Source organism: Dryobates pubescens, chromosome 39 (genome assembly GCF_014839835.1).
Source record: "Dryobates pubescens isolate bDryPub1 chromosome 39, bDryPub1.pri, whole genome shotgun sequence".
Taxonomy (NCBI): Eukaryota; Metazoa; Chordata; class Aves; order Piciformes; family Picidae; genus Dryobates; species Dryobates pubescens.
In genome coordinates, this window is record NC_071650.1 from 775,828 (window position 1) to 982,019 (window position 206,192).

A 206,192-nucleotide genomic window follows, 5' to 3' on the forward strand; every position below is an offset into this window, starting at 1 on the left:
GGAGCAGGAATGGCCCCACCACCAGTGGGCAGCCTCCAATAAATGGGGGGCTTGGAGGGGTGGGGAGGGAGAACTACATGGGGAGATTGTCATGAGACAGCTGAGGAGGGCAAGGCTGGCAGCCAGGGCTGGAAGTGCTGGTACCAAGCATCCCTCCTTGTGCAGCGGGGCAGAGGCTGGCTGCGTGGCTGCCCACCCCTACCTGGGGGGGGGGAGTCGCTGCTGTGCTGGCCAGCATTTGGCACCCCGTGGGCCCACCAGCGCCACGGTGTAACAATCAATCAGTAACCAATTAACAGTGTCATTTACCAGAAAAGGGGGTCCCCAGCCTGCGCTCACAATCACCACTGGGTATCCCCCTCCACAGCCCTCACAAACCCATCACACACCCCTCAATCTTGCTGGGAGCCACCGGGAAATATTTCCCAGCATCGCATTCCCCCCCCTCCAGGGAAGTTTCCCGGGGCCGGGGTGGGAAGGAGGACAGGACACCACCACTTTTATTAGTTTGGATTTTATTGGGATGGGGGAGGGAAGAAAGTGTGGAGGGGGTGGTTTGCCTTACAGTTGAAGGGGGTAAACTGTGGAGTTACGGCATCCAAAATCACGGGGAGGTGGCTGCTCTCCCGCTGCGGGGCAGAGCTGCTGGGAAGGGAAGCTCCAGCCCGGGACAGGTAAGGCAGCACCAGCCCTCAGAAACCCCCCCCCAAAAAAACCCAACCCCCCAAAAAAAACCCCCAAACAAAATAAAGGAAAAAACAAACTCACCAAACCAAACACCCTCAAAAAGTTGTGCCCTCCCCCAACCCCCCCACCCCGGAGCTGCTTTTCCCCTGCAAACCCTCCCCCACGAAAAAATAAAACCAAAACTTCTTCTCTCTTTGTTTTTCTGTTTTAAATGCTCTCTTTTTTTTTTTTCTTTCCTTTTTATTGTTTTTAATTTTTTTTGTCCAAAAGTGGTTTTTTTTTGGAGGGGGGGGGAGGAGGGAGGTGGAGGGTGAAGGGGGTGGGTTTTGGTCTGCAGTTTGTTGGACCGGCTGGGCAGCCCTTCGCTTCCCCCCTCCTTCTGGGCAACGCTCTCTGGGCTGCTGCTCCCACCCAGCCCCCGGGACGGTGCGGCCGACCTCGCGCGGAGCCCTCGAGGGTGGACGGAGGATAACAGATGCGGAAAAGATTCAGTTTCAGGGAAGAAAATGAAAATAAAATTTAAACAACAACAACAAAAAAAAATTAAGCCAAGGATTTGTTTGTTTGTTTGTTGAAGTTCTGTTCCGTGTTAGGGCTCTAGATAAACGCCGGCCCGACAGCGTCAACTGAAAGCACCCGCGGTCAGCGGAGCGGACCTCGCGTTCACACCATTCCCGCTGCTCCCCGCAGCAAGAGGCTGTGCAGGACCAGGGAGCTGGGGGCTCCCACACCCACAGGGGGGGTAAGGGTCCTCCCCACCTCAATAGAGGAGTTGGGGGGGGACACCGGCAGGGCAGGAGCCAGCCTGCGCCTCTTCCCTGGGGTTCGGTGGGGCAGCAGGGGAGATGCTAGGCTTTGTTAACTTCAACTCCTCTTCTGGTGCATTTAAAAAAATAATAATTATAATAAACCCGCTGGAGGGGTGCAGGAAGCAAATAAATATCAGTCAGTAGAGATGGGGGTGGCGGCAGGACCCCCACCCGGGGCATCGCCACTGCTATCGAAGAGGGGGGAGCAGGAGGAGGAGGAGGAGGAAGAGCTGGCGCCAGAGTCCTGCCCGGGAGGTGGAGGGGAGACCCCAGGCGTGGTGGGGTCCGTGGCAGCTTTTGTTGGGGGGGAGTCAGCAGTTGGCCCCTCACAAGACCTGGAAGCGCCAGGACGCCTGGTCCTTGTAGTCGAGGCAGTCGGGGGAGTTGAAGTTGAGCTTCCAGGAGGCAGCAGCGGTGGGCTCCTTGTAGTCCAGGCAGTCGGAAGAGTTGAAGGGCAGCCCGGTGCTGCCATAACCCTGATGGTGGTGGTGATGATGATGGTGGTGGTGGTGTCCCGAGCTCTGGCTCAGCGGGTGGTGGTGGTGGTGGCCGGGCACCGAGGAGGGCCCCATGGGGCTGAGCTGGTGGGGATGGTGATGGGAGTGCATGGGTGCCAAGTAAGAGCTGCAATCCACACCCCCGAAATAGGACGAGGAGGGTGGCGCAGGGTAGCCCTGCCCGTAGCCGCCGCTCTGGCCGTAGGAGACGGGGTAGCTGGCGGAGGCGGCCGCAGCAGGGCCGGCCCGCTGCATGCAGGACGTGGCAGCCGGCGGCAGTGGCTCGGGCACGGTCACCCCGGCTGGTGCTGCGCCAGGCGAGATGGAAGCCGGGCTCCAGATGGATGATGCTGGGGTGCTGAGAGACGCTGGGGCACCTGCTGGGGCTGAGGAGGCCGAGCTGGAGGATGAAGAGGAGGCCGAGCTGGAGGCCGCTGCCGGCGGTGTGAACTGCCCGCTGCTCTCCGAGCCCGAGCTCTCCCGGGCCGGCGAGGATTTCTTCTTGGCCGGACGGCTCTTGGCTCCGCCGCCGCTCTGCTGCTGCTGCCGGCACTTAGCGCGGCGGTTCTTGAACCAGACCTGGAGCCAGACAGAGGGGTGTGGGGAGACGATCAGCAGGGCGAGGAGGGGCGGCAGGGTCAGCGGAGAGCCCCCGCGCCCGCTCTGCCACCCCTTCTCACCCCAGGAGCATCCATCCAGTGAACCTCACCCCGGCAGCAGCTCTCCCAGCACCCACGCCCAGCCATTAGCACCGCACTCCCCCGCACCCCATAAAGAGAAAAAATCCTGCCCCGCCTGGCACCCGGGCCACCCCACGTTCTGCCACCAGCAAGGACACCCAGGGCTAGCCACTAGGATGTCCCAGTTTGTGCATGTCCCCAGCGTGGTGACAAAATATGGGTTTGGGGAACAGATCCGGGGGGGGGAGGGCAGGGAGAAGGGGCTGCCCGCACCTCCCACCCTGCCGAGCATCAGCACCCAGGGAGCCATGCTGGAGGGAGCACCTGTGGGAAGTGCCGTGGTTGTGCGGCTGCTGCACCTCAGAGCAGAGGGAGCAGAACAGGAAAAGAGTCATAAAAATAAAATGAATTTAAAAGGATAAAAAAGGGAAAAGAAAAGCTTCCTTTTGCCTGGATGCCCCGGCTTCAGAACAGACTGGGACTCCAGCCCTGAGGAAAGGAGTGTGGCCGGAGAGCTGGATCAGAGTGGCCCCAGCCACGTCGGCTGCCCTTGAGTCGCCCCGGCGCGCAGCGGTGGGGACTTCCCCGCAAGCAGGTCCCGTACCTGGACTCGGGACTCGGGCAGATTGATCTTCAGGGCCACCTCCTCCCGCATGAAGATGTCGGGGTAGCGGGTCTTGGCGAAGAGTGCCTCCAGCACGTCCAGCTGCGAGCGGGTGAAGGTGGTGCGCTCACGACGCTGCTTCCGAGGGGTGGCTGGGGGCAAGCACCACCACGCCGGTTACACAGGCTCTCCATGCATCCCCCCGCACACCCCTGGCCTGGCAGAAGCCCTCGAATTCCTGGGGCAGGGGCCTGTGAGGCATCCCCCGTTGTGACCCCAAAGAGCAGTGGCGCTCCCTGCACAACCCCCCTCCCACGGCAGCCAAGCACTGCCCGCCTGGGCCGGGCCTTGTGAGGGGTGAGTGGCACGGGGCTGGGAAAGGATCAGGCCCTGCCCCGGTCGCAGCTACAGAAAAGATTTCGTTTTGCTGAAATAAATCTACTTTTTAGGTTTAGAAAGTTGGGGTTTTTTTGTCATCGTTGTCTTGTCTTGTTTATCCTTAAAAAACCTGACGGGAATGAATGAAGGAGTTGCAGGGATGGGGGGTAAATTTCATCCGCAGCCAGCGCTGTCTCCCCACCCCAGGCTGGGGGTAAATAGGAGCGCTCACTCCCCAGCCCACCCCAAATCCTACGGCCCCACCAGCTCCTCCAAGCCCACCCGGGACGGAGCTTTTCTCCCTCGGCTCGCTGCCGAGCGGGTGCGAGCGAACGCTTAACTGGGTCGGGCGAAGGGGTCAGCGCGGCGCAGGGCACTCACCCGGGTACCCCACGGAAGGGTGCAGCAGGTCCATGGCGGGGCCCGTCAGCCCCAGCCCGTTCATGCCGTAAGGGGGCTGTTTAAGGTAAGACATCATGCTAAAAGCCGGGCAAGGTTCCTCCAAAGTCCCGCAGAAAAATGAAAACTAATTTTAAAACCAAACAATAAAAAGTTTAAAATATGTGGGGTGGGGCAGGGAAAGAGGGGAGAGGGGGCGGAAAAAAAAAAGCCCCCCCACAAAAAGAATCCCTGATAAAACCCCAAAGAAAGAAAAAAAGGGGGGGAAAAAAATAAAACCAAACAAAAAGCCACGGAAAAAAAAAATTAATAAAACCAACAACAACCAAAAAAAAAAAAAAAAGCCAACGAGAGTTAAAAAACGGAGCAGAAAATCGGTGTGTCGTAGGAGTTTTGATCGTTCTGTCCCGCCGTGAGGTTCTGAAGTAATCGCAGGCAAAGGAAGACAGCGGAAAAAAAAAATATATATCTATATATTTTTTTAAAGAGGAAAATAAAATAAAAGAAATCTAAAATAGCGAGGATCAGGAAACGAAAAGGCAGACTTCTTCCCCGGGCAGCGCCTGGGGAGAGAGCAGAGAGAGGCGGGTTAAGGGGTCCTGTCACCCCGAGTCCTGCCCAGGGATGTCCCGGGGATGGGAGACCTCCGAGGGGAGATTTTTGTTGTTGTTGTTATTACGATTAATTATTATTATTATTAATAATTATAATTACTCTTGTCATTATTTTATTTTAAACGAAAGCGAGCTTTCTGCGAACGCCGAGAGGCAACAGTGCCCGGCGATGGGGAGAGATAAAGCAATTATTTAAAAAGATAATTGGATTAGGAATCAAAAGGAGGTACCAGAGGAGGGAAGTATAATTAATTTAAAAAGCGAGCAGACGGGGACGTTTTAATTAGAAATGGATAAGAGTTAAAAAGGGGGAGGGGGGGGGGGCAAGGGAAAAAAATATAAGAAAAGGGGGAAAAAAAAAATAAAAGAGGGAGCGCTGAGGAACCCGGGACAGAAACAGCAGCGGGACCCCGTCCCGGGGCTCGGCAGGGGTGGCTCTGTGAGACCTGGGGTGTGCGGTGGCGGGGGGGGACACACACAGGAGTTTGGGAAGCAGCGACCGGGCTCGGTGGTGGCAAAAAATCAGCAGATAAACGCGGAGCGGAGGAAGGGGCGGAGAGACCCCGGCGGTCCCCGCTGCTGAGGTTAGGAACATCCCCCCTAACCTATGCCCCATCACAACCAACACCTCCCGACTTGGGGGGGTGGGGGGAGGTAGATTTTTGGGGGAGGGAGAGAGCTCCAGTCACCGTGACCCGACGTTGTGTAACTTTCGGCGGAACGGGAGCGTCCCGTTTGGAGAGAGGGTAGGGAGGAAAAAAGGCCAAATAAAGCGGAGGTGAAGGGAGTAAAAGAAGAAAATTTGGGGGAAGCGCGGTGCCCACCGCCCCCGTCCCGTCTCACCTACGCGGCTGCTCCGCAGGTGGCCGCGTAGGTGAGACGGGGCGGGGGCGGCGGATTAGGAGAGGAGGAGGGGGACGACCCAACCGCGCAACCCCCCTCCCCCCCCCCCCCCAAAACTTCTCGTTGGTCCCCCGCGCTTACCTTTTGCCGGCCGCCCGCGCTGTCGGGGCGCGATAGATCCGCGGCCCTGCTGAAGATTTGATCACCTACCCCCGGCCCTACCCTTGTATGTGCGCGCAAAGCATCTGCGTAACCAGCCTGGCGCCAATCCCCAGCCGCTCCCCGCCTGACTGACAGCAGCTGGGGCAATGGCAAAGCAAAGCGCTTGCCCCCCCCCCCCCCCACTTCTACCCACTCCCCACACCGCCCCACTCCGCGCTCCCCCGCGTAACCCTCCGCCGACGCGCCCAGTTTGGGCTGTGGGGTGAGTTGGGGCAATGGAGGAAAACGTAAAGCACCCCTCGCGTAACTTCCTTGGAAGGGATGGGACTCATTAGAGAAGTTATGCGGGGCGGGGAGGGGGGAGGCGGAGACAGCTGCTCCGCGGTCGCGTAGCTTTGCCCACTCCCACCTTCCGAGGGGACCGCGGAAAAGTTTCGTTCGCCGCCTGCTCGAGTGCGGAGGGAGTCAAGGCTGCTACCTCGCTCTCCCTCCGCAAGATTCGCCCAAACTTCGTACTTTAAAAATAATAATAATGATTTAAAAAGCAGCGGCCGCACCTTTCCCCACGTACCGCGGATCCAGGGGCTGCTCAGCGGAGGGGGTGGGGTGTGTGCGGTGGGAGAGGTTCGTGTGTGTATGGGATGGCGAGGGGGGAAACAGGACTCACCGCGCCGCTCCGCGCAGCTCGAGTCGTTGCCGGCAGCGGCGGGCACGGAGAGCAGCGGCGAGACGGGAGCGCGGGAGCTCTGTGTGTCGGGGTGTGGGGTGTCAGCGCCTCTAAGAAGGTCTGTGGGGCGCTCCCCACCTCGTGTCCTTTCTGTTAGTGTTTTCCCTTCTTTCTCCTTTTTCTTTTCTCTTTCTCCCGGGTGCGGAGGGAGCTGAGAGCCTCCTGACCCGGGCGGGAGGGAGCCGCGGGACGAGGGGGGCCGGGAAAGACGAGGCTGCTCCCCGCAGGAGTCAGCGACACGGGCACCGCTCCCCGCAACAAAGGCGCCGCGGTCCATTCACAAAACGCGGAGGGAGAAGGAGGAGGAGGAAGGATTCAGGGGGCAGTTTACCTCCCCTGTCCGTCCCCCGCCTCACCTTTTCCAGCCCCCGTCCCCCCGTTTTGCCCCCGTCCTGAGCCGGGCTGCTTTCCCCCTCCTCCGCCAGCTCCTGCCTTCCACCGCCTTCCCATCACTGCCCCGCCAGGGCAATCTCCCGTCCTGGCGAGCAGCAGCCACCCCCCCTCCTACCCCCCCAACACCACACTCACACCCCGGGGGGGTATCTGTGCCCCTGCCAAACCTCCCCTCGCACCCCTCGCTGCTGCCCAATCCCCGGTTGCCGGCGATTCCCCGCAGGCTGGGCCGGGGGGTTGCGGGCAGGGCGGGCGCGGGGCTCGCCCCAACTGAGGTGACGGGCCCGGCTCAGACCGACCCCCCCAGCCCGCCTCCCCGCCGCCATTCGGAGCCCGCACCCTCCCCGCTGCGCCCAGGTAAGGTCGGCGGCCGGACAGGGGGTGGGCTGCGCGACCCCCTAGGCTCCGGCGGTGTGGAGGGGCACGGGCAATGGTGTGGGGGGGGGGGGCCTTCGTTCTTGCAGCCGGTTCCCGGGCTGGGAGAGGGAGGCAGACGGGGCCACACATTTTTCCCAAGCCAAGTTACTTTGTTTCGCCTTAAAGACAGATAAGCAGCGCACTCCCGGGAAGAGATGCCGCCCGCAGTCCCCTCTCGCCGTCTCCTCGGGGCAGACTCAGGTTTCGGGCTGAGCACAGCTCGGCGCCCAGCTGGGCTGTCGGCACCGCGGGCTCTCCCCTCCCGAATCGTCGCTACCCTCGGCAGCCGCGGAGCTCTCGGAGCGTGTTTCCGTTCCCACCGACCCAGATATTTTTGGGAGAGAGCAGAGGGGCACGGCGAAGCCAGCTGCCCACTGCCTCCTCCTCTCCCCCCTCCCTCCCGGCAGCGGAGCTCTCCGCGCATCCTCCCCAACTTCGCATGGAGATAAACCCACTGAGAGCACTGGGGCACCCCCAGCACCTCCACCCCCGGGGCCAGCACAGCCCGTGGGCACCGCGACCCTTCGCAAAAGACTCTGCCCTCCTCGGCGGGGGATTCTTTCTTTTTTGGGTGGACGCGGTGGGGACCGGGAGCCGTCGGATATTGGGGTGGGAGCGGGTGGAGGGACGAGGTGCAGCGGGGACAGTCGCGTGGTTTGGGCTCCTTCCAGCTCTCCGCGGGTGCGCTCCTTGCGTGCTCGCCGCCGCAGAGGGACTGTGGCCACGCATCCTCCATCGGCCCCGCGGGGAAACTTTTACCCGGCCCCAGCCCCGATTCGCGTTCGATGAAAACAAACGAAAAACTTTCTCTGCTGCTGCGTTTCGCGGCGCTCGAAGCAGTGCCTGGGGTCGGGGCAGAGGATCCCCGCAGCCCTCCTCGTCCAGCCCTAAGGGTCGATTCCTTCCCGGTCCCCGGGCGGTGGGAGGAGGTGAGGGGTGGGTTTCGCAGGTAAAGAGGAGAGCGGCAGGTACGGTAAGAAAGATTCGGCTTTTATTGAAAATCTTATATATGACTCGGTATTGTAATAAATAAACGAGACGAGCTCCACGAAGGGATGAAGCGAGAGCGGGACACGCGTGGGGGGTCACACAGACGGGGCAGGACGCAGGGCGAAGGGTGACGGGGGCATGGAACACAAGGCGGCCCGGGCACAATAAATAACGTGGAGCGGGCCCGACCCCGCGGGGTGGCGCGGGGAACGCGGGTGGGAAACGCCGAGGTGTCCCGGGTGGTGGTGGCTGGCCTGCCGCGGGCTTTGCAGCCGCTCCCCGGGCTTTGCCTTAACTCTGGGAGGGGGTTAACCTCCGCACCCCAAGCAAAGCAGAGGAGCTGGGCTCCGCTGCCGGGGAAACGTCAACCTGCTGGAAACAAACACGGGTAAATACCGCACATTTTTAATAATCACGGGGGGGGGTGTGGGGTGGGGGTTTGGATCTGACCTAACTACAAAATGTAGGTAGCTGATGAAGTATTACATATGGCAGGACTAGGTGAAACCATTCCCAATGATTTTTTATTTATCACTTCTTCTTCTGCTTTTTTTTTCCCCCCTCTCCTATATCCCCTTCTCTAATCCTATTATGACAAAAACGTATTTATTCCCAAACTCAGCCCTCCTCCAGCTACAGAAACCAGGACAAACTTTAATTTCTTCTGCTCCTGACGTCCATCTCTCTCTCGAGCATCACCCCGAGGTCTCGGCGACTCCATTTCGAAGCCTTCCCGCAGGAGCGCTGAGCCCACAAGGAAAACCGTGGGACACGCGAGGTTGCTTGAATGGAAATCAAAACAGAAACAACGGAGCGGGGCCCGGTGTAGCCTAGATCTGGGCTAAGAAAACGGGGGGGGTGGGGGAAAAGTTTACATTTCTTTTTCTTTTTTAAACTTTTTTTTCCTTTTCTTTCCTTTTTTTTTTTTCCTTTTCTCCAGTCCTCATATCGGCAGTTTAAAAACATTAAGAAAAGAGCCGCGCTGAGATTTTGCCAGGGCCGCGGGAAGGCCGCTCACTGGAGGACACATTTTTCTTCCTTCTTGGCCATCTTGCCTTTGTTTTGCTCGAGGGTCCTCTCCAAATGCTCATCCTCTTCCTCGGCCCTGCGGAGAGAGGCGGCGGGAGGTGCGGTGAGGGGGCTGCGCACAGCCGCGCTCGGGACCCCCGCTCCTCCCCCGGAAAATTTGGGCCAAACCCACGGGTGCCGAGGCAGCTCGGCGGGGCTACCCCCCCCCCCCCACCCCCTACTACCACCCCCTTCACCCGACTCACTGCTTCTCCTGGGCGTCCAGGTCCCTGACCAGCGCGTCCCGTTTGTTAACGAGAATAACGAGTTCGTCCAGCAGAAGCTGCTCCCGCCTCTTCTGCGCCTCAGTCTTCTGCCAGTCTGCCAGGGGAGAAAAAAAACAAACAAAAACACCGCTGAGAACGCCGTGGCCGACACCACCGGGCCGTGGCGGGCATCACCGCACCGCAACCGGCACCACCGAGCCGTGGTGGTGGTGGTGCTGCTGCTGCCGGGCCGCCGCGGCCGGCTCCCGGGGCCGCTGCTGCGACGGGGAGATCGGTACAACCCGGCCTGGCCCGGTACGGCACAGCCCGGCTTGGTGCACCCCAGGACAAGCGCAGCCACCTGGCCGAGGGGAGTTCAGCAGCAACTTTGGGGTCATTTGGTTGTTTGTTTGGGTTTATTTATTTATTTTTTAATTATCGAGGGTTTTTTGTTTGTTTGTTTATTTGGGGTTTGGGGTTTTTGTTTGTTTGGGTTTGGTTCTTTTTTCTGTGGCGTTTTTGGTGTTTTTTTTTTTTCCCCTCTGGTGTTATTTTGAGTTTTTTGGTTGTGGTTGGGGTTTTTTTTTTTGTATTTTTTTTTAGAACTGTGTTTCCTGGATGGGCTGCGACATCACCAACCAAGTTCCTCCTCCTAAGAGGAAAGCCTCTTTCCCTGCAACCCGGCGCTCCTCTCCTTTGCTAATTCCTCTCTTGCTCCTAGCAGCTGGAGGAATCTCACACTGGGCACCACCATATGCTTCGTAGCAACTTTAAAAGCAGGTAGCAGTTAATTAGCATTTCACACCCCCCCCACCCCCCCGCTTTTGAAGTAAAAATACACTTGCTACAGAGTATCGTGGGACTCCTTCGCCCCGCCGCTGGTAGGTACCGGAGGACGGGGCCGCCTCGCTTTTCCCAAAAGGATTTCTCCCCGCCCGGCCCCGCACATCGCAGCCCCCCGGGGCCACCCCGCAGCCTCCGGGCTCTCCAGCCAGCCCGTAAGGGCTTGTTGCTGTCACTCAAGCCCCAGCCTTCCCCGCCTCCCTCATTAAGAAGGTAAACAATGAAAAGCAGGAGCGGTAGATGATGAGGGAAGATAGCAGGGCAAATGAGGAGCAGGAGGGAAAGAGGACACCGGCTCCAAAAAAGTAACAACCGAGAGACCCATAGAGTCATAGAATTGTTTTGGTTCGAAAAGACCTTTAAGATCATCCGGTCCAACCATCAAAGAAGAACCGTCAAGAAACCCCACCGGGAGAAGCCATCGCCACCGGCCTGACGGCGTCCTCCTCCTCCTCCTCCTCCCGAAGGGAAGCGAGGGTGCCAGTCCTTTTGGCTTTCTCCCCGTGCTCTCCATTGCCCTGGGCGATCATGTTAAAAACTCACATGGCTGGTGCTTATTCAGATAACCCGAACAATGCTCACCACCCGTTACCATGTGAATCTTCACAAACCCCGCAAGAATGCAGTGGTTCAAATCCCCCTGACCCCCCTCCAAAGCCGAATTTATTCAAGACGGCGAACCGCTCAGAAGCTTGATGAAAGCGAGCGGTGCTGGAGGGAATTCGGCCTTGTATTTACAAATTAAAAATTAGATGCATCATCATGCAATAAAGGTTGGGAGAGCGGCAGGACGGCAGGAATGCGCAGCCGCTTCCCTCACGCCCTTGCCGTCCTTCGGCCTGGGCCCACGAGTGCACGCAGGGAGAGCCCACGCCGACACGTGTCCGTGTGCGGGCACACTCGGCAGAGAGGGGACGTGCACGGCGCCGGCTGGCCAGCGGCAAGGCGTTTGGTGCCGTGGCACCAGGGTCTTCCCAAAGCCTTGCTCTGGCAGGGCACTGCCAAAACTTCCCAGGAGTTTTTGTTTTTCTAGTTACTTTTCTTTTTCTCCTCCTTTTTCTTTTCCCTTTTCTCTTTCTTCTCCTTTTTCTCTGCTTTTTCCTCTCCGTTTTTCCCCCTTTTCTCCTCATTTCCCCATTTTCTCCCCCTCCCCTTTTTCTTTTCCTTTTAAATCTATTTTCTTGTTATTTTCATTTTCTCTTTTCGTCTTTCTCCTTCTCGTGCTTTTCCATTTCCTTGGCCGCCTCCTTTTCCTTTTTCTCCTTTTCTTTCTTTATTTCTTTAATTTTTCTTTTTTCTTCTCCTTTTCCATCTTCTTTTTCTTCCTCAAATCTGTTCATTTCCCCTCCACTGTGGCTAAGGAAATAATTTTCCAGGTGTACACAGATTAGAATTGAAGCCACCAGCCAAAATTCCTGGCAATTCGGGCCATCTCTCCTGCGACAAAGCTGCTTTAATCTGGGCAGCAGCCTTTTAGGTGGTAATTCTCAGGGCGATCTCTCCATTTCCACCGCTGCTCGCCCTTCCGATCACTCTGGGGGAAGGCCCCCTCAGTTCCCCTCGTCTCAGACGCGCCGCGCTGCAGCTCTGCGAGCCGGAGCCCCCCCAGCCCGCAGGCTTTTGCCCGCAGAGATGAAGCCCTTGCGGGCGCGACGTGATGGCGGCGTGGCCAGCCCGCCGGGCCAAAGTCAGCTGCGGGGAGCAGGAGAGGGACGCAGCGGAGAATGGGATGGCTGCTTGCTCCCCAACTTTCAGCTTCACTTTCCCCTGGCTTCTGCCGGTCCTTGCGCTGCGGCTCGGGCTGCCCGGCACCTTGGGGCACGGGGAGCTGCAGAGGAAAATGGACCTCAACTCCGCCGTTTTTCTCCCTGGACTCGAGTCGATGGCTTCATAATTTTGACGTTTTTCACTCTGTTGAAAAATTCTTCATTTTTTTTTTCCCTCCCCAAACCTTTTCCGTGTTCTTTTTGGTTGTTTGCTTCTCTGCTTTCAGCAGCAATTTCGGCTTTTGAAACGGCAAACCTCAGTCAAAACATTTCGGTCCGGGTTTTGCTCACTTCTTCACCGCTCTTTTTCTCCTTCGAGTTCCTTTTCTAAGAGGTTTCCTAAGTTGTTTTGGTTTTTTTTTTTCTATTTATTTTTTTTCCCCTAGGGTTTTTCTGTTACCCCATCCTGTAGCCCTTGTGGGGTAAATAACATCATGTTAGGACTTTGTGGAACAAGAACTGGTTGGTTTGGGGTATTTTTGTTGTTGTTGTTGTTACTTATTTGGGGGTTTGGTTTGGGTTGTTTTTAAAACGGTTTGGTTTGGTTTCTGCACTGATTTAACATAGGCCACAGGGAAAAAAAAACCACCAACAAAACCCAAACCCTTGCTGCTGGAAATATTCCCTTGCATTTTTGTTTCCTCTCAACCAGGAGTCTGACTCTTCCCCCTCTCCTGCCCCTCCCCGGCCCCCCCAAAAAAATAGTAGCAAGCAGCAGCTGATTAAAAGAGGACCGTGGGCAAGTATTTAAACAACATTTTGCCTGTGATCAAGGTTGCAGTTTTGGTTTACCCAACAGAATGCTGCAGCTTCAGGAGCGTCCCTAGGTTTAAGGAAGGAAAAAAAAAAACCACCCAGGCAACTCTGTTCAAGTTGGATTCCTACCTGTTGTGCCTTTAAAGCCAGGATTACCTCTAACACCTGTCACACAGAGTTCCCCAGGCTGACCGCGGCTCCGGGAAGCTACACTATGGGCTGTGATTAATTTGAAGATTTCAGAATAATACTGTTCTAAAAAGCTGTGCTCAGGACAAAAATAGGATTAAGCTCCGAGGCTGTGCATGAGCTAAAAGTGTTGAAAGCTGAAGTCCCTGTGCCACCGCCGGCGACGGGCAGTTCGGAACGACAGACTTGGCTAAATTCACGTTAAAAGTAGAAATGTTTTCAATCATTCGTCTTCATTGACTTCCTATTGTCTTTTTTTAACCACCCCCCACCCCCCCCCCGCCTTCACCTCACCTCCCCACCCCCTCCCACTGCTTAAACTGATAATTACTTGGAGCAAAGAGGCAGCCGGTTCCCATAGAAATGCTTTAATAGAAATGGTGGAAAGTTCTTGTAGTAAAACCTTCAGCCTCGCCACTATAATAAATAAGCCTGGCACTTTGATGAAAATTAACACTAGTTTTGTAAAGAGCACATTGGGGGATTGCAGTCAGGTCTTATCTTTAGTTCCAGTCAACTAGCAATCCTGAAAGAGTTTGCATCATCATCAGAGCAGGCCATTTGATAGGATTCTGCCGCTGAACCTAATCAATCTATGGAATACTGTGGCTGCGCGGTGTAACAAAGCTAAAATAGATTTACAAATGGGGTTTTAGAGGATAAGCTCCTCCACAGGATTACATATTGATTTTAAATATAAAAAGCTTATCATATAAACCATAACTACAAAAATAGTGAACCTATGCATAAATCCTTTTAGAAGAGCACCCACTTCAAACTATAAGCCAAGAATAAATCAAGATGTACAAAATCCGAAAGAGGATCCATTTCTCGGGCAGAAAATGAACACGCCACCCCCAAGGTGTGCAAAAATGAACTTATCTTTTCTGAGGAGGCATTAAATCTTGAAAGAGAAAAGAGAGGGGGGGGGGAAAAAAAATCCCAACACACCCAAACAAACAGAAAGGAGAGGGCAGGTAGCTGAAAGTAAAGCGTCCTGCCACTCGGCCACGGCAAAAATCAGGCTCTCGAATGCGGCACCTTGTTTAGGTGAGCTCCCAAACTGCCAGCCAGCCAAAACGCCTTCCCCACCTGCACAGGGTGAAACAAACCCTGGGAACCTCCATTTGCTTTGGACACTTAGGCTGGGATTTGCAGGTCTTAGTCGAAGTGCTCCCAGCAGTGGGAAAGAAGGGGAACACTTTCCAGCTGGTTGTTAACTCTCTGCCTTATCTCCCCGGCTAAATGAGGTGGGGGGCAGAAAAAAAGAATAAAAAGAAAGCATGCCTTTTCCCCCCCCCCCACTCCCTGGCTCATTCTTGTGTTCCCCGTGAAGAGCCACCACACTCCAAAAGGCCATTCAGCTGGCCATGCCTCCATTTTAGCTGCTGGCTAAGGGGACACCATCTCCACATCGCTGAGCACTCAGCACCTCCAGACGCCAGCGCTGCCCGCACGCTGCCTGCGCGGGCAGGGCAGGCCGGCCGCCAAGAAACTGCCTTTATCTACCATCAGCAGGCTGCTACCTTCGGCAAGGCTCTTTTCCAACACCACCCCTCACCCCCTTTTTTTTTTTTTTCCTCCTTTCTCCCCCCTGTCATCAACCAGCTAAGTAAATCAGTTGATAGATTTTTAAACAGCACAGTCACGCGTGGAAGACTTAGAGCAATTTACCACAACACTAATTAGCACCTTTCAAAGACTTTTCTCTTTAAGTTCCAGTTTGGGCTGTTGCATTCTGCCTTTCTCATAGGCAAACAAACCAGGCTTGTCCTCTTAATATAGATCACAGTGTCGTGGGTTTTTTTCCTGCTTGTGTATTTCAGGTTGGGTATTGGTGCTGGTAAAGGTGAGACCTGTCTGTTCAGCTCCTTCATGGAGTCCAAGTGCTCATGTTATATATATATACATATATATATATATACACATACATATATATATATACACATATATATGATATATATAGATAGATATGATTTATTTATTCATGATTTATTTCTTTCCTCTTGTATTTCAGGTTGGGAATCGGCGCTGGTCTTTTCAATTCCTTCATGGAGCCCAACTACTTATCAGCAATCAGCTAAATGGCCTCGGAGCAGACAGCACCGGGCTGTTGGGGCAGCCCCCGGGCTGTCTGGGCAGCCCCTGCTTCTTCAGGGCAATCACATTCATCACAAGTGGTGTGGTTTTCCTGCTGCTGCCCCCCAAAAAAGTGCATCCTTGCACCCCAGCCCGTGTCGGACACGGGGCTGATGCACACACGGGAGGGTGAGCTGCCACAAATGTGTCTTTGGGGGTTTCTTGGGACAGTTTCTCCCTTTATATGCTTTTTAAGGTAAAAGCAGATAGGTCCTGAAAGTTCTAGCAGAATAATAATTAATCATCATCATCATCTTAATCTTACAGAGGGTTAAAATGCTAAAGGAGGCCTTTGTTGTATAAATAAACAAGTAAATTAATAAATCAACCCACAAACCAACCACCACAATTCTCCAGCACTTACGTTTTCTCCTTAAATCCCTATTTACCACATCAACATTGGGAAAACAAAACAAAACACCACAAAAAACCCCACCAACCAAACCACAAAAAAAAAACCAACCCCAAACCAAAACCAAAAGATAGAGAGAGAGAGAGAAAAGGACTTCTGGAATCCCTCTCTCAACTTACAGAAAGAAAAATGGACAGATTTTTGTTCAGGTCAGTGTGATGGTTGTTGGACATTCAAAGGTTGCTGCTGGGATGTTCCAAGACAGCAATATATAAAAGAGGCAATTAAAGAGTGCAACATGGGATTTAAATCCAGCCTCTCCGAGCTCCTCTCTGGTTTTGGAGTATTTAATTCTGAATGTTTCATTAGTAGGATTCCCAATTAATCTCTGCAGAAAGCTGTGGATATATTTATGGCTCCAATTCACCCAAGAAGAGAATCATAGAATCATTTTGGTTGGAAAAGACCTTCAAGATCATCAAGGCCAACCATTACCCACCTCCACCAATACAGGGAGTTAAGTCTTATGCAAAATGAAAACCCCCAAAACAATCACCCCTCCCCCCCCCCCACATATATAACCACAGAGGGAGGGAGATGAAAAAGCTACCTGAAACCTGCTGCTTTCTTCCTACAAACTTGTGCTCCCAGTCAAGTCTTCAAACTAATTAGAATTGATTTATTATGGATCAGGTACCTTATCAGGTGAAGAAAGAAATTACCATGGACAGTCAAAGGGTTGAGAGGTCAATACGGAATAGCAAAATCAATTTGCATTGATTAGACAAAAGGTCCATTTTACAGAGCCCAAAGGATTAACTTTTAAGCAAACATCTTTGAACTGTAAGGCAGCATTTTGTGCCTGAGAGCTGCCAGCGCCGCGGCATTAGAAAACACTTAAGATATTTAAATAAGAAAATAATGCAAGCAATGGTTTTTAAGCTGGCTGGATGTTTATTTTTGATTCTGAATCATCCCCAGGATTACTGTACAATCCACCTGAAAGCCCCACGGAAAGGAGGCGATTGTTTCGCTTATCCCCAGCGTCAATCTTCCCGGGGGTAGCGCTCAGGTGGGGTGGCTGCGCCCCGGGGAGCTGAGCGGCGCGGAGCATCGCGCTGATCCCGGCGGCACTCGCCAGCCAACGCTCCCTTGCCAAAGGGGGCTTTCACCACCCATCTGAACACACTTCGGGTTTTTTTTCCTTCCCCCCCACCTCCTGTGAGATACTGTTGTAAACCAGTCCCGAAATAAAAGAAGGAGGCCCCCTTCTGTGGGTCACCCCTTCCATTGGATGGGGCAGGGAAAGCCGGGGAGAGCCTTACTGCCACAAAAAGTAACAAACCCTGGGCAAATATTTACCTCCTCAACACTCTGTTTCCAAAGCTTCTTCCACGGAGACTATTTCTTTGTGCCGTACCTCAGACATTGTTTTTGATTGTTTGTTTGGGTTTTTTTCCCCCAATAGAACTTAAGAATGGGATGGCAGCCCCAGGTGTTTGCCGTGTGCTACCACTTGAAATGCTGTGTTAATTGGCCGTGATTGTCGGCGTTCATTTCTAACAGAGAAGCCTCCACCTTTGGCGTTTACAGACAGCGCTTGCCTTGCCTTGGTGCCCAGCACTGCTCTTACCTTCGATAGCCAGCATGGCTCTCAGCTCCCGGTTCAGCAGCTCGTAGCGCCGTTCCAGGTCATGTTCTTTTTCCCTAGGCAAGTTGCAAAAGTTCATCAATATGTTAATTACTAAATCATTAAACGCTTAAAAGAACCTTTAACTTACATTGATTTTAGGACTCGGGAACTGACTTTTCTCTGGAACTTTAAGCCACTCCAAACAAATGATACACAAACTTCCAACCTGGCTCAGGGGGCACATTCAGCCACAGGGCTGACACCTCTGCAACACCAGCTTTCACCCCAGCACCGCCACTCTGTGCTCCTACAGGACACAATGATTTCATATCCACCCTTGGAGCAGCAGCTGTGGAGTGTCCTAAGTATAAAACATTTCCCCAGATCCCATGAAAGACTTCCAGCCTCAGCCCATGCACCCAGAGAGCATGGCACTGGAGTTATTATCCTGTGTGCATTCCACCCTAATGAATAACGAAAATATTAGTTTGATATTTTGAAGGTAGAATCTTCTGTCGAGTTCAGGCAGGGTAGGAAATTCGGGAGGACAGGCTCTTCCCAGGGAAGTATGCAGGCATCTACACTAGGTGGCATTACTGAAAGAAATATAATCCAGCTGAAAGCAGCTGGAGAAGAAGCACAGAGGGCAGAATGGCTCTAAAAGCCAGCAGCCCCTCCTCCCTTCCTTGCCAGTGCCAGTTTGAAAACGAGTTGCTGTGTCCTTCCTTTGCAGTGCTGGTGGCATCACTGCCCTGGGACCAAGCCTATAACCTCCTCCCGGCAGCCTGGTGCCGCAGAACCAGTGATGGCCTCTGCTAAGAACTGGGTGGCAGCTGGGGTTTTGCTCTCTCTCTGAACAGTCCTCACCTGGCACATCTGAGGCACAATCCAGACTACTTCTAAAATGTAATTTTGTTTTACTGTTGGGCCTCTGAGAAATGTAACTGTGCTTACTATTGCTTTCGTGATTCCTTTCTTGTTTTCATAGCCCTGGCTAATCTGGTGCCACTGGACACTTCTGAACCAGGAGGAAAACCAAGTTACCAGAGGTGTTCCACAAAACATCCACGCTCCTGACTTTTGAGGGAGGGTTTCTGAAGTCCAGTGGGAAGAGAGCACAGAGGTTTTGCATCTGTCTGACGTGTGAGGGCTGCGGCAAGTCACCCTGTTGCAAACACCTGTGTGCATCCATACTTACAGCAGGGAGAGCTGATTCATCCGTCTTATTAAGGCATTCTTCTTGTTAACCAGCATGAACCACTCCTGCATCATAGCTTCTTCTTCTTCCGTGTTCCTTCCTGCAAGCCAAAGAATTCCATGACTTAGGAGGCATGTCACAAACTGTTTCATCTCAGGGTTTTGGAGCATCAGCCCTCTGATGAGACTCAGCATTACCAGGGGTACTCTCAAATGGGGAACCTGCCACATGGCTACGGGTCCTGCTGCCCAGTCCTGCCTGCTCCACAAACAAACCTTTGCAAACAGCGTTCCTTGTCACGCTGGTGCCCTGACCTAAATAAGCACCTTTTAAAAAGTCCATTGTCTCTTACATGTACCCAAAAGAACTACACTGTTGTGATGTTCTCAGTGGAAAAAACCCAACAAAACAATCCAACTTGCTGCTAAGAGACCTCTGCTTGTCATGGGCTTCCAAACACAAGAACAATCCTTGTGGGCAAGATCTGCTCCACCTGTCAAAACCTAACACAGTTGGGATGACTTGGTAGGGACCAAATTAGCTGCACAGAAGATGGGAAACCTGAAGCCTTGGTCAAGATGCAGGCACCCACTCAGGTTTTCTGAGAAGGATGAGCTGGAAAGAACTCCTCTCTTCATCTGGCAATCAAAGGGAGCATCTACACCAGCAGGAAGCATTTTGGGGCCCAGGTACCTAAGGGTCCCTGTGTCCACATGGCAGCACTATGCTCTACCAGGCTCTGTAAGACTCTGTGTTACCACCTCTGCACCAGCAGGCGACAAGCATCCAGAAGGCTCCAGACTGTCCCTTCCACATAGCAGGGTCAGTCAGCCAAATTCCACTCTCTTTGAGCTCAGGGACTAGGAGAAACCTCATCAAAGTCCTTTGTGGCCTCTGCACCTCTGCATTGGCCTCTGCACCTCGGTGCTGGCCTCTGCACCTCTGCGGTGTCCTGCCAATCTCATCTCTCAAGCTGAGCTGAGAAGCAAAGACTCTACAGTCCTCACTGAAGTATGAAACTCACCAGTTTCTTACAGCTAGTAGTCACCTGGGAACAGACCTGGAATAATGTCAAAGGAGGATGAGCTGAGTATGAATTCTGAGTACTTCTCCCAGCTTTGACACCAGATCTCCACACTGGAGCTCCAGCTGTGTAGGAGGAGGACCATTGCCTGTGCTCATTCTGCAAGGGTGCTAGCAGTGAATTCTTTGATGCTTGGAGAGGGTTTTGAAACCTCTGATGTACACTTGGGGAAGAGACCTTCAACAGTGGGGTCCCTAGTTGCAGAGAAACTATTTCTCCAGCACCTGAAGCTGGAAAGACACCAGAAAAAATATTGTTGTGTTCTAAAAGAAAGCTTTCAATTTCTGGACGGGAGCGTTTGAAATGCTTGCATGTACGTGCCCGCCATGTGCACGTTCACACCCCAACGCCACGGGGGTGTGCAAGCCCAGATCTGCATGCAGAACCACCTCCTCACCCTGCTGTGACCCTGCTGTGTGCAAGGGAAGGTCACCAGCCTTCTCCAAACCATTCGATTCCCCTCGCCTTGGTGCACCCACGTGAGGGAAGCAAAAGCAGATGAAGAGTGAAGCGGTCAGAGCAGAGCTGGAAGAAAAAGTTACACCAAGCACTCCTTTCTGATGTGAGACACCTCCCATATCCACTTCTCACCCTGGGAAGCTCCTGGGTGGTGAAACTGTTCCTGGGAGTGATTTGCTATGAAACTGATGGGAAGGAGAGAGCATCCTAAAGTAGTCGCCCTGCAGCCTATTTCCAAGCAGAAGCAGCAGGGCCCCAGCTCCTGGGCGATGGAGAAAGAAATTCGTCACACAGAAATGCTCTACTCCAAGACCTTCAGTTTCTGGTTTAGTGCAGGAAATGTTAGGCCATGGCATTCACAATAAGCAGTTCTGAACTCCCTGGAAGAAGATGAGAACTTTGAGGCACACTTGGCTGTTAAAGCTACAGATCAAAAGCCTTGCAGGAGTGGTCCATCTAAGAGTCTGCTTTTAGAAGCAGGGGAATCAATATTAGCAACCTTGCAATGAAATGTACCAAGTGGTTCAAATTTATTTGGGGTAGAGGGAAAGCAAAGGAGAACAGATTGCCTCTGTTATTCCTGCAAAAGGACCAGTCTATCCTGAGATGCATCACACTCACAGAATTGTTCCAGTTAGAAAAGCCCTCCAAGATCATCCAGTTCAACCTTCAACCTGACACCACCATGGCCATTAAACCATGGCCTTAGGTACCGCGGCCACACATTTCCTGAACACCTCCAGGGATGGGGACTCCACCACCTCCCTAGACAGCCTGTTCCAGTGCTTGACCACTCTTGCAGCAAAGAATATAATACCCAACCTAAACCTACCATGGTGCAACTTGAGGCCTTTTCCTATTGTTCCATCACCTGATACTAGGGAGAAGAGACCAACTCCCACCTCACTGCAACCTTCTTTCTGGGAGTTGTTGCCACCTTGCCACACCGCTGGCAACAAGAAGTTCTCACAGCCAGATGTGCGTGGCTATAGCAACATTTAACTCCACTTAGGAGACTACATTTGCTGGGTTTGGAGCAGTCTGGGCTCTGTGGCTAAAAGATGCTGTTGTAAATGCAAGCTCTTGCTGCATTCCATGTTGCAAGCCCTGAAAAAGAAACGGGAGGCAAACTTTCCGAAGGAGCTGGACCGGGTGGTGGAGCTGAACTTGAATTTCATGCTGTGCAGTCTCAAGGCAAGGACACGAAGACAGAAACTTCTTTCTCTGAATGCATTCCTGCCTAACAAAGTTGGGTTGCAACACAGAAGGAGCAGAGCTGTAGGTAAAGCTTGGAGCTGTCAAGTCGGATCTGAACAGGTGTCTGTTTAGCTCTTTCCAGGCTTGACGCCGAAGCCCACGCAACGTCCCCGGCGCAGGCTGGTTTAAAAGTGAGTTAACAAAGTCTTGATTGTTTTGTTGCAGGTTTCTTTCTCTTTTTTTTTTTACCCCCCCCCTTTTCCCTCCCCCAGAATTTTTAATCTGTTTTTGTATTCACTTTGCAGCCATGTGATGCCCTGACACCGGTCATGTGATATCGGCTGCGATAGGCACAAATCCCTGGGCAGCAACAAAAGAAGAAAGAAGGGGGGGGGGTGGGGTGGGGGGGTGGAAAAAGAAAAAGCTGAGAAAAAGCTTGCAATTTGGAAAAAGGCCAATTGTACCCTGGCAGAGGCCTTTTTTGATCAGTGAAATGCCACATGTGTGCAATATTAATAGCAGCTGATGCTGATATTTCAGTTGTTGACCGTCAGCTTTGTGAATTCTTGCGCAGGGAGCTGAAAAGAGAGAGCAGACTCTTCCCAGGCAAGCAAAACCAAGATGAACTCCCAGATCTAAGAAACTGAAATAACTCTTTTCAGCAAACACACTGCCAGGAGCACATTACTTTTTTCTTTTTTTTTTTCTTTCCCTCTTCTTCCTTTTTCCCTTTTGTATTTTGGTTTTTTTTTTGTGTGAGGGTTGGGGTTTTTTTTTTTCCCTCCCCCCCCCGGCCCCGTTCGGTGGAAGGATGCACACGAAACGCTTCGACAAAGCGAAAGTAACGGTGGTCACTACGAAGGCTAAGCTCCTGTTCACAGTTTATACATATCAACACATAAATAAATAAATGGGGAGGGGTGGGGTGGGGGTGGGGGGAAAGCCTTTCCTCAACACAATTTCACCCTGTAACACCCCTGCTGCTGTGTTGGGGGGGGTGGGGGGTGTGGGTTGTTTCCGCCTTGCAAGCGGTAAAAGGCACAATGTTGGAAGTGGCTCGCTTACAAAACGCCCGAAAAAATTAGGACTTGGGGGAAAAAAAATCTCTTAACTAAATAAATACTGCTGTACAGGTTATTGAAATGAAGAGAAGGAGAAAAAAAAAGAAATAAAAATCCAAACCCAAACGAATCCAATGTGTGCAACCTCCTTATCTGAGGAGGAAAAATCTGTCCGCACCCCCATAAATTGGCGTTTCTCCCCCTCCCGCCATACGCGCGTTACGCTATTGTCTGAGATGAAAAACAACAACAACAACAACAACAACAAACCCCTTTCAAAGCTAGTAAGTTGGACCATTACAAATTAATCCTGACTTTAATAACTGGTTAAAGACCCCTTCAGCTTTATAAGTAACAAAAAATATGAAAGCCTGTGATCTCAGCGAGCTTTTCTCATTTCTCCTCTAACCATTTGTTATTTAATCCAATACTAGTAATCCAATTTGTCCACCAGACTTTTAAAGGGCAGAATGCAACTTCCCCAGCTTAGACACTTTTCAAAGTACAATATATTTTTCAAATGAATGCTGGATGTTTCATTTATTTTTTTTTTTTTTTCCTTTCTTTTCCCCCAACTGTTCCTAGCTCCTAATGTATGAGGGAAGGGGGAAAGAGAAAAAAAAAGAAGGAAGAAAAAGAACAAGATGAACATTGTTCGTCCTGATTAAGTAAGAGCTCATTAAAGAGCTGTCAGTGCCGTACTTTGAATATGCATGAAGCATATAATCAGATCTAGTACCGTCACTAGAGGAGAATACGGTAAGTACAAAGGATTGATTTAATTACTTAGAGTGGGCTGTGGTGGCAAAGCAGTCTTGTTAGCGCGGAAAGAAAAGGAGGTTGTATTCTGGCACGGTTAGGGGGGAAAAAGGCAGTTTTAGCTTCTGCCACAATACCTAATCTCAGGATAAAGCACTTTACATTGTAGCTTAAAAAGAAGACTGTCGGGTTTCCAAAAAGGGACCAGAATCCATCTCCTCGTGTTTAACCTCACCTGGTTAACTGTCTAGCAGAACAGATTTATTCTCTTGGAGGCATAATTCTGCTCCTAGCTGCTTCTCCTCTAGCTCAATACTGACTTCTGAAAGCAGTCCTCAAACAGGAGCGCACGGCGCTGCCAACATCCTGCGCACGCCCGGCGCTCGGGGAGAGGTTGGGGAAGTGCAGAACCAGAAACGAAGCCGAAACAGGCTTCATGTCAAACAGGCAACACAGCTCGGAGTGGGGGCTCTAGACTTAGGTAGGGTCTGAGCAGCACTCTGGTAAGGTTTCTCTAATTTATTATCTATCTCCCCCACCTGCTTCCTCCCTTCTGCTTTTGCTTCTTTTTTCTTTTCTTTTTTCTTTTCTTTTCTTTTCTTTTCTTTTCTTTTCTTTTCTTTTCTTTTCTTTTCTTTTCTTTTCTTTTCTTTTTTCTTTTCTTTTCTTTTCTTTTCTTTTTTCTTTTCTTTTCTTTTCTCTTTTATTTTTTCTTTTCTTTTCTTTTATTTTATTTTTTCTTTTCTTTTCTCTTTTCTTTTCTTTTCTTTTTTCTTTTCTTTTATTTTCTTTTTTTCTTTTATTTTTCTTTATCTTTTTTCTTTTCTTCTATTTTCCTTTCCTTTCCTTTCCTTTCCTTTCCTTTCCTTTCCTTTCCTTTCCTTTCCTTTCCTTTCCTTTCCTTTCCTTTCCTTTCCTTTCCTTTCCTTTCCTTTCCTTTCCTTTCCTTTCCTTCCCTTCCCTTCCCTTCCCTTCCCTTCCCTTCCCTTCCCTTCCCTTCCCTTCCCTTCCCTTCCCTTCCCTTCCCTTCCCTTCCCTGTCCTACTCTCCATGTCTCCCTCCCCCTTCCTCTTCCCTTTTCTTCTTTCTTTTTTCCCATGTTTTTAATTCATACATTCTTGTTTTCTTCTTCCTCCAGGACTTCAGGGGAGTTCTCTCACAGCAGCACTCAGTGCCATTTTCTAATGGCATTATCTGGGTGGAGTGGTGAAGACTGTGTGCTCTATTCTTCCCTTCACTTGACATCCACCAGAACCCTCCTCACTGATTAGGAAGGAGCCCAACCCCAAGTCTGGGATAGCAACACAGACACTGAATTCTGCCCTCAGACACCAGAAACTCTGACTTCCGAGCCGTGAATCCTCCCATGCAGGATTCAGTCAAGGCTGCAGCAGAAAGCTTGATGCTTTGGACCCTTAGTGGAGAAATTGTAACGATGGCCAAATAATGACAGCCAGAACTTGAACAACAGCAAATTAAAACCCCCAAACCCTTCCTTTTTTCCCCCTCCTGTGGTTAATCACACAAGTTCAAATACCATTTTCCTGACTGCTGCTCAAACCCAACTCGAGCCAGCTCTCCTCTACCACGCTCGAGAATTAGAAGCATGTTTCTGTGTCACCATCTTTTGAGAACAATATAAGCCACTCATTTTGGCTCATTTTAACTTTCTACAGCTCCCAGGCAGCCTTTTGAAAATATTCCCCCCACCAGCCCCCCCCCAACGTTCTTGGGGATTCACAAATGGATTTTTGTTTACACTGCCAGCTAATTATTTGTTAAACATTTAAATAAGAAGCATCTTGACAAATGTCTCCTCTGCATCAACTTGGAAAAACAGTTTCTTCCCCCCCCCCCCCCCCCCCCCCCCCCCCTCCTTTTTTTTTTTCAGTTTACTTTAGTTTAGTGTAGTTCAGTTCTGTTTTGTTTTGTTTTCCTGCCCTGCTAAAAATACTCCCAAACCCACCTCTGATGCTCAGCCATTAGAGCCATTATTGTTAAGCCGTTTGGGCAGCTAGTTGTTAGATAAACCCAGCACGGATTAACACAGCAAACCTGTACAGCGCTAAGAAAACAGAGAGGAAAAGTCCTATGAAGCAATGAATACAACTCAAAAGGAAGGGGGGGAAAAAAAAAAAGCAGGAACATGCAGGGGCAAGATTAGTTTACAGTGTAAATGGATGAACACAGGAACTCCTCCACACTTTACACGGCTGTAAATCTGTCAAGATAATCCAATAGATTAATTAAAAAAAAATCAATTAAATGAAAAAGCAAAAAAAAAATTCCTTAAATGTAAATTTGTTTAGCTCTTGTGCCAAAAAAAAACCCCAAACACCCCAAAACAATTACAACCTGTGGAAGAGAAACAACCCAGGGTCCCTATCGGCAACCCCAAGCGAGGCAGGGCCTGTGCCAGACGCCATCTGCAGCGGTGATCTGCTGCCTGTGCGCTGTGTGTGTGCCACAGTGAAACGCAGAAACCTCCTCCTGACTCCTCATTTACCTCCATGGAACTACATGGAAAACAACCTCCTTAAGGCAGAGCCCATTCTTCACCCCTTGGCTGATGTTGACACACAGGTTTACAACAGAACAGAAAGTGGCTTCCTTCACTCAACACACTTGGGTGAAGAGGCCAGGAGGAGAATGCCAGAGCCTGGGAAGTAGAGCGGGGTGAAGGACGACAGAAACCGGCCAGCTCTGGCTCTGCTCCTCCCCTTTCTGGGGTGTCTGTCAGTTGATAGAAGCTAGATGACCACCAAGAGCTGCCCAAACGCCAGTGAACTCCACAAAGGTATGGAGCGAGGCCTCTTGCAAAGGCGCCCCGCTGCCTTTCTTTGCCTGCTGCGGGCGCAGGGCAGCCCGGGCTGCGCTGCCGCCGTGGGGGACAGGTTGTTACGAGTCTCTGCGGTGAGGAGCGAGCGGACAGCTTGGCTTCTTTACCCGAGGGAGGACATGCAGAGCAAATAAAGAACAGTGCTCTGATGTGCCTCGTCTTGTCTCCAAAGAACCTGGGGAAATTGGCTGAAGTTGGAGGCGGTGCCTTGAAAACCCAGAGAAAGAACCATCCGAGAGTCACAGAATGCACTCACTGGCTTGGAAGGGAGCCTCCAAGGGCATCTTGTCCAAGCCCCCTGCACCCAGCAGGGACACTTCCATCTAGAGCAGGCTACATAGGGACACAGCAAGTCTGACCTTCAATGTCCCCAGGGATGGGGCCTCAACTACAGCCCTGGGCAACCTGTTCCAGTGTTTCACCGCTCTCACTGTGAAGAACTTCCTCTTGATGCCCAACCTAAATCTGCCCTGCTCCAGTTTCAAACCATTGCCCCTCATTCTGTCACCACAGACCCTTCTGAACAGTTCCTCCCCAGCCTTCCTGCAGCCCCTTTAAGTACTGGAAGACTGCTCTAAGGTCATCCTGAAGCCTTCTCTTCTCCAGGCTGAACAGCCCCAACTCTCCCAGCCTGTCCTCATATGTGAGATGCTCCAGACCCTGATCATCTTGGTGGCCTTCTCTGGACCCACTCCATTAGGGCAATGTCCTTTCAGAGCTGGACACAACACTGCAGCTGAGGTCTCACCAGAGCAGAGCAGAGGACAGAATCCCCTCTCTTAACCTGCTACCTACACTTTTGAGGCAACCCAGGACACCATTGGCCTGGGCTACCCGTTCCCATCATTTACCAGCAGAACTTGTTGCCACAAGGTGACGTTGAAACCAAGAGCTCAGCAGGAATGAAAAGTAAGTTGAACGTGGAATAAGGAAAGGCAGAGCTGTAGCCCTAAATATTTGAACAAATAAACAACAAACCCCCCACAGGAGGTGGGAACTGAATCCTGCTCTAGGTTATGAGCTAACCTTTAAGTTTTAGAGGTTAGATGAACTGGATCCTGGGGGCAGGTTAGTGTGTAAATGGCCCCTGCCTGCTTTCAAGCCATACTTCAAAGTTCTCAGTGTCAAAATGGAGCCTGCAGAAGACATCCCACAACAAAAATGGACAGGCTGCTCCACATTGAGCTTCAGGCCTCCCATTTCAGATTACCATGCCCAGCTTCCTTAGGATTATAGAGCCATTTTGGTTGGCAAAGACCTTCAAGATCATCAAGTCCAACCGTTCTCTAACTCGACCGTGGCTGGTGTTAAACCATGTCCCTCTGCACCACATCTCTTCATCTTTTCAGCACCTCCAGGGATGGAGATTCAACCACCTCCCCGGGGAGCTTATTTGTGTAGTTGAGAAGTATCTTCTCATATCCAACCTAAACCTCCCCTGGTGTATCTTGAGGCCATTTCCTCTCCTCCTGTCACTTGTTACCTGGGAGAAGAACGCTTCTTCCTTTGCCTGAGTGAGGATGTCCTTGGCTATTAGAGATGACTGAAAATTATCAAGAATAGCCACCAGGAGACAAATGAGATGGGACCATTGTTTAGATGACACTCCAGAGGAGCTAGCTAGCTAATCAAGTCCCCAGCATAACTTTCTGAGTCTCCACTGGATGGGAAAATGCCTAAGGAACATTAGAAAGGCACATTCCTAGCCACAACCTTGCTGTCTCAGAGTAGTCCGAGATGGAGACGTTGATGTCCACACAATGGAGTCTCATAAGGGTGGGTAACGACTGCCAAGAATCTGCCAGGCAGAGCGACGTTGCAGGGCATTGTCTGATTCCATTCCAGCCCCCAAAGTCCTGCAACCCTCCAGGAAAGGCAGCTGCCACCAAGGGAATGCCTTTATCTCAAGTACACATCAAATTAGCTTCCCATCAAGCAGGAAACTTGTCATTTTGCTTTGGGAAGCATCATAAATCAGAGAGGCTACAGAGAGCGGTGAAAGCTGTGTAAACAGAAGGTCAAGGTCCTGACCACATTTCGGCACGTGCGAGGATTTATTCTACCTGGAGCGGGGCTGACTCACAGGGAGATAAACAGCTGAGGCTGGCACACTTGGCAGCCTGGCACGATCACAGGACCCAAACGTCCACAGAAGGATTGCCTGAAGGATTGCTGATTTTCTCCACGGGATGACCTGATGCAGCAGCCCCCGGCAGAGACCAGGGAAGCAACAGAAAGGGAAGGCTTGGGCTTGAGAAAGATGATGGCTCCAGACCAGGAAAACACAAGAGTTTGTGGCCCCAAATTCAGACAACAAAAGGTGACATTCAACCGAAACGTCTGGAGAGGCTCTTCTAAGAAAGTGATGCTTTCAAAGGGTCATGAGGATGGCTCTGGACTCTTTTTGGGGTGGTCCACAGATAGGACAAAGGGCAATGGACACAAACCCAGGCAGGGCCAATGCTTGTCCTTTCTCACCCTCTGCTATTCTTTGTACCCAAAGTCTCTCACGTAGCACAGCTTCAGGTGAAGCATGGGCCTGGGAAAAGCACACACCAGGCCTTTCCTTGCAGCACAGGAAACAATGCACCACTAACTGCTACACTAAAACCTTTGAACCTATGGAAGAAAAATGTAGCCCACACTTGGAAATCCAACCAGAAGGGGCTGATGGTCTGGCAGATGAACTACTCCACTTGTGGGTGGACAAAGTAGAGCTGGATGCTTTTTCTCTAGGGCTCATAACTACTCCTTAGAACAGCTGCCCATTTCCTTGGCAGTGACAGCTGGGCAAGATCCTGAAGTGAAAGGCCAGATGATCTTAATGTTGTTGGACTATAGAATCATAGAACTGTCAGGGTTGGAAGAGACCTCAAGGATCAGCCAGTCCCAACCACCCTACCATGGGCAGGGACACCTCACACTGCAGCAGGTTGCTCACAGCCACATCCAGCCTGGCCTGAAAAACCTCCAGGCAGGAGGCTTCCACCCCCTCCCTGGGCAACCTGTGCTAGAGTCTCACCACCCTCATGGGGAAGAACAGCAGGGCTTGCTGCAGACTGCAGTGGCATTGTGGTACTGGGAGCCCCAGGGTGACCAAAGTGCCTTCCTCCTGCTTTCTCTTTCCAGGCAGGCTCTGACTGTGGAGAGAGCTAGCTTCCAGGCATGAAGCCACAGACCGTGCCTACCACATGAAAGAGCACTTGAACCACAGTACTGCAAAGAAAGATGGGAATCACTTAAAAGATGCAAGTGTCTGTTTGGTCTTGCAAGGCCTTTGGAAGGGCTGCAAGTTTATTGGAGAGCCCAGGGCTCTGCCAGAGCAGCCTCCTGCTGGGTGGGCAGCACTGCGCTCAGGCTCTCTTTTCCAAGCTGGCTCCAAGCCCTTGGCTGCCAGGTTCTTCTGAGGCAATGAGGAAGCTACAAGCTGGGGAAGTGCATGGACAGGAGGCAAACTCACAGCTCAGTCCTTCCAGCCCATGGTTACTCTGTCTAGAAGGACAAATCCAAATACAGTCATTGCTGCTGATGAGCTGCTATAATGACTTAATGGACTTGGCCTGGGGAAGGCTAAGCATGGATGCTGCCCACAGCTGGCTTGGAAAGGTCTCCTCCTTCTGCCTACCAGTGTGCAGATTTATGGGTGAAGAGATGTGGTGAATTAGAGTCAGACCTGTGAATGCTGGGGTTTGTTATGGTGCTTTCATTCTGAGAGAGCTCCTCAGCTGCAGAAATGCTGGGTATTTGGAGAAATACGACCAGAAGGATGGTCTTCCTTTCCCAAAAGCAAGTTGCTTCACAGGAGCTGATTATGTGAGGAGATGGAGAAGGGAAAGGAAGGAGCTTGTCAGCAAGAGACTGAGGAGGTAACGTGACAGAAGGGAAACTGAGAAGACAAGTCTCTTGACAAGCCTCAAGATCTTGAGAAGTTCTCTGTCCCTCAGAAAGTGTCCAATTCTGGCAACTACAAACCCAGCACACCTCCACAACGTGGCAACACACCTCCATTGCCCTTCCTTCACTCAAGGCTTTGGTAGCTGCCAAAACTCCCCATAGCATTACTCTGGCAGCAAGTTTCTGATCCTGAACACTGGAATAGAGAAGCATCTCAGCAAGTGGTTGAGAACCTTGTTTTGCTTCCAGAAAAGCGCACTTCTGTGAGTGTTACAATCACAATCACCAGCTCCCGTGTCCCTGGCAGAACCCTTTTCTTCTGTCCAACACAAACTGCTGCCAGGAGCATCTTTCCAGCCCCCTAAGCACTAGGGGGGCTCACAAACTGGCACCAGCAAAAACCCAAACCAGTGACACGCAAGTGCCATTCACCTCTGCAGCAGGTTTTGAGACGCTCTTGCTCACTTTCTGTGCCAACTGTAGAAAGGTGAATGGCCAAGATGCTGTTGTCAGCAGCACTCCCAAGTTTCCTGCTGTGGTTACCCCATCCTTCCTCTTGCGGTGCTCTGGTGCCCGCATCTTTGTCTTTCTCAGCACGGTTGGATGACTCCCTACCATCTCATGGGCTGGCAAGTCTGCACATCATCTCAGAGCAACCACGCCGAGCTAAGCAAAACGACAGTGAGCACAGGAAAGCAAGGCTGGCAAACTGCTCCACAACCCTTGGTGCCACCAGCTCCTTCTGATTTACGTCTGGTAGGAAAACAGGAGGAGACCCTGTGTAGCTACAGCTTTCTCCTGCTGCATGTGCACCGATGTTTCTCACGCCTGAAGACAGTGACAAGCCCAATTATGAAATGGAGTTCACCTCTCAAGCAAAACTGAGCACTCATCATTTTCCTCCCCATGCTCTGACGCGAGCGGCTACGGAACGGCCGTTTGCTTGTGAGAATTCCACCGAGAATTGTGACTTCAATTGTTTTCCAAAGACCAACCTTGGCTTGGGGAGCAGGATGCCTCCTCCAAGCGCACCCCTCCCCTCCTCCAGAGCAAAATTTTCTTGCAGACTGGACGACTCCAGCCAGAAGCATTCAGGATGGCGTAATGCAGCCTGCTAAAACACAGCCTGATGATCAGGTTCGCGAAGGTGCGGGGCGCAGAAGGGATTTATTTTGGACGGGGAAATCTGTAATACACGCAGACAACATCAAGCCCCCATTGAGAAGCAGCCCACTCCAAGTGATTAATACAGCTAAAGGGGGCAGATAAGAGATCAATGACACAAATCACCTGGTACATTAAAAAAGGAAAAAAAAAGAAGAAGAAGAATAAGTAAAAAGGCAAAAAAGGCAAGTAAAAGGTGGTGCATTAAAAGGGGCTTTCAGTCGGCGCGCGAAGCGATGGCGGCCAGGGACCTGTATTTTAGCACTTGTGCTCAACAAGCACTCCAAAGTATGCCGGGATGAGAACAGAGACCCATCCTTTCTAATAATCTTGTGACAAAAGCTAAAAGACATCATCCTATTAACTAGTGATCTCAACTGCTAATGCAGAGTACTTCCTGGTGCCTTTCATGTCGAACGCCGCTATTAAAAACCCACTAAACATTCGCGGGCGGACAACACTGGCAGCATTCATCTTTTATCAGCATCTCTTGTTCAAGGAGCAAGGAGAGGGGGCTGGAGGTGTCATTGATATTATAGAGTGGAAATTAATCAGAAATTTTTCTCATATTTCCCTCCATCACACTCATTCACTTTTGTCCAAATTTCCTTACCCCCCCCCCCCCAACCCCACCAGCTAAAAAGTTCATCCCCCAGCCCCCTGTTGTATGCTTTTAAGTTGAGAATATTCACCGAGCGCGTCAACTGAAAGGCACCGGGGCCCTGACACAAAAAGCATTCGAAATTCTCATTTAGTTGTCTTTATTTTGCTAGCGCCATGTGGTCCTTGAAGATGTAGAAAACACGGGAAGCCGAGTAAAGATCAGAGCAAGCTCATTAGCATTCTGACAAAATTGGAGTGGTGGAGATGTATAGTTTGCCTAGTTTGTCGGTTTTGAAAGCTACCGGTGGTAAGCTTTCCATTTCATTCCGCTTTTGTCTTGGGGGTTTTTTTCCCTCTTTTTGGAGGTTTTCAACCCAGCGGGGTGGTTGTTAGCCTAGGTTTGCACAGTGCATTGTGGGAACCTTGCCTTGCACATTCAGCCTATATAGTATCATTCGAGTTCAAGTCAAAAAGTTTTTTGTTTTTATTGTTGTGGGCCTTCCCCCCCCCCCCCCCCCATTTTTTCCCCCCTTTTCTTCCTTTCCCCTCCTTTTTTCCTTTTTTCCCCCTTTTCTTCCCCCTTTTTCACTTTTCCCCCTTTTTCTTCCCCCCTTTTCCCTCCTTTTCCCCCCTCTTTTTTTCCTTCCCCCCCGCTTTCTTCTCCCTTTTCCCCTATGTTTTACTTCCCCCCAATCTCCTTTTCTCACCTTTTCCCCCTTTTCCCCTTCTTTTCCCTCTTCCTCTTCCCCCCCCTTTTTTAAATTTTCCCTTTTTTCCCTTTTTCTTCCCTTTTCCTCCCTCTTTTTCTCCCCCCTTCCCCTTCCCCTCTTTTTTAACGTTCCCTTTTTTCCCTTTCTCTCTCCCCCCCCCCCCTTTTCATTCTTGGTTTTCACTCTATTTCTTTTATAATCACCTATGCTAATGCACAAATCATCGGCCGGCTGTCAAAACCCAGCCCTGCCCAACACCTGCTTTAGAAAGTTGAATGAAAAAAACCACCCCAACAACTCCAAGCTGCACTTAAAAAGAAAATCTTTTAACTGTGCTGCTTGTTTCCTTCAAAAGACAAGATAAGGAGAAATTAATTTAAATTCCACTGTTTACAATAAACTGGCAATGAATTGGAGACAGATCTGGCTGATTAGAATTCAAAAGAGACTCTTCTGCTGTGTAATATCCCCAACTCCGTTTCAGAGCCTCTTGAATGAAAGATGAGTTTTATGCTCCAGAATTATGTAAATAACAAATTACCTCTTAGAAGCCCTAAAGAAGTTATTACTCTGGCCATTTATTATTATTATTATTATTATTCTATACATTTTTTTTTACATACAAGGCTCACTTTGAAGGGCCGAAAGGGCTACATGAATGCCGCTGTTCGGCACGAACGTTGCCAAGTTGCAGTGAAATGGATAAAGGTCTTTTTGGAGGAATTTATCTGCTAAATCCTTGTGGTTGCCCTCCTATCTCGGATGATGACCCAAAAGAATGTCAACAGCTCATTTCCCAGAGAGCTGGAGAGAGTCACGACGCAAGCCATAATCTGCAAGGTTCTCAAAGACCCATTTCAAACATTACATTTCACAAGCTGTTTAAAGAGAGATTTTTTTCCCCCCCCCCCCCTTCTTTTTTCTTCACCCTCCCCTCTCATCTCCACTATCCTACCAGTACTTTGGACATCAGTGCTTGGGGAAATGAGGGCTTTAACCAAGTTGAAACGTGAGGGGTTTTTTTTTTTCACATCTTGTGTCGGTGGGTCGCTCGTAGGTGCGCAGGCGTAGGTGCGCAGCCCGACACGTGAGCTCCCACGGGCTCCACGGCCACGTGCCTTCGATTCTGGCCACGCTAGCTGTGGCAGGGAGAAGGAAAGGCTGAGAATTCAGATGTGTTAAGTCACTCCTCACTTACTCTTTGGATTTTTTTAATGTTACAGTGTGTCAGACATCCCTTTAGGAAGAAGGGACTAAACCCGGCTTGAAAGGAGCTACAATGGTCTGGATTTGGATACAGTAAATTTTACAATGGAGTGGGGATTAAAGATTTATTTACTTAGCAAGGGGGGGAAGGATAAACAAATATTAAGAGAAAAGGGCTGCTTTAATACAAAAACCTTCAAAATTCTGTCTTTTTGTCATGCACTTGGACAGCATCATTATCATTACCATCAGAACAGCCTTAGAGCCAGAACAGCCTTAGAGCTGCAGTCAGCCTCTGCTGACAGAGAAAAGCAAAGGGCCAGGCCACAGAGGGAAGGCTGGGCTTTAAAAACAACCCAATAAAAGTTCAAGCAGGTGAGTGCTCGAAGGCAGAAAACCCTGAGCTTCCCCCCATAATCACGTGGACTGAATTTTACCATCACACTTCAAATCTGACTTCTCTCTATGGCCCACGTGAAAGGCACCAAACCTCATCGCGGGAGATGCTGCAACGTTTAAGCCATACACGAAGAACAGAATTAAACCCCACTGAAACCACCCCCCTGCCCCCAGCCCTTGCCTCTGAGAATTAAAGAGCAGGCATTATTTTAAGCTTAACAAAAGGCAGGATTCTGCCAGCTCCGAGATGCCACTTGTATTTCCAATCTGCTTTTAATCAGTCGGTTCCTTTTCGCTCAGGTTCCAGCTCCCAGCAGAGGCACAAAATAACCTGGAGACTGTTATCCACACGACAGCAACGGCGAGCGAGCTAGGGGTTTTTTTTTCCTCCCTATACTTTGCAACGTGCTTATAGCTGCAAAATTATTTATCTCCTTCACTGCATTCTACTGCGAAAGTTTCCTCCAGAAGAATCGCCGGGGCCCAGCCATATCAAATTAGAGGGCAGTCAGGAGTGTCTAAGTCCAGCTTTAAAACAAATATCATAACAATTACTTAGCCATATGGAAAATAGGGTATGTCTTTCCTGAAAGCTTTTATACATTTTCTATCTCGAATTTCAACTTCATTAGAAACTCCTTCTGACTAGCAAGCTGCAAGATTGCTAAATATCTAACTGTTAACTCACCATGAAGAAAGAGACTCTTTTGAATGGCAGAACTTTTCCAAGATGCAAATGAACAATAATCTAATTTTGAGAGTAAATTAACTGAAGGATTCCCAGTTTAATACGTTTCCAAGTCCCCGACATTAAGTGGCGGCGGAGGCCTCCGCCGTGCCCACGCCGAGGCCGCGCGCCCCAGCCCAGGCTCCCCCGCGACGCCCGGCTCCCATCTGCAGAGGAGCTCACATTGTACTTGTGTTTAGGTCCCTATGACTTGAAGGCCAGATGTTTCACAAATGACCAACAATTGGAGGTTAGAATAAATTAATGGCTGATTTCTGGGCTTTGATGGAATTAAGCATCCCTCTTTTCTCAGTGCGCCATGTGAATGTGCGCCCCTTACATTTTTTTTTCCTTTCTTTTTTTTTTCTTCCTTTTTTTTTGTCTTTTTTTTTCCCTTTTTTTTTTTCCTCCTTCCCCCCCCCCCCCTTTTTTTTTTTTTTTTTTTTCCCTCTCTCTCTCTCTTTTTTTTTTTTTTGACAAGTGAGGCCACCCGGCAGAAAACAACTGATGCAAAACCCAGGAGTAATCCCTCTGTTTAGTTCAACACTGTGGTTAGCCTTAACACTGCCTCTATTATCCAATGGATTTAGAGAAACTTTCATTTATTTGTTGGCCTCAGTCTTCCAACTTTGTTGCCTCCTTTAAAGGACCCAAGCCCCCATTCCTATGTAAATACATTTGCATAGGGCCACAATGAAACTTTCTGGGCCTGGGATTAAACCAGCAGCACTAGATAGCTGTGCTGCACGTATTTGTGATCATCACCCAAAGCACTTTCACAAATACAGAGGAGTAGATGAAGCTGATGTCAACCATTGCCACAGGAACGCCGGGAGCTCAGCCCCTGCTGCTGAAGCCACTGGCAGAGGCAGCACCCAAACAGGAAATTACAATATAGAGAAAGAGGTGGTGGTGGGGAAAAAGTCCTTTTCAGTTAGGAGCTGGTAAGATTAGCACTTTATTTGCTGCAAAATGCCATCTCTTCTCCCAGCCTGCTCCTGCTCCAGCAGGATGACAAGATCCCTGTTGGAAAAGCGATGGTTTGTAGCTCCTTGGTTTTTCACTGGTGGTATTTTTTGTCTCTGTTTAGAAGCACCCAGGGTATTACTACACACTCCACCCCGTCCAGCAGCCTGGCAGCCAACTCAAAGATCAAGCTTTGCATACAGCAAGTCCATTAGGAAACAGCACCAGGATTAGTCCTTGCAATGCCCCCTCCCAACAAATGCTGCTGGATGCTGGGTGCGGTTTTGCCATTCCCACCTACCAAATGCCAATGCCCCGAAGGATTCTGTGCTGCAAGAGAGGCACCACGCACCTCAAGTACAGATTAAGGACTAGTTTTATCATTTCACTGGCCCTGATGACTTGTAGGCCAGCAATACCAACTGAATCTTGGTATGCACATAGGGAGACAACCCCTTCTTCCAGGGGCTCAGCCAACACTGAGCTCTAATTCCTTGCTCTGCTTTGCAGCCCGTTTCATCTAGTTTAAAAAGTTTTATACACACAAATATATATATATATATAAAAAGATAGCATTTATCAAGTCCAATACTACAAAGACTAGGAAAATGAAACCAAACACCTCAAACTTAATCACCCACAAAAATACCCCAGGCACTAGAAAGATGGCTTGCTTAACTGGAAGCACGCTAAGGAAGGTGCTGGCACAAATCACAACCCAGCTCTGATCTGCACTTTATTTTCCTCATTCCTGCCTGTATGGCAAGCCCCTGCTGCCCCCTGGAAATACCATACACAAACCCATTTTTCTCTCCTTGGACTAAGCACATCAATACAAAAGCAAATGAACTACCAAAGTGCCCTAATTAACAATTTTGCAAGTGAATGCAGACATCAGTGCCACACTGCAGCCATTAAGGTCTATTCCTTGCCATATCTGTTTCTGTTAACATTTCAATAGACCAATTAAATGACCTTTCCCCTCCTCAAACTCAATTAAGCTATTTGAACATCAATTGATAACTTACCATGTATTTATGCAAAATGTGCAAGCAAGAGATTCTTTTTTTTTTTCCCCTTCCAATCCTAATGATGTTTTGAAGAAGAGGAAACTATCTTAACTATCGTGTCCTGGTATTCCATGGAGAGGAGGGGAAGCCAGGCATGGGCTTGCCTCCCAAGGGAGCCTGGTGGGCAGACTGGCACTGTGGCAGGCGGTTTGGAGAAAGCAGGTGTCAGGCAGATATTCTTCTTCCATGCCATTTGGTCTCTACCAAGCAGCTGCCTTGGGAGGTCAAAAGAAAGCAGAGACAGCCCTCCTCTTTCAGCTTCTTGGAGTATCACATCACTGGGTCACAGCCAGCACGCTGGTAGGTGGCACAGGGTCACATCAGCCAACTTGTAGATATCCAGAATTGCTTTTTTCCCTTTTCTTCCTTCCTTCCTTCCTGCCTTCCTTCCTGTCTTCCTTTACTGCCTTCCCTCTTCCTCTCTTCCTTCCTTTCTTTTCTTTCTTTCTCTTTCTTTCTTTCTTTCCTTCTTTCTCTCTTCCTCTTTCTCTCTTTCTCTCCTTCTTTTTATCTCTCCTCCTTCTCTCTTTTGTCTTGAGTCTTTTCACCTCACTCTCCAGTGGAAAAACAAAGGGGTGCCCCAATGCATGCACCTTTCTGAGCACGACAGCATGGCAGGTATGACATTTGACTTCAGCCTGCCAGCCCCCATGCTAAGAGAGGTGATTTGCTGACATTTGCATTTTCCCAAGGGGCTCCCTGCACCATGAATCTGTTTGTCACAAATTCAGGGGACTTGAGCGGAAAGAGTAAAGGCAACACTCCGGAATTCTTTGTTCATGTTAAAGGATAGATAAGGGTCAGTGTCTCCTCTTTAAGAGCTGGCCTTTGCCTCTCAGGACAGGTAAACAGTTCCCCCAGGGTGTGTAGATAGGAGCATGGAGATGTATTTAAAATAAGATCACCTCCATCTAGGGCAGGGGCATCTGGATGATGCCTCAGCTGCTGCTGCAACTAATTTCGGTGAGAAATAGACATTTGCTGGCTTTAGGAATAAAAAGGAGGAGGACAAACCTTCCAGGAAAAGTAACAGATGAGGGTTTGTTTAGGTGGTTCAGAGCAAAGCTTTCTAAGTATTTGTTCCCTTCTCAGCAGACATTTCTAGATCCAAAATAGAAGGGGAAAAAAAAAAAGCTCTAATTTTAAATGAAGGTGAAGCAGAAAACACAGAAGCGAAGGGGGTGAGGTATAAATTATTTAGCCTCAAAAGCCCCAAAAGTTGTTACCTGACAACAATCAGAAAAGAAAAGAAGCACAAAGTCCCCGAAGAAACATTTATTCAGTTAAAAACAAACAAGCAAAAAAGGCAAAAAGAAGGCAAAAAAAAGAAACCAACGCCGAACTACCAGGGATCTTTCTCAAGCGTTCTTTGAAGATGGGTAGGAGGGAAAATGAAGATCCAACTCTAACAATTCTATTTGAAGTTTTAGTTGGAATCCCTCAACAACAACAACAACAACAACAACAAAAATAATACTAAAACTGAAATAAATCTAGTGGCACCCTGGGACAGTTCAACAAAAGCCTGGTTTCTGGGAAGAAAAAGCATTGTCCCTTTCAGAATGTTAATCTGGTGTATCACTTGCTACTACACCCCAGCATGTATTTTTTTTTTTGCTGGGATCGACAATTAAAAGAATACATTTCTTAAACACCCTTATCACTGGCTGTTCCAGCTTGTAATTCATGCTAACTAGATAACCAAAGTAAATTTTTATTGCAATTCCCATTTCTTTGTGAAACTTTGTAGATGGTGCGTATCTCATGATTAACGGACAACGTCTAAAGCATCCCCTCCTCTAATCTTCCTAAAATCCCTTTTCATCCGATTGTTTAAGGCTGCTTGAAAGGCTAACACCAAGCCTAAGACTACTGCACATTGGGGGGGAGGGGAGCCTCTGTAGGTTAGCTAATTAAACTGTTTGTCTTCTGAAACATTTAACTGGCTTTAGAGATTATTCTAATTAAGAGCGATGTTAGATGTATTTTTTTTTTCTTCCCCCCCCCCTTTTTTTTTTTTCTTCTTTTTTTTTAATGTAGCTATTAAAATTAATCATAATCCAGCAATCTTGTGTGCTGAACTATGTAAATAGAGATGTGCTTGAAATCCTGCTGCATTTCCTTGATTTGGGAGCGGATCGCGACAGCTTTCCGCGCGCCGGCCTCGTTTTCCTTGAGGCTGCCTTCAGAAACTCCCAACTTTTCCTTCCCTGCTTCTGGAAGGCAAAGGACTGACCCCAGCTCCACGAGGCAAGTAAAGATTTTACCTAAGGGTGCCTTCAGAAACACCCAGCTTTTCCTCCCTGCTTCTGGAAGGCAAAGGACCGACCCCAGCTCTGCCCGTCAACGTGGTGTTCCCCAAGCAGCCCAGCTAGGGCAGGGGAATCTCAGCTCCCGTTCACACTCTGCATCTTTTTCCTCTCTACTCCACGGATTCAACTGAAAGTGAAGGAAATCCATCAGTGCTGGAAGGGCTGCAGCTTGGCAACTGCAGCTTCTTGTGCTTTCCTTTGCAGAGCTCTCACAGATACTGCTGGCAAGAAATTTCATAAAAGACAGAGACCACATAAAAAAAGTTGGCATCAAAACAGAAAGAAGGGCTGGGGCCAGAAGCCAATATGGAAATTGGGTTTACAAAAAAGTAATAATTAAGAAAAAAAAAAAAATCTAGTAGCATTTTCTCCTTAAATAATTAAGAAAACAAAACCAAAATGAGAGGGGGAGAAACAAATGAATTATGATTGCGGCACACACAACAGCAACCTCTATCAGAGCTCAGAAGGGTATTATACTCTAAACACTTTTTCTTCCCTTACTGCTGAAAGATTAATACTGGTTATCCCATTAAAGTTGGGAAAATGCCATTCTTGTGTCTTAAAGCTCTAGCATTGGAGGTCAAGAAGTGTATGCTGCTTCTTACAAGGCTAGTGTGGATGTAATCTTCCCAAAGTTACAATAATTAATGTTAAGCTTCTTTAGCAATACGTTTCTGAAAGAACTTGCCTGATAATATACTTAGAGCCTGGCTAGCTGTTTGTGTTTCTGAGCAAGAAATGTTATTCTATGCTGCTCACGTAGCTCAGCTTAAATCTTTAGTCAAACTAGGGTGATGATGAGCAGTGTGACTTCTAATAGAAATCATATCCCGACACACAAAGGTGAGATGTGGCGGGTGCAGCGGAACCAGGGGGGCACAGGCACTGGGGCTGACCCCAGTGAGCTGCGCGGGGTCCGGCCGCGCAGCCCTGCTGCAGCACACCCATTCCCTGAGAGAAACCTGCCCCGACAGGTGTAACTCATTCGCTGGAAGGCAAGCCAAGAGCAGCTGCGAAAGAGCTGACACTGGAGATCTGTTCAGCCCCGTACTTCCCCAGTTAGCACAAAAGCCTGCTGCCTGCAAGTGTCCCCATGCACTTGGGCTTAGGAGCTGTGCTTATGAATGGAGGGGGAGATTAGATCTCCCTCCACTCTAAACCTGAGATCATTTCATTTGTTTCAAGCCGCTTCTGCCACCTCAGGATTTGGCCCTTGCTGCACATGAACTGCCCAGGTTGCAGCTGCATTTCTGAGTCACCCCAGAACGTGGATTTTGCTCTGGTTTGGCACGGCTTTCGAATGCCATCTCTAGATTTCTAACAGGCAAACACATCTCTCCCAGGTTAATAAAATTCCAAAAGCCATTTTTGGTGAGTGCAGTTGTGAATGAGTGGCCCCAGAACGCCAGAGTGACCCCAGCAGCAGGGAGAATCTCATCTCCAGGGGGAAAAACCCCACGTCCTGAGGACGTGTTCACATTTCTCTCTTTGCTTCCATTTTCAGCCCCGTGAATGCACACTTCATTTCTGGCCACAACAGCTTGTTCTGCTAGAAGTTCTTTTTGTCTTTCTATGCAGATTGTCATGCAACAGCATAGGTAGGAAAATTCACTCTTGACTGAGTTCACAAGGGGAAATTATGCAAAGAGGTCACTAATCAGTCAATGACCTATCCTTGGAGGCAACACAGAAGACATAGGAATACCCCAAACAAGTCACCCTACTGCATTATAATCGTGAGCAATAGGCAAGGAGACTTACTCTGCCAACCTGACAGTGAGTGCACTCTCCACCTTTCAAATAGGTGAGGAAAAGGGGAAAAAACCCACCAACAAAACCAACAACCCAAACCCCACAAAGCAACCTAGACACTTTACTGGCAACTTGACCCCGCGACGGTTCCAAGAAACAGTTTCACAGCCACCAGCCTGGTTAACAATGGTGTCAGTCAGCCAGCCCCCAAGCTGTCCAAAGAACCAGCCAGACACTGCTGCTGCCCAAGAGGATGAAAATAACTTCTAGACCTGCCTTCTGGATAATATAGCTGTAAGGCACAGGCTCACCACAGCTGGTGACTACGCTGAAGATAAGGAGGGAGATAGAGGAAAGGACACTGGCAGCTCAGGCTCCCAGCTACCTAACAGCCCGGTGCCTTTTGTCCCCCCTCTTGCCTGTAGATGTGCTCTGATAGGAAGAAACTGCATTTTATGCCTCAAACAGAATCCTGCCAGACAAGCAGAAACCCCCAGCATTGCTGACTCTCCAGTGTTTGACAACTTGTATGCTTTAATTAAAAACACACTCGGGGGCTGCAAGGCGCTGTCGTGCACGCGCCCTGGACTGCTGGTAAAATAGAGCACGGCACGCGTGTGTGTCCGACACTGGCGTGCCCAACCCAGACACCCCTCTAACATGTTTGTTTGAATGTGCCCATAGCATTTTCTGTCTTTGAAAGGAAACCCCTGTTGCCCAGGACCCAAGTGTTAGCAAACTGTGCCGATGGTAGCAAGATGCTAAAGGACAGCGAGAAGAAACGTGATAGCAAAAAGGACCGAACACAAATGAGAGTTAAGGATGAGAAGTGAAAATTCCAGTCTGTTCCAAGAGACTAAATCATCCACTCAAAACATCTTCTTCTGCTGGTACTTTTCTTTTTTTTTTAAGCTCAACCCTTTTCTGTTAATAAATTCAAATGTTTCCCTTTTACCAAACCTCAATCCCTTCTATCTTCAAAGCCGTGCAAAACGCTCACTAATTAATACATGTGCCTTGCCTTTCACATGTGGCAACAAAGCCTCTGCTGCTGCTTCGATTGGTAAGAGTTAATTTGCAGTGACACAACATATGTGTTTACAGTGTCCCCAATGTTTGTGCCTTGCTTCACAGTGTAATTAGTCCTATTGAGGAGGAAGCTTAGGCGCTGGAGATGGAGGGGTGAAGCGGCGGCTGGGAGATGGCGATGCTGCCCCATCTTCAGCACCTGCCCTGTTGGGATTGGGTATGAGCTGGGCAAAAAACCCCAACCCCGCACCCCAAACCCCAAAGAAAAATGTGCAGAAGACTCTCAGGCTGCAGTAACCGCCATTAAAAAGGCAGAGCTCATCAAGATCCACCCCACAGGAGCACGTGCACCCAGGAGAACCACCAAGGTGCATCAGATCCTACAGGGGTGGTAAATCTCAGCAGATGTTAACTCCCCTGTTTTGGATCTTCTCATTCAGACTATCAGCATCCTGGAGAACCACCAAGGCATATCAGACCCTACAAGGGTGGTAAATCTCAGCAGACTTTAACTCCCCTTCTTGGGATCCTCTCATTTAGACCATCTGTACCCAGGGGAACCACCAAGTTGTGTCCAATGCTACAGCAGTGGTAAATCTCAGCAGGCTTTAATTGCCCTGTTTCGGATCTTCTCATTCAGACTATCAGCACCCTGGAGAACCAGCAAGGCGTATCAGATCCTACTGAGGGTGGTAAATCTCAGCAGACTTTAACTCTCCTTTTTTTTGGGATCTTCTCACATAGAGGACCAGAGGCTTCCTGGCAGGGTCAGCACAGATTGACTGCAGGATCCCAACCGCTCGATTTTCACCTTAGAGCAGCACCACAAACCCCAAACGACTTCAGTGCTGCCGTGAGATGTGAACCGGGTAAAAGCAGCAGCGCGGAACTCACCATCAAGGTGAATGATGGGCCAGTGGAGAACGGAGTTAACCCCACCCCACACACCACCTTTAGTGTTTAAGATGCGCCCTGAAAGCAGCAAACAGAAGATAGCTGTCAACACAGGGAGCTTATCTGCCCGCACGAGATGCTGCGATACCGCCTTCAGCTGAACGTGGCTAATGACAGAAAACAAACTCGACAAAAATAACCCCACGAGGACACTTTAAAACAATGGATTAAACCACCTGCATTATTTCCCCTGCAATTAAACTGCACAATTACGAGGGAGCAGGAAAAACACCCAGCCGGCGATAGGATCGCTTATCTGGTTCTCTAGTGAATCCAATTTCCAGCCACCCTCGCCGCACGCCCCGCGTTAACTCTTCGCGCCGTGGGTACTCACAACTCTGAAATATAAAATTAGTTGCTTTTGAAGGACACTGAGCTCCCTCTGGTGAAGGCATAACAAGTTTATTAAGTAAGCACCACCTCTGGAAGTATAATCCCCTCTGGCTTCTTCCACGGAGTTTATTGGTTCAGTTTTCCTAACCATGAGCATCATTAGGGCAATGCAGTAATTAAGAGTTGTTAGAAAGTGAATTCTCCAACTGCAGATTAGAAAATTAAACTATTTCCTGATTACATATTAATGGAGCACAACAATAGCAGTTGCCATAAGCTTGGAAGGCAACCAAGGGATAAATCTGTGTACTTAATTACCATAAACAATGGCTGCATAGAAATGAAGTTTTATGCACATTCCCTTCTGTAATATGTCTGATATCAGTACACACTTGACAATTCTTGTTCAATTATCTCTATTATTTAATGCGCTGTGAACGGCTCTGTGTAAATAAAATTAACCACCCCAATTACTTTGAATTCATCTAGGGACAACGGAATGAGAGGGAAAAAAAAAAAAAAACCAGAGGAAGGGAAAAAAAAAGTGAAGAATTCTGCATGCCTATTAATATAAAACATTACAGAAGCTTTCAGCAGGGCTTTTTTTCCTCCTTCCCTCCCCCCGCCGCCGCCCCCTCTCCTTGTCTGTATTTATTTTGTCTGCGTTTATTTTAGCGCCGCTGCTAATTCAATTACGTTCCCCGGCTGCGGTCAGTCGGCAGCAGCAGAGGCTTGGGTTGCTTTATTTCATTAAGCCTTAGAAGGGTGCCACAAACGTGCTGACATCCACCTGGTGAGGGGCGCAGGAGATCTTGGATGCGCGACACTAACGTGGAAAGTTGGGGAGCTCGCAGCGAATCGGAACGAAAACCGTTAGCAACCCCTTCGAACCCTCTGGTCAGATAACAAAATATCCAAGAGCTGCATTTTATGGAGGGAGATTTCCCGCCCCCCACCCCAACCCCCCCTCAACAGTTTTAGTTGTTTTTGCAATTAGTGGAGAAAGAGTGGGCAAAAAAGGAGCCAAATTTAGATTTGGAGATGTGCGAACGAGGCTGCTTTGCTTTGTTTTGTTTTCCTCTTAATTGCATTATGTGATAATGCTGCATTTTAATTGGCATTTGGCTATCAAGATGATAGACATCTGAAAACACAAGGACAGAAGACTCTCCCCTGGAGAACAGACACTGTCAGCAGCAGAGACAAAACTATTTTATCCATAACGGGTTAGGCGCAACATGGCTAAGCGCAATCCTGAAGGAGGGCAAGATAATCCCAGCCCTGTCACCGCTTAATGTCAGGCCACTGGAACGGGGGAGAAGGGAAATCAATGATATTAGGTTAGATGATTTTTAGACTCGGCCATACAACTCCTTCCTCCTCCTCTGCACCACATTTGCTCCACACACCTACATTACACCAGGACGAGGTGAGATCACCTTGGCATTTTCTAAGCCGAGACCCAGGCCTGGGGTTATGCCACCAGCGACAGAAACTACTGGATATTGACAACAGTCTGACTGTCCCCATTCACATGGGAAGCACCAACCCCACACACATCTTGCTCTCTACAGCTCCCTGAGAGGAGGCTGGAGCCAGGTGGGGGTTAGTCTCCTCTCCCTAGTATCAGGTGATAGGAAATGGCCTGAAATTGTGCCAGGGGAGGGTTAGGTTGGAGATGAAGAAAAATGTCTTTGCTGCAGGAGTGGTCAGGGATGGGAACAGGCTGCTGAGGGAGGTGGTGGAGCCACCATCCCTGGAGGTGTTCAAGAAATGTGTGGCCATGGCACTTGGGGCCATGGTGGTGTTGGGTGGATGGTTGTACCGGATGATCTTGGAGAGCTTTTCCAACCCAAACAATTCTGTGATTCTGTGATTAAGTATCTCCACTCAGATCATGAGCAGCTGGTGCTGGGAATGCAAAGCTTCAGCCAGTTCCAAACTCTTTGCCCAGCTGACAACTTTTGAAGATCCCAGCTCCCCTTTAGACAAGAGCCAGGGGCTTGGTGTCCCCAGCCAAAAAGCTGTCCCATAGGCCCAGACAATGGTACCACATGTGCAGACAAGGGCTTGGGCTGTCTTCCTACAGCCCTGTTTCCACTAGAGCCCTTTTCCTAATGGAGGGCAGAAGATGCAAGGGCAGCACTGGAAGGGATCCCTCTGAAACCAAGGTTGCATCCTAGGGGCTGGATTAGAGAGCATCGTGTTGGGGACTCTTGTTGAGACCTGATCTACCTTTATAAATATTTGAGGGGTGGGTGTCAAGATGAAGGTGATAGGACAAGGAACAACAGGTACAGGCTGGGCCATGGGAGGTTCCACCTCAACATGAAGAGAAATGTCTTTGGTGTGAGGGTGCTGGAGACCTGGAGCAGGCTGCCCAGAGAGGCTGTGGAGTCTTCTTCTCTGGAGACTTTCCAACCCACCTGGATGTGGTTCTGTGTGACCTTCTTTGAGTGGCCCTACTTTGTCAGAGGGGTTGGACTCGATAATCTCCAGAGGTCCCTTCCAACCCCTACTATTCTTCAGTTCTATGACTCCTCTCCTCCTGGTCTATGTCAGAAAGGGACGGAGGCATAGAGAACCTCCAAGACCCAGGCCTTGCAGGTACCCACAGCCACTGTTGCCCTAGTAAAGCCAGGGTGGTATTTTCAAATGTTTCTTTGCAATTTTAAGTGCCAGAAATAGTAGGTGGAGTGTCTAATGAAGCCAGCTGGTGGCACGAGGTGGAATCTAACCAAGACCATGCGCTGCCCATACATTTAGCTGCTTCCCTTTCAGTCAAAGCTATGAATCTGTCAGCATTTCCCAAAGACTGCATTGTCCAGGGGTTAGTTTCCATGTCTCTCTGGTCCTGCCACCAGCCTCTGTTTTCACAGAGTCATTAAGGTTGGAAAAGGCCTCTGAGATAATCAAGTCAATTGTCAACCCAACACCACCATGCACTCTAAACCATGTCTCAAAGTGTCTTCTCTACACATTTTTCAAACACATCCAGGGATGGAGACTCCACCACCTCCAGCCTGTGCTAGTCTTTGAGAACTTTTTCACTCAAGAAGTTTCTTCTAAGCTCCAACCTGAACCTCCCCTGGTGCAACTTGAGGCCATTTCCTCTCCTCCTATCACTTGTTACAACGGAGAAGAGACTGACCACACCTCACCCCAACCTCCTTTCAGGCAGTTGTAGAGATGTGTTGATACATGGGAGCAGGACACCAAGTCTTTCCCTGTGAAATCAATGTAGTCAAGAGTAGATATTCAAGCTGCAGCCTGAGCAACAAAAATGGCTCTCAAACTCAGAGGATCCAGGTGGCAGAGAGTCTCCCCACTGGAAAAAACAATGAACCACCCTCAGTTTTATGCTGGAGAAGGATGAGAAAGAAGAGAGAGCTGGAGCTTTCTTCCAAGTAGAAGTCTAATAAAGAACAGAGCCAAGCACACAGGAGAAGGAGAAGGTGGTCCAGTGCCCAGCAGACACAAAGGGGATGAGCAGACTATGCAGAGCACACAGATTCAATTTTAAGGCAACCATTGAGTCATGATATGAGCCTCCCAGTTGTTTCATTTACCTTGTGTGGCACACATGGCAACAAAGCTGGAGACCCCAGTACAAAAAGTGGGGACAGACACCCTGCAGGTGCTCCCTGGACAATTCAGTGCTCCCCACAGAGCTGTACAAATACAGCACCTTGATGGAGCTGTTGAGGAACAGGGGCACCAAAGGCTGCGACTTGCCTGAGGCTCTCCAGCAGTACCACCCTGAGCAGCACAAACCCAAGATGTACTTAAAGAGGACATTCATTATAAACCAAATTCCTTTGTGGTTCTCCTCCATCCTTTCAGGATCTTTCGGCTACACTTGTTCATGCTGCCTCCTGGTTCCTAAAGCCTGCCCTTGCAGAAAACCCAACTGCCAAAAGACTTCCCAGCACACCTCTGAGAGCTGGCAGCATTTCACTTTTCTCACCTTTCTGGGTTGTCTCAGCACCTACAGGAGTATTTGCAAAACCCCATGTTCACCATCAAGAACCCTTCAGGGCTTTTCTAGCATCAGGCTGTGGTTACTTTCTTCCTTCAAACTTGGCTTTATAGAGCACTCGGTGGTCTGTGGCAAGCTGGCAGGTCCTGTGGTGCTGACTCTCTCAGGAAGTCAAACACTGGTGAGGAAGGAGCTCAGACTCTTATGAAAGAAGCTGTGACTCAGGTGGAGGCACAAGCTGTCTGTATCAGGAACTATTCACTGCAGAGAGGTAGGGAAGAGAACCAAGTGCCACCCTGACAAAGAGAGGAGATACAGCAGATCCTCTGACACAACTGCAGTAGGTTCCATAGAGGGAGAGAGAGCAGGCAGGAGAAGATCCTGCAGGAAAGCCAGGCAGATGAGGAGCATCCCAACAGACACAGAGCCAACACAAGTGTTAAAGGCAGAGCAAAAAAGAGATGTTCAGATTTTTTTTCCCCTACCATACCGCATTAACAAAACCAAATCAAACCCAAACTCTACTAATACTACTTCTCCCTGTCAGATGCTGCCACAGGGGTGTTGTGTGAGGACAAATGGGACATTACTGGGCAGAGGAGGTGGCACACCAGACAGGCTCTCTCTTCAGACGTGAACCACCTCCAATCCTGCCTCCAGTTCTGCTGTCCCCAGCAGAAGGAGGACGCAGAGCTGCCAGAGAGAGGCCAGAGGAGGCCGCAAAGATGATTCAAGGGCTGGAGCAGCTCTGCTGTGAGGACAGGCTGAGGGAGCTGGGGATGTTCAGCCTGGAGAAGAGAAGACTCTGGGGGGATCTTAGAGCTGCCTTGCAATAGCTGATGGGATCCTGCAGGAAGGCTGCAGAGGGACTTTTCCTGAGCATGTCTAGAGACAGGACAAGAGGGAATGGTTTGAAGCTGAGGCAGAGCAGGCTTAGACTGGAGCTGAGGAAGTTCTTCAGTAGGAGAGTGGTGAGACTCTGGAACAGGCTGCCCAGGGAGGTTGTGGATGTCTCCTCCCTGCGTATGATCATCCCTTGGATGAGGCCTTGATCGGATGAGTCTAGTTGAGAGGTATCCCTGTGTTGGAGTAGATGATCTTTGATGTCCCTTCCAACCTAAGCCACTCTAGGATTGTATGATTCTAGGCTGGAGAATCCTTGCTTTCAAGGCTACAAGAGCTATCTGTATTTACATACAACCCCACTTGTCACATGTCTTCCTCAAAAATGCTGTTTTTAAGCTGGAAACACAAACAGGATTTATGTTATCAAGGGCCTGCCAAATGGTTTGTTTTCAGTTCAATCCTGAGTGCTCAGGGTACACTCCAGAAGAGAAAAGTAACTTTTTTTGTAGTGAGGGCTGCACCACTTGTTCCCTCACACCCAGGAAGGCAAGAGAGGGGCACTCATTGGCATTCTTGCCACAACCCTCACAGCTACGCTGGATAAGCCTCTCTGGAGGCTCCATTTTATGCAGGATCATTCAAGGCAACGTCATCTCATCGTGAGCATGAGACACGAAGAGCAGAGAGCAACTTCTGCCATACTGCAGGATGCAAGACATGAAAACAAAATCACATAAAGAGATGGGAAAAAAATCCCTTTTGAAACCGCAGGAATCAGACAGTCAGGTGGCTAGAGGAGTTTTACACACCCCCAGGTGCCCTGCTGGTGACTGTGTGTGTCTCTAGAGGTGGTGTTCTGAGTTCAGGGCAGACCTGTGAAGCACAGCCCTGGCTCTCCTGCTTCACACACGCACTCAGCGCGCAGCACAGAGCAGCGTGCACGCCTCTGCTCCAGCTTGGTGACTAAAGGCCATGTAATGCACCTGATAAAAAAAGTACTTCAAAAGTCCACAACAGGCAGAAATCCTACTCAACAAGCATTCACCCAGGCTGCAAAGAGAGGTGCTGAGTCCCATGCCTTTGTAAAAACATTTTAAAAAGTTAAAGCACCCAAGCAGAGGAGAAAGCAAACACATTTGAAACCCCATCCGAGTACCTGGGTGCATGCAGCAAAGCTCTCTTAGGATAGAGAATTGTCAGGGTTGGAAGGGACCTCAAGGAGCATCCTATCCCAACCAACCTGCCATGGGCAGGGACACCTCACACCACAGCAGGTTGCTCACAGCCACAGCCAGCCTGGCCTGAAACACCTCCAGGCAGGAGGCTTCCACCACCTCCCTGGGCAACCTGTGCCAGTCTCTCACCACCCTCATGGGCAAGAATTTCTAACATCCAGTCTGAATCTCCCCACTTCCAGTTTTGCTCCATTCCTCCTGAACTTTCACTAAAGTTGCTCCTTTTTTTTTTTCCTGCAGAAGAAATCTGTATTTCACCTTACTCTATTCATCTGCACTCCCAAACCTGGCACCAGCTTTGCATCTGCTTTCAAAATCCGTTAGTTGAGTTTACAGCCAGGCTTCAAGTTTCCAACAACAGATCCCCGGAGAGCTCGGAGAGACGATTTAGCCACAAAGTAACCTGGACCGGCGAACTTAACTTTTTTGTTTGCTTGTTTGTTTGTTTCCCCCAAAAGGGACAAGAAGAACGGGGGGGGGGAGGCTTCTTTTTCCTCTTTGGCCCAATAATATCATTCATTTGTGAACCACCACAGCACCATTTGTTTCCAAACGATCTGCCTAACGCTTCGCACACCACCAACCAAAAAAACACCAACCCCACCCCCACCCCACCCTCACCCCCTACCCTTTAATCCTTTCAACTGCTCCTGCAACACGACAGACTTTGAAACCCCGCTCTCCAGAAGAGAAATAGAAATAAATAAATAAATCAATCTAAAAATAATTGAGGAGCCTCAGTAACCAGATAGCATTCTCAAATTTCAGTGATCTAGGCAGTGGAGCCTTTCCCCCACGCAGCGTGCTCTGTTTCATGCAGTACATGGCTTTAGCTGGCGAGATCTCTTTTTTTTTCTCCCCCCACTGAATCAGTAGAACAGTGAAGATCTCACTTTTTTTTCCCCCCCCCCCTCCCCTTCCCCTTCCCCCTTTTTTTTTTTTAAGCAGTGGCATATCAATGAGGCACAGATGTGTATTCCAACTCTGCATGGATGAGCACACTGTTCAATAGTGCTGGCTCACACGGTATCAGGGCAAGTTATCACTTCCCATGAAGGCACTCTTATCACCAGGGCCCAGAGAGGTGGCTGCAAATCGCAGCCTTTTTATTTTCAAGGCAGTTTTGCTGAACATTCAGGCTTCAAAGATTCACACTTCCAAAACTCTATAAGAGTTTGTGAACGCTCAATTTGCCAAAACTGTTTACAGTGTAATTGGGCACCGTACCTGTGTCCATGAGATAGCGAAGGCGCTTCTCCACCAGCGCGGCACGGGTGTCAATTTGCTTTTGCTCATTCTCTAGTGCTGCCAATTCTCCTACAACATACTGACTGGTGTCTTTGAACCCTTTCTGTTAAAGAGAACAAACAAGAAGAAAAAAAAAGAAAAAAAGAAAAAGAAGGGGAAAAAAAAAAAAGGGAAAACCACATCACTTGTAAGTTGCATTTTTCCTTTCCACAAACACTTAGTAAGGCACTTACCTAAACAACCAAACAGCAGCAGGCTGGCTACCAAACAGCTAACACTTACATTTCCTCAGCGTTTACAATTTTGCCAAATGGCCTCATTTGTTTATTAAAACACCCTCGGGGTTGGGTTTTTTTGTTTTGGTTTGGTTTGTTTTGCTTTTTTTTTTTTCCCCTCCTGGAGGGAACCTTTGCTTTCCGCGGTGTTTTTTTGTTGTTTTGTTGTGTTTCCCCCCCCACCCCCACCCCCCCCTACCTGGCTGGCTTTTCTGTCTTTCCTCTGATTCCTTTCCCAGCGCACAAAAGCTGCTGTTAACAAAGCAGAATGAAAGGCAAAGGCAATCCAAACTGAGCACTTCTTTAACGTGCCATTTCTCCCCTTATTCCCGTTTTAAGACGCTGACTTTAGGGGCTAGAAGAACCAGCACGAGAAGCTCTAATGACAATTAAAAAGTGAGCTTTGAGAGATGAAAACCTAAACCCAAAAGAAGCTCCCTGGGCTTCTCTGCCTGCAGGCGATCGCCCTGCTCCGTGAAAATACTGCCAGCTATTCTAACTGTGATTCTTATCCTGGGGAGTGGTGACAAATGGCACCAGGCTGAGGCTCACGTGTACGGGGACTAACTCAGGCTGTCCTGCCTCAGTGCTGGCTGACACCTGGCTGGGGAGGTGGCCCTGGGATGCCAGGTGGATAAGTCGTAGTGAACCTTACCAAGGAAGCCCTGGAAACACTAACAAGTCCAATTTTCCTCTTGTTCTCTCTAACTTCTCAGCATTGCTCTGCAGGTGACCACCCAGATCTCCCAAACACTCCCCGAGTGGTTTGGCTGCCTTGCCCGGAGCCCAAACACAGCCATTTAGTACTCCCATTTATTCTCCTGGGGCTCAGCGACTTTGTGCACAGTCATTGTTTTGGCTGTATCTAGACAGGCTGTGCACCACGCTGAAATGTCATTCTTGAAGCATCTTTTTGCATAAGGCAGGAGAAAAATATTACCCCTTCCAGGTAACCCCATCCACTGCCTCCTATGCCTGCCCCAGAGCCTTGAAGAATGGTTTAAATTGGAGGGGGGTGGGGAGGGGAACCAGCCCAACTGGCAAAATGATTTCAGGTTTCATCTGTGCTCTGTAAAGGCCACAACTGAAATCACTGTCCTTTGGGAATAGAAAACTAGACAGGGTTTTTAAAATCACAGAATAGAATCAGAGAATGCCTAAGGTTGGAAAAGACCTCTAAGATCAGCAAGTCCAACCGTTATGAGGCTTATCTGCCTGCTAGAGGTTAACTTGTTGCTGAGTAAGGGTCTCAGACACTTTCAGCGCACGCTTTCAGTTGTTTCTCTGTGGAATGTGTCTGAAATCATCAATTCAGCTTCAGAGGCAGGCAACAGGTACACTGATCCCATCAGCATCTTATTTCAGATAAAGAAACGCTCCCAAGTGAAGGCTGATGGCATGGCTGGGCTCCCAGGAGCAGTCAGGAGCACAGAGCTTTGAATTGCGGGGGGTATCTGAGTTTCAGCACACGATGCCCACCATTAATTTGGTCCTTCTCTTCCCACGGAACAGCTCTAATGGAAACCCTTTTTCCTCTCTGCTACAGTCAGAAAAACAACCACCACCAAACTCCCTGAATGGGGGGAAAAAAAAAAAAAAAGGAAGAAAAAAATCTGAATGGTTGTGGGGAGCTGGGGTGATGTGCAATATATTGCCTTGCATCACCTCTAATGAACTGAAAGCAGTATGAAAACTTCCCTAATGTCAGCATGCATAATTGTTAACAATTGTTATTAGAAGATGAAAAGAAACGCTGTGTCAGGCTGAAATATCCCGAGAGTTCACGTGTAGCATCTGCATATATAATGCGAGCTCGCTCTGCCAGCCCTTCCCAGCTCTGCTGAAGTACAGCTGGGGCTAAAAATAACTCAGGGCTCCTACAAAAGTTGGGAGGTTTTGGTGCAGCTCTGGCAGTTCGGCGCTTCGGTGACGGCAAGAGTCGCGCCGAGGTAAATCGTGGAGAGCAACCAACGGCCGCCAGCAAAGGGCTGCGTTGTGTTTTCAGACACACAACACTCCCCCCACCCCCCACCCCCCTCCACCCCACCACCCCCCAAAAAAAATAATTCAGGTTTAAAACTTGTTCTTCCTGCTCCTGTCCTGCAGCTGTCCATCAAAACCAGCTTTCTCCCTGCGGTCTATCAAATATTTCCCTCACAAATCAATTTTACACATGATCAGCCCATACCCCTACTGAGCTGAACCTCCCCGTTAATTAAGTGGAGAAATTACCATATATATTATATTAATGCAAACATCATTCAGCTAGTAATTCACGGCTGATCTGGATAATGGAAAGGTTGAACACCCATTAACCCAAGCCAACAAAATGGGTTGGCTGAGAAATTCTAGCAGGTCTCATGTGACTCTTCCCTCTAACTGCAGCTCTGCGGTATCTGCTATTGTAATAATTAAAATCCTCCCGGTAGATCAATACTGGAATCTCTTTATGGGAAGTGCCCTGATGGAAATGTCTCAAGGAAGCTGGGGCTGTGGAACTCTGAAAAATTCATTTTTTTTTATCTGACAATTATCACCACACTGCAGACTAATTCAACAGTGCACCCCTCTCACTCTGCTTTGAATGCGCCGGAGATTGACATCTAAAAAAAAAACCCTAACATCTCATTTTAACAAATAAAGGCACTATTTCCACATACAGTTTGGAATTATCAGCAATCATGAAACCAGACAAAAAATTAATATACATTAAGCACTTCATCTTCTGATGGCTTCCTCTGAGTCTCAGTTATCGCAGCCTTCTCCTCATTTCCTCTCTTTGTATCTTCCTGGATTGATCTCTGCCTTTTCATCTCTTGAAAAAAGGGGAAAGACATGTAAAATTATTATAAAGCTTGATATTTATGGATTGAAACGTGGGCTTACATTATCGGGTTTTCATATATTTATTGTTAAATAGTATTCAATCACAAGATGGGAAAACAGGGTTTCTATTTTGCTCCTACCTGGTCTGCTCTCCACGTACTGACTGAAGGACTGGAGCTGGGTTTTCCTGACGGCAGAGTCCTTGCCGAACACAACGGGGCTGCGAAACCGGTCCGCTGCTTTTTGTAATCGCTCAGCACGCTGCTCCTCGGCTCCGTTCTGCCGGGGTTGGGGGGGGGGAGGAAAACAAACAATGCACCCGCACCAGACACACACCACTTTCCTTTGTTTACAAACGGGGAGGGGGTGTGGGGGGGGAAGGCACGAATCGCAAAGGTAGGTTTGGGCGAGGGGACAGGGACACGGCTTTCGCAAAGAGGCTTTCACCAACTCGGGCTGCGGGTTATATAGGATTGAAAGTGGCAGCTGTGGGGGGAAAAAAAAATAAATAATAATAAAAAAAAAAGGAGCGGAGTGATTAACTTTTCCTGGGTTCTTTGTTGTTGTTCTTGTTGTTGTTGTTGTTGTTGTCGTTGGACTTTAATGCCTGGTGGCAACCACTGGCTTCTTTTCGCTATATGGGCACCCTCCTGCAGGACTTACTGAACAGCCAGACCTAGCAATTGTGACCAGCAGCATTTGCCAGCGATGCCCTATTTTAAATGGGTAAGGGGAGGAGGAGGGGGGGAAAAAAAAAAAGAAAAAAGAAAAAAAAAAGAAGAAAGAAAGAAAGAAAGAATGAAATAACTAAAAAAGAAATCAGCCCTTTGGAAGTTGGCTTGGCCAGGCGCCGCGCGTGCGGCTGCCAAGGAGCTGCGTCTCTTCGCCCTGAACACGATCGGTATCGTTTGAAAAGCGTGTTGCCTTTAGCCTCTCTGCCTGCCCAGGAAGGAAATCTGTCGTTTTCTGTAGTCCCCCAGACTTGTATGACAAGAAGAACTAGTTTCTAATTTTATGCCCATTGAGATAAACCACTAATGCTGGATTGAAGGCTAAAAGGTAGGATTAGAATCCTACCCCACCGAACTGCATTTCATCAGCTCTAACTTTCCAAAGCCAGATTTGTAAGTAAGCCCTTTCCAGCTAAGGAAACTACAATTATCTTTTCCAGGGCTTCCTATGTTAATACTGGTAACAAATTCAAATGATTCTATCAAGACCAAATATCCCAGAAGACTGAACCACCGCGGTGTGTGGAAGCTGCAGATACCGGGAGGTGCTGTGTACCAAACAAATATTTCATTTTATACCTAATCTTTTATTATTTTTATTAAGTGTTTTGAAAGTAAATAGGGAAAGGCTAAGATGCATGACTAATAGCTAAGCCTTCTGAATGCTGAAACTGGTTATCAAAAGCTACCAAGACTTTGCCCTTCCTCTGCATTGAGACAATCGGTAATGAGGGAGTTCTCCAATGGCCCATTCTCTAGCCTCAAGGAGGCCGGGGATACACAATCCCCCAGGGAAGGTAACAGTTTATCCTTTTCCACAAACACAGAATGCCTCATTTAGAAACGTGTAAACTGCATTTTATTAAAAAACAAATCCAGCCCGGTGCCAAGAGCTCCATGAGAACAGATGGACACCATATATTCCTCAGAACCGCGCTTTCCAACTCTTTCTTGCCAGACCCTGCGTGGAGAGGAGCTGTGAAGTTGCACCTTTTTTTTGGGGGGGGGGAGAGGGAGAAGAGGGGGGAAGGAGGGTGCCAGAAAAAAAAAAGAAAAAAGAAATCAAGACCCCCTTTGAAAAAAAACACAACCTCCCTTAAGAAAAATCGAGACCCCTCCAAAAAATATCCACTCCCTTTAACAACAAATAAAAATCGGGTCCCCCTTAAGAAATATCAACTCCTCTTAAGAAAAAAAATCAAGTGCCCTGAAAAACTATCAAGTCCCCCTCAGAAAGATCAACTGCCCTTAAAAAATAACAGCTCCCCTTAAAGAAAATCAGCTCCCCTTAAAGAAAATCAGCTCCCCTTAAAGAAAATCAGCTCTCCTTAAAGAAAATCAGCTCCCCTTAAGAAAAATCAACTCCCCTTAAAAAATAACCTCTCCCCTTAAAGAATATCAACCCCCCTTAAAGAAGAAAACCATCTCCTCTTAAAGAAAATCAACTTCACTTAAAGAAAGTCAGCTCCCCTTAAGAAAAATCAGCTCCCCTTAAAAAAAAATTCAACTGCCCTTAAAATATCAAGTCCCCTTAAGAAAAAAAATCAGCTGCCCTGAACTAAATATCAACTCCCCTTAAAAACATAAATTCAACTTCCCTCATGAAAAAAAAATCAACTCCCCTAAAAAAACCAATAATAATAAATCAACTCCTGTTCAGAAAAATCAACTCTCCTTAAACCCAAAATAATCAACTCCTTCACAGATGCTTTTTTCCCCTAAAGAGAAAAAAAAACCCCTCAACCCAACCAACCCACCATTTTTGTCAGGTTAGGTAATCCCAAATTACCCTAGGAGCTGGCCTGTGCATTATTTGTCAAATTAAGCTCAAAATAAATAAATAAGTAATTAAACCCCCCCCCCCCCCCAAAAAAAAAGTATTACTCATTCCCCTCCTGGATGACTTTTCAGTCACACTTAATCGAGTGGTTACAACTCTGGTTAAATAAAAGATGGTTTCCTGCTATTAGCACAACAACCAGCTGACAGCCTAAACCAGAGTCTTTACCAAAATAAACAAACATGACTAATTTTTTCTTTCTTTTTTTCCCCCCCCCTTTTTTTTCCCCCCCTAGGCCTGGCAACATGCTAAAATATCACTGTGATTAGCCAGCAAATCCCATTTTAAGAAACCTTTTTATGACTGGGGACTTCTGCCACTTTACAAATGTATTCCTCTAAGCCCACTAATTCAGTTAGCCTTTTCAATCCATTGTATTATTCTTGGGCCAGCTTCATTTTGCATTAAATCCACTGCAGAAAGCTAAATTGAACGCAAAAATCAGACTTGATCCAGGCTTCCCTTTGTTCAAAGATAGAGACCGAAAGTCCTCTGCTGCTGCCACACACTTTCATCACCAATTTATAGGAACCGACAGTGTAAGGCAAAAGCAATGAAAGTCATTGTTTTGGGACTTCAAAGCAGCTCTGTATCTGGGGAAGGAAATCCTTTCAGTCAGCAGTGCTTTCCCCCTGGACTGCAGGTGGGTGAAAAGTTATACCCAACTGGAAGTGCCCCAGAGCCATACGGATATTAGTGACATACAGGGACTATTTACCACCAAAAAAAAGAGGAAAAAGGGGAAAAAAAAGTAGTAAGAGCACAAGGGATCTAATGAAGATCATCTCAAAAATAGTAAGAACAGAAGGGGGTCTAATTAACAAAATGAAATGGCAAATGGCTTGGTGCGTGCTTTATTAGCGTGAACACGAAGAGCAGGCACGATGACGGCGTATGCCGCACGCTTGGGTCTGCTTCTCCTCAGAAGGACTCAAGGACCCTAGTGCCTATCAGTTTAAAGTGCATCATGGCTTCATTGTAATGGAGAAAAACTGGAGGGTCAGGCTTGGGAAGGGAGCAAATCACTGAGAGTCCAATCCCGCTCCCCTCAAGGTTAGGGAGAGTCTGACTGGTGATGGCACCAGCAGCGGGATGGAGCCTGTGCTGCGTTTCTGACTGAAGTGGGAACCTGAGCAGGCAGAACTGAGCGAGGCTGCTTCTCTCTCTTAGTGTTAACGCCCATGACAAGCATCAAGATCACAAAAAAACACCCAAGGAGAACGTGTTGATTAACCAACAGGAAAAGCCACAGCTGCACAACGGCACTGCCACGAAGCTTTTCTGCCTCTCTTCCTGGGCAGGATTTGCCAAGACATCATTTTCCTCCTCACAAAGTGCAAACCCGAACCCGGAGCGCACAGGTACTGAAACAAAAGCATTAATCAGAACTTACCTTAACGTCTTGCTCTGAGCTATCAGTTACAGCTTTCTGAGCAGCGCTGGAGAGTGAATTTGCCACCTGTGGCTGAGCTTCTAGGAGCTTCTTCAGCTTCAAATCCACCAACTTACTGTTTTGTTCTGCTAAATATGCAAATACCACATAGAACAGAGTGAGATGCATTTCAATGCAGAGTCCCTACAACAATGCAGCAATTTAGGAGGTAGATTTCATTCCATTTGCCACCTTTTCAAACTGAAAAGAGTAAAAACTAGGAGCAAAATGACTTTTTTTTTCTTTCTTCTTTTTTTCAGCTTGGATTGGCATGTGTTTGTGTGATGTACACAGATAATGCCTAAGTTCTCTCTCTGTCAGGAAAAAATCTGTCTAGCACTCAGCTGAACAAGTAAACGTGCTCGAGGACAGCAGATGGAAAAGCAGAAAGCAGCCTGTATTTACTCTAAGTTCCTCTCAGCCTGTGCATACCTATGCTGCAGTGCAAAAACACACTTAAAGAGCCATTAATTTTAAGATGACATCTAACAATTTATCACATATTCTAAGTACTGATAACCCCTCCAGTTTATGAACTACTACTTTATCCTAAGGCTCTTTGGCACAGCTTCCTGACATGAAAATTTCGGTCTCAAAAGAGACGGCTTTCTAGTGATATTTCACTGTGATTTATAGGGCATGGGGAAGAGCTGTAAAATGCTTCCTAACTGCATCAAAGGGGCCCGAGTCTTGCTGAAGCCCCAACATTTTCTCCAGCAGTTTTGGTGACTTGGATCAGAGCCCAAAGAAAGCAGAAGCTGAGAATGTTACCTCTCCGTAATGCTCATTCTGTCCACGAGCGCTGACTGTATGAATTTGTAACACACCTGACACACACACAGTTACCTACACACATACACACACAGCAAGCAGTAAGGTGTTAGTAACAAGCCACAGCTCTGCAGGGCTAAGCCTGGGTGGGAAAAGTGGAGTAAGGATGGTGCAGAAACCCCCAGAGATACTCCATGTGCAGCACCAGAATGGAGTGACCATGGCATCCCCTGCTTGTGTCGTGCACCTACAGCTGGGCTTTGGGTCAAGGCAGAGAGAAGAGCAGCTGCTGTGTTCTTCTCTAGGCACAGCCTGAGGTTTGCACCGCAGGCTGCTAGCCTGGAGCTGGTGTGGGCAATGCAGCCATGACAGGTTTGCTGCACAGCTCCCTCCAAGTTTTGCTGTGCTCCAATTCCTATCAGGTGAAGTATTTTTGGCACGCTGGCAATCCGAGGCTGCCTGCCTCCAGCAGCAGCGGGCTGGGCTGGGCTCTGACGAGGTATGGTTTCCCTTTCTTCTGGCACACCCAGGCAGGGTGTCCTTAATTGAGGCTCACATGTAAGTACATGCTCATCTCCGTGGGTTTATACACAAACACGATGTAATAAGTGTGACATAAGAGGTTCACATTCTATCAGGTACACTCACGGCAGCCTTGTGGCAACAGGACTGACAGATGCGGACAGATGCGACACTGAAAACCAACGACTGGCAGGAGAAATGAAAACAAAACAAAAGGTTTCTCTTCTGGAGAGAGATGGGAGGGATGAAGGCTCAGCAAGGGACTGATTAATTAAGGTGGTCAATAACGATCCCAAATGTGAAATCTGGGATCATTTGAAAATGGTCTCTGTGATTCTGCATCTAGGTGCTCCCAGCCTTCACTAGACCTTGGCGGGACCCCACCAATATCTGGGGAGGCCTGTTTCTATCCAGGTGTTAGCCTGCTTTCTGTGTTTCTGCCCATCCTCTTCCTTTGTACCTCTGGCTATTGTGCAGACCAAACTGCAAAATGATGCCCCAGGGTTTTTCCAGGATGCTGATGGTCCCTGGGGTCCCTCCCAACCTGCCATCCTGTGTGTGAGGCTCTGCGAGTGTCATGGTGCAGGTGAAGCGTTGGGCAGGGAGTCTGTATCCCTGGGGAAGGCAGCTCTTAAGGAAAAAGGCCCTCTCAAGAAATAAATGTTGGCAAGCCACTGGAGCTACATGACAGGAATAGTCCTCTCCTGATTTTTCTGTTTCTCCTAAAATGAACCAGCATTTAGTGAAAAATTACTCGACAGGATTCTGCTTGAAATCAGCTTAATTCAAGTGCTGGAAACACTTAAATGTGTTTTCTTGTGTGTTTGGAAATCCTCAAATGAAGAAAACAATAAAGGACATGACTCCAATCTTTTGCATTCAAAACAAGCCTAGAAAGAGAAGTGCTGTATATACACCGTGGGTGTTTCAACTTACAAAGAGCAAACAAGACATGAAGTGTTTGGATTTCGTGTGTTAAATTAATGTATTGTGGGCTACACACTTGGGTGCAGTTGGCAGGGGCAGAACCAAGTCAGAGGATGCTGTAAGAAGTACTCTCCTACTGCCTGTGCCTGTTCCTCACCCCCCCCCTCCCCGTGCTGTCCTGAGCTTGCAGCACTCTGGACTTGAGCTAACTTGCAGAGAAGCAGAAACGCCCTGGCAGAGAAGCACTCCACACACTACAAAGAAGCCCTCGGCACTTCCCAGGGCTGCTCGTAACAGGCAGATTTGTGCAGAGAACCAACTCCTTCAGCAATTCTCTGCCGGCAGAGGAGCCCCTGCTGCTGGGAATGACCTTCAGATCCAGGAAGATCCAGTGCCTTGGTACATAGGCATCTCCTTTGCAAGATCCTGCCATCCGAGTGTCACCTGCGGAGGAACCTGAGCTCCAGTGCTGTCTCCTGGACCCCACAGCTAGGGTTTATTGTTGCTTGAGCAGCAGGTGCTAGGAGTATACAAGCATCCCTACAAGAACAGGAATGCTCCTAGAATGTGCTGTTAAAAAACCTGTCATTTGAACTTTGGTAAATAAGACCAATTCTGTTCAAATTTATACATCCCCCAAGGAAGGAGCAATGAGGTAAAACCACGCAAAGTGGTGCTGAGGAAGGAGCTGGAGGGACACCGAGCCTCCATGGGAATACAGAGACATGTTTGCTCCTCTTGCCTGAGCAGGTGAGGCAAGGTGTCGGCCCAGAGAGCGGCAGTGAGATTGCTCACTCCTTGCTTTGCTGGGACAGCCCAGGCAGGGTGACTTCAGGTGGCCCTGGGGTCCCTGTTCCTCAGCAAAACAGCAGGAGACATTGCAGCCTGCCATGGCTGGAAAGCATGGTTTTGTTGCTGATCTTAAACACCAAGCAAACATGAGGGCAAAAGAATAAGCATTAGGGTTTAGGAGACCTGGAAAGGCACAAAGGAATAAAGCTGTGACAGAGAGAAGCGACACATCAGTCAGTACTTCCACGAGGACAGGGGGTTAGTCATGCAAAATACACAAAATAGCCATTATTTAAATTACCCATGGAATCAAGGTCATTTTCTAGGTTAGTAAGCTCATCTCCACCTCCAGTAACAGAGCATTCAGGAGCCTCCTCGTTAGTATCTATCTCAATATTATCATCATCCTCATCCTCATCTGTAGGAACACACAGCATTAAGGTTAGTATTTCCTTAGGTACATGCACCACATCCCTGACCAACAGAAAAATGAACCAAACCCCCCCCCAACAAAACAAAACCCCCACAAATATAATGACTGCTTTCGAGAACAAGCTGAGTTATGATCAAAATGCAAATCATTAAATAAGTCTGGAAGGAAATTTCACTCCGTCCACTCATGGATTTATCTTTAAACTGATGCAATTCAACAGACACACAGGGGGCTCTGCTGGAAACTCCTGCTACAATAGAGGCTGGCCTCAGCAGTGGCTGCTCTCTGCCTCAATCTCTGGCTGACTCTGAAAAGCAGACGTGCTTTTCCTTCCAACTCAGAACAATCCCCGCCCCCCCCCAGGCTCCCTCTTCTCTGCGCTGCAGGATGGGTGCAGGTTGGGATGGGGCTGGCCAGCAGAAAGGACCTGAAAGCTCTTGAGAAAGGCAGCAGCTCTGGGGGACTGAGTTGGGTGAGACTTGCTGCTCCTTGTTTTGCACAGCACCTCGCAGCCCAGGTGACCCCTGCACCTCGCTTAGGTGTCGGGCTCTCCTAGCACTCCTGGCACACGGAGGCAAACCGCCACCTCGGTGCTCAGCAAGTGCTGACCTGGGCTGTAGCAAGAGCACGCTGACAGAAGGCTGCCTCGCTGCACCCCTCGGAGCCAGCACTGTTTGTCAGCTCCACACATTGCAAATCAAATAATAATTGTAATTACACTTGGGATTCTTTTTTTTTTTCTTCTTTAAATTTTTTTTTATGGGATCCTTCTACCCAGTTTCTCAGAGCAGCTTATGAATATCACTTGTAAATGAGCCCCATAATGTTTTTATGAAGCAGGAGATTATTATAATTACAATTATGATGGACCTAAAAAAACAGCCTGACTCACATTTTCAATACAAATCTATAATGAAATTAAAAGGCCATAAAAGCCAGATTAGTACTTTCAAAGGATGCACTTGCGTTGTATTTACTCACTGCAAGTCTCATATCAAGTGCTATCTATGCTTGTCCAGACTCATACAAACACTGCTTTTTCCTGTGTGTGCATATGTGGAGAAATGGCAAAAAAAGACACAAGTGGAGTGTGTGTAAAAAGGGCAAAACCCCAGAAGTGGAGTGTGTGAAAAAGTGACAAAAAAAGAGAAGTGGAGTGCGTGTAAAAGTGACAATAAGAAAGAGAAGTGGGGTGTGTGTAGAAATGAGAAGTGGAGTGTGTTTAAAAGTGACAAAAAAGAGAAGTGGAGAGTGTGTAAAAAGGGCAAAAACCCAGAAGTGGAGTGTGTGAAAAAGTGACAAAAAAAGAGAAGTGGAGTGTGTGTAAAAGTGACAATAAGAAAGAGAAGTGGGGTGTGTGTAGAAATGAGAAGTGGAGTGTGTTTAAAAGTGACAAAAAAGAGAAGTGGAGAGTGTGTAAAAAGGGCAAAAACCCAGAAGTGGAGTGTGTGGAAAAAGTGACAAAAAAAGAGAAGTGGAGTGTGTGTAAAAGTGACAATAAAAAAGAGAAGTGGGGTGTGTGTAGAAATGAGAAGCGGAGTGTGTTTAAAAGTGACAAAAAAGATAAGTGGAGAGTGTGTAAAAAGGGCAAAAACCCAGAAGTGGAGTGTGTGGAAAAAGTGACAAAAAAAGAGAAGTGGAGTGTGTGTGTAGAAATGAGAAGTGGAGTGTGCTTAAAAGTGACAAAAAAGAGAATTGGAGAGTGTGTAAAAAGGGCAAAAACCCAGAAGTGGAGTGTGTGGAAAAAGTGACAAAAAAAGAGAAGTGGAGTGTGTGTAAAAGTGACAATAAGAAAGAGAAGTGGGGTGTGTGTAGAAATGAGAAGTGGAGTGTGCTTAAAAGTGACAAAAAAGAGAATTGGAGAGTGTGTAAAAGGGGCAAAAACCCAGAAGTGGAGTGTGTGGAAAAAGTGACAAAAAAAGAGAAGTGGAGTGTGTGTAAAAGTGACAATAAAAAAGAGAAGTGGAGTGTGCTTAAAAGTGACAAAAAAGAGAAGTGGAGAGTGTGTAAAAATGGAAAAGAGAAGTGGAGTGCGTGTAGAAATGGCAAGAAAAAGAGAAGTGAGTGTGTGAAAAGGTGACAAAAAAAGAGAAGTGGAGTGTGTGTGTAGAAATGAGAAGTGGAGTGTGTGTAGAAATGAGAAGAGAAGTGTGTGTAGAAATGGCAAAACCCTGGAAGTGGAGTGTGTGGAAAAAGTGACAAGAAAAGAGAAGTGGAGTGTGTGTAAAAGTGACAATAAAAAAGAGAAGTGGGGTGTGTGTAGAAATGAGAAGTGGAGTATGTGTAAAAGTGACAAAAAAGAGAAGTGGGAGAGTGTGTAGAAGTGGCAAGGAAAAGAGAAGTGGAGTGTGTCTGGAGAAAGCAGATGTAGATATTAACTAAGGGAACTTTAGACCACTTGGCAGCAACAAAAGATGTGAATTGTAATTACAGAATCCTGGCAAATTCAAACACTGCAGATCAAAAAAAGGTCCTTTGACAAGGGCTTGCAGTGCTAGGATGAGGGGCAATGGCTTTGAGCTGGAAGAGGGGAGACCGAGACTGGAGATGGGGAAGAAATTCTTGGCAGTGAGAGTGGGGAGACACTGGCACAGGTTGCCCAGGGAGGCTGTGGCTGCCTCCTCCCTGAAGGTGTTCAAGGCCAGGCTGGATGAGGCCTTGAGCAAGCTGGGCTGGTGGGAGGTGTCCCTGTCCATGGCAGGGAGGTTGGAACTGGATGGTCTTTAAGGTCCCTTCCAAGGCAAACCACTCTATGAATCCTCAGATTAGATGATTTGATTTTCTTTAATTTAATAGAGCAAGATGAGATCAGAGGCAGCATCTTTGCAGCACCATTGTAAGCAACACAAGAGCAGGGAGTGCTGAAGACACCAGCTCCTGATGTCGGATCATGGCCTGACCTAGGGTTTCCATTGCAAGTTGGCACACTGTGACTGTGATTAACTTGCACTTGATTTAAAAATAATAATTAAAAGAGAGACAGAGAGAAAAAATTTGAATTAAAAGCAGCCATTTGAAGCCATTTCAGAAATGGTCAGGTCTCTTTCAGAAGCTAGGGAGGCCTCATTTTAAACTCCTCAAGTTTGGTGTTGTGTTGTGTGTGGGTTTTTTTGTTTCCCAGGCCAATGCTCTTGCAGTGGATGAAGAAGGGAAATGTGTGTAGGGGAGCGTGTTACAACAAGGCTCTGCAATTAGAAATGATAAAGGGAACAAGGTGACGGAGAGATAACAGCCTATCTGCTAGGAAAAGAACAAATTGCTAGTGTGGAAAACTTCAGGCACTTGGGAGCAGGTCCAGAGGAAGGCCATGGAAATGATCAGGGGGCTGGAGCAGCTCTGCTATGAGGACAGGCTGAAGGAGCTGGGGGTGTTCAGCCTGGAGAAAAGAAGGCTCCGGGAAGACCTTAGAGCAGCCTGCCAGTACCTGAAGGGGGCTACAAGAAGGCTGCAGAGGGACTGTTTGACAGGACCAGAGGCAATGGCTTCAGACTAGAGCAGAGCAGATTGAGATTGGATGTGAGGAACAAGTTCTGCACCAGGAGGCTGCTGGAACACTGCAGCAGGTTGTCCAGGGAGGTGGTTGAGGCCCCATCCCTGGAGATATTCAAAGTGAGGTTGGACAGCACTCTGGGCAACCTGATCTAGTAGAGGATGTCCCTGATGACTGCAGAGCAGAAGTGCTGATCTTTAGACTACACATACCCAGTGTTAATGTCATGGAAACATAGAATTGATTGGGTTGGAAAAGCCCTCTGAGATCACGCAGTCCAACCATCAACCCAACACAACCATGGCCACTAAACCAGTGCCATTGGCCACATATTTCTTGAATACCTCCAGGGATGGGGACTTCACCATCTCCCTGGGAAGGATATCCTTGCTTACTGCAGAGGGGGTTGGACTGGATGACCTTTGGAGGTGCCTTCCAACCCAGACCATTCTGTGACTCTATGATTCTAGGAGCAGAGTTAGAAGAGCACTGAAGAGCTGCTTCCTTGAAGAAGATGTAAATGTGGAGCCTAGAAAGACAGCAAAGCTTTGCTCGGGCACGAAGAAATGAACAAAATTAAAGATACAGCATTCAGCCAACAACTAAAACAGCACTGCTCACAGAATCATTAAGGTTGGAAAAGACCTCTAAGGTCATCAAGTCCATGACCTACAGTGTCTGGAGTGCAGGTAGTGAAAGAAGACTCTCTTGGAAGCAAATGGAAATGCCAGAATATTACTGGAAAAAATCAAATCCAGAGGATTTCATTTGTGAATGGAGTTACCTCCCCTTGGTGGCCACTCACCAGTGGTGTTCCCCAGGGCTCAGTGCTGGGCTGAGTCCACTTTAGTGTCTCTATCCATGATCTGGGTGAGGGGATCCAGGCACCCTCAGTCAGTTTGCAGCACTGAGCTGGGAGTGTGGAGCTGGTAGAGACTAGGAAGTCTCTGCACAGCCTGCATCCACTGACTGAGGCCAATGGGATGAGATCCAATAAGGCCAAGGGCTGGGTACTGCACTTGGGCCACAACAACCCCAGGAAGGACCTCTGGAGATCTTCCAGTCCAAGCCCCCTGCCAGAGCAGGACCATAGAATCCAGCACAGGTCACACAGGAACACAGCCAGACAGGGCTGGAAAGGCTCCAGAGAAGGAGACGCCACAACCTCTCTGGGCAGCCTGCTCCAGGGCTCTGGGACCCTCACAGGGAAGAAGTTCCTCCTCATGTTGAGGTGGAACCTCCTCTGCTGGAGTTCATATCCATTGCCCCTTGTCCTATTCACAGGGTGCAACTGTCCCCTCCCTCTTGACCCTCAGCCCTCAGCTATTGATAGATATTGATCAGATCCCCTCTCAGTCTTCTCCTCTCCAGACTAAACAGCCCTAGGCCTCTCTTCATCAGGCAGTGCTCCAGTCCCTTCAGCATCCTAGTAGCCCTCCCTTGAACTCTCTCCAGCAGATCCCTGTCCCTCCTGAACTGGAGAGCCCAGAACTGGATGCAATATTCCAGGTGAGGCCTCAGCAGGGCAGAGTGGAGGGGGAGGAGAACCTCTCCTGATCTGCTGGACAAAGCCCCTACTGCTGTTGACTCTACAGGCATCGTGAGCATAAAGCTGGATTTCCCTGACACCTGGGCTTACAGCTAGGTGTTAGTTTGGGAAATACAATTTCCCCTCAAAGGATGTAGAAGACAGTAAAAGAGCAAGGAGCAGGTACTGTGCCGTGTGCCCAGCACCCACGTGAGGCTGAGCCACGCCACATGACTCCAGCTCCTGGCACTGGGAAACTGGATGAAATTTGATGACATTTTAAAGTCAGTTTAATGCCAATATTACAACTCAAAACCTGTCAAGGCCAAGTGGTATTGCCAAAAAAATGGCATTTCAAACCTCCCACAGGTGGCCTTTAAAATTCTTTTCCCATCAGAGTGAACACAAGGAGTTTCTTCAAGCACTCCTAAAGTTGTTTTCCCCACAAATGATGGCCAGGCTCCTACCTAAAAATATTGTCATGGGTTGAGCTGGAGCTGCTGATGAATACTGAAGAAATTTTAACCAACAATCTTCTGTAGAGTGAGGGTGGGGAGCAGGTTGCCCAGGGAGGTTGTGGATGCCCCCACCCTGGAGGTGTTCAAGGCTGGGTTGGATGAGGCCTTGAGCAACCTGGACTAATGTATGAGGCTCACCACTATTTTTCATGACATTTACAACATGATTGCCTTAATTACTTTAGTTTCTAGCTAGCTCCTTTAAAGCCCTTTTGCTGAGCTAGGCCAGGCTGGATGAGGCCTTGAGCAACCTGGGCCAGTGGGAGGTGTCCCTGCTGAAGACAGTGGGGTTGGAACTGGATGATCTTCAAGGTCGCTTCCAACCCAAACCATTCTACAAATGATAGAAGTCTCAAAACCTGGAGACAAAGCTGTGAAGAATGGGCCAAAATGTTCAGGCCACATCCTTGGTTTTCATTCACAGGCATTCTTGGCTTCTAATGGTTGGAAACTGGGTAACGTTAACAGGAGGAGCTCCAACAAGGCCAAGTGCCAGGGCCTGACCTTGGGTCACAACCACCCCAAGCAGTGCTGCAGGCCTGGGGCAGTGTGGCTGGAAAGCTGCTGGCAGAAAGGGAGCTGGGGGTGCTAATGGCCAAGCAGCTGAAGAGGAGCCAGCAGTGTGCCCAGGGGCCAAGAGAGCCAGGGGCATCCTGGCTGGGATCAGCAATGCTGTGTCCAGCAGGAGCAGGGAGGGCATTGTCCTCTGGGCCTCAGCTCTGGGCAGGCCACACCTCGAGGGCTGGCTCCAGTTTGGGGCAGCTCAATGCAAGAGAGAGGTGGAGGGGCTGGAGCCAGGGCAGAGGAGGGCAAGGAAGCTGGGAAGGGCCTGCAGGAGAAATCTGAGGAGGAGCAACTGCAGGAGCTGGGGATGGTTAGTGGGAAACAGAGGAGGCTGAGGGCAGACCTCATGGCTCTCTCCAGCTCCCTGAAAGGAGGTTGTGGAGAGGGTGGTGCTGGTCTCTTCTCCCAGGTAATTAGTGACAGAACAAGAGGGAAGAGCCTCCAGCTGCAGCAGGGCAGGGTCAGACTGGAGAGGAGGGAGAATTTTTTCCCCATCAAGAGTGGTCAGGCACTGGGCTGAGCTGCACAGGGAGGTGGTGGAGTCCCCAAGCCTGGAGGTGTTTAAAGGTGGTTTGGCTGTGGTGCTTGGGGCTGTGGTTTAGGGGTGAGCCTTGCAGAGCAGGGTCAGGGGTTGGACTTGGTGATCCTGAGGATGTCTTCCAACCTGAATGTTTCTGTGACTGTGACTCTGTGCACACAAGCCTGACTTAGGAAGCATCTCCAGGGCCAGGCCTTTCCGATGCGTGCACCTGACGAGCAACCGCCCTTTGAAGCGTGAATAAAAGCGATACACCCCGAAGGGTCTCTGTTTTCTGGGTTGCCATAGGGAATAGGATAGAAGGTTCCTCAGCTCACCTCCAGATGCCTTTGACCTTTCTTTCAACTTTTCTGCAGCCGTTTCCCCGTAGCTAGGAAGTTCTGACATCTTCACTCCAGATCGAGCTTCTGCTATTAGCTGACGAGCTCTCTCTCTCAGCTGCCGACGCCGCTCTTCATCTTGCTGCTAAGATATATTGAACAGTTGCCAAGTCAGTAATTGACAGAAATGCAATTTCATTCTCAATCTGATCATCATGATAGTAACTGGTTTACAGCATGGTGCTTGGCCCACATTATAAATAGGATGCTCGATATCAGTTGGGTGTCACAGCACAATTTTTGAAGACATCCGTGGATCAGATGATTTGATTTATTTTTATTTATTTATTTATTTATTTATTTATTTATTTATTTACCATTTTTCTTTTTTTTTTAAAGCAGTCCCCAAATGGTGAAGGCATTGGAGAGCTCCTTGTGTGTGCAGTGGACAGCACTGAGAAATCACCTGCTGTGAAAACACCTTCCTGAAAACTCCCAAGGGGCTTTTTGCCTCAAACAAACAAACGAACAAAAAAGTTTGGCTGTGGCTATTAAAACCAAAAAAAAAAGAAGGGAAAAAAAGAAAAGGTTTGACTGAATTCGATTCTTTTGAGTAGTATTCTCTCACAGAACATTCTCTCACACAGAATATTCTCTCACAGGAGAAGCTAGATGTTGCTCTCAGTTACTCCAATCATCAAATTGTCCTCAAAGCGTAAAGTGAGGCCGAATCGGAGGCGTGGAAATGGATCTAATCCTTTGGCTTCAGTGGATCCAGCTTTTCATTTTTAAACTTCTTTAAAATAAATAAGAACCCACAAACTAATGAAAGCTGATGACAAGGACAATGGGTGCCAGAGGAGGAAAGACTTTGCATCGCTTACAAACATCCTGCTAGTGTGTGTGGGGGGGGCTTTGCTCAGTAATTACAAAGATCCTACCGGAACCATCCCAGATGGTCCTGGTCCCCGAAAGCTCTGGGCAACCTGATCTAGTTAGGGATGTCCCTGTGACTGCAGAGGAGCCTGGACTGGATGCCCTTTGGAGGACCCAACCACTCTGTGGCTCTCTGAACTCTCTTAGGATGAATTTTTACACAACTTATGCAATAAATTTCTTAGAATTCATTACAATTAACATAACAAATGAGCAAAATCCCACAGCCATCAACCTCCCAAAAGCCTGACCCACTAGACTTAAAAACAATCAACACAGAGATGCTCTTAAATGGGTCTGGAAAGGAATCCTTTACATCACAAGGGAAGCAATTTCAGTGTTCACCTTAAAAATAGGGGTTTCTTCGACTCTAGGATTGGTTTCCCCCCTCCCCGCAGGACCAGATGCTTTTAAGCACACCCAAAGCTAGCATTTGGCTTTAAGTCAGCATTAGGTTTGTATTATTGCCATAATGACCAGGATAAACCCCAAGTAAAGGCAGCTGACCTGAACTAAGTGGAATATAACCAAGTGCCTCATTTTGGAGAGTGGTCCTGGCAGCCTTCCCACCTAGCCAGAAAACTGAGCATCCCACACCTGCAGATGCTGGGGAGAGCTGCTGCTAAGTGCTATTTAGTTTAAGCAATCATTAATAAAACAAGCAGCAAAATACTAATTAGGTACATTTCACCCATTTCCATGCAAATTGTTTGTTTGTAGCTATTTACTCAGCATTGTTCTTGGCACAATGGAAAAAATGCAAATGACTGCATCACAATGCAGCCCTAATGGGACCGGCTGTTTATAACCATTAGCCCAGAGGTGTGCTGTAATTCAATCCTCAAGCAGCAAGATTTAGCCTCATTAACAGCTTGCATGGGCAGGTTACAACTCATAAAACCCTACAGTAAACAAAGTATATGGACACAGCAGAATATCTCGCCTCTGAGTGACAGAACCCTGATTCCCCTATCAGATTGCCTTGATTTGCTTTTCTCCTAATGTCCCTTCCCCTGGCAAGCCAATTGCGCCGGGGACTCTGCGAGGCAGCAGGATGGCCCACGGGGCTTTTGTTTGCTTTCTCACCCTTTAACTTCCCAGAAGGCACAGAGCAACAGTTCTGTCTCCAACTTGTTTGGTAAAGCACACATTAGAAAAGCAACTGGAAAGCTTCCTCCCCCTGCTCCTTATGCACTGGAAGAGATCAATTTAATTTAATTTCTAGCCAGCCAACTGACACAGCGACCGATTTTATTTTGACCCGTGGTAACGTTAATTACATTGAATCTTACACGAAAGAAAACTGCTACAATCTCCGCTGCTTGTAATTCCTGGTGTGGAAGAACTCGTGGGTTTGATTTGACTTTGAAGAAGGAGTGGGCAACACTCGCTTTAAGACTACCACGTGGCTTAACATCAAACAATTTAACAGCCCACCTCGCTGCAAATACGGGGGTGGGGGGAGCTGGGACAAAGGTGCCCTAAACTGAGCACAGAGAACTTGGATCCTGAATTATTAGCACAGTCGTGAATATCCCGGGGATCTCCAAGCAAACACAGAGCATCGTGGCTCGTGTTGGTGGTGAGGAAGCCAGCCCTCACCGGCGGGTAAGAGCCAAGCCAGCCGGGTCCTTGCTTCAATTCCATGCAGGTATTTGAACCCCTGGCTGCTGAGCTTGGCAGAGGAAAGGTTGGTGGAAGGAGCCACGCAACTGAGAGCAGAAAAGAAAAAAGTAGGGAGATGAAGCTTTGAGGTACAGAGAAAGTACTAAACCCTCTAGATTTTGGGAAGAGCTGAGGAGAGGTACAGAGGTGGACGCTAGAGAAGGAAAAAAAGGGAGAAATGCAAAGCTCTGCCTCAGGAAAGGACCAGGCAAACACACAGCCAGCATTCATTTTTAGGTTGGGTTTGTTTGTTTGTTTTCCCCTGTAGAGCTGAAGAAGGAAAAAACCAAACCCCACGACTCTGTAAAATCTTTCACCCTCTGACAGGAATCTGAGACGGCAAAGAGATGTTAAAAGTTTGCTCTGCTCTTCCCCCCCCCCCCCCCCCCCCCCGCCCCAGTTCCTCTGCTACGGTCTGAAGCTCTGCCACGCGGCCAGGCAAACTTCACCATTTAAGGGCAAACTCCTCAAGAATAAGTAATGTAATTCCTTGTTTCCCTCCTGGAAAAAAAAAAAAGTGTTGGTATGCAATTTTTATATTTCACACTTCACCGCCATCTCGGCAAGCTTTCTTCCACTGCTTCAATGGTGCTACTTTTAATTTTATCCTCCTTAGTCCTAGTAATTAAAGTGATCAGCAGTGGCATCCCAACGGCTTTGACACAGCTACAACCCCCTCGCAGGCTCCGGCTTTTGAGGGAAAAGGGAAGGAAAGGAGGGGAGGGGTGGGGGGGAAAGAGCCGGGAGTTTCATTTCACTGGAACAAGAAAATCAAGCCTCTCCAATCCTCAACTTTAGCCAATTGTTCTTTCAGCAGCCTTTGGATCTTAAGAAACACATAAAAATGGCTGCCATTAGGGGGTCCTTTTTGTACTCGCCGCAGACGCCAATGACTGACGTTGCTTTGGCCCAAAACGATGCTGCGGAGGTGGGAAGGTGGACTCGAATGGGAAGCGCTGGTTAGGGCAGCTTCAGGAGTTCATTACCCGGCCGAGGGTGTCCCTCAGTGGTGGCAGAAGCCGAGAACAGACCAGCGCAGCCTAATACCCAGAGCGTTGCGAAGGAGGAGAAACAAAACACAACACCCACCAACCATCCCCACGAAAGCTGTCCCTGAACATTCGGCAACCTCCTTGTGCTCTCCAAAGAAAAAACCACCCCAGCCTCCTCTGCCAGGCGGTTTTCAGTCACCCTTTGGCAGAATTTTGGGAGAATCCAAACTGAGTTTGCACCAGAAGCCTGCCAACGTACTATCCTCTCCCTGGAACACACAATAAAGTGAAATAAATAAATAAGAAATAAAATAATCCCCCCCAAAACACACACAAAAAAACCCCCCAAACCAAACCATAATCCTCTCTGAGCTGCATTTATTTGATGTTTCAAGAAGAAAATTCTTTACTGTGGCCATAAGGATGGGGGGGGGTGGGGTGGGGGAAGAAGAAGAAAACCAAGAGAAATGAGTGGAACTCCCCAGCACATGAAATGAAACCAGAATTGTACCTATGAGGGGCAGAGCTTCCTGGAGCTGTAGGTTTCAAAATTGTCTGTGGTCTGCCCCGAGTGCACAGCGCATCTAAGAGAAAAGAACTTGATTGCCACCTCTTTCATCATTAGACAGGAAGAACGGCTCTGTTATTAGCCATTCAGAAAGAAAAAGACTTCTGTGCCTGTCCAGAGGCAAGGATTACCAAAATGTACCTATTCAGTTAGAAGACAGAATTAAAAAAAAAAAAAGGGGGAGAAAAAAAAAAGAAAGCAAAAATAAATTAAAACCTAAAGTGACAACGAGATTTAAAGGGGTTTGGGGCAGGCTGGGTTTTTTTCCTGTGACCTTGATTGGCTCTTGTCTGAGTAAATAGGATTTGGGGGTGAAACATTAAAACTGTTTAGCAGATCTTTTCAAACGGTTTCAAACTTTTCTTATGTTGGTTTCTAATGTAAGCAGACATGCTTGTAAATGGCCACACCTGCTCGTTGCTCTGGGGATGGCCTGATCTCTGCCTTTGCTACACAAAGAAAGGACTGGAATGGGGGCGGGAATTAACACCCCCCACCCCCACCCCCCCCACCCCAAATCAGCCTTTCTTGTTGCAAAACAGAGTGGAAAGTCAAAATCTTTCTCAACTTTGTCCCATCTGGTCAGATTAAAGCTTTGATCACCCTGGGGACCACATTTATGTTTGGTCCCTACAACTGTTTCAGAACGGCTCAAAATACACAGGTAGCAGCAAAATATGAATTGCTAAGCCAAAACCTCCCCAACACCCCCCCACAAAAAGTGCATTGGATCTGGACTTGTGTGGCTGGCCAGACTGTGGGTCTGCAAAGAAAGACATAAACATCTGAGTGATTTGCTGCCTGGGGTCTACCTCAGCTGCCTTGCTACCAATAAAGTGCGTGGAGCTGCGCTCAAGCTAAAGAAGCAGCTAGGGACGGACTAACGAGACGTGACAGAATGAAAACAGAAGATCCCCAAGTCTACAGGTGAAGAATCATGAGAAGAGAGTATCCCAAAGTCTGAAAGTGAAACAATCAAGGAAACAGAATATTCCCAAGTTGAAAAGTGGGAGAATAATGAAAAGAGAATATCCTCAAGTCTAAAAGTGGAAGAATAATGAAAAGAGAATATCCTCAAGTCTAAAGGTGGAAGAATAATGAAAGCAGAATATCCCCAAATCTAGAGGAGGGAGAATGATGAAAACAAGAATGTCCTCAAATCTAGAGGTGGAATAATAATGAAAACAGAATATTCCCAAAGTCTGAAAGTGGAACAATCAAGAAAACAGAATATTCCCAAGTTGAAAAGTGGAAGAATAATGCAAAGAGAATATCCCAAAGTCTAAAGGTGGAAGAATGATGAAAACAGAATATCCCCAAACCTAGAGGTGGAAGAATGATGAAAAGAGAGTATCCCAAAGTCTAAAAGTGGAACAATCAATAAACCAGATTATTCCCAAGTCTAAAAGTGGAAGAATCACAAACAGTGCTTTATCAAAGCTGTCCCCTTGAAGGCAAAAACCTCCCCCCCCCAAATTCACAGCAAACCAGGACCGGGTGGCTGTAAAGCATCTCCCTGCACCCAGGAGCTGCTCGTAAAGAAACATGAGCAAGCAATTCTCAATTTTTATTTAGTTATTTAACTTCTCAGAGCAGCTCTGTGGTGCTGGAAAAGCTCTGATTCGCTTGGTGCTGTGCCTCTGGTGCGAAGGATGCTGGCTGCAGAGAAAGAATCCTTTGGCACTTCAATTCGGTGGCGAAATTGAGAAACTTTGAGTTTCGTGAATGACAAAAAAAAAAATGATATATATTTGAGGGGGGAAAAAAAAAAAGAAAGAAAAGAAGAAAGAATGGCTGACTAAGTATCACCTTGTGCTACATCCAAGGCCTCTTGCTGGTTGTCTGGCTGCTCTTTTGTAGGCAAAAAGGAGCTGAACGCTCTCTGGCTCCTTAGATCTGGCCCAACAAATGCACTGCCAGTCATGCACATGGATCCAGCTTAAAACCCAGTGTGAGCCTAAAAGAAGCTAGTCAAACTGGCACCTACTCATGCAGAAGGAGATAGATTTGTCATGACAGGCTGATTATTCAATGTAAAGAAACAGTTTAGCTTTTCTAATCTGGTACAAATACATCTTTCTCAGAGAAAAAAGTAAAAGGTCTAGCAGTTCAAGTATTTAAAGTAAAGAAACCAACAGGGAAAAAAAATAAATGGTAACGTCAAAGTGAACCAGAGAAGTATTTGTGCTGGAGCATTCTGCACAACAGCCCCGCAGTTCTATTCAGATAAATAAGATTTAACCCTTTTAACCCTTTGGGAGCTGCACATCTAGGCGAGGATGGAGGCGAGCGTTTCTCTCTTGCAGAGGACGGGCTGATACATCTCATTCCGGACTCCCCTTTTGCCTCCCTTCTGGCTTGCCTTGGGAGGGCAGCCTCTGCCTACTCGTGGGGCCCCCAGCAAACCCCCAAAAGCTCATCCAGACAGTCTACAGCATAAGCAGCCACAAAAGCCCTCCGCTAGCTTCTTCCCTGGAATTTTCTCTGCTTAGGCAAGTTTGTGCTCTCCCTCATTCATCCGGGAAGTATAATTAAGGACAACAATCACCTAAGGCGCCGGGCTCCAGCAGCTTGTTAGCCTGTCACCAGGCCTGTCAATGCCACCGGCCCACAAACGAGGCTGGGGAATACTCTGGAACATCCAGACGGGGCACAGCGTCCCACCTGAGATCCAGAAAGTCTAAAGGTGGCCTCTTCCACGCTTGTCCCTAGCCGAGTTACAGAGAGAAGCTAAGGAAGCTGCTGGCTCATTGTAGGAGTCGACACTCGCCGAGCTCCACTTAAGGGATTTTCTCTTGTGTAAACTTGACTTCATCATTCAAAAGGGAGGGAAAAGAAGGGGAAAAAAAAAAAAAAAAAGGCAGTGGCGTTATGAAACAAAGCCTTTTGGCAGCGGCTGGGATGCGTAAGCTGGAGAGCAGCATCTTTCTGACCGCCATCCTGGGAAGCTTCCTCCTGGGGCGGGGGCAACCCCGCGCCGAGGGAGGAGGAGGAGGAGGTGGAGGAGGAGAAGGAGGAGGAGGAGGAGGACGTGCCCTCCTGAGGAATGCTCCCGGGTCACTCCCAGCCCAACAAAGCGGAGCGGGCTGCAGGGCGCCTCTGAAACCGGGGGCTCTTCCCCCTTCCCTTCCCCTTCTCCTGATTTCCAGGGGAGGGTGGTGGGATCCCAGCCCGCTGGCGCCGGCTGGGAAGGGGCAGTGCAAAGTCCCTGGGTGCTGTTTTCTGGGGGTGGCGGTGGCTCGGCTGGGGTTTTAGTTTTGTTTTGTTTCGTTTTGTTTTGTTTCTTTCCCTCTGACAATGTCCTGCAAACTGCTGGCAGCTTTTTTTTTCTTTTTTTAATGGAAAATACCAATCGCCTGGGATCTATACCTAGCCTTTCGCCAATAATGAGAAAACTTCACCTTCTGTCCCCAGCAATTCTTAGGAAATCTTTTGCTGTTATTCCTACAAATCCAATTACAGATTGTTGAGTAGCTAGTGGAGTAAGCTTATTGAGGAGTGTCACATCACTAAGTCGTGCGTATGTGTTTCAGTTTGTAATGTGGTCTGAGCCGCTGTAGAGGTGTCAACTTAAAATGCAAGTAAGTAGCAGAACAGGGCTAATCCCAGCCACTACTCCCCTGCAGCCAAATTGTAGCGCAATGAATGACAGTGGAAATGCAAAGATGCCACTGTGCTTATCACACACAGCCAGATGGTGGACCTGGATCAATGCACACATGCCACGATCAATGCATTTGATAAAGAATTAAGAAGAAAACTGTACATGTTATCAAAGAACTTGTACATGGCATAATTATGATTCTGCATGTGCTTACTGATGATATTGGAGACTCAGAGGCAGGTGATAATGAAACTGATAGGAAGAAATAGCTTAAAGGCTACAGCATATGGCCTCGGCACTAAGAAATCTTGTCAAATAGTTCAGAAAGCTTTTTTTAACTGTTATTACAGGCTGCTCATAGTGCAAGCTGGTGGCAACGTTTTAATTTCCCCCCCTCCTCCCCCCTTTTTTTTTTTCCTTCCCCCTCTAAATCTGAAATGTCAAAAAGTTACAAAAGCTTCCTACTTTTCAGCACGGCTCAGAAAATAATTAAGACGCTATTGTGTTTTAAACGCGGCCACAAAACATCCCCCCTCTCCCCCCCCAACCCTACAGGTCCAGCAAGCCTCCACCCATTTTGGGCATCTTTTAATAGATCTGATTCCACCTTCCCTGAATAAATGCATTTAGACTTTTTTTGGCGGGGGGGTGGGGATGATGCTGTGGCAATTGCAGGGCTGTCTCTAGGTAGCGATTTGCATTCGGAGCCTCGCTCCTGCAGATACAGCTCCCGATGTAATTCCTCATCAAATGCAGAGCTGCTGCCTCTCGCTCCCTGGCAGCTGCCTCCCCGGATGGGAAAGAAGGCAATTAAACATTGGTGGAAAATGAAGGCTAAAGGAAGAAATAAAATTCTTATTTCAAAGCAGAATCGTTTTCCAATGTATAAAAAGGTACCTAAAAATACAAATTCTCATGCTCCAGTTGATAGATGAGCTGCCTAATCAACGCCTGGACGTAACTTAAGTGCTCTCATTAGGGTGAAGACCTTCAGGCTAAATAAGACTAAATCCCTTAAAAATTACTTCTGCAATAGAAAAATCCCCCTCACCATTTTCCCTTGCCTAAATCATATCAATTAAAAAGAGAGAGAGGGAGAGAGAGAGGGAGAGAGAGGGGGAGAGAGGGAGGGAGAAGAGAGAGGGAGGGAGAGAGGGAGGGAGAGAGGGAAGGAGAGAGGGAGGGAGAGAGGGAAGGAGAGAGGGAGGGAGAGAGGGAGGGAGAAAGGGAGGGAGAGAGGGAGGGAGAGAGGGAGGCAGAGAGGCATTTTCACATGACTTTGTTTCAACTGACACTCCAAAAACTATCTCCTGAATCCAATTTAAAACGCTGCAGCAAAAGTTCATTAGCAATCAAAGGGGGAAAAAAACCCAAACCAACCACCAACAAAAAGAAAATAAATACACCATGCCGTGTTTAGTTTCTCTTTCACTTTAAACCTGGACCTTTAATCAGTGCTAAGGCTTCTAATTTAATGTTTTGGTGTTTTGGGGTTGTTGGTTTTTTTTTCTGGTCAACCCCCAAGACCGTGGTTTGAACATGAAATTCTAGCCCTTATCAAAGCAAGCCTCCAGAAGCCGTGAAGCGCCTGTTTCATTTGCAGGGGGACACCCCCCTCGGCCCTCCCTCCCCAGCCCCCAGAATTTCAATTTGTCCTGACAAACCACTGGGTATTAAATTCTAAAGGCACGCAGAGTGCATAAAGAACTGATGGCTTGATTAGCTCTTGTGGTGCAATTGAAGGAGCTGTCTCTCTCCCCGCTTCTCCATTTTGAGAAACACTTTGATCTCCGTTCAAGTCAATTCATGAACATCAACTGACAAGACTGCATGAAACACCCCGATGGTTAGGCCCAAACTCCTAGCAAACTATTTGGTTTCATTAAGGCCTCAGGAGAAGTGACCACTGACAGTCCTTTCACTGGGGAAGCCAACGGGCAAGTGACTATTTCAACTTTAATGCAGGCAACGGTGCTGCTGAAGGCCACTCCACCTCCAGCCAGCCGCTCCAGGAGGAATGCCTCTACCTACTGTTTTGTGCCATGTCAACTCCCGGCTGCAGCTGCAGCCTCATTAATGCATCGGCCCAGATTTGTTTGTGAGGACTAAAGAGATGATTTGCAGTGTTTCTGGTGGGCATCTTCAAAGGGGAAGGTGAACCAGCAGGTGCTAGAGGAAAGCCAGGGACCCACAAACGGCTGCAGTTTTAAATGCAGGGGTTTACCAAACATTAAATGCACCGATCTGCCAAAGACTGAATGCACTGACCTACCAAACATTGAATGCACTGATCTGCCAGAGATTCAGTGCACTGATCTACCAAACATTAAATACTCTGAATTGCCAAAGATTCAGTGCACTGACCTACCAATCATTGAATGCACTGATCTGCCAAAGATTCAGTGCACTGATCTACCAAACATTAAATACTCTGAATTGCCAAAGATTCAGTGCACTGATCTACCAAACATTGAATGCACTGATCTGCCAAAGATTCAGTGCACTGACCTACCAAACATTAAATACTCTGAATTGCCAAAGATTCAGTGCACTGACCTACCAATCATTGAATGCACTGATCTGCCAAAGATTCAGTGCACTGACCTACCAAACATTAAATACTCTGATCTGCCAAAGATTCAGTGCACTGATCTACCAAACATTGAATGCACTGATTTATTGCATCTGAAGTACACTGGTTTGCCAACTCTTAAATGCACTGATTTATTAAATATTAAGTGCACTTATTTACCAACTCTTAAATGCACTAATTTATTACATAGGAACTGCACTGATTTACCAACTCTTAAATGCTGAAACTCTTAAACTTGCTGGGTAGGAAGTGCACTGATTTACCAACTATTACACGCACTAATTTATTCAATATGAAGTGAGCTGATTTAACCAAACATTCAATGCACCGATTTATTACCTATTAAGTGCCCTGGTTTGCCAAACATCCCGTGCACTGATTTATTACCTATTAAGTGCTCTGATTTGCCAGACATTAAATGCACTGATTCATGACACCTTCAGTGCACCGATTTGCCAAACATTAAGCATGCCGATTGATTAATCATTAAGTTTGCTGATTTACCCAATATCAAGTGCATTAATTTGCCAACTATCATTAAGTTTGCTGATTTACCCAATAACAAGAGCGTTAATTTGCCAGCTATGAAATGCACCAATTCCCCACACACTAAACCTTTTGCAGGAAGAGCAGCAGACATATGATCTGTTTGGGCTGGGGAAAAGACAAGACCTCGAGTCACGTCCTCCCCCCCTCATCCAGCGCAGGGCGTTTGGTTGGGTTCTGAGCTTCGCTACAGTAAACTATTTCCACATCACTTTCCCCCCTTTCTGAGCTGCCCTCTCTCCCAAGAGCCCCACTTCAAAGAGTTCATTTTTGCACCGGTTCCTGTCAATGCAGGTCAGAAACACTAAAGTGGAAAGTGGCTGCAGTGCCGTGGCACAAAGAGTCTGGGCGGCTGGAATCAAACAAAGCCCAATTAAACTAATCATAACGTCCCAGTGAACACAAGGAAGCTCACCTGGTATTTCTGGACTTCTTGTGTGAATTCCCAACTCTACTCCGTACTTGGTACTATAATTACCCTGACCAAAATACTGTGAAATTACTGCTCTGATCTACTAATGGCTGCAAAGAAGGGGAAGAAAAAAAAACAAACCCACACAACCCAGCAAAGCAAAGCAGCAGCAGAAGCAGCAGCCCATGGGCTGTGGTTCCATGCCAAGGGGCTGTAGGAAGGTGGCGCAATGCTTTCTGACAGAGACGACAACTTCTGAAACACTCCAAAGGGAAAATTAAGGGGATGGGGTTTATGTTGCCAAGGACTGTTCATTAATTACCAATTTAATCGCCGCTGGAGGCGTGACATTAACAAAAATCTGGCTGCAAGTTCTAATAGATTATGAAGACCACCTAAGAAGAGTGACCAAGAAATGTACAAAACAATTAATACTGTTTCACTGCTATCAAAGGCTGCTGGGATTATTTTACATCAAGTGAAGCAAAAAGAATTAGTGGCTTCACAGTGCCACCACTAGGAACTGTAAATACAATGGCACACAATTAGTAATGCACATGTGACTCCCCCCCTCCCGGCCCCCCCCCCCGCCACCTCCCTCCCCCCCCCCCCCCCATTCAAGGCATATATCCTTGGGAAAGCCAGAACATGATAAGGAGAACAAAAGAAACATTTGGAAATGAAACGAATCAAGATTTTAACTCTACCCTCCTGCATGCTGAGCCAGAGCAGAGCAGGCAGCGCAAAAACCCCGCAGCTCCGAGGAGCCGCAGCGGCATCCTGGGATTCGCCGCAGCGGGCACCGAGCAGCCGTTAGCAGCGGCCAGAGGAAAAGAGCATTCCGGATGCTGAGAGACCTGGGTCTCCCCTTCCCACACAAAGGCAGGGCTCTGAGACACTACTCAGACCTTTTTTTTTCCCCTTTCTTTCTTTTCCCCCCCCCCCCTTTTTGCTACTCTTTATGAGGGGATAGGAAGTGCCGAAGTTTTGGATGCTGTTGAGACAACCTTAACGCGCAGCTAACAAACGGACCGCAAGCTCAGGTTGCCCTGCGGCACCTCCAGTTTACAGCCACGTCACAAATAAACACAGATTGGTACTTAACACCCAAGGCACATCCAGGTAGTAAATGGTCCCATATTGATACATAACTCTCAATTCATGTCCAGGTAGTAAGTGGTCCCATACTGATACATAACTCCCAATTCACATTCATGTTACAAGTGGTCCCATATTGATAATCATAGAATCATAGAATTGTTAGGGTTGGAAGGGACCTCAAGGATCAGCCAGTCCCAACCCCCCTGCCATGGGCAGGGACACCTCACACTGCAGCAGGTTGCTCACAGCCACCTCCAGCCTGGCCTTCAAAACCTCCAGGGATGAGGGTTCCACCACCTCCCTGGGCAACCTGTGCCAGGCTCTCACCACCCTCAAGGGGAAAACTTCTTCCTGACATCCAATCTGCATCTACCCATTTCCATTTCTTTTACTTTCCCCCTAGTCCTATCAATCCCTGACACCCTCAAAAGTCCCTCCCCACAAGGGCTTTCTTGTAGGCCCCCTTAAGACACTGGAAGGCCACAATTAGGAGCCTTCTCTTTTCCAGACTGAGAATAACTACTCCCAATTTACATTCACATAGTAAATGGCCTCATATTGATACATAGCTCCTAAGTTACAACCTCGCAGTAAATAGTCCCATACTAACCCATAACTCCCAATCTACATCCATGTAGTAAACATGGATGTGATTGTATCAATAACTCCCAATTTACATCCCCATCTTAATACATTTAGGCTGGATGCATAGAAATGGATACAGCTGATGGAGCACGAGCAGCAACACAACTCAGCTGTGAATCTCCAGCATTTAGATCCAAAACTCAACCTGAGGATTGTGGGCCTGGCATTAGCAAAGGTCCCATTCTCCTCATGAAATAAATCCCTTCTGCTATAAAACTGACAGTGAATGCTAATTCCTCTTGGTTTACTCAGAGTTTACTTGGCACTAATTGATTTATTTCCCCAGCTCCGCCAGGGAGTTGTCTCTAGCGGTACTTTTTTTGGCCAGTGGAAATATCACCACTTCCTAGGAAGAAAGGGCTCAAACAGATCAAAGAGGAAGTCCACAGATATGGAACCCTCTTGGAAAGCTACAGATTATTTTTCATGAGCTGAGCAACGTTGAATAAAAACCCAACTTGTTTGCTCTCGCCATCAAGGAGACGAGATCAGGCTAGCTGCGCCTTGGCAGGTGGTTAGAAAGCAGCACACACCACTTCAGTGGGGGGTTTGAAGTGTCCAGTCAGCAGGGCTAACCCTCACTTAAAGCAAAGTGTGGTGTTAAACCTGCTCTAAAACTTGGAATGCTCATGAAATGTAAATCCTGCACGGCATAGGCTTATCAGCTTCAACCATATTTAACCACTTTCCAGTGGCACACAGACCAAGACACAGAAATGAACGACAGGGAATAAGTTACCAAAGCTCAGGGATTACCAAAAATAATGCTCAATCTTTTATTTACCCAGGAGATGGTAACTGCTGCTGTGTAATCTCAGGAAGATCTAGTGACCATATCTAAATCTGGTCACAATTATCAGCACGACAGACTGGCCTCTTTTTTTTTTCCCCTTTCTCCCCCAATCAATATTTTCCAATTAATATTAAAGGACCAAGGTTGCCATCTGCAGTGTCCTACACCTCTATAAACTCCTGTTAGATGTTTAATTAATAAAAATCAGCTTTTCCTTTCTGGCTTTTTGTTGTTGTTGTTGTTAAGCAAAACCAAGATGGGAATAACTTGGGAATATTTCCTTAAATGGATTCATGTCACCACCTCACAGCGTCACAGAAAGCATCTGGTTGGCAGAGGCCTCCAAGCTCATCCAGTCCAACCCTCCACCCAGCACTGCAGGGTCACCACCAAACCATGTCCCTAAGCACCAGCTCCACAGGCTGCTGGAACACCCCCAGGGATGGTGACTGCAGCACTGCCCTGGGCAGACCATTCCAATGTGTGAGAACCCTTCCAGGGCAGAAATAGTTCCTGAGATCCAGCCTGAAGCTCCCCTGGTGCAGCTTGGAACCATTGCTTCTGCTCCTGACTCTTGCCACCAAGGAGAAGAGACCAACCCCCACCTGGCTCCAACCTCCCTTCAGGAAGCTGTAGAGGGCAATGAGGTCTCCCCTCAGCCTTCTCTTCTCTAGACTCAATCAAAGAAATTTATTTTTCAGTTGAGGGACTACCAAAAAAACCCAAACCAAACAACCAACCTGAATGAAATAAATGCACCAGTGAACCAGATGCTTCTCTTAATGCAACAGAAGCAGAGGCTCCTGCTTTTGGCAGGGGGGTTGGACTCGATGATCTCTAGAGGTCTCTTCCAACCTCTAACATTCTGTGACTCTGTGTTCTGGCTCCATGCAGAAATCACAGAATCACAGAATTGTCAGGGCTGGAAGGGATCAGCCAGCTCCAACCCCCCTGCCATGGGCAGGGACACCTCACACTACAGCAGGTTGCTCACAGCCACAGCCAGCCTGGCCTGAAAAACCTCCAGGCAGGAGGCTTCCACCACCTCCCTGGGCAGCCTGTGCCAGGCTCTCACCACCCTCATGGGCAAGAACTTCTTCGTAACAGCCAATCTGAATCTCCCCACTTCTAGTTTTGCTCCATTCCCCCCAGTCTTATCCCCTGACACCCTCAGAAGTCCCTCTCCAGCTTTCTTGGAGCCCCCTGCAGAAACTGCAAGGGCACAAGAAGGTCTCCTGGGACCCTTTTCTTCTGCAGACTGAACAGCCCCAACTCTCTCAGTCTATCTCCATAGCAGAGCAGCTCCAGCCCTCTGATCCTCTCATTCTCATGGCCCTTCTCTGGACACCTTCCAGCACTTGGGATTGCCCTGACCCAGCTGCAGGACCTTGACCTTGGCCTTGTTGAACCTCATAAGGTTGGCTTGGGCTCAGCTCTGCAGCCTGCCCAGGTCCCTGTGCATGGATCCCTTTCTTCCAGCCTGTCAGCAGCACCACACAGCTTGGTGACCATTTGGAGGAAGTTTGGTTCTAAAGACCTAGCAGCACTGCTCAGGAACTTTGCTACCAAGGCAGAATCACATTTAATTCTTTCAAGCATCTTAACCATGACCTTGTCCTTCTGCTTCCTGCAGTCCCTGCTTCATTTGCTGCACTCCTTCCACTTCCTGCAGCCAAAAGGACAGAGGTGCCCTGGACAAACACCCTTCTGCATCACCTCAATCCTCTGAGCTAAATGAGACACGATTGCTTTGGGGAAAATAGTATGTGATCACATAATTAAAGACTGCATCATAATGCATATACACAAAAGGAGGTTAATTAAAGTTGCCTGTGCATTTCTTAACTCCTAATTCCATGCTCTGTAATCACACTGACTCCACAGCCACAGCCACCTGAGTTTGCAGAGCAAACGACAAGGGCAGTAAATTTCCATCCTTTATGTGGCTCAGTCATTAGAGGAGAACAAGAGGAACGTTTTGCCACTGGCCCTCGCAGAGATTTGCTGACAGCAGAGTTATGCTGAGATTCAAGCACTGTGGAATCCTCTCCATGCCCTGTGAATGAGAGTTCCTTACTGGAAAGACCTTTCAGCCCCATGACTCCCTCTGCTCCTGGGCCCCTCTGGCCTGCCAGCTAGGTTGCACAGAGCGGCTCCCGGCTCCTCGCCTTTCCAATCTGCTGCTGCTAACAAGCATCACTACAGCTTGATATTTGCCAGCATCTGCTGGGAGCAGATATGTCCCTTCCAGCCCTGTGATATTATTCATCATGAGAAAAGGCAAGTTAGAAATGAGTAAGCTAATCGAGAGGCCCTCCTGGTTAAAAGCTAAGTGATTACAGCTGCTACCCCACACTGGCAACGACAGAAGCGCCTCGTAAAAGAGTCACCAGGCACACACCTACCTCCAGAAAGCCAGCAGAAAGGCTGAGCTCTTTTTAAAACTGCCACAGAGATCACAGAGAAAGGAATCCAGGAAGGGATCAGCAACTCTCTTCACACACTCCTTAAGCTATTTCTTCCAGCCTCCAAAAGGCTGCATCATTGTCGAGGGCATATCTGTGATTCTCCCAAACCAGGAGCGCGTTGCCAAGGAATTTCTGATCAGTGTGGTCTCCTCTTAGGCTTCAATTCCCTGCCTGTATGCTTAATACAGCTCCACCCAGGCTGGCATGCATGCAGCATGCAGACTGAGGGCATCAAATGAGCAGACCTAACAGTTAAAAAAACTTCACGTAGGGAAGAAATGGGAGGAAAGAAAAGAAGCTAACCTGATACAAACAGAGGAAGCAGGAAGAGAAGGATGGGATGGAATCAAGTGGGTTCACAGAATTAACTAAGGCTGGAAAAGACCTCTGAGATCATCAAGTCCAGCCTATGACCTAATGCCAGGACATCAGCTAAACCATGCCACCAAGTGCCACATCCAATCCTTTCTTAAACACCTCCAGTGATGGTGACTCCACCACCTCCCTGGGCAGTCCACCCCAGTGTCTGATTCCCCTCTTCCTGAGGAACTGCTTCCTAATATCCAACCTAACCCTCCCCTGGGGCAGCTTCAGGCCATGCCCTCTTGTCCTGTCACAGGTTGCCTGGGAGCAGAGCCTGACCCCCACCTGACTACAACTTCCCTTCAGGTAGTTGCAGAGTGTGATAAGGTCTCCCCTGAGGGTCCTCTTCTCCAGGCTGAACACCTCCAGCTCCCTCAGCCTCTCCTCATCAGCCTTTCCCTCCAGCCCCCTCCCCAGTCTGGTCTCTCTCCTCTGGACCTGCTCCAGCACCTCAAGATCTTTCTTGCAGTGAAGGCCCAGAGCTGCATACAGTGCTCGAGGTGAGGCCTCCCCAGTGCTGAGTCCAGGGCAGAATTCCATCCCCAGTGCTGCTGGCCACACTGTTCCTGATCCAGGCCAGGATGCCATTGGCCTTCCATGCCCCCCAGGCACACAACTGGCTCCTGTCCAGCTGCTGTCACCCAGCACTGCCAGGTGCCTCTCTGCCAGGCCGCTCTCCAGCCACTCATCCCCCAGCCTGTAGCCTGCATGGGGTTATTGTGGCCAAAGTGTAGGAGCCTGAACTTGGCCTTGATCAATCTCTAACCACTGGCCTCAGCCCACTGACCCAGCCTGGCCAGGTCCCTCTACAGCATCCTCCTACCCTCCAGGAGATCCACACTCTCCTGGTGTTCTGAACAGTCCCTTCCCAGCCTTCCTGTAGGTCCCCTTCAGACAGCTTGATGAACAACTAACAAAAAAAACCAAACAAACAAACACACAAACAAAAAACCCCTCCAAAGCAAAATTTATACTCAGAAATACCAACCCAGGAAAAACCTAACTGCCAAAGCACTAAAAACCTGGTGCTGTATCTTTATGTTATCATCACACGAGGAAGACTTCCCTGCCTCTATCAATATATTCTGGAGGAAAGAAAATACAAAGAAGTGTCAGTCTGGGGAGAAGGCAGGACACAAAGAGGTAAAGCATGGAGCTAAGGCAGTGAAGAGAATGAGAGGTGTGAATCACTGCCTTGGGTTCTCGATTAGGTACAAAAATCTGTCCCTCAGGAGCAGCCTCTGGGAGCTGCCAATGGGCAGAGCCTGAAGCCTTTCTCCCTATCAGTGTTTTTCAGTCCCATCGACATTCCCAGTTGCCAGGACGGTCTCCAATGTGCAATAGTTAGAATCACAAAACCCACACTGCATAAAAATTAATTAGCTTTCATCCCCAGAGAGTATGCATCCTTCCAGGTCACCACGGAGGTGCAACCAGAGCCGCTGCCACGCTGCAGCTCGCTCCCCAGCTCCACTTTCCCACCTCGCCAGCATTCATCAGCGTGGGTGACACAAAGGAATTGTTCCATCAACTCCTTTTACAAGACTGTCACAAGCTGCTTCATTCAAGGCAGCCACACTTCTGAAGCAGCAAGGAGCTGACATCACAGGCTCAGGGACTGCATTTACATGCACTGAATAAAGGAGATGTGATCGAAAATAGCATCACTATCATTTCACAATGAACTTTGGTTTGTCGGTGCATTAGGACCTGGGGTGCCAAGCAAAGGAGGTGCTCCCAGACCTCTGCTTCCAGTGAGGTCTAAGGCATCTTTCTGATGGCCACAACAGCAGAGCAGTTGAGCTTTTAAAGTGATCTAAAGATACCTGACACATTGGGGCATGGCAGCGTGGAGAAGGGACATTCTGCAAGGAAATGGTCCCCCCAGAAGCATATGGGGGTGCAGTAAGTGCTAGGGATGGAAATGGTTCCCCTAGAAGCATATGGAGGTGCAATAAGTGCTAGGGATGGAAATGGTCCCCCCAGAAGCATATGGGGGTGCAGTAAGTGGTAGGGATGGAAATGGTTCCCCTAGAAGCATATGGAGGTGCAATAAGTGCTAGGGATGGAAATGGTCCCCCCAGAAGCATATGGGGGTGCAGTAAGTGCTAGGGATGGAAATGGTTCCCCTAGAAGCATATGGAGGTGCAATAAGTGCTAGGGATGGAAATGGTCCCCCCAGAAGCATATGGGGGTGCAGTAAGTGCTAGGGATGGAAATGGTTCCCCTAGAAGCATATGGAGGTGCAATAAGTGCTAGGGATGGAAATGGTCCCCCCAGAAGCATATGGGGGTGCAGTAAGTGGTAGGGATGGAAATGGTTCCCCTAGAAGCATATGGAGGTGCAATAAGTGCTAGGGATGGAAATGGTCCCCCCAGAAGCATATGGGGGTGCAGTAAGTGCTAGGGATGGAAATGGTCCCCCCCAGAAGCATATGGGGGTGCAGTAAGTGCTAGGGATGGAAATGGTCCCCCCAGAAGCATATGGGGGTGCAGTAAGTGGTAGGGATGGAAATGGTCCCCCCAGAAGCATATGGGGGTGCAGTGACAGAGATGGAAATGGTCCCCCCAGAAGCATATGTGGGTGCAGTAAGTGGTAGGGATGGAAATGGTCCCCCCAGAAGCATATGGGGGTGCAGTAAGTGGTAGGGATGGAAATGGTTCCCCTAGAAGCATATGGAGGTGCAATAAGTGCTAGGGATGGAAATGGTCCCCCCAGAAGCATATGGGGGTGCAGTAAGTGGTAGGGATGGAAATGGTCCCCCCCGAAGTATATGGACATACAGTAAGTGGTAGGGATGGAAATGGTCCCCCCAGAAGCATATGGAGGTGCAGCAGGTGGTAAGGATGGGAATGGCCCCCCCAGAAGCAAACTGAGGTGCAGTAGGTGGTGAGGGTGCCAAGTGCCACACTGGGCAGTGTTCCTTACGTCGTTCAGCTGCTTGCCACGGGTGGGGGCGATGGCATTGCTCAGCTGCTTGGTCCCTGCCTTTAGAGCTGCATCTCTTCTTGCTTGCTCCAGCAGGACTCTAGCTCGCTCTTTGAGCTCTTCCTGTCTTGACAACATTCGTTGCTGAAAAAGAAAGAAACACAATTAAGAGCAGGGCAGCCTGAGGCTACTTCGCGTTTACACAGCAGTTAGCAGCCAGGGGCCTTCCTGTATAATAAAGGTCAGGAGGAGGCAGATGGCTTACAGCTCCAGGAGCATTCTAGACAGAGCATTCTAGAGAAATGAGAAAGGAAAGATGATCCCAATGTAAAATGAAAAGTCCCAGCCCTTTATGATGGAAATAAGAGTTCTCACCCCTCCCCTTAAAACTTAATTTCTATCAACATTTTAATGCCTTTAAACTGCAACTGTGGAAAAAAAAACCCAACCAATAACTGGCTTGATGGAAGCTGTGTGAAATGTGCTCTGTGTTTACTTGTTTGCTTTAATATGTATGCAAATGGAGTGCTTTGTGGGCTACTGCTACAGGTATCGCTCACTTATAGCTCAAAGTGAACAGAAAGAGGTTGGGAACAAGGCTGGGAGCCTGTGAAAGCTTCTGCTTCAGGCATGGAGAACCTCCAGCAAGCTCCTTCCCCATGCACGTGGCCAGTGGTACTGCAGAGGAGAAATAATGGAAGAGGAGCTTCTGCACAGGCAACACAGAATCACAGAATGGGCTGGGCTGGAAGGGACCTCCAAAGCTCATCCAGTCCAACCCCCTGCAGTCCCAGCAGGAGCAGGGACATCCTCCACTAGGTCAGGTTGCCCAGAGCCCTGTCCAGCCTCACCTTGAATATCTCCAGGGATGGGGCCTCAACCACCTCCCTGGGCAACCTGTTGCAGCCTCCTGGTGCAGAACTTGTTCCTCACATCCAATCTCCATCTGCTCTCTCTTGTCTAGTTTGAAGCCATTGCCCCTGGTCCTGTCCCTGCAGGCCTTTGGGAACAGTCCCCCTGCAGCCTTCTTGTAGCCCCCTTCAGGCCCTGGAGCACTTTCACACACAGGAGCTCACAAGTGCTGACTTAAGTCCAGGTCAAGTGCGAATGTTGGGAAACCACATCTGTAGGCCTTGACATTGTCCTTCCACAGCTGGGAGAGATGCTGCAGGCTGTGCTCCTGCAACAGCCAGGTGGAAACTGAGATAGTCAATTCCACCCAACAAGTGGTGTTCCAGGTTTTTTGGCATAGGGATCACTGAGTGGAGAGGTGTGCTTGCAGTTTGGGCTCCAGAAGGCCATCCTCAGAAAAGAGCTCTTGCCACACTCAGTGGCAAAAAGCCTTGGGGCCATCTCCTTTGAGATGGAGAGGCTGGGAAGACGAACAGGAGGGCGAATACTGGCAATTATTTTCTGCTGGAAAGGCTCTTTGTCAGCACCACCAACTTGTTAGCCCAAGTATTTCTCACCCAGTGTTAAACCTCCACTGCCAGCCTCACTGTTTCTCCTGAAAACAGAGTGTGAATGTCAGACATGGAGAAAGGACTCGAATGGCAGCTCCACCTTTGTGCAAGGGCTTGTAGTCACAGGGTGAGAGGGAACGGATTGAAGCTCGAGGAGGGCAGATTGAGACTGGAGATGGGGAAGAAATTCTTGCCAGTGAGGGTGGGGAGACACTGGCACAGGCTGCCCAGGGAGGCTGTGGCTGCCTCCTCCCTGGAGGCGTTCAAGGCCAGGCTGGATGAGGCCTTGAGCAAGCTGGGCTGGTGGGAGGTGTCCCTGCCCATGGCAGGGGGGTTGGAACTGGCTCACATTGAAGGTCTGTTCCAACCTAAACGATTCTATGAATCTCTGAACCTATGACTCTTGCCTTCTGGGCACAAGGAAGTGCCCAATCAATGCCTTACCTGGGCTGTTTTTGCAGTTAGATCCACCTGACTGAAAGCCGTCCTGGCCTCGCTGTCAGAGTCAGACTCCGCTTGCCTCGGAGAAGCAGGAGGCTTCTTCGCAAGGTCCATGTCCTTATGAGAGGAGTATCCAAGCTGAGCAGTGGGAGACAAACCGGGCTTTGTGACGGGTGAGCCAGGCTCTGCCCTCGTGCTCTCCGCAGCTGCCAGGCGTCCCAGCTGCTCTTGCTCCGCGAAGCCCCCGGTGCTGTCTGAGCTCTGGTGTCTCCTCTTGCTGTTCTCTTCGCGAGGGACCGTGGGAGACACGTCCTCCTTCTGGTCGCCGACGTGTGCCAGGTCGCTCAAGTCCAGGGCGTCAGCTACCAGCAGCTTCTTCCTCCCCGGCGCCGGCGGCGCTTGCGTCGCGTCGGTGCCGCTCCACTTCCCCACGTCCTCAGAGGCAGAGGTCCTCCCGGAGCTCTGCTGCGACTTCTGCGGATCGGGGTCGCTTCGAGTCCTGCGGGAGGAAGGGGAGGCCGTGCTGGGGCTCAGGTGGTCGTCAGGAGTCTGGTGCTCGCTCTCAGACTCGCCCACGCCGCTGTCGTTGACGAAGACGGAGTCGTCCTGGGAAGCAAAGTCTGCCAAGGCGCCGTCTGGGGGGTGCAGCTCGGGCTCCCGCTTCAGGTCGCTCAGCTCCGCGTAGAACTTCTCCTGGTCGACAGAGCTGTTGGGGTCCGTCTCATAGTTACCCACTTTGTAGGTGCTCTTGCTGCTGTTCTCCTCGATCTGGACCACGTTTAACTCCTGGCCACAGAAGTGTGCCCTGATTTGATAGAGATAGGTCATCACGGTGAGCTTGTCAGGGATGGCCAGCAGCACCATGTCGGAAGGCTCCAGCAGCCGCGAGATTCCCAAGCTGGCAAAGCCGTCGTACGCCTTGGGAGACAGACAGAGGGCAGGTTACACTGCAGCACCTCACAGAATCACACAGGTGTCAGGGCTGGAAGGGAGCCCAAGGATCAGCCAGTTCCAACCCCCCTGCCATGGGCAGGGACACCTCACACTACAGCAGGTTGCTCACAGCCACAGCCAGCCTGGCCTGAAAAACCTCCAGGCAGGAGGCTTCCACCACCTCCCTGGGCAACCTGTGCCAGTGTCTCACCACCCTCATGGGCAACAACTTCTTCCTGACAGCCAATCTGAATCTCCCCACTTCTAGTTTTGCTCCATCCCCCCCAGTCCTATCAATCCCTGACACCCTCAAAAGTCCCTCCCCAGCTTTCAGATATTGCAAGGCCACAAGAAGGTCTCCTGGGAGCCTTCTCTTCTCCAGACTGAACACCCCCAGCTCCCTCAGCCTGTCCTCGCAGCAGAAGTGCTCCAACCCCCTGCTCATTTTCTTGGCCTCCTCTGGACCTGCTCCATCAGCTCCATGTCCTTCCTATACTGAGAGCTCCAGACCTGGATGCAGTACTCCAGGTGAGGTCTCACCAGAGCAAAGTGGCAGCATCACCTCTCTGGATCTGCTGGCCACGCACGAGACAACAACTTCAAAGCCCTTCTGTCTGCAGCGGGAAAAGCCTAGCAGTATCTTAAATGGCTCTCACTCAGGTAAGCAGGAAACAAGCAAATTTATATAAAAAAACATAGTGTAAGAGCTAGAGCAGAAAAAAAAAATGAAGAGAAATAAAAAAGGAAAGCAACTTGGGATGGCTTTTTAAGATTAAGAACAAAGATAGAAGCAACACGACACTAATCCATCTGGAGCTTTATCACTGGCCATCAGCCTGCTCCCTTCTGCCGGCCAGGTAATTGCAGTGATTTGTGTTGATGAAAAACTTCTGCCCAGATAGCCAAAAAAGGACAGCACCACCGATGGCTTGATACTTGAGGCAGCTCTCAGAGGAAGCCGGCAGACGAAAGCAGTTGAGAAGCCATCGGCCCAGGCTCGCTTTGTAAGAAAGAGAAAGTGAATTCCCCTCTCCCTCCGCTTTCATTTCTAAACCCCAAGCAGCCTGGAAGCCTCTCAGTGAGGCCACATTGTCCTTCCCTCAGCTAGCCCTGTGAGCCAGTGGGCTTGGTGCATCAGGTTTTTCTAGTTTGGGAGAATTAAAGCCGTTTCTCAATTTACAATTAATTATTGCTATCCTGGATTAACCCTGGAAGGTGGGATTGTGTTTCAAGCAAGCCTTTAAAAAGGCCTGCTGTGAGCATAGAGGCAAAGCACTGAGGCTTCTCCTCCCACCACCCTCATGGGCAAGAGCTTCTTCCTAACATCCAGTCTGAATTTCCCCACTTCTAGTTTTGTTCCATTTCCCCCAGTCCTATCACTCCCTGACACCCTCCAAAGTCCCTCCCCAGCTTTCTTGGAGCCCCCTTCAGATACTGGAAGGCCACAAGAAGGTCTCCTGGGAGTCTTCTCCTCTCCAGACTGAACAACCCCAACTCTCTCAGGCTGTCTCCAGAGCAGAGCAGAGCAGCTCCAGCCCTCTGCTCACCCTCCTGGCCCTTCTCTGGACACCTTTCAGCACCTCCAGCTCCTTCCTGGAAGAGAGGCTCCAGAGCTGGACACAGAGCTCCAGGTGGGGTCTCAGCAGAGTGGAGCAGAGGGGCAGAATCCCCTCCCTGGCCCTGCTGGCCACATTTCTCTTGCTGCAGCCCAGGCTCTGCTTGGCTCTCTGGGCTGCAAGTGCTCCCTGCTGGCTCCTGCTGAGCTTCTCATCCCCCAGCACCCCCAAGGCCTTTTCTTCAGGGCTGCTCTCAAGCCAGTCCCTGCCCAGCCTATATCAGTGCCTGGCATTGCCCTGACCCAGCTGCAGGACCTTGCCCTTGGCCTTGTTGAATCTCATGAGGCTTGGGCCCAGCCAAGTGTAGTTCAGCTGTTTACACTTTGGAAGGGCAGGCCATGTCACTAGCAATGTGCAGAATTCCTCTTCTGGAGCAGGAGCTGTGCTGCAGGTTTCACACTTCAGTCATTATCATTTGCCACTAATCAAATGGACTTGTGCAAAACATTTGGCACTGCCCCACAGCACATCCTGGTCACTAGCTGGGAAAAGTTTGGGCTAGAGGGATGGCCACTGGGCTGGGTAAGGAATTGGCTGGAGGGTTACACACAAAGAGTTGTGGGCAAGGGCTCAGGGTCCGCATGGAGCCCAGTGACAAGTGGTGGCCCTCAGGGGTTGGTACTGGGACCAGTGCTGGTGAACATCTTTGTCAGTGCCATGGGAAGTGGCATTGAGGCTCCCTCAGGGAGTCTGCAGGTGGCACCAAGCTGTGTGGTGCTGCTGACAGGCTGGAGGGAAGGGATCCATCCAGAGAGATCTGGGTAGGCTGCAGAGCTGGGCCCAAGCCAACCTCCTGAAGTTTCAGCAAGGTCCTGCAGCTGTGTCAGGGCAATCCCAAGCACAAATCCAGGCTGGGTGAGGAGTGGCAGGAGAGCAGCCTGCAGGAGAAGGCCTTGGGGGTGTCAGTTGGTGACAAAGTGCCCAGGAGCCAGCAATGGTCACTGGCAGCCCAGCAGGCAGCTGTGTGCTGAGCTGCATCCAGAGCAGGGAGAGCAGCAGCACAGGGAGTGGATTCTGTCCCTCTGCTCTGCTCAGACCACACCTGCAGCACTGCCTCCAGTGGGGTCCCAAAGAAGGACCTGGAGCTGCTGGAGCAGGTCCAGAGGAGGCCACAAAGATGCTCAGAGGGCTGCAGAACCTACCCTGTGGGGACAGGCTGGGAGAGTTGGGGCTGTTCAGCCTGGAGAAGGCTCCAGGGAGACCTCAGAGCAGGTTTGGGGGTTTTATTTAATTTACTGCCAAGCTGATTGACAGGCATCAATTGGGATCCATCAGCACAAGCACCAGAGGCATTATTCCAACCATTTCCCAACTCTGTAAGACACTGACATCCTGGCTGGGATCAGATGTCACAGGTAAAGAGCCTTTTTCATTCAGCATCAGTGGCAGCACAGCCTGGTATGCCCTAGCAGGAAGCTGTGGAAGTGATGTGCCTTGTGTGTGGAACTGTGCATTTCAAGGTGCAACCAGACACAGCAATTGCACTGAATTAGTTGCCTCTGAAGGGCTCTTCTCTGTTTTCATTAAGATACAAACCAGGTCAGGCACCCTTAGAAGATATTCTCTTATGGCTTAACCTTTCCTCTGCGGTCACAGTCTTGGGAGAGGGAAATAAAAAAAATAAATAAAAGCTGCTTTGGACAAAGAAAACTGTCCCATTCATCTGTAGATGTTATTTTAATTGGTTAGGAGGCATCACTGTCAAACCTGTTAGGTATCTGCATGGAATTCCTAGGCAGCCATTGTTGGCAGCGCCGCGTTCCCTGCCAGCGAGGGCACGAGGGGTTATCAGGCATGGCTGTGTGAGACCAGGAAATAAATCTGCAGGAAGCAACTGAGATACTCAGCCTAGCTGTCAGGGGAAGGCTGGCGAGGTGATGAAAGAGAAAAAGTGCACAATAACAACAATCAGGACTTCTGCAGGCCTGGGAACCGCGGCCCGGCGGAGGGCCGGGCCCCGGCGCAGAGCCCTCTGCCATCAGGGTCTCATGAAGGGCAGATGATTGATGGCCGCTCGCCTCCTTCGGCAGGAGCCCGGCCTTGCTTGTGCTCCAATCCACCTGGACCAGCTGAGCAAAATGGGAAGTGCCCCAAGATGTGGCCACAGAAACCGCAGTGCTGTCAGGGGCAGCACACCTAGGGCAGACCCTCTGAGCCAGATCCCCCTGGGCCTGTCTCCACCCAGGCGGCCGCAGCTCGGGGATGCTGCCTTGCCCAGGCTCCTAAGGCTCTGCTTTGCAAAGCAGCTCCCTGGCTGACACCCAGCTGCGGGGCACAGCCCAGCAAAAACCCCCTCCACGCAGGTGGGTGGCACTCCAGTGCTGCCAGAAACCTGCAAGCCAACAGCCTCCAGTTATTCTTGCTACGTAGCATGGAAATGTGTTAATTCCTTCCAGAAGAGTTTTCACACTTTGGTCCCAACTAAACTCACTGCTTTTAAAGCACTGAATAAAGAGGTAAACTAAAAGTGAATGAAAAAAGTGAAGTTAAAAAAAACCAACAAGCAGAATAAAAAACTAGAAGAAAAAAAGAAAAGGAAAGGAAAAGAGGAAAAGGAAAAGAGGAAAAGGAAAAGAGGAAAAGGAAAAGAGGAAAAGGAAAAAATGGAAAGGGGGAAAAGGGGAAGGGGAAAAGGGGAAAAGGAAAAGGGGAAAGGGAAAAGGGGAAGGGGAAAAGGGGAAGGGGAAAAGGGGAAGGGGAAAAGGGGAAGGGGAAAAGGGGAAGGGGAAAAGGGGAAGGGGAAAAGGGGAAGGGGAAAAGGGAAAAAGGGGAAAAGGGAAAAAGGGGAAAAGGGAAAAAGGGGAAAAGGGAAAAAGGGGAAAAGGGAAAAAGGGGAAAAGGGAAAAAGGGGAAGGGAAAAAGGGGAAGGGAAAAAGGGGAAGGGAAAAAGGGGAAGGGAAAAAGGGGAAGGGAAAAAGGGGAAGGGAAAAAGGGGAAGGGAAAAAGGGGAAGGGAAAAAGGGGAAGGGAAAAAGGGGAAGGGAAAAAGGGGAAGGGAAAAAGGGGAAGGGAAAAAGGGGAAGGGAAAAAGGGGAAGGGAAAAAGGGGAAGGGAAAAAGGGGAAGGGAAAAAGGGGAAGGGAAAGCAAAAAAGGAAAAGGGAAAAGGAAAAAAGGAAAAAGGGAACCTAATAGAAAAAAAGAAAAAAGGAAAATAAAAAAGAAAACTAAAAAGTAAAATAAAAAAGTAAACAAAAAAGGTAGAACCAAAAAGTAAAACAAAAAAGTAAAACAAAAACCAAAATGAAAAAAAGTAAACAAAAAAAAGCAAATCAGAAAATGTACACAAAAAATGTAAAAGAAAAACAAAACAGAAGAAAAACCTAAAATTAAAAAAAGTAAACTAAAAAAGTCCAATAGAAAAGTAATCTAAAAAACAATGTAAAATAAAAAGTAAACTAAAATAAAGGAAAAATAAAGAAATGAACTAGAAAAGTAAATTAAAAAAACTTGAAAAATACAAAAAGTGGAATAAAAATTTAAAAAAAACCCATGAAAATAAAGAATGTGAAATAAAAGTAAAATAAAAGAGCAGAGTAAAAAAAACTTATTTTCCCCTATTTTCCCCTTTTTTCTTTTTCTTCCCCCATTTTTTTCTTTTCCCTCTATTTTTTCCCTATTTTCCCCTTTTTTCTTTTTCTTCCCCCATTTTCTCTTTTCCCTCTATTTTCCCCTATTTTCCCCTTTTTTCTTTTTCTTCCCCCATTTTTCTCTTTTCCCTCTATTTTTCCCTATTTTCCCCCTTTTTCTTTTTCTTCCCCCATTTTTCTCTTTTCCCTCTATTTTTCCCTATTTTCCCCTTTTTTCTTTTTCTTCCCCCCATTTTTCTCTTTTCCCTCTATTTTTTCCCTATTTCCCCCTTTTTTTCTTTTTCTTCCCTCTCTTTTTTTCTTTCCCCCTATTTTTTCCCCTATTTCCCCCTTTTTTCTTTTTCTTCCCCCCTTCTCCCCCCCATTTTCTTTTCCCATCAGTGCTTACCTTTTTGTTGTTCTCTTTAATATCTTGAGGATTCAGGGACTTGTAGTCACTGGAGGGGCAAACAGCACAGCAGGTATGTACAGTGTTGGATAAAAGTAGCAGTTGCAAAACAAACAAACAATCCCCCCCCACCTTCCCCCCCCCCAAAATAAAAACAACACCCAAAAGCTAAAACAAAAAATTGCTGCTCACTAATCTGGTACAGTAAGCAGAGATTTCACAGCAATTCAATCAACAAAACTAATAGTGTGGAAAATGAAAGGGATAGATAGACAAATAAATAAATAAACAAGCAGAGATTTCATTGCCTGAAGCTTTCCATCTAGCAGAAGAAGGTAAGGCAGGGACTAGAGGCTGGGCCTTGACAACCAAATTTACCAGCAGGTAATCCAGCCTTGTCAGCCTGCAAAGAGCTACAGGCTTATTCCTCTCATCTCATTTCAACACCACCACAATTTTCATCATCATCATCTTGAAGTCACTTCTTTGTAGAAGATTAAGAAGAAGGAAAAACAACTCGTGGAGAAAGGAGGGGTGGGGGTGGGGAAACAATTGTTTATCCAAGAGGTCATAAAGTTGGAGCGTGCGTAAAATGGGGGTTTGGCTTTGACAAAGGATGGAGCCCTGCTGCAAGGAAAAGGGAAGGGGGGGGAAAAAGAAATTCACCACCTGACTGAAATAGAGATTTATTGCAGAAATCAGGGATTGCCTTTCTCAATGAAATATATTTATTAAACAGAAGAGGGACTTGGGATTTTTTCCCCCACAGCTTCCAAGGGGTTGCACTTCTCAATCAATATATTTATTAAACAGAAGAGGGACTTGGGATTTTTTTCCCCCACATCTTCCAAGGGGTTGCATTTCTCAATCAATATATTTATCACAGTATCACAGTATAACTAAGGTTGGAAGAGACCCCAAGGATCATCAAGTCCGACCTGTCTCAGCAGACCTCCCAGCTAGACCATGGCACCAAGTGCCACGTCCAATCTCCTCTTGAACACTTCCAGGGACCAATCTCCTCTTGAACACTTCCACCACCTCCCTGGGCAGCACATTCCAATGATGAATGACTCTCTCAGTGAAGAACTTTCTCCTCACCTCAAGTCTAAAACTCCCCTGGCACAGCTTGAGACTGTGTCCCCTAAACAGAAGAAGGACTTGGATTTTTTTCCCCCCACATCTTCCAAGGGGTTGCATTTCTCAATGAAATAAAGCAGGGACTTGCATTTCTCCCCCACCCCCCTACTTCCCCAGCTTTAAACATTGCATGTTTCTAGGAGGCTTAGCTTAGGCAGACAGAGAGTTGTGGGCAACTTACATCAGGTCTGGTCTAAAGTGATGCAGTATTGCACAAAAGGATAAACCATTCCTCCACGAGGTGGTAAAATTGGTGATTTTCACTCCCCTATAGTTTTTGGTGACTTCTTTGCACCACACCAGCAGTGACTGACTGGCATTTGGCTTCTTCCCCAGCACAGGACTTGGTATTGGGCTTGGCTGCAAAAAGAAAAGGAGACACACACACACACACACACACACACACAAAAAAGAAGAGTAAGAAGATAAAAGAATTTAATGGAAGATGAGAATTAACATTAATTGACCCAACTGGATGATCTGTCTCCTTTGATGTGAGTTTAGGTCCTCCACAGCTGTCAGTTTACAATGACTGCAACTAGCAGAAGACACAAATCCAAGTTATTATCCACAGCCGTCGCCCTGGGCGCTCGTCTCCAAGGGACGGAGATGTTCAGGATTCCAGCTCTGCACCGCCAAGAGGCCAAGAGCCGCACCGCTGCCAGCAGCGCGCCGCGGCCACGGCCCTGCGCTGCCCCTGGCGCTCGCCTCGGCAGGCAAGGCCCCCGGCGCAGCCCTGCACTTGGCCCAGTGAGGTTCGACGGGGACAAGTGCAGAGTCCTGCAGCTGGGGAGGAAGGATAAACTGCAGCAGGACAGGCTGGGAGGGGATCTGCTGGAGAGCAGCCCTGTGGAGAAGGACCTGGGAGTGCTGGTGGGCAGCAAGTTCTGCAGGGGACAGCAATGTGCCCTGGGGGCCAAGAAGGGCAATGGGATCCTGGGATGCATTCAGAGGAGTGTGTCCAGCAGATGCAGGGAGGTTCTCCTCTCCCTCTACTCTGCCTTCCTGAGACCTCATCTTGAGTACTTTGTCCAGTTTTGGTCTCCCCAGTTCAGGAGGGACAGGGATCTGCTGGAGAGGGTCCAGCAGAGGGCTGTGAGGATGCTGAAGGCACTGCAGCACTGCCTGGTGAGGAGAGGCTGAGGGACCTGGGGCTCTTTAGTCTGGAAAAGAGAAGACTTAGAGGGGATTTAATAAATATTTATAAATATCTGAGGGCTGGGGGTCAGGAAGGAGGGGACAGGCTCTGCTCAGTTCCACCCTGTGATAGGACAAGGAGCAATGGATGTAAGCTGCAGCACAGGAAGTTCCACCTCAACATGAGGAGGAACTTCTTCACTGTGAGGGTCACAGAGCACTGGAGCAGGCTGCCCAGAGAGGTTGTGGAGTCTCCTCTGGAGACTTTCAAGGCCTGTCTGGATGTGCTCCTGTATAACCTGAGCTAGACTGTATGCTCCTGCTCTGGCAGGGGGGTTGGGCTTGACGATCTCTTTGGGTCTCTTCCAACCCCTGGCATCCTGTGTGATCCTCTGAAAAGCATCCCTAGAAGCCTTTTTGCTTTTAAGGAAGGTAAGATCCTGAGTGGAGCAGGTCCCTTCCAAGCCAAACCATGCTGTCAATCTATGAGGTTTCTAAACAGCCACTTCCAACTACACCCAGAGAGCTTCCTCTTCCAGGCTGCAGTCTTTCTATGTGGGAAAGGAGTCTGGGCCATCAAGCACTGTCAGAAGGTGGTTTCTAGGAAGTATCATTAGCTAATGATGGCCACTTCCCCACAGGTGACTCAGACACTTTCAGTAACATTTTTGTGAGCACAAGGCCAAGAATTTAATATTTTGGCTGTTTGTCGTTCAGAGATTGATAGAAGGCTTTAGGTTGGAAGGGACCCCAAAGATCATCCAGTCCCAACCCCCTGCCATGGGCAGGCACACCTCCCACCAGCCCAGCTTGCTCAAGGCCTCATCCAGCCTGGCCCTGAACACCTCCAGGAAGGGAACGTCCACAGCCTCCCTGGGCAACCTGTGCCAGTGTCTCCCCACCCTCCATGCAGAGAGTTTCTTCCTCATCTCCAGTCTCAGTCTCCCCTCTCCCTTCTGTATGATGTTTGTCTCCTTCAGCAGGGAAATTACTGATTGCAGCTGACATTTTCAGGAACCAGACCCCCATTTCACCCCCAAAAATCTCACTTTCAAAGGCTCTGTGTCATGAGGTGGCTGACATAAATCCAAGCTCTGAATGAAAGGGAAGGAACCCAGCTGTCTTGCTTTTGCAGTGTCACATAACTAAAAGCAAAGACACCCCCAGCCACCCCCCCCCAACATGCTGTTTATGCACCTTATAGCTAGAGAGCCCCCACATGAAGCTCAAAACAGAGTAATTCATTTCCTCCCTGCCAGCCACTTCATCTGGACAAGCAAAATCCTTCTGGCCACGCTACCTCTTTGTGAAAGACCAAGGATGCCCCCACTTGACTGAAGGCAGTCAGTACTGAGCCACCAGATGCTCCCTAACCAACTGATTTATGTGCTCCCCACTGCTGCTGGGGAAGGAAAAGGCCCAGGAGCAGGGAAGTCATTTTTCACCTTACCCTGACAGAGGTGTTTTAGCAGCACACCTCCCTCAGCCCTGCCAGCTCATTGGGAGAGGGCAGAATGTACCCCTGGCTGAAATGTTCTCCTATACTGCCTCAGATGGACAAAAAAGAAAAGGGCTAAAAAGTACTTTGGTTTGGTTGGTTTGGGGTTTTGGATGGGGCTGGGGTTATTTCTTGGTTATTTGGAAAACTCTTGTCAATGACTCAGCCCAGCAAGGTTAAATCCCTTAAGGCCAAGATGGTATCTCCAAGCACCCTGAGGTAACAGCTGAGCAGGGATACAGGACAGAGGGAAGGAAAAGCAGCATGGCATGAAAACCTTTCAGAGAAGCAAATGCTGCTTAGCAGCTGCCAGACACTTACTCCAGGCTCACACTGATGCAACTTAAAAATCAATGTTTTCTCCTGTTCTTCCATAGCAGGAAACAAAGGCCACCAGCTAACCACTGGCCTCAGCTTCCAGGTACCACAGAACCATGGAATCAATCCAGCCAGAAAAGCTCTTGAGGCTCACCCAGTCCAACCAGTCTCTAACTCTGCCCAGGATGAGGCTAAGCCATGGCCCTCAGCACCACATCTCTGCCTCTTTCAAACACCTCCAGGGATGGGCATTCAACCACCTCCCTGGGCAGCCTCTGCCAGGCTTTGAGAACCCTTTTGGGGGAAAAGTTTCTTCTGAAGTCCAACCTAAGCCTCCTTTAGCACAAGCTAAGGCCATTTCCTCTCCTCCTATTGCTTCCTCCTCTAGGGAGAAGAGGTCATGAGGATAATCAGAGGGCTTCAGAACCTCACTATGGGGACAGGCTGGGAGAGTTGGGGCTGTTCAACCTGGAGAAGGGAAGGTTCCAGGGAGACCTTAGAGCAGCCTTCTAGTACCTGAAGTGACTCCAGGAGAGCTGGGGAAGGACTTTTGACAAGGGCTGGGAGTGACAGGATGAGGGACAACGGCTTTGAGCTGGGAGAGGGGAGATTGAGACTGGAGATAAGGATGAAAATCTCTATAGTGAGGGTGGGGAGACACTGGCACAGGTTGCCCAGGGAGGCTGTGGCTGCCTCCTCCTTGGAAGTGTTGAAGGCCAGGCTGGATGAGGCCTTGAGCAAGCTGGGCTGGTAGGAGGTCTCCCTGCCCATGGCAGGGGGTTGGAACTGGATGATGTTTAAGATCCCTTCCAACCCAACCCATTCTGTGAACCTATGAACTAAACTCACCAGCTGAGGAGTCCACTCTACACCTCTGTTGGTCCCTAGCTTTATGGCATGGTGTTTGAGCAACACAGGATGTTGCTGCTGCCCCTAACCACTAAGGATATCTGCAAACCCAGCTGCCAGGTAGGAGTTCCACATTCAGCTAATTTGTTTCCTATATATGATTAATGACAAATCTTTAGGTAACCTCCAGGTTTCTCCAGCACCAGACACCTTAAAACTTTGCCTTCCTCACTTTTCTGAGTGTGCCTACAGCTAATGTGGACATGAAACAAAGTCTAAACTTGGATCTGAGGAGGCTTAGGCATAAGCTGTTAATTGCTTATCATTTCAGAGGTTTAATTTTGGCACAGCCACACCAGGCCATGTTCCATCATGGCCTCAATGTTCAGACATCTGCCTGATCCAACACGATGCTCTCAGCTTTGAACTGGGCAAGATGTGGAGGAAGGGAAAACCCTTGGGATAAGTCTCCAGGTAGCTGTTGGTCAAGTAGGTGAAATGATTTCATTCTCCAGGGCTTGCAGTTGCCTGTTACATATTTTGGTGGCCAGAAGGCTGGAAAGAGCTTTCCCAGACTATGTTTGGGAAAAGAAAGGAAAGCAGCTGGAGTCTGTATGGCTGCTGAAAGTGATTGGGTCATAGAGTTGCTTGGGTTGAAAAGCCCTCTCAGATCCCACTCCAACCACTCTCTATCCCTGACAAGGCTGGGGCTAAGCCATGGCCCTCAGCACCACATCTCTGCCTCTTTCAAACACCTCCTCCAGGGATGGGCATTCAACCACCTCCCTGGGCAGTCTGTGCAGGCTTTTGAGAGCCTGTTCAGTGAAGAGGTTTCTCCTAATGTCCAACCTAAACATCCCCAAAGGCAACTTGAGGCCGTTTCCTCTCCTCCTATCATTTGTTACTACAGAGAAGAGACAAAGCTCCACCTGGCTCCAGTCTCCTCTCAGGGAGCTGTAGAGAGCAAGAAGGTCTCCCCTCAGCCTCCTCTTCTCCACACTAAACACCCCCAGCTCCCTCAGCTGCTCCTCCCCAGCCCTCTTCTCCAGACCCTTCCCCAGCTTCCCTGCCGTTCTCTGGATCCTCTCCAGCCCTTCAGTGTTTTTCTTGTAGTGAGGGCCCCACAGGTGAACCAAGGACTTGATGTTTGTCCTACCAGATTTGGTGGAGGAGGATAATGGTTGGATTCAACAATCTTAAAGGTCTTTTCCAACCAAAATGATGCTGTGATCATTTGTAGTCTCACCGAGTGCTCTGTGGAGTGTGACACAGCAGGTCCATGTCATGAGCCCAGGCTCCCCATGACAACGACCTGGTCTAATGAAGAGACTCTTCTCCATTAAGCATCTCCCAGCTGCTCCAAAGAAATCAACTGGCAGCCCTGCAGACAGCTCTGACAGGCTCTGGTTACTTCAGCTCTGAGTACTGAGGAAGTGGTTGGGCAGCAAGCCACAGGGTGGAGTCATCCAACTGGAAGGTGCACACAGCCTCCAGAGCACAGCCATGGCAGAGCTCATGGGGGCAGAGGCTACCTTAGATCTGGCAACTCCTAACTGCCAAGTTCTTCATCCTGCATTTTTGGTAATCACCTGGCAGCCTCCTTTCAGCTTTTCCTTTGTCCAGCCACGAAGCAGCTTTTTCTTCACAGGGGCTTGGTTTGGTTTTCATCGCTGGGGATTAAGTGGATACGAAAACCCCAACCCCAACCCCAAGTCTTTGGGAACCGAACTCTAAGCATTCAAAACCACACAAGCCACAAGACTGCAACTGCTGGACCATTTCCTCACTTTGGGCAACGGGACACGGAGCCTGGCTGCTCCTGGGAGTTAATTAAGCAGAAGACAAGAGCGCTCATTTCGAGGCGAGTCCCTCCCTCCCTTTGTGGACCTTCTGAACGCAGCACAAAAGCACCGCAGAGCGGTGAGGGGAGTTCAGCCTCACCAGGTTGAGAAGCCCTAAATCTATGAGCTAATGGCACAGAGAAGATTATGTTAATGAGCTGGGAAAGGAGAAAGAAATCTGAGCCAACATAATGAACTGCTTCCTTAGGTGCAAGGAATGTCACCTGATGGTCAGTGCAGCCACGAGAAGGGGGCATAGCGAGCTCCTTCTCTGATTCAGCTATCATAAAAGGCTTGGCTGAGGCTTGTCTAGCTTCTCTTCCCTGAGGTCCCACAATCTTTGCCTTGAACGAGGCGTTTTCAATTAAAAAAGGCCTGGGCAAAGGTTTCTAATTGGCCCCATTAAGCAGGAGCCAACGCTGAGCTCAGCCTCTGATGCTCCGGCTGTCTGCAAGGGAACAGTGTGAGCAGGTCGCCCGCAGGGCCGGGGCTCATTTCCCTGCCCTCCCAAGATGGCCAATTTCCTTCTGTCCACCTCCCTTTCCCCAGCTGCCCCAGCAGCACGAGGGTAGAAGCCTCCGCTAGGGTGCAGCCTGTGCTGGAAGCCCAGCGCTGGAAGCCCAGCGCAGCCACCGGGATGCTGCGGGTTGCCGATCCCTGGCTCCCTGCCACGCCAGGAACCTTCAGTGCTGCGGGCAGCTTGCCAGAATGAAGCAACTTCAACCACAGAGGAGAAATAGCAATTTTCAAAGCTTTTAACTTTGTTAAATGTGAACTGAACTAGCAAAATGCACCTCCCTGGGCCCAAGGCTATCTCTGCCACATTTCAAAGGCCTGCAGCAAACAATGGAAGTGTTGGAGCTTGTCAGGAGAGGTCACGAGGAGCTCTGCTGAAAGCAAGCACAAGGCAGACCGAAAATGAGAGGCACTGCCAATTCCTCCTCAAACCAGGGAGCTCTTCTGGGTGCTTCTGCAGGAATCTCCTCTGCCTCAAGCCATTAAACAAACCCCAAGGGCTTCTCCCCCTCTTCTGGAGGTGCCCCCTTTTTCTCAGGCAAGCTTCTGAGGTGGTATCATTAAGGTGAGGTTGCTCCACAGAGATTTATGGGTAGCTGTTTTGTAAATCTACTGCCTCATGTCTGCTGGTGCCCAGCCACAGGCAGATTTGTGGAAGGGAGAAAGCTCTGCCCATGAGAACTCTTTGGTTCCAAGACTCGAGGACAGAGCCCTCTCGCCAGACTTGTGCAGGCATTGCACCAGTGAAGGAAAACGACCTCTGTGCACGGAGGGGCTGAGGGCACTCGGGGTTTGTAAGCCTGGGGTAGATGAGAGAGAGCCTGATGTGGTGCCTCTGAAGGCCAGGGGAGACCTCTGAACTGAGGGAAGAAATAAAATGAGCCCACTCTACAATCCTGCAGGAGCTGTTGCTGTCCATGAGCTCACAACAGGCATGACGACCCTCACGTAAACACCTTCCAACAGCTGGGCTTGGGTGGGAATTCGATGGACACAAGTGAGTCCCAGCCTTCATCAGCACTCTGTGCAACCACAGACAAGATGGAGATGAGTAAAATCTTGCTGCACTACTTGGTGGTAAGGAGGAGTCCTCCACAGACAATGGGGAGACTCCTGAAAGGCTTCGTTGTGGAATCCCAGGAGGCACCGGGTTGGAAGGGGCCCTTGAAGGTCCAACCCTGCTGCAGTGAGCAGGGGCAAAGAATCAGAGAATCACAGAACTCTTGAGGTTGGAGGAGACCTTTGAGACACACAGCAAAAACCAGGATGGAAAACTGCTCTTGGAATTATGCATCAAAGGTTCTGCAAGAGTATTTCTTAGGTTTGGTGTTGAAAGTCTGCATTAGGAAGGTGGATGACAGACTAGAACTGAAGCTAGGTTTGGACATCAAATGCACTGTAATCCCAGAGTGGCTCAGGTTGGGAGGGACCTCAGAGACCATCTGCTCCAAGCCCCTGCCATGGGCAGGGACACCTCTCAACTAGCCCAGGCTGCTCATGGCCTTATCCGGTCTGGCCTTGAACACCCCCAGGGAGGAGGCAGCCTCCTTGGGCAGCCTGTGCCAGAGTCTCACCACCCTCACACTGAAGAACTTCTCCCTCAGCTCCAGTCTGACCCTGCTCTGCCTCAGCTTCAAACCATTTCCCCTTGGCCTGTCTCTGGACACCCTCAGCAAAAGTCTCTCTGCAGCCTTCCTGCAGGATCCCTTCAGCTATTGCAAGGCAGCTCTGAGGTGCCCCTGGAGCCTTCTCCTCTCCAGGCTGCACACCCCCAGCTCCCTCAGCCTGTGCTCACAGCAGAGCTGCTCCAGCCCTTGGCTCATCTCTGTGGCCTCCTCTGGCCTCACTCCAGCAGCTCTGTGTCCTTCTGCTGCTGGGGATACCAGAACTGGAGGCAGGATTGGAAGTAGGGGTCTCAGAGAAGAGTCTCACCGCCCTCATACTGAAGAACTTCCTAAGATGCAGTCTAACCCTGCTCCCCCTCAGCTTCACAAAGAGCTCTGAGCTTAGAGAAAGGAGCAAAGGTCTGAAGAAAACAGGATGAAATTCAATAGGTGCAAGTGCAACACAGGAGCAGGCAATCATTTACATAAATGCAGGACGAGGAAGAACTGGTTAGGTAACAGCTCTTCACAAAAGGATGTGGGGCAAAGAATCTCTGCAGGCTGAACCTAAGTCAACAACATCAGCTTGTTGTGAAAAAGACAAACATCTCCCTGAGACACACAGAAAGCTTGCAAGACATATCCTATCTCTCCCACTCCACTCAGCATCCCTAGCAGGGTCACAGAATATAGTTGGTTGGAAGAGATCCTCGAGATCATCCAGCCCAACCTTGGACCCTGCCCTGAAGGGCTGAAGGCTGGACTGGATGATCTGGAAGGTCATTTCCAACAGAAGAACACCATGGAAGAAGGTGCATATTGAGTTTGCCCTGATCTAGAGTGGAACACAGAACACCATGGAAGAAGGTGCATGTTGAGTTTGCCCTGATCAAGAGTGGAACACAGAACACCATGGAAGAGGATGGATGTTCCCTCTGCCCTGGTGAGGAGTGGAACACAGAACACCACAGCAGGTGCATGTTCAGTCTGCCCTGATGAAGAGTGGAACATAGATGGACCCAACAAAAGACCAGGGATGGGGGTAAAAAAAAGACCAACAAACAACCCAAAAGACAAAGAAAGCTGGAGCAAATGTAGGTAATTTCTGTTAGGAAGAAATGATAAAGGGAAGGAACTTGGCAAGTCCAGTAACACATAAAATGGTGAAGAAGACAGCAAGCCCTTTGTCCCCCAGGCCAGTGTTTAGCAGGATGAAGTTGCAGGCTTTGGTTGCAGCAGGTGAGACCAGGAGGTGCCATCTCTGGGCCAGGGAAATGAAGCATTCAGCTGGCTTAGGAAGCCCTGCACCATCTGTGATTGGAGGTTGTTAACAGCAGCTTGAAGAAATCATTGGTTTCGTAAAGCTGACCTTGCCTTTGAGCAAGCAGAGGGATCAGGTGAGCTTCTGAGATGTGTCCCAGACCTACCTTCTCCTTGTTTCTTAACTCCAGGTCCTACAAGGACACAGCTGGCACAGGCTGCTGCCACCAGCAGCAGGAGCCCAGCAGAGCTCCTCTCTGCTTCTTCATAGCAGGGCAAGCAAGCTGAAAAAGCCCAGCAACATTTCTCTCTGGCCTCTCACCAACCAAACCCCCTCAGCCCCAGCTTCCCATTGGAAAATTTCAGCCTGGGGTGGGGGTCTTGATCTGGGTTGTTTCAGAAGCAACTCATGCCCCAGTTCATGAGTCAGAGCTCCTTGCACAGCACACTGAACTTTCTTATCCTGGCACATCCTATTTGAATAAAGCCAGAGTGCAATAACCACTACCACAACTCTCCAGATGAGCAATGGCATAGAGTGGGCTGAGAGCAGCCCTGAAGAAAGAGGCTTGAGGGTGTTGGTAGCTGAGCAGCTCCCCAGGAGCCAGCAGTGCCCTCCTGCAGCCCAGCAGGCAGCTGTGTGCTGGGCTGCAGCCAGAGGAGTGTGGGCAGCAGGGCAGGAGAGGGGATTCTGCCCCTGGACTCTGCTGTGCTCAGACCTCACCTCCAATCCTGCCTCCAGTTCTGGTGTCCCCAGCAGCAGAAGGACACAGAGCTGCTGGAGTGAGGCCAGAGGAGGCCACAAAGATGATCCAAGGGCTGGAGCAGCTCTGCTGTGAGCACAGGCTGAGGGAGCTGAGGGTGTGCAGCCTGGAGAAGAGAAGGCTCCAGGGGAACCTTTGGGCTGCCTTCCAGTACCTGAAGGGATCCTGCAGAGGGACTTTTGCTGAGGGTGTCTAAAGGCAGGCCAAGGGGGAATGGTTTGAAGCTGAGGCAGAGCAGCGTTAGACTGGAGCTGGGGAAGAAGTTCTTCAGTAGGAAGGTGGTGAAACTCTGGAACAGGCTGTCCAGGGCAGCCTGGCCTTCAACACCTCCAGGGAGGAGGCAGCCACAGCCTCTCTGGGCAGCCTGTGCCAGTGTCTCACCACTCTCACTGCCAAGAATTTCTTCCTGCCATCTAGTCTAGATATCTAACAGATACTCTGATATCTAGAAGAAGAGTAACATCAATATAAATACTCTAGAAGCAGCATTGAGTAAACATTCTGATACCTAGAAGAACACAAAAAAAATGACAATTCTAGAAGCACCACAAACCAACCAGGTACTCCAAGAGCCAGAAGGATCACCAAATAACCATGCCCATCACAGAATAACAACCAAGTAAGCAGATATTCCAAGACCAGGAAGAATAAGAGCTCTTCTGTAGATACTCTCACATCTAGAATGCATAAACACCACTGGCAAGTGCATCCCAGAATCGTTAAGGTTGGAAAAGACCTCTGAGACCATCAAGTCCAACCCTTAATTAGCTGAATTGGCTGGATTCAGCTCTCAGTCCCAGCAGAGATGTCCCCAACAGACTGAACGGGCAAACCAGAATTATTACTTCAGGGCTTGTTTCCCCTCCTTGCTTTCCCCTCTTTTGAATGAAAGAAACCCAAGGCACAATTGCTTGGAAAAATCCTTCCCTTCAGCCACAAACAGCACACAAACCCAGAAAGTGTTCCCAGATAAATGAAGCAAGGAAAAGAGAAAACAAACCAGGAATGGCAGCCTGGAAGCTCGTTGTCTGAGCTGCCCAGCAGCAGCAGCAGGGTTATTTGAGCAGCATGAAGGCTGACTGCTGTCTTGACCTCTCTGAAGATCACCTTCTCTTGTGGATAGCCCCCATGGAACACCAGCCACAACTCCAGCCTTCAATAGCTTCATGAACAGAACAAGCCTGCCACGATCTGCAGCTTCACTGGCATGCAGTTGGAATCATCATTTTTTCCCCCTTATATTAATTTCATTTCAAAAGAACCCCAAAAAAGATCCCTGCCAAAGCAAAAGGCCCCTTGGTTAACAGAAATTTTCCCTGCAGAGGTTTTCCCCAGGAATTCTTCCTCTGCCCAAATTTGCTAACTGCTGCAAGGAGAAGGAAAACGTTCAGTGAGAAGTGGCTTTGTTTGTTTGTTTGCTGAGGGGTCATTAGCAGGAGCTTTCCCAGCTATCACTCCGGCAAATCCTGCCCCTTGAAACCAGGCACGCAGGGAGTTCAGGAGTCCAACTCAGTGCGCTGTGGCTCTGCTTTTAGCCCTCAACAAGTAAAAGCTTGTAAAGGGAAAAGCCGAAGCAGAAAGGTACGGCAAAGCCTCCTGCAAGGAAGCACAGCCTTTGGGAAGGAGGAATCCTCTCCTGCAGGAGGCGAGGGGAAGCCGTTCCTCATTAAGCACCGCTTGCCGTTAACACTTTAGGCTGCAGGTCGGTTTTGCCAGCCCTTGTTTGAGCGGAGGGAGAGCTAAAGCAACCCAACCCCCTGCGCCCTGCCTCCCCTGACGGTGCCTGGCTAACAACCACGCAGCAGTTGGGAACTGTCAAAATATTTTACAGCTCAATCGTAATTAGCAGCCGAGTCGAAGCACGCAGGAGTTGGGCGTCAGCCACGTTCTGGGGCTGCCGCGGCAGCCGCTGCCGCTCCTGCCCCTTCGCGACGCGGGCGTAGAACTCCTCGGAGAGCCCCAGCATCTGCTGCACAACACTTGGAAGGGAATAGCAGCACGGCTGCCTGCAGAGATTGCTGTTTTTCACACCTCCCCCCCCCCCCCCCCCCCCAAACAGACTGTAGACATTAGCATGAAAAAAGAAGAAGTAAAAAACAAAAAGCCTAACATTTGGAATGAAGAGAATTTGTTCAGCAGCTTTGTTTGGTTCTTTGCTTCAAGTCCCTGAAAACCAGCAGCAACAACAACAACAAAATATATATAGTGGTAAATAATCAGCAAACAACATTTGGAGCATAATATCGCAGTAAATGTTGCAGTGCTCAAAGCTTTGAGAGGGAGCTGCTGCTTTTGGCTTGGAATCACTGAATGGGCTGGGTTGGGAAAGCCCTTCAGGATCATAGAATCACAGAGCTGTCAGCGTTGGAAGGGACCTCAAGGAGCAGCCAGTTCCAACCCCCCTGCTGCCACGGGCAGGGACACCTCACACTACAGCAGGTTGCTCACAGCCACAGCCAGCCTGGCCTGAAAAAACCTCCAGGCAGGAGGCTTCCACCACCTCCCTGGGCAACCTGTGCCAGTGTCTCACCACCCCCATGGGCAAGAACTTCTTCCTGACAGCCAATCTGACTCTCCCCACTTCTAGTTTTGCTCCATTCCCCCCAGTCCTATCACTCCCTGACACCCTCAGAAGTCCCTCCCCAGCTTTCTTGGAGCCCCTTTCAGATACTGCAAGGCCCCAAGACGGTCTCCTGGGAGCCTTCTCCTCCCCAGACTGAACAACCCCAACTCCCTCAGTCTGTCTCCAGAGCAGAGGGCTTCTGGGGTGAGCTGCTCCTGACTCCAAACACTCATCTGCAGACAGCACTAAGAGACAGCTCCATGGAAAGCCTGCTCCAGAAGACTTCAGCCTTCCAACCAGTGGTATCAGCCCCATGAGAAGGGGCTGTGGGAGGAGGTATCGATTGCTCTCCCTTAGACTGGGGGATGAGATCCCAAGGAGCTATAAAGGGGGGAAAATGTCAGCCAGGCTGAGTGCAGAAAGCTCAGACTCAAGCCTCATACATCACCTTTAACAAGTCTGATCCCATCCAAGTGTTGCAACCTGCACAGCATTTATCATTCACACATCTCAGCCTCCTGCAACACTTTTCACTGCACGAGCACCTCAGGATAGGTGTAGGAGGGAGAAGAAGGGAGCCTTCACTCCTAAACAGGAATTTCCATGCTTTGGGAAGTGTAAATTAGAGCATTACTACTCATCTGACAGTGAGCTTGCAAATAAATGTGTAGCAACATAGCTAATTGCATAAGGAGAGATGAAATGATTATGGCAATCTTTGAGACGAGGAGCATCAAGAGAAAGGGACAAAGGCCAAGGGGTTTTGTGCTTTGTTGGTACTGCTCTCAATCAGCTCCCAGTGGAATCTGCAACCTAGGCTCTGATGTTATTAGCTCTCAGCTAAAAGAGCTGCTAAAATGATCCCAAATTGCAGGATCTATCACCTCGCACACAGGGGTTTGGCAGACTGCTGAGCAACCCTCTGCAGCAGCAGGACTAGGAAACAAGCCTGGTGAGATCACCGTGCTGAGATCCACCTTGCCCTTAAAGCCTCCAGCACCCAGAGCTGTGCTCTTCCCAGGTGACAGCTTTTTTATGTAATACCTGTAGGAAGACTCCCTTCTGGGGGCAGGGAGATCTGTTGTGTCTAGCAAGTTTGCAGTGGTATGGCATCAGCCGGTGGGGAACTCGCAGCTTGCCTCCTCAAGGTCTGCTATCAGTGAGCGTGGCAAGGGCCTGCACCTAGGTCAGGGCAACCCTCGGTACCAATCCAGGCTGGGGGGGATGGGATTGAGAGCAGCCCTGCAGAGAAGGACTTGGGGGTGCTGGGGTTGGGGGAGAGAACAGTATGGACAGTAAGGGCACTGGCAGCACAGAAGGCCAAGGGCAGCCTGGGCTGCATCCAAAGCAGTGTAGCCAGAGCTGGAGAGAGGGGATCCTGCCCCTCTGCTCTGCTCTGGGGAGACCTCCCCTGCAGGGCTGTGTCCAGCTGTAGGCCCCAACACAAGAGAGACATGGACCTGATGGAGAAGGTCCAGAGGAGGCCACAAAGATGGTCACAGGGCTCACACAGCAGAGGCTGTTCCACCACACAACCCCCTCAGAAAGCCCCAACAGTGATGGAGAACGCCGAGAGCGGGGGAAATAGAAAGGAATTGGAAGGAGGCAGCAAGGCAAAAAACCATGCAGGCAGCTTGGCAGCAGTAAAAGCTGAGATCACTTCAGGCCTTTACCTTGGTTTCTCTTTATTTTCTATTCTGTGTTGAATTTTGTAGGAAACTGTTGTGTTTCCCACCCCCCCCAATCCCCTTTGTGTGTGTGTGTGTGTGTGACCACAGACACTCCCTTTAGGCAACCCTGCATCAACAATCCTCCCACGTCCAAAGTCGGCTACATCTGTTGCTCTTTCCCATTGTTGGAAATTCCTGCCTTAATCCTGTTTGACTTTATTCATGCAAAGGTCATCCTGACTTCAGCAACTGGAGGAGGGAGAGCGAGCAGGCTGCCGAGCAGGGGCAGCAAATGCTGGTACAGAGCGCGGAGCCAGCGTGCCGGCACTATCGCACCGGCCCCTCGCTCTCATTAGGCAGCTTCTCCTTCCTGGCAGCTCTCTTGCAATGTGAATTGGCAACAGCTTGCTCCTAGCCACTCAGGAGTGCAACAAATTCCCTTCTAACCAGGCTTGATTCCCTCTCCTGAAAGAGCTTGGAGCTGCAATCCTGTTTGTAGTGAGGGTGTGTAGGACATACGTATGTAACACCTGACTCTTTCACCGGCTTAGCTGCTGCCATCTCAGCCTTCCCTGCTTCTCCTGGCTTCTGCTTCTCTAGCTTCACACCTTGTGTTCATTAACCAGCCCACCTAAACTGAGCTGGTTAATTGACTCAACTAAAATGAATGCTGATTCCTATTTTGAATAAACAAACAATTCTGCCTGGGCAGCCTGCTCCAGGTCTCTCCACCCTCACACTGAAGAATTTCTTCTTCATCTCCAGTCTCAATCTCCCCTATGCCAGCTCAAACCATTGCCCCTCATCCTGTCACTCCCAGCCCTTGCCAGAAGTCCCTCTCCAGCTTTCTCATAGTCCCTTCAGGTATGGAGGGCTGCTCTAAGCAGCCTTCTGAGGACAGCATCTCTCTTAGAGGAGAACCCTCTGCTCACACTGGCTCTGTGCCTTGTTCCACTTCCTATCCAAAGAGAAAATGTTTCCGGGCTGCATGTAAAGGCAGATTTGTACCAAGGGCTTTCTTTGCACAAGTCCCTGTCAGCAGACACCTTCAAATTCTGTCCACTGCCTCCCAAGCCTTCCTGGGCCTTGATGGGTCTGTCTGCATGGGAAGGGACAAAGATGTCATAGCAATGAGCTGCACAACTCCTTGGCAGTTATGTGAGGCTGGAAAGGAGCAAAATCATTCAAGATGGTTCAGAGAGCCAGGAAGTCCTTATGGGAATGGACAGCTTTGGATACCAAGGGACAATGAGTGATCTTCCTTTACCACCTGGGAGTTCAATGTTAGTCTTTCCCTTTGGCTGCATTACTTCACCTGTGGTTTAAGAGAAGCTCTTCCCTATAAGGTCACAGAAGGTCAATAATGCTGAGGTGAAAAAGCAACCAGAGAATCTCTGAGGTCTTGGGAGAGTTGTGCTGAGAGTTGTCACTGTCCTCCCCTTCCACTCAGCTCATCTAAAAGTGTTGTCCTGCATCTCTGTCTAAGCATTTGTTCTGCCTTAGACAAACCCTTGGATGTGGCATCAGCCCCCAGGATGCTTTTGGAGCTTGTCTGTGGATGGCCTTTGAGTCACACTGAGCAACTGCTGGCAGGGTACAGCACCTGGGCAGGGGCTTTGCTTAATGAATAACAGCAGTGTCTGTGGTGAGGAAAGAGAAGAGGAAACCAGGGGATTTTCAGCACACTTAGACATATCTCATATGAGAGTAGACTTAAGTCAATGTATTATGAGACCACAACTGCAGCACTGCCTCCAGTTCTAGGGCCCCCAGCACAAGAAGGACCTGGAGCTGCTGGAGCAGGTCCAGAGGAGGCCACCAAGATGCTCAGAGGGCTGCAGAACCTCAGCTGTGGGGACAGGCTGAGAGAGCTGGGGCTGTTCAACCTGGAGAAGAGAAGGCTCCAGGGAGACCTCAGAGCAGTCTTCCAGTACCTGAAGGGGCTCCAGGAGAGCTGGGGAGGGCCTTTTGACAAGGGCTGGGAGCGACAGGATGAGGGACAATGGCTTTGAGCTGGGAGAGGGGAGACTGAGAGTGGGAAGTCAGAGAGCTCAGGTGAGGAAACAGCTTCCCCCACTGCCTGGGAACAGTGAAACCTTGGATCCAGGCTATGATGTTTCCCCAGCAAACACAACTGTGCTTGTGTGGCAGGGTTCCTACAGCCATGATGCCAACCCTAGAAGGCTTGTGGCAGCTGAACACTGAACAGAGGAGGTTTGGTGCCCAGCCATACCTTAGGGCCTTCATTCCTGGCTGGATACTTGGAAGAACGTCAGCCTTGCCTGCTCTGCTTTCCAGCTGCTGTTTAAGCACCTAGGATCTTCCCTGCTGTTTCCCACAGCTAAGAGCTGGTGGGGGGTTTTTGTTGCTGGGTTTTTTTAACAGAGTACCAAAACTTCAAGTATTTGGAACCTGTGTCTTGAGGTGGGACCTGTCATGAGTTAAATAATCTCCCAGGAGCAATTTCCACCTAACAAACTTGCTGGTAAGAGAGATGTTTAAGAACAGCACTGCCAGGTTTTGTGTCAACACCATTGACCTGTGAGGGGATAGTGAGCTCCAAATACTCCAAAGCTCATCCAGTCCAAGCCCCTGCACTCAGCAGGGACATCCTCCACTAGATCAAGTTGCCCAGAGCCCTGTCCAGCCTCACCTTGAATATCTCCAGGGATGAGGCCTCAGCCACTTCCCTGGGCAACCTGCTGCAGTGTTCCAGCAGCCTCCTGGTGCAAAACTTGTTCCTCACATCCAATCTCAATCTGCTCTGCTCTAATTTGAAGCCATTGCCCCTGGTCCTGTCCCTGCAGGCCTTTGGGAACAGTCCCTCTGCAGCCTTCCTGTAGCCCCCTTCAGGTACTGGCAGGCTGCTCTAAGGTCCCACTGGAGCCTCCTCTTCCCCAGGCTGATCACCCCCAGCTCCCTCAGCCTGTTTCCTGCAAAGGCAACCAGGACAGGGAAACTGAATATGCTGAGACACTCAGGCTGTGGTCAGAGCTGTAGCAGAGGCTTTGTGTGCCCAGGCAGCTGAGAGAGGAGAGTGCAGCTGAGCTGCAGTTTAACCTCCCTCCACCTGGGGACTATTCCCCCTCCCCAGGGCGTGTGCTCATGCTTGCATAGTGCCTGTGCCTTTTCCTTTCAGAGCTGCCAAACATTGCCACCACTATTGAGTAAGAAACAAACAAGTGGCTTGTGCCAGGGGGCCAAGTCCTACCTGGGCACTGTGGCAAGGGTTTGATTCTGCCTGCTATTAAATGTCAGTACTTTTCCAAATTTCACAGAGCACTCCAGGCACAGTGCTGCTGGGCTAATGCTGTTAGATAACCTGGGAGCAAAACAATTCAAGCACAGGGAAAGCAAAAAACCCAGAAAAAGCCTCTGCTGACAGCAAGCTTTCTGAATTGCAAATGACCAGACAATATTTTAACACACCCAGGCAGGGAAACTTTCCACTCCAGCTGTAATGGAACAAACCAGGACATGGCATCTGCTCTGGAGCTTCCCACAATGGACTCAGGTCCTCCAAACCCCTCTGTGAAAATCAGAGCTTTCTCTAGCACAGCAGGCCAGCACAGCTCCATTTCACAGTATCACAGAATCACCAAGGCTGGAAGAGACCTCAAAGATCATCCAGTCCAAGCTGGCACCACAGACCTTGTGACTAAACCATGGCACCAAGTGCCACATCCAATCCCCTCTTGAACACCTCCAGGGATGGGGACTCCACCACCTCCCTGGGCAGCACATTCCAATGGCTAATAACTCTCTCAGTGAAGAACTTTCTCCTCACCTCCTGCCTAAACTTCCCCTGGTGCAGCTTGAGACTGTGTCCTCTTGTTCTGGTGCTGGTTGCTTGAGAGAAGAGACCAACCCCCTCCTGGCTACAACCCTCCTTCAGGTAGTTGTAGAGGGCAATGAGGTCACCCCTGAGCCTCCTCTTCTCCAGGCTAAGCAACCCCAGCTCCCTCAGCCTCTCCTCACAGGGCTGTGCTCAAGGCCTCTCACCAGCCATTTCCCTCCATGGGCCTAAGTCATAGGTCCATAGAATGGTTTGGGTTGGAAGGGACCCCAAAGATCATCCAGTTCCAAACCCCTGCCAAGTCCAAGCCCTCCCCCAGAGCTCACAACCTCACTACTGCTGCTCAGCCACTGCCACTGAACCACCTCTCTCAGCACCACATCCACACAGCTTTGAAACCCCTCCAGGGGTGGGGGCTCCAGCACCACCCTGGGCAGCCTGGGCCAGTGCCTGAGAGCCCTTGCTGGGAAGAGATTGCTCCTAATGTCCAACCTGAACTTTCCCTGGGGTAACTTGAGGCTGTTTCCTCTTGTCCTGCCACTTGTTGCATGTCAGAAGAGACCAAGCCCCACCTGGCTCCAGCCTCCTTAGAGGGAGTTGTAAAGAGTGATGAGGTCTGCCCTCAGCCTTCTCTTCTGAAGACTGAATGACCTCAGTTTCCTCAGCTGCTCCACACAGCTGCTCCTCTGTTCTCTTGAGAACCCTTTGCTGGGAAGAAATTTCTCCTAATCCTCAGCCCAAAGCCCCCTGGCCCCATCCAGCAGTCAGACATTATTTCACCACACTGAAGGGCAGAGAAAACCCTTCCCTTGAAGGCAGACCTGTAAAGAGCCCCCTCTCAAACAATGAGCAATGGAAACACAACCTCCCATCAAGCAACCTGTTGAAATCTCCTCCTTAGATGTCTCTTCTCTGCTTGGCAGTACCAGAATGCCCCTGGGCTCTGACCTGAGGGCCACCCTCCACCAGGAGTCAAACAGTGTGCAGCGTGCTTCACAGAGAACATCCAGCACAGCTCAAACCTCAGCTGGGAGCGTCACAAACCTCTCCTGCTTTCCTCTCACATGTCACCCCTTGTGGCTTTCCATGCTCAGAATAAGCTGGGAGTCGAGCTGCTGGCCTTCCTGACTGCTGTGTTCTGCTGTGAGCAGGCCCAGGTTTGAGTTCTGCTCTCCTGAGATCAGAGCCCTGCCGGCAGCCTGCCTGAGTAATTAAGCAAGGGAACGACAGCTACGAGAAGCAGCTTCATCCACTTCTGAAACTGAACTGCCACAGCCCCAACACAAGGCAAAGCAGATGATAATATGCATGAAGTGGGTGAGAGATGCTGGGAGGGAAGCCTGCTGCCTTCAGCTGCCCTCTCTTCAGAGGCAGCCAACACACAGCAAATTAATGTTCAAGAAGGGCCCCTTAAGGGAACTGCTCCAGGCTTCTTTTGGTTACACCAAAGCACAAGTGGTGCTCACTGCTGAGACACCAGAGCTGAGATTCATCACCACAGATGTGAGCTCTTGGAACCTTAAAAAACCTCTGTCCCACATTGCTCTCTTCAGCAGAGGCTGACTCATGCTCTCCCACAACAAACACAGCCCCAGCACGCCCGGTCTGGAGGTGCCTCACAGCCACCTGACTGAGAGGGGACTTGAGTGCTCCTGAAAGAGCCTCAGCAGCTCTGGGACCAGACACACACAAACCCCAAACACATCCAGAGTGTCCAGCACTGAGCTCTCAAACTCCAGACTGCACAGCATCCCAGAGTGCTAGGGGTTGGAAGGGACCTCCAGAGATCACCCAGCACAAGCCCCCTGCCAGAGCAGGGGCACCCAGGGCAGGGCACACAGGAGCACAGCCAGGTGGGGATGGAAAGGCTCCAGAGAAGGAGACTCCACAACCTCACTGGGCAGCCTTGAAGCCCTCCCTCTCCAGCAGCTCCCTGTGCCTCCTGAACTGGGGAGCCCAGAACTGGATGCAAGATTCCAGGTGAGGTCTCAGTAGGCTGGAGTAGAGGTGGGGGGAGACCCTCCCTGGATCTGCTGGACACACTCCTCTGAATGCCCCCCAGGAGCCCATTGGCCTTCTTGGCCCCCAGGGCACATTGCTGTCCCCTGCAGAACTTGCTGCCCACCAGCACTCCCAGGCCCTTCTCCACAGGGCTGCTCTCCAGCAGATCCCCTCCCAACCTGTCCTGCTGCAGTTTATTCTTCCTTCCCAGCTGCAGGATTCTGCACTGATCCTTGTTGAGCTTCAGCAGGTTCCCCTCTGCCCAGCTCTCAGTCTGTCCAGGTCTCCCTGAGCACCAGGAAAGCTTTGAGGCTGGCCCAGAGGAGCCAGGGGGGCTGTGTACCCCAGGCAGCAAGGTGGTGTGGGGGAGGAGGGTGCAAGGCTGGTGTGGAGCCTACCTTAGGAGAAGAAGGCAGCTCCCTCGCTGCGGGAGCGGCCGCCGTGCCCTCGCTCCCTGGCTCTGTCTTTGGCAAGAGCTGTGGTGGGTCAGGAGCCTTCCTCTTCATCTTCTTCTCTGGTTCTTGCAGAGGAGCAGCTTTAATTAAAGCAGGGCTTGGTTTGGGTTCATAGAACGGGTTTGATCTGAGCAAAAGAAGGGAAACACATTGCTTTGCTGTCTCCTTGGAACGAACCCCAACACCCAGAGCCGGTTACAGAGGCTACCGTGGCTCTGCTGCCCCTGCTGAGGACATGTTTTGCCTCTCCCTGCTTTCAGCTGCTACAGAGGAGCTCCCACAGCGACAGCTGCACTGGGGCAGAACTTCCATCTGTGTTACAAAGCCTCTGCAAATGGCCTGAGTTTTCTCCAGGGCATCAAGCTAACTTCTCCCTGCTGTTTAGCCACCTATCAAAGCAGGAGCTAATCAACAGGCAAGCTGGGTGCCATGGCTCTGAGTGAAGCTGCTGGCTGCTGAACAGCATCAAACATGCTTCATTAGGACAGAGCTAAGGACCAGGCCACTTTCACAGGTGTGCTTCAACAAGGCCTCACTCTTGGCTGCCCCAGGGCTGAGAATGTTGGCCTCCAGGGGCTGCACAGCAAGGGTGCTTTAAACTCTGCAGCACACAGCCCCAACACCTTTCTGGGAAGAGTGCAAGAAAACTGCAGGGGACTTGTGCCTTCACAGAATGGGTTGGGTTGGAAGGGACCTTCAGGATCATCCAGTCCCAACCCCTGCCACTGGCAGGGACACCTTCTACTAGCCCAGGCTGCTCAAGGCCTCATCCAACCTGCCAAAGGGCTTTAAAGGAGCTACCTTCAGAGGCCCCTCACAATCCCTGCCATTCTGTCACGCAGTGACTCTGTCAGAACACCCTGAGGACTTGCTCCCATGGTTCAGTTTGGGACTTCTCAAGCCTGGGGGTAGGTCTGCCAGCAGCTGGAGGCATGGGGGGCAAGCAGCTGGGCTGCTGTCTCACTGTGGCCAGAGACCTTGCACCCTGCCATCGAAATGAAGCAGGCACAGGCCTCAAGATGTTCATAGATTCACAGAATGGGTTGGGTTGGAAGGGACCTTCAAGATCATCCAGTCCCAACCCCCTGCCATGGGCAGGGACACCTCCCACCAGCCCAGGTTGCTCAAGGCCTCATCCCACCTGGCCTTGAACACCCCTCTAGAGACAACAGCAGCCAGCACCTGCTTGTTTTGAAAGTGATTTTCATAACGAAACCTGGTGCAGGAAACACAGTAAACATCTCCCACCAAGTGGATGCAGTCCAGAGAATCACTCTTCTGGCATTCCCATTCCAGCCCTGTGTTTGCTCCACAGCACTCCCAAACTGTGTCTCTTGCTTTGAGATACCACATATCAACCAAGGACACCCTCACTGATTCCATGATCAAATAATGGCTTCCACTGCACACTTAGAGCAGCCAGCAGCTTTGTCTCTGGATGGGAACCTTCTTTCCACTGAGTTCTTTTTATTCCTACTCTTGGCTTTTCATATTTTGCAATCCCAAACTGGAAGGTTCACTGCCAAACTGATATGTTAATTAACTAACTCCCTGCCAGTCCACACTTCCCCTGCAAGATGCCTTTCTCATACACCCCTGGCCACGTTTGTGTAACCAAGGCAGTGCAACTCCCAAAGATCTGTCTGCATGACAGCAGAACTGATCCTGAGCTACCTGCCAGGAGGCTTGGACTGGATGCCCTTTCCCAAAACATTCTGTGATTCTATGGTGCCTGAGCAGGAGAGTTTCTTCAGGGTCTCTTCCAACCTAAAGCATTCCATGATTAGACGAGAAATAACCTCAGTGACTTGAATTCCACTCTAGATGGAACCAGTAATGCACAGGGGCTGCCTTGCTAGATCCATGAGATATTTCCTCTCAGGAACAGGCCCTCATGAGGCCTTGAGCAACATGGTCTGGAATCAATCAGGTTGGAAAAGACCTCAGAGATCATCAAGTCCAACCTATTACCTAATGCCTAACACCTCCTGACAACCAAACCATGGCTCCAAGTGCCACATCCAAGCCCTTTTTGAACACCTCCAGGGATGGGGACTCCACCACCTCCCTGGGCAGCACATCCCAGTGGCCAATTACTCCTTCTGTGAAGAACTTTCTCCTCACCTCCAGCCTAAACCTCCCCTGGTGCTGCTTGAGACTGTGTCCTCTTGTTCTGGTGCTGGTTGCCTGGGAGAAGAGACCAACCCCCTCCTGGCTACAACCTCCCTTCAGGTAGTTGTAGAGAGTAATAAGGTCTCCCCTGAGCCTCCTCTTCTCCAGGCTAAGCAACCCCAGCTCCCTCAGCCTCTCCTCACAGGGCTGTGCTCCAGACCCCTCCCCAGCCTCGTTGCCCTTCTCTGGACACCTTCAAGTGTCTCAATGTCTAGAAGGAGGTGTCCCTGCCAATGTCAGGAGAGTCACAACTGGATGATCCTTCCAACCCAAACCACTCTATGAGTCCATGAATCAGAGTTGTGAGCTGTACAGCACACACTGCTTTTAAAGGACTACAAGAGCAAAAGTTGGGCAAAAACAACAAAAACCCAACCCAAACAACCAACCCCCAACTCTTCATTCAGTTTCCCTTACACAGCATCAAATTTCTGTGTCCACTTTTGTAGACACTCACTGTGAAAATCTGTCTGTTGGTCTCACTGATTGATAGCAGAACTGGGCTGCATCCTGGGCTGCAGGTTGAAAGAGGGAATTCTGCCTTTCTGCTCTGCTCTGCTGAGACCTCCCCTGCAGGGCTGTGTCCAGCTCTGGAGCCCCCAGCACAAGAGAGACCTGGAGCTGATGGAGTGGGACCAGAGGAGGACACTGAAATGCTCAGAGGGCTGGAGAACCTCTGCCGTGGGGACAGGCTGGGAGAGTTGGGGCTGTTCAGCCTGGAGAGGAGAAGGCTCAGGGCAGCCTTCCAGTACCTGCAGGGGACCTGCAGGAAGGCTGGGGAGGGACTGTTCAGAAGGACTTGGAGTGCTAGGCTGAGGGGCAGTGGTTTGAAACTGGAGCAGGGCAGACTGAGGTTGGGCACCAGGAAAAGGTTCTGCACAATACTGGAACAGGCTGCCCAGGGCTGTGGTCGAGGCCCTGTCCCTGGAAACACTCAAGATGAGACTTGCTGTGACCCCATGCAGCCTGCTCTAGCTGGGGCTGTCCCTGATGACTGTAGGGGGCTTGGACAAGGTGACCTGTGAGGGTCCCTTCCGACCCAGTGCAATCTGTGACTGTGATTTTAATGCATTTTGCCATCCACCTCTTTCCACGGAGAAAAATTAAGCACAGCAAATCTCTCTGCTTCTGAAAGGCAAAGTTTGCTGAAGTACAGAGGCAGAGAGCAGGCACAAAACCTTCAGACCTTTCTGAGAATCTGCCACTGCTTCTAAGAGAGAAAGCTCTAAAGGCAGGTACTGAAGGGACTGGCACTGAACCCTGCTGCATGGAAGCAGCCTTTGAGCAGCCCCACTTGGCTGCCCACCAAGCACAGAGCTAGGAGGGCAGGCACAGCTAAAGACAGCAGAGAAAGAAGGAGTTAAGCAGCAGGGGGTGGGTGGAACAGCCAGGGGGGGTGGAACAGCCGGGGGGGGGGTGTTTTCCAGGGGAGGCAGCAAGAGGGGCAGGAATTCCGGCTGGAGGGGAATGCACCTCACTGTCAGGAGCTCTCATTTAGCTGACAGCCCAGCTCAGCTCTCTGCAGACATCACAAAGTTCAAAGGGAGGTGAAAATGGAGATAAAAGAGATAAAGGCTGAAGAACAATGAGTTCTACAGGAGAGCACAAGGCTGTCTTCAGCTTGACAAGTGACCCTTCTGAACAGCCACCAGACGTGGCATGTTTGGTGGGAAAGCAATTCCCTGTGCAGCTGCAGCTGGAAAGATGTATCCTGAGGTGCTCAGATAAGTTTGGTGTGAGGTAAAAAACAAACAACAAACCACCACACCCTTCTAATGAGAGAGAAACTTGGAAAGAACCACCTGCTGAAGTGCTGTGCTCCAGAGTTCTCCATGCGCCGTGCACAGGCTTGAAGAATTGTGCCCTCATGCAGGCACCAGAAGGAGCTGCTGCAAGACAGGAGGCAATGGACACCAACTGCAGCCCAGGAGGTGCCACAGGAGCAGAAGGAACAAATTCCTCCCTGGGAGGGTGGTAGAGCACTGGGACAGGCTGCCCAGAGAGGCTGTGGAGTCTCCATCTCTGGAGGCATTCCAGGCCCATTTGGAAGTGTTCCTGTGTGACCCTGGACTCTGGGTGACCCTGCTCTAGCAGAGGGCTTGGACTGGATGATCTCCAGAGGTCCCTTCCAACCTCTGCCATGCTGCCTGATTGTCATTTTTTCCCTAGAGAAGGTCTCATTTGAGAGCCAGACTATCCCCTCACAGGTTAACTCTACCATGGGCAGCACACACACTGACTCCCCCAGCTTCCCACCTTCCCCTCTGCATGGTCCAACAGCTACTGAGAAAGAGTTTGGGCAAATGAACACAGAAAAAACCAAACCACCAATCAAACAACCCCCAAAAGGTCTCTGCCCAAATCCTGAAGTACTGAGGGAGGGGCTGATATAAGGGGCAGTTTGAATCAGTGCTGAGCACAGGGGGATGGTCACCTCCTGGCCCTGCTGCCCACCCTGCTTCTGACCCAGGCCAGGCTGCCATTGACTTTCTTGGCCCCCTGGGCACTGCTGGCTCATGCTCAGTGACTGCCAACCCACAGCCCCAGGTCCCTCTCCCAGCTGCAGCTTTCCAACCACACCTCCCCAGGTCTGCAGCTCCCCATGGGGTTGTTGTGACCCAGGTGCAGGACCTGGCCCCTGCCTTGCTGAACTTCACCCAGTGAGCCTTGGCCCATGGCTCTGACCTGTCCAGACCCTGCTGCAAAGCCTCCCTACCCTCCAGCAGATGGACACAGCCACCCAGCTTGGGGTCACCTGCAAACTTCCTGAGGGTGCCTCAATGCCCTCATGCAGATCATTAGAGAGGACAGGCCCCAGCACTGGAGCCTGGGGGACACCCCTGCTGCCTGCACTCCTCCAGCTTTGCTGCCCTTTTTTTACTCCCCTGCAGATTCTAGGGACCTAGACCCTGATCTCTGGGTCAGGGAACACCCAGGGCTGCCTGGTGTGACCCCCAACACACAGCAGCCAGTGCTGTTTGCTCAGGCACCATTCCCCACTCTACTTCTTTATTATTACTTATTTTACTTTAATTTTTTTTTCCCCCACAGTGAAAACCAACACAGAATCCATGGCCACAGAGCTTTAAAAGGGGAAGAAAAACCCCAACCAGCTAACAAACCCTGCAGAGTTCTGTAGCCATTGCTGCTGTTTGAGTGCTTGGGAACCCTCCAGTTTCCTAGAAGCCAGCTATCCACACAGAAGCAGAGAGGATGATCTGCCAGCTGTATGAACACTGAACATGAAAGCCATGCAAATGTCAGGGCCACCAGAAACCTCATTAAATCATGGAAAACTTAATGCTAATTGCACTTGTTGTTTGTAAGGCTCCTCACAAGCAATCATCAGACACTGGCTTGTGAGTGGTGTGGTTGGTGAGTAATGACCACAAACAAGGAGTCAGGAGAGACCTTCACACATTCCAGGCTGCACAGCTCCTGCACAAACCTCTCACTCCTTGATGGTTTCTCTACCACAACACAAGGCAGGCAGGCTGAGCTGTTAGAAGCTTTATGTGGGGCTGTGATAGAAGAAACTAGTGAAGAAAGTGCAAGTGGAGTCCCTCAGGGTCTGTGCTGGGAGCAGTGCTGTTCAGTCTCTCCATCAGTGGCACAGGCAGGGAGACTGAGGCACCCTCAGCAAGTGTGCAGATGGCAGCAGGCTGAGTGGGGTGGTTGGTGAGGCTGAAGGATGGGAAGGGAGCCAGCCAGAGGCACCTGGACAGGCTGCAGAGCTGGGCTCAGGAGAACCTCAGGAGGTTCAAGAAGGCCAAGGGCAAGGTCCTGTACCTAGGTCAGGGCAACCCTCAGTACCAATCCAGGCTGGGGGGGATGACATTGAGAGCAGCCCTGCAGAGAAGGACTTGGGGGTGCTGGGGGGGAGAAGCTGGACAGGAGCCAGCAGTGGGCACTGGCAGCACAGAAGGCCAAGGGCAGCCTGGGCTGCATCCAAAGCAGTGTGGCCAGAGCTGGAGAGAGGGGATCCTGCCCCTCTGCTCTGCTCTGGGGAGACCTCTCCTGCAGGGCTGTGTCTAGCTCTGGGGTCCCCAACACAAGAGGGACCTGGAGCTCCAGAGGAGGCCACAAAGATGCTCAGAGGGCTGCAGAACCTCTGCTGTGGGGACAGGCTGGGAGAGCTGGGGCTGTTCAGCCTGGAGGGGAGAAGGCTCCAGGGAGACCTTAGAGCTGCATTTCAGTATCTGCAGGGGAGCTGCAGGCAGGCTGGGGAGGGACTGTTCAGAAGGGCCTGTGGGGATAGGATGAGGGGCAGTGGTTTGAACCTGGAGCAGGGCAGATTTAGGCTGGACATCAGGAGGAAATTCTGCACAATACTGGCACAGGCTGCCCAGGGCTGAGGCCCTGTCCTTGGAGACATTCAAGCTCAGCCTTGCTGTGTCCCTGTGCAGCCTGCTCTAGCTGGAGGTGTCCCTGCTGCCTGCAGGGTGCTTGGAGGAGGAGACCTTTGAGGGTCCCTTCCAACCCAGCACAATCTGTGAATCTTTCCCATGTAGAGATTCAGTTGTATGAACCTCTCCAAAATGTGCTCTGCAGCCTGCAGCAGCTCTTCCTTCTCACACCCTGCACTACTACAGACCAAATTCTCCATTCTTAACAGGAAAGCTTTGTTTTAGGTAGCAAAAACAGTGGGCAGAAAGCCAGGAAGGTCCCAGCTCTGCTGCCCTGCAAGGTTTGGCTCATTTGCAAGTGCCAGGGCATGCAGTGCCACAAAGCTACACAGCCTTGTTTCCTATCAAGGAATTTGCTATCAATGAGGCAGAGGAGAGTTTCCTAACTGCTGGTGCTCTGTTGAACAGCGTGGCTTGGAGGCATGGCATTTCCTGCTGCTGAGCTGCCTAAGGATGGCTCTGCCCTGGGGAGGTGATTAAGGATCTCCAGGGCTGAACCCAGCCCACCTCAAGATTAAGGCAGGGATCCCACTAATGCTTCCAAAGCTGCTGAAAGATAAAGAAGCACACTTACTCATCTAGCTCTTCCTCTTCAGCTTTAGAGGTATCTGCATAGAGGTATTTGCTCATATCCACTGGTCTGACGTTCTTCCTTTTGGCAGGCTGAGGAGGAGAGTCTCTTGCAGTCACAAGTGCCTGGGGCTCAGGGTCAGGCTCATCGAAGGGGTTCAAGTACTCTGGGGCATCTTCATCCTTGAAGGGATTGTAATGGTCACCACAGAACCTTTCTTCTGGCTTTGAAGAGGAGGCTACCTCCACATCTGCTTCTACCAAACAACAACAACAACAAAATCATGAAGCAGCTTCAGCATGGAGGGGGAAAAAAAAACCCCAAACCTGAAAGCATTTGAACAGATCTTTGTATTCTGAAGGCTTAGGAAAGAGGCTGCTCCTGGGCTCTCAGTGCATGATCATAGAATCATAGAATCAATAAGGTTGGAAAAGACCTCAAAGATCATCAGGTCCAACCTGTCACCCAAGATCTGGTCCTGCCCTGTGATGGAAGTGCACATGGATTTCACAGAATTGTCAGGGTTGGAAGGGACCTTGAGGAGCATCCAGTCCCAACCCGCCTGCCATGGGCAGGGACACCTCACACTACAGCAGGTTGCTCACAGCCACAGCCAGCCTGGCCTGAAAAACCTTCAGGCAGGAGGCTTCCACCCCCTCCCTGGGCAACCTGTGCCAGTGTCTCACCACCCTCATGGCCAAGAACTTCTTCCTGACATCCAATCTGACTCTCCCCACTTCTAGTTTTGCTCCACCCCCCCAGCCCTATCACCCCCTGACACCCTCAGAAGTCCCTCCCCAGCTTTCTTGTAGCCCCCTTCAGATACTGGAAGGTCACAAGAAGGTCTCCTTGGGGAGGGCTGGGATGAGGCAGCAGACAGCTGCTCTCCCTCAGCTTCAAACCATTCCCCCTTGTCCAGGCTCTTTCAAAGGCTCCTTTCATCTCCAGGCTATGGAGCAGGCATCTTTTGCTCACTTCTAAGGCTCTTCCAGCCTAATTAGTCATTATTTCCCTTATTTGTCATCTAAATGGCATTGCAACAGGTTTCACAACCTCTTCCCCAGCTGGCAGACAATTGCTACCCCAACCCTATCAAGGTGGGGCCTAACCAGTGCTCAGTGTTCTCAACTGCAAATTAATTACATTAAATATTAAAATAGTGGGGTACAATAAAAATAAGTCAGTATTACTTGAAATAAGTATTAAAAGATGAAAACAATCAATCACATTAACCCCCTCCCCCCCCCCCAGATCAATTCTGTTATCCATTAAAAGAGTAGAATAAAACAACACATACATAAACTCTTCATTATGTCACACATTAAAAGGGTGGAATGAAACAACTAAGACAGAAACTATAAGTTACATTAAATACTAAAATACTGAACTAATCAATCACAGAAATAAAGCACAAGTTGATTACATTAGGAATTAAAAGAGGAGAATAAAAAAGGCCCACCCAAATAAACACAGTATGAACTGAATGTTAAAGTATTAAACAGTATCACAGTACCACAGAATCACCAAGGCTGGAAGAGACCTCAAAGATCATCCAGTCCAAGCTGGCACCACAGACCTCATGACTAACCCATGGCACCAAGTGCCACATTCAATCCCCTCTTGAACACCTCCAGGGATGGGGACTCCACCACCTCCCTGGGCAGCACATTCCAATGGCTAACGACTCTCTCTGTGAAGAACTTTCTCCTCACCTCCAGCCTAAACCTCCCCTGGTGCAGCTTGAGACTGTGTCCTCTTGTTCTGGTGCTGGTTGCTTGAGAGGAGAGACCAACCCCCTCCTGGCTACAACCCTCCTTCAGGTAGTTGTAGAGAGCAATGAGGTCACCCCTGAGCCTCCTCTTCTCCAGGCTAAGCAACCCCAGCTCCCTCAGCCTCTCCTCACAGGGCTGTGCTCCAGACCCCTCCCCAGCCTTGTTGCCCTTCTCTGGACACCTTCAAGTGTCTCAATGCCCTTTCTAAACTGAGAGGCCCAGAACTGGACACAGGACTCAAGGTGTGGCCTAACCAGTGCAGAGTACAGGGGCACAATGACTTCCCTGCTTTCCTCAGGGCTGCTCTTGACCCAGCCTGGATTTGTGCCTGGGGTTGGCCTGACCCAGAAGCAGAACCTTGCCCTTTGACTTGTTGACCCTCATGCAGTTGGCACTGCTCAGAAGCACCTCTTCATCCAGCCACTAACTGTGTGGGTAACACCTGAGTGGCATCTCAGGGACCATGAGCTTCAAGTCATCCATGTCCATGCTGGAAGGGTGAGATTTGGCTCACCTGATTTCAGACATGAAGAGTTTTAACTGGGACTGGAAAGGGTCTAGCTCAGACATCTCAGAGCAAGCAGGCTGAAACCTCTCCTTGCCCTGACTGCCTGGAGTGATGTAAGCAAGCCAGCCTAGAACTTCTTCAACAGCTGGAGCTTAAAATGATTGGGAAAAAAAGACAATTAAAAAGTTGGGCTCTGCTCTGATGTATTTAGCCTCCAATACTGGCAAAGGATCCTGGCTTGCTTGGCTCAGATTTGTGTTTTTAGGAACTTCTGCCTTGAAGGATTCCTTTTCCCTTGTCACTTCACCTGGAGACCTTCAAGATTATTTTATGGTGGCTTTTCTCTGAAGCATCCTTCAGATATGGGCTTATGAGCAAATCACCAGAGATAAACTGGGGTGTGAGCTTGATATGCATCACTGCTGTGCAGTCCCTGCCCTCCCTCCCAGGATCCCTGCCCTCCCTCCCAGGATCCCTGCCCTTTGCTTAAGGGATGAGCATGTTGGCTTGGCTCTGGGACAGCAGCAAACACAGGCACTGCTGCTACACACCCTGACTGAGCCTGCAGGACTCTGACTGCGTGGCCATCTCCTCAGCCTCACCTGAAAGGGTGCTTTGTGACTTAAGAAAGATGTCTTTGCTGCAGGAGTGGTCAGGGATTGGAACAGGCTGCCCAGGGAGGTGGTGGAGTCATCATCCCTGGAGGTGTTCCAGCAATATGTGGCCATGGAACTTGGGGGACATGGTTTGATGGCCATGGTGGTGTTGGATTGAAGGCTGGACTTGGAAGTCATTTCCAACTGAAATAGTTCTATGATTCTATGGCACTGAGGTGAGGCTTAACCAGTTTAAACTGTATCAGAAGCCCTAGTTTAGGTCTAGCCAAGACTGATATTGCAAAGCCAATTGTTTGGGGTCCTTGCTGTTAGTCAGAAGGATTTTGATTTATTCTTTTAAGAATGAAATAATTTTAGAGTTACATCATTTTGGTAAAGATTGGCCATTAAGGATGGTGGTCTTGAAGGTCCTTTCCAATCCCAAGCATTCTTCTGATACTAACTTGTGATTTCACTTTGCCTTTGTCTCATCCCATTTCAGTGCAGTGTCTGAGGTCCCTTCCTTCTCAGTCTGCTTTTGGGTTCTTCTTTTTGACTTCAAATAGTGAGAGCTGTGCTCTGCTCTGGTGAGACCTCACCTGCAGTGCTGTGTCCCCCCTCTGGGGCCCCCAGCACAAGAAGGACATGGACCTGATGGAGAGGGTCCAGAGGAGGCCACAAAGATGATCCAAGGGCTGGAGCAGCTCTGCTGTGAGCACAGGATGAGGGAGCTGGGGGTGTTTGGCCTGGAGAGGAGAAGGCTCCAGGCAGACCTCAGAGCTGCCTTGAAATAGCTGAAGGGATCCTGCAGGAAGGCTGCAGAGGGACTTCTCCTGAGGGTGTCTAGAGAGAGGCCAAGGGGGAATGGTTTGAAGCTGAGGCAGAACAGGGCTAGACTGGAGCTGAGGAACAAGTTCCTCAGTAGGAGGGTGGGGAGACACTGGCACAGGCTGCCCAGGGAGGCTGTGGCTGCCTCCTCCCTGGAGGTGTTCAAGGCCAGGCTGGATGAGGCCTTGAGCAAGCTGGGCTGGTGGGAGGTGTCCCAGTCCATGGCAGGGGGGTTGGAACTGGATGATCTTGAGGGTCCCTTTCAACCCAAACCATTCTGTGAATCCATGAACAAATTAGACTGCTAGGACAGTGATTCAACAGCTGCAGCTGCTGCCACCTTCTCTGCACATTTCTATTTTCTCAAGCACTTGAAGTTGTTGGGAACTGCATGGTGGAGAGGCTGAACACACCACAGCTTAAAAGGGGCTTCTTCTCCTCTTGAAGCTGAGGACAAGCTTTTCCACTAAGGACTCAGCAGAGATTCCCCTGCATTCCCCCTCAGTCACAGCCGAAACCCCAGGCTTCCAAGCTCTCCACACTGACACTACCTGGCATCCCAAGGGTCAAACTCACAGTAACTGTGCCATGGTTAAGTAATAAAGCCACAGGGGTAGGAGTGACAAGAGGAGAGGCTGCAGTATTACTACAGCAGGAGCAGCAGCAGCTGCTCCCATGCCAGATTCTGGAAGCATGACTTGCCCTAACTCCACTGAGCAAGGCTGCTCGTGATAGTGATCACCCTGGCACTACCTATCAGCACAAGCAGCCTTCTAGTTCCCAGAGGATCTCCAAAAATCACCCTGCCCTTCAACCCACCTGCCCTGTTGTAACAAACAGCTTGTGACACGTCCCTTGACAACAAACAGAGCCCCCACCAAAACAGCTTCACACACTCCTGTCCCTCTGGCATAGGAAGAAAGCAGAAGCCACATGTAAAAGGCATTCAGGGATGCCAGGGTCCTCATCCTGCTCTCCTTAGGACCATCCTGGAAGGACTCTGGGGCTGGCCACTCATGACAGCACTGCTTCCATCTGCAGTGTGGCACCTGCTGCAGGGAGCTCAGAGCTCCAGCAGCACCATGCTCAAGTAAATGCTGGTTGACATGAAAGGGGAGGCAAGGCCAGCACACAGCTACCTGCATGTCTCAGGGCTGCTGCAGGAACTTTGCCCTGGCCACATGCAGCCTCAACATCTGCATTCCCCAGCTGGTGAAAAGAGAGCTGGAGCACTGCAGGTGTGGTCATTGTTGGCTTCCCCAAGTTAAATCAACTGAGCACAAAAATGAACTCAGCTGAAGAGCTCTGTTGCAACATGACAGACTGCCCAGGGAGGTGGCTGAGTGCCCATCCCTGGAGGTGTTTCAAAGAGGCAGAGCTGTGGGGCTGGGGGCCATGGTGCAGCCCCAGCCTCAGCAGGGATAGAGAATGGTTGGACTGGATGATTTCAAAATCATTAAGGCTGGAAAAGATCTCCAAGATCCTCAAGTCCAGCTGTGACCCAGTTGCCATGGCCACTCAGCCACATCCTGAAGCACCACATCTACAGCTTCCTGAACACCTCCAGCAATGGGGATGCCACCACCTCCCTGGGCAGCCTGTGCCAATGCCTGACCACTCTGTCAGCAACAAAATATTTCCTAATCTCCAACCTAAAGCTGCCCTGGCCCAGCCTAAGCCCATTTCCTCTCACCCTGGTGCTGGGAGAAGAGACCAAGATCTTCAAGGCCTTTTACAACCCAAATGATTCTCTGCTTCTGCGATTAAAAGATGAAGGAAGAGGCAGCCCACACGTGACCATCTACATATTGCCCAGCAGGAGTCTGCAGAGATGACTCTTCAGAGAGACTGTGATTTCCCAGATTTGTAACCACCAGCTGGCCTACTGCTTACAGAGAGAGCCACCTGAGAGGCCAAGGAACACAGCTGAAGGTTCTCCTGCAGCCAGCTGCTGACACGCACGCCGAGTGGGCTGCGCAGCATTGAGCATCCACCCCAAGGACTTTGCAAAGCACAGAAGCACCCAGACACAGCTTGCTGATGAGCCTCTGCTGTGCTCTGCACCCACAGTGTGCACATGGATGCTGGGAGCCCTCCTGCCTTCACTTCCTCTCCGTTCCCAGGGGAAGCCGGTCACGGGATTGGGAAGACAGAGGGAAAGTAGCTGCACAAGGAAACAGGGATCTGCTGGCAAGGCATCCTCCTGGCTCTTTGGGTGACTGTCCTCAGGTTCACATTCATCCCCTGGGTGCCCCTGCTCTGGCAGGGGGATTGGGCTGGATGATCTCTGGAGGTCCCTTCCACCCTCTGCCACTCCATGATGCTTTGAAGATGTGACTCAGAGGATAAATCCATTTGCCAGTGGAAACTGCCCCCCCTGGCACTGCTGCCCCAGTACTTCAGGCACTAACTGCACTGCACCCAAGGCACTCATTCCCTTCACAGCCCAACAAAGAAATCCCATCAGGTGTCATGGAGCATTTGCAGTCAGCAATGAATTCTGTAAACCAGAGCTGTTACCTTCCACATCAGGGTCTCCAAAGGGATTGAATTCTCCTGTGTCAGGCTCACCAAAGGGGTTCATGCTGGAGTTGGCCAGGTCCTGCTCCTCTTCATCCAGAAAGTTAAGCTTGTTGATAAGCTCTACAAAGAAGTTGGAATATTGGTTTAGTGCAGATCCAAAGCATCCACCTTCCACTGCTTCAAGCTTTAACAACACAACCTCTGCACCAACAGCCTCCTGAAACACTGTGCCAGGGCATGGCCAGGACCACACGACCCTACCGCGCTTCAGCGACTGCACCAACGAGGCAGGGGAAAGGAGGGAAGGGAATGGAATTTCTGTTTGCTGCTCAGAACATCATGGGACAGAAAAGGGCTCCCAGGAAAGCCTGCAGGGATCTCCATTCAGTGAATGGTGCAGAACATCTACCAAGGCTCTTCTCTGACACTAGCTAGCAGCAGGAGCTGTGGTTGTGGGGTGGGACATGCACAGAGAAGCAGAGAGGGGACCTATGGTCATGGCAGAGAGGTTGAGTGCTACTGACTGCACAACCTCGTGGTGTAGGCTCAGAGGGCTTCTGGAGGGTTTCAAATGCTGCTTTCTGCCTTTTTTTGGGGGGTGAGAATGGAGCTTTGGAGGAGGCAGGGCTCTTTCTCTAGACAGTTGTGTTACCTGTTGGATGCGCTACGAGTGACTGAGAGCCGTGCTGGGTGGAAGCACAGAGATCAAAACTGAGAGCTGAACACAAGCAGGAGCCCAAAGGGAAGAGGTCACAGTGAACACAGACAACCAGAACAGAAAGAAAGGAGGAAAGCTCATAGACCTTCAGAGGAACTGGCTGATTTAGCTGAAGGCATATTTGCTCGCTTTAGGCAGTCATCTTGATCTTCATCTAAGCTGCTCAGAGCATTCAACTGGTTTACAATTTCTGTGAATAGAAACCAGTCGAGACACAGGTGAGGCACAGGGCAGTGAGTGAAACACAAGTGGCACCAGCACTGTTACTGCAGAGAGGGGGAGGCAGAGAGGGGGGAAAGAGGACAGAGTTAGCCGAAAGGGTAGGCTGGGAGGCATCCTGGCGAGGACGGCCCTGCAGCAAAGCAGCTGGGGAGGTGTTGCAGGGGGAATTGAAGAGAAACCCAGCTACAGACACCAACCAAGCCTGGCTGGGCTCCTGCTGCCAGCACAGCAAGTAGTTTTACGAGGAGGAGCAGGCAGATTGGACCAAACCTGTACCAGATGTCGTTTACAGACTTGCCCTGCTCCTGAGGAAAGGCTGAGCTTCAAACCCTTCTCAACCACAACAGCCCCACAGCACTTCACCTCCCTCCCAGAGCCTCCAGGCTACAGAAAAGCAACCCACAGCCATGCACTCTGTGTCTGTAAGCACCCCCAACACTGGTGATTTCACATTCACCATCAGCCACCACTACAGTCTGACCTGCAGCACAATCCATCCACTCCTGCTGAACAATCCCCAGCTCTAATCACTGCATTTATCCCATATGGCCACAAGGTAGGATCAGGCCTGTCCCATGAGGGTGCACTCTGAATGGCTCCTGTGCCATGAGGGTGCACTCTGAATGGCTCCTGTGCCAGGAGGGTGCACTCTGAATGGCTCCTGTGCCAGGAGGGTGCACTCTGAATGGCTCCTCTGCCAGGAGGGTGCACACTGCAGGGATCTGCTGGTTGAATTTGCCACTGCCATGCAGCTTCCTCTTTGGCAAAAGCCTCCTTCCCCTTCTGCCCAGGCTGGAGAGCTCTGCACTGCCAGAAGCTAGTAACATTTAATTCTAGCTGAGATGTTGATGCCTCCATAATTCTGAAAGGAAAGAAAGAAAACCAAACCCAGCTAGGTCTGAGTTGCCTCTGGACCAAGGGGAAGAATTCCTCCCTGATCCTCTGCCTTCAAATGGCTCCATCCAGAGGGTGGGACAAGGGCAGTTTCTGTAGTAATGGGGATTGAACCTGGGCCAGGTTGCCTGGGGAGGCTGTGGCTGCCTCCTCCCTGTAGGTGTTCAAGGCCAGGCTGGATGAGGCCTTGGGCAACCTGGGCTGGTGGGAGGTGTCCCTGCCCATGGCAGGGGGGGTGGAGTATGTGACATCTAAGGTCCCTTCCAACCTGAGCCATTCTGTGACTCTCTCTACCCAGAGCTCATTCCACCATCCTTGCTGCCTTATTTTCAGGTCCAACAACCCAGGCTGTTGTCCATAGCACCCACACTGCCCCAGGACTCTTCACCTTCCTCAGTTTCAACCCACAGGTAGAGCTCAGAGCAATGCAACCCTACCCAACACCCAACAGCAGCCACCTTGCTGCCCTCCAGGAAAGCTGAGCTGACCTTACCAAAGGTGAGCACAACCCACTTCCCCTGAGCTGAGATGCTGAGGTGATTTACAGTTCATTATGCCAGCATGGGGGGTGGGGGAGAAGGGAGGGGAAAGAGAAAGCAAGCCCAAAACAATTACAATCCCATTTCTATTGTCAGAAAGGAACAAATTAAGCTGAGAGCCTGGAAAAAAAAACAACCAAGGGGGAATTCTTTGATGTGGTCTGAATCACCTGGGCCCATCTGCCAACCCAAACAGCTGCCTCTGCACTCCAGTGCTCCTCATTACAATACTAAATGCTTGATGTCATATTTTGGAGGGTGTGCAGAAGGGAGGGCTTGAAGATTTATGTCCCACATTATCTTGTACAAATCTCATTACCTACAAAGGGCTATTAGCTTGCTCTACAAGCATGGCACATAAATCACTGCTTTGCCTTGCTCAGTTGCTTGGCTGGGGTGTGATGTTTCTCTCCCTCCTCTTCACTCTCCTCTTTAGCTTTTTTCTTTTTAAAGCAGCCTGGTGCTGCTGGCAGAAGCAGGGGAAAAGCAGCAGGCTGTGAGAGGAAGGGTTACCCCTGGTGTCATCTACACCAAGCCGCTCTGGAAACGCAGCCTCCTGCGACAGGCAGAGGTGGGCAGGAGGCTGAGGCCAAGGGGCACCCCAGGACAGTCACTGTGCTCCTGGGCAGGGGCAGCAGCAGGCAGCTCTGAACTTCACCACCAGGCTCTAAGCTCCAGTTAGAAGGTGAAGAGTAGGACTGTGCTCATGCCAAGCTCATGCCAAGCCTACCTTGGCTAGGAGCCACGTTTCTGCCAGGACAAGAGATGCCTCGCCTTCAGCTGAAGCTTGAAGGCCAGGGGGATTCTGGCAGGTTGGAATTCATTTGGTATCAACACAAAGGCACAGACTGCACTGGATTGGAGGGGACTCTCCAAGGGCATCTTGTCCAACACCTCCAGCTAGAGCAGGCTGCACAGGGACACAGCAAGGCTGAGCTTGAATGGCTCCAAGGACAGGGCCTCTAACAGCCCTGGGCAGCCTGTGCCAGTATTGTGCAGAATTTCCTCCTGATGTCCAACCTAAATCTGCCCTGCTCCAAGTTCAAACCACTGCCCCTCATCCTATCCCCACAGGCCCTTCTGATCAGTCCCTCCCCAGCCTGCCTGCAGCTCCCCTGCAGATACTGAAATGCAGCTCTAAGGTCTCCCTGGAGCCTTCTCCCCTCCAGGCTGAACAGCCCCAGCTCTCCCAGCCTGTCCCCACAGCAGAGGTTCTGCAGCCCTCTGAGCAACTTTGTGACCTCCTCTGCACCCTCTCCATCAGCTCCAGGTCTCTCTTGTGTTGGGGACCCCAGAGCTAGACACAGCCCTGCAGGTGAGGTCTCCCCAGAGCAGAGCAGAGGGGCAGGATCCCCTCTCTCCAGCTCTGGCTACACTGCTTTGGATGCAGCCCAGGCTGCCCTTGGCCTTCTGTGCTGCCAGTGCCCACTGCTGGCTCCTGTCCAGCTTCTCCCCCCCAGCACCCCCAAGTCCTTCTCTGTAGGGCTGCTCTCATCTGGAGCACTGCTACACAATGATCTCTGCCAGCAGCTCAGCATCTTCACAGCCTGCTCTGACTTGCACCAATTAGTTCAGCTGTTCTGGACACGCTGATCACTTCCCCCAGCCACTCAAGCACAGTTAGATCCTCTCTCCCTTCAAACATCCTTCTCCAGGTCCCTTCCAGCCCTGACTTCATTGCCACGAGACTCCCCCAACCCAAAAGGCAAGCAGTGTGTTGCCTGGAATTGCCACGCAGAAGCTCAGCACACCCCCCCTGCCCCCCCTGTGCAGTCACTCCCACAAAGTTCCTTCATTATTCCACTCTTCCTTCCTTGCTCACCACCCCCTGCCATCCATTGTTTACCTCCTCTGCTCCCACTGGTCCCCTGCTCCCCTGAAGTGCCCCCTCCTCAGGGCAGCCCCTCATGGACACAGGACACCCGTGCAAAGCAGCGCTCTGACATCCACTGACACTAAACTTGGTTGAGTCAGGGGTGGGTTCCTCTTCAATCAAACTCCTCCAAACTTGGCTTTGGTTTGGATTGTCTTCAAGGGCAACACAAGGAGAGCAGAAAGCTAAAATCCACAAGACACAGCTGGCAGGTAGCAAAGGGGCTGGATCTCACCACCCCTGCGGCACAACCAACCTGTAATTTTTGCAGCCTTTTCCTCTTGGTTCACTCTGTTTTCTTCATCTTCTTCATTGTCTTCCTCAAAATCATCTAGATTTCCAATATCAGCTTGTTTCATACTCATCAAACTAGCCAGGCTTTGCATGTCTTCATCCCTAAAGAGCACAGTTCAAAGCAGACATTAAAAGGCAGCATAGCAGCACCCCATCATTAAGAACACTTCTGATGCTCTTCTGCCCTTCTTTGTCTCCAGGGAGGTCTCTGAGCTCAGATCTGACCTTGAAGACAGGGCAAGAACAAAATGAATCAACTCATGGTTATGGCTTTCTGGAGGGAAGGCTTTCAACTGATAGAAGTCTAAAGGGTAAACCCAATGCTGCCTGCCACTGACAGTCACAGAACCGTAGACCTGTTGAGGTTGGAAGAAACCTTTGAGATCAGTAAGTCCAGCTGCTCACCCTCAGCTCACAGTCCCACCACTATCAGGGACTCCAGATCCTAGAGCGGGCCAGAGATGCTGCCAAACCTTCATCTGCTCTTTGATGAAGCTTGGTCAGCACTTCTGTCCCTGTGCCACCTGTCCCTGCACTCGCTCACAGCTCCCGGCACGGCCACAGACAGGCAAACCCCTTTTCCACACAGGGGAGAAGGGAACAACCTGCAAACTCCAGGCCAAGCCAGCCTGACCTCTGTGCCTGGCCATGGAGGAGCCCCTCCTGAAGGCTTTGCTAGGCCACATGGAAATGAAGCAGAGGTGACTGGTGCCTTCACCCAGGGCAGATCCTGTTCTGGGCTCCCCAGTTCAGGAGGGACAGGGATCTGCTGGAGAGAGTCCAAGGGAGGGCTGAGAGCCCTGGGGCTGTTTAGTCTGGAGAGGAGAAGACTGAGAGGAGATCTGATCAATGTCTATCAGTAGCTGAGGGCTGGTGGGCAGGAAGGAAGGGACAGGGGCAGCCTCTGCTCAGTTGCACCCTGGGATAGGACAAGGAGCAATGGATACAAACTGCAGCACAGGAGGTTCCACCTCAACACGAGGAGGAACATCTTCCCTGTGAGGGTGCCAGAGGCCTGGAGCAGGCTGCCCAGAGAGGTTGTGGAGTCTCCTTCTCTGGAGCCTTTCCAGCCCTGTCTGGCTGTGTTCCTGTGTGACCTGTGCTGGATTCTATGGTCCTGCTCTGGCAGTGGGGCTTGGACTGGAGGATCTCCAGAGGTCCCTTCCAACCCCTAACATCCTGTGAGCCTGTGAACACGAGACTAAAACCAGAGTGAGAAAGGAATTTTAGTCAGCTCAAGAACTAAGTGTGGCAGGGTTGCTGAAGGTTATTCTCCAGCTGTGGCACTCCACATGGAAAGAGCTCTTCAGCCCCAGGATTCTGTGGAAAGCAGCACAGAGCAGGGTGCCCAGGACCAGGGAAACCGAACCACCGAACAACTTACGTTGCTTTTCCTTCCCTCAGGAAAATGCAAGACAAAGAGAACTGCAGGGTGGCAGACACCACTTTCTTAGACAAGGGCTTGAATTTCAGCCTGACATCTGTCTGGGTGGGCATGGGGCTGGCATACTGCTTCATGTTGATGCTGCTGGTGGCCAGAGCTTTTCTGCGGCCAGAGGGAGATTCCTGCAAGCAGAGGAGAAAGAGAAGGGTGGGCAAAGGAGCTGTTAGAAACCAAACCAAACCCCACAACCCTGTACAGCTGCAGACCTTCTTCTTCAAGTACCCAGGCAGCAGGGATTGCTCTGGGCCTCCCTAAAGGCAGAAAGCCCTCTCTCAAACTGGGCCTCGCCACCACAGGTGGCCTTTGAAGGCTTGCTCAGTGCAATGAATCCCAAAGGCTGTTTGTTGTGAGCAGTGGTCTGCCAGAGGAGAGCCCAGGTGTTTATGGCTTCAGCTTCTGCTAGCACACATCCACATGGCAAGCAGGAAGATTTCTCCACTCCTGACAGCACACTGGAATCATATTGTCCAGGCTTTGATAGCCCTAAGTGAGGACTTCCAGTCTTTGGAAGCCATGGGCTCCAGTTCAGTCATTATTTGTTTAAGGAGTCCTTTCCAAACCCTGGCACTCTGTGCTTCTGAGGGCTAGGAGGCCATCAAAGCAACATTTTGAACTGTTCTCTGTGTTCAGTGCTGCAATGCAATCACAGAATTACAGAATCATTTGGGTTGGAAAAGCCCTTTGAGATCCTCCAGCCCAACCAGTCTCTCACTCTGCCAAGGCTGGGGCTGGGCCATGGCTCTCAGCACCACAGCTCTGCCTCTTTCAAACACCTCCAGGGGTGGGCATTCAACCACATCCCTGGGCAGCCTCTGCCCTCTCAGTGAAGAAGTTTCTTCTCATATCCAACCTAAACCTCCCCTGGAACAACTTGAGGCCATTTCCTCTCCTATCGCTTGTTACTACAGAGAAGAGCCCAACCCCCACCTGGCTCCAGCCTCCTCTCAGGGAGCTGTAGAGAGCAATGAGTTCTCCTCTCAGCCTCCTCTTCTCCACACTAAACACCCCCAGCTCCCTCAGATGCTCCTTCCCCAGCTTCCTTGCCCTTCTCTGGACCTTCTCCAGCCCCTCAATGTCCTTCTGGGAGTGAGGGCCCAGAACTGAGCCCAGCACTGCAGGTGTGGCCTCCCCATTGTATGTACAATGTCAGAGCATGTTTCGAAGCACTGGGACTGCTCCCCTGGGCTGTGGGGCAGGGCTCTGAAGCTAAGGCTGACAAGGCTTCCAAAGATATTGATAAACATTTTGTGAGGGGTTAAAAAACCAAACCCCAAACCAGAGAAAAGCAAAAACAACAGAGAAATGAGACAGACAAAAGCTTCAGTTGTACCTCCCAGCTTCACAGGTTGTATTGGGATGGAAGAGAGCCTCCAAGGGCATCTTGTCCAACCCCCCTGCACTCAGCAGGGAAAACCTCCAGCTAGAGCAGGCTGCACAGGGCCACAGCAAGTGTGACCAATTCACAAGCCTATCTCCAGGACAAGGTGGTGCTCAGAGTTTCACAACCCAGACATATTAAACTAAAACTCCCCAGAGAGTCTTGTTGCACCCAACAGCAGCAGCAGCTGCAGCAAAGGAATGGCTGCGTGCAGCATCACAAAAGGAAACCGAAGCACAGCTCTCCTGTACCTCTTCTGAAGAACACCCTCCCAAGCAGCCTACATCCTCCTGTGGCTGGTGAACAAAGGACACTAATTCAATCAGGACATTCAAGCATCCTTTCTCCAAGCACTTGACAGAAGGAGCCAGGCTGTGACGTGCCACCCCCAAAGAATTACCTTGTCTCACCAACTGCCCTTATCTGGCAGATTATGCACAGCAATATTCTCCAGAGCTAGCAGTGCATGGAGATACCTCGGGAATGAATTGCAGCAATGCAGCAAACACTCCAGAAGGATTTAGGGGCCTCTCAGAAGAAATACTTCAGAATATGCAAATGGCCTCAGCTGAAGCAGGCAGAGCAGATGAGGCTGCAGCAAACAATGCCTGCGCTCCTGCCCCGCGCCGCTCCTGCCCCTTGCAGTCTTGCCCCTGGCACTCATGCCCCCTGTACTCCTGCCCCCCTGGGCTCCTGCCCCCCTGGGCTCCTGCCCCTGGCACCCCTGCCCTCCGGCACTCCTACCCCCTACACCCCTGCCCCCTACACTCCTGTCCCTGGTACCTCTGCCACTGGCACCCCTGCCACTGGCACCCCTGCCCTCCGGCACTCCTGCCCCCTGCCCCCCTGCCCCCTGCACTCCTGCCCCTGGTACCTCTGCCACTGGCACTCCTGCCCCCGCCACTCCTGCCCCCTGCACTCCTGCCCCTGGTACCTCTGCCACTGGCACTCCTGCCCTCTGGCACTCCTGCCCCCACCACTCCTGCCCAGGGGGCTTGGACTGGAGGATCTCCAGAGGTCCCTTCCAACCCCTAACATCCTGTGAGCCTGTGTGATCAGGGAGCTCTAGTTGTGGCACAGATATGAACAGCAAGGAGCTGCTCTGCTGCCCTACCTGGAGGGCAACCAAACAGTGCCACACACCACACCTGCGGCGGTGGTACTGCAGCACTGGGCACCAAGTAGCAGGAGAGACACCAAGCAGCTCGCTCCTTCTGGGTGTGCTCCAGGAGGCTGCACCTTGACCTGAGTGAATCACACACAGAACCACAGTCTGGAGAAGAGAAGGCTGAGAGGAGATCTGATCAATGTCTATCAATAACTGAGGGCTGGGGGTCAGGAAGAAGGTTCCAGGCTCTGTTTGGTGGTGCCCAGGGACAGGACAAGGCACAACAGGTCCCAGCTGGAACCCAGAAAGTTCCACCTCAACATGAAGAGAAACTTAATTTGGTGTGAGGCTGCTGGAGGTCTGGAGCAGGCTCTGGCAGGAGGTTGGATTGGATGACTTTGGGAGGTCCCTTCCAACACCCACCCCTCTGGTTCCAACCTGACCTATTCTCTGAACCCATGCAGACCCCCCCAGAGGTGAGCAGAGCTTCATGGGGAGCATTCCGCTGCACCCCAGAGAATAAACCAACGAGAGCTCTATTTCCTAGCTGCAAACACCCACTGAGAGGAACAAGTCCTGAGGATTTTGCCTTCCCCTAGCTTCAGCATTAAAGAGAGAATGTTTAAGGAGGAAAGATGTCCTCTGGCACCACCCTCCCCCCCACCCCCACAGCAGAGGAAAGGGGGAAGCTGTCCCTCTCCCGCCGCTGGATGCCAAGCCCACCGGCTGAGCTGCAGGCACCCCCTTGCTTAGATGGAAAGATCACTGCTTCACTGGCAGAGCAAAATGGATCACTACAGAATTTAATTTGGGAGAGGATAGAGCAATTAAATGCTAAAATAGACAAGCTAGGGGAGCTCTCTCAACTGGAGAGAGCAAATTAGAAACTATGTCAGTTAAAGTCGGGGGGACCAGATGCAGGCAGCACCACCTGGGCTGAAAAACCTGCTTTGAAAGCAAGGAATGGTTGAAGCTCTCCAAGAGGATGATTGGGAATTAGGCTGCATTGGATGCCTTTGGCCTTCTTGGCCACCAGGGCACCCTGCTGGCTCCTGGGCATCCTTCTGTCTACCAGGACCCCCAGGTCCCTGTGCTGCTCTCCAGCAGGGCAGTCCCCAGTCCCTGGGGTTGTCCTTCCCCAGGTGCCAGACTCTCCCTTTGCCCTTGTTGGGTTTCATTCCTTTTCTCCCCATCCAGCTCTCAGCCTGTCCAGCTCTGGCTGGATGACAGCACAGCCCAAGGGCTGTCCCCACTGCTCCCAGTTAATGCCCAGTGCCTGGGTGCTGAGCAGTGATGCCCCTGCTCTCTTTGTCAGAAACAGAGCCCCTGGGACAAATTCTTTACCAGCCTTAGGACAGCTTAGGTTTGGACTGAAAGGCCAAAGCAAAGCAGCATGATGCAGTTCAAAGGAAGGTCCCAGACATTACTGCAGCACCAAAGCATCTCCATTGGTAAATTTAGGTCTGGGGGTTTGTCACTTTCTTCCCTCTTGCTCCCAACATGCTTTTAAGCCTGTGCCAAGCCCACCAAAATACCTAACAGCAAGAGGACAGGACACAGCTGGAAACCTCCCCCTGACTGCAGAGTTCCTGGACCTGTTGGTAGGGACAATGGTTTGAAAGTGGAGCAGGGCAGCTTGAGGTTGGCCCTCAGGAGGAAGTTGTGCCCAAGGAGAGTGGGGAGACACTGGCACAGGCTGCCCAGGGCTGGGCTTGAGGCCCCATCCCTGGAGCCATTAAAGCTCAGCCTGGCTGTGTCCCTGTGCAGCCTGCTCTAGCTGGAGGTGTCCCTGCTGAGTGCAGGGGGGTTGCACAAGGTGCCCTTGGAGGCTGCCTCCCAACCTGCTGCCATCAGGGGGTTGCACAAGATGCCTTTGGAGAGTCCTTTCCAACCCAATGCAATCCATGAATCTGTGATCATGGAGAAGTGGAATGTATCTGCAAGTGTCCACAGTGTGCAAGCATCAGAGGCAAAGGAGGCCAAGGGGAGACCCTCTGACTCTCTACAACCCCCTGAAAGGAGGCTGGATCCAGGAGGGGCTTGGTCTCTTCTCCCTAAGAACAAGTGATAGGAGGAGAGGAAATGGCCTCGAGCTGCCCGAGGGAAAGCTTAGGTTGGAGATGGTTGGTTCCCTCTCTCTCAGGGGATTTCCCAGCTGCCAGCCTGCAGGACCTGCTGCAAGAGTATCCTGACACAGCACCATGCTGTGCCACCAAGCCCAACCTTCCCTCTGGAGGAGCCAAGAGACTGTCCTCTCATACAGCTGCCTTGCCCATGCCGCTTCACTGCTGTTTCTTTTACCCCGACCTGCAGCTCACCGCCAGGCACAAAACCTGGCTGAGCCACCCCCCGGGAGGCAAATCTCCCGCGGGCTGGGAGCTGAGAGCAGGACGGTTCGCACGGGATGGCTGCTGCCGGCAGCACTCCCCCCTGCAGAGCAGAGCAAGGCAAAACGCAGAGGCTGAACGCCTGGAGCTGGCCGATGCCGCAGCCCCGAGGAGCCTCCAGCCCCAGCAGAGGGGAGGTGAATCAGCAGGGGTGACAGGGAGGCAGCTGAGGAGGAAGATCCGTGTGAGGCTAGGGCAGAGGCGTGCTGGCGCACGTCAGCCACCTCAGCCGGCACACCCTGTGCACACACAGCCCGGGCTGCGGGCAGCCTTGCTGCTTTTCTCCCTCTTGGCACAAACAACAACACATTCTCACCAGCACAGGCAAACACAAAGCAACCCCAAAACTGAAGCTCTGCACAAAACAGCAGCCTCAACTCTTCTGGTTTTTTTTCCTCAGGCCCTCCAAATGGAGGCTGACTGCTAAATGGATTTCTTCTAACTTTGCCCTTAGAAGTAAAATTCACCTCAAGGCTGACAAGCATAAAAAATTGCAGTCAAATGGCTGATTTGGTTATTTCCCTGGTAGTGTTTTTTTCCACCCCCCCCTTCCCTCCCAAGCTGCAATAGCCTGAAAACAGGGGCTTGTAATGAAGCTGCCCCATCAAGCAGAACCACGCTGTCACTAGAGCAACACAATCATATTGCCTGTGCAAAGAAGCAATGCATTTAACATTTCCCTCACTGTGGATTATCTGTTAGCTGGGTTTGTCACAGACGTCTGTGGCAGGTCCTCCCTGCAGCACTCATGAATATGTGGCACAGGCAGACAAGAATCCATCCCCCTTTGCTTCAGCACTAATGCCTACCAAGAGCTAAAGGGTGAGCGGCAGGAGGCTGCAGCCAGGCTCTTCTCAGTGGTGCCCAGGGACAGGACAAGGGGCAGTGGGCACAGATGGGAAGCCAGGAGGTGCCACAGGAGCAGAAGGAACAGATTCTTCCCTGGGAGGGTGGCAGAGCACTGGGGCAGGCTGCCCAGAGAGGCTGTGGAGTCTCCATCTCTGGAGGCATTCCAGATCCACCTGGATGTGTTCCTGTGCGACTGACCCTAGGTGCCCCTCCTCTAGCAGGGGAGTTCAGACTCAGTGCCCTCCAGAGGTCACTTACACCCCCTGCCTTCTGGCATTCTCCCTGTGTGTGACTTTGGCCAACACCTTTAAAACCTCCTCCCTTTGGTTTCAGCTCAATACTGTTAACTATCAAGAAGCAGAAGTGCCAGAGGCAGACCCTTCCTAACTCCCTACCACTACTCCCCAGTCCCATCCCAGCTTCCCTTCTCCTGTGCTGCTTCTCTGGGGAAAGGGGGGAAAAAAACCCAACACAACCAACAAGAAACACCAGCAACAAAAAAAAAAGCTCTTGTCAAACCCAGATTTCATTTTTCCTTCTGTGTATGCACAAATTAGTTCTGGATGATTAACAAAGCATTCATTCTTTTCTTTGCTTTGGCTGAGACTTGATCTGTGCTCCATTGATGGGAGGGAAGCACTTCATTTGGTGTTGATTAAATATGAAAACACTCTGCTGTTGATAAAAAAAGATGCTGACAAAAGATGCATGTTCTGGGGCTAACCTTGCCTGAAACGAGTTTGTCTGGATTTTTAATTGCTAAAAACTTGATTTCCAGCCTCCCCCTCCCCCTTTCATTTCTTTTGCCTCCTTCCCAACAAGTGCTGGCCGACAGGAGCGGGATGGCCCAAAGCCATCTGCTTGCAGTCTTCAACCAACAGCAACGACTGATCCTAGATGATACAAAGGTATCCTCAGATTCTGCCCTGGCTTCTTTAACCAAACTTTGCATTGTAAATCCCCAAAAACATGAAACAAAAAGAGACAGGGAAGGACAGGAATTCCTAACTGTGGGATTCTTCTGCCGGTGCAGCCTGGCCTGGGTCTGCAGGGGTGTGGGCAGCAGGAGCAGGGCAGGATTGTCCTCCTGCACTCAGCACTGGGGAGGCCACACCTGCAGTGCTGGCTGCAGTTCTCACTCCCAGAATGACACTGAGGGGCTGGAGAGGATCCAGAGAAGGGCAAGGAAGCTGGGGAAGGGTCTGGAGAAGAGGGCTGGGGACAAACAGCTGAAGGACCTGGGGGTGTTTAGTGTTGAGGAGAGGCTGAGGGGAGACCTCCTTGCTCTCCACAGCTCCCTGAGAGGAGGCTGGAGCCAGGTGGGGGCTGGGCTCTGCTCCCTAGTGACAGGACAAGAGGAAATGACCTCAAGCTGCACCAGGGGAGGGTTAGGTTGAATATGAGGAAAAGTTTCTTTGCTGCACGAGTGGTTAGGGATTGGCCCAGGCTGCCCCAGGAAGGTGGTGGAGTCTCCATCCCTGGTGAAACAGGTGAACATGGCACTTTGGGACATGGTTTAATGGGCATGGTGGTGCTGGGCTGATGGGTCAGACCTGATGATCTTGGAGGGCTTTTCCAACCTTATTGTTTGATTATTCTATGATAAAATATAGTGACAATAAAGGTATACTGGAGATGCCTCATGAAAACCTCCAGCCAGTTGTAACTGAGAGGATACCAGGATACCAGGTGGGTAAATCATAGAATCAGAATTGCCAGGGCTGGAAGGGACCTCAAGGATCAGCCAGCTCCAACCCCCCTGCCATGGGCAAGGACACCTCACACTACAGCAGGTTGCTCACAGCCACAGCCAGCCTGGCCTGAAACACCTCCAGGCAGGAGGCTTCCACCACCTCCCTGGGCAACCTGTGCCAGAGTCTCACCACCCTCATGGGCAAGAACACAGGAGGTGACCATCCCCCTGTGCTCAGCAAAGTAAGAATCATAAAATCACAGAACCATGGAACTGTTGAGGTTGGAAGAGACCTCTGAGCTCACCCAGAGCTCACAACCTCACCACTGCTGCTCAGCCTCTGCCACTGAACCACCTCCCTCAGCACCACATCCACACAGCTTTGAAACCCCTCCAGGGATGGGGACTCCACCACCTCCCTGGGCAGCCTGGGCCAGTGCCTGAGAGCCCTTGCTGGGAAGAGATTGTTCCAGGTGTCCAACCTGAACCTCCTGTGGCACAACCTGAGGCTGTTTCCTCTTGCCCTGTCACTTGCTGCATGTGAGAAGAGACCAACCCCCACCTGGCTCCAACCTCCTTAGAGGGAGTTGCAGAGGGCTGGTTCAGTGCTCCCAGGAGGTTGCATTTTCAGGTAGTGTGTTACTCTTCCTGGTCCAGCCTGGGCGAACTCAGCTTCCTGTCCTTGCTCCCAGGGGATGGTTGAAGGGAAAGGTTTTTTAGTTCCCCCCCCCCAAGGATTCCCCAGAAGATCATTTCTGGTTTGCTTTGCTTCAGGTCACACAAGAACACACAAAAGGACAAAGCAATAAATGCTCACATGCACTTTCTTGTCTTCAGTTCCACTCTCTGGAATGGGGCCAGAGACATCTAAGTGGTGCACTCTGTTCTCTTCCACTCCCTCTCAGAAATCAGGGACTCTTGCTCCTCTGCAGCCAATTTCCTCCTCCTCCTCTATCTGGGCCCAAGCTTCAACTGTTCCAAAACAATGTTCCCCTGTTTCTCTGCATGGCCCATTCTTCATGCCTCTCTGAGCCCTCCCAGGTCTTTGTGTTCCCAGCTCCAGGATGAGACCTTGTTCTCTCTGCTCCATTCTGAGGGGAGACCTCATTGCTCTCTGCAGCTCCCTGAAGGGAGGTTGGAGCAAGGAGGGTGCAGCCTCTGCTCCTTGGTGGCAAGGGACAGGAGCAGAGGCAATGGTTCCAAGCTGCCCCAGGGCAGGCTCAGGCTGGACCTCAGGAGCTATTTCTGCCCTGGAAGGGTTCTCAGACATTGGAATGGTCTGCCCAGGGCAGTGCTGCAGTCACCATCCCTGGGGGTGTTCCAGCAGCCTGTGGAGCTGTGCTGAGGGACATGGTTTGGTGGTGACCCTGCAGTGCTGGGTGGAGGGTTGGAGTGGATGAGCTTGGAGAGCTCTGCCAGCCAGATGCTTTCTGTGATTCTGCTCTGGTCTCCATTTTGCACATGACCTTGGCTGCCCTCATTTTCTCCTTGCTCAGCCACTCCTCAGGTGCTGAGCAGGTTGTCAGTCTTGCTCAGAAACAGCTGATACAATCAGATGGCTGATTCCAGTGACACAGAAAAAACCTTCCACAGCACCGAGACTCCCCAGCACAAGCCAAACCCCAACAGCAAGGCTGGCCCTCACACAGGACACATCTTCCCATCCCCAGGTAACACCTACAGACTGACAAGGTCAGAGTGGCACCCATTAGGATTCACAAAGAAGAAGGGGTACAAAGTGAAATGCCAGCTTCAAAGACTCAGGGTTTCCATGTTCTTTTAAAAGATAGAATGATAGAAGCACAGCATGGTCTGGGCTGGCAGGGACCTCCAAAGCTCATCCAGTCCAACCCCCTGCACTCAGCAGGGACATCCCCAACTAGAGCAGGTTGCCCAGAGCCCTGTCCCAGCCTCACCTTGAATATCTCCAGGGATGAGGCCTCAACCACCTCCCTAGGCAGCCTGTGGCAGTGTTCCAGCAGCCTCCTGGTGCTGAACTTGTTCCTCACATCCAATCTCAATCTGCTCTGCTCTAGTTTGAGGCCATTGCCCCTGCTCCTGTCCCTGCAGGCCTTTGGGAACGGTGCTTCTGCAGCCTTCTTGTAGCCCGCTTCAGGTACAGGAAGGTCATTATTAGGTCTGCCAGAAGCCTTCTCATCTCCAGGCTGAACACCCCCAGCTCCCTCAGCCTGTCCTTGTAGCAGAGCTGCTCCAACTCCCTGATCATTTTTGTGGCCTTCCCCTGGACCTGCTCCATCAGGTCCTTCCCGTGTTGAGGCTCCAGAACTGGACACAGCACTGCAGGTGAGGTCTCACCAGAGCAGAGCAAAGTGGCAGCTGGACTCAATGATCTCAGGATCATCTTCCAACCCCTAACATTCTATGATTCCACATCCCAGCTACACAGGAACCTTCCTGGAGTGTTACAGGCCTGAGTACTGTCAGCATTTCTAAAGCTCCCCCAGAAACAAGTCCAGGTGTGTGCAAAAAGCAAAGCAGAGCCATTGCTACTGGCTGATTTATTACCATAGTATGCTGCCACCTAAAGCAAACACCAGAAGAAACTAATAAAGACAGAGCAGCACTAATGGAAATATTTCCTTTTCTCCTTGGATGTGGAGTTCACCTAACTTGTGAAACTGGAAAACAAAGAAGAAATCTCAGTGCTAATTAGTTTCAATGTTTGATCCATCCACACTCCTAAAAAGCAAACTTGGGGGGAGGAACCAAACCAAAAACCCCAAACAGAAACAAAGAAAAACCAAACCAACAAAACAAAAAATCCCAATAACCCCCCAAAACAAAGGAAAAATGGACTCAAAACATCATGAAAAGATTGAATTCTGCTGCTTGCTCCATAATGGAAAAACACTAGAACAGGGTAGATTCAGATTGGAGTCACCATCCCTGGAGGTGTTGAAGAGGGGATTGGACGTGGCACTTGGTGCCATGGTTTAGTCATGGGGTGTGTGGTGACAGGTTGGACTTGATGATCTTTGAGGTCTCTTCCAACCTTGGTGATTCTGTGATTCTGCTCTGGAGACAGACTGAGAGAGTTGGGGTTGTTCAGTCTGGAGAAGAGAAAGCTCCCAGGAGACCTAATTGTGGCCTTGCAGGATCTGCAGGGGGCTCCAAGAAAGCTGGGGAGGGACTTTTGAGGGTGTCAGGGAGTGATAGGACTGGGGGAATAGAGCACAACTAGAAGTGGGGAGATTCAGATTGGATGTTAGGAAGAAGTCCTTGCCCATGAGGGTGGTGAGACACTGGCACAGGTTGCCCAGGGAGGTGGTGAAAGCCTCCTGCCTGGAGGTTTTTCAGGCCAGGCTGGCTGTGGCTGTGAGCAACCTGCTGTAGTGTGAGGTGTCCCTGCCCATGGCAAGGGGGTTGGAACTGGCTGATCCTTGAGGTCCCTTCCAACCCTGACAATTCTATGATTTAGAAGCCTTCTTGGGAGAAGCCTGCAGGCATGGTGCCTGGGTCACAGGTAGCCAGCAGAAGCGCTCAGCCAGCATTGCTGGGAGCCTGGCGCTCAGGCAACACTGGAGCGGGGAGGGGAGGAGAAATTGCAACTAGAAGTCATACTGTACATGTGACCTCCAGGACTTGGATTATTCCCTCTAAGCTTATTAAGAGCAAAAGCTGTCAGCTGGACACCCCCCCATCCCCAGCCAGGGAGGAAAGCAGAGATTACTCAGCAGTAAAAGGCACAAAACGGAGCTGGGTCTGCTCCGAGCGGCCAGGGCAGAGAGGGTGAAGCACAGCCCTGCTCCAGCTATCTGCACTGGTAATTGGCTCACCAGAGCCACCACCACGTCAAGGCATTATCATTATCTAGCTCACATAACTGGAAATTCACGCTCTGGTCTTTAAATTGGCTTAACCAGCAGCATCTGCAGCACTTTAATTAATTACAGCAATTGGCATACCTTAAAAGTAGATGCAGAGATCTGAAATGATAATGCCCTGTGAGTAAGAATTGTAAACCAGCCTTTGGCCGGCCCCAGCCTAAGCAAAACCAAGGGGACACAGAATCACAGAGTGCTAGGGGTAGGAAGGGACCTCAGATCATCCAGCCCAGCCCCCTACCCAGAGCAGGGTCACCCAGGGTAGTCTGCACAGGAGCACAGCCAGGTGGGTTTAGAAAGGCTCCAGAGAAGGAGACTCCACAGCCTCTCTGGGCAGCCTGCTCCAGGCCTCCAGCAGCCTCACAATGACAAAGTTTTTCTTTCTGTCCCCATGGCACCTCCTCTGCTCCAGCTTGCCCCCAGTGCCCCTTGTGCTGTCATTGCTCTGGGGCTCCAATTGCTGTGCTTAGCTGCCCAGAGATGAAGCTCCAGTGCAGCAGTTGTCACTGCCTGCCTGGGGTCACCAGCACTGACCAAACTCTGTGTCCCTCTTTAGGTTCAGTCAGCTGGGGAATGCAGCAGCTCATAGTATCATAGTATCAGACAGGGTTGGAAGGGACCACGAGGATCATCCAGTTCCAACCCCCCTGCCATGGGCAGGGATACCCCACACTAGATCAGGCTGGCCAGAGCCTCATCCAGCCTGGGCTTAAACACCTCCAGGGCTGGGGCCCCAACCACCTCCCTGGACAACCCATTCCAGGGCTTCACCACTCTCATGGTGAAGAACTTCATCCTCACCTTCAGCCTGAATCTCTCCACCTCCAGCTTCATTCCATTCCCCCTAGTCCTGTCACTACCTGACATCCTGAGTAGTCCCTCCCCAGCCTTCTTGTAGCTCACACCAAGCCCTGCCTGGGACTGGGGCTGTCAGCTGCCAATCAGAACAGGCACCTCAGAACTTGGGTTGCCTCGGAAGGAGGAACTCCAGCTTAGACTCCTGACTGAGACTGATTACCAGGATTTCTTTTCCAGCACTCCCCTTTCTGAAGGCATACAGAGGCCAGCTGGCTCAGGCAGCTCACAACTAAGTTTTCTTGACAGCCATTAGCTTCGCTTCAGTAAGAGAAAGAATCTACAGGCACCCTACCCAAACATGAGGATTCTTCTGAAGGCTGCAGGTCTAAAATGCAGCAGAATTACTTCTAAAAGCAAAAAAATATAAAATAAAACCAAGACAAGAAGTTAACCCCCTCCCAATCTGTCCCTTTTATACATATATATGCACAGCAATTTGAAATCTTGACTGAAAAGAAAAGCGTTTGGAGAAGCTTGACAGTGAAATCCATGCAGGCATCCCAGAGACATCTACGAGCTGCTGGGGAGCTGACTTCTTCATAGCCTTTCCAGCCAGAGCACAGAGCAGCGCTGCCAAGATTTGTTGTGACTTGCTGGGGTGCAATTTCTGCCTTCAAGCCTGATTTGGTGCTTAATTGCCATCGTGCTGCAGGAGGGGACGCAAGGATCTCCATCCAGTGTCTTGCATGCACTGGAACTTTAACCAAACAAAACCAAGCCACTTTCACAGCTCAGTGTGACTGAGTTGATCCAATCTGATCCCCAAGCTCCTAGACAAACCCAGGGATCAAAACACCTGGCATCAGGGCGCTCAGCAAACCAAACTGGAGCTCTCCCAGCTCTCAGGCAGAAGTTTGCTCTTTCAGAGCAGCCTGAAAGAAGGAAACTTTGCTGGCTTGGTTCTGGTAAACATGGGGTAGCTTGGAGCATGTTTTTCACCCCCCCCCCAAAAAAAAACCCCACAGCCATAGGCTCAGCTAAGGGAGCTGCAAAACCTTTGGAGCACCTCATCCCAATGATGCTACAACACAAACTGTGCCTCTGTGCTTTTGCCCAGCACCCCGCTCCTGCCAGCGCACGGAGCTAATGCGGAGCCGCGGCGCCAGCAAGCCCCAGCAGCTAAAATACCACAGCTGGGGCAGCAGCAGCACCCAGAAACAACAACCTGATGCAGCAGCTCACACCACAGAGCCAGGGAAAAAGAATAGAATAGAATAAACCAGGTTGGAAGAGACCTTCAAGATCATCGCATCCAACCTATCAACTAATCCAGCACCACCTGATCAACTAAGCCATGGCACCCAGCACCCCATCAAGTCTCCTCCTGAACACCTCCAATGATGGTGACTCCACCACCTCCCCAGGCAGCCCATTCCAATGGCAAATCACTCTCTCTGTGTAGAACTTCTTCCTAACATCCAGCCTAAACCTCCCCTGGTGCAGCTTGAGACTGTGCAGCCAGGGGGGAAAATAAGCCCAAGGTAAAGCAACAAACCTCGGGCGATGTGGCTTATGTAGGCCGTGCCTGGCGCGTGGGGTTTTAAGGGGCCAATACCTGGCACTCAGATGTCCACTGAGCAGGAGTTTGTCTGGGGTGCACAGCAAACAGCTGCAGGCACAAGTGGAAACTGCAGGCACAAGTGGGAACTGCAGGCCCAAATGGAATCACCTTCATCTGCTGAGGCTGCCAGCCCCAGTGGGACAAGACAAAACCGCACAAGGCTTTGCACCCAGCACTGCGGCTCCGCTCTGATGGAAAGGGCTCCCCCAGCGCTCAGCCTCTGCTTTCCCTGGCTAAATACCAGAGTGAAACGCCAGCAGATAAAGGTTGGGAGGATTAATGCTAAAGGTCCCACTCCAAGACAAATGTCTCCTTCATAGTTCAGTTCACAGCCGGCTCGCTCCGGCCTACGACCCCCAGCGCGGCTCCGGACCTGCTGCCCGCAGGGCAGCAACCCTCTGCAGCTGGCACGTTTGGAGAGGAGCTCTTCGTTGCCACCAGGCCAAAAGAGACTTTTTACATATGGGGAGATCACCACAGAGTTTCTGTTTCAAATCTCAGCACCTTCTGAAAGCAGCTTCTGCAGAGGCATGATGATGAGTTTGCCAGGCTGCTGGGGGTTGCACTCCGCTTCCTCCCTTCTCCTCCTTCAGCCTCTCACCTTTCCCAAGCAAAAAATGCAAGGCACTCAATAACCCCCCTCAGATTTAGGGCAGACTTAGGTTGGACATCAGGAGGAAGTTCTGCAGAATGAATAGCAAAAACAGCAAGCAAACTCTGCAGATCCTGAGGGGTCTCATAGATTATGATGGTAATGGTGATTAGATGTCTTAGACTCATAGGATGGGCTGGGCTGGAAGGGACTTCCCAAGGTCATCCAGTTTAACCCCCTGCACTCAGCAGGGACATCCTCCTCTAGATCTGGTTGCCCAGAGCCCTGTCCAGCCTCACCTTGAACATCTCCAGGGATGAGGCCTCAACCATCTCCCTGGGAACCTGTTGCAGTGTTCCAGCAGCCTCCTCACAGCCAATCTCAACCTGCTCTGCTCTAGTTCAAAGCCATTGCCCCTGATCCTGTCACTATCAGGAGGAAGTTGTGCCCAAGGAGAGTGGGGAGACACTGGCACAGGCTGCCCAGGGCTGGGCTTGAGGCCCCATCCCTGGAGCCATTGTAGCTCAGCCTGGCTGTGTCCCTGTGCAGCCTGCTGTAGCTGGAGGTGTCCCTGCTGAGTGCAGGGGCGTTGGACAAGGTGCCCTTGGAAGCTCCCTTTCAACCTGCTGCCATCCCTGGCTCTGTGAGCTTTTAAGCCTTTGAGGCTTGCAAAAGCCTTGCACAATTCAACTGCACCTTTATAGAGAGGCTACTTCTAAAAAACCAAGGCAGGGAAAAGGATTTCTTAGCAGGCACAGAAATGAGTTGGGGTTTGCTGTAGCAAGAAATTCCCAGGGGTGATTTTTCCAACAGGCCCTAAGTACCAGGGGGCAAAGAGTGCAGCTCAGATTCCTAAACATATCTTGGGATTTAAACATTCTTCTCCCTGCTGCTTTGAACCTTCCTGAGCTGCAGAAACAAGCTGGGGCTGGGGGATCTTCTCCTGATTCCCTGTTCTCGAGGTGCTGGATGCCTTCTATTTTCAGGACAAGACCAGAGCATGGAATCCAGGGATTTTTAAAGGAGAAGGGATTGGATTTGAGGGTGGAATATTTCAGCCTTTCTGGGATGGTCGTTTTTCCTACTCCCTCTACTGGCACACTTTATAGGCAAGGAAGGGAAAAAACCTGAAGGGCATTCCAGCTTGTAAAACTTAATGAGCAAAGATTTCTTGCAACCTCAAAATAATCATTCCCACTGCTTGGCAAAGCCTTCCCCTCAAAGCCTGCTGATCTCCTGAAGCCACCAGCAAATTTGGGGCAGATTCCTTCATTACAAAGAATCAACCAAGTACCTCAAAATAACAGGAGGAAATGGGGTGCTGCTGAACAGCACAAGCTAACACACAGCTGCATCCTCTCCAGGCTTCACATCCAGCACGCTTGGCACACTGCTACCTGCAGTGGCCTTCTCCAAGCCACTGAAAACAGAGGAAATATGAGGAAAGGCTGAGAGCCCTGGGGCTGAGGAAAAGAAGGCTGAGAGGGGATCTGATCAATGTCTATCACTATCTGAGGGCTGGGGGTCAGGATGAAGGGGTCAGGCTCTCTTTGGTGGTGCCCAGGGACAGGACAAGGCACAACAGGTCCCAGCCGGAACCCAGGAGGTTCCACCTCAACATGAGGAGAAACTCCTTTGGTGCGAGGCTGCTGGAGGCCTGGAGCAGGCTGCCCAGGGAGGTTGTGGAGTCTCCTTCTCTGCCTTTCCAAACCCACCTGGCTGTGTTCCTGGGCGCCCTGCCCTGGGTGCCCCTGCTCTGGCAGGCGGGGGGGGGTTGGGCTGGATGATCTCTGGAGGTCCCTTCCAGCCCCCTGTGATTTTGTGAACACCTCATCCCTGGCCCACTTTGTCTTGCAACCGCTATCAAGCAGTGCCACCGCTGCTCAGCCCCACAGGGGCAGTCTAGGGGTGGGTAGCACAAGGCCAGCAGAGTGCTCCATGCAATAAGACGACCTCAGAGGCTTCCCTTGGGCGCAGGGAAGCCCGCAGCGAAGCCCTCCCCAGCGGAACGAGCGGCCGCTTAAACGCTGGGGCAGTGCTCTGTGAAGCATCTGGTATTAAAATTGGCCAGTTCCAAGCACCAGACATACAAGGAGGATTGTTTGACACAGTGCCATTTTGATGATAAATTGCAATCTTACAGCTCAAATAATTCTAGCCCAGGGATTAACATTTCAGAGGCTGAGCCAGAGATTATGTGTGTGGATCTTGAATTTCATCATCTCCCTTCAGCACAATAGCTTATTCTTCCTTTTTTTTTTAACACACCCCCCCCCCTCCATCTATTCTCTCACGAAGGGTCAGGAAAGCTTAGCCTTGCTGTTTCATTCATTTCATCTCTACATTAAGCAGATACCTTGCAGTCTTTAGTTCTTACGTCGTCGATTCCATTAGAAGCCGCCGCGGCTGGGCCGCCGCTAATGAGCTCGGTCCCAAATCAAAGGCTGCCATCAAGTGGCTGCAGCTCACCACCAGCTTTCTATGCAAAGGCAAATCTGCTTCTGCAAGGGGGCTCACCAGCACAGGCTGCACAGGATGGATTCGTGAGACCCCACCTGGAGCACTGTGTCCAGTTCTGAAGCCCCAGTTACCAGGAGGTGCTGGAAGGTGCCCAGAGAAGGGCCACGGGGATGAGGAGAGAGCTGGAGCTGCTCCGGAGAAGAGGAGGCTCAGGGGAGACCTCATTGCTCTCTACAACTACCTGAAGGAGGGTTGTAGCCAGGAGGGAGTTGGTCTCTTCTCTCAAGCAACCAGCACCAGAACAAGAGGACACAGTCTCGGGCTGTGCCAGGGGAAGTTTAGGCTGGAGGTGAGGAGAAAGTTCTTCACTGAGAGAGTCGTTCATTATTGGGATGTGCTGCCCAGGGAGGTGGTGGAGTCACCATCCCTGGAGGTGTTCAAGAGGGGAATGGACGTGGCACTTGGTGCCATGGTCTAGTCATGGGGTGTGTGGTGACAGGCTGGACTGGATGATCTTTGAGGTCTCTTCCAAACTCGGTGATTCTGTGATTCTGCTCTGGAGACAGACTGAGAGAGTTGGGGTTGTGCAGTCTGGAGAGGAGAAGGCTCCCAGGAGACCTTCTTGTGGCCTTGCAGGATCTGAAGGGGGCTCCAAGAAAGCCCTGAGGGTGTCAGGGGACTGGGGAGAATGGAGCAAAAGTAGAAGTGGGGAGATTCAGATTGGATGTTAGGAAGAAGTTCCTCACCACCATGAGGGTGGTGAGACACTGGCACAGGTTGCCCAGGGAGGTGGTGGAAGCCTCCTGCCTGGAGGCTTTTCAGGCCAGGCTGGCTGTGGCTGTGAGCAACCTGCTGTAGTGTGAGGTGTCCCTGCCCATGGCAGGGGGTTGGAACTGGCTGGTGCTTGAGGTCCCTTGCATCCCTGTACAATTCTGTGATTCAGTTCTGCCTGCACTCTAAAGCTTGCAGGCACACTGGGGTGCTGAGCAATGGTGGCTTCCTGGGATTTCCTTCCCTTGCTTACAAATTCTAAGGCTCAGCCTAACAGCCAGCAGCAGCACACAGGAAGCATCCCAGTGTCTCACTGAGTAGATCAGCAGGCTCCAGGATTGGTTCTTTCATAGAATAGAATCATAGAATAGTCTTGGTTGGAAAAGCCCTCCAGGAGCATCCAGGTCAAGCATCAACCCAACACCACTATGGCCATTAAACCACATCCCCAAGTGCCATGGACACAAGCTTCTGGAACACCTCCAGGGGTGGTGACTCCACCACCTCCCTGGGCAGCCTGTGCCAGTGCCTGACCACTCTTGCAGCTAAAACATTTTTCCTGTATCCAGCCTAAACCTCCCCTGGTGCAACTTGAGTCCATTTCCTACTCATCACTGTACACCAGAAGACAAGAACAGCCCTGAGCTGCATCTCAACTAGCAATAGGACAAGAAAGGTGCTGCAGGGCAAGGGCTTCACAAAAGCTGGGGAGAATCACTTGTGCCATCACAGCCAGTTTCAAGCCCACCTGAGTCACAGATCACTTGGTAATCTACATTCATAGTGAACTTGAAGGCTGGAAGGGCTTGGTGGTAAGGAACCAGGAGCAGAGGTTCCAAGCTGCCCCAGGACAGGCTCAGGCTGGAGCTCAGGAAATATTCCTGCACTGGAAGGGTTCTCAGGCATTGGAATGGTCTGCCCAGGGCAGTGCTGCAGTCACCACCCCTGGAGGTGTTCCAGCAGCCTGTGGAGCTGTGCTTAGGAACATGGTTTGGTGGTGACCCTGCAGTGCTGGGTTTAGGGCTGGACTGGCTGAGCTTGGAGGGCTCTGCCAACCAGATGCTTTCTGTGATCCTGTGATTCTGTGAAACAGCCTCAAGGTGCCTCAGGGTAGGTTTAGGTTGGAGATTAGAAGAATCTTCTTGGCTGAAGGGTTCTCAAAGCCTGGCAGAGGCTGCCCAGGGAGGTGTTTGAAAGAGGCAGAGATGTGTGCTGAGGGCCATGGCTTAGCCCCAGCCTTTGCAGCTTTAGAGATTGGTTGGGCTGGGTGATCCCAGAGGGCTTTTCCAACCCAAACCATTCTACCATTCCAGGACCCCCTAAATGGACTTCACAAGAGGGAAGAGCAACAGACACATGGAAAGAAGAGTTTGGGTTCCATGAAGCAGCAGAGGGTTGCTTCACCCCAAAGGGAAGCCCACAGAGCATGGATGCAGAGGCAGTGATGGAGGAAGCTGCAGTCAAGCCAGAATTATTTCATCAAGTCCACGTGAAGCAACCTCTCAAATACCCTTGGAGACAACCTCCTTCCTCAAGAGCCTCTGTCCTCCCTATTTATGCAGTCTAGTTAATACCTCAAATCCTTACTAATAAATGAGCTTCTCCTCTACAATATATAATTAAAGTTATACAAGTGAATTTAAGATAATTATGGGGAAGATGCCTACAGATGATTCATGGAACAGCAAGCACATAAAAATCTACAATAATTCTTTGCTGACAGATTTTTGGGGTTAATTCCCAAATAATTCATTTTGTCCTTTCACTGATGAAGACAGAGACAAAATCCACCACCACCCCCCCACCCCTCTCTCAGCTCATCCTTCTCCTTCCTCTAGCTGGTCCTGAAGCAAGCACCTGATGCATCTGTTGTGGAGGATATGGTCCTTACTGGAGCTATCTTCATGAGAGCTTTTCCCTGCCTCTAATTCTGCTTTGGTCCATTTCATTCTTTCCATTCCTGTCTTACCTGCTGCCCACATTACAGAGCCACAGATTGCACTGGGTTGGGAGGGAGCCTCCAAGGGCATCCTGTGCAACCCCCCTGCACTCAGCAGGGACACCTCCAGCTAGAGCAGGCTGCACAGGGACACAGCCAGGCTCAGCTTCAAGGGCTCCAGGGATGGGGCCCCAACCACAACCTGCTGCAGCGTTCCAGCAGCCTCCTGGTGCAGAACTTGTTCCTCACATCCAATCTCAATCTGCCCTGCTCCAGTTTCCCACCATCACCTCCCTGCAGGCCTTTGCAAACAGTCCCTCCCCAGCCTGCCTGCAGCTCCCCTGCAGATACTGAACTGCAGCTCTGAGGTCTCCCTGGAGCCTTCTCCTCTCCAGGCTGAACAGCCCCAGCTCTCCCAGCCTGTCCCCACAGCAGAGGTTCTGCAGCCCTCTGAGCATCTTTGTGGTCTCCTCTGGACCTTCTCCAGCAAGCCCAAGTCTTCCTGTGTGCCCTGCCCTGGGTGCCCCTGCTCTGGCAGGGGGGTTGGACTGGATGATCTCTGGTGGGCCCTTCCAACCCCTACCATCCTGTGATTCTGTGACTGCTTAGGTACTGAGCAGTGTGCTCAGAACAGCAATCTTGCAGCTCAGGGTTGCAGCTCTGGTCACACAGCTGGCAGAAATTCAGTTTTCTCTCACACTGATGCCAGTATGTGGAACCCCAGAGAATACTGAAGAGCTGCAAGGTCATTTTATGGCACTTGAGTCAATGCTATTTGATTCACCCAAACTTTCCAGCCTGCTCTCAGGCTGCCACCAGACTTAAACTAAACCAGAAGAAGTTCACTGATGCTGGAGCAGCTCTGCCATGAGGACAGGCTGAGGGAGCTGGGGGTGTTCAGCCTGCAGAAGACTCCAGGGGCACCTTAGAGGCCTTACAATAGCTGAAGGGATCCTGCAGGAAGGCTGCAGAGGGACTTCTGCTGAGGGTGTCCAGAGACAGGCCAAGGGGGAATGGTTTGAAGCTGAGGCAGAGCAGGGTCAGACTGGAGCTGAGGAGGAAATTCTTCAGTATGAGGGTGGTGAGACCCTGGAGCAGGCTGCCCAGGGAGACTGTGGCTGCCTTCTCCCTGGGGGTGTTCAAGGCCAGGTTGGATGAGGCCTTGAGCAGCTGTGGCTAGCTGAGAGGTGTCCCTGCCCATGGCATGGGGGTTGGAATAGATGGGCTCTGAGGTCCTTTCCAACCCAAACCATTCTATGATTCTAGAAGTGTTTTGGTCCAGATCAAGCAAAACAATGAGAAAGGAGAAACTTCAAATGAAAAAGAAAGAAAACTGCTGGTGCAGGATGAGAAATGAAGAGTATGCTGGGAGGGGGAAAAAATCCTTGACTGAAATAGCATCAATTAACTTATGGAGGTCAATTATTTTCCATTATATTAAGCTCTATTAAGACAGCTCACAAGCACAGATAAGAGGCTGAAGGCAATAACATTCAGTGCTATTACACTGCCAGATGGCTTTCCTAATAGCAAAGCTTTTCAGGAAGCCAGCACTCTGCTTCTGCTGTCAGCTGCCTGCCCTTCTGCTGGTGGCCACCCTTCTTAAACAAGCTCTGAGTTCAATTACAACTGCTTGCATCACAGAATCACAGAGCCCTTGAGGCTGGAATAGAGCTCTGAGGTCACCAAGTCCAGGCTCTGACCTAACACCACCACATGGACCAGAGCATGTCACTGAGTGCCACATCCAGTCTTTCCTTAAACCCCTCCAGGGATGGCAGCTCCACCACCCCCCTGGGCAGTCCATCCCAGTGTCTGATTTCCCCTCTCCCTAAGGAATTGCTTCCCAACCTCCAACCTAACCCTCCCCTGGGGCAGCTTCAGGCCATGCCCTCTCCTCCTGTCACAGGTTGCCTGGGAGCAGAGCCTGACCCCCACCTGACTACAAAGTGGGGAGATTCAGATTGGCTGTCAGGAAGAAGTTCTTGCCCATGAGGGTGGTGATGTGTGCCCCTGGATCAGTTGAGACCTGCTCAGACTGACTTGCTGGCATCTCCTCAGTGGTGCCCAGGGACAGGACAAGGGGCAGGGGGCACGAACTGGAATCCAGGAGGATCCATCTGAAGATGAGGAGTAAATTCTTTGCTGTGAGGGTGCTGGAGCCCTGAAGCAGGCTGCCCTTTTGTCGAGTCTCCTTCTCTGAAGAGCTTCCAAAGCCAGCTGGCCATTGTGGTCCTGGGCAAGGTGCTGTGGGTGCCCTTCTTGAGCAGGAGGGTTGATTGGAGGATCTCCAGAGGCACCTTCCCAGCCCTCCCAGCCTGAGGCTCCGTGAGCAGAGGCTCCGATTTCCATCCACCACTAAGTGGAGCTGTGACCCTGGGAAAAGACTCTCCCTGTTCCCAAGCAGAGCAGCTTCGGCAGCATCCACAGCTTCCTGGTGTGTTACACCAAACGAGCCACCACAGACCAAGCACCCAACAACCAAAGGGAAGGCAAAAGGCTGAAACCCAACCGGCTTCAGAGCTGCTTTAGCTCTCAGCGCTGTTTGCAGTGCCACTGGTTAGCAGTTTCCTATGACTTCACTTCCAATGTGCTGCTCTGAAGGGAATATTGATGCATTCTCCAATCATAGAATTGTCAGGGCTGCAAGGGACCTCAAGGCTCAGCCAGCTCCAACCCCTTGCCATGGGCAGGGACACCTCACACTGCAGCAGGTTGCTCACAGCCACAGCCAGCCTGGCCTGAAACACCTCCAGGCAGGAGGCTTCCACCACCTCCCTGGGCAACCTGTGCCAGGCTCTCACCACCCTCATGGGCAAGAACTTCTTCCTGACATCCAATCTGAATCTCCCCACTTCTACTTTTGCTCCATCCCCCCCAGTCCTATCACTCCCTGACACCCTCAAAAGTCCCTCCCCAGCTTTCTTGGAGCCCCCTTCAGATCCTGCAAGGCCTCAAAAAGGTCTCCTGGGAGCCTTCTCCTCTCCAGACTGAGCAACCCCAACTCTCTCAATCACAGAGTACTTTTGGTTGGAGGAGACCTTCAAGATCATCCAGTCCAAGCTTAATCAATGGATAAATATCCACCCCCCAAGGACTGCTTGGCAGTTCTTCTGGCATGAACTAACAGCATCAGCAAGAGAGCAAAGACAAAGTTTGCACATAACAAAAGACTGCTCCAGGAGCAGTATCTGCTGGACTCCTTTCCATCTGCTTTTGGAACAGGCTGGAATACTTTGGGGTACACCAAGAGAATCACAGATGGTAGGGGTTGGAAGGGACCTCCAGAGGTCATCCAGCCCTGCCAGAGCAGGGTCCCCCAGGGCAGGGCACACAGGAACACAGCCAGGTAGGGTTGGAAAGGCTCCAGAGAAGGAGACTCCACAACCTCTCTGGGCAGCCTGCTCCAGGCCTCCAGCACCCTCACAACGACAAAGTTTTCCCTTCTCTCCCCTCCTGTGGCACCTCCTCTGCTGCAGCTTGCCCCCAGTGCCCCTTGTGCTGTCCTTGGGCATCCCTGAGCAGAGCCTGGCTCCATCCTCCCCACACTGCCCTGCACACCTTGATCACCAGCAATGAGGGCAGCCCTCAGGCTCCTCTGCTCCCAGCCCCAGAGCTCCCTCAGCCTGGCCTCACAGGGAGATGTTCCACTGCCTGCAGCAGCTCTGGGGCTCTCTGCTGGACTCTCTCAAGCAGTTCCCTAAGGACCTGAGGGGCCCAGGACTGGACACAATATTCCAGATGTGGCCTCAGCAGGGCAGAGGAGAGAGGGAGGAGAACCTCTCTGGACCTACTCTCCACAGACCTTCTAATCCAGCCCAGGGTTCCCTTGGCCTTCTTGGCCACCAGGGCACCCTGCTGGCTCCTGGGCATCCTTCTGTCCACCAGGACCCCCAGGTCCCTTTTCCCCATCAACTCAAGCAACCTCTCACCCAGCAAGCACCACTGCAGCTGGGAGAAGACCTGAGGCAGAGAGCAAGCACAGCAGGCAGTGGCTGCGCTGCTGCCACCTCTCTCTCTCCTATGATGACACAACAAAACAAGAGGTCATAAAGCAGGACATGAAGTCCACAGGGCCCACTCCAAACTTCTGATGCAGTGCCACAGGAAACCCAGCAGCAGCCAGAGGGCTTGGCTGAGAAATGCTCTGACATTGTTTTAGCCAGGGCAGCTCATACAGCAACAATTGGTGATGGAGACTTCCCTGACTAAAATAAACCAAGTGAGAGAGCAAAGGCAGCTCCAGGAAGCTGTAAGTGAACTGTGGCTGGTGTTCAGCAGCCTCAGGGACAGAAATAGAAGCCTGACATTTAAAAACAAAAGTTTATATTCAGCACTTTGCTTTCAGCCCTTCTTGATGTTCAGAATAAACCTGAGCCTTGGACATCCCAGGCACTGCTGATACTCTGCTCTGCTGAGACCCCCACCTCCAACCCTGCCTCCAGTTCTGCTGTCCCCAGCAGGAGGACACAAGAGCTGCTGGAGTGAGGCCACAGGAGGCCACAAAGATGAGCCAAGGGCTGGAGTAGCTTTGCCATGAGGACAGGCTGAGGGAGCTGGGGGTGTTCAGCCTGGAGAGGAGAAGGCTCCAAGGGGACCTTAGAGTTGCCTTCCAGTACCTGAAGGGACTTTTGCTGAGGGTGTCTAGAGACAGGCCAAGGGAGAATGGTTTGAAGCAGCAGGGTTAGACTGGACCTGAGGGAGAAGTTCTTCAGCATGATGGTGGTGAGACTCTGGAACAGGCTGGTCAGGGAGGCTGTGGCTGCCTCCTCCCTGGGGGTGTTCAAGGCCAGGTTGGATGCAGCCTTGAGCAGCTGAGTCTAGCTGAGAGGTGTCCCTGCCCATGGCAGGGGGTTGGAGTAGATAAGCTCTAAGGACCCTTCCAACCTGAGCCATTCTGTGATTCTGTGGGTCTATGGCAATGACAAGAAAGCAGCAGCAGCATTCTAAGGCAAAGGTGACCACCTGGAACTCCTCCTGCTTCCTGCCACCTGGGTGCTGTGTGGCACAGCAATGCCTCAGCAGAGGAGCAGCAGGTTTGTTGTTGAAACCCAAGGGAAATAAGAATGAAATGGTGGCACTGAGGAGCAGCCCACACCCAAACTGTTTCCCTGAGACATCACCACACTGCCTTGCTACCACAGCCCTTCAAACACCCTTTACAAGTGGCTCTCCTGTGGAAGGAGCTCCAGGTAAAGCAGCTCCCCCAGTTTTTGGCTCCCTGAGCAGAAGCTGCAGCCCAAGCTGGCCCAGGGACAGGGAAGAAGCACTTGCTGAAGGCCTTGCTCCACGCAGGGCTGAGCCCTGCTGCTTGGCTGTGTCTCGTTTGTGCAGCCCTCTGGGGAGCTCTGGCAGCTTCTGACTCAGGAGGCAGCTTTGGGCTCTCACTGCGTGCCCCAGACAGCTCCCACAGAGAGACAGCCTGGCACCCCAGGCAGCAAGGGCCATGGCATCCCTCTCCTGCTCTTGACTGGTCTCACCTCTCCACCCTGCCTCAGTTTCCCCAGCTCTAAAAGGCAGGTGAGGAAGCTGTGCCCTTTGCTTCCAACGCGGGCAGGGAGCACCGGCACCGGGGAGGTGCAGATGTCCTAACCCAGCTCTGACTTGTTCAGTGCCCTGCTGACAGCAAACTCCTGTGTCACAGCCCATAAAACAGTGAGTCATGGCCCAGCTCTGACTTGTTTACTCCACTGCTCACAGCAAAACAATGCCAGCAAGCCTCGAGGCTGCCAGGGCAGGGAGGTAGGCAGCGCAGTGCAGGGCTGCCTTCTCCTCACTCTTCACTCCAGCACAGATTTCACCAAGCCTTTCCTGCTACAGAGCACAGCTTCACTGTGCCTCAGCAGCTCAGATTTTACCCTTGACCCTCTGCAACAGCTCAGTCTTGCACACATAGGAACAGCAGAAGGCTCCAGCTTACGTTCTCGATGACGAACGTCCACTCTTTGTCTTCAAACTCTTCAGCATGGGGATCCTGGAAAACAACAAAAGCAGAGAGCTTCAGCCTCAAAACAGCCCAGGGAGCAAGCAACTGCAACTCAGCCAAGCTTCTCATGTGCTCACAGAAGTGTTTCTGCCACTGAAGGTGACAGGGAGAAACGTTTTAGCTGGGGGGCAGGCTTCAGGGGGTGTCAGCGAGCTGAGGAGGGAGCTGGGGGAGAGCTGCCAGGGAGGGTTTCACACATACAACAGGAAGACAATAATAAAGACTCCTGCAGATACAAACAAGAGCTGGACTCAGCCAAACCCCTGCAAGTCTGCTTCCTTTCACCCAGAGGGGGGGAAAATAAAATATCAATCATAGAATCACAGAATGGTCCAGGCTGGAAGGGACCTCCAAAGCTCATCCTGTCCTGCACTCAGCAGAGGCATCCTCCACTAGATCAGGATGCCCAGAGCCCTGCCCAGCCTCACCTGGAATATCTCCAGGGATGAGGCCTCAACCACCTCCCTGGGCAACCTGTTGCAGTGTTCCAGCAGCCTGCTGGTGCAGAACTTGTTCCTAAGTCTCTTTTTAATCCTCAAATTCCAGCCTCCAAATAAGCACAGCAAATCTAAACCTTAAAGAACACAGTGGAGGAAGCCACTGCTCCAACCTGGCAGGAGAAGACACACACCTAGAGCGGGCAGCACCACAACCTCCCCATGCCCATGCAGAGATCTGAGGTCACAGCTCCAGCACAGGACCTCCTCTCACTGCAAATTTCCTCAATACCTGTCCTTACTTCACACCATTTTGACTGCAGCACAGGTGGGGATCAGAACCCATTTTGCCCAGCAGGAAGACAGCTACCAGCGATGTCTTTGGCAGCTGTTTCCAGCGAGCTTTCCGCCCAGGGCTGCAGCTGCTTCTCCGACACTCAGGTCACAGAATCACAGCAAACATCCTGCTGGCAGAGCCCTCCAAGCTCATCCACTCCACCCCTCCACCCAGCACTGCAGGGTCAGCACCAAACCATGTCCCTCAGCACAGCTCCACAGGCTGCTGGAACACCCCCAGGGATGGTGACTGCAGCACTGCCCTGGGCAGAACATTTCAATGCCTCAGAACCCTTCCAGTGCAGGAATAGTTCCCCAAGCCTGTAGCTCGCCATGGGGTTGTGACCCAGGCGCAGGACCTGGCACTTGGCCTCCTTGAACTTCACCCAATGAGCCTTGGCCCATGGCTCTGACCTGTCCAGACCCTGCTGCAAAGCCTCCCTACCCTGTAGCAGATGGACACAGCCACCCAGCTTAGGCATGTGTGGTTGGAAAGCTGCCACTCAGAGAGGGACCTGGGGCTGTTGGTTGGCAGTCACTGAGCATCAGCCAGCAGTGCCCAGGGGGCCAAGAAAGCCAATGGCAGCCTGGCTTGGGTCAGAAGCAGGGTGGGCAGCAGGGACAGGAGGTGACCATCCCCCTGTGCTCAGCACTGGGGAGCCCACACCTCGAGTGCTGAGTTCAGCTCTGGGCCCTCACTGCAGGAAGGACATTGAGGGGCTGGAGCCTGTCCAGAGCAGGGCAGCCAGGCTGGAGAAGGGCCTGGAGCCCCTGGGGGCTGAGGGAGCTGGGGGTGTTCAGGCTGGAGCAGAGGAGGCTGAGGGAGACCTCATTGCTCTCTGCAGCTCCCTGAAGGGAGGTTGGAGTGAGAAGGGGGCAGCCTCTGCTCCTTGGTGGCAAGGGACAGGAGCAGAGGCAATGGTTCCAAGCTACCCCAGGGCAGGCTCAGGCTGGATCTCAGGAACTCTTTCTGCCCTGGAAGGGATCTCAGACATTGGAATGGTCTGCCCAGGGCAGTGCTGCAGTCACCATCCCTGGGGGTGTTCCAGCAGCCTGTGGAGCTGTGCTTAGGGACATGGTTTGGTGGTGACCCTGCAGTGCTGGGTGGAGGGCTGGACTGGATGAGCTTAGGAGTCTCTTCCAACCAGATCTATCCTGTGATTCCATGACATAGCCTCAAGGTGTCCCAGGGTAGGTTTAGGTTGGAAATGAGAAGTAAATTCTTGCCTGAAAGGGTTCTCAAAGCCTGGCAGAGGCTGCCCAGGGAGGTGGTTGAGTGCCCATCCCTGGAGGTGCTTCCATGAGGCAGAGCTGTGGTGCTGAGGGCCATGGCTCAGCCCCAGCCTTGGTAGAGTTAGAGAATGGTTGGGCTGGATGCTCTTGAAGGGCTTTTCCAAGCCCAACAACTCCAAGATCCTCTGATTAATAGCTGCTGTGGGGGAGTTATGAAATAAAAAACAACCCACAGAGCAGAATGAAATATTTAAGACACTAGTGGCATATTATGGGCTAGCTTCTTCAAACATGAAGTGATTAATGGCCCTATTAAATCTCATTATGTCATTTTCTGCTGTATCAAAGGAAGCAATTAAACAAAAAGGTAATTGCCCCGGGTCAGCTCTTGGAAATGATAAGGATTTAACACCAGGATTAGAGAAAATGGCATCTTTGGAGTGCATGGAGGATACAGCAAGCCAGCAGGCATCATGCACTTGATTCACATCATGCAGAACCCCACAGCCCTGGTCAGTGTGATGCTATGGAATGAGAGAACCTGAGGGAGGAGTTGGAACACAGAGTTTGGGAGTGGCTGAAATCAGTGATCTTAGAGGTCTCTTCCAACTGAAACCATTCTGTGATTCCACAGCTAGGAACAGTTTTGTAGGCACCTCCTTGGCCTTCAAGCCTCACAGCTTCAGGTACTGCAGGGCTTTTTCCCAGCCCTCTGCAGTAATTAGCCCTGAAGAAAGAGACCTGGGGGTGTTGACTGCTGAGAAGCTCATCAAGAGCTGGCAGTGCCCTCATGCAGCCCAGAGGTGGAGTCCCTGTCCCTGAGGTGTTCAAGACATAGGCCATGGTTTAATGGCCAGGCTGGTGTATGTTGATCATAGAATCACAGAACTGTCAGGGTTGGAAGGGACCTCAAGGATCAGCCAGCTCCAACCCCCCTGCCATGGGCAGGGACACCTCACACTACAGCAGGTTGCTCACAGCCACAGCCAGCCTGGCCTGAAAAACCTCCAGGCAGGAGGCTTCCACCACCTCCCTGGGCAGCCTGTGCCAGTGTCTCACCACCCTCATGGGCAAGAACTTCTTCCTGACATCCAAGCTGAATCTTCCCACCTATAGTTTTGCTCCATCCCCCCCAGTCCTATCACTCCCTGAAACCCTCAGAAGTCCCTCCCCAGCTTTCTTGGAGCCCCCTTCAGATCCTGCAAGGCCACAAGAAGGTCTCCTGGGAGCCTTCTCTTCTGCAGACTGAAAAGCCCCAACTCCCTCAGTCTGTCTCCAGAGCAGAGCAGCTCCAGCCCTCTGCTCATCCTTGTGGCCCTTGTCTGGACACCTTCCAGCACCTCCAGATCCTTCCTGGAATAGAGGCTTCAGACCTGGACACAGTGCTCCAGGTAGGGTCTCAGCAGAGCAGAGCAGAGGGGGAGCAGCTTGTGAAAGCCTCACTGGATGCCAGCCCTCCCTGCTACTGCAGCACACAAAAGCTCACCTCACCTGCAGGCAGAGACAAGGCAGCACTGAAACTGAGCAGCTGGAAACACCTGGAGGCAAGAGTTACAAACCCCTCATTGCCATCCTCCTTCCTGCAAGCCAATGCTGCTGACAGTTCACCACACAGCACAAGGGACAAACCAGCTCTGGTATTCTCAGCCTGAAGCTGCCCCACACCTTGCTGTGACACAAAGGGAGCTGGCAAGAGCTGGGCTTTGGCTCCTGCTCAGATGTCTTCACCAGCACAGCACAGAGGCAGAACTGCTCTCCACACAACAGCCAGGCTGATCAGACCTGCCAAGCTGGGAGCTTGGGGCCATAGCTGAAGGGCTTGGTACCGAGTTTGTCCTGGGAAGAGGAATCAGGAGATGGCCTCATGGTCCTGCTGCTCTTGCCACAGGCATTCACCTCTCACTTAGCAGACTTCCTTCCAGCAGCTGCAACTAGCTTGACAGCCTTCTTTTTCCTTTCCCTTTTTCCCCTTTCCTTTCCTTGCCCTTTTCCTCCTTTCCCTTCCCTTTCAGAAGTAGCACTCAGATGAGAAGCCCATGGTAGGGAGCTCTGCCCAAGCCAGGACATCATCAGACCATTCTCTAATCAACAGTGTGGCTCCCCAGGAGCAGCAGAGGGCTTTGGGCCATGAATGAAGCTCAGCTCACCCCACATGCATCCCACTAACTGTTAAGCAGAGAGAGCTGGTCCTCAGTGAGCTCAGTCCTACAAACCTTTCTCTGCAATGCCACCCAGCAGCTGCTTGCTATGGCTCCACTCTGCCCATCCATGTGCTGACTACCCCAAACCTGACAGCCCCTTCAGGGCTCAGGCAAGGGAAGAGCAACAAGGCCACACCTGCCACATCTGTCCTGTTCTCTGGTCACCAGCCCCTCAGCAGCCCATTCCACAAGAAGCTTTGTCAAGGACTAGAACCTTTCTGCACAAGGGGGTTTCAGAAGACTGAAGGGCATTAGGGCATCTTCAAAGTTGTTTGTGTATCTCTTGTGATTCACAGGTTGATAGAATGGCTTGGGTTGGAAGGAGCCTTCAGATCATCCAGTTCCAACCCCCTGCCATGAGCAGGAACACCTCCCACCAGCCCTGGTCACTCAAGGCCTCATCCAGCCTGGCCTTGAACACCTCCAGGGAGAGGACCAATGAAAAATACATCAACAAACTCAGAACTGCTCCTTCTCCTAAGCAGCAGCCAGAGCAGGTGGGAAAGATCTTCAGACTGTTAGTCCCTTCCTCCTCCTGCCTCCTCCCTAGGCTCTGCAGGCTTTTGAAGCTTGCCTTTCCACGAGATCCCTTCATACCAGCCTTAATCTTCAGTCTTTCTTCTCAGGGAATCCCTCCTTCAGGACTGTCACATCCAATCAGCTCAACTGCTGGCAGTGTTTGTGATCCTCCTCTCCCAGTGACCTGCAGCAGATGCTCCACTTACTCCTGCATCTGTCCTCAGCTTCTTCACATGGCTGTCTGAAGCTGCAGAAGCCTCAATCTGACCCAATTCCTGTGGCTTTCAATACTGCTTGGAGTGCTGTGATTAGCCTAGAAAATCACACCCAGCTCTGCTCAGCTTTTGGGGAGCTTCCAGCCAAGCAGGCAGCTGGGAGCAGCCCACCAGGACTGCTGCTGCAGCAAGCACACAGCACTGCACACACACAGCCTGCAGTACCTGAAGGGGCTACAAGAAGACTGCAGAGGGGCTGTTTGCAAAGGCCTGCAGGGACAGGACCAGGGGCAATGGTTTGGAATGAGAGCAGATTGAGATTGGATTTGAGGAACAAGTTCTACACCAGGAGGCTGCTGGAACAGTGCAACAGGCTACCCAGGGAGGTGGCTGAAGCTCCATCCCTGGAGATATTCAAGGTGAGGCTGGACAGGGCTCTGGGCAACCTGATCTCGTGGAGGATGTCCCTGCTGAGTGCAGAGGGGCTTGGGCTGGATGAGCTTTGGAGGTGCCTTCCAACCCAACCCATTCTGTGATTCTGCACTTCTCTTTTGGTAGACCCCAGCAGCAGTGTGCAGCCTGGCAAAGGGAGAAGTTAAACCTCTGGAGCAGATGGAACTTTGTGTGTCCTTAGCACTTGAGGCAGCTGGGGGTGCATGAGCTGGAGGGACAGCTGAAGCAATGTGTCCATGGGATGCTCTTCCCCACCTGGCTCCAGAGTGCCAGGGAATTTCAGCAGCAGCCCAGGAGGGAAATGATGTAAAAAAATATTTCTTTTCTTTCCCTTTCCTTTGGCTTGAAGGTTTTCTAAGCAGAGCTTTTGGGGTCTGCAGCACTGAGCTCTGCCTGGCTAATGGAGTGTTGGAGACAAGCGAGCACCCAGCCCAGGGCTGTGCAGATAACACCTACTATCTCCTCTGCTGAGTGCTCACAGGCACTTTGCTGGCCAGCTCTCAAGTGTCCACTGGTGAGTAGGGGAAGGGACATCCTGCATGCTCTCAGCAGCACTTGAAACCTCCACTTATCTCTGATGCTGCCAGCACCACGTTTCAACAGCCACTTCTGCCAGCAGAGCCACCAGGGAGGGAATCATGTCCCAGAAGATGGAGCTGTCTGCTCTGGAGCCCACTCCTGCCCTCCCCTGCACTTCTACTGCAGCACCAGAACAAGAGGACACAGTCTCAAGCTGCACCAGGGCAGGTTTAAGCTGGAGGTTAGGAAGAAGTTCTTCACAGAAAGAGAGACTGGCCATGGGAATGTGCTGCCCAGGGAGGTGGTGGAGTCACCATCACTGGAGGTGTTTAGGAAGAGACTGGATGGGGGGCTTGGTGCCATGGGTTAGTTGAACAGATGGTGCTGGGTGATAGGTTGGACTTGATGACCTCAAAGGTCTCTTCCAACCTGGTTAATTCTATTGTATTCCATTAGACCTCAAGGTGCAAGATGAGGCTTTGTGATGCTACTCTGATGGTTCCAACTGGAAGGCTTTTGAGGTGCTGTGGGTGAAAGAGGGAAGGTGATGCCCCAAGTTCCCCAGCAGCACAGCCTACCTTGAAGAGCGTCACGGTGATCTCCACGTTCTCAGGAACAGGCCACACCACCACCCCCCGGTATGGGTTCTTGATTCCAGGCTGCCAGCTGTGAGCCTGAAGGAAGAAAAGAGGAAATTGGCTTAGAATGACTGTGCTGGACTCCAGGCCAGCCAGGCCATGCAGGAGGAAAGTGACATGTCATCAGCTCCACAAAGGCTGGGCTCTCCAACCCATGGCTCTGCTCAGTGGGGTGAGGAACACCACTGGGGAGGACAGTAAGGGAGCTTCGACCTCCAGCTGGGCTTTTTGTTCACTGAGCTAAAGCTCCTCCTAGATCCATAGAATGGTTTGGGTTGGGAGGGACCTTCAAGATCATGCAGTTCCAACCCCCTGCCATGGGCAGGGACACCTCCCACCAGCCCAGCTTGCTCAAGGCCTCATCCAATCTGGCCTTGAACACCTCCAGGGAGGAGGCAGCCACAGCCTCCCTGGGCAACCTGTTCTTATGATCTCCAACCTAAATCTCCCCTGCGGCAACTTGAAGCCATTTTCTCTCCTCCTATCACTTGTTCCTAGGGAGCAGAGACCAAACCCCACCTGGCTCCAGCCTCCTTTCAGGGAGGCTGGTGCCATGGTTTAGTTGATTAGATAGTGTTGGGTTGGACTCGATCCCAAAGGTCTTTTCCAGCTTGGTTAATTCCATTCCATTCCATGATCCTGCAAGAGAAATCAACTCCTCCTCCATAAGGATACCTCTGTCCTCTGTGCTGTGATCAGCTGGACAGCTGCTAAATCCTCCTCTGGCTTTGACAAATAAACACAACACACAGCCTGACACAGAGAGAGAGAAAATCACAACCACCTCTGGGCTGTGGGAAGGGGAAAGGGAGGCTTGGATTTGAGGTAAAATGTCTTTGCTGCAAGAGTGGTCAGGGATTGGAACAGGCTGCCCAGGGAGGTGGGGGAGTCCCCATCCCTGGAGGTGTTCAAGAAATGTGTGGCCATGGCACCTGGGGCCATGGTTTGGTGGCCATGGCGGTGTTGGGTTGGTGGTTGGAGTGGATGATCTCAGAGGGCTTCTCCAACCTTAATCATAGAATCCTAGAACAACTGAAGTTGGAAGGGACCTCAGAGCTCATCTACTCCAAACCCCTTCCATGGGCAGGGACATCTCTCAACTAGCCCAGTCTGCTCGAGGCCTCATCCAACCTGGCCTGGGCAGCCTGTGCCAGAGTCTCACTGCCCTGAAGAACTTCTCCCCCAGCTCCAGTTTAACTCTGTTCTACCTCAGCTTCAAACCATTCCCCCTTGGCCTCTCTTTAGACACCCTCAGCAAAAGTCCCTCTGCAGCCTCCCTGCAGGATCCCTTCAGCTATTGCAAGGCAGCTCTGAGGTCCCCCTGGGGCCTTCTCCTCTCCATGCTGAACACCCCCAGCTCCCTCAGCCTGTGCTCACAGCAGAGCTGCTCCAGCCCTTGGCTCATCTCTGTGGCCTCCTCTGGCCTCACTCCAGCAGCTCTGTGTCCTCCTTCCGCTGGGGACAGCAGAACTGGAGGCAGGATTGGAGGTGGGGTCTCAGCAGAGTCAAGGGGCAGAATGCCCTCCCTTGATTCTGAAAGGAAGGACTAATATCAATGGCACTTTCAGTGGAGATGGAGAGGGACATCCTAACCTCTGAAGAAGTCTTTACAGCATGCTAAGACCCCCTCCTTCTCCAAGAGGCTGTAGACCATGGCCAGTTATTGATGAAGCTGAAAACCATGGCCAGTTATCGATGCTTTGTACTCCTGGAGCCCAGTGTCCACCAGAAATAACATCAAAGAGGAAACAGTCATTTGACTGGCTTCCAAGAAAGCAATTAGATACAAGAAATCTGTTCAATAAAGCATTGCACTGGTGTGATGACTAAGAGATCAAGAACATTTATTGATCTCCAGCCTTGGACCCAATCACAGCCACTGCCTCAGCTTTCAAATTAACTCCTTCCTCTGCCCAGGCCTCAGGGCCCCACAGCTGCTTTCCACATACCTCTGTGGGATCTCAGCAGGCATTTAGTTAGCAAAAGACTTTGCTGAGTCTCAGTTTATCCAAGAGCTGCTTCTGCTGCCTGGTGATGAAAAGACAGGACACATCCCAGTACTTTATAGCCCAGCCTGAGAAAAGCCTCTGTCCCAAAAGGCTGTGCTGGTGTTACCAAGCCCTCTGCTCTCAGTGGAATGTTGCCATGAGAGCCCAGAGCATCACACAGTCACAGAATCCAATTGGCTTGGAAGGGACCAGGTTGCTCAAGGCCTCATCCAACCTGCATGACAAACCAGAAAGCCAGAAAAAGAGGAGGAACATTGAAAAAAAAACCACCCCAGGGTCTCTCCTGAGTGGGGCAGAAAACCCTGTGTCACATCCAAGTTCTTCAGGATACCTCTCCTGTGGGTGTCCTTTCTCCATTGTTCTTGGATGTGTGGCTGTGAGCTGCATGCCTGCACCAAACCAAGGAGCTCAGACCACCTCTGTTTAACCAAAGGATTATTAAAAGGCTGAGTTCCAAAACTTCCCCACTGGCCAAAAGGCCTACGAAGAGTAAGAGGCAAAAGCTGTGGGGAGAGGGCAGAAGCAAGCATGGCTGAACTGCCTCAGAGGAAGGAGATGCTCCTGGAAGGGAGGACACCAGCACAGGCTCCTGCTCCCTTCAAACCTGCCCAGTGGCTGCACAGGAATCACAGAATGTTAGGGGATGGGAAGGGACCTCTGGAGATCAGCCATTCCAACCCCCAGGCCAGAGCAGGGTCATGCAGAGCAGGGTGCACAGGACAGTGACCAGGCAGGTTTGGAATGCCTCCAGAGATGGAGGCTCCACCACCTCCTTGGGCAGCCTGTCCCAGTGCCCTGCCAGCCTCAGAGCAAAGAAGCACCTCCTCAAGTTTAGATGGAGCTTCTTACATTCAGGTTTGTGCCCATTACCTCCTCCCCTCTCACTGGGCACCACTGAACAAAGCCTGGCTCCTGACACCCACCCTTGGGGTGTTGATAAGCATTGAGAAGGTTCCCCCCTCACTCTCCTCCAGGCTAAAAAGCCCCAGGTCTCTCAGCTTTTCCCCCAGCCAGTCTGTGCTGTCCTCTGCAAGCTTTCAGGCAGCAGAGGAGCAGCCCTACAGCAGAGGACATGAGGCAACCAAAGAAATCCTGCAACAGGAGAAGTGTTTTTCTTAGCTGGCCTGCTGGATGCATCCAACAGGCTCCCCAGCTCCCTGGGCACCAACACCTGCCTGCTGGGATCCACCAAAGCCTTCACTGGCTGGTCAGTGACACCAGATCACCCCAGACATTGGCACATCAGGCACTCAGGAGCTTTAGAAACACTTGCCATTACTTTCTATCTCAGAGAGTGCTGTGGGGGTCTTTAAAGCTTCCTCTTCCATGGACACCAAGCAACACATCCAGACTGCCTGGCCTTGCCTTCAGCCCAGAGCCAAGGCAGGCTCCACAGAGTCTGAGTGCATCTTCCTCTCAGAGCAACCCAGTGCAGCAGCCTGTACCAACTGAGCACCACCCCAGAGCAAGCCACTCAGCTCACAAGGCCTTTGGGTTTCTTACTGCAGGAAGGGAAGCAGGGCAAAGCTCACCCAAGAGAGTGCAAACTCTTACACATCAGATAAACCCCAGCCCCACGTGAGACAAACTGTGAGCAGCCAAATCCTGGGCAGACTTCACTCAGAGCTTCCCTTTCCTTAGCCATAAGGCACCCAGTCCCAGGCTTCCCCACAGGGCCAGATTTCAGTTCAAAGACACTTCTGGGCTGAAAGAGCCTGCTTGGATTCTGCTGGATATCACAGAATTAACCAGGTTGGAAAAGCCCTTTGAGAGCACCAAGCCCAACCTCTCACCCAACACCATCTAATCAACTAACCCATGGCAGTGAGTGCCTCATCCAGGCTCTTTTCAAACACTTCAGGGATGGTGACTCCACCACCTCCCCAGGCAGAGAGCAGTTTCCAGCCTCTGATCCAGGCTTTTCCTCCTGTTGCAGGGATGTCAGGTTCTTTATTGTTTTGTTGCTGTTTTCATTGCATTTGATACACTTCTAGCAGTGAAGCAGCTTCTCCTCCCTCATTAGGCCTAGCAATTAATAGCAGCAATTGAACTGATGATGCTACAGTTCTGCTGAACACATAAGCCAAGCTGAAATCCAAGCAGCAGCATCCACAGCAGCTTCTTCTGATCTTTACAGACAAACTGAATTGCAAGGGAAAGCAGCTGAAGCAGCTTCTCCTTTCTCTGGCTGCTGCTTGCACTCAAGAAGCCAAGCCCCTGCTTTTCACTCAGCTTAGGATTTAGTAAGCAACCAACCTTAGAGGATTTTCTTCGGCTTCTTCTGGTCCAAACCACCACCAGTTTATCTGGCTGCCTGTTGAAGAGAAGGAGAAACAGCTGAATGTCACCAAGATCAAGATGGAAACAGCCAGAGCTAAGCACCTCCTCAGTGGGTACATTAGCTCCTAAAGACAGCTCAGCTGAAACCCACTGCTGGCATCAGCCATCACCCAGGAAAGATGAGGGCTGCTTATAGGACAGGGCTGGCCTCCAACCCCCACACTCAGGTTATTGTTCTCATCCTGCTCTCCTTGTCCCTGAGCATCCCCCCAGAGGCAGCAGCACACCTGAGCAGGGATTCACCCATGGGAGTGAGAACAGGATCCAGCCTCCTTAAAGATGCATAGGTTGAAAGAAAACTTTGTCACACTGAGGGTGCTGGAGCCCTGGAGCAGGGAGCCCCAAACTGGTTGTGGAGTCTCTTTCTCTGGTGACTTTCCAACCCCACCTGGATGTGTTCCTGTGTGACCTGGCCTGAGTGATCCTGCTCTGGATGATCTCCAGAGGTCCCTTCCCAACCCTCCCATTCTGTGATTCTCTGACTGTGTGAAGAAGCTGGTCCCAAAAATCAACATCAGTGCAACCTCTGGTTTGAGCTTCTAGGCACACCTATTGAGAAGGCACTGAAAGGAACCAAGGGAAACAGGCAGCTTGGCTTCTTCAGCCCCCAAAGGATTGGTTTGCTACTTGAACACCTCAAGCACCAAGAGAATTGAGTCTGGTATCACTTGTCACCATCTCCTTGGAATCCCCACAGGCAGATCAGTCAACACTTCTGCTTTTACTCAGAAAGGCACACACCCTGAAACTCAGAATCATTTGGGCTGAAAAAGCCCTCTGAGATCACCCAGCCCAACCATTCTCTAACTCTGCCAAGGCTGGGGCTGAGCCATGGCCCTCAGCACCACATCTCTGCCTCTTTCAAACACCTGCAGGGGTGGGCATCCAGCCACCTCTGCCAGGTCTCTCCAGGAGTGACCCATGGCTATGCCAGGTGCCTCAAAAAGTGGAGTCCAGAAGAGGCTCTGTGGAGACACAACCCAGTCATTCTGCAAAGCTAAGCAGCACTGTCATGGTTGGAGCTGAGACAGCTCTGGCCCGTGGACAGAATGAATTTACCCCCAGTGGAATAAGTAAAGACTCACACAGAACTGAGGGTTAAACAGAAATGCTGTTTACAAAAGTAAATCAACTACAAAAGGCACAAAGGCAAAGGGAGATACATGCACACAGACAAAACCAGCCTGAGCTGGTAGACTGCCCAGCCCCTGGGATGCTGGAGGACTTTCACCTCTGTGGCAGGACACCTAGGCATTAACCTGGAACAAGCATGAAGCCAGTGTCAAGGCTGACAGACCTCAGTGCAGAAGTCCTTCCATAATTGAAAACCTCAGGGATGGGCAGTAGGACACAAGAGCCTTCCCCTGTGACAGCAGCATGAACCTGCCCCAGGCTGGGAACTGACCTTACCCTTCAGCCTCATTCTTTCCTTTCCTTTCAAAGCATTCCACTGTCACACAGCTGCAGGAGACAGTTGGCCCTTCAGTGGAGTTCCCCAGTGGGACCCATGTCTGCATCACACACAGAGCACCACCAGGCCTGGGCTCCAGAGAATCACTTGGAAGGGACCTTCAAGATCATCCAATTGCAACCCCCTGCCATGGGCAGGGACACCTCCCCCCAGCCCAGCTTGCTCAAGGCCTCATCCAGCCTGGCCTTCAACACCTCCAGGGAGGGAATTTCTTCCTCATCCCCAGACTCAATCTCTCTTCTCCCACCTCAAAGCCATTGTTCCTCATCCTGTCACTCCCAGCCCTTGTCAAAAGTCCCTCCCCAGCTCTCCTGCAGCTCCATTCAGGTACTGGAAGGCTGCTCCAAGGTCTCCCTGGAGCCTTCATGTCACAGGAGCCTATCAGAAACTTGTCGTTGCTATGCACTCACTTTTGTGTTGCTCCCAAGAAGCTACCCCTGAAGAAAGGCAATTCTGAGGACTGAACTTAGTGCTTACAAGTGGCACTTACTCTGCAAAGGAGCAGGGAAGATCTGTGGCCAGCAAATGAAGAGAGCTGATTCTGTTCTGCTCTGGTCAGCCCTCACCTGGAGTACTGAGTCCCACCCCTGGGGTCCCCAGCACAAGAAGAACATGGACCTGATGGAGTGGGTCTAGAGGTGGCCACAAAGATGATTTCTGATGTTGGAGAACCTCCCCTGTGGGGGCAGGTTGAGGGAGCTGGGGCTGCTCAGCCTGGAGAGGAGAAGGCTTCAGGGGGACTTTAGAGCAGCCTTTCAGCCTAGGAGAGCACGAGGACAAGGGGCAATAGTTTGAAGCTGGAGCAGGGTAGATTCAGAGTGGCCATCAGGAAGAAGTCTTTACCATGAGGCCAGCAGAAGACTGGAACAGGTTGCTCAGGGTAGTAGTGGAGACCCCATCCCTGAAGGCACTCAAGGTCAGGCTCGATGGGGCCCTGAGCAACCTGGTGGCAGCAGGGGGGGGTTGGACTGGATGACCATGGGAAGTTCCTTCCAACTCAATGCATTCCATGGCTTCTGAGACTGCAGCCCAGAGAAAGGCTTCACTGCTGTGTGCCTGCACTCAGATCTACAGCCCAGAGAAATAAAACAGTTCTCTTGCACAGCCATGCCTGCTTTTCCTGGCAGATGGAAGCCACCATTCTGGTGTCTGGAATGACTGATTAAAAACAACAATACAAGCAAAGGATAAAATCCTGGAGCCTGACTTTGCCCTAACCACAATCATTTCATAAAGCAATAAAAACATTCCAGAGGCTGGGGGGGGGAAGGGATCTCATCTGCTCCTCACCTCACATGCCGAGTGAGAAGCAGCCTGAGCAAGATTCCAGGTCTTCTGGGGTTCAGTTTGACCATTCCAGGAAAATCCTGGCACACTGTTTTGATTACAGAGTGCTCCAAATAGTATTAGTGAGAGGACATAAAAGGTATGGAGTCTGCTGCTGCTGCCTCCAGCTTTGCAGAGCTTTTAGCAGATGAAACTAATGTGACCCAGGATTTCTTGCCCCAGCTTTTGGGGGCAAAAGCAACTCTGAGTGACTCCTGCTCAGAATCTGCTGCTGGAAAGAACTGCAAATGCCATTAACTTTAGTTATGGCCACTGAAGACCAAGGATGAACAGCTTTTGGTGAGAGGAAGCAGCTCACAGGATTGGTTGTGGCGAGAAACTGCTACTTGTGGAAGCACAGAGTACAAACAGAGCCTTTGGGTTGGAGAAGACAACTTCCAGATCCTCCAGAACATCCAGTCTCTAACTCTGCCAAGGCTGGGGCTGAGCCATGGCCCTCAGCACCACAGCTCTGCCTCTCTCAAACACCTCCAGGGATGGGCATTCAAACACCTGCCTGGGCAGCCTCTGCCAGGCTTTCAGAACCCTTTCAGGCAAGAAGTTTCTTCTAACTTCCAACCTAAACCTCCCTGGCACAATTTCAGGCCATTTCCATTACTCCTATCATTTGGTCTGAGGGTGAAGAGTCCAACCCCCACCTGGCTCCAGCCTCTTCTCAGGGAGCTGTAGAGAGCAATGAGGTCTCCCCTCAGCCTCCTCTTCTCCACACTAAAGGGAGCTGGGGGTAACTCCCTCAGCTGCTCCTCCCCAGCCCTCTTCTCCAGACCCTTCCCCAGCTTCCTTGACCTTCCCTGGACCCTCTCCAGCCCCTCAATGTCCTTCTTGCAGTGAGGGTCCCAAAACTGAGCCCAGCACTCCAGGCGTGGCTGATGGCTCCAGCACAGCACTGCTCAGAGCAGAGTGAAGTGGCAGGGTCCCCTCTCTCCATCTCTGGCCACACTGCTTTGGGTGCAGCCCAACACATCAACAATTTGCAAGTCTGCAGTTGATTGCTGCCCATCACACACCAAGCTTGTAACTGGAGACCAAGCCTGGTCACTACCTTGGTGACCTTGCTGCCCTCTCCCAGCTCCCTGTGCTTTAACCAGGCAGAATCTAGACCTTCTCCATCCCCCAGTGAAAGGCCTGATGGTGACTTTGCCTGATGGCTGCTTAGTGAGCTGAAGGATCTGAGCATGGCTTAGCCACAAAGTAACATCTGCAGGCCCACAAGGGATGCCTGGATGCTGTCCAGCTTTTTAGTTAAGTGGATTCGATGCCTTGCAGGCAGGATTCCAGCCTTGTACCATCCAATGAGGCAAAGGGATGAAGAGCTAGAGCCCCTCTGTCCCATGGAGCATGCAGATTAACTCCTTTTGTCTCCCCCCAGATTTCAGTTTGACTCTGATTTAAACAAAAAAAACCCTCCAGCTATCTGGAAACACAAATGTGCAAAAGAGTTCTCCTTGGAAGGAAAAAGGGGAATAAAAAGGGACACTGGGGGGGGGGGTTCCTGGAGCAAAACCTCCTCTTAGTCTTCCCAAGTGCTGAGAGCCATCCTCCCCTCCCAGGAAAAGACAAAGCCCCTCCAGCTCACTGCCACACCTGGTGGGGCCAAGCCATGAACAATGTCCTCACAGAGGCAAACATCTCCTACCACACTGGGGGCTGCAGGAACTGCCTCTGAAGGAGAACAAAGGGGAAGGAAAATGTCCATGTGAAGCTCTGCAAAAGGTTTGAGAGCCAAATGAAAGGAAGAGAGATGACTGTGAATGATTAGATTCCAAATTGGAGCTGCAACACAGAATCACACAGAATTGTCAGGGTTGGAAGGGACCTCAAGGAGCATCCAGTTCCAGCCCCACTGCCATGGGCAGGGATACCTCACACTACAGCAGGTTGCTCACAGCCATATCCAGCCCAACCTTAAAAACTTCCAGGGATGAGGCTTCCACCACCTCCCTGGGCAACCTGTGCCAGTGTCTCACCAGCCTCATGATGAAGAACTTCTTCCTAAGGTCTAATCTAAATCTCCCCTCCTCTAGCTTGGATCCATTCCCCCCAGTCCCATTACTACCCAACACCCTCAAAAGTCCCTCCCCAGCTTTCCTGTAGGCCCTCTTCATCTGTCTAGTTAGGGTCAAAGAAGCCCAGGGAATCAAACCCACTCTGTAAAGCAACCAAGAAGGGAATGGGAATCAATGTGAGGTGTGGTGAGTTCAGGAGGAGCAGCAGCAGTTATGTGCAGAGTCATCAGCGTGGAGAAGAGAGATGTGTGGGCACCCAACCCCCTCAGATTCTGCTGCATCAGATTTTTCACATATTTCAGCCCAGCTGGGATGAAATCCACTTTTCATCTTCAAAACAAACAAGGCTCAAGAGTTGAGGCCTGCACAATGTTAAGATCTTTACTTCTGGAGCACTGCGATTGCCAAGGCTGATGCTCCGAGCCAGCGGCGCCCACGCTCCAGCGGCACCGGCGCTGCCCAGCAGGCCTCTGGGACAAGGCTGAGGGACATGGAGAGACAGAGCGGAGCCTCAGTAAGTTCACTGATGATCCCAGACTGGAGGGGTGGCTGAGGCACCATCAGGCTGTGCAGCCATCCAGCCAGACCTGGACAGGCTGGAGAGAGGTGAACCTCATAATGTTCAAGCAGGGCAAGAGTCCTGCACCCAAGAAGGAACAACAGCAGGCACCAGGACAGGTGAGGGCTGACCCGCAGGAGAGAAGCTCCACAGAGAAGGACCTGGGAGTCCTGACTGATAAAAAGTTAACCATGAGACAGCAATGCACCCTGGTGCCCAAGAAGGGCAAAGGAATATTAGGGTGCAAGAAGAAGAGGGTGGCCAGCAGCTCAAGGAAGGTTCTCCTCCCCCTCTACTCAGACCACATCCTCTCCCAGCTCAAAGCCATTGTCCCTCATCCTATCACTCCCAGCCTTTGCCAGAAGTCCCTCCCCAGCTCTCCTGGAACCACTTCAGGTACTGGAAGGTTGTTCTAAGATCTCCTTGGAGCCTTCTCCAGGCTGAACAGCCCCAGCTCTCCCAGCCTGTCCCCACGGCAGAGGTTCTCCAGCCCTCTGAGCATCTCTGTGGCCTCCTCTGGACCCTCCCCAGCAGTTTCATGTCCTTCTTATGCTGGGAGCCCCAAAACTGAACATCTCTAGATGATGTCCTTCCAGGCTGCTGCCTCCTGCCTACCAGGGCAGAACAGGACTGCAAATGCACAGCCAAGCAGTGGAGCTGCTGCATACAGACCACATGTGGGCATGGTGCTTGCTCAGCAAAACCAGGTCCCAAAGCTCAGTGTGACACACCGAGTTCCCATTCTCATGTGGGCACGTTTTGTCACAAGACTTCTGGGGGCCTGGCTCAGCAAACATCTGTCTGAACAAAGCACAGCAAGCTGCTCACAGACAGCAAGGAACTGCCTTCACCAGGAGAGGCAGGGCCTGGCCTTCCCTGCAATGATGAGCACCTCAGGGACATGAAACACTTCCACCATGTCAAAGCCACTGCATTTAGCAGGGAGATGGCTTGAGGCTGTAAGGACAGAGCCATTTCTGGCCCTGCTCAACTCAGGTGTATTCTGCTCTAGCTGGAGGTGTCCCTGCTGAGTGCAGGGGGGTTGCACAGGATGCCCTTGCAGGCTCCCTGCCAACCCAGTGCAGTCTGTAAAGCTGTGAATCTTTTCAGCTCAAAATGGAGAAAAAAAAACCAAACCCCAAACCAAACACAAAAGCCACAAACCAAGCACACAAAAAAATAAATCAAAGCAAACCCCAAAATAAACTCCAAACCAGTAACTAAAATTCATTTACTATATTTGGGGGGGAGGAATTCATGGGAAAGAAAATAATTCCTTCTCTGTGTCTTGGTGTTCTGAAAGGGTATGCATGCACTGGAGCTCAGCCTGGCCACCTAAAGGGAGTAAAGGAAACCATTTGAGCCAGAAAATCAACCCCAGAAAAGCCTGCAAGCCCAAATTCTCTTTCCTTCATGCACAAATCCCCCAAACAGGCTGTGTGTGTGAAAGCACCAGTCACAGAGATATTTAAAGAGCACCTTTAAAGTGTTACCAGCAAAGAGGAACCATCCCAAATATGCTTCAAAACCAAGAAGCACTGTGCTGGATTCTTCTGCTTTTTTGTGGTATGAGAGGAAGTGGTGAAAAATGGGTCAGGCCTTTCCCATTCTCACTATTTTCTTCCCTGTCCAAGATAAAGGAATGCAAGAGGAAGTTTGATGAATATGCACTCTCTCGACTTAAAGAGACACTGCAAGGGCTGCAGCCAGCCAGGAGCTGCACTTGGAGAGGAAAAGGACTTCCACAATTTCACAGAGTGTTAAGGGTTGGAAGGGATCTCCAGAAGTCATCCAGTCCAAGCCCCCTGCCAGAGCAGGGGCACCTAGGAACACATCCAGATGGGGCTGGAAAGGCTCCAGAGGAGGAGACTCCACAACCTCTCTGGGCAGCCTGCTCCAGGCCTCCAGCAGCCTCACACTGACAAAGTTTCCCCTTCTCTTCCCTCCTGTGGCACCTCCTCTGCTCCAGCTTGCCCCCAGTGCCCCTTGTGCTGTCCTTGGGCATCCCTGAGCAGAGCCTGGCTCCATCCTCCCCACACTGCCCTGCACACCTTGATCACCAGCAGTGAGGGCAGCCCTCAGGCTCCTCTGCTCCCAGCCCCAGAGCTCCCTCAGCCTGGCCTCACAGGGAGATGTTCCACTGCCTGCAGCAGCTCTGGAGTTCTGCTCTGGACTCTCTCAAGCAGTTCCCTGAGGTCCTTTTTGACCTGAGGGGCCCAGGACTGGACACAATATTGTGGAAGTTTTTCACAGCATCACATAACTACTGCTAGCTACCAGGAAGAGACAAAGCTCTGCATCAGCTCTCCATAGGCACAACCACAAAAGAATGAAATGAAAAATACAGCCAAGCAGCTAAGAACAACCAAACCAACTAACTCCCCCACCCTCCAGACCTATAACCACGGCAGGCATCACCAGCAGCTGGCAAGGTGAAGTCCTCTGCTAATAAACCACAGACAAAAGCAGCACTGAGTTGGCTGGGAAGGATACAGGCTGCTGAGCTGGGTGGTTACTGGGAAGGAGAATGAAGCTGTTGTGACAGCTCTGTTCCCTCCTCTGAAACCTCCTCCTGTGGCCTGCCATAAACAAAGGCACTCAGAGTTTACTCAAGGAGCAGCCACTGCAAGCAAAGGAAGCTGACAGTGCCTGCTGAGTGGCAGCATACGATGTGCTGCCAGCTGTATTCAGCACTCCAGATGCTCCACTGTCTTCAGTTCCCGAGGCCTTTGATAGCAGCAGCAGCAGCCCTGGCTGTGCAAACACGCTTCCCAAGCACAGCTGGGAGGGCCAAGTCACTCTGGGACACTGGATTTGAACCCACAGGCACCAGGCTCAGCCCTGGAGAAAGCTTAGAGCAGCTATCATCTTACAGCAGAAGACAGCAACACGGCTAATGGAAAGCCCAGGGCTGACTTAGGGAATCTCTCTGGTTTGCTTGGCCCACAAGGAAGCTTGCCAGGGCATGTCCCAGCAGGTGGAGAAGAACACATGCTGCCAGCAAAGCTGCACAGCCAGCAAAATGTGTCTCCCACCCCAAGAGCCACTGCCCCCCAGCCGGCAGCCACAGCTCTGACCCAGCGGGCAGCAGCCACACAGCAAACCTCCCCTGTTGGGGCAGGGGCATTGCAGGGGCTGGCTGAGATGGCACCATGGGAAGGAGCTGCAGCAGCATGGCTTGGAAGGAACCTCAAAGATCATCCAGATCCAAACCCCCTGCCAGGGGCAGGGACACCTCCCACCAGCCCAGGCTGCTCAGGGCCTCATCCAGCCTGGCCTTGAACACCTCCAGGGAGGGGACAGCCACAGCCTCCCTGGTGTCTCCCCACCCTCACTGCCCAGAATTTCTTCCTAAAAAAGAAATTTTTTTCCTAATCTGGGAGTCAAAAGTGAGGTGATAGTCTTCAAAGGCCCCCACATTGCTGTCCCTGGAAACAGACATTACACTTGGCCAGCAAAGTCAAAGAGGTGTTTGAAAGAGGCAGAGATGCAGTAGCTGAGAGTTTAGAACTGGCCTTGGGAGAGTTAGAGTTGGGCTCCATGACCCAAAATGGCTTTTCCAGCCCAAATGATTCTGTGATTCTGAAATCAGTTTTCAAAACAGATCTGTTGGAGGCTTGGCTGATACAGCTGAGGGCTGAGTGGCCACCCAGCAAGACTTGGGCAGACTGAGAGCTGGGCACAGAGGAACCTAAGGAGGCTCAACAAGGATCAGTGCAGAGTCCTGCAGCTGGGGAGGAAGAATAAACTGCAGCAGGACAGGTTGGGAGGGGATCTGCTGGAGAGCAGCCCTGTGGAGAAGGACCTGGGAGTGCTGGTGGGCAGCAAGTTCTGCAGGGGACAGCAATGTGCCCTGGGGGCCAAGAAGGCCAATGGGATCCTGGGGTGTATTAAGAAGAGTGTGTCCAGCAGATCCAGGGAGGTTCTCCTCTCCCTCTCTACTCTGCCCTCCTGAGATCTCATCTTGAGTACTGAGTTCAATTCTGGGCTCCCCAGCTCAGGAGGGACAGGGATCTGCTGGAGAGGGTCCAGCAGAGGGCTCCAAGGCTGCTGAAGGCACTGCAGCACTGCCTGGTGAGGAGAGGCTGAGGGACCTGGGGCTCTTTAGTCTGGAAAAGAGAAGACTTAGAGGGGATTTAATAAATGTTTATAAATATCTGAGGGCTGGGGGTCAGCAGGGAGAGGACAGGCTCTGCTCACTTGCTCCCTGTGACAGGACAGGGAGCAATGGATGTAAGCTGCAGCACAGCAGGTTCCACCTCAACACAAGGGGGAACTTCTTTACTGTAAGCGTCACAGAGCACTGGAACAGACTGCCCAGAGGGGTTGTGGAGTCTCCTTCTCTGGAGGCTTTCAAGCCCCATCTGGATGTGTTGCTGCATGACCTGAGCTAGACTGTATGGCCCTGCTCTGGCAGGGGGCTTGGACTCAATGATCTCTTTGGGTCCCTTCCAACCCCTGGCATCCTGTATGATCCTGTGAAAGTCAAGATCAGCTTTGCCAGAGCAGCTCAAGCAACAACACAGCCCCCAGTGGGGCTGCAGGAGAGCGACCCAGTGTGCCTAGGAAATAAAACCTGGAACCACTTTGTGCTCCAATGAAAACAACCCAGCCCGGGAGCGCAGCAGGTCCGCAGCTGCAGGCACTTAGGCAGCTGCAGAGCCTGGCCACGGCTTTGGAGCAAGCCTCCAGAAAGTCTCCTTAAGTAATAAGGAGTTAGAAACAACAAAGAACCCCCAGCAAGGCCTCCCCACTAAAAAGGAAAAGCTGAACGGGCAAAGGGGAATGGCTTGGGCGCTGCTCATCCCCACAGCTCTGCAGGCGGCTGGGAGCTGCAGCTCAGAAGAGCCTGCACCTGTGACTCATCTCAGAGGCTTCTGCACTTGGAAGCCCTTCAGAGACAGCGCAGGGACTGCCTCAGGACCCGAAGCGCTCTGCGATGCTCTCGCAGCTGAAGCTCAGCTCAGCCCTTCGGCTGCAGCGGGGCAGGAGGCGCCGGCACTGCCCCCGGGGGGGCTGCAGCTCCTCCCCGCCTCGCAGAGCCCAGGGGAGAGTCAGGTCGCAGGCAGCCTTGCTGCCACCCTGCCTCCGCTGCAGAGCAGGGGAGAGCTGAGGCACAACCCCGCTCCGGGACAGGGGCATGGAGTCACAGCATCACAGAATCGTCAGGGCTGGAAGGGACCTCGAGGACCGTCCAGTTCCAACCCCCCTGCCATGGGCAGGGTCACCTCATACCACATCAGGCTGCTCACAGCCACATCAGAGGGACAATCCTGCCACAGGCCAGGGACATCCGAGGACAATCCTGCCAGGGGACAGGGACTCTTGAGCAACAGGAGGACAGAGGCAGACTCAGGGATGTCCAGTGACAGGACAAGGCACACTGGGAGCAGAAGGGAAAACTTTTGCCACTGCAAGGGTGCTGGAGGCCTGCAGCAGGCTGCCCAGAGAGGTTGTGGAGTCTCTTTCTCTGAAGAGATTCCAAACCCACCTGGATGTGCTCCTGGGTGCCCTGCCCTGGGTGCCCCTGCTCTGGCAGGGGGGCTTGGACTGGATGATCTCTGGAGGTCCCTTCCAACCCCTACCATTCTGGGACTCTGTGATCTCAGCTCTGCTCTGGTATCCAGCAAGTCTTGTGAGTCAGAGCTTCAGACAACAGCAATGTTAGCTATGGCTCTAATTTTAGCTCCTGCTTAACCCACAGCTCCCAAGTCCCTGCAAGGTCTTCCCAGGTGCCAAAAGCCACCAGCGGCCTGGAGCCCAGCTGCCAGAACACACAGCTGAGAGGCTCTGCTACCTCACACCAACTGCCTGCTGCAGAAACACACTTCTCAGACAGAGACAAGAGGAAGAACACAAGGCTGGCTTTATCTGCCCTCGTGCTGCATGCCTCTCAACACCAGGAGTGGTGCAGACCTTCAAAGGAGGAACCAAAGTTCAGCTGCCCTAGCTCCTGCGCCTCAGAGTCCACTCCGGGCCACGCCAGGCAGACCTGGTGCGGAGGGCAGCTCAGGAGTGTCCCAGAGCAAGGCAGCAGCCTGCCAGGGCCAACTTCTACCCCAAGGAGTGGAAGGGGGGGCCAGGAGCAAGGCAAACAAACACACACTTGACAGGCTCTCCTCAGAGGAAAGTGGGGAAGGCTTCTAGGAGTAAACAAACAACCTTCCACCCTCCCCCTCTCAGGAAGCCACCCAAGCAGAATGCCTTTACTAGGGGAACTGAAAGGTTTGTTTGAGAGGAAGGCTTCCCTCAGATTCAGTCAACCTTACCAGCCTCCTCCTCCTCTCCTTATTCACACCAAGCTGTGAAAGGGCCCTCAGCTCTCTCCAACCAATTAAAAACTAATTGAAGCACCAGACTGGCACTATACAGCCTGAGAGAAGACTCAGCTCAGCTGAGGCCTCCACAACCTCCTGATATTTCATTTTATTTAACCTCAGCACACAAAAGAGCTGAAAAGAGCATTCACAGGGATCCAAACCTGGAAACAAAACCTCTTTCTTGCAGCTCAGGCCCAGTGGGCTCCAAGGCAGAGCAGGCACAGGGCAGTGCCTGCATGCATGCAGCACAGCAGCAGGGCCAGCTTGGAGTTGCTTGGGAAGCTCCGTTAGGAAGTGAGGAGCAGGCAGCTTCTCCCCAGGACTCAGAGCAGAAGCTGGGAGTGTTTCATTCAGTCAAGGAGGCATGGTGAGCCCTGTGAGGTGCAACAAGAGCAAGTGCAGGGTCCTGCAGCTGGACTGGAACAATTCTCACTATCACTACAGGCTGGGGGAGGAGGTGATAGAAAGCAGCCCTGAGGAAAAGGACTGGGAGGTAACTGGTGTGGGGAGTAGCTGGACAGGAGCAGTGTGAGCCTACAGCACAGAAGGCCAAGGGCAGCCTGGGCTGCATTCAAAGCAGGGTGGCCAGAGCTGGAGAGAGGGGATCCTGCCCTCTGCTCAGCTCTGGAGAGACCTCACCTGCAGGGCTGTGTCCAGCCATGGAGCCCCCAACACAAAAGAGACCTGGACCTGGTGGAGAGGGTCCAGAGTGGGTCACGAAAATTATCAGGGGGTTGGAGCAGCTCTGCTGTGGGACAGGCTGAGGGAGCTGGGGGTGTTCAGCCTGGAAAGGAGAAGGCTCCAGGGACACCTTAGAGCAGCCTGCCAGTACCTGAAGACAGCTACAAGGAGGATGCAGAGGGACTGTTCCCAAAGGCCTGCAGGGACAGGACCAGGGAGAATGGCTTCAAACTAGAGCAGAGCAGATTGAGATTGGATGTGAGGAACAAGTTCTGCACCAGGAGGCTGCTGGAACACTGCCACAGGTTGCTCAGGGAGGTGGTTGAGGCCTCATCCCTGGAGGTATTCAAGGTGAGGCTGGACAGAGCTCTGGGCAACCTCATCTAGTGGAGGATGTCCCTGCTGAGTGCAGAAGGTTGGACTGGATGAGCTTTGGAGGTCCCTTCCAAGCCAGACCACTCTGTGATTCAACCTTTAAACTGAATGAGTGACAGATGATGAAAATGGATCAGCCTACACGTGGCTCCAAATGAAACGTTTCTGCTTCAGGCAATCAGCAGAGTTACTGCCAGGACAGGAGAAGATGTCAAGGAAAGGCTGGAAAACTTCATAGCTTCACAGAATGGTTTGGGTTGGAAGGGACCCCAAAGATCATCCAGTTCCAAACCCCCTGCCACGGGCAGGGACACCTCCCCCCAGCCCAGCTTGCTCGAGGCCTCATCCGGCCCGGCCTCGAACACCTCCAGAGAGGGGGCATGGTGTCCCTCCACAGCTTACACACAAATGCAGATCTCAGCAGCAACTCCAGAGGAGCCAACCCACCACAAAAAGCGTGGCTCACACCAAAAGTGCCTCCAAAAAATCCTGAGCTGACCTGCAACTGCCTGGCTTTGTCTCACTATCGCGGCCCTTAACAATTCGAAGCCCTCTGGAGTGGGTTTTGGGAGCACCTAACAAGGCTGGGGAGCAAGGCAATGAAGTGAGCAATGTGACAGCCTGGCTCTGTGGGGACAACCCCCATGGATTTCTACAGCAACCAGTTAACTGCAGGGCTTTGGGTGGCCCTTGGCAGGGAAGGCTTTGCTGGAAAGCAGCGAGCAGAAGGCAGGCAGGCTGCTATGAAGCGGGGAGCCTCAGCACAGGCTCCTTTCTCTCCCATGCACAACACATGCCAGAACTTAAAATTCCTGCAGCATCCAGGGAGGAAACTGCCATGGAAGAGAAAAACAGATGGCTACAGCCTTCTGGGGGGAAAGAGAGGGAAAAAGGGGGAAAAAAAATGATTCAGCATGACTTCATTTCCACAAAGGAAAGACTGGAAACTGCAGAACCTACTTCAGACCAGAGAAGCACAGCATGGTCTGGGCTGGAAGGGACCTCCAAAGCTCATCCAGTCCAACCCCCTGCACTCAGCAGGGACATCCCCAACTAGATCAGCTTCCCCAGAGCCCTCTCCAGCCTCACCTTGAGTATCTCCAGGGATGAGGCCTCAACCACCTCCCTGGGCAACCTGCTGCAGTGTTCCAGCAGCCTCCTGGTGCAGAACTTGCTCCTCACATCCAATCTCAGTCTGCTCTGCTCTCATTCCAAACCATTGCCCCTGGTCCTGTCCCTGCAGGCCTTTGGGAACAGTCCCTCTGCATCCTCCTTGTAGCCTCCTTCAGGTACTGGAAGGCAGCTCTAAGCTCTCCCTGGAGCCTTCTCTTTTCCAGGCTGAACACCCCCAGCTATAGAATAGAATAAGAATAGAATAAACCAGGTTGGAAAAGACCTCTGAGATCATCAAGTCCAACCTATCACCCAACACCATCTAATCAACTAACCCATGGCACCAAGCACCCCATCCAGTCTCTTCCTAAACACCTCCAGTCCATCTGTCCAGCCTGTCAAGGTCCCTCTGCAGAGCTCTCCCACCCTCTAACAGATCCACACCTGCCCCCAGCTTGGTGTCCTCTGCAAACATGCTGCTGGAGGACTCCATCCCCTCATCCAGGTCATAGATAAAGATATTGAACAGGATGGGGCCCAGCACTGATCCCTGGGGCACACCATTGGTGCCTGGCTGCCAGCTGGCTGTGGCACCATTCACCACCACCCTCTGGGCTCAGCCTCCAGCTCAGAGTGCTGCTGTCCAAGCCAGGGGCTGACAGCTTGGCCAGCAGTTTGCTGTGAGGAGTTTGCTCCCTCAGCCTGTCCCACAGCAGAGCTGCTCCAGCCCCCTGATCATCTTTGTGGCCCTCTCTGGACCCTCTCCATCAGGTCCATGTCTTTCCTGTGCTGAGGGCAGCAGGGCTGAATACAGCACTGTAGGTGAGGTCTCAGCAGAGCAGAGTGAACCCCCTCTTAATGCAGCACTGAGACCAATTTAACCCTTGGAGAACATGAGGGGTCCCTGTATTTTGAAGCAGGATTTCAAAGCCAAGCAGCTCACACCAGAGAGGACAGGGATTACAAACACTCTAACAGAGGACCCAGTTCTGTGTCTCTAAAGCCACTGCTGAGTGGTAAATTCTGCAGCAAAGCCTCCTTATCTTCCCTCTTCTCCAGCACTGTTAAGCACTTATCACCTCCACTCAGGTGAGCAGTTTTCTTGCTGACAAAAGCACCTAACAGATGAGGAGATATTGGGAGCTTGGCAACCTCAGCTCCAAGTCAGGCCATTCTCTGTGGCACCTGGCAGTGCCACACTTGAAGCCATTGTTGAGTACTTGACTGTGAGACAGCACAATAAGAAAACATAAAAGCCATCCTAGAAAGCTCTGGAGCTCAGCACTAGGTGCTTCAGGTACTCTGTGGAACAGCATTTACACCTCCAGTTCACAGTCACAGAATGGGTTGGGTTAGAGAAGCCCTTTCAGATCATCCAGCCAAACCAGTCTCTAACTCTGCCAAGGCTGGGACTAAGCCATGGCCCTCAGCACCACAGCTCTGCCTCTCTCAAACACCTCCAGGGGTGGGCATTCAACCACCTCCCTGGGCAGCCTCTGCCAGGCTCTAAGAACCCTTTCAGGCAAGAAGTTTCTTATAATGTCCAATCTAAACCTCCCCTGGCACAAAAGACACACTAAAGACCCCCAAGCTCTCTCAGCTGCTCCTCCCTAACCCCATTCTCCAGACCCTTCCCCAGCTTCCTTGCTCTTCTCTGGACCCTCTCCAGCCCCTCAATGTCCTTCTGGGAGTGAGAGCCTCAAAACTGACCACCCAGCACCCCAGGTGTGGCCTCCCCAGTGCTGAGTGCAGGAGGACAATCCCTGCCCTGCTCCTGCTGCCCACACCACTGCTGATCCAGGCCAGGCTGCTGGTGGCCTCCTTGCCCACCTGGGCACACCCTGGATCACCTTCAGCCAGCTGCCAACCAACACCCCCAGCCACTCTGCCTCAAGCCTGGGGCATTCATGGGGTGGTTGTGACTCAGCTTGTGAGCCTCCTCTGGCTGAGCCTGTGCCACAGACAAGCCTTGACTCAGTCACCTCACAGAGGCCTCCAGCAGCTGGAAAACTCCAGGGTACACCAGAGATGCATGCCAGGCTGGCAGACCTTGGCACTTCTCCAAACTGGCAGCTGGGACTGGCAGGAAACCCAAAGGCATCTCAAACAGCTCCAGACACCAGTGGGGAGGCCATGGAGCTGGGCCCCCTGCACCAGCCACAGTGTCGTAGCTGCCAGGCGTGCCCAGCACGCCGCACCCCACACAGCAGCCATCTGCTGCCACCACTGCCAGCACCCAACAGCACTTTGTGTGTAGCAGCACAAGCCAAAGGCAGGAGACTGATTGCTGCCTGCAATGGATGACTATGCACCCAGGGCAGCAACCAAATTAACCCTCTCCTAGCAAGCCCAGCCCTTCCAGGCCAGGACTGCAGCTGGCTGGCCAGGCTGGGTGCACAGGCCAGCTTATGCCAAGAGTCACTGGAGATGAGAGACTCCAGCAGTGCCAAGCAAGTGCCTTTCACCAAAAGCAAACCAAGTGCTTCTATGATGCATGGCAAGCATGAGATGTGCAGGGTGGCAGGAGGCACTAATCCATCTTAGAGACCAAAGCTGCACCTATTTATGTCGAACGAAAAAGCTCCAATGGAATCCAGTGCTCCGTTTTTCAAAGGGACTGAGGAGCCACAATAATGAGGAGTGGGTCAGCAGGAGCAGCCAGAATGCCACACAAGTGAAGCAGTCCTGGTAATTAACCTGAAAATCAGGGGTTTCTAATCAAAGAGGGACAGGACGCTCCGTCACGACTTGTGCCACACACACCGGCAGCAGCCGAAAGCAGCGGGCTGAGAGCAGCTGGCTTTGGCCAAGGACCAGAGGGGGCAAGAAGGGGGAGCTCCAGCCTGTGCTGGACATGAGCTGCTGTACCTAAAGATCATCCTGCTCCAGGGTGAAGCAGCACCAGCAGCGTGGCAGTGGCACCTGCCACACACAGCCAGCCCAACTCCAGGAAGAAGGGCAGGAGCTACTTTGAATGCTTCAGTTCAACAGCACCACCAAAAGCCAAACCCAGAAGTACTGAAAGCCAAGCAGCAACCACCCAGGGCTGCAAACTGAAGAACATCCTGCAACATAAGTCACTCCTTGGCATTGTCCTGTCAGTGTGGCCCAGCAGGGCTAGGGAGGTTCTCCTGCCCCTGCTCTGCCCTGCTGGGACCACACCTGGAATGCTGTGTCCAGTCTAGGGCTCCCCAGTTCAAGAGAGACAGAGACCTGCTAGACAAGGTCCAATGGCAGCCACAAGGATGATGATGGGACTGGAACATCTCTGCTGTGAAGAGAGACTGAGAGCCCTGGGGCTGTTTAGTCTGGAGAGGAGAAGGCTGAGAGGGGATCTGATCAGTGTCTATCAATAGCTGAGGGCTGGGGGTCAGGAGGAAGGTTCCAGGCTCTGTTTGGTGGTGCCCAGGGACAGGACAAGGCACAACAGGTCCCAGCTGGAACCCAGGAGGTTCCACCTCAACAGGAGGAGAAACTTCTTTGGTGTGAGGCTGCTGGAGGCCTGGAGCAGGCTGCCCAGAGAGGTTGTGGAGTCTCCTTCTCTGGAGCCTTTCCAACCCCACCTGGCTGTGCTCCTGTGTGCCCTGCCCTGGGTGATGCTGCTCTGGCAGGAGGGTTGTACTGGATGATCTCTGGAGGTCCCTGCCAAGCCCTCATATTCTCTGGTTTCTGAAGAGTCAGAGCAATGTGAAAGCTACCCAGAGACAGCAGTTCACAGGCAGGCCCCCAGCTTGTCTCACTCGGGCACAATCATCGCTCAGAGACACATCTCAGTCCAAGGATGTTTATGAGTGCATTGTCATTTCTTCTCCAAGCTGAATGGGGCATTCTTTCCCTCCAGAAGCCCTGTGACAATGCCAGTGCATTACAGTCACTCCCTGCACTGCCATCAAACACAAGCCAGGCCCCAGCGCTGACCACACACCGCCGACACAGGGAGCTCCCTTCTCTGCTTCTATGAAGCAAGCTCCAGACAGAGAGGAAGGAAGCAGGGATTCTGTCAGCACAAGCAAAACCCTGCCTGCTCAAAAGTTAAGGAAAGCTTTAGCTGAATCACAGGCTCACAAGATGTTAGGGGATGGAAGGGACCTCTGGAGATCCTTCAGTCCAAACCCCCTGCCAGAGCAGGACCATGGAATCCAGCACAGGTCACACAGGAGCACAGCCAGACAGGGCTGGAAAGGCTCCAGAGAAGGAGGCTCCACAACCTCTCTGGGCAGCCTGCTCCAGGGCTCTGGGACACTCACAGGCAAGAAGGTCCTCCTCATGATGAGGTGGAACCTCCTCTGCTGGAGTTGCCCTTTGCCCCTTGCCCTATCACAGGGTGCAACTGAGCAGAGCCTATCCCTGCCTTCCTGACCCTTAGCCCTCAGCTATTGATAGACATTGATCAGATCCCTCTCAGCCTTCCCCTCTCCAGACTAAGCAGCCCCAGGGCTCTCAGCCTCTCCTCACCAGGCAGTGCTCCAGGCCCTTCAGCAGCCTTGCAGCCCTCCCTTGGACTCTCTCCAGCAGATCCCTGTCCCTCCTGAGCTGGGGAGCCCAGAACTGGATGCAATATTCCAGGTGAGGTCTCAGCAGGGCAGAGTAGAGGGGGAGGAGAACCTCCCTGGATCTGCTGGCCACACTCCTCTGAATGTACCCCAGGACCCATTGGCCTTCTTGGCCCCCAGGGCACATTGCTGTCCCCTGCAGAACTTGCTGCCCACCAGCACTCCCAGGCCCTTCTCCACAGGGCTGCTCCCCAGCAGATCCCCTCCCAACCTGTCCTGCTGCACTTTATTCTTCCTCCCCAGCTGCAGGACTCTGCACTGATCCTTGTTGAGCCTCAGTAGGTTCCTCTGTGCCCAGCTCTCAGTCTATGCAAGTCTCTGAATGGCTTCACAGCCTTCAAGTGTCTCAGCCAAGCCTCCCAGTTTGGTATCATCAGCAAACACTCTGTCTGTCCTGTCACCAATGTCAGGACTGGAACCAGCACTGATCCCTGGGGGACTCCACTAGTTACAGGTCCCCAGCTGGCCTTGGCACCGTTGATCACCACTCTTTGGACTCTATTGTGTAACCAATTCCTAATCCATCTCACTGTCTGAAGGTTTTCATTGCCTGTCCTTTTCATATAGGGGTTTCAAAAGAGCAGATTTTAGCTTGCCTGCTTAAAGCCCAGCTTTGTTCAGGCTCTCCACACAAGAGGAAGCAGAGCAGAAAAGCCTAGAGCCCAATGGCTGTGAGTGGTGTTTGGTCCCCATGGTTATTTTCCCCTAGAATTTCCCCCCCCATTTGAGCCCTGCACTGCTGCCTCCCCATCACCAACACCAGCACCAACCTCCCCTGCCTTGGTGCCCAAGAAGGCAAAACAAAGGTCTGTAATGGCTGTTTCACTACTTCACACACAGGCATTTTGCTAGGTGGGCACCCAGTGACTAAACAAGAAGTAAATTCACAGAACCCTTGAGGCTGGAAGAGAGGTCACCAAGCCCAGCCTCTGACCTAACACCACCACACTGACCAGAGCATGTCACTAAGTGCCACATCCAATCTTTCCTTAAGCACCTCCAGGGATGGCAGCTCCACCACCCCCCTGGGCAGTCCATCCCAGTGTCTGATTCCCCTCTCCCTGAGGAATTGCTTCCTAACCTCCAACCTAACCCTCCCCTGAGGCAGCTTCAGGCCATGCCCTCTTGTCCTGTCACAGGTTGTCTGGGAGAAGAGCCCAATCCAACAGGATGAGGTTTAACAAGGCCATGTGCAGGCTCCTACACTTTGGCCACAATAACCCCGTGCAGGCTACAGACTGGGGGTGAGTGGCTGGAGGGCAGCCTGGCAGAGAGGCAGCTGGCAGTGCTGGGTGACAGCAGCTGGACAGCAGCCAGCTGTGCGCCTGGGGGGCACAGACGGCCAATAGCATCTTGAACAGTGTGGCCAGCAGCACTAGGGATGGAATTCTGTCCTCTACTCAACACTGGGGAGGCCTCACCGCGAGCACTATGTGCAGCTCTGGGCCCCTCACTGCAAGAAAGATCTTGAGGTGCTGGAGCAGGTCCAGAGGAGAGAGACCAGACTGGGGAGGGGGCTGGAGGGAAAGGCTGATGAGGAGAGGCTCGGGGTATTCAGCCTGGAGAAGAGGAGCCTCAGGGGGGACCTTATCACACTCTACAACTACCTGAAGGGAAGTTGCAGGAAGGTTCCTAAAATAACAAGATTGCTCACAAGAGAACTTTTGTGTGTGTGACTTCTTAAACCGAGCACAAGCTGGTGGCGGATCCCACCTGGGCGCTCCCCTGCAGCACTCAGGACTGCAGGGCTAAAGCCTTCTGCAAGCCCCACAGAGCAAAGAGCAAATCAAAGTGAAAATGAAAGCCAAAAGCAGGCCTCTTTTGTGCAAACAAAAGGTAAAAAAGCAGCAGGCCCAGCTCATGAAATAAACCAAGCTGGCTGTGGAAAACTCCTTGGCCTGAGCTGCGCAGTGGATCCCATGAGATCATCACAACAGCCTCTTTCAACTTCTCCAGCTGGGGTTAGTTGCAGTTTACCCTGGGAGAGCAAGTTCAGCTCCCACAACAAGTCTATTCCTTGTGCAAACATGAGGCAAGAAGGTAACTTCTTGTTAGAATTCAATAAAAAAGGAAGACTTCAGCCTGCCAGTGCTTCTTTAAGCCCCAAGCAGCCTTCCAGCACATACTTGATGGAGATTTCCAACTCCAGGAGATAGAATTTAAATGTGTAGAGGCAATTACTCATAAGCAGTGAGAGCAGCCAATGCAAGCACCCAACTTGCCAACGAGAAGAGAAGCCAAGTATTAGAAAGGAGGCTGCACTTCTTGCAAGGCAGTTTGGCTATCTCCATCCACAAGGGCTTCCTTCGTCCCCTGACGCTACAGGCCCGCAGCCCTGTGAGGAATGTCGTCAGTAACATCAATATTCCAAACATATAAACCAGCAGTTCAGTATCTGTGTAATGGAGCTCTCTGCCTGACTGTTGAAAAGCTGCTTCTAGTCTTCCCTAGCAGATTTACTTAAGCTCATTTTGCACAGGCAAGGAAGACATGCCAGGAGCATACCATTAACTGTTAAAGCCATCCAAGTGGACCGGCACCGCACAGCATTCTTGTCTGACTAAATGCTTTAAGACAAATCCCAGGGATCTGCCTCTTGCCTGTCCCCATTGAGAGGTGGGAAGGCAGATGGAAAATAAGAAGGAAAGACAAGGCATCTTCAGGAAAAGAAAAAAAACAAGTAAAAAAAACCAAAAATGAGGATTCACCCCAAACTTAAATACCACCAACTTCAGGATTCACATCCAGAGATTCACAGAATGGGTTGGGTTGGAAAGGACCTTAAAGATCACCCACTTCCAACTCCCTTGCTATGGGCAGGGACACCTCCCAGTAGCCCAAGCTGCACAAGGCCTCGTCCAGCCTGGCCTTGACCACCTCTCAGACACCTCAGTCCAACTCTAGCAGTAGCAGCAGGTAGCACCCAGCGCCACGAGTCGAGCAGGGAAACAGCTCTTGGGAAATGCTCTGAGAACCACCAAAAAACAGGAACAAGAACCACACCAAGGCACAGATGCCAAGCTACTAACTGCACCATCCTCTGCACGACAATAGCAACGCCAGCTAAGAAAATCAAGAGCCCAGAACAAACCCAAGAGGAGCACGCAGCGAAGCGAGCGCTCCTGGAGCGGGACCCAAGCACCCCACACGGCCGCTGCTGCAGCGGGCAGGCAGGAGGAAGTGCAGGGAGGCACAGCACACACCCCCAACGATGCAAACCGAGCAACATCCTCCTCACTTCAGCACCAGCAACTTGCTGTGGAGTAACACAAGCCACTGCTTACCATTTCTTGGTGCACTCGACCATCAGCTCCTGGTAAGAGGCCACAAACTGGAACTTCGATGCGTGTTTCCCAACACGCTGGAGTCTCTTCCAAACCGAAGCCATAATGCTGGGGAATCCCAGTCCTCTTCTACAGGAGCAAGTCTGGGAATGCCAGAGCAGGCTCGAGAGTGTGTGTGCTCAGCAGGAGCAGACTGACAGGCAGACACGGTCCAAACAGCGCAGGAGGAACTTGATGGGACCTCTACAATCCATATTCTGCCTCTCCCTTCTCCAGGGGAAAGCCCAGCCCAGCTGAACGGCTCATCACCGGCCAGGAGCAGCGTGCCAGAGGAGCAGACAGGTGATTGAAAGGAAGTTCTCTCATGGGATCAGCGTTTCTCACACAGTAGAGGATGTGGATGCTGCAGGACTGGAAGACAAATAAGACAGGGGGTGAAAGAAAGCATTGGCTGTTAGCCTCCCCTCCACAGTGCTGCAATTGCACGTGATTTGCTACCCTGCAAAACAACTACCACCGACCACAAAAACATCTCCCCCTTCCTGTTGTCATCCCTGCCCTCCCCCCCTCAATTAAATAAATAAGAATGCTGCAACAATTTCAGGAATGCACACCACAAGTCTGTTTGGAAACATATCAACACGTCCTTTTATCAGCACCATCACAACTGGCAACAAACAGCAACAACAAAGGGCCAGGTCACGGCCACGACAAACCCCTCTCGGAAGCATCTCCGGGAAGCAATGCAAAGTGGCGGAGGTGCTGCCAATATGCACCCAGAGGGAGGGACACACAAGGGAGACGAGGACAAGTTCTTTGTCTGGATGACAAAAGGTGTAACAGTTGTTTCCTCACGCATACACACACACACACCTCCCGCTCCCATTTCTCTTTCCAAGGAGAGGGAAGAGCCAAGAAGCCAGCAAAGGGAGCGTTACTACTGAAATGCCTGCGCCAGGGCGAGAAGAATGGCAGAGGAAGGGGCATTTCCCGAGCCCTGGCTGCCCAGCCAGCATTCCCCATCTTCCTCGCTGCATCACATCGACATGGAAAGGCCTCCCCATCCTGAACTGAGGAACGCTCAGCAGAGAGGTGGAGAAGGGAGAAGAGAAGCCCAAGCGGGTCCTCTCCCTGCAAAGGAAAGAGGCATCTCTGCCGGCTGCGCAGGAAAAAGCCCCTGCGTGAGGAACAAGGGGAAGCAAAGGGTGGCCGCACCTGGCGATGAGGCAAGGCAGGATGGCAGCCAAGCTGGCACGGAGGCAACCTGGGCTCGAGGCACGTCCCCTGCAGGGGGCTGTCCCCTGGAGCCCCGGGGCGCGGCGGGCCCCGCTGCGTCTCGGCAGCGGCTGTCAGCGCCGGGCAGGCGGCCCCCGCAGCCCTCGGCCGGCAGCCGTTGGGGTTTCAAAATGAGAAGGCGAAGGGCGGGCAGCGAAGAGGGGAAGAGACGGCCCGAGAAGAGGGAGAGGAAGAGACGCGGGGCAGCGCGGACGGCTTCCCCCGTGCCGCGGCACTCACCTGCCCCCGGGCTCCTCACGGCCGATCCCCGCCGGGCGGGCGCGGGCGCTGGCGCTGGCACCACACGGCAGGCGAGAGGCAGCGCTGCCGCCGCTGCCCATTACTGCGGCAACCCCGCCAAAGCCCTGCGGCTGTTCCCGTGCCGCTGCAACCTCATGGCGAGCACCTGGCACACGCCGCCTCTCCCTCGCTGGCCCCGCGACCGGCTGGCCAGCCCGCCCGGCTCCCGCCGCGATCACGCTGCCAGCACCATCGCCCTCTTGCCGGCGCTCCGCCTCGCCTCGCCTCGCCTCACCCCGGCCCCGCCGCTCCCCCGCCCCCGCCGCGGCCCGCCCCTGCCGCGCCATTGGCCCCGCCGGGTGTCCGGCGCATGCCATTGGCTGGCTCCCGTGTCAATCATATGCGGGCGAGATGAACGACCCTCGCGCAACGGGCAGACGGAGGCAGTGAGAGCAAGCAGAGCTTCTCCCGCCCCCGGCTCCACCTTTTTCTGATTGGCTGCAGCATCGGGGAGGCGGGGATTCCTCTAAGGAAGACCCACTCGATAGGCCAATGCTACCGCCCGTCACCGCGAACGCTTACGGCGATTGGCGGCAACGCTTCCTACAGCTGCGGGGTGGGCGCGGCGCGAAGAACGGACTGTCAGGGGAGGGGCGCGGCCCGGCCCGCCCCGACCCCCGAGACTCGCAGCTGCTTGTCGGGGGCTGTCTGGAGCCGGGAAGGGCCGGGAGCGAAGGAGAGGGGTGGGTGGCAAAGGAACGGGGCGCGGGGAGTCCCGGACACCGCCTGTCAGGTTGGCGCGGGGCCGCTCGGCAGAGGGAGCGGTCCTGAGGGGTGGGTCGAGGCGGCGAGACGGGTGGAAAAGCCACGGAGGCGACACAGGCACCGGGCCCGTCCCGTCAGGGGGTGCGGGTCCGGCACCCAGCCTGACGCGGAGCCTGCAGCACAGGCCCTGCCCTGGAGGTGCTCTGAAGTTCTCCTGACGACTGAAGTTGATGGGAGTGAAATGCGAAGTGAAATAAAGCAGCCAGGGCGGCGTTTGTGTGCTTGGAATCACAGGAGCGAGTGGGCTGGAAAAGCCCTTCCAGATCCTCCTGCCCAACGAGTCTCTAACTCTGCCAAGGCTGGGGCTAACCATGGCCCTCAGCACCACAGCTCTGCCTCTCTCAAACACCTCCAGGGAGAGGCATTCAACCACCTGCCTGGGCAGCCTCTGCCAGGCTTTGAGAGCCCTTTCGGTCAAGAAGTTTCTTCTGTTGCCCAACCTGAACCTCTCCTGGAGCAACTTGAGGCCATCTCCTCTCCTCCCATCATTTGTTCCTAGGGAGCAGAGCCCAACCCCCACCTGGCTCCAGCCTCCCCTCAGGGAGCTGCAGAGAGCAAGGAGGTCTCCCCTCAGCCTCCTCCACACTTAACATCCCCAGGTCCCTCAACTGCTCCTTCCCAGCCCTGTTCTCCAGACCCTTCCCCAGCTTTCTTGCCCTTCTCCAGACCCTCTCCAGCCCCTCAATGTCCTTCTTGCACTGAGAGCCCCAGAACTGAGCCCAGCACTGCAGGTGTGGCCTCCCCAGTGCTGAGTGCAGGAGGACAATCCCTGCCCTGCTCCTGCTGCCCACACCATTGCTGATCCAGGCCAGGCTGCTGGTGGCCTCCTTGCCCACCTGGGCACCCCATGGCTCAACTCCAGCCAGCTGCCCACCAACACCCCCAGGGCTTTCTCTGCTGGGCACTTTCCATCCTCTCTGCCCCAGGCTGATTATGTGCTGTGTGAATTTCACCCAGGCACTGCTCTGCACAGTCCTGTGTGGCAGGACAGGGCATGATGGCATGAGGGGTGATCCCTGTGGGAGATGGGCTGGGAATTCCCCACAGCCACACTGCCACTCTTCTCTGCCAGTGCAGTGCACTGAGGGGATGGCAGGAGCTGGATGTCAGCACTTGGTTCCAGCACCAGTTCTAAATGGTGGTTTATTCTGGCTGAGAGAGATACCACCACACAACTTCTTGCCCTTCCAGGTGAGGCTGTGGGCTCCCAGTGTGGATCCCAGAGTGGCTGTGTGGGAGCTAATCCCAAAGCTCTCTGGCAGCCCAGGCAGAAACAGAGGCAGCTATCAAGAGGAGGGGAATGCAGTGCAGGTCTGAGAGCAGCTATGAAACCAAAGCCTCGAGGCTTTGCAGTCCTTCTCTGAACACGAAATGGAGTCCAGGGCTGATCCATGGACTGGGAAGCTCCTCATGCCAGGCTTTTCCTGCTCTTCCCTAAGCTGCCTCTCTCAGTGCCCTATCGCAGAGGCTGCCAGTGCTCAGCGGCTGGCCTGACAGGAGAGGAGGAGTGACTGAGTGGATGGCCATGGGCCTAAGCTGAGCTAAGCTACTTTGGAGAGGGTGGATATCTGGGCTATGAAAAAGGTCAGCCCTTGGCTTCTGACGTGCTGCTGCTCTTCATTCCTTCGCCTCTCTCTCCAGACAGACTTCCTTACCCGAGCTGCCAGAGGGCATGCGTGCCCTACCTGCTTGGAGCCCTCCTGGAAGAGGCAGTGACTTTCCTTCCTGAAGTGTGAGGGTGGAATGTGAGGGACACTTCTGATTCCCTCCCAAAGGTTCTTTTCTTTCCCTGGACTCGATGATCTCGGAGGTCTGTTCCAGCCTCAAGAATTCTGTGATTTCAGAAGCTACAACTTGCAGGGTTTGCACATTTGGCCAGGATCCCTGTCCCAGTTTGGCAGCTGGTCTGCACACACAGAGTAATTGCAACACACTTGGGGGAGAGGTTCCTGGATTGGTTTGTTGGTTGTTTTTCTGTTCTGTTTTGTGGGGGGTTTTTAAATGTGCAGATCACCTGCTTAGGATTTGGGAAATGAGGCCAGGATTTCCAGAACACATCAGGCTGAGAACACATCAGGCTGGGGCACACAGATGCTTGGTTCTGCCTCAGAGAACACCAGGTGGAAATCTGGCAGCTGTAAAGTGGCTCAGGCAAGGGCAGTTAAAATTCCAGCAGCCCTAAGGAGATCCCTGGTTCCTCAGAGCAGGGAAACAAGGACAGACTGAGAGAGTTGGGGTTGTGCAGTCTGGAGAAGAAAAGGCTCCCAGAAGACCTATCTGTGGCCTTCCAGGATCTGAAAGGGGCTCCAAGAAAGCTGGGGAGGGACTTTCGAGGGTGTCAGGGAGTGATAGGACTTGGGGGATGGAACAAAACTAGAAGTGGGGAGATTGAGATTGGATGTCAGGAAGAAGTTCTTGCCCATGAGTGTGGTGAGACACTGGCACAGGTTGCCCAGGGAGGTGGTGGAAGCCTCCTGCCTGGAGGTTTTTCAGGCCAGGCTGGCTGTGGCTATGAGCAACCTGCTGCAGTGTGAGGTGTCCCTGCCCATGGCAGGGGGGTTGGAACTGGCTGAGCCTTGAGGTCCTTTCCAACCCTAACAACTCTATGATTCTAAATGTCAGGTAGCTGTATTGATTTTCCCCCCCAAGTTGCTTCCCCCTACTTCCCCCCCCTGTATCTCTCCCCAAGGGTTAAGTCTGCAAGCTCCTTCTGAATACCATGCAGCACCCAGGCCAATTCCTCAGACACTTCTTTGGCCAAGATTTTCTTTTCCTTGCAAGGGAGGCAGACTTTTTTCAGTGGAATAAACACAGAAGGGCTGGTGGCTTGCTCAGTGACTTGTGTTTCAAACATCATTATTTATTAACATTTTCCATTTCCTGCATAGCTTTTGGATTCAAGTTACACCAGGCCTGAGAAGTACACAGCACAGGGCTGCTTCTTCCTTCCTGGCATGGGGAGATTGTCACAGGTCCTGCAGACGACCTCTTTGCTGTGCAGTTTTGAAGAGCAGCTATCCTCAGCTCTTGCAATCCCCAGGAAAGCTTTAGGAGGTTTCAAAGGGTAGGAGCAATTAGTCCAGAAAGCAGGCAAGAGCTTCAGCTGCAGATTGGAAGCTAGAGGTCACAGAATCACAGAATTACTGAGGCTGGAGAAGACCTCTGGGATCATCAAGTCCAGCCCTAACAGCAGGACATCAGCTGAACCATGCCACCAAGTGCCACATCCAATCTTTCCTTAAAGACTTCCAGTGGTGGTGACTCCACCACCTCCCTGGGCAGTCCATCCCAGAGTCTAATCAGCCTTTCTGTGAGGAAGTGCTTCCTAATACCCAACCTACCCCTCCCCTGGTGCAGCTTCAGGCCATGCTCTCTTGTCCTGACACACATTCAGAGGCTACTACTAGATCAAACCAAGTCAAAAGCCCTTGTGACTTCTGTTGGCAGCTGGCAGCCCACAGGAACTAGAAATGAGCAAAAAGGAATCAGCAAGAGACATGGATGAAGAACTCCAAGCCCCTTGCCTGGGCAGAGTACTGTGGTGGGTCAGCAAGGAGCCCCTCTGCTGTCTTCATTGCCCTATGGAAAAGATCTCTGGACTGGTCCTGCCAGCTGTAAGCCTGGTGGGTGCTCCATGATCCAGCAGAAAGCACAGCTCAGCTCCAGAGCATGGTTCAGGACCTGAGCCAGGCAAACAGCCACATTTTGACTTAATCCAGTATGAGGAGCTTGATGAGGACCACAAGCACAGCTAGTTCTAACCAAAGTACCTATATCTTCACAGGAACTGGAGGAACAACTCCCCCACGACTCCCAGAAGTGTCCTCCTGACTGTGAAGAAAAGGGTGCATCATTCTGCAGTGCCACAGACCACCTCTTCTGCAAGCAGGGGAAGCACTCCTGTGCTGAAAGGCAAAGGCTGCTTTGTTATTTAAAGAGAGATGATCTGTAGGGCACTGCCTTTGCATACCATACTCCTGCCCAAACTGCTGCCTTCCTTGCCTAAGGAAGGACAGCTGAGGAAGTCTCTTTGTACACACAAATTGCCCTCATCTGCATCCTTCTGGAAGTGGCAGGAAACAGGATGCCAACCAGGGAATCCTCACAACAACCTGTCCCACTTCTTTATAAGCAGATGGTAAGGACCCTTTGGAGCCCTCACTCCAAGAAGGACATTGAGGGGCTGGAGGGGGTCCAGAGAAGGGCTGGGGAAGGGTCTGGAGAACAGGGCTGGGGAGGGGAAGCTGAGGGAGCTGGGGGTGTTTAGTATGGAGAAGAGGAGGCTGAGGGGAGACCTCATTGCTGTCTACAGCTCCCTGAAGGGAGGATGGAGCCAAGCTGGGGTTGGTCTCTGCTCTCTAGGAACAAGTCATAGGACTTGGTCTCAACTGACCTTAAATTGCCCCAGGGGAGGTTTAGGTTGGACATTAGAAGAAACTTCTTCCCTGAAAGGGTTCTCAAAGCCTGGCAGAGGCTGCCCAGGGAGGTGGTTGAATGCCCATCCCTGGAGGTGTTTGGAAGAGGCAGAGCTGTGGTGCTGAGGGCCATGGCTTAGCCCCAGCCTTGGCAGAGTTAGAGAATGGCTGGACTGGAGGATCTGAAAAGGCTTTACCAACCCAAACCATTCTATGATGCCATCCATGGTTCCATACCAAGCACATGCTTGTGCTCTACAGCTCCTTGCCCTTCCTCTGTGCTGACACTGCACTGCCAGCCTCTCTCACAGCTCCACACAAATCCCCATGGCTCCAGTTTTTTCCCCTGAATTCTTGTTCCTGCTCTCTGGCCTTGATGGCAGCTGTGCCCCGATGGCAGCACTGCCCCGATGGCAGCACTGCCATGATGGCAGCACCACCCTGATGGCAGCAGCCTGCCAGTGCCAGTGCCCAGGTCCCAGTAACAATCTGATCTCCACCCTGCTGATGTGATTCCCTTTAGGCTTTGAAGCCACAGGGCCTCTCCCTTCTCCCTCATTGCCTCCTCATCAGCATGACTAAGGACAGGCTGCTCACCAGCCCAGAAGTGACCTTTGCTAGAAATAGCTGTCATAAATCTCAGCCTCCCTCCCCTCCTGCCTGGGAGCCTGCAGAAATGTCACTGAGGAAAGCAGCTCCTGGGATGATGTCAAGCTCAGCAGAGCTTTCAGCTGGCTGAGGCAGTGGGCTGTGTGGCTGAGCTTACCCTCACCTGCCACACTGTGGTCTTGTAGTGCTGGATCCCAGGAGAAGTTTGGTGCTGTGTTCATGAAGGTAGTGGAGGACTTGCACTGGCCTCAGGAGATCCTCCTGGTCCCCCACACGTGTCACTAGCTGGTGCATGACACCACACAGAGTCATGGAATGGGCTGCTTGGAGACAAGCTTCAGATCCTCCAGTCCAACCAACCACAACCTCACATCTCCAGTACTCTCCTGGTAGAACATGGCCCTGAGCTCCCCAGCAAACATCTCTGAAACCCCTCCACTGCCTCCCTGGGCAGCCTGTGCCAGTCCCTGATGACCCTTTTGAGTGAAGAACCCTTTCTTAGTAGTCAACCTGAGGCTCCCCTGTGAGCAGTGCAGCTCAGCAGGTTGCTGGCAGCAGGCCTGGCTGCTCTCCTTGCTTTGCTTCTTCACACCCCAACAACAAACACAACCCTCAGCCCTTCCCAGCTGGGACTGCTCCCAGCCTGAAGCCTCCAGCCCTCTGCAGGCCCCCATCCTGCTGACCCCCTGGCCTGCAGCCTGCCTTTCTGGATGAGGGGATTGAGTCCATCAGCAGTGAGTTTGCAGATGACACCAAGCTGGGGGCAGGAGTTGATCTGTTAGAGGGTAAGAGAGCTCTGCAGAGGGACCCTGCCAGGCTGGACAGATGGGCAGAGCCCAAGGGCAGGAGACTGAACACATCTAAGTGCTCAGTTCTACACATTGGCCACAACAACCCCATGCAGAGCTACAGGCTGGGGTCAGAGTGGCTGAGAGCAGCCAGGCAGAAAGGGACCTGGGGGTACTGGTTGACAGCAGCTGAACATGAGCCAGCAGTGTGCCCAGGTGGCCAAGAAGGCCAATGGCATCCTGGCCTGGAGCAGGAACAGTGTGGCCAGCAGGAGCAGGGAAGCCATTCTGCCCTGTGCTCAGCACTGGTTAGGCCACACCTTGAGTCCTGTGTCCAGTTCTGGGCTCCTCAGTTTAGGAAAGATGTTGAGATGCTGGAAGGTGTCCAGAGAAGGGCAACAAAGCTGGGGAAGGGTCTGGAGCATAGCCCTGTGCTGAGCAGGTCCAGAGGAGAGAGACCAGACTGGGTAGGGGGCTGGAAGTAAAAGCTGATGAGGAGAGGCTGAGGGAGCTGGGGTTGCTCAGCCTGGAGAAGAGGCTAAGGGGAGACCTTCTTGCTGTCTGCAACTCCCTGAAGGGAGGTTGTAGCCAGGTGGGGGCTGGTCTCTTCTCCCAGGCAACCAGCACCAGAACAAGAGGACACAGTCTCAAGCTGTGCCAGGGGAAGTTTAGGCTTGATCTTAGCAAGAAGTTCTTGACAGACAGAGAGATTGCCAATGGGAAAGTGCTGCCCAGGGAGGTGATGGAGTCACCCTCCCTGGAGGCCTTTAAGAAGAGCCTGGATGAGGCACCTGGTGCCATGGTCTGGTTGATTAGTTAGGGTTGGGTGATCAGTTGGACTTGGTGACCTTGGAGGTCTCTTCCAAGCTGGGTGATTGTGTGACTCTGCCCACCCTTCCCGAGAGCAGGCCCACAGCTGTCCTGCTGCCCAGGGCACTCTGCGGGAGCCAGGAGCTGTGCTGGGTCACCAGCACCTCTGTTACTGATGGCTTCTGTCTTTCCCTGCTCTGCTCTGTCTGGAGCCTGCACTTGCACTTGGTGAGCCCCTGCTGTGCTTCAGCCACTGCCTCCCTCCCAGGCTCTGTGCCAGGAGGGCTCCCCCTGTTCCCCAAGTGGCAGCCTCAGGCCATGGTCCCTTAGCTCTCCTGGCACCAGCTTCACTGTGCCACCCCAGAGGCACTAGGTGCTGCCTGCCCTGCCCCACTGAACCCTGCTGCCCAAAGTCAAGCAGGCTGGTTCAGAAAGGGTGGGTGAAAACCTTCCTCACCTGTCTTCACCTCCTGACCCTTGCCTGGCTGCCATTGTCCCCAAAGCACTCAGCAGCCAGGGGCACACTGCCCTTATCTGCAGGGGAGGTCAAGGACAGGAGTCACATTCCTGGGCAGCAGGTACCAAAGTGCAGCTCAGCCTGGGGAGGAGAGACAGGAGCAGGGGCACTGGTGCTGGAGCCCCACACAGCACAGGCAGCAGGGCCCCTTCCTGGCTCACAACCCTTTCTCCAAGCTTCTGGGCAGTGTGTAAAGATCTGAGTGACTTCTGTCACTGACCTCTGGATGTCCTTGAGACCTCCTGGTGGCCTCACTTTCTTCTTGCACAGCCTGCACTATGTCCATAAATAACCACTTTCCATCTCTTAGCCTGCTCAGTGTCTCCTCTACCTTTCCCACTTCCTCAATACCCTTCCTGTGTGGTCTCCCCAGCCTCTCTGCAAAGTGCAATGCTGCTTGTGCAGGGCATCCTGGCACGCCCTGGCCCTCCCTTTTCAGAATAAACAGCAGTGGTGTGGGCAGCAGGAGCAGGGCAGGGATTGTCCTCCTGCACTCAGCACTGGGGAGGCCACACCTGCAGTGCTGGACTCAGTTCTGGGACTGCAAGAAGGACATTGAGGGGCTGGAGAGGGTCCGGAGAAGGGCAAGGAAGCTGGGGAAGGGTCTGGAGAAGAGGGCTGGGGAGGAGCAGCTGAGGGAGCTGGGGGTGTTGCTCACCAAACAACCCAGCTGATCTCTGGAGGTCCCTTCCAACCTCTAACCTTCTCTGATTTGATGATTCCATGATTCAGTGTCAGCTGCCCAGCACAAACAGCAGCCCTGAGACTCTCAGACTGTGTCCTTCTTCTCCTTTTGGTAATGTTTCTTCTTCTCCTCTCCAGCTTCAAACATGGCCACATGTTAACATCTCTGTTCTTCCTAACCTCAGGGCTTGCTACACAGAGCACCATCAGCTCTCAGGGGAGGCAGCTGAACTGAAAGGGCCACCCTTTAGACAAGCTCCAGATGAATCACAGAGCCACAGAATTGTCAGGATTGGAAGGGACCTCAAGGCTCAGCCAGCTCCAACCCCCCTGCTGCCATGGGCAGGGACACCTCACACTGCAGCAGGCTGCTCACAGCCACAGCCAGCCTGGCCTGAAAAACCTCCAGGCAGGAGGCTTCCACCACCTCCCTGGGCAACCTGTACCAGGCTCTCACCACCCTCATGGGCAAGAACTTCTTCCTGACATCCAATCTGAATCTCCCCACTTCTAGTTGTGCTCCATTCCCCCAGTCCTATCACTCCCTGACACCCTCAGAAGTCCCTCCCCAGCTTTCTTGGAGCCCCCTTCAGATCCTGCAAGGCCCCAAGAAGGTCTCCTGGGAGCCTTCTCCTCTCCAGCCTGACCAACCCCAACTCTCTCAGGCTGTCTCCAGAGCAGCTCCAGCCCTCTGCTCACCCTCCTGGCCCTTCTCTGGACACCTTCCAGCACCTATGGCTAGGATTTGGGCAAAGCATCTCAGGTAGCTCTGACAGCACAAGTGAGAGAGGAAGACTCTTTCTTCACAGAGAGAGATGAAGAAACATAGAGAGCTATGGAAGGAAAAATATGGTGGCCAAGAAGTCTCCAGGAGGAAAGGGTAGCAGTCAGAGATCTCTTGAGTGTGTCAGGAGCCAGGCAGAGTTGCTCAGAGGAGGGTGCAGAGCCACACTCATGTCAGTGGGATAAAGCAGCCATGAGGATCGTCTCTCCAGGAGGAGATGGCTTCCCCAGTGTTGGACAATTTTAAGTGCAGATGGGCAGGGTGCTGGGCTGGCTTGTCTAGACCATGCTAATGTCAAGAAAGGTTGGCCCAGCTGACTCTTGTTCTCCCTTCCAACCTGGTGTGCTGTGAAGGTTTGATTTCCAGGTCACATGCACATACCCGTGCTGGGTACAGAGTCAGAGAACCATTAAGGTTGGGAAAGACCTCACAGACCCTCAAGACCAAGCTTCCACCCAACACCTCCATGACCCAAAGTGCCACATCCACACATTTCTTGAACACCTCCAGGGAAGATGACTCCACCACCTCCCTGGGCAGCTTCTGCCAATGCCTGACCACTCTTGCAGCAAAGAAATGCTTCCTAATCTCCAGCCTAAACCTCCTTTGACACAGCTTGAGGCCATATCCTCTTGTCCTATCACTTGATATTATGGAGAAGAGACCAACAAGGATCAGTGCAGAGTCCTGCAGCTGGGGAGGAAGAATA

The 206,192-nt window shown here is 51.3% G+C and overlaps 2 protein-coding genes across 13 annotated transcripts; both read right to left on the bottom strand.

Annotated features, from left to right (window-relative positions):
- Positions 1 to 1,472: 1,472 nt before the first annotated feature.
- Positions 1,473 to 4,180, bottom strand: OTX1 (orthodenticle homeobox 1). The gene is made up of 3 exons (XM_054177266.1): positions 4,037 to 4,180; positions 3,278 to 3,429; positions 1,473 to 2,572 (listed from the first exon to the last, which is right to left on the bottom strand). Exons 1-3 carry the CDS (start codon positions 4,131 to 4,133, stop codon positions 1,823 to 1,825), a joined length of 999 nt encoding a protein of 332 aa, XP_054033241.1. The 5' UTR covers positions 4,134 to 4,180; the 3' UTR covers positions 1,473 to 1,822.
- Positions 4,181 to 9,192: 5,012 nt separating this feature from the next.
- On the bottom strand, positions 9,193 to 196,104 carry EHBP1 (EH domain binding protein 1). Of its 12 annotated transcripts, none has more exons than XM_054177253.1 (26): positions 196,052 to 196,104; positions 194,537 to 194,947; positions 172,744 to 172,801; positions 168,419 to 168,514; positions 161,862 to 161,915; positions 136,441 to 136,622; positions 135,019 to 135,158; positions 131,320 to 131,424; positions 130,514 to 130,636; positions 124,293 to 124,545; positions 117,084 to 117,267; positions 97,050 to 97,228; positions 95,729 to 95,777; positions 89,208 to 90,122; positions 87,301 to 87,444; positions 67,684 to 67,828; positions 60,597 to 60,713; positions 58,703 to 58,762; positions 57,245 to 57,369; positions 53,421 to 53,559; positions 53,163 to 53,269; positions 50,159 to 50,282; positions 18,351 to 18,450; positions 17,153 to 17,226; positions 9,475 to 9,589; positions 9,193 to 9,305 (listed from the first exon to the last, which is right to left on the bottom strand). In XM_054177253.1, exons 2-26 carry the CDS (start codon positions 194,638 to 194,640, stop codon positions 9,215 to 9,217), a joined length of 3,783 nt encoding a protein of 1,260 aa, XP_054033228.1. In that variant the 5' UTR covers positions 194,641 to 194,947; positions 196,052 to 196,104; the 3' UTR covers positions 9,193 to 9,214. The 12 variants fall into 12 exon arrangements, with proteins under 12 accessions (XP_054033228.1, XP_054033226.1, XP_054033227.1 ...); XM_054177251.1 differs by having other exon boundaries at positions 67,684 to 67,831; XM_054177252.1 differs by having other exon boundaries at positions 67,684 to 67,831; positions 194,537 to 194,939; positions 196,052 to 196,094.
- Between the last annotated feature and the right edge of the window lie 10,088 nt (positions 196,105 to 206,192).

What these genes read in the sequence shown, in the direction of transcription:
- OTX1 (XM_054177266.1), bottom strand. Translation starts at nt 4,133, where the DNA reads ATGATGTCTTACCTTAAACAGCCCCCTTACGGCATGAACGGGCTGGGG. An exon ending in CCCTTCCGTGGGGTACCCGG is followed by an intron (nt 3,430 to 4,036) that starts GTGAGTGCCCTG and finishes GCTTGCCCCCAG; the next exon opens with CCACCCCTCGGAAGCAGCGT. An exon ending in TGCCCGAGTCCCGAGTCCAG is followed by an intron (nt 2,573 to 3,277) that starts GTACGGGACCTG and finishes GTCTGGCTCCAG; the next exon opens with GTCTGGTTCAAGAACCGCCG.
- EHBP1 (XM_054177251.1), bottom strand. Translation starts at nt 194,640, where the DNA reads ATGGCTTCGGTTTGGAAGAGACTCCAGCGTGTTGGGAAACACGCATCG. An exon ending in GTGGCAAGCAGCTGAACGAC is followed by an intron (nt 67,832 to 87,300) that starts GTAAGGAACACT and finishes AATATATCTTAG; the next exon opens with CAGCAAGATGAAGAGCGGCG. An exon ending in AGCCATGCTGGCTATCGAAG is followed by an intron (nt 9,590 to 17,152) that starts GTAAGAGCAGTG and finishes CTCCCCTGGCAG; the next exon opens with ACTGGCAGAAGACTGAGGCG.